Source organism: Panthera tigris, chromosome E1 (assembly GCF_018350195.1).
Source record: "Panthera tigris isolate Pti1 chromosome E1, P.tigris_Pti1_mat1.1, whole genome shotgun sequence".
Lineage (NCBI taxonomy): Eukaryota > Metazoa > Chordata > Mammalia > Carnivora > Felidae > Panthera > Panthera tigris.
This window is the reverse complement of record NC_056673.1, coordinates 15481927-15685083: the sequence shown is the minus strand read 5'-3', so window position 1 is coordinate 15685083 and position 203157 is coordinate 15481927. Positions and strand designations below refer to the sequence as shown.

General features: G+C 45.7%; 3 protein-coding genes and 1 long non-coding RNA gene across 12 annotated transcripts; 2 read left to right on the top strand and 2 right to left on the bottom strand.

The window, feature by feature from the left end:
* Positions 1-966: 966 nt before the first annotated feature.
* VPS53 (VPS53 subunit of GARP complex) lies at positions 967-137736 on the top strand. 5 transcript variants are annotated; one of them, XR_006211092.1, is made up of 23 exons: positions 967-1181; positions 2970-3050; positions 12803-12852; positions 14520-14586; positions 36899-36985; positions 40422-40537; positions 42726-42845; positions 52948-53026; positions 55843-55986; positions 56441-56583; positions 59220-59361; positions 73145-73246; positions 80001-80095; positions 89688-89930; positions 92708-92855; positions 99071-99153; positions 100110-100188; positions 113482-113630; positions 117773-117842; positions 128391-128528; positions 130044-130148; positions 130654-132583; positions 134634-137736. XR_006211092.1 is itself a non-coding variant. In XM_007076103.3 (22 exons), exons 1-22 carry the CDS (start codon positions 1095-1097, stop codon positions 130822-130824), a joined length of 2499 nt encoding a protein of 832 aa, XP_007076165.1. In that variant the 5' UTR covers positions 967-1094; the 3' UTR covers positions 130825-134601. The 5 variants fall into 5 exon arrangements, 3 of the variants coding, with proteins under 3 accessions (XP_007076165.1, XP_042822191.1, XP_042822192.1); XR_006211091.1 differs by having other exon boundaries at positions 134610-137736; XM_007076103.3 differs by lacking the exon at positions 134634-137736 and having other exon boundaries at positions 130654-134601.
* On the bottom strand, positions 108203-117493 carry LOC122233523. Of its 4 annotated transcripts, none has more exons than XR_006211094.1 (5): positions 117382-117493; positions 113682-113738; positions 111131-111245; positions 110131-110260; positions 108203-108994 (listed from the first exon to the last, which is right to left on the bottom strand). It is a non-coding gene; the product is annotated as an uncharacterized LOC122233523 (long non-coding RNA). The 4 variants fall into 4 exon arrangements; XR_006211096.1 differs by lacking the exon at positions 117382-117493 and adding an exon at positions 114831-115755; XR_006211095.1 differs by lacking the exon at positions 110131-110260.
* Positions 137737-150381: 12645 nt separating the features above from the next.
* On the top strand, positions 150382-158698 carry RFLNB (refilin B). Its single transcript, XM_042966436.1, has 3 exons — positions 150382-150659; positions 153425-153534; positions 155378-158698. The coding sequence occupies exons 1-3, from the start codon at positions 150444-150446 to the stop codon at positions 155706-155708; spliced, it is 657 nt and encodes a 218-aa protein (XP_042822370.1). The 5' UTR covers positions 150382-150443; the 3' UTR covers positions 155709-158698.
* Positions 158699-164957: 6259 nt separating this feature from the next.
* On the bottom strand, positions 164958-168492 carry CE1H17orf97 (chromosome E1 C17orf97 homolog). 2 transcript variants are annotated; one of them, XM_042967200.1, is made up of 2 exons: positions 168183-168492; positions 164958-165512 (listed from the first exon to the last, which is right to left on the bottom strand). In XM_042967200.1, the coding sequence occupies exons 1-2, from the start codon at positions 168409-168411 to the stop codon at positions 165049-165051; spliced, it is 693 nt and encodes a 230-aa protein (XP_042823134.1). In that variant the 5' UTR covers positions 168412-168492; the 3' UTR covers positions 164958-165048. The 2 variants fall into 2 exon arrangements, with proteins under 2 accessions (XP_042823134.1, XP_015390365.2); XM_015534879.2 differs by having other exon boundaries at positions 164958-165509.
* Positions 168493-203157: the final 34665 nt, after the last annotated feature.

Genomic DNA, 203157 nt, shown 5'->3' with positions numbered 1-203157 from the left:
TTTACTACAATTTTGATAAAATTAAAAAAAAAAAAAAAGTTCAGCGGGCCCAAGGACTCTTCCATTTTGTAAATGCACAATGTTTAACTGGTAAAACAACTCCTCTGGTTGGCTACAATTGTCTCATTGTTTTAAGCGTCTGGAGGAAAAGCAGTTCCACAGGAAGATCTGGCCTCTCTTCCCATCGTGGTGCATGAGGACTAGACACCCTAATATTACCTGTATTACTAGCTTAAATTTGCATAGCGCTTTTTATATTTAACGCTCACCACATCCTTGCAGGGGAAGGGGCAGATGCAGTAATTTGCCCAAGAACCCACAGCTTATCAGTCGTGGAATGGGACTTAGACTCCAGATATTCGGAGCCTCGGAAAGTAAACATTTCCCCAGCTGCGGAGCGCTAATTTGGCTCTTCCCCCTTCCTCCACTAGGGAGAGGCTGCAGACACCCCCAGAAAACTCTGCCTAGAGGCTTGGCACACGGGGAACTTAACTCTGTCAAGTGGACGCTGTCCCTCCGACAAATTGTCCTTGGCAACATCGCCACTTACCAGCTGGGGTCATTTCTCCCCCGGTGGCAGGGGGACACCTACTGCCACTGACCAAGGGGGCCCTGGGAGCGGTAGGATCGCCGGCTTCGCGGCCTGCGAGGGTTGCTGTCGGTCGGTCGCGACGCTGTCGGGGCTCACCCTCACTGGGGGGTCCTGCCGGGGGTGGGGAGGCGGCCAGGACCTCCCCAACACCGGGGCCTCCGTCGGGGGGGGCGCCCTCGGCGAGGTGAAGCGTGCCCCCACACCATCTTAAGGAGAGCTGAGGACAGGCAGGGGTTGCGGGACCACTGGACTGCCCGGGGAGACTCCGGGGACGTGACAGGAATGCCTCCTCCGCGGTCGCAGAGGTCAGTCCTCCACTATCCCAGAGTGCCCCGGATCCCGGAAGTGCCCTGCTTTCCGGAAGTGCCCGGCAGGCTGAAGGAAAGGAGGTTTGCCTGAGCGCTGCAAAGAGAGGGCTGTGGTTCTGGAGCGCGGGGGCGGGGGGCGGCCGGAGGTGCTACTCGGGGTTCAGGTGAGCGTCGGGAGGGAGCTGGGCGGAGGGATGATGGAGGAAGAGGAACTGGAGTTCGTGGAGGAGCTGGAAGCCGTGCTGCAGCTCACGCCTGATGTGCAGCTCGCCATCGAGCAGGTGAGCGTTCCGTGCCCTGACCGGGCAGGAGAGCGGAGGGTGGGGAAGTCTGGGGGTGGGACCCGAAGTGGGACGGGGAGGAAGCAGTCTTTGGACGGAGAGGTGGGAGCTAGGCGCCGAAGGGAAAGGACAGGTTTGGGGGGAGGTGGTGATGGGAAGGGGTTGCTGAATCCAGGGGAGGGAGAGGAAGGACCCTTTCTAGGCCTTGATTGTCTTTAGAGGATGAGGCGTCCTGGTGAGTTTGGGCAAAGGAACCGCGCCTCCTGAAAGCATGAACCTGGAAGAAGGGAGTTCGTGGATACCAGCGTCAGATGTGGGGGATTATTTACCAGGCTGGTGTGCCGCTGCTCCCGCTTCTCCGTCTAGCCTCTTGTGAGGGACTAGGAATTGAGAAGGGGAACAACTTTAACACCTGCAGCGGGTCACAGAGCAGAGGGGACAAAGTTGAAAAAGGACCCTTTACCGTACTTAAATGGTTGAGAATTTCTGCTGTTGATTAATTTGGATTAGGTTGAAGAATATTCCCAGGAGGCCTTCCTTCCCTTCCGGAACTCTTTGGTTGACTAAATTCTCCTTTCAAGTTTACTGGGTTTTTAAGAGTAATTGTATTGGAAATTGTGACTTAGACTTCTGTGCAGGATTTTGCTTCTGATAAAGGGAGAGGATCTCCGTTAAAGGAATTGGTGTAGGGGATGAGATTTAAGAAAAGGAGGGTTGTGCCATATTTAATGACCACTGGGAAGTTTTTTGAAATAAACCATTACTACTACCATTGCTAATAGTTAATATTTTTTTGAGCATTAATACTGATTATAGGTCTGCCACTGTACTAACTTATTTGTATTGTCCCATTTATAGATTTTTGGATGTGTGTTTTTCTACCAGTGGTTGGATTACCCCATACAAAGGACACTTGGCACATCCTAGGGATGCCAGACCACTGGGCAAAGGTTTTGTTGTTCAGGCCACAGCTCCCCACCAGCCTCCACCTGACAGAAAAAGACGTACATTTCATTTTCTCTTTGGACCTAATGGGCCCTAATAGAAGAAACAAACAACGCAGTCAGTTACGGTTTGGCAAGGATTTTAGAAGAGTGTATTTTTGCTGTTTCTTAAGAAGACTGAGTTCTAGCATAGGTTTATCTAATGAGCAGACATCAGAAAAGAATTGGCTTCCCAGAATGACTGTCTTGAGCTGGTGAAATCCAGTACCCAGGGCATCACTCCACTGCTTTCATAATCTACCTTGTTACATGTTATTCAAGTTGTAGCTTTTGAAGGGAGTTATTTTTCAGAGGCAGTGTTCTTTCTTCTGCTAAAGAGATGGACAGTTCCTGAATGCAAGCTCCAATTCCTGACACTGTCTGAAGCATAAAAATTGCTTCAGTGCAAAGTGAATTCCAGTACTAAGCCATCACAGACATATGCATAAGTCTTTTACCAAGCCTTCCTTAATACAGTCATGTCATCAGCTGGTTTAATCTGATAGTGTACAAAGCCCATTTATTTTCCCTTGTCTGTGGAATTTTGTTGATATCTGTGGAACTTGCCACTGTTGCACATTCTGTTAGTTGCACCAAGATGTTAAAATTACAGATGTTAGTGAAAATCAAAGATTTACTTTAACAGGTATTTTCCCAAGCAGTCGTTGGGTGTTAAGCCTTTAAAATGAAAAAAGGTATGTTTCTTGCTTTCAAAGAATTTACCATCCAGTAGGAAGGAAAGAAAGAATACATTAAACAAGACAGAAAGATGACAGTTATTTTTTAATCCCCTGTCTTTATACAGGTGTTTCCAAGCCAGGATCCTCTAGATCGAGCAGATTTCAATGCCGTGGAGTATATCAATACCCTGTTCCCAACAGAGCAAGTGAGTATAGGGTTTCCTTCATTTCAGTGGCCTCTGGCTCATCCCAAGTGTTGTGATTGCTGTGTTATACTACATGATCTAAGGAGACTTGATAAACAAATGAGAGTTGAATTCAAATCATTGTAACTGATGGGGGTTTGGTGGGGGGTTAGCTTATACCACATACTGTTGTGTGAGGGTGGAATTCTTCGTATTGTGAGCATATTATTAGAAATTGTAATGGGGCGCCTGGGTGGTTCAGTCACTTAAGTGTCTGACTCTTGATCTCAACTCAGGTCTTGATCTCAGGGTCATGAGTTCAAGCCCTGTATTGGGCTCTGTGCTGGGCATGAAGCCTACTTAAAAACAAAAAGAAGAAGAAGAAGAAGAAAGAAATGCTATCTTTAGTCTGTAAGAGTCCCCTACATTTTCTGTGGTAAATTGGGAGGTAGAAAGGATTTTTAAAACTAATTGGGAAGAGTGGGAGTGAGGTGGGGAGGATAACCCTGGGGTCATAAAGCTACTCTCACTCCTATTTTGAGATGCGAATTTTCAGACTTTGTTTTTTATTTTGTTGTGTTGGGTGGCTTGCCTATACAGATGGGTTTTTCTTACACAGTTGTTTTTTGGGTGTTTAGGTGAGAAGTAGAGAATTAGAAGCATCAGAGTCGGGAGAAAGTCAGCTAGAGTTCTTTTTGGTAATTCATTTATGAATTCAGCAAACGTTCCGTGGGCACCTGACAGGTACCGGTCACCAAGCTAGGCGCTGGGGGCACAAAGAAGAATAACACCCAGTCCGTGCCCTTGAAGTGTACATGATCAAGGGCGGGGGGCTGGGGGAGAGACACTGATGAATGCTGTGGGGGAGGTATTGAATGGTTTAGTGAGGAACAAAGGAACGTTCTTCCTAAGAAAATCAAAACCTCAGAGAGGAGGCAGGCCTTCTGCCAAATCTTAAAGGAGTCATTCCTTCATTTAGTCACACACATTTATGAAATGTCTACTAAATGCCAGGCACTGTTTAGAAACTGGAGGGAAATGGTGTGGCAGGCAAGTTCCTAGTCTTGTGGAGTCTAGCGTGAGGAAGAAGACAATAAACAAACCATCAAATAAATATACAAGAAATTATCAAGTGTCGTGGATAGTATGGTAAACAGCAGGTGCAGCGGGGGTGGGGGGTTCCTTTAGATAAGTGGCTGGGGAAGGTCTGTGTGAGGTACTTCCCTTTAAACTAAGACTTGATACCTATGAAGGAGCCAGGCCCGTGGCCGTCTGGCGGAACACTACCCTAGGCAGAGTCAACTGATGGGCAAGTCTAGGATGACAGGGAGAGAAGTTCATTCTAAGCACGGGACAAAGGCTCAGAGATGAGAAACACAGAGTGTGCACAGGGAACAGAGCCTCCTGGGAGATAAGGCTGACGGGGTTGGCAGAGCAAAGGTCCTGAAGGGACCGTGTTCTCTAGGCTTGCAGGCTCCCCATGCCTCTCAGTGAAATATTTTCCACACAGCTCATTGTCACAGGGCCCAGTTTTAGGTATGTACACACCCTCAAAATATTAGGTACATACTCTAGTAGCAGTCTTAAATAAATTAGGTTTTAGTAGTGTTTGTTACATAAATAATAAAAACAGAGGTTTTTGTCATGTACTGTCAATAAATATACTATATCCAGCCCCCCCCCAAAATAGAGATTTTAATGTTTTCTTTTCACACTCTAATAGGCATTATTGCAAACCCCTTTGGGATGTCCACGCCCTGCGCTGGAGACAGTGACTCTAGGCAGTGGCTGTTCACTTACGGACTTTAGATAGCCTGGGGGGCTCAGTCATTTAAGCATCGACTCTTGATTTCAGCTCAGGTCATGGTCTCATGGTTTGTGAGATTGAGCCCCGTGTCGGGCTCTGTGCTGACAATGTGGAGCCTGCTTGGGATTCTCATTCTCTCTCTCTCTCTCTCTCTCTCTCTCTCTTTCTCTTTCTTTCTGTCTCTCTCTCTGCCCCTCCCCTGCACATTCCTTTCTCTTTCTCAAAAAAAAAAAAAAAAAAAAAAAAGGACTCTTGACAGGGTAATGACTGGATCAGATTCACATTTAAAATATTCCATCTGACAGCAGAGCAGAGGGTGAGCCAGGGGAGGCAGAACTGGAGGCAGGAAGACCAGTTGGCAGATCACCTACAGGGGACGATAAGAGCCCGAGTGAAGACTGGGATTCAGAGAGCAAGTCCACAGAGCCATCTAGGAGTCCAAAGTCACAGACTGGTTGAAAGGATGTGGAATCTAAAATTCCTTCCTTTACCCACCAAAACACACTTCCTCTGCCCAGTTTTCTAAGAAATCTGGGCCTAGCGGGTGAACAAGACAGATGGGGTCCTTACCAACCCAGAGCTTCTGGTCTACCTTCACAGGTAATAAATACACCATTAACAGATTATAAGCGAATTATTATGGCTCTACAGTAGCCTGTTTGTATAATTATGATTTGCTGCTTGCTCTCTAAAGACCCCTAAGTTCTGCTACAACTGTGATAATAGTTAACGTTTATTGAACACACAGACACCGTTCTAAACGTTTAATAGTGGTGTTATGAGAATAAGGAGGCACAGAGGGAGAAAGAGTGCTCAGCCTTGCCATGAAGGAAGCGCACCAAGTACTGTAGGAGCAGAGCACACGCCGCCTTACTTAGTCTCAGGGACCCAAAAAGACTTCCCTGAAGAAATGGCATTTCAGCTGCACGTTATACGCCAAATGAAGGATTTTTTTTTTTTAATTAAAAAAAATTTTTTTTCATGTTTTATTTATTTCTGAAAGGGAGAGACAGCAGGAGCAGGAGCCTGAGACAGGCTGTCAGCCCAGAGCCCAACATGGGGCTTGAATCCATGAACCACGAGACCATGACCTGAGCCAAATTTGGACGCTTAACCGACTGAGCCACCCGGGCGCACCCAAATGAAGGATTTTGAACTTTGCTCTCTAGCCTGGCAGAAGGAGTGGGTCAACACCAGATACCTTTAAGCTAATTTGGGGATAAGGAGGAAGAGCAGGCTTTAGTGGTAAATAGAGTAGGAGTGGGGTGTAAGGGCAAGCTAAGTTTTGAACATTGGGGGGCCATTCCGGTGGAAGTGTGGATTTGGATATTTGAGTCTGGAGCTCATAATTCTCATAATTGTTAATATTTTTGGCATATATCCTTCCAAACTTTTTCTTTTATTTTTTTAATTAAAAAATTTTTTTTAATTTTTATTTTTTGAGAGACAGAACATGGGCACGAGTGGGGGAGGGGGCAGAGGGAGAGAGGGAGGGGGGAGAGAGAGAGGGAGGAAGGGAGAGAGAGAGAGAGAGAGAGAGAGAGAAAGAATCTTAACCAGGCTCCACACTCCGTGCAGAGTCCAATGGGGTGCTCAATCCTGTGACCCTGGGATCATGACCTGATCTGAAATCAAGAGTCGGGTGCTCAGCCGACTGAGCCATCCAGACTCCCCCTTCTAAGCTTTTTCTAATGAACATATTTGGGGCGCCTGGGTGGCTCAGTCAGTTAAGTATCTGACTTCGGCTCAGATCATGATCTCATGGTCCGTGAGTTCGAGTCCTGTGTCGGGCTCTGTGCTGACACCTGGGAGCCTGGAGCCTGCTTCAGATTCTGTCTCTCTCTCCTCCCCCACTTGCCTTCTGTCTCTCTAAAAATAAATAAACATTAAAAAAAATTTCTAATGGACATATTCATTTTTTAAAATAAAGTTGGAGAAAATGGTGTGATTCTGTGTGATTGTCTTTTTTGAGATTTCACAGATAGCCTTTAGAGCTCATTGTTTAGTGTGAAAGAGGAATTCTAGGAATTAGCTGGAGGTAGAAATTTGGGAACAACTTGTATAAAGACAGCAGTTTTAGCTGTGAAAATACCATTTGCCCCACTGTATCAAGAATGCTGACTCATCAAGGAAAAATAACTGTTAGATTTGGAAATTACATAGGAAACCACCAGGTTCTCACTTCTTCCTGATATGTTTTTGTATGTATTTGATTTTAAACTACTGAAGGTAGCAAGTAGACATTTGTCATTCCACAGATGTAGTTATACGTCTTGTCTAATCGTACCTCCATGTACACGATAACGTGTAGTGAAGTTTCTTAGCAATGTAAGAAAATTTATGACACAAGGTTGCTTTTATTTCCCCGACCCCAGATTTACACTTAGCAGTTCATTTTCCAGCCCAGATTCCCATGGTCTGTAATGACAACGTAATAGAAAATAGTGGCATGAATCATAATGTCTTTTGCCTGTTGCTAAATCTTGGGCAAAACCCATCTCTACACCTCATGGACCTGCAGCAAATACTTCTGAGTCGAGTTTAGAATATTTAGGGGCACCTGGGTGGCTCAGTCAGTTAAGCGTCCATTTTCAGCTCAGGTCCTGATCTCACGGTTGGTGAGTTCAAGCCCCATGTCAGGCTCTGTGCTGACCTCTTGGAGCCTGGAGCCTGCTTTGAATTCTGTGTCTCCCTCTCTCTCTGTCCCTCCTCCATTCGTGCTCTGTCCCTCTCTCTCTCTCTCTCTCTCTCTCTCTCTCTCTCTCTCTCAAATAAACATGAAAAAAAAACTTAAAAAAATTTGAAGTAGATGTCAGTGTATCAAGAATGAGTTTAGGGTCACTCTAAGGAGGAGGGTGTGTATGCGGTGTCTGTTGAGTAGGAGCGGCTTGCGTGTCAGTGGTTGCCTGGAGATATGTGCCTGGAGGCAGGGCATCCCCAGGTAGTTCTAACTCACTAGGTCCATGTGGCAGGAGCTCAGCTTGCTGTATTTATAGGGCTCTTAGGGGTAGTTCTGAAGAGTAGCCAGGTTTGGTAACAAAGATCTGGAAAACTTTTGTAGTCTCCTAGTAGAAAACTGAAGATAATCATTTGCCATGTTTTCATTAAAGGTTTGATTAGGGGAATCTAGGTAAAATCTATAAAAATAAATATAAAACTGATACAATTAATAACTTTGACAGAAGAGTCACGTGGAGCTGTTTCTAAAGATTTTTTTCTAAAGAATTTTGAATGACCCCCCCCCCAATGCTCTGGATCTGTGTTTAGTGAAAACAGTAAGATGCCAAATTGTTTCTCATGCCAGTTTAATTTTCTTAAGCCACATATTTGCTTAGAAAGAACAGTAGAAAAATATACCAAAACGCTAATGGTGATTATTTTCTGATGGAGGTGCAGTGGGAAGTTCTGTATTTTCTGTAATTAGCAAGAATTGCTATTAGAATCAGGAAATACTTTTCCATCATTAAAACATTTTTAAGTCATAAAACTGTACAACCACCTTATAACTAAACTAGATGGGTGATTCTCAAAGAGCAGATGTATCACCTCCACCCAGGGTCACCAATCTGGATTCCTTTGGGGCATTTCCCCAACACCAGGGGAGTCCCTCCACCCCGTGAGGATTACTAACCTAGCAAGGAGTGTGCCACATCCCTTGGATATGTGGGATGCCTAAAAGTTAGGTTGAGGATCTAACTTTAGAGGTAGCATGGTTAGGGGTGCCTGGGTGTCTCAACTGGTTAAGTGGCCGACTCTTGATTTCGGCTCAGGTCATGATCTCATGGTTTGTGGGTTCGAGCCCTGCATCAGGCTCTGCGCTGATAGGGCAGTGTTTGCCTAGGGTTGTCTCTCTTCCTCTCTCTCTCTCTCTCTCTCTCTCTGTCTCTCTCTCATTCTCTCACTTTCTCAAAAATAAATAAACATTAAAAAAAGAAAAAAAAAAAAGCATGGTAGAGTAAGAAAGAGCAGAAACCCAAGAGTCAAGATTGACCCCAACCAAGTCCAGCCGTGCTGAATGTTATATACACAGCCTTGGACAAAACATCCATCCTTTCAGAGCCTAATCTCCCGCCCCCCCCACCCCCCCACCCCCCCCCACTGAATAGAAAATAGCATGCCTAGTGTGGTTGAGAAGATTAAGGGAAATCATTTCTGTAGAACATCTAGAAGAGTGTTGTGTAATGAATCCACATTAAACGTTAGCACCCTTTCCCTGCTGGGAAACCAGCAGAAAATCTGGAAGATGAAGGGAACGTGGTCACCAATCGGTCTAGGTAGCATGTGGTCAAACATCATTTTATATTTTTAAACATTAAAAATTTTTTTTCAATGTAACTTATTGTCAAATTGGGTAACACAGTGTGTAAAGTGTGCTCTTGGTTCTTGGGGTAGATTGCCGTGGTTCATTGCTTACATACAACACCCAGTGCTCATCCCAACAAGTGCCCTTCTCAGTGCCCATCACCCATTTTCCCTTCTTCCCCCCACTACCCCCATCAACCCTCAGTTTGTTCTCTGTTTTTAAGAGTCTCTTGTGGTTTGCCTCCCTCCCTCTCTGTAACAGTCCCCTCCCCCATGGACTTCTGTTAAGTTTCTCAAGATACGAGTGAAAACATGGTATCTGTCTTTTCACTGAGCATAGTACCCTCCAGTTCCATCCACGTTGCTGCAGATGGCCAGATTTCATTCTTTCTCATTGCCAAGTATTATTCCATTGTATATATAAACCACATCTTTATCCATTCATCAGTTGATGGACATTTAGGCTCTTTCCATAATTTGGCTGTTGTTGAAAGTGCTGCTATAAACATTGGGATACATGTGCCCCTATGAATCAGCACTCTTGTATCCCTTGGATAAATTCCTAGTAGTGCTGTTGCTGCGTCGTAGGGTAGTTCTATTTTTAATTTTTTGAGGAACCTCCATACTGTTTTCCAGAGCGGCTGCACCAGTTTGCATTCCCACCAGCAGTGTAAGAGGGTTCCCGTTTCTCCACATTTTCGCCAGCATCTGTAGTTTTCTGAGTTGTTAATTCTAGCCGCTCTGACCGGTGTGAGGTGGTATCTCAGTGTGGTTTTGATTTTTTTTCCCTGATGATGAGTGATGTTGAGCATCTTTTCAAGCATGATAATTTTAGAACATTTCTTTCCGGACTTTTAATAGTTGCATTTTAGTGTTTTCCTCTTACTAGCATGTTATCGTAAACAATCTTTGTTGTTTTGGAGCCTTCCTGCCCAGCATCTCCAGTAGTGTAAAAGTCCACCGCATCAATTTGGCTTGATTTATTTTAACTTTTCTACTGTGGCCATTTAGGCCATTCCCATGTTATTGCTCTTTTAAATGCAGTTGAACATCCGAAGGCATAAATATTTTGAATTACTCTTCCTAGAAAAATTGTGATGGCTTAAGCAAGACCTTCATGTTTAAGGAGTTAAATTTAAGCATTGGTTAGTGTATGTAGCACCCCAAATCAATATTTACTGTTGTGGAATAACCTCCAAGTCATATTGTTAAGTGAAAAAAGTACGATGCGGGACAATGTGCATTGTATAAAGAAAGGGATGTAAGTTATGGACATGCTTTAAATTTAAATACATAGACTGTTTCTAGGACAGTACAGAAGAAGCCAGCTTGGAGCCATTGCCTCTCAGGAGGAGAACTGGGGCGGACGGGCAGGGCAGGGAGAGAAGAAGCCTAGCTTTTCACTAATTTATCCTCTTGTACTGTTTGGCTTTTTGGTTACGTACATGTTTTACCAATTTCTTTTTTGTTTTTTTGTTTTACCGATTTCAAATAAACTATAATTTTTAAAATTTGGTATAGTTATCCATTGGTACAATGAATTTATGGCTACCTTTCACCCAGGTTCTTCAGATGTTAACTTTTTTTTTAATTAAATTTTTTAAAATGTTGTATTACTTATTTTTGATAGAGAGAGAGACAGAGTATGAGCAGGGGAGGAGAAGAGAGAGAGACACACAGAATCCAAAGCATGCCCCAGGCTCTGAGCTGTCAGCACAGAGCCCAACACAGGGCTCGAACCCACAAGCTGTGAGATCATGACCTGAGCTGAAGTCAGATGCTCAACCGACTGAGCCACCCAGGCACCCTAGATGTTAACATTTTTTAAATAGTTTTTTTACAATACTCCCCGCCCCCCCCCCAATTTTTTTTTTTTTTTTTTTTAAGGAAGAGGTTATGCCCAGTTTACACATGAAGAAGTATACACTCAGGCTAAACAGATTGCCCTCTATACACAGAGCATGTTCGTAGTGGCAGCACTGTGCCCAATGTAGGTCCTCCAACAAACTCAGCTTCTGTGATTACACTGGTGGTTTATACCCAGTCCGGTTTTGGGGTAACTTGACAGCTTCCTCAATTAAAATAGTTACTAAAATAACTTCTGTTTTCTGACATTCATTTTCACCTTAGTCTGGATTTCTGAAAATTCTCAGTAACCAGTGGCTTTGTCAGAACAGTAAACAAAGATGTAAATGGCCTGGTCTGACATCTCACTTGTGAGCTGGTTCTTTTACCAGGCCTGCTCTTGGCAGGCTCCTGGCCTTCTCCTGCCACCAGAGGCTGCTGGTAATAATTAATAAGCACAATTCCTGCATCACCCTTGCTTCCTTCTGAGGTAAAATAGCTGTTGAGGGGAAAGGAAAGAGGACTTAAAAAGTTGTTTTTTGAAAACTTGAGTTAAAATGGTGTTATAAAATTGTGCAATCTCTATTCCACTAGGGGGCACCATTTCCTTGCATTTTCTGCTGGCTAAGGTTGGAAATAGTCCACTTGTGTGTCATTGTCCTAAAACTCAAAATAACTGTATTATAATTACAATAGCAACGGGTAGCCAATATAGGGCAGTTAGAAAATACTTACAGGTAAAAAGAAGAAAAAATTAGAATCCCTTCTCAGATTGAAATTACTGCTACTGATTTCATAGATTACAGCTACCAGTATAGATTCCAAAGCTACCAGTGTTTTTCCTTCCAGATGTTTTTTTCTAATGGATCTACAAACTTCGAAAAAATAGATTTATTTATCAGCGTATAACATGATGTAGAGGAGTACTCAAGTCTTAAGTGTACAATTTGATGAATTTTCACAAAATGAATACAGCCATGTAACCGCCATTTAGAGAATAAGACATTCGTGCAGCGTCTTTAGATGGACCCCTCTTGCCTTCTCACAGTAACTACCTTCTCCAAAGATAGCCGCCATCCTGGCTCCTGACATGAAAGAATAGCCTCACTCATTTTTGGACTATATAAAAGGAGTCATACGACATACGTCCTTGTGTCTGGCTTTTTTGGTGCAACATTATGTTAGTAAGATTTATTCCTCTTGTTGTGGGTTGTAATCTTTCATTTTAGTTGGTGTATTTTGTTATATGAACTTGTCACAATCCTATATGCCAGGGGTCAGCAAACGTTCTGTAAAAGGCTGGATAGGAAATATTTTAGGCATTGTGGACCATTCTGTCTCTGTTGCAACTATTCACCTCTGCGTTTGTGGCTCAGAAGCAGCTGTGGATAATATGTAAATGAATGGGCATGACTGTGTTCCAATAAAACTTTATTTACTAAAAATAGATACCAGGCTGGAATTTGTAGTAGTTGCCAACAACTGCTATACTTTTTTTTTTTTTAACTTTATTTATTTATTTTGCGAGAGAGTGCAAGTGGGGGAGAGGCAGAGAGAGAGGGAGAGAGAGAATCACAAGCAGGGGACACGAGACTCGATCCCACAAATGGCAAGATCATGACCTGAGCCGAAATCAAGAGTTGGATGCTCCATCCCAGTGAACCACCCACTCTTTTTTTTTTTTTAAAGTTAAAATTGTATCACACTATGATTAATTTTTTTGAGCTGTCATAAATAGCCTCGATAGCTCATTATTTCCCTGTAAAGGAGAAATTCTAGAAAGTGAAGTAATAGCTGGCACTTTTCCTTCTTTTTGTAGTCTCTGGCAAACATTGATGAAGTCGTGAACAAAATTAGACTGAAAATAAGGTAAGTGACACCATATGATTATTAATAGTTGATGAAAAGTATGCTGTTGATTTTAATCATATCCTAGATCACACTTATCTGTTAGAACCCTGAAATCTCAAGTTTGCTGTTTATGACAACTTTAAAAAAAAAATAATTCCTTAACTGGATTTCCATATGAACCTTGTGGCAAAGAATCGGATTTTTTTGGTCAGTCTTCAAATTATTTCTAAAAAGGGAAGGAAGCTTTAACAGGCTATTCAAAATGGTTGGTTACAAAAGGGGGTAAAAGCATTTTTTCTCTATTTTTATTGGTTTTATTTCCTTAGCAGATTGACCTTTTTTTGTACCTCCAAGTCTTAGATGTGAGGATGGGTTTATATATGAATCCTTGGGCCATATACCAGCTATCAATATGGTCAGATGTGCTCATTGGCGTTTGTGGTGACCGAAGGTTAAATATTGGGATTAATCTGGGATGTGCTTGCCAGAGTTAGACGTCAGGAGTCCTTCCTGTCCAGTAGCCTGGTTCTGGTTTATCCATGTCTGGATTTCCAGCTGTGACACATGGCACATGACACGTGGTTGATGTCAGTACTTCAAATATCGTTTTTTGCATTTGTTTTGTTTGACTTTTTTTTTTAAACGTTTATTTATTTTTGAGACAGAGAGAGACAGAGCATGAACGGGGGAGGGCCAGAGAGAGAGGGAGACACAGAATCCGAAACAGGCTCCAGGCTCCGAGCTGTCAGCACAGAGCCCGACGCGGGGCTCGAACTCACGGACCGTGAGATCATGACCTGAGTTGAAGTCAGATGCTTAACCGACTGAGCCACCCAGGCGCCCCGTTTTGTTTGACTTTTGATGAAGAGAAGCCTCACTTTGAATCCAGGAGATGATTTCCTTTTTCCCTTACGACCTTTGGGCCTTTCAGTGAAGACCTTTGCCATGAGTGTGTTGTTCAGTCGGGTGCCTTAGGACGTGCAAAGACGCCTCTTGCTTCGGCTTTAGTGGGCTTGGGCTCTAACAGTTCTAGCAGAGACTACTGAGTTGGCCAGGATTTGCACAGGAAAAATGGTCCAGAAATCACTGCACAACAACATACCTTTGAAACATTCTCTGAACTGAAAGTGGAATTAAACGGGTATGAATGTCTCTGGTTGAGGTGCCACCAAATGGCCCGTGTTGGAACTGGAGTCCACAGATCCACCTCCTACACAGATCGCAGTCAGGGCCCAGAGGATGAAGCACCGATCCCATATAGCACCCCGGCTCCTTAGCCCTTTAAGGTTTCTAAGGATGTGCCTGGGGATTCTGTGGGGGGCAGTTTGAATTCTCTGACTTGTTCCCATAGAGTTTCGGCAACATCGCCATTCCTGGTTTTCTCCATTGAAAAATACTAAGTTATGTTGGTGCTTTCGGACAGCTCTGAATAATAAGCAAGAATAGGCTTCTTAAAAGGCAGAGACTACTCATCAGCCTATGCTGGGCTCGGCTTCTTACACTGCCATTGCTGCCTTAGCTGGGGGTCTGAGGCCTCAGTGTTCCATCATTCAAATTTGTGTGGTTCTCTGGATAAGGAGGTGCCCCCTGTGGGAGTTGATGGATAAGTTACCAGCTGTTTTTCTTTTGGTCACCCTAGAGTAGAGATTGTTTTAATGATTTGTATCCCTGAACTTTTTCACTAGGAGACTGGATGACAATATTCGAACTGTTGTAAGAGGTCAGACGAACGTGGGGCAGGATGGCAGGCAAGTAAGTAACTTATTCCCCCATATTAATCATATCCTCCTGATTTCTTCACCACCCAATGACCAAGTGACCAGAATGCTTGTGGAGAGCACTTTCTTTCTGATCTGTCCCCCATGCGGCAGGAAGTGTGCATGACTTGTGTCACTACTGTCAGAGGTGGGCTGCCTAAACCAGCAGTGAGCTCTCAGTCCGCGTCCCTTGAACCAGGAGCATATGGGAGCACAGCTCACCCGGGCCAGTGCCATGTAGGCTTAAGTGAGAAAACTGAAGTCTCCTGGTCTCTCTCCACAGTGTCAGACATGGATTCATGTCATAGTTGTATAGTTCTTTTTGGATCTAGCTAAGGAGGGCTGTTGGAAGGGAATGAAGGGGGAAAGGGGTGTGTGGGGAGGAGGCAAGCTTCCACGACTGAGGGGCCAGCTGTTAGCTATTAACCATTTTCCTTTTCATTTGGATTCTCTTCTGTTTAGGCATCTTATTTCAGAAATTGCTGTCATAACAGAGATGCTGAGCATGCCTTTTCTGGTCTTATGTGCAGTTTCTGCTGTTCCCTTTTCTTTTTTTTCTTTTTTTTTTTTTTTTAATTTTTTTTAATGTTTATTTATTTTTAAGAGAGAGAGTGAGACAGAGTGTGAGCAGGGGAGGGCCAGAGAGAGAGGGAGACACAGAATCCGAAGCAGGCTCCAGGCTCTGAGCTGTCAGCCCAGAGCCCGATGCAGGGCTCGAACTCACGGACTGCGAGATCGTGACCTGAGCCAAAGTCGGACGCTTAACCGACTGAGCCACCCAGGCGCCCCTGCTGTTCCCTTTTCAATACTAACTCCTTAGGTCAGTGTGTGCCTCTGTGATAGTTTCAGTTCTGTTATTTGTCCTCTTTGACATTTTTTAGTGCAGCTATTTTCTTAAAATATACATTATGCTACCCGAATTTTGGGCGGATGGGAGGTGTCATCCTACGTATAAATGTCCTGCTCTCTCTTATTCCTGCTTCCTCTGCTAGTAGCTTATAGGTATTATGTGTCTCTTTTACGTTTTTAGTTTTATCCATGTCTCGATTTCCCCTACGTTTTATGACTAACTTTGCTTCCTAGTAACCATCTTCCGTTGGCCCATTTGTAAGTATCTCCTTCCTTCCTTGTTGTCATCAGCAGCAGTATTTGTATATAGACCTGTTTCCTAAGACTGATCCGATTTCCTAGTCCCTGCATCGTTCTTAGCCCTTATTGCTTTGTTTTTGTCTATTTAGGTTTCTCCTATGAAGCATGGCTTCTTTGGCAGGTGAGGCCTGTGTACATGGGGCCCTTAGAGGTAATAGAGAGTAACAGTGTAGCCTGCGAATACTCCAGCCTCTTTCTGCCCTTTATCTTTCCTTCTACATGTCTGGCCTTGTCATCTATCTCTTCAGAAACCTCAGTGGCCTCTGTCTACCAGATTGAATCCAAGTTCCTCTATTTGGCATTCAAGGCCTCAATCTGCCTTTCCAGTTTTGTGTCCTGCCGAGATCCTTAGAAGGCTTAGTGCTCCGCAGGCACCGTGCTTTCTGAACCCGTGCGTTTTACTTTGTTTTGTCTGAAATGCTCCCTCTCCTCTTTTTCTTCCAGTAACTTCATTTCAAAATCTACCTAAGACCCAGCTCAAACACTGCTTCCTCCATGAAATTTTCTGTTTAGCTCATCTGGATATACAGGAATTAGAATTTTAGACCTAGAAGGGACTTGGAACTCATCTGGTCCACACTTCTCATGAGCAGATTCATCTCGATACCCCTTAGCTACACGTATATCCTTTCTGCCCACAGACTCCCAGGCCTGTGCGTGTACTCTCCTTTGACTTACTAGCGAACAAATCTTGCCCCCTCGACTAGTTTATAAGCTCCTTGAGGCAAGAACTAAATCCTCCCCATCCTTGTATTTCTCTCAACACATAGTTCACGTGCAGTAACATTTTATTCAACGGTATTGAACATTTGGTCTATGTGAGACTATTTATTTATTGTAAATAAACAAAAGCCCTTTACCATGAAACATTTTGATCAGCGTGTGTCCCTATAAAGTTGTTTACAGCTTGATTTGTGTGTGCCCAGTCTCGAATGACTACTCTTTGAAATAATGACACACCTTTCTAGTGTGATTTCAACCTGCACTTCGAACGGCTCACTGAAATACTTAACGAGAGCGTCAGGTGTTTAAAATTCCAAGAACATGAACCTAACGTGAAGGACGCATCGAGACTTTTTGTTGGGTCATGCCATGTAGAGGTGTATCTTGCAGTTAGTTATTTATGATCTGACCTGCGGTCACAAACTAGCAGTAGTGACAGGTCGGGCCCCAAATTAGACCGCCCGCGGGAATGTCGGCCTTCGCCACCTTCACGTGTTCATAGGTGACAGGTTGATGCAGCAGGGCCAGGTCCGGTTTCAGAGAGCAAGACCACATTTTCAAGAATGTTTAGATAGCATTTCAATCTGTGGTGGAATTTTGTGTTCGTCTCCTTAGAATCCAGACAGAGAGGAAGCCCAGAAGAAATAATTGCTTTTCCTGTCATCCCCTCCATCTATCTTTTCCAACAGTTTGTAATGCAAGCTCGAATAGAGACTTTTTTTTTCCAGGGAGCTTTTGAGTCCCATTCTTGTCAGCCCCTATGGGTAAAGCCTTGCTATCCAGCCCTGGCTGGCTGGTGGTTTGCTGAAGAGAGACTCCATTTGCCTGGCACAGACTTGGGAGAATTATGGATGTTCCAAAATACTGAGTTTTATAGGTCGAGAGGCCCAAGATTCCCCTCTTCCCTGGAACAGAGTAAAAGTTTGCTTTCAGAACTTGTTTCCTAAGTTTCTGAGGAACACTTGGGAGGAGAGCAATATTACGGGCAGAAGGAAATTTTCATTTTATAACTTTCACCTTGATTGTGTCCAACCAGAACCAGGGTGCTTTTTAATCTGTAAATAAGAGGGAATGTTTATTTCCCATTCGTGGTGTCTTGAAAGATTTGTTTTTAGCAAACATTTTTGAAAAGCAGTGTTTCTAACTATAAAATTATTTTTGGGGAGGCAGTGATTTAGAAATTGAAGACACAGGAAGGCACTTCCTGTAGTTTTTTGAGAATTCGGAACCAGCTGCCCGGTTAGCATTCTGCTACACATTTTGGAGAACTTTGGATCGTTGACCACCTCCTACGTGGCAGACGAACTGGTTTAGTCTGTGACCTCTTCTAACCAGACTGTGATGCTCATACAGAGTTAATACAGCACAGAATTCTCCCCATTTTCTTCTGCTGAAATCATCAGGCCAAAGCTTTAATTAAATGCCCACATGTTTCAAACTTTGTGGATAAGATGAGTCAATTCCACTAATACAGGATCTGATATGCTACGAGCGTTACGCAGCTTCCCAAGAATTAAAACAGACAGCTTGGCTGAGGGGGGGAAAGAGGTGAATAGAGGAGTGGGTTAGAAAAAGAGAAAGCTGGCATGTGACATTTCGAGAGTGGCCAAACTTTGACCAGTTCCCAGTAAGTTCACTGAGAAGCACCGGGAGGGTTAGCCACTGGGCTTCTGTCTTCTTGAGTGGAGCTTGGCTACAGTGTTACTGTTGCATCAGAGCAAGACTAAGGTTCGGGAGGGGAAGAAATTGTTATTGCCATCTCCAGCTCAGCTCACCAACATTCGGTTTTTAAGAAGCTTCAAGTATCTGCAGTACAACCTTCCTCCCAGTTCAGGAATCCTTTCTATGGCGTCTCTGACATTTCAGTGTCCTTCTGCCTCTGCTTGGACACTCACGATGATGGACAACTCGCTCCTTTGTTGTTCCACAGGAGAGGTTCAGTCTTTTCCAGTATCCAACAGCTTTAATTGTAAGAAACTTCTTTCCTTCTTAGACTGAACTGAAATAGTAAAATAGACCTCATTGTAACTTCTCATTGCTGAGTTCTGCCAGCTGGACCGGTGTGTAATCCCTTTTCCTTATTATAGTTTCTGAAATTTTAAATGGATATTATGTTCCTTTCTTACTGTTCCTTTTTCTAGGCTAACCATTCTTAGTTTCTTCAGCTTTACGATCTGATCCTTTTACGATCTGATCCTTTATCATCCTGGTTACCTTACAGTTTGTCAGCATCATTTTTTTTTTTTTTTTTTTTTTTTTGAGAGAGAGAGAGAGAGAATGAGAGAGAATGAATCCTGTCAGCATGGAGCCCCACATGAGACTCGAACTCACAAGCTGTGAGATCACGACCTGAGCTGAAGTCAGACGCTTAACCAACTGAGCCACCCAGGCACCCCTGTCAGCATCATTCTTAAAACATGGTTCCTGGCCAAGAGGACACATACTGTGTGGGCACACAGTGGGACAGTTTACCTCCTTGTTCTAAACTGGGGTTGTTGGGGTGCCTGGGTGGCGCAGTCGGTTAAGCGTCCGACTTCAGCCAGGTCACGATCTCGCGGTCTGTGAGTTCGAGCCCCGCGTCGGGCTCTGGGCTGATGGCTCGGAGCCTGGAGCCTGTTTCCGATTCTGTGTCTCCCTCTCTCTCTGCCCCTCCCCCGTTCATGCTCTGTCTCTCTCTGTCCCAAAAATAAATAAAAAACGTTGAAAAAAAAAAATAAAAAAAAAAAAATAAACTGGGGTTGTTAACAGGGGAACTGGGGGCTCAGGGACTGTCAACTTCCTGAAATTAACTATTCATTTTTGTATGGATAGACTTACTTCTGAAGAACAGATTCATTGATTTTTCAAAATTCTCTTAAGGAGTCTGTGACTCTTCAAAAGTTAAGGACCACTGGTTTAGACCCTGTTCTCCCATTCATTCATTACCTTGGATTTTGGGGTGAAATTTTGGGCCATGTCATGTTGTTGGCTTCTACGGAGTTGGCGGTTGTCTGAAATCCCCAGGTCAGGAGTTTCAGACAGATGCTCACAGCGCTAGAAAAGTAACCTAAATGGCTTCAGCAGGCCACTGTGCGTCCATGTGTATCCACCGGGCGAGTAAATGCCCTATCTAAAGGGGACAGCCACATCTCCGTTCTAACCAATTGTTGTCATGTCTGAATGCACACCTGGAGATGCCAGACCTATCAGGTTTTCAAGAGAAGCCGGAAATCCGGATTTTTGTGCGACTCTCCACATTTTTCAGTGTTGGCTTAGTGTTTTTCACAAATACTGCAAAGGCCAAACAAAACACATCTGTGCCAACAGTTCGCAACATCTGCCCCAGGGCTTTTTTCATATGAACTACTTTTCAACTTTCCTCTGTTTGTTTAAGAAATTCTTTTGAAATCAAGTGCTGAACTTTATGTTGTCCCCCCCATTTCATCTTGCTAGTTTTGCTTGATTACCCCAGCCAGTTGAGACCTTTTGGAATCTTGATGACTTCCCCTTTTTATCATTAGCACATTTGCCAGACAAATTCTATGTCTTGGCTCACGTTGTAGACGAAAAGGTTGAACAGGATGGGTTCATAGCCACGTGGCACGCTATTAGACACTTTCTCTTCTCTTCCTTATCCTCATTTTGGTACAAAGTGCCAGGCCCAGAAAACAAAGAATTTCTTCCTGTCCTTGGTATCTGTCCAGGGCCATGTTTCTTAAATTTTCCATGTCTCCATTTTCCTCAGATAATGGGGGGCTAATCATACTTGCCTTCTCTCTTTTCATGGAGACATCGTATAGATTTATTAACTAAATCAGTAAAGCATGTTGCCTTCCAAGGAGGAACTGTTCTTTGCTTTTCATCCTCAAAATTAGGCTATCGTCTAATTCAGGCGTTAGAACAAAAATAGCTGTGCTCCCCAAGACCCTGAACTAGGTAGATGGCGGGAGTTCATAGCATAACATTGATCTTCATTTTGTGGGATTATGAATTTGTATTTGTCAGCTCTCTAGGGAGATGGTTTGAATTTGTCCCCTCAATCACTTCAAATTTATCCTCTCTTATCCTCTCTGAGAGGAAAATGAAGCCCATTGATGGAAAAAAATAAATGGCATTAGTATTAAAGGGGCTATAAATAGTTTGAAAAGAAAGGGGAGGGGGGCACTGTCACTTGCTTCCTCCTGCTGAAGCATACTAAATCTAAAGCAATTGAGCTTTTTTTTCTTTTTTAAAATTTTTAATGTTTATTTTTGGAGAGAGACAGAGCATGAGCAGGGGAGGGACAGAGAGAGAGGGAGACCCAGAATCAGAAGCAGGCTCCAGGCTCTGAGCTGTCAGCACAGAGTCGGACGTGAGGCTTGAAACCACAAACCCTAGATCATGACCTAAGCCGAAGTTGGACACTCAACTGACTGAGCCGCCCAGGTGCCCGAGCAATTGAGCTTTTAAAGCATATGCTCAAATTTGTCCATTAGTGACCAAGAATGGTTAGGCATTTTTTGGTTTTTTTTTTTTTTTTAGTTTTTTTTGGAATGACATTTTCAAAATGTCTACAGACAACACTAAACTTCAGAAATTGCTGAGACCTGAGAAGGACCTGGGAGTGCCGGAAGCCCTGTGACCACCCACTGGGGCAGTGGAGTCAGGTTATGAGGGTTCTCGGGGCTTTGCACCTCTCCGGCAGCCTTCCGTTGGCGAGTGGTGCCTCTGGTTTTGATCGAGGCTCTCCACCGTTCTCCAGGCAGCATTTCTTACATCTGGTGCAAAGGTTGGCTTGCCTTTATTTGACAAGTCGAATCTGAATAAGTGTTCAGTTTTGCCTACTTGTCAAGCACTGCTGACTGTAGTTGAGGCAAGGACTTGTAGTGACGGTTCAGTCTGATCACCATGCCTCAATCCTTTTATGGCACGTGAGCCTTACCAGCACTTCTCGGCAGAGTGATTTGTTTGCTGCATATTGGAACCCTGGCCACTTGCCTTCTATGATCTCTGATTTTAAGACAAGCTGTAAGGAAGTCAAATAGCTGTCCTCGCTCTCCTCTGTGGAGAGCGAAGAACTAAAAAAGGGCGCATTTTATTTGAATTCACTAAGGATTGGGGTAATTGGACATTGTCACTGATATAACATTGGATGGCATCCTGGTCAAATGAAAACACCTGAGCTTTGAATTTAAATTTTGGCTCTGCCCCTGGGTGTGACCTTGGACAAGTTTCTTAACTTCTCTGAGCGGAGGGTTCTTGTCTGTGGTATAGAGACAGTGATAACTGCTTCAGGGTGGCGGGGCTCTGTGGTGCTCAGCAAATGGCCGAGATGGTGCTGCTGCTGCTGCTATGACGTAACCCCCGGAATATCCCAATTCCGTGCATCCAGGCACTTGTCAAGTTCCTGTGACTTTTCCATCACCTCCACTCCTTTTCATTCCTAAAGCCCTGCTTCAGAGCCACTTCAAAGGCTCTGCAAGCCTCCCTACTGTCCCTCGGTGAGCCGTTGTCTGTGAATGAAAATTGCAGCACAGCTTACCTGTGGCCTAGAATACCTGCTGTTCCATCGGGGGTGGCGAAAGGCTCTGTTCTCTTGTCCTGGCCTTACGACCCGCATCAGACTTTTGCCAGGGCTGCCCCTCCCCCAGGGGTTTCAGGCTCTTGAGAGGTGTGTTCCAGCAGTGGTTCTCAGGGCCTCACGCCCTTCCTGTGGTGCCTGCTCAGAGTCCACCGACTCTGCTCCAGGAGGAGGCTCTCTCCGGTTTCCCACTCTGCAGCTTTTCTCACGAGCACGCGGCCAAGATCTCCAGAAAGAGCCGCAGAGTGGGTGCGAACCGTTCTGTGCAGGCAGCTCCCAGAGGTTCTGTACTGTCGTGCTAGCCCTGCACTTGGCCGTCAGTCATTTGTTAGAAATTTTAGCGTATTCCTTCCTGTCTGCTTGAACAGCTCGGCCACATGTGAGATGGTCCTTGCTTGTCCTGAGCTCTCTGATGGATTCAAGGAAAGTTGTGATTTTTTTGGTTTGTGTATTTTTTTCTCACCGTTAATATAAGAGCAATGCTCTCTCTGGCTTTCTGCATCCCAGGCGAGAGCCTAGCTGACCAATGGCTTTCAAGGTGGCTTGGTATGATAAGTTCATTAATAAGGTTTTAGATTCTACATTGCAACTAATCTTTAAGAATCTACCGCTTTTTGAGTTTTGATGTACTTTCAAGGAGGATTATCAACAAGCCCAGGGAAAAGGTGTTAAAATATTTCTTTCTTTTCTTTTCAGTTTTTTTTTTTTCCTTCTATTCAGATTTTATTTATTTATTTTTTATTTTTTTAAATTTACATCCAAATTAGTTAGTATATAGTGAAGCAATGATTTCAGTAGATTCCTTAATGCCCCTTCCCCATTTAGCCCATCCCCCCTCCCACAACCCCTCCAGCAACCCTCAGTTTGTTCTCCATATTTAAGAGTCTCTTATGCTTTGTCCCCCTCCCTATTTCTATATTATTTTTGTTTCCCTTCCCTTATGTTCATATGTTCATCTGTGTCTCCCTCTCCCTCTGCCCCTTCCCTGTTCATGCTCTGTCTCAAAGAAAAATAAACGTTAAAAAAAAAAAAATTAAAAAAAAAAAAAAAAAAGAAATGGTGCCATTTTTGTGAAATTTGTTTTGTTTAGGGGGAATACAGTTATTTTTCATAAAGACATGTTACTTATGTTAACATATAATGAGCTTATTGTTATTTTTTTTTTTAAGAATTTTTTTTTTTTTAATGTTGGGCACCTGGGTGGCTCAGTCAGTTGAGTGACTGTTGATTTCTGCTCAGGTCATGATCTCACAGTTTGTGAGTTGGAGCCTCGCATTGGGCTCTGAGCTGACAGCATGGAGGCTCACTCAGTAAATATTGAGTGCCTTCTTTATGCTGGACACTATTCTAGGCATTGAGGATAATGCAATGAACAATGCAGAGAGACCCTAAGTATGACATTTTTTCACTTCCAGAATCTGTGACTGTTAAGGAGTTATTCTTGTGACCTTGGCTCACTAAGCATGTTTGCCAGAAAATTGAAACTGAATTTTATTAAATGCCTTTTCAGCATCTACTGATATAATCACATGGCTTTTCCATCTAATTGATTAGCTTAGTTTGGGGTTTTATTTTTTTAACATTTAATCCTACCTGCTGAGTCATTGTGTTATTGTCCTTTTAATGTGTTGTTAAATTCTGGCATTTGCATCTGGGATTTTCATTCATGTTCAAAAACTTCAGTCCTCTTGATGACTGAATAATATTCCACTGTATGCATGTACCACATTTTGTGTATCTGTTCCTCTGTTCCTGGACACTTGGGTTGTCTCCACCTTTTGGGTGTTGTGAACAATGCTGTAATGAGTACTGACACACAAATATCTGTTTGAGTCCCTCCTCTCAATTCCTTTTAGTATATACTTAGGCATTGCATTGCTGGATCATATGGTAGTTTTTAATCATTTCAGTGTATTTAATCTCTTTGGAAACATTTTTTTTCCACATTGTTCTGAACTTTAATAGATTTATTTTTCCACTAGACAAGCGTACATTCATATTTTATCTTCATTTTATCCATACAGACTGTGTTTCAGATTAGCTGTAGAGTCATAAGCTTTTGTGTTCAGGACCTAATAATGGTGATGCTGTCCCCTCCAAAAAAGAAAACTACCACGATTATTTCCTTTAGCTAAGAAGTCCAGCAGTTGGACTCTTTCCTCCCTGACCTTAGAAACACATCAAGTCCCACTTGTGTGCAGTATGACTATTGAAAATGGTTTTAGGAAAATAGTGTGCCAAGAAGGAACACTGAAGTTTATTATTCTTCTGAGCCATCCCCATATAAATTGGCACTCCTCAGGAGCCAAGAAAAAAGGTCAAGCATAACTTTTGCCATCTGCTTGTTTCCATGTTAAAGGCAGTCACAAGTTTAAACTAGAGTCTCTACATCTAAAGAGGAAAATGCCATTCATCACTACTGTAACTGCTCTGGCTATTACCCAGGTTACTCTTGCTTTTGACTGCTAGTAGTTAGTGACTTGGGAAGGAAAATTCCATCCTTAGTTTGAGGCTGCACGTTAGAAAAATTGCTGACAGGGCAAAGCTTTCTGGGTTTCAGATCCTTGACACAATAAGTCATTCAAATATGTTTAAACAATGGATGGAAATTTGAAACTCTGTCTTCATGTAAGAACTTGACCTCCTTTTTGCTCTTCCTTTTTTCACCCATGGAAATACAGGATTTAGAACAGCGGGAGTTCAGTGCTGTGGTTGTTCTGTCATCATTTCCATTTATAAATCCCAGTGAGTCTGTAATATAGCTATAAAATGTCTTGTGCTGTAGTTTGGGCTCTGAGGTCTTCTCTAGAAGAAGATTAATTTTGTAAAATTAAAGATAATGCTTTTCTTAGTCTGTTTTGGTTTGGTGTTCTATAGTCTTCTAGATTAAAGCTCTGAAACGTAAGAAACTATCATCCTCCATACAGTATTGGGTCACATGCCAGGATCTTTGATTTTTGTTTCCATGTTTATATTGTAAACTCTGAACAGATGCTGTGTTGGTCTCTAAGTGTTGCACGTGATACCTGGAGTATGGATGTTAGGCAAAATATATTAGTGCTACTTTCATAATGGCCTCCAAGCATAAGGGGGACATTTCTTGGGAGATGTACTTACTGATAGGTAAATTTGATGACCCAAATACTGTCTTCCATAAAGAAAAGAGGTGCACTGAGGGGTCTTTATCCCATCTCAGACTGAATTACTCACCTTTGTCCCCTTGTCATACCTCTGAACTTTTCTTGTTCTCGGTCACATAAGAACAGTAGGGACGGGTAGCCAACGCCTACTCATATGGTAATATCATTTATGTAGGCCAAGTGCTACACTCTTTTTTTTCGTTGAATACTTGGAGATTCTGATCTTTGGAGATTTCTGGTGACTGGATGAGCATCTTGTGGCCAGGTTCCAATACATCTGTCAGCTCTGGAGTTACCCAGACCTCTAGAATTAAGAGTGTATTGTTGTAGGAGAAATGTGTCTTTCTTGATTGATTCACTATAAGCAGAGACATGTTAGAGTTGCTTTGACAGAAGGTACATTTTGAGTCATTTGTCTTGATCTATAATGTTGATGTTTTATTACAATATAAGCATGTTTGTCTTACATTCTACAAAATATTTGCTGCAATATTTCCAAATTACTTGATGTAATATAAAATGGGTATAATTCTCTCCATTTTACAGGTGAAGAGGCAGGCTCAGATGATAGGTTCTGTGACTTGCCCCAAATCACAGTCAGTGAATCCCAGGTCCAGATTTTCTGCTTCCCAGTATGCTGTGTACTTGTCCATCCCAAATTCTCTTTTGAAATAGTGACAGGTTTTTTTTTCTTTTTGAGAGAAAGAGAGGGTGCAAGTGAACCAGGGGCAGAGAGAGAGAGAGAGAGAGCATCCGAGGGAGAGAGAGAGAGAGAGAGAGCATCCGAGGAGGGAGGGAGAGAGAGAGAGAAGCGGGTCTCACCCAAAGTGGGACTCCTGTTCACCCACAACAGGGCATGAGCTCACCCAGTGTGGGACTCAAACTCATGAACTGTGAGATCATGACCTGAGCCAAAGTCAGGTCATGGCTAAGTTTGGTTAGCCATGGTTAATGGCTAAGCCACCCAGGTGCCCAACAATGACAAACTTTAAAAGCGGATTTGATAATCACTGTTCAGAACCTGAAAAGTTAAGTGGTTCCCAAGGGAATCCTAGCAATGACAGTGACCCATGGCCTTGTTAACCAGCTAGGTCCCTCGCAATGACAGTGACCATGGCCTTCTTAACCAGCTAGGTCCCTTGCAATGACAGTGACCATGGCCTTCTTAATCAGCTAGGTCCTTCACAGCATGATGAGGAGGCTAGGCAGAGAGAAGTGCTCAAGGCTGAAAGGAGAGAGCTGAGTGATCTGTGCACACCGGTAGTACTGGAGAGAGGCAAGAGAGATGGGAGGAGATCATTCAGATGGAACCCCAAGGGGGTCCATGGCCTAAAGGGCTTTTGGTACAGAAGGTACCTCCAAAAGTCAGCTGAAGGAACATCCAGTTGTCAGCACAAAAGGTCGTTTTCTTCTGAATGAAGATTCGTGATATAGATGGGACTTTCTAAGTGACTAACAAGTAATAGTAAAATATGGGGGATTAGAACTTAACATGGCAACTGGGAAGTCCCAGCTGTTTGTGGGAAACAGTCCTTTGTTAAGCTGGGACAAATTGTTCCTTTAAGTGTGCCCCATTTCCTAAAATACTGAATTTCTCTACCTTTTATTTAGCTGAGACATTTGTTTAAACACTTCCTTGGTGTTGCCATTTGGAGTTTTTGCTCTCAATGTGCTTGTCCCCCAGGATTATGTTTCCTCAAAGGGAGCTGAGCTCGAATGCATTCACCACTCCCAGCTATTTCGGGGCTAACGTATTTTAAGTTATGGGTGATAACAGATACAAGCAGAACTTTCACACTTGATCTTAGCCAAAAGGCCGAGAAGCGATAGAACTTTCAAAAGTAAATGTTTAGTCTTGTTTGGGCACTGCTGGATTTGTGTCCTAGTCTTGCCTTGTGATTTTAACTTCTGGCTTGTCTCCTAAAAACAATAAAAAAGATCTCTTTGGTTCATGTTTTCAGTGGCTGTGGTTTGCAGAAATCATAAATAAAAGTGACTTAGGTGGAACGGAGCATTTTAACAAATAAGGTGCGAATTACTCCTTTTGCCCTTTACATTCTTTTGGTTCACAAACTTGGAAAGAAATCTGTGCTTTAAATAAAACCCCTTTATACTCAAGATTTCTGAATGAGCAGTGAAGGAATTGGTGTTAACGCCAGTGATTCTCATCTGATGGGTGCCCATCCAGCCTTTGACCATGACTGCCAGACCTAGAAGATATGTGGTGTGTTCCAGGGTACAGGGAAGCTGTACACGTGCGCCCATCCATAGCCATGAGATTCCCGTAGCCTCTGCTGCTGTTTGGCACCGTTATTGGGAATGGGCTGCATTGTTATTATTGCTGAGGCTTCTTAAAGCACCTCTCCTCCAGCTGAGGATGCCCTGTTTCCATAGCAACAGCTCTTCATGATGCCAGGGTGGCCAGCAGTATCAAAACTAGGGACATGCCATAAATAAAGGCTACTTATCTACCTTCAGTAGATGCCCCTTGCTTTCCAAATGATTCTGGCATTCTTTACTCATACCTCTTTGTATCATTCTCACCTTACAGATTTTTCTGTTTCTTACATGTATTCCTTACAAGCTCTTTATTTTTTTTTATTTAATTATTTTTATTTTTAAAAATTTATATCCAAATTAGTTAGCATACAGTGCAACAATGATTTCAGGAGTAGATTCCTTAATGCCCCTTCCCCATTTAGCCCATCCCCCCTCCCGCAGTCCCTCCAGTAACCCTCTGTTCTCCATATTTATGAGTCTCTTATGCTTTGTCCCCCTCCCTGTTTTTGTATTATTTTTGTTTCCCTTCCGTTATGTTCATCTGTTTTGTCTCTTAAAGTCCTCATATGAGTGAAGTCATATGATATTTGTCGTTCTCTGGCTGACTAATTTCACTTAGCATAATACCCTCCAGTTCCATCCATGTAGTTGGAAATGGCAAGATTTCATTCTTTCTGATTGCCGAGCAATACTCCACTGTGTATATATACCACATCTCCTTTATCCATTTATCCATCGATGGACATTTGGGCTCTTTCCATACTTTGGCTATTGTTGATGGTGCTGCTATAAACATTGGGGTGCCTGTGTCCCTTCGAAACAGCACACCTATATCCCTTGGATAAATACCTTATAGTACAATTGCTGGGTCATAGGGTAGTTCTATTTTTAGTTTTTTGAGGAACCTCCATACTGTTTTCCAGAGTGGCTGCACCAGCTTGCATTCCCACCTTACAAGTTCTTTAAAGACATGTCCCCATTTAGTGATCTTTGATTCTCAGCATCTATCATAGTACATATAATCTTACTTTTTATTGAAGGAGTGAATAAAAGATTGAAACTTTTTTTCCTGAGAATGTTTCATTTTCAACATGGTTCAGAGGAACAGTTTCCCTGATTCTGCATATGCCTGCAGATGTTGAACTTAACCAGCTTACTTGCAAACTCTAAAGGATGGGTTAACAACCTTTGGCTATTGAAGTGATAGTCACATTTGAAATATTGTACTCTTCATCTGGGGGATATGGGAATGATATTAATAGTGGCCTTTTAATGAGCCCCTTTTATGAGCTGAGTCCCCCGTCAGGGTTCTCTCTGGTGCAGAAGACAAAATCCCAGTTCAAGCTGGCATAGGCCAACAGGAGGATTATTTGAAAGGCGCTTGTGTCTTGTTTTGAAGAAGTTGAAGTCAGACCATGGAATAGGAGTGTCGCAGCTCACCTTGTCAGACCAAACAGTTGAAGCCCGGATCGGAATAATGCACCCAATTTTTCTGTATCTGTCTCTCTGCCTGTGTTTACTTTATCATCACTACCTGGAGACCAGCCTCTTCCCCCTTCTGGGGAACCTCACTGCTCTCTAACTCAGCTTCTCATTTGGGGCTCCCGCCAGGCAGAGATGAACTCTCTTTGCCAGTTTGTTCTGGAAAGTCACAAGAAAACTATCTGGCTCAGCTTGGACCAGGCCTGCTTCTGAGACAGCCGACTCTAAAAGAACACAATGAGAGGAAGATTCCCAGGAGGAACGAACTGGGTAAACAGTTTCAAAGGTGTTCATTATAAGCCCTGCATTCCTTCCTAGCAGAAAGGCTTTGAGGTAGGAGCTCCTGTTCTAGAAATGATGAGCCTGTGCCTCCTGGAGGTAAAGTGGCTTGTTAGAGATCACACAGTAAGCTGCAAGGGCAACACTCAAGTCCCAGTTTGCTTGTTCGAAAACCCTTGCCTTTTACTAATACAGTGCGTTGCTTTTCCGAACAGAAGGAAAGGAAACGGCAGACAAGTGTGGAACTGGACAACAGAAATGATAGCAGAGTGGTGGGAAAATACAATCTTCTTCCCAGGAGCCTTGAATATTAGCACCTTAGTTTTTCAAGGAACATAAAGCCCTACTAGTTCTTCTGAAAACGAGCAACGTTTTCTTCCTTCCGGCAGTGGTGACAAATGGGATCTTCGTTCCAAATCTCTTAAAGGCTGCCTGTGAACCCACAGGATAAAGGCAATATAATTCTCTTATAACAGAGCAAACTCCAAAATCACATGCATCCACGCGCCAAACGGGATATTAATTTCTCAAGGCATTTCCATTGGATCAAATCTCCTCTGTCTATACAGGTAGCGCGTGACGGTTCTGGACAAAAATTAAAAAGATGAAAGAAAAAAGCAGTGGAGTCTGTGGTGCCAGGTCCCATGCTGCTTATCTTCTGTGCACATGACCCAGCATGGCTTTGGTAGCCTGTTCAGAGTCTACTTTAGGAGGCAAGGAAAATTAAGAATAATGGGTACAGGGAATGGTGCACAGAGATAGCCTGATTGGTTCTGCTCAGTCTTCAGAGCTAGCCCGGTGGGTTGCTTTGCATCTCCCAGCTGTAGAATTAGGGTTTCCAAAGAGGACCGCTGTAGTAACTGCTGCTTAGTAATACCCTCGAATGCAGGCTGTAGCCACGCTTTTGATCTCAGTTTAGAAATTCCGGTAAGGGTAGGGGCGCCTGGGTGGCTCAGCCAATTAAGCGTCCGACTTCATCTCAGGCCATGATCTCGTGGTTTGTGGGTTCGAACCCCGCATCAGGCTCTGTGCTGACAGCTCAGAGCCTGGAGTCTTTCAGTTTCTGTGTCTCCCTCTCTCTGCCCCTCCCTTGCTCGTGCTCTGTCTTTCTGTGTCTCTCAACAATAAATAAATGCAAAAAGAAAGAGAGAGAGAGAGAGAGAGAGAGAGAGAAAAGAAAGAAAGAAAGAAAGAAAGAAAGAAAGAAAGAAAGAAAGAAAGAAAGAAAAAAGAAAAGGAGAAAAAGGAAAAGAAAAGAAAAGAAAAAATGAAATGAAATTCCGGTAAGGGTAGATTGAAAGCAGACATGTTTGGGTGATTAGTTCTGTTTTTAATCTACATACAGCTTGGAATGGGAAAGTAGCCACATTTTATTTTAAAGAGAGTCTAGGGACAGTGCCAGAATCTATCTCTCTGCACATTTTCTGATCAGCCAGGTAGTAAAAATATTTTAGTGTTACTTAAAAATAAAATCCTGATGATTCTTCCAAATTACAAAATGCTCTTCCTGTGTAATTGATTACTAGAGATTAGATATCAAACAGTAGGGTGTGTGTTGAGAGTGGACTTGCTTAATGGAAGAGGCTTCAGAAGAACCCTGTTCACTCTGGAAAATGAATTGTATTAAATTTCCTCGACTTCAGTACATTGTTATAACGAGCAGAAGTATTCCAGCCTGGGGAAAAAAAAATCTGGCAAACAGTTTATCTTTCTTTCAGACTCTGAAATATAAGATTGTGTGAGTCTTACTTGTTTGCTGGAAGAAAAACGTGGTACCTTCAGCAGAGACCGTTCTGGTAGGATGCCAGATTAAGAATAAAAGAGAACTGTGGATAGAGACTCCTTCTCTGAGAAGGGATCGTGCACGCTTCTTCAGACCCTACTTTAAGTATAGAACCCGGTCCGTTTTGCCTTTTTACCTGAAAGTCTCTGTCTTAGCATATTTGGCTGGAAGATGGTGCTTCTCATCCCGTTAGAGCATCACTAGGTGTGGCATGACCAACAATATCACAGAATTCTGTGCGGGCTGTGCCCTCAACTGTCAGTCCTTTCTGGTGGCCAGTTGCCTTTCAGGCAGTGCTTTTTTACACCATGAGCTGACATTTTTTCGAAGGCTGCAAAGGGTTTAGAATTTACTGACCCCTTGCAGTATCCTGGCCATGAGACTCCTTATGAGCCAAATAGATAACATTTACAGAAAGTGTGACGGTGTGTTCTTGAACCACTGTCGGTAGATGTGCCCGAGGTTGGGGAAAGGCGAGGGTGTCGGTCAGCACACCCCACTCAGAGTGGTGGTCTCGGCACTGCTACCCTTCCAACGAGTGCCCCACAACAGTTGGGATCGGTTGGCAAGTATCTGTCAAGTTCCACCTGTGCTCCAGCTCTGGTTGGATGCTCCAGGTGATGTGACCATATGATCAGTCACCAGAGTCACTTTGCAGCCTGAGCTCCTAATAATTATACCAAGACAGTCGCCATAAACTGGGCCTGCCCCTCTGGCAACCAGAATGGGTGATTGCCGGAACTATAGGGGATATAAGAATGCCATGTGTGTCATCGGTCTGTACTCTGGAGGACGCTTCTAGTCTTGTTTAGAACTCGTACACGAAACAATCCAAGAACAACATAAAAAGGTCCTTCTCTTCTGTAATTGTCCCATTACTGCCCCCCAGCCTCCCAAATCAGTTTCTCCTTTTCTGTTGAGTCGTTCCCACACTAGACCTGTGCAAGCACCTCTCATCTTCAGATCTTCCTCCCTTCACTCCATCGGTTGACCCATTTTTCTTGTCTTCTCATAGCAAACACTTTTTGAAAAACACTCTACACCAGGGGTCAACAGACTTGTTTCCTGCTAAGGACCAGATAGTAAATACTTTAGACTTTACCAGCCATGTGGTCTCTTACAACTCCTCGTCTCCGCTGTTGTGTGGTGAGGGTAGCCATACATGATACCTAAACGAATGGGATTGGTGTGTTCCAAACATTATTTATAAAAACAGGTGGCACACTTCCTCACGTCGTCACTCTCCACTTCCATCCCCGCGACTCCACTGAAACTGTTCTGGGAGAGGCCATCAGCGACTTCCTTATTGTCAAATTCAGTGGCAATTCTCCATCCTAACTTACATACAATTTCAACAAAATAAGACACAATCTCTCTTTTCCTCCTCCTTCCAACACTCGTTTGGCTTCTGTGACACCACCGTCCCTCATTTTCTCTCATGTCACTGGTAAAACAGAGAATCCGCATCTTTTCCTCCCTTTTTCTTTTCTTCTAGACTGCTGACCATTGGAGTGCCCAAGGACTCAGCCTGGGCCATTTTCTCTTCTCTTTGCTGTCTTTTCTCTCTTCCTGGGTGAGTTCTATTTCTATAGACTTAACCATCGCCTATAAGCCGATAACTTCTAAATTTGAATCTCCAGTCTGCTCCTGTCTTTCAAGCTCCAGACACAGATGTCCAGCTTGAGATGTCTTGGTGTCCCCACTGGACATCCAGTGGGCTGTGCACCCCTAGCATATTGAAATGGAACTCTTGATTTCTGATCCCACCACCACCATACACACCTGCCTATCAAACCTGTTCCTTCTCCTGTCTTCCCTCCTTAGTTAAGGGACACATTCACTGGCTTTTTGAGCCAAGACCAAAGAGTAATCCTTGATTCTTTCCTTTCTCTCATTATCCACATCCAGTCCATCAGTGAGTCCCGTGGGTCATATCTTCCTACAAATCCCAGTCACTCGCACCTCTTCCCCTCACCGTTGGCCACCTGCTCTAGACCGGCACCGTTTTCCACCTAGAGCACGGCAGCCCTTCCCAGCGGTCTTTTCTTTCATTCCTGCCTCTGGATGGCCCCTGCCACCCCTGCCATGTAGCAGCCAGGGCCGTATTTTACATATGTAAGCCATTTGCCAGTCCCTTGTTTAAAGCCCCTCAGTGGCTTCTCATTGCACTTTGAACAAAATCCCGTGGTTTTACCAGGCCTTTGGGGCCCTCCAGGCTCTGGTGCCTACCTGCTTCTCCAAATTATCAGCACTTCCCACTCCGATTCTACCGTGCCATCCACTGCCTTCCTTTGTGGTCTTCAAAACGCCAAGGTCTTTTTCTGCATCAGGATCTTTTATTTGCTGTTCTCTCTACTTGGAGTTCTCTTACTCCAGATCTAAAAATGTTGACTCTGCCTCATCCTGCACGTCCCAGTTCATACACTATTTCTCAGGAAACCTTCTGTGACCACCCTGCTTATCAATTCCTTCATCACACCTGTCCCTCTCTGAAATTTTCTTCTTTGTTTCTTTATTCAGTTGTTTTTCCAGTATCTCCTCCAACCTGTCGCTTCTCGAAGTAAGTTCCTTGAGGACAGGGAAAGGGACCATGTGTGTCTCATCTCCCAGTGGTTCCTGGTGCTTAGAGGAGTACCTGGTACATGGAAGCTATTCCACAAATATCTGTTGAATGGTAGAAGAAATGAATTAATGAAACGCTGACAGATGTAGTTGGGACCATAATTGCCACAGGAATTCAGTGTCACGGTTCAGATACAGCTAGTCTTCAGTTACAAGACCGTGAAGGTCTGCATTGCTGGAAAATGAGAATTTATTTATGATAGAGTATGGATTTGACCCAGTATTTTTTTTTCAGTATGTGAGGATTGCAAACCTAATTTATTGTTGCTTAAAAGAAGGTCTGCAGTTGAAATGTTGGCACAGCCATCAACTACATAAATGTGTTGCCTGACTACCCTGAGAGCAAAGGTGGAGCGTGTGTGTGTGTGTATGTGTGTGTGTATGTGCGCACGTGTGTGTGTATATGCGTGTGCGTGCATATACCATAATTGATTTTAAAATTCAAGTTAATAAACATGTATTGAGTACCTACTGTATCATTCTGGGCACTGCCCCGGGTGTTCATAAGTCACAATGGATGAGATATGGTCCATGCCTTCTAGGATGTCATGGTCCAACCAAAAGACACACTCACAAAAAACTTGTTATGAATGTTAAGTTTACATGAAGGATCACAGGCACCCAGCTGATGAATGAATTGATTGTACCCTCTGCTGCATATGTGTTTGTTTACATATAGAGAGGGTGTTGGAAGGGAAGGGGAAGTGGGGAAAGGGTGGGGAAAAAGTGGCATTTGAACTAAGTCATGGGAGATAACAAAGATTTGCACGCTCTCAGTAGCTGTATTGAACATTTTATTTTGAAACTTTACTCCTTTGGTTGTGAATGGGCATTTGATACTTTATTCCTTTTTATCATTTTAATTTTGTTAGAACTTGATTTTGGTTTCTCACAATCTTATGAAATCTGAAGTTGGGCAGTATGGTAGTAGGCAGTGCTCAAAAGAATCTTGTTCATATCCTGGTTTTGAGGAGGTGAATATTTGAAGTGAGGAAGAAAATTCTTGGGGGCTGGAGGGGTGGAATGAGCGGATGTGGATTCACTCAGGGAGCGGCTTAGGCTAGGAAGCATCAGATAGTGGGCAGGCCTGGTGGTTGTGCTGAGAGGGAAAGGCGTGGCCAGAAGGGAACGTATGCACGTATGTCCCTGTATATCTGTACATATATGCATGCATGCATTTGCTTAGGTGGTCCCGAGCCCCGGAAATAAACCTAATATTTGTGCAGTTTTTACATCTGTTATGTCATTGAATCTTCCCAACGACCGTCGAAGTAGGTATCGTCATCACTACTCTGCAGACGAGGAAACAGATGCCCAGAGAGGTTGTGCACACAGTGTGACAGCACAGGCGGGCCTCAAAGTGCTGCCTGCCGGTCGGAAAATACAGGGTTAGGGTTTTCTCACACCGCCACAGCTGTCTCAGGGGTGCTGGATCCTAGGATGGCAGGAAACTGAGTGGAAACACTGCTGAGTGAGAGGGGGCATCCTTTTGGGGCAGAACGGGATTGAGAGGAGCTGCTCAGCATGACCCACTTGCATTCCATCCCCTCTTTTGATTGTTTCCTGCATTTTAGGTAACGTTTCCCAGGTTAGGAATTTTGGGCCCTGATAGCAATGCCGACTGTTGTCTTAAGCCCAGACTTTCTGACGATTCAAATCCTGTGTCCAGGTGGCAGAAGCTACAAGTACAAAAGCTTCTTTGCCCACAAACCCCTGTAGGTACAAGTGAAGTGATCCCACAGAGCAAACACACGCTGACCCGGCACGCCCCAGGAGGTGCGAGCGGCTGCCTGAACGGTGTCCCCTCAGACTTGCAATAGGGCTAAAGACACAGCTTCTCAGAGTACCCTCTGGACATGCATTTTAGGAGCTGTAACACAGTCACATGTGAGGGCTCCGCGTACTTGTCCCCACGTGTGAAACTCCTGTTTGGAACTATGCCACACACAAGGGCAAGGAGCTCCAGAAGAAGAAAGGGTTCCCAATATCAGAAGAAGGGGACAACCTGGGAAGCCTACAGAGGAAAGAAAGATACGATCCCTGCCTCCACCAAGGAAGGAATTTCCAGCAGAGGAAGCCAGCTCAAGTTTCTTTTGGGGGATGTTTTCTAAGTACAAAAGAAAACGTATTCATTCATGGTCTCGAGGTGGCTTTCTCATTGGGTACAGCTGAATGCAGAAGTCCAGTTAATTCTGTCAGGGCTTTTGTCATTCTCCCTTTCTCTCGGCTCTGCTTTCTTCCTGCCTCTGGAAGGCCCTCTCAGGAAGGCTCCTCTTTCCCTATGCAGACTGAGAGGGAACACAGCTCTAGGGTGACATTGGTCTTATCATTACATTCATAAAGGGCTTGTGAGGCCTGGTTAGGACAGACCACTCTTAAATCCAAAATAAATAAAGTGTGTTTGATGTAATGAAGTATGAGTTCTTCTGCTGGCTGCTACATCTTTTCTAAGTACATATGTTCTCCACATGTGTGCTTTTAGTGCCCTGACAACTCCTGAATGTTGCTTCCCCCTCCTCGCGGGAGCAACTCTGGTTTATCATACTTTAAATGTGTGGCATCCATCTTAAAGGTTTTTCAGTAGAAACATTTGGTGCACGGGGTGCCTGGGTGGCTCAGTCGGTTAAGCGTCCAGCTCTTGATTTCGGCCCAGGTCATGATATCATGGCTTGTGGGTTCGAGCCCTGCGTCAGGCTCTGCGCTGTGTCAAGTTGCAGAACTTGCTTGGAATTCTCTCTCTCTCTCTCTGCCCCTACCCCACTTATGCTCGCGCACACCCTCTCTCTCTCTGTCTCTCTCTCTCTCTCTCCCTCTCTCTCAGAATAAATAAATAACTTAAAGGTTTACCGCAGTTCTGGAGTCCCCATGCACAGTTGATTTTGTTGAAGGCACAGTCTCCTGGAACTTTCAAAGTTCAGAGTTTCTCCCACATTAGAACCACCTCTGTCTCTCTCCAAGCTTTAAGGTTATTATGCACACATGTATGCACACACATGTGCCAACATGTACAGATGTGCATGTTTTATTCCTGTGTTGTCATCAGTAACATGGAGTCATCACTAAGATGGAGGGAGATAGTTTTTAAATTAAAACTTGATGATTCAGGTTGGCAAGAACCTTGTGTATTTGCCTGTATCCAAATGCTAGAGTGAGTCCGTCTACTATTTGGGTCCAGTAAAACTGCGTAAGAACAATGAGTCAAGAGCGCGCATTCTGGTAGGTTTCTTCTGAAGCTAGACTCGATTATAGTGCAGTGACTGGGTGCCGTCTTGTGTTGCTTCTTGTTTCTCATTTATTTCTTTTATTCTAGGCACTTGAAGAGGCCCAGAAAGCAATCCAGCAGCTCTTTGGCAAAATCAAAGATATCAAAGACAAAGCAGAAAAATCAGAGCAAATGGTGAGTTTAGGTTTCTTCCTGACTTTCTTGCAGTAGAAGAGGAAGTTCGGTTCTTGTCCAGTCACACTCATGAATGGGCTTTTTCTCCCACTTGCTGGCAGCCACAGCACCCACGTCTCGAAAGCAAGCCCTGTGCGTACATTCCAGATCAGTTCCAGAGGAGCAGCTAGACATGCAGTGACTCACCATCCCTGCTGCCCTGCATTCACAGCCCTTTTTTAAATAGGAAAAGTTTTCTTCTTTCCCCAAAATAGTGTTCTAGTCATTTTGGATTCTTTTCTCGAGCATTTGTTTATATCACATATCTCTCAGTTAAGATCCACGATATGTCATGAAAACTGGTACTGGAATTGGGAGGTGGGACGGATCCTGCCACAGTGCATGCTTACGGTTTTGGTGAAGTTGTCCTTTGACAAATCTGTGTCCTCCGGTGATGTGCTCAGGAGGCCCGCCCACTGACGGAGAACCCAGCCTCACCCACTCCTCCTCCACGGCAGGCACTGTAACATGTCAGCTCCCGCGCACACATTCTGGCCACATAACGTAATGTCTCTCAGTTGTCTCTGATCTCCAGTTTCCCAGCTGTAAGGTAAGAACAGTAACACCTGCCTCAAAAGCTTGTTGTGGAATTAAACATATGAAGAGCACTGGGCATAGTACGAGGCTTGTGATAGGAGCCGTTACTGATGTCATTGCCCCCCTACTTCTTTTGGTTATAAAAACTCCCAAATCCGTACAGTCTTTCCTCCCCACTTCCTGTTACAATTTACTCCAGGAACAGACCTCATGTGTATCCTTCAGCTCTCTTCGGTGGCCGTGTGGCAAGATAGGGAAGGACATGGAGTGGGAGGGGGGTGGGCAGTTTGATAGAGCAGTGAAGAGAAGTGAAGTCTGAAGTCAGACTGCCTGGGTGGGGTCCAACCCCTCTACTTACTAACCGTGTTATTCAGCCCCTCTGTGCCTCAGTTTCCTCACTGTAAAACGGAGATGACCGTCCTGGGTACATCATAGAATTGTGGGGACTAATTGAGATGACGTGTCACACATAGGCCCAGAGTGAGCATCAGTTGTTGCCGTCCCTCACCGTCAGCTCTTCCTGTTCATTCTCCCAGGCAGGTAGTGTTACAGACTTTAACTACCAAACCAAGAGTCGAAGGAGGAGATCTCTTTTCAGAGGGGAAAATAAATAATGATAATATTTGTACTTTGTCAGAGAATTAAATAGTCTTTGATAGAGGCTGTGTGTCATCAAGGAGGGATTCGGATTTGTGGTTCTTTCCCCCAGGATGCACTGCCCCCAGCACCATCCGCGGGCCGTTGAAGCATGGAAGTTAGTAGATGTTTTATTTTAAAGCAGTTTGCTTTCCTGGATGGCGCTTTGCTAAAGGGAAGAAGAGGTAGGACCGAAGAGAGAACGGATATTTGTTGCCCTCCAACAGTGTGCCAAATACCGTGCCATGGATGTCCCTTTATAGTGGGACAAGTGATCTCATTTAGCCCTCACAGCAAATTTACGAACTAGGTTTTATTATTATTTGTATGATTACCCATCTTATCAATGAAACTGAGACTCAGTGAGGCCAGGCAGCTTCTGTAGGACACTGGACATGCTGAGATTCAACCCTGGAGCTGCCTGACTCCAAAACCTATCACGTCATGTTCTGTCCTTTTTTGGCTGCCCCTGGGTAACAGTTAAGTACGTTAACTAAGGGTGTTCTGTTTGTGTTACAATCTCTGTGACTTTGTCCTGAGCATCCCTTGCTTGAGCTGCCTTTAAGGGTGGTGTCTAGAGAAGCACAGGATATGTGATGGGGAGAGACGGGAGGTACTGGGAACAGAGAGACTAGTCACCTCTGGTGCAGAGCAAGGGGTGTCTGAAGAAGTAGAAAGGGTCAGATTTTGTGATGAGGCACTGGACGAGTACTCAGGATTTAGTGACTAATGATGCAGGAATGAGAAGAGTCATAGATGACTGTGACTTCTAATACAGTAGTTAAAGACCCCTGAGCTAACAGACCCAACAGAGCTAAGGAACCTCAAAAGAGGTGCCGGGATTTTTCTGTAGGAAAGAGGGTAATGATTTCAGTGTTGGAAGTGGGTTGTCAGATTCTGGGGCCAAACTCCCGTATCTAGTTCACTATACCACTCCTGATCTTCTTTTTCCCCAAACTCAGTTATTCTGTGAAGAATAACAGGTTCTTAATCTGTTTTCCGCCCTGGGCAATAGAAGTAGAGATACTGATAGCCTGAGAGTGACAAGAGAGAGCAGGCATGATGAGGAAGTCCCTGTGAAAGGACTTTTACTGCTAAGATCCAGGTCAGCTCAACAGGTTTGTGGGTGTTGAACTAAACTGGGAGGGTTATGATCTTCACTCTATGCGTTCACCCTGGATGATCGAACTCTGAAAAATCAGATCACGTGAACATAACTCACTACCAAGCTTTTAACTTTTTTTTTTTAAGTTTATTTATTTATTTTGAGAGTCAGCACGCACATGCACGTGAGCTGGGGAGGGGCAGAGAGAGAATCCCAAGCAGGCTCCGTGCAGAGCCTGACTCAGGGCTTGACCTCCAGAATCACGAGATCATGACCTGAGCCGAGATCAAGTTGGACACTTAACCAACTGAGCCACCCAGGCCCCCCTCATCCTAATCGTTTTTAACTATATACAGTAGTTTAGTGGAACATTCTGCCTCGTTATTAGCAAAGCTGGAGAATTGTTCCCAACTCCCTGCTGAATGTGCTTTTCTGGTGACTAAAATACACTTGTATTCCCAGGTACAGAGTTTCTTTCTCTTGGATCTTCTGGGTCAACACTGTCCGAATTCTACCCCCCCCCCCCCGGCCCCAATTACCTTCTCGGTTCCTGAAGACCTTACATCTCATCTAGAATAGTACATATTAAGTGTATTACATTTTAGTCTACTTGAGATTTGAGAGCAAGTCTTTCCTTGCTGGGGATCAGACAGTAAAGTCTATTTCCATGAATAAAGACCATCTCAGTAGAAGAGCCAACTAATACTGTCCATTGTATTGAACCTGATAGCCCTGTCAGAAGACATACTTTTCTAAAAAAAAAAACAACCTTGTTCAAGAGGAGATGCACTGAACTTGGCTCCTGGACCACATGCTCCATACTAAATTGCTATTTGGATCACTCCACTTGAGGTGAAAAAGAAAGTTCATGTCGTTCTCGCAATTGAGGATTTTGTACCCCTGGGTAAAGTCTTCTGAAGAAATGCCTGATGAAATTCAAATGGGCTGATTGGAGGTTATTTTGATTATACATTATGAGAATGTCTGTGTTTTCCCCAAGGGCTAACCGGAGGTTTTTTCCCCTTGCTTCATTTGCCTTATTTTCTTACAGGGCTTCTTGCAACTGAATTTAACATCTTTCTTAACCTTCTTTTTCTCCTGCGGTTTTTCGATATTTAGGTTAAAGAAATCACCCGTGATATTAAGCAGCTAGATCATGCCAAACGCCACCTGACCACCTCCATCACAACGCTGAACCACCTGCACATGTTAGCAGGTGGCGTGGATTCCCTTGAGTAAGCAGCGTCAACTTTCTCTTTGGGGTCCACCGCGAGTGAATGTGCCATGTAAAGAAAATGGCAGCATAGGGTTTGTTTTTTTTTCCTCTTACTTCTCAGCCAAGTACTTCTCCTGCCCCACTTCCTGCAGATTGGTCTCAAATGTTAATCACCATTTTGGCTTTGTTTGTTTGTTTTTGTTTTTGTTTTTTTTTAAATTTTTTTTAACGTTTATTTATTTTTGAGACAGAGAGAGACAGAGCATGAACGGGGGAGGGTCAGAGAGAGGGAGACACAGAATCTGAAACAGGCTCCAGGCTCTGAGCTGTCAGCACAGAGCCCGACTCGGGGCTCGAGCTCACAGACCACGAAATCATGACCTCAGCCGAAGTCGGCCGCTTAACCGACTGAGCCACCCAGGCGCCCCAACCATTTTAGCTTTGTGCCCTTTGGTGTTCAAAATGTAACAAACACCTGACGCTTTGAAGTGAGGTGCAAAGGAGTATGAAAGGGACCCAGACAGCACGTGGAGCATGACTCTAAGAATACAAGTCATTTAAACGTGTCAAATCTCTACCATTAAGGCCAGCAAGGTCATTCAGGACTGTAACGGCTCCCTGCAGCCTCTGCTTGGCAAGTTTTCTGACTTATGTTGGGCTGAGTCTCACTGCCGTTGGATGTTCAGTAGAAAAACAGAGCTTTGATTTATCATTCATCCCACCTTTTTTCTCCAACCCACTTTTTCTTTTTTTTAAGGTTTATTTATTTTTGAGAGGGAGAGAGCACATGCACAAGTTGGGGAGGGGCAGAAAGAGGGAGAGAGAAAGAATCCCAAGCAGGCTCCGCACTGTCAGCCCAGAGCCTAATGCCGGGCTCAAACTCATGAACCATGAGATAATGACGTGTGCTGAAATCAAGACTCAGACGCCCAACTGAGCCACCCAGATGTCCCCCAACCCACTTTTTCAAGGTCTTTTTCAAAGACTGTAGCATCCTGCATGGTTTTTAGAGGAGCTATAGGGAATGATGCACGAGGACATTAGAAACACCATTAAAACAAAGAGCTGGCTATTTACCGCAAGAAGCAATCCAAAGGCCTGTTTTACTAGCACAGTTCTGACATGCCGGTTCACTTCTGTGGTCTGTCTCAGGCTGAGAATTTCCCCCTGCCCCAGTGTCAGTGTAGTCTCATGTATAGACAGAGAAAGAGCATCTGCACAGAAATTTAGATGCAGCATCCAAAGCTGGGGGGATGAAGGGGTCAGACTCCTTCCTGGTCTCTCTAGGCATTGTGTGAGCTCCAGCGAACCCTGGCCCATCCTCCCGCAAGCAGTGATCAGAGAGGTGAGCCGGCCAGTGAGAGACTAGAGGAGCTGTTTCCTTGTCTGTTGCCCCAGATGTTGTGGTTCCCACCAGACTATCAGACCGGGCAGTGGTAGCAACATACCATGTTTGCTTGAGCTTGGTCCTGTCTTTTTAAAAGCCTCTTTTTTTTTTTTTTTTTAAATGCCTAAGGGAAGTCATAAATTATACATTATTTTAAAAGCTCCACCCTAGTGAAAAATTTAGAACTAACAGTTTGTCCTTCCTTGTGTAACTGTTGATTTTATTAGCCTTCTTTTATTTAAGCTTCATTAACATTAGTAGTAGTGAAAGTAGACCTATCTGAGATAAGAGTTGCTTAACATTGGCTTAAAACCTACAGATTTGAGTTAAATACATATAAACACGCTTTGTTGTAGGCTGGGATGATGTGTTCTGTTTGCCCCTAAGCTGTAATCCTCAGATAGTAACATTCTTATCCCTCATCTCTGTTAAAAGCCTGCTAATCCCATAACATCCAACCCAAATCCATAGTCTTCCTAGATTTCCCCTCCCCCACCCCTCCATCATTCCCACGTTCTTTTGTACCTCCTGTATTGCATAACTTGTACTTCTGTGTAGACTCAGTTTGTCCTACTTGGTTTTAGTTAGATGTGTACTTGGCTCTCTCTCTGTCTTACTAAACAATGTCACCTTGAGGATTTTGACTAGGTCTTATTTTTTTCACCAGCAAGGCACAGGACCTTACGTATTCAGTGCTCAGTAGTACATGGTCACCAGATCGAGTTGATCTCTATTTTGTAGTTCAGAGTAGATTGTCCTGCATCTGTATCTTGTGTCCTCAGTGTTTTTCTAGCGTTCTCGACTTCTTATTTCCTTGCAGAGCCATGACCAGGCGAAGACAGTATGGAGAAGTTGCTAATCTTCTTCAGGGTGTGATGAATGTTCTGGAGCACTTCCACAAGTACATGGGAGTTCCACAGATCCGGCAGCTTTCTGAGAGGTAAAGTGTCCTTGGAGAAAACAATCACCTGCTTTAAGAAAAGACCGTGCTAGGATGCGCTTCAGCACTTAACTCAGTATGTTCACTGCAGAATCTTGTAAGAAAGAACCTCAGATGTCATCTGATCTGTCTCTGTGTGACACAGATATCCTGTCTACCTTATCCCTTACCGACTCCTTACCATATCTTCTAAAGCAATCTATATTAGATAGTTGCGGGCCCAGCATCCCAGGACGGGCAGCTGGAATGTTGTATGTGTAGACAACTCTTGGCTGTCCACATTTATGAGAAAAACTCTTCCAGTTGTCTATTTCCTTGTAACAAATCACCACAATCCTTAGTGGCTGACAAACAACAGTTATTTTACTCCTGTAATTTGGCCTTCCTCAGCGGAACAGCTCGCCTCTGCTTCACGCAGCATCAGCTGGGGTGGCTCAGGAGGGGCCTGAAGGATCCGTGACTCACTCTCATGGCTGGCAAGTGGGTGCTCATTGTGCACTGGGAGTTCACCTGAGTTGTCCTCCATGGGCTGTTTGGTCTTCCTCATGGCCAGGCCCCAAGAGAACCAGACCTTGGAAGTCCCATAGCATCATTCCTAGTCACAAGGCTGCCAGGATGAGGGAGGAAGGAACATAGTCTCTTCTAAGCCACCTCTCCCAGTGGGGGGAATGTCAGAGTCCCACTGACAGAAAGGGCATGTGGAATGGGCAATATTGCCGTGGAAGTCTTGGGAAAATCTTGTTTGCCACTAGAACTTCAGAGGTGACAAAATGATGACTTAGCCTCTTCTTTATTCTTACCTCTGTTGAGTTCCAATCCCAGATTCAGAACCAGTAGAAAGAAAGGCTGATGCTTAGAAGGAAGATGAAGATTCTAAAGGACAGTGGGAGGGGGGTGAGTTCAGTGTCTTTTCTGTTAGAAAGAGGGCAAGGAGAATACTGAGAAGGCAGAGATGATCATGACTGACGGATCCTAACCTTTCTTGCCACAAAGAAGAGACAAGGGGGCTGGAACTTAGCAGCAGCCATCATCTTCACTTCTGCCTTCTTAATGAGGCCTGATTGCTACAGGCCTCTTTTTCCTCACATTTCTGTATTTGTAATCCTATAAGTAATTGTATAAGTGATCCAGGGATATGTTTTCTTTATTTTAACAAAAGTCAGACGTGCCTGGGTGACTCAGTTGGTTAAGCATCTGACTTCAGTTCAGGTCATGGTCTCACAGTTTGTGAGCTTGAGCCCTGCGTCGGGCTCTGTGCTGACAACTCAGAGCCTGGAGCCTGCTTTGAATTCTGTGTGTGTGTCTCTCTTTCTGCCCTCCCCCGCCGTCCTCAAAAATATACAGATGAAACCAAAGTGCCATTTAGCTGTGCCTCTACCTATACAGGGAGTGACTGTTATCAATTTAATGTGTATCCTTCTAGATCTTTATCTGTGCATTTACATAAGTCTATAGTTTCAGTTTGTGGTTTTCTTTTCTTTTATTATTTATTTTTTTAAAGTTTATATATTTGAGAGAGAGAGAGCGTGGGTGGGAAAGGGGCAGAGAAAGAGAGAGAGAGAGAGAGAGAGAGAGAGAGAGAGAGAGAGCATGTTCTGTGCTGTCTGCACAGAACCCAACACAGGACTCAGTTCCACAACCGCGATATCATGACCTGAGCTGAAATCAAGAGCCAGATGCTTAACTGACTGAGCCACCCAGGCACCCCAGTTTTGTTTTATTTATTTATTTTTTAAATTAATTTATTTGTCTTGAGAGACAGAGAGAGAATCCCAAGCAGGCTCCGCACTGTCAGTGCAGAGCCCAGTGCGAGGCTGGAACCCACGAACCGTGAGCTCATGACTTGAGCCAAAGTCGGATGCTTAACTGACTGAGCCGCCCAGGCACCCCTTGTTTTATTTTAAATAAATGGTTTCACACTATATGCTTCATTCTGAAACTTACCTTTTGGTTTTAACCTCTCATTGTATTTTAGAGATTTTTCCGCATCAATATGTACACACCTGCCTCGTGCTTTTTAATTGATACCTGGAATTCCAAAGTACAATACACTGCAGATGATTTAACCATTCTTACATCACTAGATTGTTTGCTTCTGATTTTTAAAATCTACCCCTTTTTGCACATCTGTAAATATTTCCCTAGGAGAGATTTTGGGTCATGGGTAGCGTACATTTAAAATTTTAATAATGACTTCCCATTTGCCCTCCCAAGAGACTTTTTTTATTTATAGCACTATCTGGACAGTATCAGTACCCATTTCCCCATACCTTCAACAATGCTAAATGGTCAGTTTTCCGATTTATTTAACTGATGGATGAAAAATAACATCCAGTTCCTTTCATTCTCATTTCTCTGCTAACTACTGAGAGTAGTTTTCATTTAATTATTGACTATCTGCATTTCCTTTGAAATACCTGTTTGTCCATTGCCTCTTTGAATATTGAGTTCTTTCTTTCTTTCTTATTGTTTTGTAAAAGTCTCTATATATTCTGGACATTAATGCTTTGTCAGATCTGGTAGATCTTGCCTGTAAAACCATCTGGATGTGTTACCTGTTTTCAAGGCAGATCTTTGACTCTCACTGTGATTTCTTCCGTGGTAATTGGTCTATTCGGGATTCCTACTTTTTAAAAAATTGTGTTAATATACACATAACATAAAATTTTAATCATTTTTAAGTACACACTTCAGTGGCATTAAGTATATTCACAATATTATATAACCATCACCACTTCTATTTCTAAAACTTTTTCATTACCCCAAACAGAAACTCTTACCCATTAAATAGTAACTCCCATTACCTCCTCTCCCCCACCTCTGGTAACTTCTGTTTTACTTTCTGTTTCTATGATTTGCCTAGTCTAGGTACCTCATATAAATGGAATCATATAATATTTGTTCTTTTGTGCCTGGCTTATTTTACTGAGTACAGTGTTTCATGGTTCATCCATGTTGTAGAATGTGTCAGAATTTCATTTCTTTTTAAGGCTGAATATTTCATTGTAAATATATATTATACAGTTTGTTTATCCATTCATCTGTTGATGGACACACAGGTTGCTTCTACCCATTGGCTGTTGCATGATAGACTAGGCAAATCTACTGTCTGGCGTTTCTTATTGTCTATCAAAAATCTGGTCAATCTGATCCTTACTCCTTTATAAGATCATCTGTTTTTGTTTGATTTTTATTTTGCTCTGGAAGCATTTGAGATTGGGGGTGTGTGTGTCAGGAATTTTACTAGGATATAGGTCTCTTGTCCTTCATGTTACTCTGTACTTACTGTATCTTCAATATAAAGACTTGAGTTTCAGAAATAGAACTGCCCTATGACCCAGTAATTGCACTACTAGATATTTATCCAAAGGATACAAAAACGCTGATTCGAAAGGGGCACATGCACCCCAGTGTTTATAGCAGCGCTATCGATAACAGCCAAATTATGGGAAGAAGCCCAAATATCCATCAACTGACAAATGGATAAAGAAGATGTGGTATATATATATATTCGTTCTCAAAAAGAACGAAATCTTGCCATTTGCAATAACATGGATGGAACTAGAGTGTATTATGTTAAGTGAAATTAGTCAGAGAAAGACATATGATTGCACTCATATATGGAATTTAAGAAACAAATCAGATGAACATGGGGAAGGGAAGGAAAAATAAGATAAAAACAGAGAGGGAGGCAAACCATAAGCGACTGTTAAATACAGAGAACAAATAGGGTTGCTGGAGGGGTGTTGTGTAGGGGGATGGGCTAAATGGGGGATGGACATTAAGGAGGACACTTGTTGGGATGAGCAGTGGGCTAGTTATAGGTAAGTGACGAGTCACCAAATTCTACTCCTGAAATCATTATTACACTATGTGTTAACTAACTTGGATTTAAATAAAATTTAAAAATTTTTTAAATAAATAAAGACTCATAAGTTTCTTAAGTTGGGAGAAATCGTTTTCTTCTGTTTCTTTGAGTAGTTTCTATGCATTGTTCTCTATTCTCTCTCTTAGTGGAAAGAATTCCTATTGCACGAATATTGGAACTTCTAGATCTGCTGCCATATTTCTTAATTTTTCTTTCCTACTTTGCATCTCTTTTTTCCCCCTTTTAAAAAGGCTGAGTTCCTCAACTGAGCCTTACTGTTTTAATGTATTCCTCAGTCATGCCCATTCTGCTGTCTGGCCCAGCTGTTGAGTTTCTATTTCAGCAGTCCCACTTTAATCTTTAGGATCTCTACTTGATTCTTTTTTCATGGGCACAATATCCTCTTAAATGTCTCAGGGTGTATAGAGTCTGTGTATTTTGAAGCTCTGAGTTGCCTATTCTGTTTCTTTGTCCTCTGATAGAAGGTCTTCGGTTTGCTGATTGTGGGACTCTCTTTCTTGGTATTAGCGTTCCTCTGGTGTTGGGTGATTTCTAGCCGAAAGCTCACTTTTGGCTTTCAGATTCCGTCGTTCTGATCAGGGATGCTCTTTTACTGCCACCCGCCGGTGACGGAGAGGGGGCTGTGCTGCTCAGCTAAGTGCCGCAGGTAGCTCTTCTGAGGTGAGGTGGGGCTGGAACTGCCAGGTGGAGAGGCCAGCGGCTGATCTTCTGGGCTCGGGGCTCCCTGCCCTGCCTGGGTGTTGTCAGCCCTCTGGCCACTGCTGGGGTTCTCAGACGCATACCCACTCCCGACCTGGCCGCACAAGGCGGGGACGCAGACCCGGACACTGGCTTGGTGACTCCTCCTGCAGGAGCCCGACATACCCCTCTGGCATTGACTTCCTGCTCTTGGTCTTCACTACCCTCATGTCTTTCATGTTCGAAAAGCAGTTTTTCAGCAGTGATTTCCTTCTTCAGTCCTGTGCTCCCAGGCAGTCCAAAGAGTTTCTAGTGTGCCACTTCTTTTCTTGCCTGGTTCTAGATTTTTATTAAAATCTTGCCATTATGTCTAAGGATTTGGGGCACAAGGGGAGATTGCAGCAGGTACTCAGTGTGCCGTCTTCTAGTGGCAATGCCACAGAACCGTTAGGGAATGGAAGAACCAAACTTGGCAGAATACTAGGGAAATCACCACCCTTTCCCCCATCCTTCCTAACTCCTCCACACTTAGAACTGGCCGGTCGCCATATCACCCTGGGGTCACAAAGTAGCCAAGGGTGCAGACAAACCGGTCCTTGGGAGCTGCCAGAAAGAAGGAAGCTTGGATGGAGAAGGCAGACTTGTGCTCAGGGGATGGAGGAGGAGAAGGGAAGGCACTATCCCCTCCCTTCACCCTCGTGATAATCCAGAGTTGATCTTTTTCCCAATTCACTTTATTCTGTCCTTCATTTACCTAAAGGATGTATACTATGGACTTTCTATATCCTAGGCCCCATGCTGGGGTACTGAAGGCACAAAGTAAGAAATACATATGCTCTGCCCTCAACGAGTTCACCATTGTTGTGCGGAAAAGAGAGACACTAGTAGAAAATTTTAGTGTAGCGTGCATATAACAAAACTGGTAGGTACTGCACAAGGAATAGCAGGACCTCAGAAGAGGAATTGAAAGACTCCGCCTTTGGGGGCTGAGGGCAGTGGTGACAGAAGAGTTCAGTTTTCATCTGGTCTTGAAGAATAGGTAGGATCTTACCAGCAAGACAAGAAGAGAGGAGGAACAATAGGAGAGAGAGAGAGAACATCATGGTACTTTGGGAGACAATGGAGTGTGAAAGGCTACGTAGGTAGGTAGGGTCAGATTTTATATGCCATGCTAAAGAGCCCTTTATTTTGTGGACAGTGAAAAATCTTAAGGGGGGAGAGGCATGATCGCATTTGTGTTTTGTAAAAGTCTGATGGATTATAGGCACAAAGGACTGGAGATTGAGACTATGTTCTAGCCTAGAAAAGATAAGAACCTTACCAAGACAGTGGCCATGAGGTCAAGGAGATGTGTGGAGGGATTGGTTACCAGTTGGTTGTGTTGGATAAGCATTGTTTGTTGTTGTTGCTTTAATTCTTTTAGAGAGAGATAGAGTGAGTACAGGCAGGGGAGAGAGAGAGAGAGAGAGAGAGAGAGAGAGAGAGAGAGAGAGAGAGAGAGAAAATATCCTAAGCAGGCTCCACACTCAGCATAGAGCCCGACACAGGGCTTGATCCCAAACCGTGGAATCACGACCTGAGCCAAAATCAAGAGTCAGACGCCCACCCAAGGTGCCCCTTGGGTGGACATTGTCGATGGCAGAAATACGGCAGAACTGAATTCTATTCCTAATTGTCTGTAGGGACAAACAAGACCTACAAGAGGATGCACTCTTTTAGGACTCTTCTTTTTAACGTTTTTCAAAGAGGTGGTTTTATACATTTGAAGGAACTTTGTGATCACTGTTGTAAGACATTCTCTTCAAAAAGAGAAAATCTAACATTCTAGTAGTATATTTCAGGGCTTCTGCCATTCATTATCACGTAGGATTGCTGCAAACACAGGAGGATTTATTTTTCTTTCAGTTCATTTTGCAGCTTCCGTTTGCAAAACTTTTGTGTTGGTGATACAGAATATGTGCTATTAAGTAACACCAAAAACAACCCAGGAGGAGAAATCTCTTGTTTTCAGTGCTTGACTACAGTTGTTTTTCAAGAGGTACTAAAAGTTTGAGGAAAGTCCAGATTTCTTATTTTTAGCATCTTTTCTGGTGAATTCTCCTCCCTTATGTTTACATAAGTGATGGTGGAACCATCTGGAAGTGATAGAAGTAGCTGTTTGTGGGGAGGGGGGAAAGCAGCAGAGTTACACCCTATGTGTTGCTTTAGTTTCTCCAGTTTAATAGCTTGCTGTCTGTAAATTGCAGAAGTCGCATGAAAGGTTGTGACCTTTGCCTGTATGTTTGAAATATGAAGTTCATGGACCTTGATTTGAATATACCTGTTTCTTCCAGCCACCCTTCTAGAAAATGCTTAAATATTAATGTAGCATTGAAGGAAAGATTTTTTTTTTAATATCGTCTTTATATTTCAAGCCTCCTGGTTCAAGAATATCCACGAAAGCAACTGTTTCTAGTAATCAGTCGATATTTCCTGAGAAAGAGTAGAAGATTCTTGCATTCTCCTGAAACCTGTAAAACCCTTGAACTAAAAAAAATATTGTAGAGGACTATAACTCACTTTTTATATGAGAGAGATACCTGGCAGGTTGGGGAGAGCAGGTGTCGCATGGTGTAGCAATGAAAGAAATTGGAAAATGAAAAGGTCTGACTGTGTGACTTTGACAAGTTCTTTCTGAAGTTTCAAAGGTACAAGGGCTGTGCTTGACGATCTCAAATTGTCCCACTGAATCACTCTGATTCTGGGGTGGGATTCTTTACAGAGCCTGTCTGTTTGGAAATAGAGCATCTGACTAACTTAATTAACTGTTCTGTCCAGTGCAGACTCTGGGAGGTCAGCTTATTGTGAAGTGCCCAGGGTGTTTTCTTTGGGACAGCCGTTGACAAGGTAATGGAAGCATCAGGGTTACTTTATCCACAGATGTCTAAATAATTTTTATAATTTCCTGTATCCTTCTGCTACCACCCAGTGTGCAAAGGTCACCTTTGAGCAACCCCTCATCAGATGGTGTGGAGGGTACTAGAAGTCAGTTGGTTGACCTTCCTCCTTTCTGATCAGCACGGCGACTCCTCTGTTGCCTAAGTGATCAACACCGAGTTGTCACCACCGAAGCAGACTGAGCTTACTTGGATACCAGGAGGAATTTTTATTTACCCTATTCTCTGTTAGTTGTAGGTAAATTTCTGTTCTCTGTTAGTTGTAGGTAAATTTCCTAGCCGCTTTTATGAAAATCATGGTAGTGCAACTTTGTTCTGCCAACAGAGTCTCAGCCAGTCTCTCATTTTACGGAACTTACTTTCATCATTAGAAGAGGAACGAGTTAGGCCCAGGATGTGTTCTCTTAGGGTTGACTGCTTTCTAGGATCCTGTTTAGACAACTGAGCATAAAGACTGTATTACATCTCACCCTGAAAATGCGTGGAATCGTGGTTTGGGATTATAGATACCATCATTAATATCAGTAAGGGAGATGGTTGCTCTTTCATCTGAGTCACTGCTGGACGCTTCAGAAACTGCTTGGAAACATTTATGCTCCGAAGCCTATTCTTGTGCTCCAGCATTAATTCTACATCCAACTTGCAGCCCCCTGTGAAGGTGCCTGCCAAGCCCACTGGCGCTGGAAAGGTGGGCTCTGGGCAGCAGTCAGTCCTGGAGAGGACAGCGGAAGGCATCCGGTACAGGCCTGCATCCCACCCTCTTACTTCACAACTCTCCCTAGTTGTGGCCCGTGTTGGGGACATGACTGATTTACATGTGGCTCACTGGTGGCACAGCTAGGTCTGCGCTCCTAAGACGTGACTTTGAAACTGGATTGGAGAAGATGGCCAGGGGGTCTACAAATCACACCCTGGTTCTTCCCCTCTCTTCTGCACTCTGGGAGTACCAGGCCTTATCATAGGCTCCGGTGGTCTTTTCAGGCACCCCGGCAAGAATGTGGAGTTCGGGGATGATGGGGTGGGAGGGGTGAAAGAGGCAGAGCTGGGACCTTTGTGTCACTGAGATGCTCAGGAGCCCTGAGAATATGACATGAGTGTCCCTGACTTGGGGTGGAGCTTCCCCTCCAGGGATTGTCCCCGTGGCTCAGGAGGGAACTGGGGCTGTCTGTGTGCTGCCAAAAGGCAAGCAGGAACAGCGGGGCCTGAGGCTCTGGAAGCTGCCTCTGTCTTGTGACCTGGCGCCAGGGGAGGCTGTCTGCCTGGCCCGTTATGTGGAGTCACAAGACTTTGAGGTACAGTTTTACAAAAGCAGGTTCTCTTCTCTCCTGTCAGACCTCATACTCAAGGCACGTTTCCCATTGTCCGTTGGGCAACTCTGGACGGCGGGCCCTGATTGTGATTTGGGGGCCGTCCCAGTAATAATAGCCTTATCTCTGTCACTGAGCAACTAAAGAGGCTGCAAACCCACTTACAGGAATGGTTTTAAAAATCTTGAAGATAGTGGAAAAGCCCTGGAAAGAATGTGGAATAAAGCATACTTACTCTGCCACAGAAAAAAACAGATTGTTTGGGGTCCTGCCTGTCCCCTCATTTAAAAAAAAAAATTCTCAGTAGGTTGCCAGCCACAGCTGAATAGCCAAAGAAATTGTGGTTTTGAGCTGTTCACTATTTCTAGAAACTTTACAAAGTTAATTCCAAAGCAACAGGGTGGAGACCAAAAAAGGAAGAACACTATTTTATGCTGCTTTTAGCAAAGGTGAAATACTTGCCTCGGGCTCAGGGCAGTCCAGCTCTGGGGGAATGGCTGGTGCGAGGCATCCAACTCCTGGCGGCTGGGACAGGATGTGATCGTTGCAGGAGGTGCTGACACGCCATTCCTTTCTCCTCCTGGCCGTTTCTCCGTCCTCCTCTCATTGAAGCCGACAAGTATTTCTTCAGCTCCCGGTATACGTGCAGACCACCAGGTTAAGTCCTGACCACATCCCTCTTTCGAACTCGTTTTTGTTGTCCATCAGTCTTCTGAGTGAACTTCATCTTCCTTCCGTTGGCCTTCACTCCCAAGTGGTAGCTCATTTTATCTTTCGGATCTTTTTCCTTTTTCCTTTAGAAAACATTCTTTTCGGTTTTTTGTTAAAACTTAGGATCCTGGTGTTGGTTTCAGGGTTGAAAAAAACATTTCTAAGGCAATATGGAGCCCTCCTGCATTCTGTACCACAAGGAGCATGAGAGAAATTGTAGCGGTAATCCAACATGAATTTCTATTGGATTGGGCATTATAACAGAGCATTTTCCCACAGCATAACTACCCCCTGATGACACTTTATAAAGATTAACATATACTACCCCACACCAGGTCAGGGGTGGCCTCGAAGAACTTTGGGATATAGAAAATCCATCACGAGAATAAATCCAATGACTGAGTCCTGGTCATAAACCTGCCACTAACTAGTATGTGACCTCTCTTATGTAGCCACACCTCCCCACTTCCCTGACGATCTCTAAAGACTTCTACAGTTCTGACCCTTATCGATCTTTGCATAATTACTTATGGATATATGATAATTACACCAGGCAATGACATGGTCTCTTTTCCCTCCAGAGTGAAAGCCGCCCAGACTGAGTTAGGACAGCAAATCCTGGCCGATTTTGAAGAAGCATTTCCTTCCCAGGGCACCAAGGTATTGTTTTGCATTTTCCCTCTAGTCAGACATTATCACCACTCTTGCCTGATTCACACTCACTACGGTTACTCTTCCTTTACCATTCCAAAAGTGTTGGCTGGCTGCCACGAGTCTGTTTGCTAAAGGTTCAGGGCAGTGAGACCGTCTCTGATTTTCACTATCCCAAAGCAATGTTGATCTTCATCTATGTTCTTCCAGCATCAAAAAGTGAGGATTTATTTTGGTTTAATTTAATGTGTGTCAAACCCAATATCTCGTCTGCCCAGTAAATTCCTTTTTTCTCATGGCTGTGTTAAAAAAAAAAAGAAAATCTTCAAGCCGCAGTGTTTTTTAGGATCGTTACATAACTTGCTGGTTTCAGTTTGGTGAAAAGACAGCTGGGAGGAGCATCCGCAGGCTTATGTAACTCTGAGTGACACAGTTAGGAGATTCACTTTTAATGATCAGAATCCTGTTCTTTCAGATTAATCCCTTTAGCTCTCGCTGGTGGCATGGCTGTTTGTGTTGTGTCTGCGGAGCCCGCAGTATTTCGCTTGTGAGCTATGGTTACACTTCTCCCATAACAAGCCTTGCCTCACTTGGCTGTCATTGTGCTTCGGTAACTGCTTTTAGCTCTATCTTTCAGACTGTAGCAGATGTAATCTTAATGCTTTGCATGTGTTGGGGAGACAAGAACCTTCAGAAGCTTGTTTTCTCTATTATTTGAGCTATTTCGGGAGAAGGAATTATTCAACACAAATGAACCAAAGCACACACAGGCAAGCAGCATTCCTCACTGCACTTGGTGGGTGGAGATGGGGATATATGTTCATTTACGGAGCCAAGGAACGTTTCCTGGACCCGCTCTATAATTCAATAACTGGAAATATCTTAATCATTTTTCTTTGTGCTCCATAAAAGAAACTTAGGAAGTAGGTGGGAGTAGCTGCCCCAGCTTTGTAGATGACTTCCTATAGGAAACCTGCTCTTGATTTTAATGTCTGCAAATATTATGGCTGCCTTCTAGTAATCAGATATTTTATTTGTAGAACATGTTCCTTTCAGGACTTTGTTCTCTTTCTTCACTTGATATAACAGTAGGATGTGGATGTTGGAAAGCAATCCTGTAAAAAGGGATTGTAAAATATTCACAACTTATAAGCACCGGACTCTTCTTAGTGTCCCAAGTCTGTTTTACTATATGCTCTGCTATCTAGCCCAGTTTCAAGAAGTTTCAGAAAGATATGAATGAAGACCAGCTTTATTATTTAGAAGAAACTAATCATGACCTACTTTATGTCTTTTTCTCAACTCCACATGAAGTTCAAATGGTTTTCTTTAACAACTTGCTTCCTTTTTCTGCAGCTGGGTAACTTAGTTTTTCCAAGTTTTCTTTTTTCCTTTCCAGTGGCTGTTGACTTTTCTTAAAGGCCTTGTGTTGCTATTTCTACTTCACAAATAGAAATTGAGATTTTTTTAAATGTAAGTTTGTTTATTTTGAGAGAGAGAGAAAATACAAGTGGGGGAGGGGCAGAGAGACAGGGGGTAGAGAGGGAGAGAGAATGCAGGCGGGAAGGGGCAGAGAGAGAATCCAAGCAGGCTCTGCCCTGTCAGCACAGAGCCTGACACGGGGCTCGAACCCATGAACCATGAGATCATGACCTGAGCCGACATCAAGTCAGATGCTTAATGGACTGAGCCACCCAGGCGCCCCAACACTTAACAAAACTCTTGAACTTCAGTTGAGATAGATACACTGGACAGAGTTTACCCAAAAAAAATCATGAAGATTTGGAAGAACGTCAGCCATCGCCTAATTGAAGTCCATTTTTTTCATTCATTTTTCAGATGAGTTTCAGTAACTGTGCGAAAGCTACACAGCTGTTTAGCCAAGCCAAGAGTAGATTCCAAGTGTTCTTTTTGCTATAGTTCACTCAGCCAACCATGTTCATTCAGTGAGCTACTATAAAGAAAAGTTCAGCATGTCAAATTGCTTTCAGTAAGAACAAAGGCCTTCCCACCATGATGTATGAGTATGGCTCCTCGATAGCCCTTCTCTTGCTTTTCAGATCAAAAGGCCCAAACCATAATATTTACCTTTGGTTACCTGTCTGAGTAGTTGACTGTCAGCAAAACAAGTCTGGTGGTTTGGAACCTGGTTTTAGATTTTAAATGCTACTGCACTGTTTGGCACAAATAAAGCACCTGGGGACAGGAATCTGAGGTTGGAGTCAAGGGGATGTGGCACATGTGGAGAGAGACTGGTGTCATTCTGAATTTTAAAGCTTTTCAGCAAGGTGCGGCGCCTGGGTGGCTCAGTCAGTTAAGCGTCCAACTCCAGCTCAGGCATGATCTGTCAGTCCGTGGGGTCGAGCCCCGTATCAGACTCTGTGCTGACAGCTCAGAGCCTGGATGAAGCCTGCTTCAGATTCTGTGTCTCCCTCTCTCTCAGCCCCTCTCCCACTTGTGTTCTCTGTCTCTCTCTTTCTCTCAAAAAACATTTAAAAAAAAATGTAAAGCTCTTCAGCAAGGTGATTTCAGTTTTTGCGTTCAGAAAGCAGAATTCCCTGCGACCATTGCTGACCCTGTTTCCAAAATGTTTCCTTGCTGATTCACAGAGTAGCTTTTATATGGGCTACTGCAGACTAGCTTAACAATTCTTTCATCGAGTAACAAGTAACTAAAATATCCATCCACAGCAGAAGACTAAGTGTCAGGGGAGTGGAAGTAATAATAACTTCAAGAGAGAACTAAGAAGTAGCAGCTGTCAGAGGCCATGAGATTTAAAGGTTGTTTCTGACCCTTGAACTGGTGTGCGTTGTTTGTTTTACCAGAGGCCAGGAGGACCCAGCAATGTTCTACGAGATGCGTGTCTGGTTGCTAATATTTTGGACCCTAGAATCAAACAGGAAATCATCAAAAAGTTTATTAAACAGCATCTGTCAGAATATCTAGTACTTTTTCAAGAAAACCAAGATGTAAGTATTAACCAAGTGAAATCAGATGTTACATTTGAATTTTATTGAAAATTAAATGCTCTGCTGATTTATATGTTGTTAGTATTACTGCCTTAAAACGTTGATGGTTGAACTGTGAGGGGCTGACTGGACAGTTCAGTAGTTCTTAACCGTTTTGACGTCTCTGACTCTTTGGAGAAATTAATGGGAGCTACAGATCCTCTCACCAGAAAAATGCACCCATGCATAAAACTGTGCATGCAGTTTCAGGAAATTTACAGACACCTGAAGTCTAATCGTAGACCAAGTTAAGTACCTCTGGATCAAGTGAAAAAGTAGCCTAGATTCTTTAAAACTGTGAGAAATAAAGAGACTGGTTTTGTTTTTCTTGGTTCTGTGTTTCTGCTTGTTTCCTTAAACTGTCAACACTGCTTCTAAGCACTGGGTGGCTTTTGTTCCCTCCCTTCCTAATAAGGTTGCCTGGCTGGACAAAATCGACAGACGCTATGCCTGGATAAAACGCCAGCTCGTGGACTATGAGGAGAAATATGGCCGTATGTTTCCACGTGAGTGGTACATGACCGAGAGGATCGCAGTAGAATTTTGCCACGTCACAAGGTAGATTCTGTTTTTAGGCTGGTTTTACTGTTCATTGAAATCAATTGAAATTGGTCGATTGAAATCAATCCCCTGGTCTCTAGGGGCTCCGTGTTGCCTCGTGCATCGGGTGCCACTTCCACCTTTTGTTGTTGTCGTTTGAAAGTCACCATTTTTTTTTAAACATTTATTTATTTTTGAGAGACAGAGAGAGACAGAGCACAAGTGGGGGAGGGGCAGAGAGAGGAGGAGACCGAGAATCCGAAGCAGGCTCCGGGCTCTGAGCTGTCAGCACAGAGCCCGATGCGGGGCTCGAACTCACAAACCATGAGATCATGACCTGAGCCAATGTCGGACGCTTTAACCGACTGAGCCACCCACGCGCCACTAAAAGCTACCATTTTAATGAGAACTTTTCCTGTGCTGGACTCTCTCCCTTTAGGAGACCCTTTTCCTGTTGAAAGTCAGATTTTATATACCCAAAACCAACCCCTAAACTCCAGCTGTGGCTGTATTTCAACTTCTTCAACATCAGAGTTCCAATCCGAGAGGAGAGAGAATGTGTGTGGAGGAAGGGGAAAAACTTCTAGAAAAAAAGGTGAAGAGGAGTACATGAGAGCCCTGGGCTAGTAGCCTGTAGCCAAAGCATTCGTTTTTCCCCTCACGAGTAATATATGTATAACACAGCAGCTGCATCTGCTCCTGTCTTTGCTCTAGCGCTTTCCTTTGGCCTAACCCTTGCCTCGAACACTCTGCCTTTTCTAGTTAACCTGCTATAGGCTCATCCACCAGATTTCCCTGTGTTATTCATCACCCCACATTTTCTCCTGTGTCTCCATCACATATATCAGCATACAGTGTATATATCTGTCATCATTTTGCTTTTCTGACTTGCTACATAGGTAGCTCTGTAGGGTCAGGGCTAGTGTCTACCTCATTGACACAGTAGACACTCAGGAAATATTTGTTGAACAAATTTCCTGCCCATAACAGTGTTTTTATAGTTTTTGGATAGTTAATAGTATCAGCATCTGAATGTTCTAAGCATTCTAAAGACCTTCTCTCATTCATCCTGTCTGCAGTTTCTATGAATGTCACCCAGGGCCAGATAGCTCATTTATAATGACGAATTAAAACCCAAGAAGGTTAGATCTGTGTGTCCATGAGAATGCTAAAACTGTAGTCAAAATTTTTTATTCTGTATTTGCAGCTATACCACAACAGTGTTACCACCCGGTAACTGGGTTTTATTAGTTATCTATGCCCTTCTCGCAGTGCACAATTACATTAATTCCAGGCTAATTAAAAAAAAAAAGTCTCATGTCTAAGCATAACTCGACCTTTAGAATAATTCATGGTAGGCATCTTTCTTAAAATCGTAGAGTACAATTAAGTTGTATGCTTAATTAAGTTGTGTTTAAACACAATGGGGGGATTTCTTAAGGGATTTTGCCTGTTGATTTCAGTTTTCTTAATAGACTTTATTTTTTTAGAGTAATTTTAGGATCACAGCAAAATTGAGAGGAAGATATGGAGGTGTCTGATATGCTCCTGCCCCTGCCCATGCATAGCCCCCCTGCTACCTGTACCCCCCACCAAAATGCGCATTTGTCAGAATCGATGGACCTGCATTGACACATCCTCACCACCCAGAGCCCACAGTTTACCTTAGGGTTCCCTCCAGGTGTTGTACGTTCTATGTGGCTGCTGTTTTCAGAAGCACATTTGCAGCCATAGGTTTAGATAACCTTTCAATGTTGATTTAAGGACACTTGTGGTTGTCACTTTCTACGTCCTGGTTAGCCAAGAAAGCGAATTCCTTGAGAAATTGGTGACTGATTCTCTGCAGCGCCCAGTTCAGTGACTTTTGCACACTAACTCTGAAAAGTGAAGCCTGCAGGAAACTGGGAGTGAGCTAACGCCACAAATCCGTTGTAGCAGCTAATGCCAGTGCTGCTGCTGTTGCTGCCAGGCTTTCATTGTTGGAATTTTGGCCACCGTCCTACAGACACATAATTCTCAAGTAATCTCAGAGGCTCTTTGTTTCATCTTGCCATTTATTTGTATGGGAAGATGATCATAGCCCAGTACTTACTAAGAGCTCTCAGGTCACTGCTCCCTTGCGGCTCCCATCCTGAAACCGCACTGGAGTGGTACAGAAGCTTCGCAGGTGGGAACCACCGAAGCGTGGGCACTGTTCACACGGGGGTTCTGGTCTCTCACGTGTGTTTCCAGGGTTCCTGCTGTCTCGTTGGAGAGATGGTCATTGAGCTGTTTGGAAGAGGGAGCTTTGTGATTCAGTAATTGACGGCTTGTGCCATTGTGTAAAATACATGCGTTTTTATAAAATACTGAGTAAGTGCTTTGTGGATATTATTAACAAATTATGGAAAGATAGAAAAATCAGAGTAACCGTATAACCAAATCGATCTCCTTAAATCCTTGATTTATTTTTTGACTAGGGGATAATTTCCCCTTAAAATTCTTATTTAGAATATGTATTTCTGCTCCCCAAGCATTAAACTTAGTTCGTGACAGACCTCAGGATTTGAAATGACCACATGCTTTCTGTTTTTTTAATATAAGCTACAGCCATTTACTTTACCCTATCTTGAATGATCAGTTCTTCTGACAGCGTTTATCTCTTTGTTTTGAAGGACAGAACTCGCCAAGATTATGCGTACCAGAGCCAAGGAAATTGAAGTGAAATTGCTTCTTTTTGCTATTCAGAGAACAACTAACTTTGAGGGGTTTCTCGCAAAACGCTTCTCCGGGTGCACCCTGACAGATGGAGCTCTGGTAGGACCTTCCTGAGGGAGGCTGGGACATGAAGTCAGGGTGTGCGTGCTTGGGCTTCACATCAGTCTTTAATCCGGTGGTTCCAGCCGGTGGCTCGAGTGCTCGATCCCCCAGTCCAGATATTTCGCTCAACTAGTGTGAGTGGTGACACAGAGTACTCTGTGGGTTTACCGTTTCCTATTGTGCGATACTTCACGTCTTTAGAATGTTCTGTCATCATTTTACGATGTTTTGCTCCATTTTACAGACTAGTAATTTTGTGAGTCATAGAGGCCTCACTTATTCACTCACAAATACCGTATTACTCTATCAGCTGTTGAGTTTTATTACAATTAGGGTATGTTTTTACTTTAGAGTTCGTTTTCTTTTTTTCTTTTTTAAATGTTTATTTACTTTTGAGAGAGAAAGAGACAGAGTGTGAGCAGGGAGGGGCAGAGAGAGAGGGAGACACAGAATCTGAAGCAGGCTCCAGGCCCCGAGCTGGCACAGAGCCCCGTGCGAGGCCTGAACTCATGAACTGCAAGACCATGACCTGAGCTAAAGTCAGATGCTTAACCGACTGAGCCACCCAGGCACCCGTAGACTTTGTTTTCTTAATGTCTCTGGTGAGCAAACCAGGTCAGTGTGTCCCTGTAAACCTCAAAGCCAAGTGTACAAACCCACATGTCAGGGAACTACTAAATGATAAAAACACAAAAGTATGCACGCAGGCCTGAGGCCCGTGCACCTCCATTAGGAAGGCGGAATGTAGTGTTGTTAGTTAACATCGCTTAGTGTCTGTGTAACCAGACACGAGCTCCAAAGCGTCTCTCTAAAAACTGTTTCTGGAAACCCAGTCTCCTTGCCAACACATCAGTGTGCTTTCTTCAGATTTCCTATCCATGAGGAAACCAAATTTTTATGTTTTATGTAATTTCTGTTCACATCGTCACATACACGCGCGCACACACACACACACACACACACACACACACACACACACACAGACTTTGAGCTTCTTGCATTCAGGAACCATGGTTGATTCATTTCTGTTCCCTGTCATGCAAAAAATACACAGGCCTTGTGCAGGCAGGCAGGAGTGAGGAGGGAAGGACAAAAGGAGGGAGGGAGGAAGAAATCAAAGTTGAAAGAGTCCTGCTTCTTATATTCTTTTAAAACTGGTAACAACAGAGAACTGATGTGACTTGGTAGGAAAACCCTTGGACCAACAAGTCAAGAGATACTTGTGATCCAGTCCAAACTCTGCTGGAATTCAGTGAACTGCCTTCTCTGTTAAACGAAAAGCAGAAACTATCCTTCAATAACATTGTGCTAGGGGAAACAAGACATCAAACCCAGAAGCCACAAAGAAAAGTACTAAAAGATTTCACGACATAAAAAGAATGAAAGAGACCATTAACGTAACTAATGGATAAACAAGAAAGTAGGAAATAAAAATACAGTTTAAGCTATAAGACAAATGATTAATATCCAACATAAAAGAATTTTTCAAAATCAGTAAGAAAATGGCAAGTAACCAATTAGAAAAATGAGTACAGAGCCTAGCAAGAAATTCACTGAAGAAATAGTTGGCCAGTAAACTTGAAAAAAAATAGAAGAGGATACAAATGTTCTTACATCAGTTTGGCAGAAATGTTACAAGACTAACAATACAGTGGCCAGTATGCAAATACTTGCAGCCTTTCTGGAGACCAAGTCGTCATTATGTAATCAAAACTTTAAATGCGCATGCCCTGTGAGGCAACAGCTTAACATCTAGATAGGAGGTCTATAAAAAAATCTGTACATGTATCAGAAGATGTACCAAGAAGGAGGTGAACTGCAGCCTTAAAAGGGGGAAAAAAGTGGAGGTTTCTATGTTTCTATGTTTATCATTGAAAAATGATTACATATAGCCATACTGTGGAACAGCGGTAGAATGGGGTCTCGATCTAGATGTGCTGTCATAGAAAAGAAACCCCTCACATACACTGTCTAGTGGAAAATGTAAACTGTAGCCCAGTACATATGGTGTAATTCCTCTTGATGTAAAAAACAAAAAGCATGCTTATGTATGTATATGTGTAAGAAAAAGGTCTAGAAGTGACAACAGTGGCTGTCTCTGGGGAAGGAAGTTGGAGACGGTGGAGAGGTCCCAACATGGGACTTGAACTTACAACCCCAAGATCAAGAGTCGCACGCTCTACCAACTGAGCGAGCCAGGTGCCCCTGCAACACTCAATTTTAAGGCAAGACCATAAGGCCCTACCTACTTAGGGAAATAAAATACAAGGGACCACAGAGCACTCTTTCCATACTTAAAAAATAAAACTACATGTGTGTACTCCTCTGCTTGTTACTTCATGTTCAAAATTAATTTCTTTTTAGTAGTAACGAAAAAAATAAGCCATGAACCAAATGAAAATGCCCTTAAATAAACTGCAGGTCACAAAAGGAAATAATAGGTAATAGAAATGTGACTGAAAGAAAAATGCATTTCTCTCCTGAGACCTCTTTGGTTGACCTCAGCAGCTCCTGATATTCTCTCTGCCCTCCCCAAGCCGTTTCTGGCCTGGTTTCAGACGGACACTCATCTGGCTCTGGGTTTAGCCCCACAGAGGTCTGCTTGCGCACAGGAGGCTTAAGCATTGAACACAGACCCCATCCGAGAGTGCCCCACTGTGCACTCATGGCTTCCAGCCAGGCAGGGTCAGGGGAGCCAAAGGACGGGTTTGTCCAGCTGACTACGGGAAATAGAACCCCGTGGAGGCTGCTTGAATGACACCAGTGCCACACAAACACCTGTTTTGCGCCATTCTTCTCCTTCTCTGACTGGGCCCTACTTCCTGCTGGTTTTGCTTTTACATTTAGGAGGCTCTGGGATTACAGGGAAACAGATGGCCCCGTTGTATCTGATGACCAGGAGAGCCTGTAAACTTGGAGCTGTCCCAGGACGTGTCGCCTCTCATTCATGCTAGGAAATGCCCCACAGGTCCAAAGAGGCAGAGTAATGTGGGGGCCAGGAAGGCCCCCTTTGGACAAGGTGAGCCTAACAAACAGGATAACCCTGTAGAGACCATGAGAAACTGGGAGGGGCTGTGTGAAGACCACGCTTTTTTATAGAAAGTAGGTACAGGAATGCCAAAGTGGCAGTTGCCCGACTGTAAGCACCTTCTTTCTGTAGGGGAGGAGAGGGCTTGGGGGTGCTTGTCTCTCGGGGCAACATGGCCTCCCTCCACTGTCTAGGCTCCTGGGTTGCAGCCTTCTGTCTCCCTGTCTCCTGGCAGGTGCTGCGCTCTGTGGGGTTGGTCATGGTCAGATGGGAATGCTCGAACCTTTTTTTTTTTTTAAACCAATTTCTTCCCTTTTTTGTCTTCTGTTTTGAAAATTTTCTGGCATAATTGATTTATAAATTTCTCCAATTGTTCAGTTGTTGCTTCTTCTCCTGTCAAGTTTGCAAAGAGTTTCAGGTTACAAATCCTGGGCCAAAAAGTCCTGCTGAGCTATAAGCTCTTTATTCATCCCTCTCAATGGGGTCAGCAGTTTTCTCCACAGACTTCTCCAAACCATTCAACTCCTTTGGATCAGACTCATACCCCGGACCATTCTTTGTTTCAGTTATGACCCAGCAACCATTCTGCATTCCAAGTCCTGACAGCGGCTGCTCCATAACCTTTAAGGATTTCTGCTTAAAGATTAGTTAGTGGAAAGGCAACAACTCCAGTGGCCTCCTCAACAAGGCAGGCCAGGTCTTAGAGAATCGGTTCATTGCAGCCCTGCCTTGGGAATATGTAAATGTTGTGCTTCTCACTGTAGGTGATGTTCACCCTGAAGTGAGCCTGAGGTGCCATCACCTTGCTGTGGCCCAAGTGGGGCCTTCACCTGTAGCCCGTAGGTCTCAATGGCAGGGCCACTGGTAGATTAGTCATGGCCACTGACCATGCTCCCAACAGACAGTGTTGGGAAGGGGTGGCCTGGGCTAGGCTGGGCTGGGTGTCCAAGTGGCCTGACTCCCCAGTCTAGCTGCTAGGCACCCCACCTGAAGACTTGCTGCTCCCTGTCTCCTTACACCCTCCCTGAGCTGTCTAGCTTTTTGGAAATTTTTGTGGTTACCATTACTTCAGGGCATCAGAATAAACTACAAAGTAAACCCAGGTATATCTTGATACCCTATAACATATACCAAATTTCATAGAAAGTCAGTGAATTCCTTGCAAAGTTATGGGACAGATAAGTCAGCCAAGGAGTCAGTTGACCAAAGACCCTCCCAGGCCCACCCACGCCTCTCACTGATATTCAGACCCTGTTAAGCCCCTTGCTGACTGATTAACAATTAGGGTGAGCTATAGCGGCGATGAACTCACCTGGAAGGACCTATCACAGTCCAGTGCCTCTAACTGATCAGTGTGATAGGTCATCTTTGGCTCTTTTTTAACAGATGCCACTTTGACATCTGTTAGAGATGTCCACTGAAAGAACTTTAAGGACAGGGTTCGTCTGGTTTTAGGTACTAACCCTAACACAGTTACAGCGTCCTCTGCTGTAATTTCCTGGAGGAGGTGAGCTACCATTGCTTTTTGCTAATTGCCTAAGCTCCTGGCCCTTAAGAGGGATTCAAAATACTCTGTAAATTAAAATGCCTTGAAATTAAAAGCAAATGTCTGGATGTGACTTAACTGTACCTACATTCTCCAAAATCTATAAAGAACTTAATCAAACTCAGCACCCAAAAAACAATCCAGTGAAGAAATGGGTAAAAGACATGAACAGACAAGAAGACATCCAGATGGCTAACAGATGCATGGAAAGATGCCCAACATCACTCATCATCAGGGAAATACAAATCAGAACCATAATGAGATACCACCTCACACCTGTCAGAATTGCTAAAATTAACAATTCAGGAAACAACAGATGTTGGCGAGGATGCAGAGAAAGGGGAACACTTGTGCACTGCTGGTGGGAATGCAAACTGGTGCAGCCACTCTGGAAAACAGTACGCAGGTTCCTCAAAAAATTTAAAATAGAACTACCCAGCAATAGTACTACCAAGTATTTATCCAAGGGATACAAAAATGCTGATTCAAAGGGGCACATGCACCCCAATGTGTATAGAAGTGCTATCAACAATAGCCAAATTATGAGAAGAGCCCAAATGTCCATTCACTGATGAATGGATAAAGACGATGTGGTGTGTATATACAATGGAATATTACTTGGCAATCAGAGAGAATGAAATCTTGCCATTTGCAACAACGTGGATGGAACTAGGATGTATCATGCTAAGCGAAATAAGTCAGAGAAAGACAAATACTGTGTATGATTGCATTCATATATGGAATTTAAGCAACAAAAGAGATGAACATAGGGAAAGGGAAGAAAAAATAAGATAAAAACAGAGAAGGAGGCAAACCATAAGCGACTGTTAAATACAGAGAACAAATAGGGTTGCTGGAGGGGGTGTTGTGTAGGGGGATGGGCTAAATGGAGGATGGGCATTAAGGAGGACACTTGTTGGGATGAGCAGTGGGTGTTATATGTAAATGATGAATCACTGAATTCTCCTGAAACCATTATTACACTGTATGTTAATTAACTGGGATTTTAAAAAAAAAGCTATATCAACATGCATTATTAGTGACTCAATGATTAGATTCAAGGTAAACACTGTATTTAGCCTCTACAAAAGCAAAGTAGACTGGGTTAAGTTTTTATAACTGGCTCGCTGTAGTATTTTTAATAAAATTAAATTTTTAAATAAAATTTAAAAATTCCCGGGACGCCTGGGTGGCTCCGTCGGTTGAGCGGCGGACTTCGGCTCAGGTCACGATCTCGCTGTCCGCGAGTTCGAGCCCCGCATCAGGCTCTGTGCTGACAGCTCAGAGCCTGGAGCCTGTTTCAGATTCTGTGTCTCCCTCTCTCTGACCCTCCCCCGTTCATGCTCTGTCTCTCTCTGTCTCAAAAATGAATAAACGTTAAAAAAAAAATTTAAAAAATTCCCCATTGCATAAGTTGCCTTTCTAAATAGAATCATCCTTTGCCTCTAGGGGTCATTTCAATATACATTTATACTGGCCCAGTTTTTTAAAGTACATCGTAAATATACAAGCTGTAGATGTGATTTTTAATCACACGGTTTAAACATAACGAGAGCCCACACAAAGCAGCTTGCCCTATACCTCAGTCTTCCAGCAACTTAACACCTGTGTCAGGGAGACTGCGCAAGTGGAGGAGGGCAGGGTCTTAGTGGTTCTGCCACAGTACAAGGACCTGGGTCCTGAGCACGGAAGGAGCTCTCCTTTGATGTTTCAAAATGTTTTATAAATGCTTTCTTTGAATAGCATCCTAAGAGGATATTATCGTCTGCTTGTTTGTTTCTGATAAGAAAGCAATACACGGTCAAGATAGAAAATGTAGAAATTATAGCAAGAATGGAGAAGAAAAAAAACCGTCATTTATTTTCCCATCAGTCAGAGGTGAAGATTTGGGGTTCATTTTCCACAGGCGAAATTGCACTTTTAAAATAGATTTTTAGGGGCGCCTCAGTGCCTCAGTTGGTTCAGTGTCCAACTTTGGCTCAGGTCATGATCTCATGGTTTGTGAGTTCGACACCGCGTTGGGCTCTGTGCCGACAGCTCAGAGCCTGGAGCCTGCTTTGGATTCTGTGTCTCCCTCTCTCTCTGCCCCTCCCCTGCTTGCACTCTATCTCTCTCTCAAAAATCAAAGATTAAAAAAAAATTTTAAATATATTTTTAAATTGAAATGTAATTCATATAACAAAATTTCACATAATACATTTAAAGTATACGGTTCAGTTGTTTTTAGTATATTCATAAGGTTATGCCAGCATTCCAACTATCCAATTCTAAGACGTTTCCATTGTCCCCAAAAGAACCCTGCCCCACTCCCACTGTAGCAGCCACTTCTAATTTCCTCCTTCCCCCCCCAACCCCAGCCCCAGGCAAGCACTAATCTATTTTCTGTCTTTATGGGTTTGCCTATTCTGGATATTTCATATAAATGGAATCTTGTAATATGTGGCCTTCTGTGCCTGAATTTCTTCACTCAGCATAGCGTTTTTAAGAGGTTCATCCATTGGGTAACATGTATCAGTATTTCAGTCCTTCTTTTTTTTTTTAATGATTTAAAAAAAAATTTTAACATTTATTTATTTTTGAGAGAGACAGAATATGAGCGGGCAGGGGCAGAGCGAGAGTGGGACACAGAATCTGAAGCAGGCTCCAGGCTCTGAGCTGTCAGCACAGTTATATGTTTATTTTGAGAGAGAGAGCAAGAGCAGGGGAGGGACAGAGAGAGAGAATCCCAAGCAGGCTCCACACTCAGCACAGAGCCTAACTCAGGGCTGTATCCCAGGAACCCCGACATCATGATCTGAGCCGAGATCAAGAATTGGCTGCTTAACCCACTGAACCACCCAGGCGCCCTTCAGTCCTTTTCATGGCTGAATCATATTCCATTGCTTGGGTAGATGCTTTAAGCCATTTATCAGTTAATAGACATTTGAGTTGTTTCCACTTTTTGGCTGTTACAATGCTGTGAACATTAATGGACCAGTTTTTGTGTAAATATGTTTTCAGTGTTCTTGGTAGTGTACCCAAGAGTGGAATCACTGGGTTACATGGTAACTCTGTGTCTAACTTCTTGAGGAACCATCATTGTTTTCCACAGCAGCTACGCCATTTTATATTCTCACCACATGTGTAGGGAGGTTTTGATTTTTCCACGTTTTTGCCAGTAGTTACTACTTTCTGGTTTTTTTTTGTTTTTTAATTACTACAGCCATCCTCATGGATAGAAAGTAGTATCTCATTGTGGTTTTGATGTGCATTCTCCTAGTGACTGATAACACTGAACATCTTTTCAGTGTGTTTATTGGACTTCTTCTTTTGAGAAATGTCTATTCAAGTCCTTTGCCCATTTTTTAACTGGGTCGTTTGTATTTTTCTTGTTAAGTTGTGAGAGGGTTTTCTAAAACAATATTTTCTAGATATAGTCTATCATAGATCAGCTGCATGGTTTGCAAATATTTTTTCCCATTCTGTGGGTTGTCTTTTCACTTTTTTGATAGTGTCCTTTGATACACAAAAGTTTTCCATTTTGATGAGATCCCACTTTTCTAGGTTTTTTTTTCTTTTGTTCTTTGAGTTTTGGTGTCATCCTCAAGGTCACAAACATTTACCTATGCTTCATCCTAAGAGTTTTATAGTCTTTGTTCTTATATTTAGATCTTTGATCCATATTGTTTGTTTTTATATATGATGTATAAATACAATTTTTAATGTTTGTTTATTTTGAGAGATAGAGAATGCGTGAGCGTATGTGAGTGGGATAGGGGCACACAGAGAGAGAAAGAATCCCAAGCAGCTGTGCTGAGAGCACAGAGCCTGATGTGGAGCTTAATCGCACAAACCGTGAGATTGTGACCTGAGCAGAAATGAAGAGTTGGACGTCTAACCACCTGAGCCACCTAGGCACCCCATGATGTGTAAATACAATTTTAAAGCTTACTTTCCTTCGTTATGTCAAAGCTCAAGTGGTTTCTCGATCAGTATATAATACTTCATTATATAGATAGTCCAGAATTTCCTTAACTATCCTTTTCTTGTTGGACCCTTAAGTACTTGTCATTTTTTCACTACTATAAATAAGGTCATGGTGAACACAGTTTTGTTCACATTGGAGATTATTTTCTTATGATACAAGTTGAATGAATTACAGGGCCAAAAAGTAGGAGTATTTTCATATTTAAGATAGCCTCTGGTTTTTTTTTTTTTAATTTTTTAGTGTTTATTTACTTACTTTTGAGAGAGAGCACAAGTGGGGGAGGGACACAGAGAGAAACGGAGGCACAGAATCTCAAGCAAGGATAGCCCTGTTTTAAACTGCTTTCTGTATTCTTGTCTCTTATAAATGCACCTGCCTAGTCTCCCAGCACTGAATCTTGATGTTAGTGACAGTTTGTTAAAATTCAGAAGAAATAGTTACTCTGCTTTTCGTGAAATTCATGGTGCTCATGTATTGATGCCTGATGTAAAGGGGTAACTGCCAGATTAAAAAAAGGCAAAGCAATCCGAAAATGTTTCTTTAGAGTAATACATGCTTCGCCTCCTAGGCACACACTCAAGAGAATTGAAAATTCTCCTGTGTTTGTACAAACACTTGTACGTGAATGTTCATGGCAGCACTATTCACGATAGCCAAAAAGTAGAAACAACCCAAATGTCTATTAATGGACAAATAGATAAGCAAAATATGGCATATCCTTACAGTGGAATATTATTCAGCAAAAAAAAAAAAAACTGAAATACTGATATATATTATAGGATTAACCTCCAAAACACTGTACTAAGTGAAAGATGTCAGACACAAAAGGCCACATGTTATATGAATCCATTTATATGAAATGTCAGGGATGGGCAAATTCATAGAGATAGTAAGTAGACTAGGAGTTACCAGGGATTGGGGGAAGGGAAGGATTGGAAGTGACAGCTAGTGGATATGGGGCCTCCTTTGGGGTAAAAACGGTTCTGGGACTAGATAGATAGTGGTGATGGTGGCACAGCTTTGTGAATATACTGAAAATCACTAAATTTTAAGTCACCAAAAATGGTGAATTTTATGTTAATCATGTATCACAGTTTTAAAATACTAAGCGTTTTAGAAAATACCGAGTTTAGTTATAAATCATCTTCACACTTCAGATAACTTGTCTACCAAAAAAAGAGAAGAGAGAAATAGCTTATTAAAGCTCAAACAGAATAAAATATTTTAAAAGGACAACCTCTTCCTTCTTAGTTGCCCTAAATCCCTCTCCCCATAGATGTCCACTGTTCAATAGCTTGAGACCCTCCAACAAGCATACACGCACAAACGCACAGGTTTCTTTGTTTTGTTTACAGAAAATAGAAAATGTTGCCTGTGTGTCCAAAGAAGATTTTAATGAGTGTTTCCCATCTGACCAGGATTTATTCACAAAGTTTTTCAAGGCCGCTGTTTGGGCAGAGCCTTAGGAAAAGATGAAAAATTGAATCAGACAGGTGCCTACGGTCTAGCGGAAAAAGGAGCCAATGTGTAACAGTCACAGTGTAAGATACGAGCACGGTGTACCAAGAGAGGTCCCAGTGATACTAAAGCAGGTGTGCAGAGCCCTGTGTTTACAGGCCTATCAACTGGAGCCTCCAGGTCATCTCTTTAAGGACGAATCAGGAGTGGGGCTGAAGTAAAGCATTTATGGAATAAGAAGTACAGAGATTGTGGAATTTTCGTCCTGTAACTGAAAGCTTTCTCCTCCAGGGAGAGGAAACAGATTGGTCTTAAATTTCAGAGTGCCTTCTCTGATCACTTGAAGTGTCCAGCTAGGGCCTCAGGAAAGCATTTGTGCAGCTGGACCCCGATGCAGACACACTACTGACTAAAGCCGCGTTCTCTCTTCCAGTAGTAAATTAGACAGGTTGGCCGGCCTGTACACCTTATTGTTTTGGAGGTGTTGGGAACGCCATGTGGTTTAGTTAGGAGGAATTAACTTTCTATCCGAAGAATTTTTCTTTCCTGTATGGACTTGAAATCAACTGTCCTCATGGCAAAAAGAATGAATTCTTGTAACATTGGAAAGTCGTTCATTTCTTGACAATTTTTTTTGTTTTATTTAGCATCCCCAGAGCTCATGAACTGTGTCATTTGAGTTATTTCTAATCTAAACCCAAACCTGTAATTCTTTATGGCCTATGACAGCTGCAGAGCAGAAATGAGAGGCGTGGTGTGGTTGGCTCTGACAACAGGGCTCTTGCATAGAAGGCTTCAGTTGTGCTGGTGATTGCTGGCTGCAAAGATTTAGGCTTTCATCACTGCAGATGAATCTGAGCGCTGAACTAGCCCTCCAAACAGCAAGCGTCTATATCCGCCCTTCAGGGCTTTCTCCTCCGTTTACCATAGAGGAAGGCAGCAGCTCAGCACCTGCCTGTGCCTTTGTAATTTGATGGACCCATTATTTTAATTTCCTGGAGATAGCCCAAAGAGGCAGAGAGTAGGGACAAAATCCTATTTGTGATTGAAGGAATTCTTTTTTTTTTTTTTAAGTTTATTTATTGGGGGGAAGGGGCAGAGAGAGAGAATCCCAAGCAGCCTCTGCCCTGTCAACGCAGAGCCCAACACTGGGCTTGATCTCATGAACTGTGAGATCATGCCCTGAACTGAAATCAAGCCTAACTGAGCCACCCGGATGCCCCTAAAAGGGAATCCTTTCTACCACACTTCGGAGCCCTGTGCTCCCACTTCTTCCCCATCTCAGAGATGCTCCATTGAGAGGGGCACAGCCACAGTTCGACCCCTTTAAACACTAATGAGAGCCCCCACCTACTGAGCGTTCCTAGTGCCAGCCGTGGTGTTGAGCCGCTTGGTACACGTGTCATGCTTCACCAACACGGTCTCATTTGATCCTCACGCAGCTCTGTGTGGTGGGTATCGATACCCCTCACAAAGGAAGAGCTGAGGCTTGGAGGAGCTGAGCAGCGTATCCAAGCGATAGAGCGCGGACACAAACCCAGGTGTGTCACTCCCTTAATGGTGACACCAGCCATATGGTTGCTCTGGCCAAAAAGTGACTGACCCTTGATTCCTTTCTTTCCTTCACCTGTCCCCCAGTCCTCTTGGCTTTATCTCCTAAGTATGTCCCAAATCCGGCTGCCTGTGTCAGTCTCCACAACACTGGCTTAGTCCAGTCCTGGGTCAGTCTTTGCTTGGAACCCTTGGAACCAGCCTCTTAAACTGGTCTTCGTGCGTTACAGTCCATCCTCTCCACAGCAGTGGAATGATCTTTTAAAAATCGAAACTAGATCACATCACTTCCCTGTTTAAAACCCCCCAGTGACTGCCCAGTTGCACTGCGAAGAAAATCTCACCTTTACCACGGCCCACGGAGGTCTGTGATTGGGCTCCTGCTGCCTCTCTTTCTTCATGTCCCCTGTCCTCCTCCCTGTCCCTCGGACTCACCAAGCCTGTTCTAGGCATTGCACGAGTGCTCTTTCCAGATCTTTGCCTGACTAGCTCTTTCTCATTCTGGTCTCTGCTCAGATATCACCTCCTTGAAGGGGCCTTGTCTGATCACCTGTATAAAGAAGCACTTGGAAATATTGTTTGAAAGATACATTGCTTTCTAAAAATAACCCAATTCTAAAAACAAACTATTTCGGGTTAAGTTTATAGGGACTTTTTTCCCCTTAGCAGGCAAAGCAGCCAAAGTTTGGAGTGTATACATTTTAAATGTTTACTTGGTAGTTACACCATATTGTTTCTCAGCAGGATACTGTAGAAGTCATTGTCCTACTAATGGTTACCTTAAAGCTAATGCATTGATCACAAGGTTTTTCTCATACAGAGTCTTTATCTAGCAACATAACAGCATCTAAGTGTTTGGGCCAAGAATTAAGTAGTTTACATGAGTGTAAGCAGAATGGGCTTAAAGCCTAAACTGGACACTGGTGTGGCTTGTGTTTTTTGTGTTCAAATTGTTTATATTTTTCTGGATTGTTTTTGTTTGTTTGTTGTTGTTGGTTTTTTTTTCCTTGTATCTTCATCTGATATCCTAACACTTAACAAAGTCATTCACTCTGTACAGTCCATGTGCTGTCCCTCTTGGCTTAGAGGGTTAGTTCAAGTTTCTCTGCTGATATATGTGAAAATGTCACATTTAGAAACACCCTCTCCACCTGGCTTCTTGTCTCCAAAGAGCCGTTCCTTGCCCCTTCCCCTGACCCCCAGCACCAGCCAATCCCTTTTCTCCTCCTTGTCCACTTAGTTTTCTTTCTGCTAGGACTCCCAGCTCCCTGACATAAACAACATATTCAGGTCAAATTTGTAAAAAAAATTCCAAAGAGCTGCCTCAGTTCTGTTGTTGCACTGGAATTATCATCACCATTGTCCCTTGTATGTGCCGTGTGCCCTTTCTCCCCTTTTGCACACTTCCTCCCATCTGATCCTTCAGGTAGTCCTGTACCTGTGACCTCAGGCTGCTATGGCTGAGAGAATTTAGGGGATTGGCCAGCGCCGAAGAGTTGGAGCTAAAGCCCATACTTCCTGCCTCCAGCTTTCCCACTAGCCTGTGTTCCCACTCAGGGACATATTTTAACAGAGTATTCATCATCAGGACCTAGGAAGTAATTTTTCCCTAGGAGATTTTGTTGTGTTTCCGGTAATGGGACTTATTTGGGAAGGGACTCCTGTCTATAATCTAGAACACATAAGATTAGCTTTATAGTTTGTTCTTGAATTCCAACCCATCCAGCATTTTGATTCATTCATATTCGGGGAGCAGCTAGTCAATGCCAGGCACCAGACAGAGGGTGAGGAAGACAGACATGATCCCTGCCATTACAGAATCTAGTGGGGATAAGACAGACAACTGGGTATTTGCAATATTTTAATAAATACCTTGGTCTGGGGACATACTGGGTAGGATAGAAGCATGTAGCAGGGGCATCTAACCCAAACTTGACAGATGGGGAAGGCTTCCCAGAAGAAGGGACTTCTGATTTGAAGGCTGAAGGAGGAATGAGAGTTTTAGCCAGATTGGGTTTGGGGTGGGATGGGCAATAAGGTTTCAGGAAGATGCAAGACAGTTTGAAGGCCAGGAGGTGAGAATGTGGTCCATGTCGTCTCCATTCTTGCTCATTACATCAGATTTCGTGATTCAGCTGTTGGAGAGACTAGGAAAAAAGCAGATCGATGGCAAAAGGTATTGAGGGTATACTCAGGTAATACCTGTCTCTTTCTCATGTCTTCTTGACAGAAAAAACTCGAGTCTCCACCCCAATCGACCAATCCCTTCCTGGAAGATGAACCAGCGCCAGAAATGGAGGAACTGGCGATAGAGAAGGGAGACTTAGATCAAGTAAGTCCAGTTTGCATCTCCACATGTGACCTACCCAATGTTTGCTTCCGATTATGGGTCTGCTCGCTCTAAATATGGTCCTTTGGCTCTTGACCACATGCAGAGATGACAACTTTGGTGGTCTTAGAGAAAGCCTTTATCTGAAAACTGAATGGAAGAACAGCCCGTCCTGCCCACCTCTGTTCCCCAAGAGCTTCCCCACTGGAATGACCGACACGCACAAGCTTCATTGGCCCGTGCAGTGCAGCGGTGGGAACTCCGCCCTGCCTTGTCCATCACCTCCTGTGCCTGCCAGCCTAGCCCTCGATGGTGTCCTTGTCTGTCCGGTGACCACACCAGAAGCTCAGCAATCCCCCGTGAAGTTAGCAGCACCATCAGCTAGGAGAGGCCTCCACTCAGTGTAAGCCAAGCCAAGCACTTGAGGTCTGGAAGCCATCGGGGCGGCCTGGAAACATCCAGGTGACCAATGGCATATTTGGAGAGTTACTTTTCAGAGCACACTAACACTTTCATTTCCTTTGGATTTTCTTTCCAACTCTAAATTTCCTCTCCCTCCATCCTATAGAATGGTGTTGCTGTTTCACTGCCATTTTATGGCAGAGTGGTTAGAGCAATAAATCAGACCTCTTCCTGTCTGGATTAGCGACCCCTCCTTTTTAATTTTCTACACTTGGCTGCTCGAGGATTATTTTATAGTGTTGTTTTGCTCCAGACACCGCCGAAAGGGGGCTGGCTGGGAAGACCAGCCTGGGAAACCTGTAGCCATGCACTTTGCAGCTAACCCTGCATTCCTTGCACGGTGAGGGTAGGTGGACGATCGTGGCAGGAGCCAAGAGAACAGAATTTCCAGAAGCAATTCCGAAGCAATGTGGTGGAATGTGTCTGGTCCACTGATTAAATAATTGTAATAACGTGGATACTTCACATTTTCATGGGCTTTATAGTTTCAGATTCTTCTACATGCTCCGTTCCATTTCCTCTTCCCAACCCCTGCCTCTCTCTTTGTAGGGTTCTATATATGAGCTGTAGTGCGTGCTGCTCAGAGAGGTCAAGTGATTTGCCCAGAGGTACAGCGTTTGGGCGTGGAAGAGCAAAGACCGAAAGCAAGGTCTAGAAGTCAGAGACTAGAATTCCTTTCCTGGAGCTCTTTCACTACACCCGGGTGTCTCAGTGAAAAGTGGAGAACACAGAAATGAACCCCATGAATACAGGCGGATACATAAACTGGAAGGATACCTCAGGGCTATATCCCAGAGATCTGTGGGATTAGGTATAACTGATTTAAAGCCATCATATCAACTCTTGTGGGAGAAAACAGATTTCTTCCAACTAAAGAAATGCATCTCTCACATTTGGAGAGGAAGGACCCCGATAGGAAGGAGTCTGGACGTAGAGTTCACTTTTCTGGTGTGTCCTCTACCCACACTCCGTCGCCTGCACCCGTTTGAGCTTTGGGTGGTAGTTCTGTTTTCAGGGCTCTGTGTCTTCCCAGTGCTGGTGGCTGCCATGAAAAGTTACCCTTTAGCCAGTCATCTCTGGATGTCGTTAAACTGAATTATGACAGCAGCCCCCGTTACTACGAAATCGGTTTGGTAGATACGATATGATTTGTCTCCCTCGTGGAACTGTTTGCTCATCCTGGAAGCCAGACGTTATTGTTGTAAGGACGAAGACTGCTCATTCCAAGGACACAGGACACAGATCCAGGGGGTAGGGCAGAGCCAGACTCTGGTCCGCTGTTAACTGACCACGTGGTAGGTTTTTACTGTCTCTAGACTTACCTAGTTTTTTTCGTCTTTAGAGAGAGCCTGTGGTTTTCAAACTATATTCCTTGGTGCCCCATCCCATGTCACTGGGGAGTTGGGAGGAGATCAGGGCTCTGAGTCCCTCCAAAACAGAGCAGTTCTGTTCTGAGTCACATCTGTCATGGAATCCTTTCAAACCAGGGGTTTGAGATCTGTTTAAAAAGAAAGTACCAAAAACCCCTAGGCTAGATGACCCACCTGCAGTTTCCTTGGCCATTGCTTGTCAGTGAGGACACGTGTGCACCAGTGACTAAGGCCTCCTCTCATTCCGTCCCCAGCCTCCTGCGGCCTCCCCTGCCCATGTCTTGCTGGCGGTCCATTAAGTGGGAGCTCCAGGATCTCCGTCTTCCCAGCCACTTACTGGCTTCTGGAGTTGGGTGCGCAGGAAGCACGGGAGCCCCATGGGGCCTCAGGGAGGAACTCCACAGGGTGTTAGGTGAGCCGAGCCTGCGGTTGTCTGGGGTTACCCAACTCACTGCGTCACTGCAATAAGTAGACAGTTGGCCCGCAAGGTCTAAGGGCCTCTCCCTGCTCGCTCCTGGAGTGTATGCTGTTGAGAAAGGGGTGTGAACTCGAGAAGAGGTATTTAGTTTGAGCAGTCAGTTGCCATCCTACTCCCAGTGTTAAAAAACGGCATCCGAAAGGGGACTGAAGGTGCCCAGAGACAGAGAAGAAGCGAGGAATTTCTGGTTTAAAAACATACCCTTCTGGTGATCCAAGCAGTTAGATTTAATCTCTTTACACTGGATAGTAATAAAAGGAAATGGGGCCAGCTGCACAGCTCCTTACTGTGACAACAGTAACCTTCTATTATTCCATCTAACTCCGGGAGGAAATAACTTAAACATCTGCGGCTTTTGGACAGAATTCACACACTCAGAAATGCAGCCCGAATGCTACTGCTAAATGACTTAGTATGTACTTTAAGCTGAGAATCAACCCTTTGGGGAGCTGGCCGGTGCGAAGGGAGACGCCAGTTTGAGCTGAAATTCCAGCACCTCTTATCTAAATAGGAGCACAGTCATAAAGCAGCTATAGGCCGGAGGCAGCCCTGTGGACAAAAATCAAAAAGGAAACTTTGGGCAGTCCCTCCCATTATTCCCCTTTTGCTTCCAACTCACACTAAAAACGCTGCAAGGGACCAGGAGGCGAGGTGTTGGGTCTCCGCTCCCTGCCAGGAGCGGCATTAGTGGGCAGTCACCTGCCATAGGGTTGGGACGCCCGCGCGGTCTGACGATGTTCTGTGGGGTCCGAGTGTTGTTCCATGGGGCCTCATCGAGCACATGGCCTGTGGAAGACTGACCATGATGAGATTGCTGGAATAGCATGTAGCTGTTTTCTTTTATCCCTTAGACTCTTTTTTTTTTATGCGTATGCCGAGCGAGCTCCTCAGACTCTCCTCGACAAAGATTTTTATCATATATTGCTTTTGCACACACATAAAAAGGAAAATGAGTGAAATAAATAGGTTAAGATACTCCTAAGACAACTTCACAGTCAGAGTCCAAGTCTCCTGTACCACTTTTTAAGAAATCTTTGTATGCTGGGGCTCCTGGGTGGCTTAGTCAGTTAAGTGTCTGACTTTGGCTCAGGTCATGATCTCACGGTTTGTGAGTTCGAGCCCCGCGTCAGGCTCTGACAGCTCAGAGCCTGGTGCCTGCTTCTGATTCTGTGTCTCCCTCTCTGTCTGCCCCACCCTGGCTTGCACTCTGTCTCTCGAAGAAGAATAAATGTTTTTTAAAAAAAAAAAGCTTTGTATTTTTAAATAATTATAAAGTCATAAGTAGTTGCAGAGTGCAGAGAGGTCCTGTGTACCCATCTCCTCCTAGCTTCCCCCAGCAGTGACAGCTACCATAACTGTACTGCATTATTAAATCTGTGAAATTGATTCTAACCCCTGTTGTACTCAGGCTTGGAGGTCTGCATTTTCCCACACTGTTGTCGTCCAGGCCGTCCAGAGCACGGGTGATGTGCCATTGCTTGAGTGCTCCACCACCGTCTCTGGGGTTACCTGCCAGGCCGTCCACAGCCATCTCTCAAGCTTTTTACTGTTATTTCTTGCTTTTTAAAAAGAAAATACCAAAATTAGAGAAAAGTCTTAAGAATATTGCAAGAACTCTCAAGTATCTTTCACCTGGGTTTACTGATTGTTAGCATTCTGCTACATTTGCTTTATCATTTCCTTTTTTTTCTTCCCATTTCTGTCCCCCTCTGTCCCTCTCTCCCCACTTCTTCCTCTCTCTCTCTCTTTTGGAACAGTTTAAGTTAGCTGATATCATGTCCTTTACCTCTAAATATTCCTGTGTGCATTTCCTAAGAAGAAGGTCATTCACTTAAATCACCACAGATCGAAATCAGAACATGTGTTTCAGTGCAGCACTATTACCTAATTTGTAGAGCTGAAATCTCATAATGTAGCCGTTCTAAGGTGATAACTTAAACTGTTGTCAATAATTGGAAAATTGCACATAAATTAGTGAACAAAACCAAATTCAAAATATACACGTTGATTTAAAACGTGACAACATCTAGAGTGCCTGGATGGCTCAGTCGGTTAAGCGTCCCGACTCTTGATTTCGGCCCAGGTCATGATATCGTGGTTTTTGGGATTGAGCCCCATGTTAGACTCTGTGCTGGCAGCATGGAGCCTCCCTGAGATTTTCTCTCTCTCTGCCCCTCCGCTGCTCATTCTCTCTCTCTCAGAATAAATAACCTTTTTTAAAAATGAATTTAAAAAATATGACAACATTCTGTATTACATAAGTTATATTCCAGTTTATAATTAGCAGAAGGTATCCTGCAGATGTATGAATATTTTGGTCAAGGGAAGAACATGTAAATAAAGGGGATAATTATAATCCTTATAATGATTATATTTTTTTAATAAAAAGATACTTGGGTGTTGTGGCTATATTTCCTAATTCTAAAATCAGGACACCTAGTCTTAAAAAAGTTAGACAAATCAGACTTGCCTCTTCATTTAAAAATCACCTTATTGAAAAGAATAAAATACTAAAAAATAGGTAACTGACATGGAAAATGTAGAACAAATAGGTAAGGACCACCGCCACGCAGCCATCATACTATGTCATGGATCCGCCATGTTAAACTGATGGACATGTGGGAAAAACTCCTGGGGCACCTGTGAAATGAAGGTGGAACTTTGGATCCAGAGTTCAAACTCCAAGAACCCAGTCTTGGGAGCCTGTTGTAGTCTCACTCTGAGACCTGACTTTGGCAGTGGCTTTGGGACAATAAGGGAAAATAGCCCAGATTTTAGGAAGCACCAGAGTTTCTAAAAATCTTGCAAAGAAACAACAACAACAAAAAACAAAAACAAAAAAAGTAAAGACCTGGAACTCTCAAAAGGTGAAAAGGGAAGAGAGCTAAATAGGAAATTGAATGGGATATGTCTAGGGTTGACATTTAATTTTTGGTGTTCATTTCCAGTTTTTACAGATGCTTTTAACCATTAGAGTGTTTTATTTTTAAAAATTACTAGAAGGGAATCATTCTTTCTGTCTATCATTAGGGGCTCAGCTTTTCCTGTATTTATTAAAAGATATGAACAGCTCAATTCAGCAAGTATGCTGTGGGTATCAATTTATGCCCAGTTTGTACTTTAGTATCAACCCCAACAAGGCGTCAGGGTCCTTTTGTTGGTGTTTGACAATAAATAGAATTGACGTTTTTTAGGAATAGAACAAAATATGTAGGAAGATCTTCGCTTATTTTTTTAGAGACTTAGAAAAGGAATTAGGGAGCAAATACAGTTTTTTAATGCTTGCCTACCTACATGGTCTGTATGTCAGTGGTTTTTAAGTATCAACTGGGGACCAGTGCTAGCCCTGTTTTACACTGGTTCAAGGCAAAAAATAAAGACAAAACTGCCTGCTGCCTGCCCAGCTAGCAAGCTGGTATAGGGTCACCAACTGTCTGAAAAGGAAGGACTGCCCTCATGCTGGTATGTTCTCCCTATAAAATGTTTGGGTATAAAATACTCTTTTTTTCAGGAACCTACCGAGAATGGAGAGTAGCAAAATAAAAAGTCAGCAACGCTATATTGGTCCCTTATGCTTCTTTTTCTTACATTTACTTGTCAGTGAAATTCATCAATCTAGGAACCATTGCAGGAAAGCAATGCTATAATAGAAAATTCTAGTTTAGGAGATAGGAAGCTTCACTGTGTGCCTTTGGGCAGGCCGCTAGAACCCTCTGAGCCTTCCGTTCTTTGGGCGTAAAGTAGTAGTATTAATTCCTACTCTGAGGGTTGTTGTGAGGAATAGATGAGATGTTACTTCATATCAAAGCGCTTGGTCTATGATAACCGTCAGTATATGGAGGCTATCAAAAATAGATCACATGGGCGCGCCTGGGTGGCTCAGTCAGGTAAGCATCTGACTCTTCGTCTTGGCTCAGGTCATGATCTCACGGTTTCGTGAGGCGGAGCCCCGCATCAGGCTCTGCACTGACAACATGGAGCCTGCTTGGGATTCTCTCTCTCTCCCTCTCTCTACCCTTCCTGCGTGCTTGTGCACGTGCGCTCTCGCGCTCTCTCAAAAAAATAAAGTTAAAAAAAATAGATCACATGAAGGCACTTTATAAATTTTAAAGCACTGTACAAGTATAAGGTACTGTTATTCGCCAGGATTTAAAATTTTAAAACATCAGTAAGATGATGAATAGCTTCCAGATCAAAAGCACGTGTGTTATCAAAGTAGCAGTAAATCTTTCAACATGCGAAGCAAGTCAGTGATGCTAACAAAACTGGCTCATTGTTCACAAACTGGCATGAATCATAATGCAAGACATAGTCCCAGTTTAGTTACATGGAGTGCTTTTAATCTGTGTTAGGAGTGAACTTTGAAGGGATGTTTTCTTTGAAACTGCTTGAAAACTTGCAAAGATGGCTCAAGTATAGGTTTCTTCTTTTTTTCCTTCCTTTACAGCCAAAGAAGCCTAAAGCCCCAGACAATCCGTTTCATGGCATTGTTTCCAAGTGTTTTGAGCCTCATCTCTACGTGTATATTGAGTCCCAGGACAAGTGAGTGATGAATACTTTGCTGTTTTCTACTGCATTTCTCCCTCCTCCGGTCACGGGTGGGCCTCACAAGGGCATGACTCCTTTCAGAGGCTGAAGGAGGGACTTGGCATGGCTCCTGTGACGCCCTCTGGAAACCTGCTAAGGATATTTTTTATATGTTACGAATGTTATCACTCATTGGGTTCGTAAATCTTAGAAGCCTGAATCTGACTCAGGTAAGCTCCCAAATGTATCCCAACAATCCCTTCCCCTGTGTGCACACGTCAACCCACAAGCCTTGACAATGTCAGGTACTGGAAACCAGAGAAAGAAAGCCTAATCTCTACTGTATATGTTTTCAAGTATCATTTGCTTAAGTTTTCATTGCAAAATAATTTAGACTTACAGAAAAGCTATACAAAATTCTCATACGCCCTTCCCCCAGAGAATGCTACCATTTTACATTACCGCGGTTATCAAAATCAGGACGGAAACACTGTGGCATGAATGTCCATTTTCTGGCCTGAGATCCCATCATGCATTTAGTTGTCAGGTCTCTTTAGTCTCCTTTAACCTTGAATATACTCCCTCAGTCTCTCATTAGTCTCTCATGACCTTGACGCTTTACAGAGTACTGGCAGATTACTTTCTGTATTTGTCTGATGTTTGCTCTTGATTAAATCCGGATTATTGCATCGCAGGCAAGTATTCCATAGAGGCGATGCTGTGTCCCTCTCGGTACGTCATAGCGGGAGACACACCATGTGGACCTGTCCCCTCAATGGTGATGTCAACTCTGATCACTTGCCTCTGGTGGTGCTCACTAGCTTTCTCTACTGTGCAGCTACTATTTTTCTCTTTGTGATTAGTATCTCACGGTGGGACACTTCAGGACTATGTAAATATACCCTGTTTCTCCTCACACTTTGCCCACTCGTTTTGACATGCCCTGATGATTCCTGCCTGAAGCAATAATTTACTGTAGCATTTGCCAAATGTTCATTTTCTGTTTCCATCATTTCTCCCGAATTAATTAATTGGAGCTATTCTGTAAGGAGGTGCTTCAGTATGGATTCAGTATGGATGGATTCTTAACTTCCTTTCATGGATTATCAACCATTTCATATATATACTTTTCACAAACTCAGGGGTTCTCAGAAATGTCCACAAAGCAGCCCACCACAGCCAAGTTTCCTCACCCCCAGGGAAGTATGTTCAACCTCCAGTGTCCGTAATTCACGCAAAGGAGGAAGAGCCCTCCTCATCCCTGAATCTCTGTCCCCAGCCAGAAGAACTGTTGAAGGCCCTTCCACGCAGGAAGGCAGAGTTTGGAAAGGTCAGGTTTCTGGAGACAGGCTGGCCCTGGCTCTGAGAGGAGGCCTTGTAGCCTAAAGAACACACTTGTGAGGACCAGACAGTGGCTCATTGCAGGGAGTGCAATAGCGTCTGTGAGAAAGTTCTCAAGAGGAGTTCTCTGGGAAAGCATTTAGGTGCTGAGATTTAGTTTTTTGGTTTTTGTTTTTAATCCCCCCTGTTGTGTGGGCTAGCAAATTCTTGTTTCCGAATATGTTTTGGAGGTAAACCGTAAGATTAAGAGACTATTTCAAGTGGAGTCACTACACGGAACATTATTATTATTTGCCTATTTGATTTTATAGATCGCGTCTACTCTTCCCCTCCCAGATTACAAAATGTTTCATGTTAAAGCCTTAGAAAATAAACTTTGTAGAAGAGCTTCTGTGCTAACAAAAACAACCTCCCGCCCCTCCCGCGCCCCCCCAAAAAAAAGAGTTGCTTTCACATTTCACCTTGTAGAGCCAGTCTGCCTCCTCCTCTCTATCCATTGGGCTCATGTCCGAAGGCACACAGAAAGGCAGTTATTAACTATTGCCATTTGCTTCTTCGAAACGCCATTTTCTGTGTTTAAAAGTTTTTTCTCAGGATGTTAATAAGACACCTCGAGGGGCAGGGGAATGATTAGTTATTTGCCTATTATTAGATTAACAGGTCTTAGAGCAGACCACTTGGATGACTGTTCTTGGACAAAGCCCGTCTTTTCTCATCAACCCAAACTCTTTATTTTTCAGAAGGTTTCAAAGCCATCGGGTCCCAGGTTTAAAGTGCATATCGGAGATAACCACATACGTTCCCCAAATCCACCTGGTCTGGAGAGTCATTTTTCTGAATTATTACAATTGTGGTATCTACTCTTTTCACATGGCCTTGATTCATATAAAGTGTACTCATTGTCCGTGCTATTTCAGGCAGAGAGCCAGACCTCCCTTCCATAGGGACTCTCCATTTCTCTGTGAAAAATGAAGTGCTCGCCACTCATCCTGCCGTCTGGCCTCACTGGGATGTTTCCACAGTGCTGGGGAAGCAGTGGGAGCTGCTCGTAGGAGAACTGCGTAGGTTGTGCTCTTGTCACTCCAGAATAAGCAACAAAGGCTTGAAGTAGAAAATAGAGTTCAAGAAATCCATTTCCTCAGCTTTTAAAGCAGAGAGTCGGGCAAAATAATGCCTAAAGCTGTGTGGTGATTAACCTTTTTTGAGTCATAGATCCCCTTGAGAGTCCGATGAGACTGTAGACTCTCTTGCCAAAAAAAAACCCAAAAAACAAAAAAATCACATAACCCCCCCCCACTATTTTGAGTACAATTTCAAGGGGTTCTGCAAAGCCCTTTCTCCCTTTTGTCAGAGAGTCTTAAGGCTGGGGAAGAGACTCAGGTGGGGACTGATTTTGTACATGTTACATTCTTGTAGCTCTGACTCAGAAATCTGCAAGGGAGGAAAATCTTAGACCATTCACAAGCTCCCAGATGACAGAGACCCAGCACGGTATTGTGGAAAGAGCGTGGGCCTGGATGCCAGACAGACCTGGATTTGAGTCAGAGCTCCGCACTCACTAGCCTGGGACCTCAAGCGTGGTACTTGACCTGTCTGAGTTTGTTTTGTCCTCTCTACAGTGAAGTTAGTACTGTTCCCCTCACAAGATTAGTGGCGAGGGTGAATCGAGGTGACGTGTTGGCATTTGGCACAAGTGGGCAGGAACCGTGCCTGCTGTCCCCCGCCAGTGGTCTTGTTCCGGACTCTTAAGCGGTTGTGTGGCCCGATCAGTGTTCCCAGCTTTTCATTGGGCCTGGCATGGGGTCTGCCGTCTCCTCTCCCCAGCCTCCCACCTGCCCGAGGAAAGTTCTGGCGGCACCTGCCCCCACCAAAAGCCAAACAGTGGTGGGAGGACTGCAGAGCCGGCACCTGGTGAGGGGGCAGGAAGCAGGATATTCCCAGAGCCATCTCCTCAGCAGGCTGGGCGAAGCTGTCCTTCTGTGCATTAGGTGGCTTTCTCAAGTTTTGTTTATGTGCAAGAAAGAAGTTAATAATAGAACTTTTACTCTTGGGGATGTAGTGATTTTCTCTTGGAGATTTCCCCACGTCAACACTTCCTCCAGATCGTAGGTGAGAGGGCCCCATTCCCCCTTCATACCTCAGTGTGCGTTTCCTGTAAATAAGGGCACCGTCCACCTAACCACTGTATACCTGCGAGCATCAGGAAGTTAACTTGATCCGCCATTACCATTTAACTCACGGACCCCATTCCTCTTTACCAGTTGTCCTGATCAGGTCTTTTCTGGACCCAGAGTCCGTGCCAGGATCACAGGATGCATTTATTTGTCATGTCTCTTTGGTCCCTTCCATCCAGAAAAATAACTCATTCTTTCTTTATCTTTCATGACCTTGAAATTTTTGAAGAAGCACAGGCCAGTTTGTGGAATGTCCCTCAGTCTGCGTTTGGCTGTTTCCTCATGATTTATGATTTATGCAGAAGTAGTGCCGGGCTCTTCTCGGTAATTCATGTCGGGAGGCACACTGTCAGTTTGCCCCACAGCTTGTGGTGTTCACTTTTATCACTTTAGATGGAGTCCGCCAGGTTTCTCTATTTATTAATAAGTCATTAATAATTAATAAGTGTCAGGAGAAACGTTGAAACCATATAAATAGTCTTTTTCTCATCTTTCACCTCCCCCTGATACTTGTCTGAATCATTTATTACTAAGATCGTTGCCAAATGGTGATTTTTCTAATACTACCATTTCTTCTACATTTATGAGTGGGCATTATATTTTAAGAAAAAGCTTTCTCTCTTCCCCATTTATTGTATCAGCACCTACTCGTCGATTCCTATTTTATTCAATGGGTTATAGCCGTTATTACCTTTTTTTAAAGCTTATGTTGGAATAAATTTAAACCTACATAAAAATTTCAAAAGTAGTGCAGATTTCCCGTATTCCCTTCTCCCCAAGTTCTCCTAATGTTAACATCTTACGTAACCATAGAACAGTTCTCCAAACCAGTAAGTTAACACTGGTACAGTACTCTTTCCTAAACTCAGACTTTATTTGGGCTCACCAGTTTTTCCACTGATGTCCTTTTTCTCTTGCAGGATCCATCGTTATTTTAATGCTCAAATTGTCCCTGATTTGGCCATTGGAACCCCCCCCTCCGAGCTGGTTTTTCGTGCTTTTTGCATATTCCTGTCATTTCTGGGGCACTTCCTTTCTGGCACAACAAAATATACCAGGCCCATCTTGTACTTTCCTACCCCAGCCCTGGAGTCATCTGTTTTTCCAGGATCCCTTGTCTCTTTGGTGGGGAATAATATTTAGAAACTAAGTTCCGGGCATCAAGTATGTTCATTACTCCTCGGATGTCATGCTTCTAGGTCCTCGCAGCTGAGACAGCTGAGAAATAGATGTATGTATACACATACATGTTTAAACACATGCATCGGTATCTGTTTTTATACCAGCCTATATTAGAACCTGTGAATCTATGCTGGTAACTCTAATTCTGCTCTAACACCACAGGATTTATCTTAGCCTCCCCCTTTCCTCGTCTATAACTACTTTCTGCAGCAGTGAGAAACTTGCCCCCCCCACCCCCAGATCTTCCGTGTATTTACTGATTTGCTCCATTTACCTGTGTGTAATCCATCTCCCAGTTGTGCTCAAGCCATACCTGGGCTTCCCAACCCCACTGGCCACACCAGAGCCAAATCCTTGGCCCCATCCTAAGGGCAGGAGAGGGAGGGGGTGCAGATCAGTTTGGGTACCCTCGGTTTAACAAGTCCTGTAACTTCCTGGGGACCTGAAGCCGCTTTGCCCATGCTCACCTCCTTGCCAGCTTTGACTGACTGCCTCTCCCCGTGCCGTCACCACTCTGCCTTCCAGTTGGAATATTGTTGCTAGGGATGCCGACTGCAGATCCACCGGAAGAACTGCCCTGTTCGTCCTTTACTAATACTGCTCTGCATTGGTCTTTTCTTCCTGGGTCATTTCATTGATCAGCAGAACCCCCAGCAGTAGTTCGTGTGGGCCCCTGACACATTCTCGTACATCTTGCTCAGAAAGCTCAAGCTACAGGGGAGAGGGTAAAAGATACCATCCACATCTGTGACATGTTCCTTTAAGCCGGAGAGCAAGTGAGTCAGCAGCAAGCACAATTCCATCTCTCTGTGTAGTGCTTGAGTGTTGCAAAGTCAGAGCACAGTAGAGTAGATAGAGCTGGGCTTGGGAGTCATGCATCCCCAGGTTCAGAGTCTGGCTCCGACAAATTCCGTGACCCAGGGCAAGTTACAGTCTTTTTCTCAGCCTCAATTTTGTCATTTATGAAGTGGAGATAATAACGCCTTCTCTTCAGGGCTGTTGGGAGGATTACAGGAGATTGAATTTCTGATGCACCCAGCACAATGCCTACTTTATAGGCTTATGGCCTCTTGGGAGTCGGTGGTACCCGCTGTGAAGACATGAAGCTGGCAGCGCTTTGCTGTGGGAATGCAGAGGAGCTTGTAAATCAAACCGTAGGTCGGGCTTTTCCAATTTGTGACTTCCGCCTTAGGCACGTCCCCTCCTCCTTACATCCTCCCTTCCACACATCATAATCTGTGCTCACTTCCGACTCCGTGCCTTTATCCTCACCTGAGTCTGCTGCGAAATTTTCTCTCTAGCTGCCTCTAGTTTCCTTTGTCTGAAACAAATTGTTCCTCTTGTCTGTACTACAAGATTAGCATGTAGTTGCTGTCTTGAAATCTAAATATCATGAGCATGAGGGTCCTATCCCCCCAAATAAGATCAAAGCTTCTAATAGGCAGATGCGTGTCTTAACCCCCACACCCAGCAACACCTTAATCAGAACTTGACCCTTCATAAACTCTTGCTTGATTGTACTTGCTTTATGGTATAAAAGACGCCTTCTTGTGATTCCAATCAGCAGGTCGGTATGCTACAACATTCCTTTCTCTAGTAACCCTGCCAGAAGGTCTCACCAAAACTCAGGCTAGTGTTTGGCACCTGGAAGAAATGACAACCTTTGCTTTTTTTTCTTTAGTTGAACTCACTTATGTCTCATATGCATGGCAAACACAGCCCAGAGCCTTGCACGTACTAAATGCTCAGCTGGAAATCGATGGACTGAACCATCTATGCTGTGACATGTCAGTTACTCGTTTTCCAGTGTCTCATGTGGCTTAGAAGCACGCAGGCGCAGAGAGTGGAGATTGAAGGGAGGGAAGCTTATTCTAATGGATTATGTCTCACCTACACAGAGAGCAGTGTCAGAAGTGACTTGGGAGATGGCCTGCAAAGTATGGGTGGTCTTTTAGAGGGTTTTTTTTTTTTTAAGTGGAAATGTTCTTTATGCTCTATGAGTTTAATTAGTTTATAATCTTATTGATCGAGTTGGCTCAGAAATATGAGGCATTTGAGTAGGTATTCTGACTTCAGCTGCTAGCGGAATTAGATAAGTGGTTAAAGTAAAAAGCACTTTGCAGCTCTGGCCCCTCTTTTGGTCAGCAGTAGAGATTTGGAGGTTAGAATCTCTCCTAAGAAGACTCAAGTGGAACCCTTTGCTTTCCTATTACATGCTCCCCTCTACTGCACCAGCCCCTGCCCCGTCTCCACTCTCCTACCCTTCCATTCCCATCCTTCAGGAACAAAGCATGGGGGCTGATCAGCTGCATACATATTGGGCACCAACATAACTGAAAGATTAACCTCACACGTAAACGTGATGGGTGGGCCTGGGGAGAGCAGAGGTCCCGGAAACATTATCCGTCCTCTCAAGGAGGATATGATAACATATGAATTGCAGACGATTCTCCTCTGTAGCAAGCACCTTTCACCTTTTGTACCAACTTCAGCTTATTAGAAGTGACTGGCCAGAATGCTCTCTCAAGACAGATTCTGAAATTACACCAAAGACCAATGAAAAAGAGCCATTCTTGAGAGCATTGCCGGCTGTGGGCCCAGGATGGGAGAAGGTCGTCATGTTTCTTGAACATTTGACATCCTTACACTGTATGGTAAAGTGTTAAAAAAAAAAAAATGATAATACAGTGTCAGTGTGTTGCAGATGACAGAAGTTGAAACTGAGAGAGAGGAATGGTGTGAGTAGGGGTTGTCTGGGTGAGCCCTGAGCTGAGCCTGAGAGAGGTGGCAGGAGAGCATCTTGGCCAGGGGAGGCATCCAGGCAAAGGTTCAGAGTCAGGGATAGAGATGGAACAGGGGGAAGTAAAGGGGAGTCTGGCTAGAGTGGAGGGTCACTGAGGAAGAGAAGTGAGAGATTCAATGGAAAAGGTGGGGCAGGAAGAGGTGGTGAGGAATGGGGGTGGTGGCACCGTAGCTTTCGAGGTTAACTAACAAGGTCCTCCCCTGCTTGCTAACCATCCTCACAAAGACCCAGCCTAGGCCTGAAGTTCTTTGAGGGCAGAGTGGCTACATCTGGATGTAATAAACTTTCAATAACAAAAACTCCTGAGTAAAATGTCAGTTTTCTCCTCTGCTGTGTGTGGTTCTTATCTTTTTCTTCCTGTTATATAAATACATTTTGAAAGCACAGCCTGGGTGGCTCAGTCGGTTAAGCGTCCCAACTTCAGCTCAGGTCATGATCTCACGGTTTGTGGGTTCAAGCCCTGTGTCGGGCTCTGTGCTGACAGCTCAGAGCCTGGAGCCTGCTTCAGATTGTGTGCCTCCCTCTCTCTCTGCCCCAACCCACTCGCATTCTGTCTCTGTCTCTCTCAAACGTTAAAAAAAAAAAATGAAAAGCACAGCTGGATTCTTGTAGCCTTGGACAGCAACCTAGAAAGATGTAAAATGTCAAGGGGTGGAGGGACCCCTCCCATTTTTCATACAGCACGACTGTGCAGGAAGCAGTGAGTAGAGCCCCACTGGATCGTAGCTACGATGACTCAACACGACGGAACAAACTCAGTGATGTTTGAATGGGGAGTGGGGGGACAGCTGCAGCCATGCTCACCATCGTGACCTGCTACAAGCCGGGGGCTGCCCTCCCCTCCCCTCTCCCAAGAGCTTTTACACCTTTGATTCTGTAAGTTTTAAGGAGAAACTGCATTAAAAACATCAAGAAAGCCTTAGAATATTTCTTTACGGTTTCTCTTTGTTTTGGCATCTACCTCGTGGGTAGGTTAGTGATACCAAATGTTTCCTGACATCATAACCTTTTTGTGTTTTCAGAGGCAGTAAGGTAGAGGGGTTAAAAACATGAGGTTTGAGCCAGGCTGTTTAGTTTTGAATCCTGGCTCCCCCCACCCCTCTTGCTGTATGACCTTGGACAAGGTCCTTAACTTTTCTGCACCTTGCTTTTTGAAAATGAGGACAGTTAATAATACGTACTTCATAAGGTTATTGTGCAAATTAAGTGAAATGCAATGAAATAACACTTATAAACTGCCGACATGGTGTGTGCCTGATACATCATAAGCGTTCAGACAATGGTCTCTATCATTATTTTCATTTGGGGAAAGGTGAAATGATACTTACATGGTAGCAGATTCTAGGCTCAGCTCTGCCACTAAATTATGTGACAAACTTTATAGACCTTACTTTTTTCATCTCTTAGAGAGTCCAGTAATACCTTACCTCTCTCACAGAGGCTTGGGGTCAAATGTGATCATGAAATGCCTTGAAAAGTATAAAGCAGGGGCTTCCTGGGTGGCTCAGTCAGTTGAGCGTCCGACTTCAGCTCAGGTCATGATCTCATGGTTTATGGATTCGAGCTCCGCATCAGGCTCTGTGAGGAGAGCTCAGAGCCTGGAGCCTGCTTCAGATTCTGTGTCTCCCTCTCTCTCTGCCCCTCCCATGCTTGCTCTCTGTGTCTCTCTCAAAAATCATAAACATTAATTTAAAAAAAAAAAGTATAAAGCAGCACACAAATGCCAGTTATTCTTGCTGCTGTTACTGTAAGAGGGCTGGTGCGATAAAAATGGGTCCACTTTTATTTATTTTATTTATTTTTTAAGTTTATTTTTGACAGAGAGAGAGAGTGCAAGCGTGAGCTAGGGAGGGGCAGAGAGGGAGACACAGAATCCGAAGCAGGCTCCAGGCTCCCAACTGTCAGCACAGAGCCTGACGTGGGGCTTGAATCCACAAACCGCGAGACCATGACCTGGGCCAAAGTCGGACACTTAACCGACTGAGCCACCAGGCGCCCCTGGGTCCAATTTTAAATGTAAAAAGCATTAGGAATGATTTACTCGTGGCAGTTAAGCACATTTGCTTTATCTTTCTTGAAATAACATGGCAGGTTTTCTTCCTTCTAGAAACCTTGGAGAGCTGATAGATCGGTTCGTGGCCGATTTCAAAGCCCAGGGGCCACCTAAGCCCAACACTGATGAAGGGGGTGCTGTGCTCCCCAGCTGTGCTGACCTCTTTGTCTACTACAAGAAGTGCATGGTGCAGTGCTCTCAACTCAGTACTGGGGAGCCGATGATCGCTCTGACCACCATTTTCCAGAAGTACCTCCGAGAATATGCCTGGAAAATCCTCTCTGGCAATCTGCCCAAGTGAGTGCTATTCTTCCTGGTCCGAGTGGTGAAGTAAGATTCTGAATATACCTAAATATGGGAATCTGAGGAAATCTACTCCGAAATAGTTTACTGAACTGCTAAGAGCCTCAATGAGGAAAATACCCTTAGGCCTGAGTTCCCAAGGGCCTGAGACTATTTCCTATCTAATGGGATTCCACAGCTGATCAAGACTGTTAGAGGAAATGCCCACCGTGGCCACCAGCATAGGTCAGATCTTCCCACAGTGGACTCAAGGGAGTCAGTTCCATTATGTATATCTTTAGTTGACATGGTTTCAACAATAGGTTGTTAGCAAAAAAAAAAAAAAAAAGGTAGGGCGCTGGTAGCAATAATTTTTAAACAGCATGGGCAATTTCATTCAATGATTGCATACCCTGGGGTGATAAGCACATGGGAGGCAGTAATCTGCTTTTCCCTCGAGCTGAGTGCATTCCAAAGTCTCTCTTATGGTATCTGTGTCTTGCTATACTGGACAGAGTCTAGTGTTTAAAGATCTGGTAGGATTTGGGGGAAGGGGGTTGCGTAGCACAGCCCCTAATTATAGTGACTTCATTGTATTTATTCTGGGACATTAGAATATTGTTATATTGCTTACTAATGGAAATTAATGGTGTTTGACTAGAGCTTAAAGATTTTTGGTTCCATAGTAATTTCAATTATAATAATGCGATCTAAAGTGATGCTTTGGAACTTAGTATTTATAAATCATCCCCATGGCCAAATTCAATAATTCTGGAATTAGTTGCTGTTGTTTTCACTAAAATGTATTGTATATGGGAGTTTTATGTTATTTGGAGGAAAGAAAATAAAATCCTTATGCTGTAGCCAGTGATTGGAAGTAAAAGATATATTTCACCGAGAATTTCTTTGACCACGGTAACATTTTTTTAATTTTCAATAACTTTTATTCTGATCGTCAGAATAATATAAATTTATTATAGTTTAGAAAACACAGAAAAGCACAAAGACAGAAATAAAAGTCAGCTATCATCTCACCACCCAGAGAAGACAAATTCAAATTTTTGGTATATGTTTTTCTGTTGTTTACTTACATATGTAACGTGCGTGATTTTGTGCTCTTGCTCGATTCGCAGTGCTGGGACTATACAGCCTGTAGTTTTAAACCCTGCAGCTTTCACCTAACATCATCCTGTGAGCATTTTCCCACGTGTCCCAGCAGGAAACAGTGTACTCAGCTAGGGTGTTGTTACCAAAGCATCTATTCACAGAAATGGGGGCATGGTGAAAGGCACCAGCAGAGGATTCTGAAGCATCCAAATACCGGGGGGGTAATTGTTAACTACTTTAAAACTCCCTTGAGCGCCTGGGTGGCTCAGTCGGTTGAGCGTCCGGCTTCGGCTCGGGTCATGATCTCTCAGTCTGTGGGTTCGAGCCCCGCGTCGGGCTCTGTGCTGACAGCTCAGAGCCTGGAGCCTGCTTCAGATTCTGTGTCTCCCTCTCTTCTGCCCCTCCCCCACTCATGTTCTGTCTCTCTCTGTCTCAGAAATAAATAAACATTAAAAAAATTTTTTTTTAAATAAAAAATAAAAAAATAAAAAAACTCCCTTGAGAGCCAGGGCTGTGGACAAAAGGCTGCCCCACAGAAGAGGGCCACGGTGGGGGCCAGCACCACACTGAAGCAGAGGGAGCAGGAGGCCTTGTTAGTACTCAGCCTTCTCTCTCCCCTCTACCTCTCAAGCCTGGGTGATAGGTCTGTAGAGGTCAGTCTCCTGAGCCATAGAGGAGGGAAGAGAATAGCAATGAATGGATCTGGGAGGCCACCAGACACCGTCTAACACTAGCACATCGTCATCGAAACACTTCACGATGTCGTGATAATCCAGCATACAGAAGAACCTCACCTCACTTCCGAACTTCTAATTGATCATTTAGGTTGGTTTCACTACTTTAGTTATTTTAAGTAACACTCAGAAAAGCATCCTTGAACAGCAGTGGAACCACCGGGTCAAACAGTGTGAACCTTTTTTTTAAGCTCCTGAAATATGCCTCCCGAAGTTTTTACAACTCAGTACTCTGAACCCATAGTGCAAGAGAGGGTCAGTGTCCTCACAACCCTTGTAAGTGCTGGAAATTAAGATATTTTCAAATCTTTGATTCCCAGTAAGACTTGGCAGTTTTAGGGTTACCTTTTTTAACGTTTTATTTTTATGGTAAATGTCATTGAGTTCTGTCTTTTAAAAAATTTAGAATCTCACAGTTGAAATAGCAGGAGGTTTTATAACTGTATTTTTATATTTTGTGGACACATGATTATATCAGTAGGAAGGTGTGAGACAGTTGGGCTTTGGGCAGCAGCCATGCTTTAACATTCACTTTGGTACCCCTCCACAAGCACAGCGTACACATTCCTGTGCAGAAGTTTCCTAACTGAGAGGGGCAATTGGAGAACCAGCTTTTGTGCTACAGAACTCTCGAACTTTCCAGATCAGGAGATTCTAAGCTAAGCAGAGAAGTCACTCAGCCGCCTTCTCTGTGAGTATGAGAGTCATCTTCGTTCATGTGACTGATTATTGGCTTGCTGTTGGAATCGTCTCTTCCTACTTCTGATGGTCAGAGAATTTAAACAGATGATAGTCAAGGTAAGGTCAGTAGGAAAAGGACTCAGTGTACGTAGGTTTGTTTGGGCCATGTCCAGCCTTTCCTTCCCCCTTTTCTTTGTCTTAAGATGTGCAGCTACCAGTTCAGGAAGCAAATAAGTCCCAGCCTGACCGGTTCCTGTTCCTTTTCCTCAGAACCACAAGCAGCAGTGGAGGGCTGACCATCAGCAGCCTCCTCAAGGAAAAGGAAGGCTCAGAAGTGGCCAAGTTCACTCTAGAGGAGCTCTGCCTCATCTGCAGCATCCTGAGCACAGCAGAGTACTGTCTGGCCACCACCCAGCAGGTGAGCTGCCCACCACCTCCTTTTCCTGACCCATTTGGGCCTCCTAACTCAGTGGCTGAAACTGTGGGCCCTAACAAGCCGTGTACAACCTTGGTCAGCCACATAAAGGTGGGTCACAGAGGAAAATTTGCAGTCCAGCCGAAAGACGGCCCAGGCAGCCATCTTACAGAAGAGCCTTGTTAAAAGGAGACTGGGCAAGAAAGTATGACTGGTCTCCCCCAGAGTGGTTTAAGTTCCTCAGAGGGCATGCCTTCTGGAAAGTAGGTCAGTAGCACTGTCTCCCATAGGAGAAAAGTAGCAACAAACTTAACAGTGCTAGGACCCGGCCTTTGGTAGTGATGAGTCACAGCCAGTGATCCCATGCTCAGAAGTGTTACTGGGCTAAGCAGAATCCTTTGGGCTTTCATGTGTCTCCTGAAATGCACACAGCATTCTCAGCCTGCCTAAACAAACAGCCATTGTTTGGACGCTGACGTTCAGGAACTATGAAGCAGGAAAGGGTGATGCCTCTGCTGGAGCTCCCCATTAGCAGAAGGAAGACCCAGAAGAATTTTCCATTCAGCCTTAGACGTGGGATTAGAAGTTCCTTTTCACATTTGGTCTGGAATTCACCTAAGGCCAAGAGAAGGAAAATAATTGGAGAAGGTTCTGCTCTTCCCCCCCTTTTGGGCTTATTATTTACACATGTCTGGATCATAGGAAGGTAGTCATAAATTATGGTTCAGACGGTACAGCTTGGAGTGCCTGTGAGCCAGAGCAAGACTACAGGAGGCCAGAATAAGAAGCGTTCCCCCCAAAACTTCACTGTAAAGGTTTGGCCTCAGAGCCAGAGACGGCAATCCCTTTAGCCCCCAAGAACCCCTAGGGCAGGACAGCAATATTGATGAAGACCTCCAAGGCAGAGAGGTCCCAGAGTTGTGTGGTGAAGAAACACCATTTAACTGTTTTGCATGTGTGCAGAAAAGGAAGGCATACACACATGTGAATAGAATTTTTAAGATTATTTATTTATTTTGAGAGAGAGAAAGAGTGTGTGCGTGCCTTGAGCGCAGAGCCCAACATGAGGCTCGAATCCACGAACTGTGAGATCATGACCTGAGCCAAAATCAAGTCAGACGCTTAACTGACTGAGCCACCCAGGTGCCCCCAAAATAGAGTATTTTAAAAGTAAAATAACCATGGTACCAAAGGGGGAAAAATACAAAATTAATGATTCTTGGGGCGCCTGGGTGGCTCATTCAGTTAAAGCATCCGACTCTTGATTTTGGCTTGGCTCATGATTTCACAGTTCATGGGATCAAGCCCCACATTGGGCTCTGTGCTGACAGCATGAGTCTGCTTAGGATTCTCTCTTTCTCACTCTCCCTGCCCCTCCTCTGCTCACGAGCTCTCTTTCTGTCTCTCAAAATAGATTAATTAAAAAAAATTTTTTTAGCCTTTATTCACTCTTGAGAGAGACAAGGCATGAGCAGGGAGGGACAGACAGGAGGACACAGAATCCAAAGCAGCCTCCAGGCTCTGAGCTGTCAGCACAGAGCCCGATGCAGGGCTCAAACCCACGAACTGTGAGAGCATGACCTGAGCCGAAGTCAGAAGCTCAACCAGCTGAGCCACCCAGGCGCCCCAATAAATAAATATTAAAAAAAAATAACTCTTAATCTCATTACCATCAAATAATCATATTAGCAATTTGGAGTATTTTCTTTCAGTCCTTTTTCATGAACATAGTTTTGTATGCTACAATCATTTTTTTTCTTTCTGAGAGGCAGTTTATTTAGTTAGTTTGTTCATTTATTTTGAGAGAGAGAGAATGTGTGTGGGGGGGGGAGGGGCAGGGGAAGAGAGAAAGAGAAGGAGATAAAGAATCTCAAGCAGGCTCCACACTGTCAGCGCAGAGGGACACGGACCCTAAGATCATGACCTGAGCCAAAATCAAGAGTCAGATGCTTTACCACCACAATTTTGTATGCTATAATCTTAATTTACTTCACTCTTACCCCTTTGCTGTTTTTATTGACATCACAGCATTAGCATTTCTCCTGTTGCTATGATATCTTCATTACTAACAATGTTATAGTTCTGTAATATTTCTTTAAGGGACAATACCATAAATGATTTAACAGGATCTTGCATAATTATCTGTGCTGTTTCAGGTTTTGCTTCTGTAAGTAAATTCTACAAAGAATATCTAATATGTTTTGCATTATTTTTCTAGAATAGATTCTTTTTTTTTTTTTAATGTGTATTTATTTATTTTGAGAGAGAGAGAACACACAAACGGGGGAGGGGCAGAGAGATTGCTGAGACAGCGAATCCCAAGCAGGCTCCACACTGTCAGGGCAGAGCCCAACACAGGGCTCGATCCCTCAAACCAGGGATCGTGACCAAAGCAAAAATCAAAAGTCAGATGCTTAACCAACTTGAGCCATCCAGACACCCAGATTCTTAAAGGTTCTAGAAGTACTAGTGGGCCAAAGACCATTTTGATGACTCATGATAGATGTAGCCAAATTTTTTTGTTATAAAAAAATTATTTTTATTGATTATAAAAGTCAGTACATTCTTAGCACCTATACTGTGATCTCTAAATACTATTTTCCCCTAAAAGAAACCAGAGATTCCTGCAGAAATGAGTAATTCCAGGTCTGGGACACAAAATGTACAAGATGAGCCTGGAGCATCATGTTGTACAAAAAGCAAGAAAAAGATCAGAGACTGTGAGAGTCCTTTCAAAAGGATTCAGGAGCCATAATGGGCTTATTGTACAGAAAGATGTGTGCAAGTCCTAACTACCAGTACCTGTGAATGTGACCCTATTTGGAAATAGGGTCTTTGAAGCTATAATCAAGTAAGGATCTGAAGAAGAGATTATTTTGCATTTAGGAACCCTAAATCCAATGACTGGCATCCTTAGAAAGGAGATGGCATCCTTAGAAAGGAGAGGAAGATCTAACAGACACAGGCAAGAAAGCCACATGAAGACAGAGGCAGAGATTGGGGAGATACGTCTATAAGCCAAGGAACACCAAGGATTTCCAGCAACCAGAAGATAGAAGAGAGGCATGGGATAGTTTCTCCCTCAGAACCTCCAGAAGGAACCTGCTCTGCCAACACCTTGACTTTGGACTTGCGGCCTCTGGAACTGAGAGAATAAATGTCTGTTCTGAGCCACCAGGTTTGTAGTAATTTGTTCAAGCAGCCCTAAGGAACTAATACAGGAGCCTGCCTGAATACACTCTGCTGGTCAAAGGTGGGTTGTAGAAGCATCAGTGAGAAGTTGACGGCAGTGCATTGAAAACATCAGATGTGTTTAAATCCATGTGGTTACAATGATTTGTTTTGTTTTGTTTTGTTTTAAGTTTACTTACCACCTTCGAACACGCTAAGGAACCACTGGCGTGAATTGAAAACTGGTACAGAGAAAGTTCTTATCCTGTCTTTCCTATTTAACTTAGACTTCAGGATCATGAAATCATTGACAATGGGAGGTATCTCTTTATAGCAGAAGTCTAGCTAATAAGTGAAGAAGAAATGAATTAGAATGTCACTCTTTTATACCTCCTAATGAAATAATGGATCTAGGCATTGACTGTCAATGGCTGCTGACATCACAAAAACAGAGACAAGCGAACATCGTGTATCCGCTGATAGAAATACACAACACCATCATGAAGTAGTTTTCTAAAAAAGAAGAGAAGGAAAAAAAGAACCTGAATCTGATCAAGCTTCTACACGAAACTACAATTCAAAGAAAATACAAGGAACAAGGAACATGTTAATTAATACCCTGTGGCTACAATCAACAAAATCCAAACTGTGGGAAAACTACAGAGCAGACAATCCAGTTTCCTTAGAAAAAAATGGCAGGAAGAAGGCAAGAAGAAATGGAAGGAGATACCTTAGAGACAGGAATCCAAGTGGTGCAGGGCGCCTGGTTAAGTGTCTGACTCGAGTTTAGTTCAGGTCATGATCTCACGGTTTGTTAGTACAAGCCCTGCATCAGGCTCTGCGCTGACCGTGCAGAGCCTGCTTGGGATTCTTTCTCTCCCTCTCTCTCTGGCCCTCCCTCCCTCACATGCATTCCCTCTTTCTCTCTCTCTCTCTCTCTCTCGCTCTCGCTCTCGCTCTCGCTCTCTCGCCCTCCCTCCCTCACATGCATTCCCTCCCTCTCTCTCTCTCTCTCTCTCTCTCTCCACCCCCCCCCCGTCTCTCAAAATAGATAAACTTAAAAAAAAAAAAAAAAGATCTAAGTAGTGAAGAATTCAAAAATAAAACTTGGAAAACAATGCCAATAATGTCTCACTATTGGCTCATTAATTGTAACCCTTTTACACTTAACGCCTGCATAGGGTGTTGCTTTCACTCATCCAAAGAGATCTTTATGAAGCCTTTACTATGTACCAAGCATAGTATTTGGTGTTAATTAACAGAAGTGAACAAAGTAGATGGTTTCTTACCGTCAGCGGACTTAGAACTAACGGAGAAACCAAGATGATAAAAATAAGCCACGATGTAACTTCAGTCTTGTGGTGAGTGCTGGTTAGGGAGTTGCTTACTCAAGTAGCTGCTCAAGGAAGGCCTCTCTGAGGGGAGCTGGTATTGAAGCCGACACCAAGGGTTGGGAGGGGGACTGCCAGGGGAGGAGTGAGGAAGGGTTGGGAGGTGGGGGTGGCGAAGCAAGGAGCCTGGTTAGGAGGGGTGAGCAAGGCTGTTTCAGGGAGAGGAAGCGGAAAGTGTGAAGTGTAAAGGCCCTGAGGGGGAGAGACTGGGTGCGTTCCAGAACCTTAAGCCTTCAGAGTAAGTGAGGCCAGGCAGGCAAGGGGGAAAGCCAGAAGTGGGCCGGAGAGCCAGAGAGGACCCAAATCACGGTTAGAAAGTTTAGATTGTATTTTCAGCGTAACAGAAAAAGGCCGCTGAAGAGTTTAAGCATCGTAAGCCTGCGCTGTCATTTGCTCCACTGGCCCCTTATAAACATGTGAACTGTTTCCAGCTTGTCACTAACATAAGCAAGACCACCAGAGTGTATGCTTTAAGAAAAGAGGATCTTGGGGTGCCTGGGTGGCTCAGTCAGTTACGTGTCCAGCGGCTCAGGTCATGATTTCCCGGTTCGTGAGTTTGAGCCCTGTGTCAGGCTCTATGCTGACAGCTCAGAGCCTGGAGCCCGCTTCAGATTCTGTGCCTCCCTCCCTCTCTGTCCTTCCCCTGCTCGCACTCTGTCTCTCTCTAATATAAGTAAACATTAAAAAAAAAAAAAAAAAGGAAAGAAAAGAAAAGGGGATCTTACCTGTTTTGTTCACTGAGTAACTCACTCTGTTACAGAGCCTGGCACAAAGCAGGTTTTCTGTAAATTTTGGTTGAATTAACGAACGCTGGAAAGAATACTCGCGTATGTCTGTATATCGTTCTCGTTATTCATTGAAATATATCTCTAGGTGTGAAATTGCGGTTTTAAAGAGTGTGTGTATTTAAATCTCTGCTTTTTAAATAAATTGCATTCCGGAAAGTTACACTAATGTACACACCCCTAAGAGCATTTTTAAGTTTAAGACAAAACATTCATTATTAGAGTTTGTGTACTCAATAGCTTTGGGAGTGCTAGATGAGTCAGTTCCCAGGATGCTTGGAGATGTTTACAATTCCCGGTCAGTTGTCTTCTTCTTTGAGGCGGTTGGGAGCATGGCCAGTGTTTGGCTGTAGGCTGATGGGGGCAGCCTGTGCTTTTTTTGTTGTTTACCTGCGTATCCCCAGCACCTTCGCATAGTGGGTGGCCCATAGCAGTGCTCTCAGTGAATACTTTCACTGAGTTTACTGCCACTTAACCACCAGAGGCTTCCAGTGCTGGTGAGCAAGCCTGCAGTTCATGGAGCAGGGAGGAGCCTAAAAACGGGGGTCTTTTTAAAATTAATGAAGTGAATTGTCAGTGTGTCATAAGAAACGGGTGCAGCCCAGTGCTAAAGGGCACAGGTTCTAGACGAAGTTTGACTCGTGGCCCTACCACGTACTGTCTTGGGGAGGTCACACCTCCACTTTCTCTTCTGTAAAATGGAGATAATAATAGAATCTTCCTCCTCGGGTTGTGAGGATTAAATGAGTCAGTACATGAAAAGTGCCTGGAATTGTACTGAATCATCAAACTCGGTACATGTTAAGTATTCTTATTTATAGCACTCCTTTGGATAATCGTTAAGCATGTTTTTCTCTCTTACTGTTAATAGCTAGAAGAAAAACTCAAAGAAAAAGTTGATGTGAGTCTGACTGAACGAATCAATCTGACCGGAGAAATGGATACGTTCAGCACGTACGTACCTTGCACATATTTGCTTAAGGCCTGCCCTTTACCCCTCACAAAGCAGAATGTCTCAGGCTGTCGGCCTTAGGTCACTACAGAACTTCAGAGGTCCCCCGGGCCTCCTGTTGAATCAGGATGATTCTCCAGTAGCCACTAAGAAAAAGCATTAGAAGTTGGTGCCTCCCACGCTGCCTTCTCACGAGCAGTCATTTTTAGCATACGGGGCCTTTACTGTTGCACTACTGACAATAACAAAAAGAGAAGTCCTCCCTTGGCCATCCTTGTAGGAAGGTCAAGTCCAGGGCCTCCTGTCTGCCCCCCGCCTACCCCAAATCCACAAAGGGCAGCCCTATCTGCAGTGTCTTCCAACAGGAAATGTGAGCATCTTGACTTAGGTGGGGGTAGGGGTGGGGTGGAGGGTGTCTGTCCAAGAGGTTCAAACTGGAAAGCCTTCTCAAAGTAGTCCTTTTGCCAGTACGGCCTGCAATTCATTTGTTGTGGTCAGTAAATAAGACCAGGGCAGGCCAAGCTTCAGCCTGCACATCAAGCACTTACCGAGGAAAAGTCAAGATTCTCCTCCTAAGTTATTTCCTCTCCTTTTCTCAACTTTTTTTTTTTTTTTTTTTTCAAGTTCTGATTTAAACATTTGGGGCAAATAGGTGCTTTTGAAGTAAGAAGTGAAGAGGGATTCTGGATGGAGTGATCAGGGGGACTAGCCATGGAATTTTGTGATCTGACTCAGTGGGCACACACCCAAATAGAGGCCAGGACACGGAGCAAGAATGAAGGGCTGCAAGGCTCCTCCTTGTCATCCGTTCCCTTTTGAAATCAAGCTCGAGTTCTTCTGAAGAAATGATGAATCTAACTTTGAGACAAGTCCCTAAAAGATTTGGCAGGGGCCGTGTTGGTAATTGAGAAAGTTAGTCTTTTAAAGTCATGACCACAGTGATGTGTTTGACTTGCAGTGTCATCTCTAGCAGCATCCAGTTGTTGGTTCAAGATCTCGATGCTGCCTGCGACCCTGCCCTCACTGCCATGAGCAAGGTAAGGTTTGGGGAAGTGCCTCTTCTAGCCCTCCAACAGGGACCCCCGGTGGTTCCTGCCAGCCCTTGCCCGTAGCTCCTTGAGGTTCTTCACTGCTTCAGGTAGCAGCAGGGAGGAGGATGGAAGTCCTCTAGGAAATCAGTTTATCTTGTACTTTAGGTCAGTTGCTTGTTCTCTGAGAACGAGACAGGGAGCAGGTGTGTTTGGTAAGTCCAAAGGAGATGTCTTTGTTTAGCATCTGATACATGCTGAAAACGTTCACGTGGTCTCAGCAGAATGGGTGGTTTTGTTAGCGCTTATGGCAGGAACTTCTGGCTCTTTCTCAGCTCTGGTATCCGTACAGGATTATTTGGTCAGGTTGTGGACATTGGTTTTCTAATGTCATCGTGGCCCATCAGTCAGCCCTGGGCCCTCAGTTCCCTCCTTTAGCACGTGCTGCCTCATGTTACCATTTGCCTTTTACTTGTCTGTGTCTTTTCTTCCTAAAAGGATGTAAATTCCTGAAGTGCCTGGACATATAGGATCTAGAAGAGTCTCTTGTTTGTTGATTAGTTAAGTTGTAAACGGGCAGTTCTTTGTTGATTTTTAACCCAAGTAACATGATGCCGTCCACTCCAGAATTTCTAGAGCAGGGGTCAGCAAACTACAGCCTATAGTCTAAATCTTACCCATTGCCTGTTTTTGTAAATAAAGTTTTATGGGAACACAGCCATGCCCATTCACGTATATATTATCTGTGGGTGCTTTTGTGTTACAGTGGCAGAAGCAAGTAATGAATTAGTAAATAAGTAATGATACTATACAGCTCAAAAAGCCTAAAATACTTCCTGTCTGGCCCTTTACAGAAAATGTTTGCCAATGCCTGTTCTCGAGTTATCAAACTCTTGTAGCATTCTTAAACTCTGAAGAAAGAACTTCTCTGGAGCCTTCTGGCCAGTAGTAGAGTACAGTGGAAAAAACACTGGCCTTGGAGTCAGAGGGACCTAACTCTTCTCATTTTTTTCTCTGGGGCCATTGAGCAAATGACTTAACCTCTCTGGGCCCAAATGAACTCAAGTATGTGAAATGCGGCTCTGTGCCTCCCAGGGTTGTCAGGACGGAACATGAGAATGACTGGCCTGGCGCCCGTAGATGTTGGTGCTCTTGTCGGGAGGAGTGGCCGTGTCACAAGGTTGTGTAAGCACACATTTGGTCTGAATTTGGGTTTGTAGTAGATTGTAAATATTTAACAAAAGTAGGACGAAAACCAAAACTTAAGCTGCAGGGTTTTAGGAAGCTGAGTGGGGAGTCCTGAATAGCTGATGTCACAAAGTTTCTATTCAAAAAGCTGATGCTTTCCACCAGTCAGATGTGCGTGTATATTTCCAGTATTCTCGGTGTTTATGAGCAGAACATGAGCAGGCAAATTGAGGCTAACCCATTTTCTTAAAGGAATATGGCTCTGAAGATTCATCTTTGGGCTCTGATTATCCCCTAGTTGCTGGTGAACATGCACCGTACCCTGCATCTGATCTGTTCCAGCTGCCATCTCCCCTGAACTGCCACACACTTTAGATTGGAATGCAGCTGGGGGAAGAATTTTTACGTTTAACAAAGGAAGAGGGGATTTTTTCCCCCAGTAAAATAACAGTTGTAGGGGGGTTTCACACTCCAGGTGTTGCTTATATGAACTGTCAGTTCATTAGTGGATTTCCCTCAAACTTCCCCCCACCCACCGCCCCGGACCACCACCCATTTCTCTCCAGACCCACACCAGCAAATATTAACAGAGACCATACCTCCAGAATCTTTTGTTTATATCATAGGAAAACCACAGACTAGGGAGCGCAGCAGCTGGGAAGCCATTGGTCTTTGTCTGAGCCTTCTGGAGTTCTAGGGAAATGAGATCCATGTGATGAAAATGACCAGATACAAACAAGCCGAGTGGTCACAAATTGATTCAACATACACTCTTTGTTATTTGTGCCTGCCATCCTGTTTTGTGTAGTTTCTTCCAGGATTTTTTTTCAAACTACTATTTTGTGATCATGCTTATTTCTGTCTCTGATTCCACCTTTTTTGCTGCTAGTTGGACAGTTCAATTCAGACTCTATCTAGCACGGCGCTGGGAGTTACAAGGCCGGGAAAGACATGGACCTTATCCCAAGGTGCTTAGATTCCACAATGTGTGGGATAAGGGATGTATGAGATGAGAGGAATGCCCAGGTAACAGCAAAAAAGGTATGAGGAAATCAGTATGTGAGAGAAGTACAAAAATGTGCCCTCTTTAAAAGAAGAGAGAGTTCATCTCTCTGTTCACATCAGGTGGGGAAACAAAGAAAGCCTTCCTAAGGAAGTGGCATTTGAAACAGACCACAAGAGATGGTGAAATTTGGAACGAATTTGCGATGAAGAGGGCGTTCCAAACAGGGTGACAATATGAGTAAAGATTTATAAAGTTAGGAAAAGCTCTGAACTTTGTCAAAACTGCCAATCTCGTTACCCATCTTTGGAGTTTCACAGAGCACTCTGCACTCATGCTTCCGTAGTCAAGATCGGAAACAGGAAATTGGCTGCCCTCAAGGGGTGTCTATCCTGGTGGGGAGAAAAGTTCGAAGAATTGATGCTGTAAAGAAATGGATTTTATAAATAGTGAGAAAACGAGTGTTGGGCTTGCCAAAGTGGAGTGGAGTTAGAGGATTCTGCGTTGGTGAAAGAAGGCTTGGCAAAATGGGTGGAGCCAAGCAATTTAATTCTGTTATTCAGCTGGGAAGACACGTCATTTTTGTCGAAGGCACCCCTGGGTAGCAGGTAGAGCTTCCATTATTTGTCCCTTCGCTGCCTTGTTCATTCTGCCACCCCTGTGCATATACCTGTACTCCAGCCTCCCAGCCACTCAGCCACTCCTGCTCCCCTGGATGCATTACTTTTTGGGGATGGGGCAGCTTCCATGCATTTCTCATTCTGTTCTTTCTGCCTAGAATTCCCTTCCCATTATTGCCTGCCCAACGAGCGCACCCTTTAAGATCTAGTTCCAATGTCTGTCCCCTTTTTAAAAATCAAGGTATAATTCGCATACCACAGAATTCACCCTTTTAAAATGTATAATTCAGGGGCGCCTGGGTGGCTCAGTCACTTGAGCATCCAACTTCGGCTCAGGTCATGATCTCACGGTTCATGAGTTCAAGCCCACATTGGACTCTGTGCTGACGGCTCAGAACCTGGAGCTTGCTTCTGATTCTGTGTTTCCCTCTCTCTCTCTCTGCCCCTTTCCCACTTGTGCTCTGTCTCTCTCTCAAAAATAAGTAAACATCACAAAATAAATTTTAAAAATGTATAATTCAGTAGGTCTTAGCATGTTCCCAAGACTGTGTAACCACCGCCACTAACTCCAGAATATCTTCATCACGCCAAAAAAAGAAACCTCCTACTCATTAGCAGTCACTTCTTATTTCCCTGGCAGCCTCTAATCTACTTTCTGTCTTTGTATTTGCCCGATCTGGACATTTCACATAAATGGAATCATACAACATGTGGCCATTTGTGACTGGCTTTCTTCACATAGCCTAATGTTTTCAGTGTTACTCTATGTGGTAGCATGTATCAGGCTTCCTTTTTATGGCTGAATACTATTCCATTGTGCAGTTAGACCACATTTTGTTTATCCATTCATCAGTTGATAGACATTTGGGTTGTTTGCGCTTTTTTTTTTAAGTTTTATTTATTTATTTTGAGAGAGAGAGAGAGAGAGAGCGCACAAGAATGGGGGAGGGGCAGAGAGAAAGAATCTCAAGCAGTCTCCATGCCGTTAGCACCGAGCCCAACTTGGGCTCAATCTCACGAACCACAAGATCATGACCTGAGCCAAAATCAAGAGTTGGACGCTCAACTGACTGAGCCGCCCGGGCACCCCAGGTTGTGTCCACTTTGTAACTTCTATGAGTAATACTATGAATATTCACATACAAGCTTTTGTATAGATATGTTTTCAGTTCTCGAATATATACCTAGGAGTGGAACTGCTGTATCATGTGGTAGCTCCGTGCTTAACATTTTGAGAAACTGCCGAACTGTGTTCCACAAGTAGCTGCACCATTTTACGTTCCCACCAGCAACAGTCAGGGGTTCTAAAATGCCTGTATCTTTACCAATGCTTTATTTTTAACATAGCCATTCTATCTCATTGTGGTTTCAGTTTGTATCTGCATTTCTCCGATGACTAAGATGTTGAGCATCTGTATATCTCTTTTGAAGAAATGTCAGTTCAAGTCCTTCATCCATTTTTAAACTGGGTTGTCTTTTTATTGTTGAATTGTAAACTTCTTTTTATAGTCTGGATAACTATACTCCTTATCAGATATATGATTTGCAAATATTTTCTCCTTTTCTGTGGGTTGTCTTTTCACTTTCTTTATTGTATTTATTTATTTATTTGTAACATTTATTTATTTTTGAGAGAGAAAGACAGAGACAGAGTGTGAGCAGGGGAGGGGCTGAGAGAGAGGGAGACACAGAATCCGAGGCAGGCTCCAGGCTCCAAGCTGTCAGCACAGAGCCTGACACAGGCCTCAAACTCACGGACTGCGAGACCATGACCTGAACTGAGGTCAGACGTTTAACCGACTAAGCCACCCAGGAGCCCCTCAGTTTCTTGATTATGTACTTTGAAACACTAAAATTTTTAATTTTGTTGAAGTTCAGGTTTTATATTTTTTCCTTTGGTACTTGTGCTTTTGGTGTCCTAGCCAAGACACCATTGCCTAATCCAGAATTACAAAGATGTACACCTGTATTTTCTTCCAAGTTTTTTGTAGCTTCAGCTCTTTCCATTTGAGCCCTCAATCCATTTTGAGTCAATTTTTGTATATGGTGTAAGGTAAGGATTCAGCTTTTGTTCCTTTGCATGTAGATATATAGCTACCCGGTACCATTTGTTGAAAAGACTTTTCGTTACCCATTGGATGGTCTTGACACTCTTGTTAAGAATCAGTTGACCACAGATGTACAGGTTTATTTCTGGACTTTCAGTTATATTCCATAGATCCATTATGTCTGTCTTTATGCCAGTACCACACTGTTTTGATTATTGCAGCTTTGTTCTTGTTTTTGTTTTTTTAGGTTTTTTTTTTTCAATGTTTACTTATTTGAGAGAGAGAGAGAGAGAGAGAGAGAGAGAGAGACAAAATCCCAAGCAGGCTCCGCATTGTCAGCACAGAGTCCGATGTGGGGCTTGAACTTATGAACTGTGAGATCATGACCTGAGCCGAAGTCGGACGCTTAACCAACTAAGCCACCCATGTGCCCCAATTATTGCAGCTTTGTAGCAAGCTTTAAAATCGGAAAGTGTGAATCCTCCAAGTTTATTCCTTTTCGAGATTGTTTTGACTATTTTGATCTCTTGCAATGTCACCGTTTTTGTCTTCCCCGCAGTGTCCTTCTCTGTGAAGCACCACAGTACCTAGACCATCTCTCTACTCTGTTATACAATTCTTTTTATATCTGTCTCCCCTGTTAAGCTTTGAACAACTTGAGAGCTGTGTCTTGCTCACTTTTGGATCTCCATGGCATAGCTTAACAGTAGTATTCCCTAAATGCCTTTGACGGTAAAGAGGGCAAGAAGAAGAAAGAACTAAAGTTTGTGGACACCCATTTGACCAAAGAATGGTGACAAAGTGAGTCACAGATAACCCTACTGAACGGATTTAGCTGGACAGAGCTGGTAGACATAGAGTGTCTCTTTAGGAAATGGCAGGATCAGAGACCCTGAAACCTTTCGGCGCATGCAAGTGCTGTTGAAGGTATGATGCTCCTTGATAGTACTCAATAGCAGGGCTCCTAACTTCCAACAAGTAGCATCCTGGAGCTGGTTGAAGGGAGGTCGGAAATAGGAAATGCCCACATCTAGCTGTTCGCCCCCTAAGCGTGGGCAAGAGCCCTGCTGCTAGAAAAGGAGAAGAAAACACAGAGTGGCAAAGTTTGGTAGAAAATACACAGGAACAGCCTAAAACAGGCCAGGCCTGTGTGAAGGAAGTAAAATATGGTAAGAGTTTAGTGGTCTCTCTGAAACGATAAATTTTGAGAATACAGTAATGTGGATAAGTTATATCAAAATTTCAGACCATTTTTCCGTCCTGTGTTGCATTATTTTCTTAGATGAGCTCTATGAGATAATAGTAAGTGGTTATTTACATGGAGCACTTTACCGGGAATCAGCACCCAAATGCAGTATCTCATTTAATTCTGACAATAAATGTATAAGGTACCTCTCTTTCACAGATAAGGGAACTGAAACTCAAAGAAGTTAAGTCCCTTGTCCCAGATCTCTTAGCTAGCATGTAGGAGAGCCAGGATTCAAATTCAGGTCTGTCTCTCAGCTGGATTATACTACACCATACATACAGAATGAGCAAACGTGGAAACTGAAGCCAAATTAGCTTCAGTAACTTGCCTGAAAGTAGAAGGGCCCTAAGTCAGTGTGTGCCCGGGACTGCTGGGCTCACGAAAATCGTCATGCCTACCTGACCGCGAGTCTTCAGGCATTCACAGGCACCCTGTTGGATGTCTGTCTTCAGCTTTTCTCGATCTGACACTGTGACTTTCCTCCTGGGGACGAAAATGGGCTGAGCAGCCAACTCAGGCGTTCCAGCCTGGTTCGCGTATTTCTCACTGAAAAGGAAGGAATTGTCTTTCTGGTGTGTGTGTTTTCCTTTTCATAATACGCCCAAAGCCACGTAGCCTTGTAACGGTGAAGCCAGAAATAAAACCAAGTCTCCCCAGTTTTTGAAAAGGTAATTGAAGTGCTTTAGGAGAAATACGTTGTTTGAATGTAAATTCTATAAATCTTTAGCAATTAGCCATTGTAATTAGGCTTTACAAGTAGGATCTTTAAAAATTCTATGGCTTCCTTAAAAAGAGACCATTGGTCCCATGGTACCCTCCTCAAGGTGTCCTTTTTCCTGGGGCTACTCACATCACTTGGTTGAAAGAATCTAACTCTCGGTCTAAAACCAAGCACACTTAGCTTTTGCCCATTAATAGTAGTTTTAGAAAAAAACGGAAAGAAGAAACTGAACAAATTAAATTTCCTTACAGTCTGGCATGTAATTTCTATTAGGTTTCAAGACTGAACGTGTGCTAATCTAGGAGGCTACATTACTATCCCCCAAAGACATTTTGAAATAGCTAGAACAGTCCTCAAATCTGTTCTCATTTTCCTCTGTCATTGAAATGTAGATCTATTACAGGAGGCCCGCAGAACTCCATCATAAGAAATCCTGAAGTTCACCTTCCACTTAACAATCGATGCACATCTTTCTTTTTTATAAAAGATTTCTTGGGGCGCCTGGGTGGTTCAGTCGGTTAAGCATCCGACTTCGGCTCAGGTCATGATCTCACGGTCCGTGAGTTCGAGCCCCGCGTCAGGGTCTGTGCTGACAGCTCGGAGCCTGGAGCCTGTTTCCGATTCTGTGTCTCCCTCTCTCTCTGACCCTCCCCCATTCATGCTGTCTCTCCCTGTCTCAAAAATAAATAAACGTTAAAAAAAATTAAAAAAAAGAAAGATTTCTTTTTTCATTATGACCAAAGCAAATCACCTTTATTGTAAACAATTGTATAAAAAATACAGATTTTTAAAAAGAAGAAAATTTAAGTCACTCGTATTCTTTTTAAATTTTTTTTTAATGTTTATATTTATTTTTGAGACAGAGACAGAGCATGAGCAGGGGAGGGGCAGAGAGAGAGGGAGACACAGAATCCGAAGCAGGCTCCAGGCTCTGAGCTGTCAGCACAGAGCCTGATGCGGGCCTCGAACCCACGAACCACGAGATCGTGACCTGAGCTGATGTCGGACGCTGAACCGACTGAGCCACCCAGGCGCCCCCAAGTCACTCATATTCTAGCCAATAGATTTATGTCAGTCTTTCTCTTTATGCATATAGTGTTTAAATAGAAATTTATACTTTATATACAGCTTCATAACTTTTTTTCTCATTTAGCAGGTTTTAATAGTTTTCTGTGTTGTTTAATCCAGAGCTACTGTATTTTTAGTGATTGCATAGTATTCCATAGGACAGAGTATTTATTGTTAAAACCGTAACAACAGTTAACATTTACCATGGAATTAATACCTGACAGGCACTATGTTAAGAGCACTTAACGTGTTATCTTTCAACAACTGTATGGATTACAGATATTATCACCCCAATTTGTATAGCCAAGGAAACCAAGGTTCGGAGAGGTTAGGTAGGTTAGGTAACTTACCCAGGTCACACACTTAGCAGCTTGCACAGGACTGGCAGACTCCACATTTCCTCACTTTAAGTATTCCAGTGGAGTCCTGCCCTTAAAATGTATGTCATCAACTCAATTTTGATCATTCTTTCCAATTATTCATGTTTAAAAACAGTCTGGTGACGGACAACCTCATAAATGCACGTGTGTGTGCATGTGTGTGTCTTCTAAACATTTGTAATTATTAGCCTCAGATTAATTGCCTTAAAGGGAATTGCAGAGATCAAAAGCTATGTAAAATGCTAAGACTTTGGGTAGATACTTTCAAATTGTATTTAAGAAAAGGTTGTACAAATTCACCTTCCCATTGGCCTAGCAGTAAGTAGGAAAAATATATATTTATCTTCCGAAAGCCTTTATTACTCCACTTTCTGTTCTGGGTCTTGTTGGTTTTCCCGTCGGAGTCAAGGCACATGTGTCCTCTTCCTCTGTACCACCATCACCTCTGCCACATCACCTGCATTCGTGCAGCCTCATACAGAGATTTTGCTCGCTCCAATTCCTTCCGCTAATTTCAAGTTCGTTTAGGGTGGTAACACTTTTTTGGAAAGCAACATGGTAAAATGGAAAGAACATGGATTTCAGAGTCAGACAAACCGATTTCTAGATCTCAGCTCTGTTAACTTCTCAGTTATGTTTCATTAGGCAAATCCCTGTCCTCAAGCTTCATTAGGCAAATCCCTGTCCTCAAGCCTGTCTTATCTATAAAGCAGGAGTAATAATACCTCCCCTACTGTATTATTGTAAGGAGGAAGTTCATGTGAAAATGTCAATCACATGATGCCCGGTACATAGTAGGTGCTCAAAAAATGTTCCTTCTCCCTTTTTATTCCCCACACAGTGCTGGTCCAGTGTTATGCACACACAAGGTACCTGTAAGTGTCGCAGGTGCTTGTTGTAGGAGTAAAAGTAGCCCAGACAAGCTTTAGAGTATGTGTGTGTACCTGGGCAAAGGCCAGTGCTTGGGGCCAGTGGCCCAGCAGCCTACACCATAATGCTACATACACTCCGATTGCCTGAAATGTCCCCAGAATCCGCATGCCTCAGTCTATGTTCTGTATCTCTCTAGTTCCATGATCAAAATGAATAGGTGGGAATTTGAACTTGAGGAAAATCAGTTTCTCAGGAGGCCTCTTTCCAAGCTTCATATAGCAATAGAGAAAAGTTCCAAAGTAAGCTACTTATGGAGCTTTGCTCTCTGGCTGGTGGATTGGTCAGAATTCTCTGCTACAGTGAGCCTTCTCTAGGAAGCAGTTATTCTCCCCAGCCTTCCTGTGAAGCATTAGCATCAGTCACACACTCCTTCCTCGGGTGGCAGAAACCGTGGTTGTGCCCCTGCCCCTGTAGCCTCTTCTGTAGCTAAGTGTGATCGTTTCCTTGGGTGCTGCTTCTGTCAATCCTGTATCTTAGTTACAGCTTCTTTTGCAAACTGTTTTTCTTCTTGTTTATATAGTAGCAGTATTATGCAACCCCACCTACACTAAAAGCACAAGAGGAAAACTTTAAGTAGGGAGGGGTAAATTCTTTCTTTTAAGATTTTATTTTTAAGTAACCTCTACACCCAACACAGGGCTCGAACTCACAACCATTGGATCAGGAGTCACATGCTCCTCCAACTGGAGCAGTCAGGCACCCCTGAAGGGGTAAATTTTAAATGTCAAATGCAAAGTTTACCTGGAAAAGTCGGAATCTTATTTCTACTGATGGCTTTTCATGATGTTTGTTCTTCCAGTGCAGGCTAATTTTTGTTTCCTTTTTTGACAGAGAACTTTGCTTGATCACTGTATATTTCATTAGCTTCTCCCTGAGAAACGGGGCTTGGCTTGCATTAAGGCCCAGGAATTGCTTTTGTTACTTTTTTTTTTTTTTTTTTTTTTTAAACAATCATCTTAGAAACAGCCTGGTGTCGTAGTGCTTGGGCTTTAGACAGACTTGGGTTGTCTCCACTGTGTTATTTACCAGCTGTGTGACTTTGGGCAAGTTACCTAACCTCGTTGAGCTTTTGACTTTCCTCATCACCAGATGAGCTCATGTGTGAATAGTAAATGAGATAATGTATACAAAGTGCCAGGCAAAGCAACCTGCATACGGTGGGTCCTAATGTCAGCGTCTTGGGCCATTCCGGTTACAACTTAAACCCTAAGTTGTCTGGGATGGGCAAGCATCAACCATCTAAGGCAGTGACTGGACAGAATCACTGCTAATTACATTTTGCAGATTTTTTTTAATAGTAAAGCCAGTGTCAACTTTCATTGTTCTCCAGTACTTTAAATTGTTTTCTGACATGGGGCACCTGGATGGCTCAGTCAGTTAAGCGACTGACTCTTGATATCAGCTCAGGTCATGATCTTGCAGTTCATGAGATCAAGCCACTCAATCAGTGCAGAGCCTGCTTGGGATTCTCTCTCTCTCTCTCTCTCTCTCTCTCTCTCTCTCTCTCTCCCTCTCTCTCTCTCTCTCTCTCTCTCTCATAAATAAATACATACATACATACATAGTTTTCTTATGTCATTAAGCTGACTCAAATTTAAAATCCCAAATCTACTTGACTTTTGCTAATACTTTTAACTTGACGAGTGGAGTCATAACTGACTATTAAACCAAACCTGATCTTTTCACATATATTCCAAATGTGGATGTGTACTGACATGGCCAGTAAGAGGGTTTAGCTCACCAGTGAGAACTTGAAGTCCAGCGTCCCACGCTTTGTCTTGCTTCAGAGCTGCTTTGTAATCAATGACAGGGCACGTCACCACCTCCCTTTATGGTTGTCTTCTGTTAATGGAGAACTGTGATGTGTAGATAATTACTTATCAACTTTGTGAGATGCTGAAATGTAAAATGTTGCCAACCTGGACAACAGTAGTCATTACAGTGCAAGAGCTTGGTGGCCGGTAGAGGAAGGGGCATCGAGCCCTCTTCCTGGGTTGCTGTGTTTACACAGGGCCTTGGGCTCCACGTGGTGCTGCCAGCTGGGGAAAAGAAGGTGAGGTGCAGACATTAACAGCATCTGTCAATTTTGGCCTCACCCCATGAGCTCATTTAAGATCTCCTGAGATGCTTTTTGTTCAGATGGGTCAAATCTCTAAAATCACATGGGAAAAGAAGCCTTTTGAATAAGATAAAAAGATAATGGAGGAAAACATGACACATAGCCAAAGCATTAGAATATAAAGTCGGTTCATATTAGAACCTTCTACTGTTCCTCCATGGTTTGTTTCTAATTTTCCCCAGTAAAAAATTAGAGACTTTTTTCTATCTGGCACTTTGTTGTGAAACCTTGCATAAGACTTAATGTTGCTGGGCCTTGGTTTTCTTAGGTGTAAAATGAAGACAGAAGTTCCTTCCTGCTTTTTTATATGCTTACACATACGTAAAGCTTTTAAAATATAAATATCTGCTGATTTGGGGGCACCTGGGTGGCTCAGTCGGTTAAGCATCCGACTTCGGCTCAGGTCATGATCTCACAGTCTGTGAGTTCGAGCCCCGCATCGGGCTCTGTGCTGGCAGCTCAGAGCCTGGAGCCTGCTTTGGATTCTGTGTCTCCCTCCCTCTCTCTCTTTCTCTCTCTCTCTCTCCCTCCCCCCTCCCCCACTCACGCTCTGTCTCTCCAAAATGAATAAACATTAAAAAAAACTTTTTTTATTAAATATCTGCTGATTTGAAGAAACATTAGAACAAAACATGGAGTCATTATAGCTTCCCAGGAGCTGGGGAGCCATCCATGTACAATATGATTCTTTTAAACAAGTTCCCTCAGTATTGAATTTTTCCTTTCCCCAAGAGCTCTATAAAAACACTAGTTCTCTTGCCAGAGACATCAAGGCCTCAGAACTACCGCCCTCCTTCTATGAACATATTATATGGTTTGTGTTTGGCTTAGGATCTTTTTAATAGCCCAGCTCCATTCTGAGAGGCTGACTCAGCAGAACTCCTCCAGCACATTCCTGCTCTTTTCAGGATTAAAGTGCCCATTTGCTGCCAGCTTCGGGGCAGGCTGGGAGCCCACACTGCCTCTCTTCTCCTGTACGCATCCAAGCGGGGAGAGGCTCCACGGCGCTCTTCTTGCCCTGTCTTTCCGGAGCATGTCTCCTGATTCTCCTCAGGTGGTTACAGCTTGAGCCAGTCAGGTACCTCATTTGTGTCCATGGCCTGCCCAGGGACCACTCAGGTCCTCTCAGTGATGCTGGTGTGCCCCCCGCCTGCCATTCACACTACCCCGGGTGCTTCCTTCCTGCCCTGTTCCACATGCCGCTGTCCTACCCTCTCATCTGCCCCCTCGTACTTACCAGACATCTTTCCTTTCCCTGGACTGAAACCCCAACATAATCTCGAAGGTTTTAGGAGTAAGGTTTGAATGTTTTGCTATGGAAGAGTTCAGTTATGTACAAAAGTAGAGAAAACAGTACCACAAACCTCATGGACCCATCACCCAGCTTCACCGATGTTTCATCTGCTCCTCCTAATCCTAGATTATTTTGAAGCACGTCTCACACGTCCCGGCATTTCTAGCTCCCTTTTTTCAAAATCCTCACCTCCTTACCGTTGACTTGAGAGAAAGGCCTAAGTAACTCTCGTCCACGTTTCATTTCACTTAGCCCAACCACCCCTCCGATCTCCCAAGCTACCAACCTGCTCAGAAATGGATGTGCCTCCCCTGTTCTCCCACAGTCCTTTCCCGGTGCGACAGCGGACAGCGGTGCAGTCCGGTTCACCTGCCTGGCGAGGGTTCCATTACAAGTTGGCCACTTAGAGGGGCAGGGAAGGCTATTTGAAGCATGAGGGGGACAGTGTAGAAAAGGGTACCTGAGTCACATCTCACGGATAAGGATGAGGTGGGTCTGCTTGCTTTTATTCACCATCAGCCACTACAGACGAAGTAAGACAAACTGCCCAAAATAAAATGGCAGCTGTGGTCGCAAGCTCTTGCCTCACTGTCACTCCACCTGCCCTTCCCCAGCGACGCGGAAGACTGTCCTCCCGCGAAGGATCTAAAGACTTGTCCTCCCTTATCTCTGTTTGCAGATGCAGTGGCAGAATGTGGAGCACGTTGGTGACCAGAGCCCTTACGTCACCTCTGTCATCCTTCACATTAAGCAGAATGTCCCTATCATCCGCGACAACCTGGCCTCCACCCGGAAATACTTCACTCAGTTCTGCATTAAATTTGCAAAGTAAGTCCTGGAACATTCCCATCACTGGGTTATTCTGAGTGCCACACTTACCGCCAGCATGCTCACCACCCAGGTGTCCCGCCATCCAGCTGGAATTCATTCTGGTGCCTGTAAACAAACATTTTTTCGTGCTCCAAAGAAGGATAATAAAACGAAGTCCACTACTCAAAGTCATAGACAACAGTAACAGCAGGACAGTCACCAACCACATGAAGACAAACTCAGATGAGCTGGGGAAACTGTTTTGAATTAGGTGGACGTAACAGTGCCCCTGCCTCCCCACAGGTTCGGATAATTAAAATTATTTTTCACTGATTTCAGTTATATATTTTGTCTCCAACTAGATTCTAAACTATTTTTAGGGTAGGGACCATCAGTTCTACTTCTTTGAAGCCTTCTCTTCCTCCTTCCCCATAGTACTTATTGCTGGGGCTGCCAGAATTGATCTGCTGATGGACCTCCTGGAGTCCGGGGAAGGTACTAGAAATTGGGAAGAGCAAGTCAGGGAGCCCCACTGCCAAAGGACATGTAGTGAACACTGCACTGCTTGTCTTTCTGCTATGTCCTTGTGTGTGGCCATTTCTGGCTTGACGTTTGGAAGTGGGGATACGGTTTGGGCCTTTGCCAGTCAGCATCTGGCTGTAGCACTGTTTCCCCCGAGACGAGGCAACGGAGAGGGTCAGTGCCTCCTCCGACCAGCCAGCCAACACGCGTCTTGGCACACGCCGCCAGGAAGAGCTTCGAGAAGGTCAGCCTGTTCCCAGCTACTGTATTTAAGTTGTCCTCATCCAAGTCCCAAAGCGGGGTTTAGGGCTCCAAGTTTCTGTCCTCCCCAGATCTCTCCCGGCTTGTATTCAATTAAGGCCTTCTCTCTCTCCCTCACAAATAAACCCGAAGGAACAACGGTTATGGAGAGCTTGTGGCATGAGCTTCGTTTCCAGTTTGTCAAGAAAGGATCGGGTGGACTCCCCGGGGAGGCATTAACGTTTGCAATATGGTGGACGAACCGGGAGTTGACATTCCCTACACCCTCTGAGTGCTCATCGGTGTGTGTTAAAAACATTGCTGATAAATCATGCTGTGACACTCCCTGTACCCTTGGTAGAAACAGTCTCTGTACAATTTCACTGTGGCCCAAAATCTCCAGTATGGTTGCACAGGGGTCTGAACTAATGTTAAAGAGAACAAGGAGTCATTTACTTAGCTAGTCCCGGTATCAGCCTCACGTTCTGTCAGAGCCCTTTGATTTTATTGCTAAGCTTCTATTGGATGAGCTAGGAAGACGATGCCCATCTCTCATATCTGGAAGTTTAACCTCTGATAGGAAAAGTGGTCTTCTGATTTAATCCATGGTACCCTCTCATCCTTGTAAATCCCAGCCAAAGACTAGAAACCTCAGAGATGGCGCTGTGAGAAGATCCTTCCCCATCAAAAGCAATGGCCGCCACTGCCCCTTGGGGCTGGAGCAGCCTTGGGCAGTTACCCATCACATTGCCGGCACCTCTCCCCACTATGACATGTCTCTGGTCCCTAAATTTTCCCCACCCCACCCTTGTAGACTAGCACACAGAGCCAATTCAAGCGTACAACCGAAGCCCTCTGGAGAGAAGTAACTTAGGTGATAAACTGTACCATTGTGATTAGTCATGAATTCAATGTCATGTTTTTTGTTTGGCCTGGCTCTGATGTAGAGCACTGAAGAATCCCTTCTGCATGGCCCCTGTTCTCCCTCCTGGTCAGCAGACCTCCCCCTGGATCAGATCTCTAGAGTTTAGGTTTCTTTCCCTTTAACTTCCTCTCTTATTGCATCGATGCAAGCCATACGTGTTTCCTTTTGCCTCCATTTGGTTTCTGAAGCAATAGCAGTCTTTCCTGTTTTGACATCACAATCACAAGCAACTTCCCTCATCCACTAAGCTGATTCTCTTCCATTCAGTAATGGGGATCGTAAAACAAATCTCTTAATAGTGGTTGAGAGGATAAAATGAGAGGTCTTGTGTAAACTTCCGTGCCGGTACCAAGCTGACATTCAAAAAGTGGTAGCTGCTACCATTTTAATTTGTTATTACTTATTATTTATTTAACATGCAGTCATTTGAGCACCTGCTCTGTCCCAGACATAGAATTAAGTGCTTTGGCTTAATAGACGTGGTCCCTGTTTTCATTTGCCGTACAGTCTAGTGGAGGGAAATAAACATGTGAGCAAATAGCATCGTGAGGAAGTTTCTGCTAGGCTAGAGGTCTGTGAACTCTGTGTAGAAGATGGCGGAGGTGACTGAGGAGAGGCTTCATAAGGAGAGAGGTCCTGGAGCAGGGTGCAAGAGCTGTGTGGGTACTGACCCACAAGGCCGTAGGGAAGGGCATTCTGGGCACAGGGAGCCGTGTAAGCAGTCACAGAGGCAGTAAGTAGCCTGCAGGATCAAGCCTAGGGGGCCACAGCTTAGCATGAGAGGCTAGGACAGAGAATCAGGACAGTCATGGAAGGTGTCGTCTGCAGCCATTTCAAGAATTTGAATCCGGGAAGGGGCTTGAGCATATGGCATCTGAAAGAAATCCCTTTGACAGCCGATGGTTACCAAAGATGAGACCGAAGGCAGGGAGCCCGGTTAGGAAACAGTTGAAAGAGCTCAGGTGGGAAGAGGAAGAGCAGTAGTGTCAGGAGTCTGGGCGAGGGAGCGCCGGGGAAGGGCTGGGAACTGATTGGACATTGGGACGGAAGGCTGAGGGCGCCGGCTCGGGTCGCTCCTGGTTTCTGGCTCAGGTGACTGGGTAACGAGATCAGGTCCACTGAGCCTGGGTTCCAGGGTGGGGCTGAGTCCTGGCCGTGCTGGAATTGAGGTGCCAGTGCTGTTCCGGTGAGACGGCCGGTACTTCGTCGGGTATTAGACATTAGAGTGGGCACCAAGGTACAGGAGATGGCGTAGAGAGACCCGGGAGGGTGGAGTCATGGGCCTGAGAGCAGCTTTTGAAGAGTAGGCGATGAGGGTGCTAGCCAGCCTTTCTCTTGACCTCCACATCCTGTTTTATTATCGTTCCTTCTCGGGCCCTGTGTTCCGCTGGTCAGTCCAGTCTGCATCTGCCCTTGATTATAGGCATTTCTAGTTCCCACACCTTCCATTCCGCACCAGTACAACTCAGCTTTCCCTACTCAGGCCCTGCAGTTTATTCTAAAAAAGGCCTCATGATCTATAAAAATTACTTCTCCCTTTCCCCAAACCAGTTGCCCTTCAGTCCCCAGTAAATTTTTCAGAGATCATGTATTTTTTCCCTTGTTCTGACAGTTACTCCGTTAGCAATTCCTTCCTATCTTTGCATTTAACACCCTATAACCATGTCACTATCATGTCTGTTAGGGTGATTTTCAGCTGCTAGTAATAGAAGCCTGACTTAAACTCACTTAAGCATAAGGTGAACTTTGTATTTCTTGCAACCAGGAGATCAGAGGTAGGACACATCCAAAGATGGTTGCTTCAGTGGTTCGGCAATGTCATTAAGGACCCACGTTCCTTATGCCCCTGCTCTCCTTGGGGCTGGCTTCATCCTTAGAATGGTGGTAAAATGGCAACTCTAGATGTTTTATTCAAACACAAGAATACCCTGAAGAAGGAGAGAAACTCTTGCCCGGGCCATGCAGTGAAGTCCTTTCCTCCAGTCCGATTGTCCAGCTTGGAGTGTGTCCCCCATCTCAGGACCAACAGCAGTCAACAAGGGAATGCCATGCTCTGATTGGCTGAGGCTAATCAGAACTCACCTCTGCAGTTTAGGAGCGATCAGCTTTTCCCCATCATCTCAAGACCTGAGTAAAACCGGGACTTTGGCTGGAAAGAAAAAGAAGACAATGGATGCTGGGAGGCCACAGTAGCATCTACTTCAACTTCTCAGTTTTTGTATAGAAGGAAGTGAGGCCTTAAAAAAAAAAGTTTCTGGGGCACCTGGGTGACTTAGTCGGTTAAGCGTCCGACTCTTGACCTCAGCACAGGTCTTGATCCCGGGCTCGTGAGTTCAAGCCCCAAGTTGGGCTCCATGCTGGCCATGGAGCATACTTTAAAAAAACAAAACAAAAACAAATTTCTACAGTCCTTTACCAAAGAGAGAATGAAGCCTAATTTGTCCCTTTTTTTTTTTTCTTTTTTAATCCACAGCTCCTTCATTCCCAAGTTCATCACTCATCTCTTCAAGTGCAAGCCAATTAGCATGGTGGGAGCAGAACAGGTGAGACGAATTGGTATAGGGCCTTTTCCTTATGGCTTTTGTCATAGATCAAACACATCTTTCTAGTAGGGATTTATTCTGGAGAAATAAAATTGCTGATTTCCCCTGTTTGGGGGCAAAAGGAAGACCTGGCAGCTTAATGCATCCACTCATTTAAGACATTTTTGTTGAGCACCTACTAAGTACCAGGCATTGTGCTAGGTGTAGGTATACCACAGTGAATAAGACAGAAAAGATCTCTCCTTCATGGTGCTCACATTCCAGTAAGAAGAGACAGATTAATATATGAGTTAACAAATAAAGTAGAAGATAATTTTAACTTAAGTAAGCTAAAGGGTATAAAACTATGTTCTGTGAAGGAATTCTCTTAGGGGCATGAGGGACTAATGACTTTTTTTTTTCTTTTAACGTTTATTTATTTATTTATTTTGAGAGAGAGAGAGAGAGCAGGGGAGAGGCAGAGAGAGAGGGAGACAGAGAATCCCAAGCAGGCTCCACACCATTAGCACAGAGCCTGACGTGGGGTTCAAACTCATGAACCCTGAGATCATGAACCGAAATCAAAGAGTCAGACGCTTAACATGCCTGAACCACGCAGGCATCCTGGGAGTAATGGCTCCAGACTGGATGCTCAGAGAAGTCTTCTCTGAGACCTGGGGCTTGAGAGGACTAGGAGAAAAGGGTCCAAGCAGAGGAAGCAGAGAGACTGATTATTTTAGATCCCACAGTGGCTGGGCAGAAGCCACTTAAGAGTAGCAAGCAAAGAAAGGCTTATCTTGGGGTGCCTGGGTGGCTGAGTCGGTTGAGCACCAGACTTCAACTCAGGTCACAATCTCAAGGTTTGTGGGTTTGAACCCCACCTCGGGCTTGCTGCTGTCAGCTCAGAGCCTGGAGCCTACTTCAGATCCTCTGTCCCCTTCTCCCTGCCCCTCCCCAACTTGCGCTGTCTCTCAAAAATGAATAAATGTTTAAAAAAAAAAAAAGAAAGAAAGAAAAGAAAAGCTTATCTTCTTGGTGCTGAGAAACTGTTCACCTCACCCAGGAAGGCTTCCTTGATTCACCCCCTATGTTCACTTCAGTCCTTTGCTTCAAGACATCTCTTCACAGATTGTGTCACCTCAGCACTCATGAGTTGACTTATATGCTACAGCAGAGTCACTTGTTTTCAGCTAGCACCTATTCAGACTGTCAGAAATTTGAGCAGCTTGAATTTGGAGAACAGTTTAAGCTGCTTTAAAAACAAAAACAATAAGGGGCGCCTGGGTGGCTCAGTTGGTTAAGTGTCCGACTTCGGCTCAGGTCACGATCTCAAGGTTCATAGGTTCGAGCCCCATATTGGGCTCTGTGCAGACAGCTCAGAGCCTGGAACCTGCTTCAGATTCTGTGTCTCCCTCTCTCTCTCCCCTACCCCACTCATGCTTTGTCTCTCTCACTCTCTCAAAAATAAACATTAAAAAAAACACACACACAGTAATATTCAGCACGCAGTTCTTGAAAAACACCTATTTAGATACAGACTATTCATGTACTGATAAATAATTCTCATGTATTCATTAAAGTAAATCCTTTCTAGACCTCTGTGTAGCAACATTTAACCAATTTGTTACTTTTTATTTATTTATTTTAATGTTAATTTTTGAGAAAGAGGGAGAGACTGAGCACAAGCAGGGGAGGGGCAGAGTGGGAAGGAGACACAGAATGCAAAGCAGGCTCCAGGCTCTGAGCTGTCAGCACAGAGCCTGATGCGGGGCTCGAACTCACAAGCCGCAAGATCATGACGTGAGCCGAAGTCGAACACTTAACCAACTGAGCCACCCAGGGGCTCCCCTCTTATTTTTTATATTTGAAAGAACACCCAGTTACGTTTATACTCTTTGTAAGTGGATGGCCTTCCTAGGTTATGAAAAGAAGCACTATGATGTGAGCATTGAGACCTTGGGTTCCGAAATCATGGAGGTCCGAAGCTGAATCCTATCTCTGCAACATAGCAAACCCTTTGTCCTTAGACAAACCCCCCCAGCACTTTAGTTTCTCCATCTATAAAATGGGGATAATCATGGTACCACCTTACAGGATAGTTGTGACGATTAACAAGACAGTGCACAGAAAGTGTTTGGCGCAACGTGTGGCCCATGGTGAGTCCTCAGCAGATGCCAGCTCTTACTAATTTAAGCATTCTCAGACCAAGGCCATGGCTCATTTCTGCTTTCAATGCCCACCTCCCCTCGCAGTGACATCTAGTTGATACTTGCCGCAGGCTATCTGGCTGACCAGCTTCAAAAGTCAGTCAGAAGTATTGTCTCAGAAAGCTTCCTGGGAGGTTGCATGGATTCAGACAGAGGCTGGTGGACTGTATCTGACGATAGAGTTTTGGTGTTTTGAAATTCTTGACTCCTGAATGTCATAAGCGTAGGACTGATTCTCTCCATTGGAAACAGTGGAATAATGCCCCAGCACATCTCCAGCGTCACTGGCACGTGTTTACTGGGGATTCATTCTGTTCACCTCACTGTTGTGTATATTCAGAGAGGTTGTGGAGCACTGATCTGTGTGTCTGAGAGAAGCTTTAAATAGAGTTCTGAGGTACTATCTTTCTGTGTCTACACTTGAAGAAGCCACTGGGACATAAAGTTGACTGGTTAGAAACACGTTTTCATGAGTTTGCAGCTTTGCCCAGGCCGTGCTAGCTGACTTAGTGTCTAATAACCATGATATTTTCATACTGTCACCTAAATCCAATATCATATCTATGTTCCTCAGATTTTCTCTTCTTTAAACGAATGTTAAAATAATCAGCTGAGACTCAAAGCCCATATCTTCAGAAAAATATCAGTTTGGCCAGTATTAACTTCTGCTTTGAGATGTGGATGAGAAAACCATCTGTGAAGCTGGAATTTTCCTTTATTTACAAGGCAAATAGGAGTGGGTGATTAAGAGAGCCCAGCCTGGGATAGGGCATGGGTAGGAACTGCAGGGCAGTGTGAGCCTTGATGGAGTCCCACATGAAATTCAGGTTTGGCCGGGTCCATGCTTGCCCTGAGTACCTGGGCTTAGAAACCCAAGCAGCTGGAGGCGGGATTACTCAGGCAGCAGAACCATAGGAATCAGGTAGTTAACAAAGACTGAAACAGATTCTGACTCGGGTCCTGTATCGGCTGTAATCCAAGCTTTAACAAAAGCTGTAGAATTGAAAGCTAAGATTCAGCCTAATCTCAGCTGCCTCTGCTTTGCCACAAAGGTACTAGATCCTAAATTTAGATAGCCTTCAATACTTGTGCTGAAAGTAGGAAAGCGGACGTTTTCCTGCTCTTTATTCTCTTCCTGATTACTCCACGAAGTGAATTATTTATCTTTGGGCCCCAGAGCCCTCTTGAGCAATTGCAAGGGCACATGGAACTGAACCATACCGATATTTGTAATGCTTCGTGCTAGTTTGTGATTTTTCAGAGAATCTTATGGGATTTGCAGGGTCATTAATGAGTCCTGCAGCAATAGTAGCTGTGACTGAGCGCACGGTAGATGGAAATGGAATCCATTTGCCCAAAATTACCATAGAGGAAGCATCACAATATGGTGTGGTAAAAAGGACCCTGAGACTTGGGGTCCAATCCTTCCTGTGCTCTTAATGGCCCCTGTGATCACGAGTGGTTGCTTCCCTGCTCTGGGCTCAGTTTCCTCATGTTTAAATACGAGCACTGAATCAGACCCTCACATGGCCCTTCTAGATTTATCGTATTATGGAGTCTGAAATATTTTGAGCAATAGATTGCCTGTGAAGCTATTTTCTTTATCTTTATAATACCACATTGACTTAGTTTGTATTGTGGTAAAACATACATAACATAAAATGTACCGTTTTAAGCATTTCTAAGTGTACAATAGAATTAAGTGCATTCATGTTGCTGTGCAGCCATCCACCATCCACCTCCAGACCTTTTCATCTTCCTAACCTGAGACTCCACTCCCGTTGAACAGTAACTTCTCATTCCCTCCGCTCTACTTCCTGTCTCTATGAATATGATGCTTTAGGTACCTCCTGGAAGTGGAGTCGTACCAAGTCTGGCCTTGGGTGTCTGGCTTATTTCACTTAGCGTGCCTTCAGGGTTTAGCCATGTTTCAAAATTTCTTTCCTTAAGGCTGAATAATATTCCATCATATGTACATACACTGTACTTTGACCATATTGAACTTTTTAAAAATGCACATAATTCAAAACCATCTGGAAAAAATATTTAAAGCGAGTTTTAGATTTTAGATTTTTTTCTTAAGCCCAAACACCAAGGAAAGGGGAAAAGAGAATCAGGTAAGCATAATGGCGGTTGGAAAAATGAGAAAATAGGATGGTTATTCTTGGGCACAGTTCTCAGTTAATCTCCTAAAAGTGGCAGGGCATTTGTAAGCATTCTTTTAAAAAAAAAACAGAAAAACAAGTAGAGGGGCCCCTGGGTGGCTCAGTCAGTTGAGCATCTGACTCTTAATTCCGGCTCAGGTCACAATCTCACAGTTCGGTGGTATCGAGCCACACGTCAGCATGGAGCCAGCTTAGGATTCCCTCTCCCCCTCTCTCTCTGCCCTTCCCCTACTCCTACATGTGCATGTGCTCCCTCAAAATAGATTAATTAAAAACAAATTTTTTTTTTAATGTCAGTTCTTCCAAGACTAATCCTTAGATACAGTAAATCCCAGCAAGGGTTGGGTTGAGTTGGGTTGAGTTGGGGGTAGGTGGGAGTGTGGGTATAAATTGATAAGTTGATCTAAAAGTTAGATAGAGGGGTACCTGGGTAGCTCAGTTGGTTAAGCATCCGGCTTCAGCACAGGTCATGATCTCACGGTTCATGGGTTCGAGCCCCCCATCAGGCTCTGTGCTGACAGCTCAGAGCCTGAGCCTGCTTTGGATTCTGTGTCTCCCTCTCTCTCTGCCCCTCTCCCACTTGCACTCTGTCCCTCTCTCTCTCTCTCAAAAATAAATATTTAAAAAAGTTTTAAAGTTAGGTAGAAATGCAAAAGACCAAGAATACCTAAAATACTATTTTTAAAAAAGAACAGAGTTGGAAGACTTAAATCTCAGGCTATCAAGACTTCTTTTAGTAGAGCTGTGTGGTACAGGCAGCAGAGACAGATAGGCCAGCAGAACAGAATCTAGTTCAGAAATAAACACACACACATAGAGACACTTGATTTATGACCAGGTGGCACTGTAATTCAGCTGGGGAGGGATGGTCTTCTTGATAAACAGTGCTGAGTAATTGGATATCCATATGGGGAAGAAAATTAATCTTGACCTTTACCACACACCATATACAAAAAAATCCATTCCAGCAAGGACATGGAGAAATTGGAACTCTCCTACACTGCTGGTCAGAATATAAAATGCTGAAGCCATTGTTGGGAAACTTTGGCAGTTTCTCAAAAAGTTGAACATAGAGTCACCATATGACCCAGCATTTTCACTCTTAGATATAAAACCAAAAGAATAGAAAAAGTACGTTCACGCAAAAACTTGTGCACAGATGTTTATGGCAGCATTATTCATAGTAGCCAAAAGGTAGAAACAACTCAGACGTGTGCCAGCTGATGAGTGGATGAACAAAATGTGGTATAATCTCACAAGGGAATGTTATTCAGCCATAAATAGGAATAAAGTACTCACTCTTGCTGTAACACAGATGAACCTTGGAAACATGCTAAGTGAAAGAAGCCAGATACAAAAGGCCTTGTACTGTATGATTCCGTTTACATGAAATATCCAGAATGGGCAAATCTAAAAGACAGAAAGTAGATTCATGGTTGGTGAGGGCTAGAGGTGGGGAGGAGAGAAAGGGGTGTGACTGCAAAGGGGCAAGGGGTTTTTTACCTCTTACCACGGGGGGGGGGGGTGTGTGTGAGATGTTCTGGAACTACATAGTGGTGACGGTTGCACAACCTTGTGAATATACTTAACTAAAAACACTGAATTGTACTTTTAAAAGGCGAATATTACTATATACGAATTGTATCTCAGCTTTTAAAAAATCAATTCCAGGTAGATTAAAGCTCTAAAAGTGATAAGACAATAAAGCTTCTGGAAGATATAAGAAAATATCTTTATGACTTTGAGTTAGGCAAAGATTCCTTAACAAAACATTGAAAGTACTAATCGTCCAAGAAAAGATTATTTGGAATAATTACAATTCAGAACTTATTTTCATCAAAAAACAAGCTACAGAGTAGCAGATGATAGTTGCAATGCATACAACTAACAAAGTACTCATTCTCAATATATTTTTAAAACCTCTGACATATCACTTATATGTGAAATCTAAAAAAACAAAAACAAAAAGCATAGACTTGGAGAATAGAATGAGAGTTGCCAGGGGCTGGTGGAAGAGGGAATATTGGGAGATGTGGGTCAAAGGGTACAGACTTTCAGTTACAAGATGAATAAGTTCTGAGGACCTAATATACAGCATGATGACTATAATTAATAATAGGTATTTTATGTACTTGACATGTGCCAAGAACAGGTTGTGAGCGTTAGCACCACACACACACAAAAACGATTAATTGCCTTGATCTTGGTATCACTCCACAGTATATATGCATACCAGGTCGTCACATTGTACACTTTAAATATATGTAATTGTATTTGTCATTCTTCAATAAAATTGAAAAAAAAACACTAAAAAAAAAACCTAATAAATCAATTAGAAAAAGATGATCAACCAGTAGCAAAGTGGCAAAAGACTTAAATAGGCAGTTCAAAAAGAAGATACCTGGAAAGCCGATAAATGTATTATTAATCATCCAGGGAAATGTAAATGAAAACCACACTGCTATCAGAATGGCCAGAACGTAAAAAGACTGACAATACCAAGTGTTGGTGAGAATGCGAAGCATCTGAAACTTTCATACATCGCTGGTAGGAATGGAGATTGGCACAGCCACATTGGAAAACTGTTAGGCCATCTCTACTAAAGTTAAACATGTATCTGTCTACCCCATGACCCAGCAATTCTACATTGGGCAGATTCCACCCCGAAGAAATGAGGGTGTATGCATCAAAGACATGTACAAGAACGCTCATAGGCAGGGTAATGAGCAGTAAACTAACACAGAGGGCAGAAGAGTAGTTACCTTTGTCAGGAAGGCGGGGAGAGCACTGACTGGAAGAGAACACGAGGGAGCCTTCTGGAATACCACAAATGTCCTCTATCTTTAATTAGACAGTAGAGTGTCTATGTATGTAAAAGTTTATGAGGCTATACACTTGGTTTTCCTATACTTTACTGTATGAAGCTTTCATCTAAATTTAAAAGGGGAAGAAAGGAGGGGCGCCTGGCTGGCTCAGTCAGTGGAGCATGCACCTCTTCATCTCAGGGTTATGAGTTCGAGCCCCGTGTTGGGCATAGAGATTACTTAAAAGTAAAATCTTTCAAGAAAAAGAAAAAGGGCACCATATGTTAACTAACTTGGACGTAAATTTAAAAAAGAAAAGAAATGGCATGTCTCCTCACCTTGGTCCATTCGTTCCTTGTATCTTGAACTGTGCCACCTCATTGAAGAAGAACTTAGCAGTGTGCACGTGCTTCTATGCCTTCTAGGCGTGTGCCTTGATCTTCTCTTCTTAAGGTCTTCATTACTAGTGCCAGTCACGATGTCCCCCAAGAGTTGTAAGAGGCTTCAGAAGTGAACCCTCCAAACTTTCTGCTGCTGGGTGATGACCTTTCACGGGCATGGGGTGCTGGCCAGCCTTATGCCCCAAGAGCACACCGACAAGAGCTATAGCACCCCAAAAATTTTCTCTGAGGCTCAAACAAATTTGGCTGATGGCCATCTCTTTCTCCAGTGCTTCATGCCTAAGAAGATGAACTGCTAGCTATTTTCGAAGGGGAAAGCCAGCAGATTTTCATGATAAATGGGGCCTTTCACCTGCACTTCCTATAGACAGCTGCAAAGTCTCTGTCAGACTAACTCTTGCCTTTTCTGACTTCATTGCTTTTTGTAAAACCTGAGACCAAGGTCTCCATCTGTTCAGCTGTCTGGTGAGAACAGAATTTTATTGTGACTGGCCAGGGACTGAAAATGTCATCTCTCTCAAGATATGGGAGACCCAGAGAATTATGTCAAGTTCGTTCAAAACTCTTCCTGTCACTTAAGACTATACAATTATTTATGCATATAATATATCTCTGGGAAGTAGGAAGTGTAGAAAAAGTAGGAAGTATCCTCATGTGTTTTAAAACCTAATCGTGTTTTTCCCACCGACAAATAATGCTAAGACATGGCTTTGATTTTGACAAGCCTCTGAAAATTTGCTACATGGAAGGTAAAGTTGAATCCTCACCAAGCGTCAAATAGCATTCCATAAAACAAAAACAAAACAGAGAAGGAGTGACAAAAAGAGAAAATATTAATATTCCCAGTTAACAAAAGTATAGGAACTAGTGTCGGGAACACTGGTGTAACACGTAGCTGGGTCAAATCTTAACATGCTCTAGTTTGCTTTAGTTTTTCTTATAAAGGAAATCCTACAATTACTACCGAAGCCCGCTGTGGACTCTACCCTGCCATTCCCCTCCCTCCGTGCCCAAAGGTAACCATTATTCTGATCTTGATTTTTATCATTCCCGTGTGTATTTTGGTATGTTGCGTGTGTATATATTCTCAAATGATACGTGATTTTGTTTTGCATTTTAAAACTTTATGCAAGTGGTACTAAATGTATCATTTCCCCACTTGCTATTTTTGCCTAACAATGTTTTTTGAGATTTAACCACATTGATATATGTTGTTTGAGTTCATTCATTTCAACTTCAGTATCTTGTTCCATTGCACGAATATGCCACCATTTGTTTGTTCATTCTGCTGTTGATGGACATTTAGATTGTTTCCAGTCTTTTGGTTTTACTTTTTTTTTTTTTTTAATGTTTATTTATTTTGAGAGAGAGGGCATATGTGTGTGAGCAAGCGGGGGAGAAGCAGAGAGAGAGAGAGAGAGAGAGAGAGAGAGAGAGAGAGAGAGAGAGAATCCCAAGCAGGCTCCATGCTGTCAGTGCAGAGCCCAATGAGGGGCTTAATTTCATGAACCATGAGATCATGACCTGAGCTGATATCAAGAGTCAGACGCTTACCTAACTGAGCCACCCAAGGCACGCCCAGTCTTCTGCTTTTATAGACAGCGGATGCAGGGAACATTTTTCACGGGGGCAAGAATTTCTCTCAAGGATGTAAGTGTGAGGGCTGTGTTATGGGTTATGCACATGCACGAGCAGGAAATATTACTGAATTCCCCCCAAAGTGCTTTAATTTATACTCTTACCACAAGTGTGAATTTCATTGCACTGTATCCATGCCAACACTTGATATCATCAACCTTTTTACTTGTGCCTATCTCATGATTATGAAATGGTATACAATTGTGGTTTTAATTTGCATTTACTAGATTACTAATAAGGTTAACTATCATTTCACTTGCCTTGTAGGCACTTCAGTTTCTGCTTCTGTGAGTTGCCAGTTCAAGTCTTTGCTCCACTGTTGGTGTTATTATTGCTTTGGGGTTGCTGATCTTTTTCTTGTTGATTTATAGGATTCTTTATGTGTTCTGAATGGTATTCCTTTGCCCGTACCGCACATACACTTTTCTAGTTTGTCTTTTTCCTTTGCTTATGTATCTTTGATATAGCCTCATTTTATTTTAAGCGGTAGATTTTTTTTTTAAATTTTTTTAACGTTTATTCATTTTTGAGAGACAGAGCAGGAACAGGGGAGGGGCAGAGAGAGAGAGGGAGACACAGAATCCGAAGCAGGCTCCAGGCTCTGAGCTGTTAGCACAGAGCCTGACACGGGGCTCAAACTCAGGAACCTCGAGATCATGACCTGAGCCGAAGTCAGACGCTTAACCAACTGAGCTACCCAGGTGCTCCTAATTTAGTTTTTAACTGGCAGAAATTAGACCACATTTTTTCTAGCTTTATTGAGATATAATTGGCATATAACATTGTGTGAGTACAAAGGATACACAGTGTGTTAGTTTGATACGTTAATATCTTGTAAAATGATTCCCGCCACAGCATTAACTAACACCTCCATCCTGTCACATAATTACCATTTCTTTTTTGTGGTGAGAACATTTAAGATCTACTCTCTTACCAACATTTAACTGTGTCATCTTGGTTTTTTCCTGGGTAATGGGAATTGTATGTAACAAATGTTTTTCCTTTTATATTTCTGTTGATTTTCCAAATTCTCTCCATCAAGAATGGAGAAATCAGGAAAATGCTTGCTTTTGCTTTTTGTTTTTTTGAGAGAGAGAGAGACAGAGCATGGGGTGGGGAGGGGCAGAGAGAGAGGGAGACACAGAATACGAAGCAGGCTCCAAGCTTTGAGCTGTCAGCACAGAGCCCCACGCAGGGCTCGAATTTGTGAACCACAAGATCATGACCTGAGCCAAAGTCAGACACTTAACTGACTGAGCCACCCAGGCGCTCCAGGAAAATGGTATTCATCAGCATAGGTATACTAAGTGCTGTGTCCCCATGAAGTGGCTAGTAATCTGCTTCATTCCCACAGCTGCTGCTGGACACCCATTCCTTGAAGATGGTCCTGCTTGATCTACCTTCCATTGGCTCACAGGTGGTGAGGAAAGCACCTGCCAGTTACACTAAAATTGTTGTGAAAGGCATGACCCGGGCAGAAATGATACTCAAGGTGGGTCTTGTGTCTTCCTCAGGGTTTCTATTAAAAGGGGCTGGTTATCTGGTGGTTTATTCGAAGGACTACTGGTTTTGAAAGTACAGATGAGGGCTGTCCTCATCAGCCCCAAAGGATTGTCCACATTCTTTGGCTGGACCAGATTTGGGCCTCATCAGAGATTGTTGAAAGTCAGTGGACAGTTACTCAGGGGATCAGTAATTCTTTGTGACAAATGAATTTTTCGTTGTAATGGGATTCTCTTGTAGGATTTGGCCAAGATTGGAAATTAGGTGGGGCTGTCGCTGTGAATCAGTGTCTGAGTCAAGGATCTCTTTACTTCTCAGCAGGAATTTAGCCCAGCTATCAGTTACTCACTTTCCCACATAAACCTCTTTAGCTTTCTATACCCTGCAACTTTCCAGGAACTCCAAGCAGATGTTGCAGTAACTGAATCTGATCAGCAAATAGGCTTTAACGGGGGCTTTAGGCCCCGTTTAACAAACTATTATATGTGGGGTGATGATATGGAGAATGTCTGAAGCCTTGAGCACCTGCATCTGATTTTCACCTGCACTTGTTGAGAAGAGAGGGGGGCCTGTTTGGGGGAGGGGAGAAGGCTGGAGAACAAATGGAACCATCATGAAATGTTCCTAAAAGTACAGGGCCTGCAAGCTTGTCAGGCCTGTCTCCCAAACAGAATGGCTCGAATGATGGCGGGAGTGAAGAGTAGCTATGTCCCATCAGTGGGACCAGGTGAGGTTCCTGCACAGACCTTGAGCCCAGGCCGGAGGAAACTGGAAGCGGCCTAATCGGCTTCTTCCCCCAGCTGGCTCACTCACTGGAGAGGGGAGCGTGCAGTTGGGGAGCGATCTGCAGGGAGTGTCTGAGTGAATACTGCTTGTCACCCTCTGGTCCATTCTCAGGAGTTCCTGCATTCCAAAACCAAACCGGAATGGATCTGAAGATTGTGATGCCCTCAGTTTCCTTCTGTTTGTAGATTAATTGACAGTTTAAGTGCATGTAGTTAAGTGAAGTTCAGATTTTAAGTCTTGAAAGGCAACTTTGGGATTTTTGTCCTTGAGAAAATCCATTTAGATCTATGGGTTTCGTGAGTCATTCCTCAGGGATAAAGACGCATTGGGACAGTAGGAGCAGGTATCATGAACCCCCATCTCAGAACAGGAGGCTCTCCGGCACAGCGTTTCACAAATGGTCCCGATACTTAAAAACCACGTGGGAGGACCCCACCCCAGGTCTCTGAGTTCAGATCTTCAGGGGAGGTACCTAGAAATCTACACTTAAAAAGCAATCCAGGTGATATTTATGCTTTAATAAATTTAAGAAACATTGCTGTAATTGAACGTTGAGATGAAATAGGCCGTCGGGACATTTCTGAGTTTAGGGTTGCTGCCGCTTAAGGAAATCTTGCAGAATCCATTTTGTGGTCAGCTTGCAAGTAAGGAAAAATGATCCCCTGCTTTCCAGTCATGAGTTTTCCTGCAGGCCCACTCTTGTCTCCCTCCCCTGCAGGTAGTGATGGCCCCTCACGAACCGCTGGTGGTGTTTGTTGACAACTATATCAAACTCCTTACGGACTGCAACACAGAAACCTTCCAGAAGATACTGGACATGAAGGTTAGCTCGCTGTCTTGTTTTGTCCACACTTGCACATCCTTCTCACACGCAGTGGTTCCTAACCAGGGGGTTGGATACGGGCTCCTGGGGAGCTTTCTCGGAGTGCATCCGCCTAGCCCCAGACCACAAACCAGATTCTAAGACGTCTTCTGAGGAGAAGGACCCCGGACAAAATAACTTCCTGACTCTGCTGGTACCTCCGAGCCCCATGGAGAACCAAAGGCTCAGCAGAGGCTGGGGGCGGAAGGAGTGAACTGTCCCTTCTCTCCGCCCCTTCTTTCTCTCCTTTCCTTTCACCCGTTTTTCCCGTTTTTCTTCCCTCCGCTCTTCTCTCAGGCTACTACCCACGGCAGGCAACGCCCCCGAAGGAAGTGTTCATCTTCAGCCTAGAGCAATTATGCTGTTTGCACAGCCGTGGCTAACAGCACACGAGATATTGCACTCTCCCCTAGGGACTTACTGGGGCCAGATGTCATGATTACCCTCCTTTCTCTTTCAACTTCAGGGGCTGAAGAGAAGCGAGCAGAGCAGCATGCTGGAGCTCCTGCGCCAGAGGCTCCCCACCCCGCCTTCTGGGCCAGAAGGCTCCGGCTCACTGTCACTACTGGCTCCGACACCAGAACAGGAATCCTCTCGCATCCGCAAACTAGAGAAACTGATTAAAAAGAGACTGTAGGAGCGTGCATGGGGCACTGTTTTCCCTGGCTGGTGCCCCTCAGCACCCGGCTGCCTGGAAGCCCCCCACCAATCCTGCATTCCCCCTGACTCTCAGATCATCAATCCTGAAACCTCCTGGGACATTTGGGTTGTTCATGTGTCTTCTCCATGACCTGTCTTAATTCTTGTCCTAATCCAAAAGCCAAGCAAGGGCAGGGTGATAAAAAGGCTACAGAGTTGGTCTTTGATTCTATAGCAGAGGCAGCGGTGGGTGAAAGGGCCCTGCGGTTCACTTGTGTTCGTGAGCTGCTCGTCACTGGCTTTACAGCCTCACCTCTGCTGTCACGCCTTCTGGCACGTGGCCCTATCTGCCCCACCTGGCCAGAAGCCCTGGATCTCACCCCTTCCTCCACTTGCTGCTGTGGGAGGTTACCCCTGCAGCCAGACCCTAAGATTTGTGCTCCCTGTTCTGTGGGCTTGGCTCTGGGGCCTGAGCTAATGCAGTGGCACATTACAGCTGTAGGACATTCGTCTTGCCTGATGAAGGCAGTGGAAGCAGGTGCATTCTTCCTTCTAGATCCATCTCCTGGTATGTATTGTCATGCCTAGGCCAGGTTATCTCAGTAATCTCCGGTCCCCTCTCTGTATGTGTCTCAGGAGAAAGTCCCTCTGTGTGTCTCACCCAGGAAGACTGTATGTGCTAGGCCTCAGAAGCAGGTGCTCTCTGTGCCCTGGGGCTCCTTGCCTGGGTATGGGGGTACACCCATATCTGCCTTGGAGAGAGGATTCTGCTCGGCATACTCACCGCATGCTGTAAGCAGATTATTTTCTCCATTTCTTTATTCCCACTCTAGCCCTGACTTCTAGGGGAGGCATTGCCTTCTGTGAAAAGAAACTAGGAAGTTTTCCTAGAAACCTTGTCCTAGGCTTTCTCCTCAGATGATGCTGTGGGACAGCACAGGAGGCCTGGACCCTCTAATCCCCTTCCTGGCCATGTATTTTCAAACCCACATTACTTTCCAGAATGATCTGAAACGACAGAGGTGATGTGAGGTGCCAGAATGACATACCTTCAGAACAGAATGTTGACCTTAAACACCTGCTCAGAGCCTGCGCCAGCCCAGAACACAGCCTGACCCCCGGCCTGCCCGGCCTGTCCACTGGCTCTCAGCCAGCATGGCTTTGCAGAAGAGAGCTGCCCCCTAGAGCCACTCAGTCCCCACATCATCCTGCAGCATGAGAACGGGCAGCATGTCAGGTAGCTGCCCTGACTTGCCTGGTTCAGTGGAAACCGAGCCTCAGTTAACCGGGACCACAGCCTCAGGGCAGCCGCCTTTCGTGTCTGCATTGTTCGGGAATTCTGAACAATGTGTTGGCCAGGTGGGGAGAGAGCGCTGAGGAGGAAGGAGGAGCTCTTTACAGAAAATGCACATAACAGGCCCTCAGGATAAAATTGGGATATCAAATAGCGCTCAAAAATGAGTTTTCAGGGTAGAGGAAGTTTCCTGAAAATCCATAAAACTTGTGACAGCCATAAAGGAGGAAACTTTAAGGTTTGAAAACCAGACCAGGAACTGATTATTTTTCCCTTTCTTGTTTTCCAATGCAACCAGTCTGTGCGGCGCCCCTTCCCCTCCATCAGCCTTGTCCCAGACTCAGCCCATTGGCCGCAGCTTTGATCCCAGGCCTCACTTCTTCACCGGCTTCCAGTCTCTTCTTGCTAGTCAGTATGACTCGTATGTGCTGAGCGTCTCAAACTGGACAACACCGAGAAGAAAGTAAGAGGTGTGACCTTTGGCTGAGCTCTCTTAGGGAAAGATTGCTAAATGAGAAAAGTGCAGAAAGACCGGGGAGGGGACGGGGCGAGCGCAGGCCGCACACTGCCCGGACTTCACTTTGCCGGGACAGCCGTCCTGCTGCCCCGGTGACGCCCCACAGCGCGCACTGAGGGAGGTTAACATTCTCTTCCTGCCCTTGAAAGAAGGGCTGATGGGCCCATCTCCAAACAGCACAGGCACTTCAGCCATCTGTCATCAACCTGGGGAGCCGGGAGAGCCAGTGGACTCTTGCACCTGGTTCTTGTCACTCTCGGTGTTTATAGACCCGCACTTCTCTCTCTGGTTCATTCTGAGAAGTTGTTTTCTGTACGGCTCCGTAACGCATTGAGATGTCAAGCCGCTGTTTCCCCCCCGTTGGTGGTCACAGCCAGGGAAGTTGCTTTCTTGATTTATTACATTGTCAGTAATCTCCAAGGAGCCCACAGATGTCAGTAGGAGTTATGCTAAATGTCTCGTTGATAGAGTCTGAATTCCGCGTATGCATCTTCTAAAGACTGCATGTTTCTCAAGTGGGGGTATGCATCAGAATCACCTGGGGCCCATTTTACAAATACAGTTGCCTGGAGATTCTGAATCAAGAAGTCTGGAGTGGGGTCTGGGCATGTGGGTGATTGGAACATTTACCCCCCTTGTTAGAAACTATTGCAATAGAGCAACATTTGCTTTATCAAAGTGTTCCCGTAGCACGTTTTCGTGAAGATTTATTTTTCCCAACTCTCTAAGCAAGTGTAATTACTGTATCGTTGAGCTGGTACCAACATGGGAAAGACTCTTTGCTAACATCCAGGGGCTTTAATTTGAAGCTTGTGTTGATGACAGGGACCATGCCAGAATTGTGCTGTCCCCATACAGACTAAGATTCTTGCCGTTTTGACAACCTGGCCCCAAAGAGAAATTTGATATATGATTGTCACTTCAAAATAACATACATAAAGGAGATAAAAACAGTAACAAAGAACTCTGTTATTAAGCTAAATTAGATATTGTGCCCATTCCTCCCCCCCACTTTCTCTAACTCCTAAAAAAAAAAAAGCAAAAAAAAAAAACAAAAAAACTTGAAGCTACTTTATGTGGTTAAAATACATATTGGTAATTTATAATTGATGAAGATCTACTTTTATGGACAGACTTCCTGATAGCTGGCTTAGGGGTGGCCAGGCCGGAGAAACTTCTGTCTGAATCATAACCATGTGATAGGAACCACAATGGGTGGACAGAGTGTTTGGACCTCCAAGTTCGGTTCTGGAAGTGAAACTGTCGCCACTCCTCCCTCTCTTAGAGACCCAAGAACTAGTACCTAGGACTTTCCCCCCAGAAAAAGGTGCCTCCTTTCTCAAGCCGAGGATGGCTCTTGGGTGCAGATCAAACGAGAGTGAGAGCAGACTGCGAGGGAGCAGGGTGACAGTTAGGACCGGACAGGGCGAGCAAGCACGTCTGCGGCTGCTGCCTGATGTGGGGGTGCTCCACCAGCCCATCCTGAATTGCTGTTGGACAAGGAAACCTAGCTCCCTGTTTACGGAATGCTAGGGGAAATGCCAAAAGGTCACAGCTGGAAATGTAATTCCTCTCCCTAGGAGGAGAAATCTCCAGAATAACTAGCTGGCTGACAGTGAGAGCAAGTGTTTCACACTTCTCTACTCCAAGTCAGATTTCTAAAAATAAAATCATTAGAACTGCATCGGGCCATTTAAACAATAGCCTTGGAAACACGGACACATGAAAAGTTGGCATCCGTTTTATATCGTAAATCTCAATTTCCAGTCTGATCCTAGTATTTATCAAAATAGATAGCCTCCCAGACCCTCAAAGTTCTATACTTGTGGGAGATATCAATTTCCTTAAAATAAAGGGACTGCTTTTTTGTGTAAATATCTTTCATTTCCCCCATCTGGAAGTGATTTCGTGGTGCATATTGGAGCATAAAGTACTACAGTTAATTAAAGCATTACTGGATGTCATTTGCTAGGGTGTATTTCCTTACTGATGACAGAAAACAGAACGGACAATAGGAAAGAATCAGGAAGCCTGTGAACCTCGGGCCCTCCGCAGCGTCTCCCCTTCTCCCCGGTGAAGATGTGCCCCTTCCCTGACGGCCGAAGGAAGCAGTGCCTGAAAACAGACTCGTTCATCAGCACGGTCCTGGCACGTCCAGTCTGCTGGACACCTCTAAATACGCGTAGAGTGTGTTGCGTCCGATCTGGAACCCTTCTTGTGCTCTGAATTTCTGTCCTGTTGACTTTCCCTTCTCCACCTTACTGTTCCGGTCACAGCCTGCTTTTCCATGTGACTGCAGATGAGTTCTGTCCTGTACACAGTAAGTTAATCCTGTTTCCGTAATAAGTGGGTGGGCATTTTGCAGTGAACTTTTTGGGAAGTCTGGCGTTTCCTTCAGCGGTGGAAAATCTGTTGCAGCACTTCCATTAGGCTGGCTTCAAGAGCCTTACCTAGTTTCCGTTCTTTATTTCCACCCCCTCCCCACTAAACTGGGGTACCCAGAGATCAATCTGATGAGAAAAGAGACTTTTCCTTAGAACCCTCCAGAAGAGCAGTGCGAGGTGGCTCGCCTGCCCCGTTCTCGTCCTTGTCACCAATATAACCAGCCACTGGAGAGCAGCAGGGTAGGAAGAATGTGTCCATCTGAAACAAAAGCAGCCTGAGACTGGAAATTTCTACAGAAGGACCTGGTCTCCAGGTCTGGTTACGGCACTTTGACTTGATGTTGGACGAGTCCTTAGTCCTCCGAACCTTAGTTTTCAGGATCTGTAAAAGGGGATTATAATTAATAGGACTGTGTAGGTCACAGGAGACCAGGTTGCGTGCTCTTCAGCCATCAGGCAGCGTGAAAAACGAAGTAAATGTCCATTATCGCTTGCCAGGCCCGAACCACCAGTGCCCGGCCTGGCTGGATGGTGGGTGGCCATAGGGCTTGTTCTGTCCCTGGACTGACTTGAACAAAATGGCCAGGTGACAACATAACCATGCTGCTGTGTGCAGGCTGCCTCGGGGGTGAGCAGCGGAATAGCTAGTCTTTGCCTTTTAAAAAAAAAAATTGTAATGTCTATTTATTTTTGAGAGACAGAGAGAGACAGAGCGTGAGCAGGGGAGGGGCAGAGAGAGAAGGAGACACAGAATTCAAAACGGGCTCCTAGGCTCCGCATTGTTAGTGCAGAGTGAGCCCGAAGCGGGGCTCAAACTCACGAACCGCGAGATCGTGACCTGAGCCAAAGTCAGACGCTCGACCGACTGAGCCACCCAGGTGCCCCAAGTCTTTGCCTTTTCAGGTCATGCTTGTGATATCCAACTTATTCAAGCGTTTTAAGACTCTCCGAACCCTCTATTCCCCTTGTCCTAACAGCTGCTATTTCCACAGTATTTAGGGATAACCCTACAGACAGAAAAGAGCTTCCTTCCTCCTGGTGGTGTTGGCTGGGCTGCCTGTTGTGGAAAATGTGGCACGTTTCCTCTGAAGGCAAATTAGAAAGGTTGCCAAAGGCTCCCTTCCAAACAAATTCTTTAAATACGGTGTCTGGTGTCCATAGACCAGACTTCAACTGGCCATTCATGGCAGGGACAGAATTCCTGCCTGCCCTCCTTTTTTTTTTTTCCCTTTCCTACAATACCCAAAAAACTACGTAAGAATATCTTGGGACAGGCAGAGGTTCACCAGCTATTTGCATTACTTTACAGTTGCCTTTCAAAGAAGTTTAGACCTTTCCCAAGGCCAGCTGAATCCCTATAATCTGGGTTTTCAATCCGCTTTGGGGATATTGATACAGAGAATGCTAAGTGATAGAGGGATATTAAAGTTAAACAGGGTTCAGCGCTTTGTCCCCTAGGGATGTTTATCACTTAATCTCAGGGCTCTGGTAGCTTCTGCTCAGTAAGCAAATGGAATTTGTACAATTGCCGTGCCTCCTCCCATTTGGGGTCATTTTTCAAAAGTGAGAAATTAAGAACAGCTTCTCCACAAACCTTCCTTTGCTTCTGAGGCCAAGGAAATTATTTGCAAAGCGGGCAGCCACTTTCAGGAGAGCCAGGTGAAGTGATGGAGAGAAACTCTATCTTCTTGTGCATGTTTGCTCTGTGCTGATGGAAAAGAAAGGCGGTTCTCGGGGAGAAGGGAAGCAGACCAGCTGCTGGAGAGACCGCGTGGCCCAGAATTATTCCCAAACTAAAGCACTGTGGCTGGGCTGCCTGGAGCAGACCCTGAAGAGCATTAGCAGGCAGACGGAAAAATAGCCAATGTTGTAGAAAGAAAAACGTGAATTCACACACAGAGACACCCCACGACCTCGTGCCCATGCCTGTTGCCTCCCTGGCACGGCTCTTAAAGTATTCATGCCGTTGGCACTACAGGTGGCTGGCTGTGCTGTCACAGGAGGGCGCCCACTGTAGGTGAGGTCCCAGCTGGGTTCGTCCGGGCCCTTGGCTACCCATACTGTCGGGCAGGCAGATCATCTCTTTGATCGTGAGGGGGACCAAGGGGTCTGCACTCTTCCGTGCTCTCTGTATCTGGACGGGAACCAGCTGCTGAGTATTTACTGCATCCTGAATACGGGGTGCTACCTCATGGGATCAAAATCGCCGCTAAGCAGGTGTGGCCAGCTCCATTGTGTCGACGTGGACCTGGAGGCCTGGAAGGCAGATGCCACTGCCACGGCCAGCAGGTGGTGGTGCCAGGGTCTGACTCCTGTCTCGGTCCACCCATGCTCTTTGTGCCACACCTGTGGCTTTCAAATTCACGAGACACCATTTTACGTGGGACTCTCGCTCTACAGAACAAGTATTTTATTAATACGTGTTACAAGTTCAAGTAACTTTGAAAGCAAATCAGAGAGAGAGCATTGAAACCACTGCAGTAAATAGAAAGCATTTTAAAAATATCTCAGGTGATGGATGACACTTTATCAATCCCGGCATCCAACTTATTTCTGTGCTTGGCTTTGGTTGCACAGAATACAGAAAGCTTGATTAATCCAGCTTAGAATTTGCAGCTAACACAGTTCTGTTTTAACAGCCCTCCTTGCGTGCCTGGGTGGCGCAGTCGGTTAAGCGTCCGACTTCAGCCAGGTCACGATCTCGCGGTCCGTGAGTTCGAGCCCCGCGTCAGGCTCTGGGCTGATGGCTCAGAGCCTGGAGCCTGTTTCCGATTCTGTGTCTCCCTCTCTCTCTGCCCCTCCCCCGTTCATGCTCTGTCTCTCTCTGTCCCAAAAATAAATAAAAAACGTTGAAAAAAAAAAAATTTTAACAGCCCTCCTTGCAATCCCAGACACTCTTCAGTTACACAGATGTGACAAGGACTCTTGATCCTGAGGTCTACGGGTACGTGAGCAGCCCTAACGGCACAGGTTAACACACAAAGGGTCTGTATCATCGTACGTTTGCACCCGAGACACATTTGAGGATGCATGTTGTACTGTTACAGTCTTGAATATTTAGGTATTTTTTAATATGTTTATTTATTTATTTTTGAGAGCGAGAGAGAGAGCAGGTGAGCAGAGGAGAGGCAGAGAGAGAGAGGCAGAGAGGGAGAATCCCAAGCAGGCTCCGCACTGTCAGCTCAGAGCCCGACGCAGGGCTCGATCTCACAAACCATGAGCCGAAATCAAGAGTCAAGACACTTAATTTGACTGAGCCACCCAGGTGCCCCAAATGTTTAGTTTTTAGAATAGGTTTTAAATATGCACTCTTAGGGGGGGCGCCTGGGTGGCTCAGTCAGTTGAGCGTCTGACTTCGGCTCAGGTCATGATCTCACAGCTCTGAGTTCAAGCCCCACATTGGGCTCTGTGCTGACAGCTCAGAGCCTGGAGCCTGCCTCGGATTCTGTGTCTCCCTCTCTCTCTGCCCCTAACCTACTCACATTCTGTCTCTGTCTCTCTCAAAAATAAACAAACATTAAAAAAACAATTTTTTTTTAAAATGCACTCTTAGGCAGAAGTTAATATTGAACCTTTGTGGAGCTCCTTTGCCCACCAGAACATCTCTGAAGAACTCCAGATTCGCCCAGAAGTCAGTTTGGAAGCTGCTACCCTCATTAATAGCTGCCACGCATGACTTTTCTGACCTCAGGGTGGAGTGGGGTGGGCTGGGGGGCAGCGTCACCTTTGTACAGGAGAGAGCACCGTTTCATTTGAAATTCACTACCCAGTCAGCAACACACCTGACCCATCACCCAAATCCCATGTGGACAACCCTGGAGGCCACCTCCTGGGGTTGGCCCTGCCACCTTTAGGAAGAACATCAGGGGCCCCTGGGTGGCTCAGTCCAATGGGCGTCCGACTTCGGCTCAGGTCATGATCTCAGTTCGTGAGTTCGAGCCCCACATCGGGCTCTGTGCTGACAGCTCAGAGCCTGGAGCCTGCTTTGGATTCTGTGTCTCCCTCTCTCTCTGCCCTTCCCCGGCTCACACTCTATCTCTCTCTCCTTCAAAAATAAACAAAGGGAGGGAGGGAGCGGGGGAGGAAGGAAGAAGGACATCAGAAGGCAAGGAAACCCCCGTGCAAGGCAGCTGTGCTCTAAGAACAAAACCGTGCCAACTGGAAGGGACGGCGGAGGCTTGGGCACCATTTGAGGGGAAGCCTGGCCTTCTTTCAAATCTCCCACGAGCCCCACAGGTTACACCTGTGTATTGGTGCTTCCCCAACCCCCTGGGACTTGAAACCTAGAAATGGTAACATTTGTGCTTCTGTCACCTCACGCTTGGGCAAATGGGGTGCTAAGGCCAGAGGTGATGGGCGCAGGGACTGTGGCTGCTTCAGGGTGCCCCCACACACAGCCCCATTGCTGAGGGGATCGGTGTGGTCATTTGCTGCGCATTAGTTGTAGCGGTGGCTTGGCTCTGGGGTCGGGAAGCTCCAAATCGGAGCATCAGCATGTTTACTTGTTTTGGGAACGTCGGTCAAATTCTCTTTTGCAGATGGGAAATTGAGGCTCTGAGCGTTTCAAACACTTGCTTTCTCCCCATTATGATCCCACCACCCTCCCAGCCCCCATGCTCCTGCTGTTGTTTTTGTTATCATTTCAGATGAGAGGGACAGCCTCTGCCTGCATCCCCCACACGCGTTTCCTCTTATAAGGTATCCAGTCAGCTACTTTCCAGAAATGTTTCTTGGAGGTCGCTGATGATCTTGCTAAACTTCCATTCTCTGTGCACTCTCCATTTATTTGATGAGTCCTCCCCACCCCTCCCCGGGAATTCTCCCGAAACCCCCGTGATGCCTTGCTTTCTTGTTCCAGTCCCTCTTGGTCTCCTTCACTGGCTCTTCTTGACCTGCGTGAGCCTTGACTGTGGTCAGGCCCCAAGGTCTTCACTCCAGATTCCTTCAGGCAATGTATTCATCACAGGTGCAAACACCTGCTGTGCCTTCGAGGTTTCTCAGATTTTTAGCTGGTGTCCTTCCCCTCAGCCTACCTTCACGTCCCATCATTAGCTCCTGTGTAACCCCCAGGTAGGCTCAGCCGCCTTCCTGGAACCCCCCATGTCTCTGTGGCACCACCTCCCTTCCCTGGCTCCTGCATCACCAAGCCTTAGACTCAGTCGCACTTGACAACTCTCACTGTCAACCAATACGGTTACTTGATCCTTGATCTCTGAATTATTAATCAAGAGAAAATGCAACTTGCCCCAGCAAGTCAAGACTGTGGGCCCCCGGAAGGCCTGGGAGGTGGGGTTTCAGCATGGGGAAGCCCCTCTCCGTGGTCTCCCGACTGGGCCCAGGGACTTCCTCTTCGTTCCGAGGCTTTCTCAGAAGGAGCTGGTGTGAACCTCACTCCAGCCAGTCTCCTGTCTCCTAACTGGCAACACTGATGGTTCTGAGTGTTTCCTGGGCTGCTGCTTCCATTTTCTTTACCTTATAAAATGTTGCAACAGTAATACTCCTCTTTAAAGCATCATATCGGTATTGCTGTTAATAAGTTAAAACAGTGTGGCAAGATACAGGGGAGGCAGGGTTGGGTGGCTCAATCAGTTGAGCATCCAACTTCGGCTCCAGTCATGATCTCACGGTCCATGAGTTCGAGGCCCGCGTCGGGCTCTGTGCTGACGGCTCAGAGCCTGGCGCCTGTTTCAGATTCTGTGTCTCCCTCTCTCTCTCTGCCTCTCCCCTGCTTGCTCTCTGTCTCTCTCAAAAATAAACATAAAAAAATTAAAAACAACAACAATGTGGCAAGATACCAAAAGTCCTGCTCTTCTTCTAGACTTTGTCTCTATACTGTGGGGGGTGGGGGGAAGAGGGGCTTTTGCCAAAAAAAAAAAAAAAAAAAGTCAATAGTAAGCAGCTTAACAACAGAATTTAAGACATCTTGTTCTTCAGCATATAGAGATCTATTGATTTAAGTGACTGCCTGGTATTTTATAGTTCAGATATATCACTGTTGATTTAGCTAGTCTCCCATCAATCTATAAACAGGTGGTTTGTATTCTTTGGCTGTTAGAAACACCTCATCAGTGAGGCTCTGTGTAAGTATCTTTGCTTACTTGTTCTCGTCTTTTTGTAGGATACTCTTCTAAAATTGTCCTGTTCCCCTTTAAAGGATGTGCACCTTTAGAAGGTTGCTAGCTCTTTACCAAAACATCCTCCACAGAGATGGTTTTGTTGCACACTGTCCTCGATGGTGTGTGTGCCCACTTCTCCACATCACTTGCCCTGGATATTTTTTCCTGCTCCTTGATCTAGAGGATGTGGTTGCAGCTGTGCCCAAGGAGACCCAGGAAGCAGAAGTTCCCCTTTGGGTTTTGTTGCATAAAACCAAATGTGACCCAACTGGTGCCGTATCATGTTGCAAGAAAGCTTTCTTATTAAGCGAATGACCTGTGGCTTCCTTCACGGTCAGGGCTGCTGGAGGATGTGCTTTGTTGGGTCCCTCATGACAGCAATGATTATCCTCTGTGCATGAGAGAGGTGATAGTTTGATGTTAAATTGGGCATCCTTCCTATTCCTCTGTACCTCTCCACTTTCCCCACCACTCCGGGAGCAGGCAGGGTGTCCTGTGTGCATTGTCCTCAGGTGCGAATGGGGGAAAGGATAGAGATGGAATAGCTTAAATTCCTAGTTTTAGACCTATATAGACTTTCGTGATTTTGTAGTAGAGAGGAAAGTCTTGAGTGGTCTTTGAAGCCATGGTTGGCAACGCAAGAGTGTTGGGATAGCATTTTGTTTTGTTTTTGTTTCTTATTCTCTTTTGTAAAGTATTTTTAAAAGTTTATTTATTTATTTTAAGAGAGAGAATGCAAGTCAGGGAGGGACAGAGAGAGAGAGAATGAGAGAATCCCAAGTAGGCTCCACATTGTCAGTGTAGAGCCCGATGCAGAGCTCGAACCCACAAATGTGAGATAATGACCTAAGCCGGAGTCAGACACTTAACCGACTGAGCCACCCAGGTGCCCCTTGTTTCTTATTCTGAACACGTACCTTTAATTTTTTTTTAATTAATCTCTGTGCCCAATGTGGGGCTCAAACTTGCCACCATGAGATCAAAAGTCACATGCTCTACCAACTGAGCCAGCCAGGTAGGTGCCCCTACCATTAAATTTTAAGAGCCAGGGCACCTGGGTGGCTTAGCTGGTTAAGCATCTGACTCTTGATTTTGACTTAGGTCAAGATCTCACAGTTCGTGGGACCAAGCCCTGGGTCAGGCTCTGTGCTGACAGCTTGGAGCCTGCCTGGCATTTTCTCTCTCTTCCTCTCTCTCTGCCCCTCCCCTGCTCACACTCACCCTCTTCTCTCTCTCTCTCTTTCTCTAAATAAATAAACATTAAAAAATAAATTTTAAGAGCCAAAATTCTGGAGAACTTTGCTTACAATCCACGCTATCATCACAGGACAGTGGATTTTGACATAAGTATCTTTTTCCATTTTAAAGGAGGATTTTGACGGCCAGGAAAGGAAAAACTAGAGGGAATATGACTAGGCAGAGAGGCTGAAGGTCACTGAAAAGAAGTCCAGAACCTCACCACTCTGGGCTGAGCCCTCTGGGGGTGGAAAAGACCCCCCATAAGTTTGAGGGAACTCCTGATCCAGAAGCCATTACCCGGCTGCCAGTGATCAACCTAGGAGACCACAGACCCCATAGAGAAGCCCTGCATTCAACAAGGCACCCGAAGGAAGAAAAACTGTGTGTGAGGGTATTATGTAGACAGACAGGCCTGACAGAGGTGCACCTCACAGAGTCCCTCACACTCCCATCATGGGGAGGTGACGGCTCCCAAGCCCCCTGAGTTCCCAGAAGTAGTGAAAGGGCCAGCTCATTGGAAGATACCTTAGGCTAGGGCAACTGTGATGCGGAACAGGTGGCCTATGGATATTGAAAGCAGAAGGTAGCATTCCAGGGCCCAGGAAAACAAGCTATACTTTAGTGGAGGCCAGAGAGAGAGGAAGATGACCGTGGACCAGGCACTCATCCCAGCCACCCCATCCTTGCTGCCATGATGTTCTATAAACCCCTCCAGATGCCACCCAGGCAAAAGAGAAAGACAAGAATATTAATTACCCAAAGCCACTAGTCATTTCCAGAAGAGAAGAAACTACACTGAGTTAGCAAGACAGTTTTCCATTGAGAGAAAATGGCATAGGAGCTAAACTGAGTCCAGTTAAAAAAATTAAAAGAGTATTAACCTTTCGTCTGCCAGTGTATATAGTCACAAAACAATCCTCATTACAAGTGAAGAAGAAAACTAACAGCTTGTGGCCGCGTACTTGACATGGCATTTCCAGCCGAGAGCATGTCTAGACTAAGCCAGCCACCCTAACCTTTGCTTCCCTCGATCACCTTTGCAGGATGCATGTCCGGGAGTGGAACTAATTGACTCCAGTAGGGATTGAACTTGGAGCCCTGGCCAGGTCTGCAGCGCTCAGTGCTCTCTACCCAGTGAAGTTAAGGCAGAAGAGAAAGATGACCGCCAAAGCTCTGCGACGAGGTCTCAAGATCTAGTCCCAGACTGTTAGGCAAACTCAAGGAAACGTGACTGGATTCCAACATGCCCTTTATCCCCAGTTTAGGCAGTTTATCCTGGGTGTGGCCACCAGAAAGGTCCCCAGGTTGACCATGAAGCAGGTAGCATTTGGTAGAGAGGATGCGTTAGGGTCTACTTCTCGGTAATCAACAAAGACCATCAGAGCTCCCAGCCTTCACCTGTTGTTCCTTCTGCCTTCTCCCCGCCCCTTCCTTGCCCGCCTGTTTCATACTTGGTGTGCTAAGATCAGCACACATGCTACTTCCTCCGGAAATCTTTGCCCAAGCTTCGCCTCCCTTCCTCCCCAGGCCGGGTGGAGCCCCCTCTGTGCTCCCACACCCTGCCTCTCACAGACTAAGCCCTTGGTAGTTGCTGGTTGAATGAATGGGTCTTGTGGGAGAGCAGGCTTACTCAAATGAATCCCAAGCGGATTTTGGTAAGAGCTACCAGCCTTGGGAGTAGAAGTGAAATGCATTCTGGTGGAACAAGGCCAGGAGATTGCTGGTAAATAGTATTTCAGTGAGGGGCCCAGAACCCAGATTTTTTTTTTTTAATGTTTTATTTTTGAGACAGAGACAGAGCATGAGCAGGGGAGGGGCAGAGAGAGAGGGAGACAGAATCCGAAGCAGGCTCCAGGCTCTGAGCTGTCAGCACAGAGCCCGACGTGGGGCTCGAACCCACAAACCGTGAGATCATGACCTGAGCTGAAGTCAGACGCCCAACCGACTGAGCCACCCAGGCACCCCTGAACCCAGATTTTTTACTGTCCGTGTGAGATGGAAGGCCCGGCCGAGCTTGTGTTAACTGCTCTTTTGACTACAAGCGTATAGAAGGACAGGCAGGCATTGTGTCCTATGCAGAAGGCCTGTCTTGGGATGTGGAAGGTGATGGCGTCTGGCATTCTAGAAACTCCTGCTTCCAATACCACCCACTAACACCAGAAGGCCCTTTCTCTGATACTTTACCTGGCGGCTCTGGCCTGAAAAGCCTGCCAGGCAGACAGACAGCCTTGATGTAAAGGAAGGTAGCTGATCTCCCTGGGATATCAGAGTCCAATTTTCAGTCTTCAAAAACAAGACGTTGAGATGGGATTTGGGTGATATTTGATGGTTGTCTGGTGGAGCAGAGGTCCCCAGCTGAGGCTAGAGTTGAGTATCTTCATCATCCCCAGGTCCAGCAACCTCTTTCCGTGCAGGACCCCGGAGCCTCTAAGAGAAGGGGCCAGAAGGACAGGCCTGACTCAGGGGAGAGGGATTTGGAATTCAAAGGGGGGTTTTGGTTTTGTTTGTTTGTATTACTATTTGCCTCTTGGCCTAGCCCTTCAGGGTTCAAGTTTGAGTCCTAGGGCAGGAAGCAGGCATAAAGGAAGCCACACTGCTCCAGGACCGCACTACAAATATAGCCTCCCCCCACCGCCTGTGTTGGCAGCAGCAGCAGCCCTCAGGGCTCCGGGTAGCGCCTGGTAAGGGGCAGTGGCATGGCTGATGGTGGTCTTGGCAAGGGCAGCCTGCTGGGGGGCCGTGGTGGGACACTGTCACATGACTTAGCAGAACCAGAAGCAGGGGCGGTAGGGGCAGGAAAAGGGAAATTAATAGCAGGCATCCCATGTGTATGACCAGATTTATTTATGAGCACATGAGAGACACCTTCAGAAGTTTCCAGAAATGCTTGTCCGTGCTTGGGGTCATCCTGCAAAAGTGCAAGGTCAAATTCCAGTTACCCCCCAGCGATACTGCCTGGGAAAACAGGAGACAACACTTTCTTCACGACCTCTCTTCCCTCATCAAGTCCTTCCCCCACCCCTGGCTAATTTTCAGTAAAGACTCAAAACTGAAAAACACTTCTTCAAAGGCACGTAAATGTCTTCAGCAAGTATCAAGAGATTCCAGTTGTACATAGCTGCAAACCACAGCCGCCTCCTGCCTGCGTGTATCCTGCTTTGAATTTGGGGGAGGAGAGGAAAGCACTTAGGGGCCCTGGCTCCCAGGAAGGACACCATGGGTCAGACCATCACTGTGGAGCCAACTGGCCGCCTCCACGGGCTCCCACTCACCATCTCTTCCCACACAGCCCGGGCAGGCCGGCGTCCCCGGGTGGTCCTGAAACACCATGGCGTCTCGAGGCTGCCTTTGGAGCGTGGCAGCGCGGACCGGCCATCTGTTGCCCAGGGACAGCGACAGCACACCCTTCTATCATGCCTTTCAGCCAAGGAGCCAAGGGGCTTAACTTCAATTGCTCAACTAAGGGCTCTTTTTCTGGGCTGCAAGTCCTGTCCAGTGTGAATACACAGAACGGAGCCAAGAGTGCAAGTGTATTGACGCAGGTCCAAGGAGGCCATGGGCCCCAGCTCTCTGCAAAATCCCATCTGGGTTTTATTTTGCAGAGGCCACGGCCCTTTTCTGTGTAACTAGGGAGCATTTGGGAGCACAGCTCTCAGCTTACAAATCAGGAGCCCTCAAGGACGGAGTCGTATTTGGGGTCACCGGGCTCTCCCCCCAGGGGACACCAGCCTGACTCCATCCCAAGCTGCATGCAGTTTCTAGGTTAGTGTCGCCAGCTGTGCTGGACCAGGTGTCTTCCCACCTGACCAGGTGGTCTCCCAGTTGAAAGGTCACAAAAGGAGCTGAGCTAGGGGGGTGGGGTGGGGGGGGTGCCTGGGTGGCTCAGGCGGTTAAGCATCCAACTTCAGCTCAGGTCATGATCTCACAGTCCGTTAGTTTGAGCCCATGTCCGGCTCTGTGCTGACAGCTCAGAGCCTGGATTCTGCTTCAGATTCTGTGTGTGTGTCTCTCTCTGCCCCTCTCCTGCTCAAGCTCTGTCTCTGTCTCTGTCTCTCTCTCTCTCTCAAGAATAAACATTTAAAAAAACATGAAAAAAAAAAAAAAAAAAAAACAAGAAGAGGAACTGACCTGTTCCCTCAGGCCCACTTCAACCTGAAATTGCTAAGCCAGAACTTGGGTGTCCCTTGGCTCTATGGGGCTCACACCACCTTTGTGAGTGTCAGGGCTCACCTGACCAATCCTCACCAATGCCTGTGCACACACTCCTGTGAGTATATCTTTTTATTCAGTTCCTTTTTTTTTTTATTGAATATGGCAGGTCCCTTTCAATGTTCTTTGAAAACTCTAATCTTAATCCCAAAATACTTATGGAAATAAAGTTTAATTTAAAAAAAAAAAAAGCATTTTGGTTGATACAGATGCATGTGAAGGAAAGGGAGGGACCTGATTCAACACGAAGGCAAATCCACTGCTCTGTGAATTCCAGAACTCCAGGGCCCAATGCGCTGGGACTGCAAGGTGGCACGGGGCACGGGGCACAGGCCAGCATGCTGGAGCCGTCGCTGTTTTTAATCCTCTGGCTGGCTGGGTTTACTGAAGACAGGCTGTTCCAAAACAATAAACAGCCGCAGTTGTGGGGGTCCTGCCCTGTTCTTGTCTGATTCAACTCTATTCAGCCACCAGCTTAATTTAGTGCAGAAAAAGGGAAAATGCACGACTGGCATCATTGTTAGGCATCTTTTTTTCCTCAGACCCTGCTGAGAAAGGCCCCAGGCCAGAAGCCAAGTCCTCTGAGGACACCGGTCTCTGTGAACCAGGCAGGGGGACAGTGGCCCTGGCACGCTCTGAAAAGACAGCTTTGAGAAGAGTCCACTCTTAAGCAGGCTCCATGGTCTTGTTTTGTTTCGTGTAGCTGCCCCCTGATTTCTAGGTGTGCCCCAGCTATGCCTCAGAAGAAGGCCTCAAAGCTGGACCAGGAGGGGGCAAAGGTGGAATCCATCATCCCTCCCAAGGTTTGGTTAGGGATTTTTTAAAGAAACATCCCGTGGAAAGCAATCTGGAATAAGAATGTAGGACAATGATGAGCCCAGGGAAGTGGGGATCTTCCAAAGGACCACAGTACATTTACAGCATGAACTCATTGCTCAGGGCTGAGGAAATACAACTGATTTCCAGTCTGAGCTACATGGCTCCCTTTGAGTTACAAAGGAAGCCCCCCTGCTCTCCCACCCAGAAGGACACGTGGTCAGGTTGAAGTTGGATAATTTCTGTTGTAAGAAAACCTCTGCTCATCTCCATCAGGAATGCCATGAGTCGATGGAGATGCCTGTGCAGGCAGGATGTTCCCCACCCTCTCCTTGGTCCCCATGTGGCTTCCAGTCAGCTCGGACTTACCTTGAAGCTCTTCAAGGACAGTCTAGCAAGAGTGTACAAACCTTGGGTCCTTCCTCTTTGTCTTTTGATTGGCTGGGAGCCAATGGAGGGTCAGAGTTTGGTGCAGCTTATTGGGAGAGGGTGCACCTGTTTCACGGGAGTCTGTCTGGGACCCTGGTCTCCAACTCTACTCCGCCATCAGTGTCCAGACCCGGAGCTGGATACCTCTTCAAGCCCCTCCAGTTTCTTGTGTGTGTCGATGCTGGGTTTCTCTGTGGGGAAGGAGGCCGTGGTGGGCCATCAGCTTATGCTTCGGGAACTCCTTGGTAGTTGTCCTGGGTGAGGGCCAAGGATATCCTCTGGATTCAGAAAGCCCTGACTGAGCTCTACTTGAAGAGTTCCTGATATCCACTGTAGATTTGAGGAGCTGTTCTTGGGAATCAGACAAAACTTTGGCAGGATTGAGGTCAGTGTGTGGATGCTTCTCGGGTCCACTTTGATGGCCAAGAGGACTATGTGAAATCCTGGGCCAGCTGCTTGATGACCCTGGAGCCAGGGAGGAAGGGGTGCCTCAAAGGCATCACTCTGATCTGCCTGGCTCCCACAAAGCCAGGAGGTTCGGATCCCCTGGCTCACTTTGGCAACTTTGATGTCTCTGTGGATCTTCTGTCAGAATGTGGATAATCTAAATGCTTCAGAATTTCCCTCAGAGGGTGGCAGTGCTGGGCTCCAGGGTTTTAGCAGGTGCAGGTGGAGACCCTTCCCAAGCTCCCCACAACAGACCGCACTTCGATGGAGAGAGCTGGGGCACTGGCCTAACATGCCAACGTTCCACAGTCTCACACTCCACCTCTTCCTGGCCGATGACCTTGAAGGCCATCGCCTCCTTGGAGCAACTGCCATCTTCCTGGACACCTTTCCTAACCTGACCAGGATTAGGGAAGAGTTCTTAGGACCTACCTGGGAATGCTGGGGGGTGAGTTCCCTCCAGGGCGCTGAGTCCTCCTACTGCCAACACCCCATGCTTGCCACAACCCCAAGAGGCACTGCCAACCCTTTTGGGATGCCCCACTTGAGGCAGGGCAGTCTGGGGTGTGCACATGGTGGGATCAACATAGCCACATACTTGGCCCATCTCACAAGGCCCATTGCTAACAGTCCATCGTTGAACTAACACTGTGCTCCGTTGACTTTGTAATCTATTCCCACGGGCCCTAAATGAAAGAATGACCTCCCAGTACAGAGGTACCTGCCAGGTTTCTTTTCCAGTGACGAAACCTTGGGGACCATCCAAGACAAGGTGCCTTGTACCAGCTATGTGACTTGGACCGAGTCAAGCCCCTTTTCTGTTACCTGAAAATGATGAGGTAAGGAGGGTAGGGGGCTGAAGTTTGCCAGCAGACCTCTAACATCTACTCACTTTAGATTCTGACTTTAACAGGTCCCAGGCAGGACAAGTATCCTTTGTTTTTGCTAGGATGCAGACTGGCTGCCATCGTGGGGCATGCACAGAGCTCGCCTCTCCTCCGGCCAGGACACACCTCCGCCCAGAGCTGGCACCTGCCAGCTAGGTCTAGGCACACTGCTTGAGGCTCTGAGCTAAACACCCATCAGAAACTCCCAGGGTAGGGGGACTGGTGGGGGTGCGAGCTTCCAATACGTAACTGATAATCACGGAGGTCTCTGTGAGCAAAAGCACTAGATTTGAGAATAGCTACAGCTGACAGCTATTGAAACGAGTTCGCACTCAGGGCCTCTCTGTCAAGCCAAAGGAGGGAGCAATCCCCCAATCTGGTTTTTAAAAAGGAACTTCCCTGCATGAGAAGCTGTGGCCCCCACCGGAGAGCCCCCGGCCCCCCGGACAGCCCGTGGGCAGCCTGCTGAGCTTGTCCAAGTCCTTCAAGGTTCCGGTTCGCGCCCACTGCAGAATTTCCCTGTCTGGTGTGGTCACAGCCTGTTCAGCAGAGCAGCCAGGCCAGGGGGTGGTGTCTCCCCACCCCCGAATCTCCTGAGGATACTCGGAGTAGGTCCTCTTTCCCTCCGGGGCAGAAATGAGAGCCAGAGACACACTGAGAGCCCGCCCTGCTGAGCCAAGAGGCGGCTGGAGCCATACGAAGAGCATTAACTATTAATAATTTCCAGTTGTTTGCTCGCTGGGTTCGGCCGGCTCCCCAGGCCTCTCTACAGGCCGGGACTCAACTCTGGCTCCCCCGACCGCCAGGACTAGCGCCCGCCGGGCTCTGAGGGGCCAAGGCCAGGGAACAAGGCGCCATCGGGAGCCTGGGGCGAGCAGGCTCCAGCACCTGTAGCGGGGCGCGGGGCCGGTCGGGGCCGGGGCGCCTTTCCTCCCGCTGCGAGGCCCGCCCGGCGCTGCCGGCACGCCCGGATCGGCAGCTGCGGGCGGGCCGGGCTGCGGTGCGGAGCGCCGCGCGGGCGACGCAAGGCGGGAGCGCAGCGGCCCCTGGCGCCGAGGCTCGCAGCTGGGCCAGTGCGGGTCGGGCCCCGCGCGCCGGGCGGGGCGGGGCGGGGCGGAGGGCGGGGCCCGGAGCGCGGCTGCCGGCGAGACCCGGACGGCGCACGGGCAGCCGGCAGGGAGGGCGGCCGGGCGGGCAGCGGCCCCGGCCTGCGTGTGAGCTCCTCGCGCCCCTCGCTCGCCCGCGGCCCCCGGCCCCCGGCCCCGGCGCGCTCACAGCCATGGTGGGCCGGCTGAGCCTGCAGGATGTGCCCGAGCTCGTGGACACGAAGAAGAAGGGCGACGGCGTCCTGGACAGTCCGGACTCGGGGCTGCCCCCCAGCCCCAGCCCCAGCCACTGGGGGCTCGCGGCGGCCGGGGGCGGTGGCAGCGGCGGGGAGCGCGCGCCGGCACCCGGGACGCTGGAGCCCGACGCGGTGGCGACCCCAGCAGCCCCGGTGAGTGGCTCCGCTCCGGCCCCTTCCCTCCCCATCCCACCCGTAGCCGGTTCCCGAGGGGCCATCGGCCAGCCCCGCCGGCCCGCTCGGGGCGCGCTGTCGGCGCCGCCACCCGCCCGTCGGGACGGCGTGGCCATCGCCGGGAGCTCGGGGCGGGAGCGCGGCGAGAGCCTGGCCAGCTGGAGCCGGTGGCTGGAAAATTGTCATCGCCTGGGAGGCGCGGGAGCCCCGGGAGAGGCGCGCCGCCGCCTCCTCTTTTCGGGGTGGCGGCCCCCGGGACTGCGAGTCTACAACTCGGCCACATTCCCGCCCGGGTCCGGCCGGAGAGGGGCCCGGGACACGGAGAAGGAACCCCAGCCTCCTCCGTACTGCGGGCCTGGCACCTCCGCCCCCCGCCCCCACCCGGCTTTGCCCCTACCGGGGTGGGGTGGGGGGCGCCTCCCGAGGGCCTGGCTCCTCCTGGCTGGTCTTGGGGGAGAAGGGTGTGCTTCAGCTCCCTGATTCAGGGAGCAAGGGGGCGGGCAGCCTTTGGGGATCATGTCAGTGGCGTGGAAGACAGCCTTTGAGAAAAGTTACCCCATGAGCTTCTGGCCTCCTGGTGTCCCCTCCCCCACCTTGTCCTGTCACCTAACCCCTGTCTGACTCTAGATGGGTGGGAGGAAACTTTCAAAAAGGAGTTCTTTTCTTTTATTTCAAAATTTGTATTTAAAGAAAAAACACCTAGACTTTTTTGCCTCAGGAATCACTCAGGTGGTGTTTATTGCCTTTCCCTAGAGCTCATGGGAAGCCACATCCTGCCTAGAGCCAAGGCCCAAAGTGGGGCTCTCAGCCCCCCTCCCTTCCCCTTGGGGATGGGTATTTACAGCCTCTCCCCGGTGGGGGGGGGGGGTGGAGTTGTCAGTGGCTCCTGCTGTTCCTTAAAGACCTATGCACTTTCATGGGCGTGGAATTCTTGCCCCACTGACCCTGTCTCAGAGACCTCCGTGTAATCTCTCATTTCCGTTGGAAGGCAGCACTTGCTTCAACTTGGCCTTCAGAACCCTTGCTGTCTGGCACACCCCTGACCTTAGGCAGATACATGCATTGGTGCCTCCGATGCTGCTCCCTCTACCTGGCATGTTTTTTCCTTCGAGCCCATCCCCTCCAACCTCCCCCAACACCCAGCTGCCTTTTTGACCTATCAGAGCTCTGCTGGCCCTTCAAGCTCAACTTGTCACCTCCTCTGGGAAGCCTTCCTGGATGCTTCCCTGAGCCAGGCCAAATCAGTGGCGTGGTCCCCGTTCCCTGGCAGCACCTTGTTCAAGCGTCTGTTGGAACTCCTGCTGCGTGCACCGTCCCCAGCCTGGACCTGGGCCAAGGGGTGTGCTCAGGGAGTGTCTGTTGAGTGGGCAGGGTGAGGCAGCTGAGAAGGCAAGGCAGGGGCAAGAGAACTGAGTGCTTGTGTGGATTCCTGGCTGCAGTGTGAGTGTTAAGAGTTGAACACCTCCACTCCCCGTCATCCTGCGTCCTGCGGCCCTCAGCACTGCCTGAAGGCGCTCCCTGGGTTGAGGAGAGCTGGGGACAGAGTAGGCCTCCCTGCCACCACTTGGGGGCTGTTTCCGCAGCTCTGCAGCAGCCAGTGCCCACACCTTCCCCTGCCCCTCCTCCCCCCGCCCACGGACCTTAGTTCCCAACCACAGCCCCTCCCCCAGCCAAGGCTTCTTAAGCTCTCCACCCGAGTTCAGGAGCTGGACCCTTTGCCCCTCCCTCACCTGCCATGGTCCCCTTTGACTTTGGTGTTTCTACCCTACACCCTCACTTGACACTCTGCCTGGGTAACATGATAACAGTCTTAGAGCCTACCTTCTAAAAATGTCTGCTTCCTTCTCTATCCTGGAAGATGTGGGGGCCGGGCTGCCACCTCCACATCCTGGCCGGAGTGTGGCTCCTACTCTCAAATTAGGCAGAGAAAATGACAGATCGCTTGTAAACCCGGGACTCCAAAAGGCTGCTTCCCGTGAACACTTAACACAGAAGCCCAATTCCAGTCAAATTGGGTGAAAACTAGCCCCTGTGTCTAGGACGGGACTGTCCCCCTTACTCAGGCTACTTGATGAATCAAAGTTCGGGGCTTGGTGCAGGCTAGAAGCCCGTTAACCTCCAGGAATGCCATGCTCTGGTTTCTGAATGGTGGAAGATGGGGTCGAGACCTTTGGGGTGTTCATCTTCCCAGTGAGTTTATGGATCTCTGCATCTTTGTTGGGTGTAAATGTAGCAGTCCCAGAGGCAGAGAAGGCGGCGGGGAAGTTGGAATCTTCCAGTGTGAAAAAATTCCTGGTAGAGTTTAGTTTAGTTTTGTTTTGGCCTTTTCTGAAGTATTGCTGAGACAATGACAGCGTTGGGGGACACGTAATTGAGGGTTCTGGTTAGTGAGGCCCCCGTTCATCAAGGTTTTCTCATCGCCTTGCCGTGCGATGACGCAGCAGCCCCAGGGTCTGACCAAGGTTGTGACACTGAGCTCCTCAGCCTTTCACAAAACCTCAGTGATGGAAAGGGGCATCCCCTTGGTGTGCAGATAAAGTGACAGGGCATGGGATGTGACCCAGATCTCCTGGCTCCCCATGCAGAGCTCTTCCCGTGCTGTGGGGCAGCCCTTCTCCGGCATCGTTGCCAGGAGGAGGACACAGATCACAGTCGGGTCCATCAGCAGGAAGCTCAGAGCCAGGACCTCTGTGGGGGACGCGTCAGACCGGCCTGTGGTCTAACTGCCTTCTCCATCCTCACAGAATCCAGCATCTCTCCCCAGCCCCCTGGCCTTCGCCTGCTCGCCAAGGCTCTGCCCCCTGTCCTTTGGCGAAGGAGTGGAGTTTGACCCCTTACCACCGACAGAAGTAAGGTAAATATAGCAGGCCCTGGTCTGATTGGATTTTGTCACTTTTCATGTTTTGGTCCAGAAAGTAATGCTTGTTATTTAAAAAAAAAATGAGTTAACCACAAAAGCGTGCCAAAGACTTTTCATAGTTTATTGGGTACCATTTCGGATTTATTTGTGTATTCTCACCAATTAAATACATAGACACAGCTCTTAAAATAAGAACGAGATCGTGTTATACATAAAGTCCGCCCCTTGCTTTTTGCACTTTGTGTATCATGACCATCAGATATTTACAATTTTGTAATAAAATAATTCTTCTTTCAGAAGCTGCTCCCCCCACCCCCATTCCCCACCCCTGCCTCAAGGTGCAATAACCTTGTCTCCAATTACAATTTCACTTGCAATCTGAAAGTACCATTCTTCCTTTGGGAATTTATCTCATCCAGGATTACCTGGGGGCAGAGATTCACTGAGAGCCTCTGTTAAAGATCTGTCTTTTCAGAGAAAGGAATTTTACTTTTGGTAGCTGGTGGGTTTTTTGCTGGAGTCTCAGCTCCCTTAATACAAAGGGCCCTTTTATGGGGAACAAAGGCGGCTCACCAGTTTGGAGGTGAGCGGTTCAGTCCTTTATTCCTGGGGAGCTTGTATTTTGAACAAAATGAGGACATGACTTCATGACATTAGCTTCCACCAGCCTCGAACCTACTTGCCTAAGGAGAATACGTGTTTTCATCCTCTCCATTGAAAAGAATGCTAATTCTTACCCCCTGACCGGTGGGTAGTGGGCACTGGTGTGGGTAATGCTGTGTGATGCTCATTCTTATTTCAAGATCTATGAAGCTGCCATAATTACTCAGTAAAATGAACTAATGCTTTGCTTACGTTTAAGAAAAAAAAAAAAAAAAAGAAAAGAAAAAAAGGTAGGTTCCAAGTTAGCAAAGAAGGACTTAAATAAAAAAAAAAGTAGAATATGGATGTTAATTTATTTTATAGAAATCAAGACTGTAATTGGCTTTGATTGATAAGGTCAGATATCGGAGTCTCTGGTTTGAGGGGGTCTCCAAACCGAAGGCCAAGTTTGGACCAAGTACTAGTACTTGGTATCACTGAACTTTCAGAACCAGCATTCAGGATTCCTGGGTTCTGTCCTCCTCTCATTAAAGAACTGATGGTGGGCGTGCCTGGCTGGCTCAGTCGGTAGAGCATAGAGCGTGTGACTCTTGATCTCAGGGTTGTGAGTTCAAGCCCCACGTTGGGCATAAAGCTTACATTAAAAAAAAAGAAAGGAAGGAAGGAATAAAGCAAGCAAGCACGCTGATGGTGACTTCAGGGGACAGAGAATACAAACCGTTCACCCCTAGTAAAGGTAGAATCCACCTCGTTATACCACCAACAGCACTTGCTGCGTGTTAATACTCTGCTCCGTTCTTATTGGGCACCTTTTGCAGAAAGAGGAACCAAGCCTTGGGGAAGTAAGGTGACCAAGCTCTCCTAGCTTAAATTCACCAAAACTCTTGGACTCCAGGGGCTGCGGCCCGCAAAGGGAAATAGTGCGTGCAGGGTAAACTTTGGGATCTTGCACCCCTGCATGTAAACCCCGGCCCCACTCACTACTCACTCCCACTGCGACCTTGACCTCTGCACCTCCGTTTTCTCTTGGTAGTTGGTTCAGTTAAATTAGATCCTGGAAGTGAAGTGCTTAGAACTGTACCACACAGTAAGTGCTTCAGCTCCTTGCTGCTTCTGACCAGAGTAGCCACATCTCAAGGTTTGCACCACACGAGAGGATCAAGGTCACGGTAGGGACCCCTGAGCCCCAAGCTCAAGGGGAACGGCTTCGTGCTGCCTTATATCTCCCTCCCAGGTACACTTCCTCGGTCAAGTACGACTCAGAGAGGCACTTCATTGACGACGTCCACCTGCCCCTGGGCCTGGCAGTGACCTCCTGCAGCCAGACAGTCACCTGCATCCCCAACTGCACGTGGCGCAACTATAAGGCCGAGGTGCGCTTCGAACCCCGCCACAAGCCCACCCGCTTCCTCAGCACCACCATCGTCTACCCCAAGTACCCCAAGACCGTCTACACCACCACTCTGGATTACAACTGCCGCAAGACACTGAGGAGATTCCTGTCCAGCGTGGAGCTCGAAGCCACAGAGCTCCCGGGCAGTGATTGCCTCTCGGACGAGTGCTGACTCAAGCCTGGGTGGGGTTGGACCAGCTCCTCCGTTGCCCTCGAGTGTGGCTCGTGGCTCGTGCCCCAGAGGAGTCTGACCTAGAGATACCTCTAAGCCCAGCCCGGGGAAGGAAAAAAATGTCACGGCCTCGTATTAGAACCGTTGAGAGAATTTGGTTTTTACAAATGGTCAAATTGTTTTCAAAAGGAGTATATTGTTAGTTTGCTGCTGCCCGGTTTCCCCAAAGTCTCAATCTGATGAGAAAACAGGAAGCCAACTGAAGCAAAAGGAAAACGGCCCCAGTTTGAAATAGGGAGGGAGGAGCGAGCTCTTCTTCTATTGGTCAGCTGGCCTGAGGAAGACCGTGGAGAAAGTCTCTGGGACGGAAAAAGTGAGTTTGGAGACATTTCAGCCTGAGGTGTCTTCCCTGAAAGCGGTGCTAATTCAGTGAGCTGTGACATCCATATGGGTTCAATCTGTGGAGAGCCGAGCTTCATGCCATATTTTTTTTCCGTTTCCATTTGTATTTCCTGTTCACCAAAACTCTCGGAATTCTCGAAATCTTTTTCATGATATCAAAAAACCCCAAACCACAATATAAGTTGCCTTGAAAGAAAGAAAGAAAGAAAGAAAGAAAGAAAGAAAGAAAGAAAGAAAGAAAGAAAGAAAGAAAGAAAGAAAGTAAGTTTCACCCTGTTCTCACCTCTTCAGGAGAGTCAGGTCAAACTGGCCAATTTGAGAGCAACGGCTTTGTTCTTATTCCTTCCACCCATTAGTTCCAAGCTTGGGCTCTGGCAAAGTGCCTTGAACCCTTGGCATCTGGTAATGTGTCCATAGGCTTGTGTAACTCTCCTGATATGTATTTTGGGGTTTCCAAATACTTTCCTATTTTTCATAAGGCAAAACATAGCAGAGGGCCCTTTTGAGAGAAATAGCATTTTTAAAGAATGCTTAGGGAAACTACTTTTGGGGATTCCACGAGGGAGTTTTGCTCACGGTGGGAATGGACGGCCACACCTAGGACTTGCCGCTGTCTGGGAGGGGACAGAGGTAGATGTTTCTGGTAATCTGTTTCATCAGGATGGTTGTCCTCTCTCCAGGGATCCTGGGTCAACTGCTTTTCAGACTTTGACTGACGGCATCCATACTGCAGAGAATTCCACCAGTGCCTTAGGTCTAAGCCCAAAAGCAAGAAAATCACTCCATCCCCCCTCCGGGTGAAGGAAGGGTGACTTCAGGATAGGGGTTAATGTCACAAGTCAAACTCCAAAATCCGGGCACTGTCGCGATGGTACATATTTCTCGAAAGTGCTTATTTTAGTGTAAGTGACAATCAGGGCATTAGGTGCGGACGGAAGACACTTCGTGAATTCGGCTGAACTGGCCTCAGAAGCAGAAATGGCCGATGGGCCGGAGGGTGCGGTGGGCCAGGCTGTCTCTGGCTTCGGCTCCCTGCCCACCCTGCCTCCTCCCTGCCCCAGCGTGTACTTCTTCCTGCCTCTCCCTGAGGTTTTTGAGTGAAGAAGGTGGCAGATGGCTTTTGATCTTCCACTTTTGGAAAGAACATTCCACGGATATTTCCTTTGAATACAACCACATTCTCTCATGTGCTCGAGGGTTATAGGGTATCGTAAATCCGGATTCCCGCTGTATCTTTGGGTTTCTGTTGATGGTTTCTGTGTGTCCTGAGAGCGAAATTGACAACTCTGTAAGTACCCTGGAGCCACAGCAGGGACCTTTGTTCTGAGGAGAGCAGGTGTGCTGATAATCACTCTCCTTTAAGGTTATCGGAAGCCTCTCGAGCCAATCTGTCTGGTGTCCTCTTCAGCTTTAACAATGTTTGGTCTGTCGTGCCCCTGTTGGGACGCATCTCTCGGTGGAACCCGTGGTCGGGTCCATGGTCCCGAGTGTGCCGTAGCGAAGTTGAGCCGGAACCCGTAAAGGGGCCCCCTGGGATTCCACACCCCGCTCCGTCATGCAGAGTAACAAGTGCTGTCTGCTTTTGGAAAATTACCTGGCATTTCTTGACAAACACGAATTTTCCTCTCTGATCTCATAATCTTATCATTGAAGACAAGTGGTAAATGTAATTTTTAAGTTATGTTAAGAGAATTCCCAAGGCTTTGCTCTGGCCCCGTGGGGACACTTGAATGAACTCAGAACAGTACTGTGGACAGCATGGCAGGAGAGACATGTGGGAGAACATAGCCTTTGAACACAGCCGCGTTTTGAGATGTCCATACGAGATTTGTTTGTTTTGGGGGTTGGGTTAAGTTCGGGAAAATCATTCCAGGTGTGGAGAGAATCTGAAATGTATCAGTAAAGTAAGTAGAAGGGATCGATTGTGAATGTGTAATACAAATGGAAAAGCAGGTTTTAAGTTATTCACTAGGGAACCAACTGTAGTTCTGTCTCACCTTTTCTTTTTCTTCATACCTGCTTTCTGCAAGTTGCAAGAAAGGAAGCATATGAAGATGTGACGGGACACTTTGGTGAATAAATGACGTTGATCTTTGGTGGATCTGTGTTAGTTTGCAAGGTGGAAGCAATGATTTCTAAAACTTGCTCATTAACACCAAACATTCCTAAGCATATCTGAGAGATACAGTTTACTTCTTAAGTAAAAAGTCTTTGGGGCACCTGGCTGGCTCAGTAGGAAGAGCACGCGACTCTTGATCTCAGGGTCGTGAATTTGAGCCCCACGTTGGGCATGGAGCCTACTTTAAAAAAAAAAAAAAAAAAGTCTTTTTTCTCAGTCTCTTAACTTATAGCTTTCACGTAATAAAGCGGATTTGTATTTTCGGACAAAAGTTGTTTTCTTTTCAAATTCAGACCTGTTAAAAAGAACAATTACCTTTTCATTCAACTCTTTTCCTGTTTCTAACCTTAGGAGATCCAGAAGAGCATTTGACAAAAACTACTTTTTCAATTTATCTTGACATCTGTCCCATTCCATTTTGCTTTGTGACTTCTTCATTTAACAATAAATTATCTTTAAAGAAACAAAACTTAGAGATGCCTCTCTTTTTTTAAAGTAAAATTGTAATGTTTTGGTGAAGAAACGTGAGAAGAACAGCTCCTCAACTTGAGAAATTTTAAGACGTGATTGTGCTCTAATCATATCACATTTCTGTCGGGAGAATGCATTCCCCTAGGCGTACAAGAAGATTTCACAGGGACTCCTCGGCACACGCAGTTTTAAAGAATTTGTTCCCAGATTCAATGTGTACTCTTTCCTGAAACCCATCTGCCCTGCAGCTGTGACTGGGCCGGTCCTTCCTCCCCACCTCCCCTTTCAAATTGCCTCTCTCCCATTTTGCAGAAGAAATACATGTGTTAGTGTAACACATCTTAATTTTATGGTGGGATGTTGCTCTGGGCTGGAAAAACCCATAGGCACTAGACAAAGGGACAGAAACCTCGGTATCGGGGCACCAAAACCCCACTGGAGGGATTCATGTCTGTCATTGTACTACACATAATTTCGTCAAGAACGAAGTATGGTACCAGAAGCAAGATTGGCCTGTGTTGGGAAGTTCTTCCTTCCGAAGTCTCATAAAGTGAGGCAGTTGAAGTGATAACACTATTCATTTAGTACCCACAGTCTCTTCAATCTCAGACTGTTGCCTTCCCTGAAGGAAAGTCCCTGTGGGCAAAGTGTTGATAAGAAGAAAATTGATAAGAAATGTGAAGGCGTATTATTTCATTCAAGTGTCAAATTCACGGCAAGGCTCTGTGCCTTATCTGTTAGTCCTCGAGTTACAACTCAAGTATGTCCCAGGAATGCATGTTATCATTTCTATATTATCATACGTATATATATTTAAAGCCAGTCTCTTTTTTAACAGAAATGAAGTCTAATTTGGCTGGTAGGGATGACAACAAGAGCTGATATTGCCACTTAGGTTATATAGTGTAAATTTCCCATAAAATGAATGAGCTAATAGCAGTTTCAAGGTTTTGTTGGAAAAATATTTAAAGTAAGATTAAAGCTATAATTGTGTACGTGTGTGTGTGTGTGTGTAGAGAGAAGCAAATACATGTTGAAATTAATATTTCACTTTTCCCTCAAAAAGTATCTTTCTGAGAATATCAGATTAAGCTGGTATCTCAAGGGAAAAAGTAGTAGGTGTAATTAACAATATGATAAATCTTTTTTTTTTTTTTTTACTTTAAGTTTGTTATTTTTGAGACAGACAGAGACAGCGTGAGCAGGGGAGGGGCAGAGAGAGAGAGAGAGAGAGCACAGAGCCCAATGTGGGGCTCAAACTCACGAAACTGTGAGATCATGACCTGAGTCAAAACCAAGAGTCAGATGCTTAACCGACTGAGTCACCCAGGCACCCCTAATAATATGGTAAATCTTAGGAAGCCTTTTTGGTATACTTCCCAGAAATGCGAAAAATGAATGACCTTATTGATTAGGTAACAAATCATATTGCAAAAAAAACCGCCTCTTTTCAAAAAATTTTTAATGTTTTATTTATTTTTGAGAGAAAGAGAGAGAGAGAGAGACAGAGTGCAAGCAGGGGAGGGACAGAGAGAGAGGAAGACACAGAATCTGAAGCAGGCTCCAGGCTCTGAGCTGTCAGCACAGAGCCCGACGCGGGGCTCATACACGTGAACCGTGAGACCATGACCTGAGCCGAAGTTAGACACTTAACTGACTGAGCCACCCAGGTGACCCTCAAAATTAAATTCTAATAATTTTGTTTTAGAGTATAATCACTACAAAGTGTTTTGTGCATAACACTACTTCCCAGAATTCTTTCTATGGACCAAAAGGAGGTTCTGTGATCAAATAAGTTTGGGAAGGCGTGCTGGGTGGCTCACTCAGTTAAGCGTCCAACTCTTGGCTTCAGCTCAGGTCATCATCTCACAGTTCACGAGATCGAGTCCCACACTGGGCTCTTGTCAATGCCGACAGCATGGAGCCTGCTTAGGATTCTTTCTCTCTGTCTCTCTCTGCCCCTCTACTGCTCTCTCTCAAAATAAATGAATTAAACATTAAAAAAAAAATAAGTTTGGGAAAATATGTTCATTGCAGGGCTCTTTAGAACACCCACATTAGTGGGGCACCTGGGTGGCTCAGTTGGTTAAGCACCTGACTTCGGCTCAGGTCATGGTTTCACAGTTCATGGGTTTGAGCCCTTCATCAGGCTCTGTGCTGAGAGCTCAGAGCCTGGAGCCTGTTTCGGATTCTGTGCCTCCCTCTCTCTCCGCCCCTCCGCCACTAGCACTCTGTCTCTCTCTGTCTCAAAAATAAATAAATATCAAAACAAAACCGCGAGTGTTTAGAACACCTGCATTAGTCAGCTTTTGCTGCTTACCAGCCACAAAAGCGCAGTGGCACACAGCAGCATTAATTTCTTGTGTAAAAGTTTATAGGCCTGATAGGGCAGTTCTGCCCAAGGTCAGGTGTTGAGTTCAGGTTCATTCCACTTGTCTCTGAAGCAGGCTAGAGAGATTATCTGGGGCACATTCTTCTCATGCAAGAGGTCAAAAGATCCCAGAGGAGCAAGTAGAAACATACAAAACCTCTTAAAGTTTGCACTAGGAACTGCCACCCAGTCACTTCCATGCATGTTCTATTGGCCAAAGCAAGTTGCATGGTCAAACCTAACATCAGTGGGTCAGGGAACCATACTTCCCCCATGAATGTGGGAGGAGTAAATATTTGCTGTGCAATAAACTACCCTAGCCTTTAATATGATAATGTGGATGGAGAATCTTCAATAGGGAAAATCTAGTTTGCAGAATATTCTAAACTCCTTGGACCAGAGGACCCAGGAGCATTTCATGGACCAATGAAGGACTAAAAAACCTAGCACTAATGTTTTTTGAAATGCACTTTAAGAAATGCTGGTATAAACCATGTATGACAATCAGAGTCCAGTCAGCAAGGCCCAAATCATACTAGATATTTCCAGCAGAGGGGATTTCATACAGAGGATTGATCACACAGGTGTCAGCAGGCTAAAAGAACAAAAAGGGGACCCTGCAGTAACCCCAATTATCAGTCACTGTGTGGGGCAGTTCCCACTCGTAGATTGATCGAGAAATAGCACAAATTACCAATGCCATGATTTGCATACAGATCTCACAGGCACCGAAAGTATACTAAGGTAATATTAGGAACAACTTTATGCCAATGAATTTGACAGCTTAGTTAAAAAGGGGAAATTCCTTTGACAAACTTATCTTACCAAATTGGCACAATGAAATAGAAAATCTGAAGAAAAGATACATCAAACTCTCTCTATATATAAACTTCTGTTCTTCAAAGACTCCTTTAAGAAAATAAAAGGTAATCCAGACAAAAAAAGATTTACATCTGACAAAGGACTTATATCCAGAATATACAAAGAGTTCCTACAAGTCAACATTGAAAGATGAACAACCCTGTTAAAAATGGGCGATGGGGGCACTTGGATGGTTCAGTCGGCTGAGCATCCAACTCTTGATTTCAGCTCAGGTCATGATCTCTCGGTTTGTGGGTTCAAGCCCCACGTCGGGCTCTGCACTGGCAGTGTAGAGCCTGCTTGGGATTCTCTCTCTTTCTCTCTCTGCCCTTCCTCTGCTCACACGCTCTCTCTCTCTCTCTCTCTCTCTCTCTCTCTCTCTCAAAAATAAACATTAAAAGTACATACATATTTTTTAAATGGGCAAGGGACTTGAACAGACACTTCACAAAGGCAGATACATGGATGCGAAATGAGCACACGAAAAGGTGTTCAACATCATTAGATGTCAGGGAAATGCCAAATAAAACCACAACGAAATACCAGGAGATAGTTATCCAAGAGAAATGAAAACGTGTCCAAAAAGGAGCACACTCATGACAGTTTTATTCACAAGAGCCATATGAGGTAACTGCAATGTGTCCATTTCACAGTGACTGAAATGTCTGTGGCGTATATTCACAAGATGGAAAACCACTTCGTAATAAAAAGGTCCCAAGTTCCAAGTAGGCACTTTTTTGTTCGGCCCCAAGGCCCCCCAAACACCAGACTCTGAGACCCTGGCTTCACTCCTCCCACATTCCCTCTTGGCTGCACCCCAGGAATTTGTTTTGTGGCTTCTTTGAATTGGCCAGCCACTGAATCCCCATTTCTTTGCGAAGCTCGCCCTTTGATGAGGTGAGCTCTACACCAGCACCAGGCCGGTCTCTCCAACAGCTGCGGAGTTACCCCGGCCCAAAACATCATCGCCAGAACTTTATGGATTGCGTGCTTCCCAGGGGGCGAGGCGCTATGCCAAATGCCCTACGCAATTATCGCATGTGATTCTCATGGCACCGAGGTAGGTATCTGCGTCCCTCTTTCCAGATACGGTGACTCGTGCTTGGAGAGGCCATTCCGTGTGCCCGAGGTGACACAGCCCGCACATATAGTGGGAAAGAGAAATTCAGCTCTGACGTCAGAACTCATCATTTCCACCACTATGCCAGACTGTCTCATAGCAGAAAGGTGACCACAGGCCATCCCCACTCTCGCCACCCACGGAAAGAAAGCTCTAATGCAAAGCGACCAAGACATCCTGAGGCCACAGACTCTTCCGTGCGCCGCACTCCCTCAGGCACACTGTGGCTGACCCGAAGACCACGGGAGGTGCAGCCCAGCTTTCCACCCTCTGCTGTCTTCACCTTGAGCACTGGGGTGTCAGGCAAGGTCCTGTGGCTGAGCATTAACACACGTCCCCTGTCCTCCTCCCCTTGGGGCCGCGCCAAAGCCCACGTTCCCTTCACGTGATTCCATGGTTGCCCTTCAACCTGGATGGCCACGCAGAGAGGGCCATTGCTGTCTGCTCGAGGGCCCCTGCCAGGGGGGCTCTCCAGGGGAGGACAGGCCTCTTCCAAACGTGAAAACTCTGTAAGCAGCCGTTTAAGGCAGGAAGAAGGCTGCTCGGTCAGCTGGGGCTAACAGGGACCAAGATGACCACTTGTGCTTAACTTTCAAAAAGGCATTGTGATGTTTTGTATTGGCTTTCAACTTTTCCTGAGTACACTGTAGATCTTTAATTCCTCAGAAGACAGGGACCTGATCTTAGACCTCCGCTCTGACCCTCTTGGGACCTACACTATGCTGCATAGAAACTACCCTATCCCTTGGACCCCTCGCGAGGGCTGCATCTTTGTGCCTGAGGGTGATCCCCGTGCCCCCAACGGAAGTAGGCCTCAAGGCCCACATGTTTGGCAGGCTGGAAATGACAGGAAATTAACCGCCCCCCCCCCCCCAGCACCACACCTCAGCCAATGCCTGTGGGCAGTATAACAGCCCAGCGACCTCACTCTCCGGCTGGATAAGCTCCCGTTACCCAGTATGGAAACTGGTTTAACAGTGTCCCTGGACTGATGGTCTTTCCCTCCTGTGCCTTCTCTACTGACCTTTCCTTTACCCCCCAAATAATCTAGTTGCATTTGGGTCTTTGTCTCGGGGTCTGCTTCTGGAAAACCCAAACTAACCCAACACATGGCCCTCGCTCAATAAATACTCGTGCGAGGGAAGGATATTAATTTAGGACGAGTAGCATAGTAAGGTCTTTTTAATCCTCCAGAACTTTGCTTAAAATCCCATTTTAAGGGATTAGAGGACAATATATATATATTTTTTAAGCGAGGTAAACTTGGTATATAACATTACGGCGTTCCAGGTGTACATTATAATTCAGTATTTGCCCACACTACAAAGTGATCACCACCACAAGTGTGCTTACCATCCATCACTGAGCAGTTGGGCCCCTTGACCCATTTCCCCCGTGCCCCCACCCCTTCCCCTCTGGCAACCAGCAATTTGCTCTCTGGGAGGACCATATTTAGAAGAGAAGCAATATTCCTTTTGAGACTTCTCATAATTATCTCCCAGGGTTGGAGTTCTGGAACTCAGTTATTTTGACAACCACATCAGGGCAGGGAGTGTGTGTAATTAAAAAAAAAAAAAAAAAAAAAAGGCTCCAGGATATTTGAGGCACTTTTCTCGGGCCCAGAGAAGCATGCTGTGTTTTACCCGTTAAATTAGCTTAAGATTTAGAACTGAGATCATCTACACACTTTCTCTTTCTGAGGGGAAGATGACAGACATCTGCGACGAGAAATTAAGTAAGAAAGAGATGCCAACTTGTCTGAGAAAGAAACAAAAAATCCTGAAGCAGCTCTGTCCATTACACTGCGGAGGTTAAGGGACTGCGGTTCCCCCGGGCGATTCGGACGCCCGGGTGGAAGGAGAGAGGCCCACCCGCCCGACACAGCAGACATCCGCTTCCTTCCGATGGAGGTCCGATTTCTTTTTATTATTCTTTTCTAACGGGTAAACCTGTGGGGAGGACAACTCGCAAGCCGGTCGGTGTCGGGGGTGGATGGTCACTCTGGCAGAGCCAGGTCAGAATGTGTGACGGTGCCTCGGAAGAAGGGATCGGGGTGGTGGGCTTTCCTGCCGTCGGGGCCACGGTCTGTCTCCGGGAGGTAGGGTCGGCTCTCCGGGTCCTCCTCGGCGCACGGGTCAGGGTGGAGGCCCTTCAGGGCCAAGAGCCGGTACCGCTTCCTCCGGTTCAGTTTATATACGCGAATCCTTTCCTTCTCTGCCTCCGGGTCGGCGAGAATTCCATCCCAACGCAGGCTTTCGTTGACCTGCTTGGCGAGGTGCTCTTCTATTTCAGCAACAGAGCCGAGACTTCGAGTGGAGGAGTAAGGGGGCGTGGGCTTGCTTTCAGCTTTGTCCTGCTTGCGCTCTGGCCTCGGGCCGGGATCTTTGCGGGGCCTTAAGATGTCGTGGAAGGATGAGGACAGCTGCTGATTCTTCAGGCCTCGACCCTGATGTTTATCTGCTGAGCAGATGAAAGGTGTTAGCGATTGTCAGCCTGCTGCCTGCCCTCCGCCTGCTCAGTTGCGATGCCCGAGTCACCAAAGATGTGAGGGGGTGGAGGCCCCTGGGGACCTAGAGCTCAGCTAGCCAAGCCCACCAACCTGTACACACGCACTGGCTCTATGCTTTCCGTCAGGTCATTTTGCGGGGAGGAGGAACCATTTATTGAGCACATACTGTAGGCCAGGTCCTCTGGATAAAGTCTATCAGCCCTATTTTCCAGCTGAGGAAACTGAGACTCCAGAAGTCTTAACGGGGGCACCCGGGTGGCTCAGTCCGTTAAGCGTCCGACCCTTGATTTGGCTCTGGTCATGATCTCATGGTTTGTGAGTTCGAGCCCTGTGCTGAGGGCACGGAGCCTGCTCAGGATTCTCTCTCTCCCTCTCTCTCTGCCCCTCCCATACTCGTGCTCTTTCTCTAAATAAATAAATAAATAAATAAATAAATACTTAAGAAAAAAAAGTCTAACTCAAGCAACGTCACATAGTGAGTGGCAGGACCAGGATTTGAACACAGGCCTGACTCCCAGTGCCCTGTTCTTTCCACCGTGCTCCACATGCACACCGAGGTACCTTCCGCTTCCAGGAGTCTCTCCCCCTAGTGCAGACTTCTTCATGATGGGAGAAATGGAGAACAACAGAGACGCTCCCTACATCTGATTGTGGAAAGCAATATTATGCCAAGCCGGAAAAGACTTCTGCTTCGTGGCTTGTACTGATATTTCTTATATTAATAGCATTTCTGAATTGTAGAATACTCATATAAAATACTATAAGTTACGGCTCTTTCATCAGCTCATCCTTCTACTTTTGGGGAGACAGAAATCCCTCCCAAAACAAGAGAAAATAAGAAAAAAAAAATCCCGTCTGAGCATTTCTGTATCTTCCTACTCCTCAAAAACAACTCGGTGTCCCCTGCTGACGGTATGAGTTACATGCCATTACAACGTCTCGAGTCAGAAGCTAAGCCAAAAAGACAAGAAGTTTCCCAGTTTGGTTTTGGAGATACACATGGGGCTTTTGGACCTAAACTCCAGAACTTCTTTCTTACCTTTCTGTGAAGATTCCACCCGCAGGAGCCATTATAATCTTCCCGTGGCTCCCTCCCCCAAATACAAGGACGACATGGGGAAGGCTGCTGCTCCTTCTGCCCCCAGCTTGCCAGGGGGTACCAGCTCTGCAGGCCAACGGGCCAGGGCCCAGGAACTTGAACCAGGGACTAACCATGCTGCAGGTCAGGGCTGCTGTGCCAGGATCAAGGACGGTCCCCAGAGGGGGACCACACAAGTGACAAAGGCAGGTGCATTCCATGTCACGGTTGCACTCTCCATAAAGTGGGTGCTCAGTGCCTCTGTTGAGAGATCGGGGGGGATGGGCGGTTCTGGGAGAGGAAATTTGTGAGATACAGGTAGCCCGTGGGATTGTGGCATGTGTTGCTGTGTGTATGTATGTGAGGTGTCCATAAAGCTGGAGAACCTGAGGGCGTAGGGTCACATGCGTGCAGGAAGTGTCTGGGGTGGGGTGGGGTTTATGAATGTGTGTGTGTAGCAGAGGACCCATGTGTATGTGTAGACTGGGAAAGGCTGTGCCTGATGGGGTATCTGTACTTGAGTTTTATTTGGTGGTTATACTGATATAAGGGGGTTGTTGTTGAGGGTGTTGGGGAGTATAAGAGTATGTAGCAGTGAGCAGTGACTAGTGTGATGGTGTGTGTGTGGCTGATGGCTGGCCCTGGCAAAGGGGGGGGGGACGGAAGACAGTCTGTGCAGTAAAGATAGTTTATATGCATTTACAGGATGTCTAACATCTAGGGCAGGTGTCCCGGGCACGAGACAGAAGGCAAAAGCCTGCGTTTCTGAGCATGTTGGTCACTAGTGTCTTAGTATTTTAGGATTGGGGAAAGTGTGTGTGTGTGTGTGTGTGTGTGTGTGTGAAGATGAGGGGATCTCTGCAGGAGGGCTTGAAATTTCTGTGGGCAAGGCGGGGATATTTAAGATTCTGAGTTCCAGCTGAGGGATTAGGAAATTGAGAGGGTGTCCGTGCAAAGCTGAGTTGCTGTGGAGCTGGGACGCTCTGTGGGAATAATGCTGCTATGTGGGGGATCTCTGTGGGGTAGAGGGTCTCCAAGGCTGTAGAGAATTCTCCATGCAGGATTTGGGGTCTCTGTGGACACCTATGGTTTTTATGGGTGGGGCTGGAACATCACTGTGTTGCGTTAAGTGGGAGGACCTCTGTTTGGGACTGGCGAGTTTCTGTTTCTGGTCTGAAGTGGTCCTGCAAGTAGATGAGGGATCTCTGGGAGGAGTGGGGAGAGGTGACCTTGGAGAAGAAACCCTGGCATGGGAGGGGCGCCTGGGTGGCTCAGTCGGTGAAGTGTCTGACTTCGGTTCAGGTCATGATCTCCGAGGTTGGAGGTTGGTGGATTCGAGCCCCACATCAGGCTCTGTGCTGTCAGCTCAGAGCCTGGAACCTGCTTCAGATTCTGTGTCTCCTCTCTCTGCCCCTCCTCCGCTCATGCTCTGTCTCATTCTTTCAAAAATAAATACATGTAAATTAAAACATTTTAAAAAAAGAAAAGAAGAAAGAAACTCTGGCACGGGAGCTGAGGCTGCCGCGCTAGCTGCGCCTCTTACCGTCCCCCTTGCCCGACCCTTTCGTCTTCTTCTTCTTCCTTTTCTTCTTCACCTTCTGTTTGCTCAGTTCTAAGGTGTTGCCTGCTATGGGGGGCAGTTTGGCCCTCTGCGAGCTCGCAGTGTCACCCTCTCGCTCCTCCTCCTCCTCCTCCTCCTCCTCCTCTTCCTCGTCGTCGTCCTCCCCCTCTTCGCCGTACCCGGAAGCCCCGGTCCCACCGCGGCAGTCCATCCGCCCTCCCGGCCGCCACCGGCGCCTGGGGCAGCCCAAGACCCGCGGCCGAGCCCGCGGCCGCAGGAGCTAAGCGCCAGCCCAGGGCCACGCGTCTCCATGGCAACCGCCGCACATCGCGCGTGCGCAAGCAGGAAGCTGCCGCCCAGGGGCCGCCCGTGGGAGTAGGCGTGCGCATGCGCCTTTCAGTCTGTGTGAGACCTTGGCCCCGTCCGCGGTGAGTCCGGGAAGAGGAGAGAGATTCTAAAGCTTGGGCTGAAGCACACGTTCACTTCTGTGCCTTTTAAAATGCTGTTGGTTGTCTACTAAATTTTTATCTCCCAGCTTCCAGTCTCGGTACGTCCCCCCGGGCCTTGCAAGCCCAACGCGTCTCAAACAAACCTGTTTCCCCATGGTTCTCCTGGAACAGAGCAGCTGGACGGGCAGAAACCTTCCCCGACATTCTCCCTGTGCCCTTACCTAGGCTGGACTCACGGTCATGCTTGGCACTTGAACTTCTGGACCTCCCACCTAAATGGTCTCTCTGCATCCAAACCCTCCTCACAAATTCTTTATCCGCAACCTGCTATAATGAACTCTTCAAAACAATTGGCTAAATTTCACTCTCTTGCTTAAAACCCTCCAGTGGGCCCCCCATCACAATACCTAGCAAGACTGAACTTTAGGGGTGCCCGGGTGGCTCGGTCGGTTGAGCGACTGCCTTCGACTCAGGTCGTGATCTCATAGTTCCTGAGTTCGAGCCCCGCATCAGGCTCTCTTGGCTCCCTGCTGTCAGCACAGGGATCCTCTGTCCCCTGCCTATGTCTGCTCCGCCCTCGCTCGCTCGCTCTCTCTCTCTCTCAAAAAATGACTGAACTTTAGTGTGGCTTACGAGGCCTGGTGTGATCTGCTTTTCTTGCCGAGCTTATCCACCATAGATTGTTTTCCAAAAATGAGTGCGAGAGTATCTCTCATCCTCCTGTGCTCTTCTAGCCTCCTACCACTTCCACATCAAGAGACAGAGTCTAAGTCCATGCCTCTTCAATGTGGGTGGGTTGGTTGACTCACTTGTAACCCATGGAATGGGAGGAAAGTGCGGCTGTGGCTTCTTGGCCAGGTAGTGCAAAGTAATCAGCAGCATCCATGTTAGCCTTGGAGACCTCAGCCCCCTGGAAGGAAGTCTGATACCTTGAGGCTGCCATGCTGGGAAGAAACCCAAACTAGACCACATGGAGAGACGGTAAAACTATGTGAAGGAAGAGAGAGAGGCCCCAGCTGCTCCAGTCCCCCTTTTCCACATCCAGCCGTAGTCTCACTGCAACAGCAGACCGCCTCCCAACCCCCAGCCCAGGCCAGCCCCACGAAGCCAAGCCCATCCTGACGTCCTGACCCAAAGAAGTTGTAAGAGACAAAACGATTGTAATTGTCGACAAAACTAAGTTTTGGGGTAATAAGATATGCACCAATAGGTAACCGGCACATCAGTTTTTTATTTTAGCCATTCTAGTGATCAGGTTTTGGGGTGATGGTGGGGGTGGTGTCGTTCGGAGCTGACGACCCAGGAAGAATTCTTGAAGACGTCTTTGGTGAAAAAAGGTGATTTTAGTAAAGCACGGGGACAGGACCCGTGGGCAGAAAGAGCTGCGCTGGTGTCGTGTAGAGTGACTGCTTATATACTATGGAATTGGGGGAGGTAAAGACAAAAGGGAGGCCTCCAGAGGGACTTTGATACACTAAAGAGGACGCCTAAGATGCCTGAGGCCTTGCTGTTGTCTAGCTAAGGTTGTTTTCCCTCTAGTAAGACATTAACGTTAGGACGGTCAGGGCGTTCCTGGAGAAGTGTTCTACTCTGTATTTGCCTCAAGTGTTTGTCAATGGGCGGCAGGTTATAAGGAAACTTAATTTTACCTGCCATTTCCTTCTTGCCTTTGTTCCCACATCACTATGGAAGGGGGATGTTGGGGCTCCAGGAATCTGAGTCTACAGGTTTCTGGAGATGAGGCTACTGATAAGATTGCCTTTTTCTTGTAATTTACTGCGATATTTGTAAACTGATGGAGACTCATGTCCTGCGTGACTGTGATCTGTTTCCTTTCCTTTCCTTTGTCCTTGGGCAGCCGGGGTGCCTGAGGAATATCACGCACCTCCCACCTGGGGGGAGGGAGGTGCTAGCTTGTGCTTTGCCCTCAGCTTGCCTTATGGTCCCTCATCACTAGTGTGTATGAAGTTGTATTTCTCTGTGGTTGTAAATGCCATTTCCCTCAGAAGTAATTTTTTATTTTTTAAATGTTTTTCTTTATTTGGGGAGAGAGAGCGTGAGCAGGGGAGGGGCAGAGAGAGAGAGAGAGAGAGGGAGACAGAGAGTCTCAAGCGGGCTACGTGCTGTCAACACAGAGCCCGACTTGGGGCTGGAACTCATAAACTGTGAGATCGTGACCTGAGCTGAAATCAAGAATTGGATGCTTAACTGACTGAGCCACCCAGGAGCCCCAGTGAGCACTTTTTAAACTGCTTATTGGCCATTTGTGTATCTTACTTTGTGAAAGTGTTTGTTGAAGTCTTTTCCCATTTTGTAATTGGAATGTTTATATGTTTAGTGTCGATATGTAAGAGTTCTTTACATGTCTTGGCTATAAATCCTTTCTCAGTTTTATGGCTGCAAAGACATTTTTCCAGGTCTGCAGCTTGTCAGTTATTTTCTTGTGTCTTTTGATAAGCAGACATTATGGGGCACCTGCGTGGCTCAATGGGTTAAGTGTCCAACTTTGGATCAGGTCATGATCTCACACTTCGTGAATTTGAGCACCACATCAGGCTTTCTGCTGTCAGTGTGGCACCTCCTTGGGATCCTCTGTCCCCCTCTCTCTGGCCCTCCCTGGCGTGTGCTCTCTCTCTCTCTCTCAAAAATAAATAAACATTAAAAAAAAAAAAAGAAAGCAGACATTTAAAATGCTGATGAAGCCATTTTATCAGTTTTTTTTTTCTTTTAATATCCTCCCCAAGGAGTCTTTCCTTGCTCTTACTCCTTTTTTTTTTTTTTATTTTCCTTACTCCTAATCACAAAGATAGTCTTCTGTTTTCTTCAAGAAGCTTTATGGTTCCCTGGTTCATTATTTTTCCAAATGGATTTCCAATATTTTCAGCAATTTTCTTTTCTTTTTTTTTTTTTCCCCCAGCAATTTTCATTGAAGAGACACTTCTCTCCCCATTGACTTGACTTGGCATTTTTTTTTTTTTAAATATCAACTAACGTATATGTCTGAATCCATTTCTGGACTCTATTCTGTTCCATCAATCTATTTGTCTCTCCTCCCACTGATACCGCATTGTCCTGGTTATTGTACGCTTTACAGTAAATGTCGATGTCAGGTCATGTATGTTTTCCAGCTCTGTTCATTTTCAAGATTGTTTTGACTATTCCAGACCTTTTGCTTTTCCATATACATTTTTAAATCATCTTGTCTATTTCCGTAAAACAGCCTGCTGGGATTTTGATGGGGATTGCATCACATCTATCAGGTTTGGCATGGCACTCTTTTACTCAGTAATGACAGTCATTAGTACTGATCCACACACAGGCATGTGTGGACACATTACTCCTCTGTAAAGGACTGTTCTGTAGGTATGTCCTTAATCCTCTCAGACACTGGCAAGCTCCCTAATGTGTCCAGCACAACTCTATATACCGAGTGCTTGGAATCTGCCTTTTGCCTGTCTGCTTTTGTCCCTAGGAGTTAAGTGAAATGTAAATGACAGAGATCCTTTGTGCAAATGATCACCTGCCAATAGAGACGTCAGGGTTGGCTTTCCAGGTACTCTGCCCTATTCCCCCTGGTGCTTGTAGACAGGTGCTTGGAAAGGCTGGCTTCTCTTCCTTTCCAAGAAAGGCTGGCGTGTCTTCCTCTCAGCTGGTCCTCCGTGCCTGGATGTTCATCTGGCAGGAGGCAGCTTGACCATTTTGATTCCTGATCTTAGTGAAGGTTGCATAGAGGTTATGTTGAGCCAGCCAGTCAGCTTTGAAAGAGAAAATTCACATCCAGGAAAGGAACATACTGTTGAATGATCATAAAAAGCTCTTGCAAGTAGAGATTGGGGAAGTATATCCCAGTTCGACTGATGAGGAATCAGAGATGCAAAGTGACTTGCTCCATCTCTCTCTGTTAATTAGCTACCGTGTTGGGCCTGAAATTGTAACTGAACTAATGTGAGTTCCCTCCTTGGTGAGTTACAGGTAGAGACTACACCAGCTCGAGGTGTCAGAGAAAGGAAACTTTGTTGGCAGCAAATGGGGAGATCAGGGGAGTAAGTTCCAAAAATGTAACTTGGGAAGCTGTGACTTTCCAAGCACGAGTATGTGGGTTTCTTTTGTTTAGGGTAGGATGAATATTCAGAAAGAGGAGTTGTGTCATTGTAGGTAGAGGTGGGCATAAGGTCAGGGAAAAGTGCCTATGCACGCATTGTGTGTGATGTTAATGAAGTTCAGCTCCTTCTTGGGTGGATATTTTAGAATTACAATGAGGTAGAGACAACCGTTGGTTACTCCAGGGCCCATCTGCACAGTGTGGTTGAGCTCAGACTAGTCTGGGTGGTCAGGGCTGTCCTTTCAGTTTTTATCATGGGATGCTATGCCCGTGGGATTTTTTGCCTGAGTTAAAAGACAAGCTGGAAACTGAGTGCCTGGTTCAATCAGTACAGCATGTGACTCTTGATCTTGGGGTCTTGGGTTTGAGCCCCATGTTGGAGCTAGAGTTTACTTAAAGAAAAATAGGCTGGAAAGAAGACTTAAGGAAATGTGGGACAAAGGTGAGTGGGTACATGCAAGGGTCAGGTCTTGGGGTCTTGCTGGTGACAAAATCCACATTCCTAGTTCTATATCTCTTGCAGGAGATCAGTTGATTTTACAATGATGGTCACTGACCAACAGAAGAGGATGATAGTATTTTCATTACTTGTTTCAGCTTCCTTGTTTATACTTTCTTCTTGTGGTCTCAGTAGCTGGTATTGTTTTGAGCAGGTAAGAGCTGAGCTTCCTTTACAAGGGTCAAGTTTTCCCTTTGGCCAGCCCTGATGTGGGCATGCCTTGGAGAGCTTGGGACTTTATCCCTTCCTGCTACCTGCTTAGCCGGGTCCCTCCAGCTGGCTGGGCTGATGGTTCCCACTCTCTGCTCTGCCCTGCCCAGCCCACTTTCTCCATGCTGTTAGTTTTTTTCCCCCAAGGCCACTAGGCAGTTTCTACTCTTCAGCCGCACCGGCCTTAGACTTGGGCAAGTGGAGACCCTGCCCTGGGTCTTGTACTTCACAGGACCCTGTTCTGACTCTCCTCCAGCTGTCTCCCTAAAGGGCAGGAAGTCTGTGGAATTAAGTGGTCCTGCTAACCTCGTCCCTCTCCCCCGTCCTTTTTTTTTTTTTTTTTTTTAAGTTTATTTATTTTGAAAGAGAGCACGCATGTAAGGGAGGGGGAGAGAGAGAATCCAAAGCAGGCTCTGTACTGTCAACACAGAGCCTGATGCGGGGCTCCAACCCACGAACCGTGAGATCATGACCCGAGTCAAAACCAAGAGTCAGATGCTTAGCCAACTAAGCCATCCAGGTGCCCTCCCCCACCCTTTTAGCCCATCATCTGAGTCCCTGGCACCTTGGACTTTATTGCCTAAATGGCCCCAGCCCATGTGTAGGGGCTATCTGGGCCTCTTCCCTAGCCCTATCCTCCCAAGTAGCTCTAGGCCAAGGGCAGCATAGATGGAAACTCCTAAGCTGACTGAGGTGTCCAGACCTATGCATTCAAGGACCTTGTCAGTGCAGGATGGAGCCGGGAATGGTAAGAAGAGTGGGCAGACCACGGGCTGGGTGCAGAACCCCAAAGGCCCTGAGATTTTAAATTTAAATCTAGCTTTCCAGATTGTTATGAAGGTAAGAAATAGTGCATATTTTATTTAACAGTATGTTCATTTAATTTATAACTTTCAATATTTAGACATATGGTATGTGGGCCTCCATTTCCACTCTTGCCCCGGGCTTTACAACTGTTGAGAGCAGGTCTGCTCTTTTCTTTCCTCCTTTTATAACCCACTCTGACCGCTTCCTGATATTCACTTGTTAAATAACAAAAATTCAACTGAATAAATGTGAAGAACTAATTGGTTTTATTAATCTACTTGTGAATTGGACAGCATCCCATTTAGTAAGTAGAGAGATGTCTACTGAGCTGAGCTAAAGAAAAGAAAAGTTTTTAAATGCAGAGGGAGGGGAAAAAGGAGAAAGAGGAAGAGAAGGGAAGGAAGGAAGGAGGGAGAGAGGGAGGGAAGGAAGGAAGGAAGAAAATTATTAGCAAGAAACGCATTGTTTAGGCAAGATTGCCCTCCTAAGGCGGGAGGAAGGGGTCTATCAGTATATTTCCTAGTATTGACCAGGAAATTCCATGTGGCCTGGTTAAAAGCTACATTCCTGGGGGGTTGAAACTGCAGTTAGGTTAGGTATTAAGTCTTGGTTAGCTGACTTGGCCTAAGTGACACCATTTTGGACCTGTGGTTTTCTTTTTTACACGCTTCGTACCTCATGTTATCTAAAAAAAAAAAAAAAAAAAAAAAAAAAAAAAAAAAAAAAAAAAAATAGAGGAAAAACCCTACAACCAGTTATATAAATTGCACTGTATCCATATGGTGGAGTCCCTGGGAGCTTCTGAAGAATGAGGCAGTTTGATTTAGGCTGATTCGGGACAGAGGCCAAGAGAGTGCTCATGGAGAAGTGCAGAGCAGCATAAATGGTTTGCTAACACCTGTTACCCCCGCCCTCACTTCCCTTCAGCCCCACTGAGCTCCTTGCTGCTTCTTCAACATGCTGAGACCTCTCAGCTCAGGTCTTTACACATGCTGCCCCCTGAACATTCTTGCTCTAGATGTCCTGCCTTTATTCCAAAGGGTACCAGAATAAGCCACCCGCAGATAGATCTCTTTAGAATATGGTTTATTTTGAGCTAAAGGCCATTGAGAACTAGCAGACAGAGGAAAAGCCCTAAAAAGCTCTTGTAAAGGAAATTGACATTTATAAAAGAAATTTACATTTGTAGAGAGGTCTCTCTCTCCCATTCCAGAAGTGAACTCTTGATTCAGAGAAGTCACTGGCTGAAATAGACATAACAGACCTTACTAGGCAACCCTTGCTTACCATACTTCTGCTGGTCACCTTCCCATACTCCCTCCCACACGGAAGCCCCAAATCCCCTTTCCTTTGTTTAGCCTCAGATGGTATATAAGTCTCAAGCACCTGGACCCTCCTGAGTCACATTATTTCTATGTAAACTCTGGTGTGCACCTAATTAAAACTTTTATTCTCTTGTTAACCTGTCTTCTATCAGTTTTTAATTCACAGGTCCTAGCTACCAAATCTTGGAGGATAGAAAGAAAAAGATGTTTCGTCCTCTACAATTCAAATATTGCCTTATCAGGAAAGCCTTTCCTGACTGCTGTCCCTGAGGGTCCTTTATTTTCTTTCAGAGCACTTACTGCCCTTTGACATATACATCTAGTTGTTCATGTGTGCCTCCTGTGTCTGTCTCTGCTAGAATATGAGCTGGGAGCTTTGTTTTGTTCACTGCTGGACCTCCAAAACCTGAAACAGTGCTTTACATACAACAAGCACTCAGTAAATACTTATCAGGGGGCCTTGGCTGGCTCAGTTGGTGAAGTGTACGACTCCCATCTTGGGGTTGTGGGTTCAAACCCCACATTGGGTGTAGAGATCAGTAAAAATAAATAAACTTAAAAAAATAGGGGCACCTGGGTGGCTCAGTTGGTTGAGTGTCTAACTCTTGATTTTGCCTCGGGTCACGATCTCACAGTTCCAAGGTTGAGCCCCAAGTCGGGCGCTGTGCCGACAGCATGGAGCCTGCTTGGGATTCTCTCTCTCCCTCTCCCTCTCTGCTTTTCCTCCTACTGGTGTGCATGCACACTCTCTATCTCTCAAAATAAATAAATAAACTTAAAAAAAAAAACAGGTAAAGTGGTTGTCTCTTCGAAAGGGGGGAAAAGACAGTTTCACCTTATTTTGTGATGCTTGACTTTGTGGCCACATGCATATAATACTTATTTTTCAAATGATTTCTTTTTTTAATTTGAGAGGTGGGGAAGAGGGGCAGAGGGGGAGAGAGAAAGAGAGAGAGAGAATCTTAAGCAGGCTCTACACTCAGCATGGAGCTGGACTCTGGGCTTGATCTCATGACCCTGGGATCATGATCTGAGCCGAAATCAAGGGTCCGATGCTCAACCAACTGAGCCACCCAGGTGCCCCTCAAATGACTTTTTTAAAGTTCCATAAATTCATCAATAGGAGTAAGAACTAAGAACTTGAAAAATGTGGTTGAGTCCCATGATGGGACTGATTTTATTTTACGGGAATGAAAAACAAGCAAACAATGGTCAAAGGTGACCACATGGATGGATGTCTGAAATGCTGAACAAAAACATTGCAAAAGAACACAGAGAAGCAACTTTGTAGAAACAGAAAGCAGATCCGTAGTTGCCAGTGGGGAGGAAGAAGGGGGACACGGAAAATAATTGCTTAATGGATGTGGAGTTTTCTTTTAGTGTGATGAAAAATTTTGGAACTAGAGAGAAGTGGTGTTTGCACAACACTGTGAATGCACTAAATGCCACTGCATTGTACATTTTAATACTGGGAACTGTATGTTATGTGAATTTCACCTCAATTAAAAAACATAGAGAATGTTACAATTTACATAAAGTTGAAGGCATAAAAAGACAATATTATATATCATTTTAGGATGCACAGGTATATAGTAAAAGTATAAAGGAACACCGGGGAAACTGGAAACACTAAATTCTAGATACGGTTACCTCTGGAGGTTGGGAGATGATCATGACTGTGAAGGTTACAAGCAGAGCTTCCACTGGATTGGAAACATTTCATTTCTCTTCTCTTTTCAAAAAAATTTTTAAGGGGCACCTGGGTGGCGCAGTCGGTTAAGCGTCCGACTTCAGCCAGGTCACGATCTCGCGGTCCGTGAGTTCGAGCCCCGCGTCAGGCTCTGGGCTGATGGCTCGGAGCCTGGAGCCTGTTTCCGATTCTGTGTCTCCCTCTCTCTCTGCCCCTCCCCCGTTCATGCTCTGTCTCTCTCTGTCCCAAAAATAAATAAAAAACGTTGAAAAAAAAATTTAAAAAAAAAATTTTTTTTAAAGTTTCTTTATTTTGAGAAAGAGACTACGAGAGGGACAGAGAGAAACAGGGAGAGAATCCCAAGCAGGGTCCATGCTGAGCAGAGCATATCCAAGTGCCCCATCTTTTTTTTTTTTTTTTTTTCTTTTTAAAGTAATCTCTACATCCTGGTGCACCGGTGGCTCAGTTTGTTAAGCATCTGACTCTTGATTTTGGTTCTTGTCATGATCTCACGGGTCGTGGGATAGAGCCACGGAGCCTGCTTGGGATTCTCTCTCTCTTTCTGCCCTCCCCTCCCCCGCTTGAGGGCTCTCTTTCAAACATTTAAAAATAAATACATAAATACATCCCACATGGGGCTTGAACTCATGATGAAGATCTTGACCATGATCAAGAGTCCCATACTCTACTGACTGAGCCAGCCAGGAGCATTTCTTCAGGTGAGTAGTGGGTACGTCATATACGTATAGTTTATATTATTCTTTATACCTTTCAGTATGTCTAACATATTTTTTAAGTTTTTACTTTTATTTATTTACTTAAATAATCTCTACACCCAGTGTGGGGCTTGAACTCATGACCCCAAAATCAAGATTCACATGCCCTTCCAATGGAGCTAGCCGGGCACCCCTGTCTAAAATATTTTCTAAGCAGGGTTGTCTGGCTGGCTCAGCCAGTAGAGTGTGGAACTCTTGATCTCAGGGTCATGAGTTCAAGCCCCACTTTGGGCATGGAGCCTACTTAAAAATATATATATATATTTTCTAAGCAATTCAAAACCTCACACAGCTCCAGCCTATCCATTTACTTAGGATCCTAGTATCTGCTGAATTGTGTTGCCTCCATTTATATGTTGAAGTCCTAACCCCAGTAATGCAGAATGGGAGTGTATTTAGAGATAGGATCTTTTTTTTTTTTCATTTTTTTAAAGTTTATTTATTTTTGAGAGAGAGAGAGCATGTGCAAACGGGAGGGGCAGAGGGAGGGAGACACAGAATCTGAAATAGGCTCCAGGCTCTGAGCTGTCAGCACAGAGCCCAATGCGGGGCTCGAACCCACCAACTATGAGATCATGACCTGAGCTGAAGTCGGATGTTTAACCGACTGAGCCACCCAGGCGCCCCTAGAGATAGGATCTTTAAAACAGTGATAAATAAAAATGAGGATATTAGAGTGGGCCCTAGTTCAACGTGACTGGCATAATTATAAGAAACTGGGACACAGGCATGCACTGAGGGACAACCATGTGAGGACACATCAAGAGGGCTGTCTATTGGCCAAGGAGAGAGGCCTCAGGAGAAGCCACCCTGTCAGCACCTTGATCTCAGACTTCTGCCCCCAATAAACGTGGGAAGTAAAATGCTGTTGTTTTAGCCCCCCGGTCTGTGGTTCTTTGTTGTGTTAGGCTAAGTAGACTCATGTGGATTTTTGTCTCCCCCCACCCCCCCCAACCTTGTTTCCCACAGGCCACAGTTTTCCCTCTCCACTTCCCATCTTCCACCTTATATGAGGCTCACTGCATGACTTCCTGCTATGTTTAGCCACCAGAGCAGACAAAATACAGCACAGAAAAGGGTGGGAAGGCCCAGGGATCTGCGTTGACTGAAAGACTCATCCTCCCATCTCCTGTTTTTAGCATTTTAAAAACCCATCTTCAGATCTGGACCTAGACCAGGTAGGAGCTGGGGTTCCAGGGGGAGAAACTGGCAGTGATCATGCCAGGAGCTTGGAGAACAGCTTGGGGCTGACTGAGGACCTGGGGGATGTGGGAAGGCCCCCAGCTACCCACCTGTCCCACCCTGGCTGGCTGTGTCCTGTGCTGGTTACTTGTATGGGCTCTGGGACCAGATTGCTTGGATTTGAATCCTGGCTCTGCTGCTTACTTGCTGTGTGACCTGGGGCAATACTTGACCTTTCTGTGCCTCCGTTTTCTTATCTTTTAAATTGTGATTATGAGTACTCACATCCTAGAGTTGTTGAGAGGATTAGATGAGTAGTTTGAAAAACTTTTAACATAGTTCCTAGCGCAGCACATGAGATAGGGAAATGGAAAGACTGCATAAAAACCTGCTTTTTGCTCCTTTTCCTGCTTCTGTTCTTGCCAGGACCTGCACCCCCACTTTTATACACGCCTGAGAATGCAAATAGTGTGTGTCGTCCTTATAAGGGACCAGGAGTTAATGATTTCTTTAGGATAGAACATGTCTAAGGAAGGACCATGCGAGGGTGTCAGGAAGAAGCTATCACATGTGTTTTGCAGACCACCAGCACTGCACGTCTCCACATCGAGTCCCCCAGCTCCGTGGAGTAACACCTGGGCTCCCGTCTTTGTCCTAACCAGTTCCTGGATGCCTGAGAGGACAGACACACCAGACCACCGTCCTCAGTAAAACCCCCCAGACCCGACACAGAAAGGCAAGACTCCGTCCTTTCCTTTCTGAGTGTCCCACTCCATACCTGCCCTCTCTCTGTACAATGAACTCTGTCTTCACCTTCTGCTGGCTCGCATTTGATTTCCATCCTGTGCTCAGCCAGGGCCCTCTGGGCTGGTCCTGCGGGACCCCCACTGGGCCCCCAGAGCTGGCCTGCCAACATCACATGTATAGTGTCGTGTTTTGTTTTGTTCTGCTTTGCTTTAAACTTCATGAAAGAGGTCTTCAGCTGCTTCCATTTTGGCTTCAAACTTTATAGTTTATCGTCTTGCCATCTTGTCTCTTGGCTTAGGCGGAGGACCCTGCAGGCAAACCATCCCCTGATGGGAACCGAAACTACCCCCTCAGGCAAGGACTGCCCTGAGCCAGCAAGGCCCTGCCGGTGGTTCTCTCTAAGACTGTGAATATTTGACCTTGACTGCCTACCTGCTCCTACCCACCCACTTTGCCCTACCTTTTCCTGACAGAAACCTGGAAGTATTTCTGGCACTTTGGCGACAGTATTTGAGACCCTAGTCCACTGTTTGCCCAGTGTTGACCTCAGAAAATAAATTCCTTTCTTGTTTCTTTTTTAAAATGTATTTATTTACTTTGAGAGAGAGAAAGAGGAGTGCAGGAGCAGTGGAGGGGCAGAGAGAGGGAGGGAGAATCCCAAGCAGGCTCCACCCTGTCAGCACAGAGCCCCACTCAGGGCTCGATCTCACAAACCATGAGATCCTGACGTGAGCCGAAGTCAAGAGTTGGATGCTCAACAGACTGAACCACTCACGTGCCCCCTTTTTAAAAATTTATCTCTTATCTATCTATCTATCTATCTATCTATCTATCTATCTATCTATATCTGTTTGGGGGGGCAGAGAGAGGGAGAGAGAGAAACTTTCTTGTTTTACCACCACTCTGTCATCAGTGGCCTGGGCTGAACCTGGTCTGCCTGACACCCCTAGAGCCAAGTGCCCTTGCACGCCCCCCATGTCCATGTCATTCAGATCAATATTTATTTCTCTAAACAAAATGGCCTGGGTGCAATATCAGTGATAAGACATTCTCAACTCCTGGCTGATTCTAGAAATGACATTTATTTCTGGAAAACACGATTTTCAGAACATTTTGTGCAATGTGTGGAAGCCAATGAGAGGGACACTTGTCACCAGGCCTTAGCACTATGGGTGTTTTCCTCAGGATTCTGCCTTGCAATCACAGTCACCCAATGAAGATTTCAGCCTGGCCCGGAGGTGGGTGCTTGGATACTCCTGGAGTATTTCCCTTCCTGTAACTACAGGGAGCTTTGAAATGACACCTGTCATTCACCGGGTAGCCCTGAGCAAATAGCCCTGACTATGACCGTGGCCTTCAGGTCCTGCACAGCCTGGGTGTCATGGAAACCCAGGAGGGGGCTCTGCTGGTGGAATGCAGGGAGGTGGGATCAGGGGTCTGAAGAAGGTTTGTGATGAATGGACTCTTCTCCACTCCTAGACCAGCAGCAGAAGCGAGGGAGCTGATGCATTTCAGTGTTGCCCTGGCACCAAGCAGACAGTGTGTTGGAATGGAGAAGAGCCAGCACTAGAGACGGCTCACATTGGAACCCTAGGCCAAGCACTTACTAGCTCTGTGACCTTGGGTGTGAGAAATAAGCCCACCGACTCAATCAAAGGAGGGACGCGGAGGCTCTGAGCACAGTGAAGTGAGGCTTTTGATCAATGTCCTTGCTAGAGCAGGTGTCTAATGAACAGACACACTGGGGGGGGGGGGGGCGGTTTCAGCAGACGATTTATTCCTAGCCTGCAAGTCCCTCCCCTGATTCCTCATTGGCTGAGTACCACAGAGGTTACAGCCTTACCCGGATATCGCCTATGCCCATGTAAGGCAACAAGTGGTCCGATTGGAACAAAGGTACGTTCCCTGAGGTGATACAGAGACTTTCAGTCCATCTTCTCCTTGTTCTTTGGCGCATGCTCATTGCAAAACCAATAAAAATAAGTCCTCAAAATGGAGAGGAGAAGAACCAGGAAGTGAAGTGTCTAAGGGTTTGGGACTCCGTTGTGGGGAGTTCATACATATTTCCAGCAGGCTGTGAACCTACTGTTAGCTAGACAGCAGCGCTTTTATTTGGTACTTCTGAAAATGAATCATCTCCCTTACTTCTCACATTGGGTAAGTGAGCTTAGCTGTTCCAAGCCCTGGTCCCCATACCTGTGAAATGGGGACAATAATGGCACCTCAGAGATAACGCACGGAATGTAATTACTCGGGGTTTGTGTGCTCCACGAATGGGATGATTTGTTATTTATTCACGCCTGGACCATTTTTGCTGTCTTTTCAGGTCTCTAGTCCCAGGAAGTTGGGACCCCCACACACACACACTTGTGGGTCTGTTTGCAGGGCCCCTTCCCCAGACTCTGTGTAATTAAGTGCTGGGACCCTTCTGTGACTGTAGTTTCCTCTGGAATGTTAAGCGATTACATCCACATTGTGCACCCTCCTCCCCCCCCCCCCCCCCCCCCGCTGTTTCCAGAACTCAGAAGATCCACTTTTCTTTCTGTATTAGTTATTGTTAAGGACAGCTGCCATCTCTGTAGGACGCTTGTTGCCTCTCTAGGGCCTCCCTGACTGGGCAAAGGGAGATCCTTTTGTATGAGATCCAGGCCTTATTGGCTGACAGCTGACCTATTGCCCTCAGGCTTGCCTTTGTGGACTGATACTTAATGGCTGAGTCACAAGGCCTGTTCATTCTAAGGTGGCAGGGAGCCCCAAGGCTCCATCTTACCCAGAACATTCCTGGGAAGTGTTACAGAAAAATAAAGCTGGTTATTAGTTAATGGTGGTAAAGACAGATTTTCAATAGTACAGCAATAGAGGAAAGAGTCTGCTTTAATATAGAACTGAGTTTGGTTCTGAGCTGTGTACAGGTGACATGGTCTTTTAAACAGAATGGGTCGTCTGCGTGGCTAGTCGGTTGAGTGTCCAATTCTTGATTTCAGCTCAGGTCATGATTCCAGGGTTGTAGGATCGAGCCCCATGTGGGCTCTACCCTGAACATGGAGCCTGCTTAAGATTCTCCCCCCTCCTGTCTCTCTCTCTCTTTCCCTCCCCCTGTCCCTTCCCCTGCTCACTCGTGCTCTCTCTCTCTCTCTCTCTCACTCTCTCTCTCTCTAAAATAGAAAATTAAAAATTAAAAAAAAAGAGCGGGGGGGGGAGAATGAGGGAGTAGGGACAGGGAGCAAGTGGAGGCTTGAGCAGAGTCAGAAAAGTAAAAAAATTACCAAAGGCCAGAAAGTGGTCAATATCAAAGTGATTAGGCCTTTAATTTGGCACTTACCCAGTCAGGCTCCTACTGTCCCACAGAGACTGGGACCCAGGGACCGTGTCCTTCCTGATGGTTATATTGCAAAGGATTGACTCCCAGGTCCTTGAGGAAGACACTCCTGGGTTCTAGAAGGTACACATACATCTGAAAGGGACAGAGAAAGAATATACAATACCAAGTTTTTAAAATAAATGCTCTAAGAAAACGGAGGACAGGGGCCTACGGCAAATGTTAGGTGGCACTAATAGTAGATTCTTTTGTTTGTTTGTTTTGAGACAGAGACAGGGTGTGAGGCAGGGGTAAGGGGCAGAGGGAGAGAGAGAGGAGAGAGAGAGAGAGAGAGAGAGAGAGAATCTCAAGCAGGCTCCAGGCTGAGTGTGGAGGCCAACACAGGCAGAGCTGATCCCACAACCCTGGGATCATGCCTAGACCTGAAGTCAAGAGTCAGACACTCAACTGAGTCACTCAGGCGCCCGGACAAATGGCAGATTCTTTTGGCAGCCTTGAGCTTTTCAGACAGGAACTCAAGGGGCACCTGGCTGGCCCAGTCAGTAGAGCATGTGACTCTTGAGCTTGATCCCAGGGTCGTGAGTTCAAGACCCACACTGGGCTTTGAGCCTACTTAAAAAAAAAAAAAAAAGGCACTTAAGGAACTCAAGGAGGGCTGGTCATCCGGGTGACATGGTGACCTTGGGCTGCTACAAGCCATACCAGATACTTTTTCAAGTCTCCTTGTGGAGGGAGTGGACAATCTTGTTCACATTGAAAATTGCAGTTCTTACAGGCCAAGGTTGAGGCCTCGTCCAGAAGTAGGATCAGAGGAGCCTAATAAAATTTGGTCAAGGTACGAGTCTTTGTCAAAAGGAAGGTAGAAGTCAAGGAGGCTGTTCCTGCTGAGGTTACTAGAGGCTCGCAACTGAGCGATGTGTCTGTTCCAATGCTCTACATGTGGCGAAAGAAGAACCAAGGTAACAACGAATCAGGCTGGCCTCTGTAGAAGAACATAGATTCTCTCTTCAGTGGTCTCCTGCTAGTGGACTCCCAGCCCTTCCTGATAGGGTTCACCTTGGTGTGCATCGGAATCCTTGGGAGAGTATGTTAAAATGTGATTCTGGGCCCCACCTCCAGATTCAATACAGGGCCTGTGAATCTGCATATTTAACAAGCCCTCAGGTGCTTCTGACACAAGAGACCACTTTTGAGAAATTGGCTTGAAGTATAAACATAGCCTCTCCAGGTGCCTCCCTGACTCTCTTGGTTAAGCATCAGGCTCTTGATTCTGGCTCAGGTCATGATCTCACAGTCATGAGCCCTGTGTTGGGCTCCATGCTGGGCATGGAGTCTTCTTGGGATTCTCTCTCTCTCTCTCTCTCTCTCTCTCTCACACACACAAACAAACATATTCTCTCAAATAGATACACAGACAACCAGAAGCCTTCTTCAGGAAAACACCCACAGTAATGACCTCTTGCCCAAGAAACTCCAACAGCATCATGCATTCCCCAGGCAGCACGATCCTACATACGCCATTTCCATATTGTTCTGGAACTCTCTGAGCACTGCCAATCTCATGGGAGCGAGTGCTTCTCTGACATCATCCAAGACATCCTGCATACTTCGGGCTTCAAGATTATTTTTTGTCTTTTAGCCATAGGGGCAGTTTCAATAAATGTCAGAGAGCAAGCTGGTAAAGGCCTTGCAGATGGAAATTCTCAAGTCCCAGGAGACTGCTGAGAGGCACTCACCAGCTTATGCCATAAGCCCCCGTCTATGCCCTACACAGGGCTACCACACAGAGCATTTGTCCCCACCAACACTCCACATTTTCTTCTACACTGGGTGGGTGCAGGCAATCTTATTTGTTCCCATTTTGCATGTCTAATTAATTTTTTTTATTTTATACATTGTTTAATCAAAGTTTTATTGAAGTAATCTCTACACCCAACATGGGGCTCGAACTCAGGACCCCGAGATCAAGAGTCACATGTTCTTCCAGTTGAGCCAGCCGGGCGCCCTGGCATGTCCAATTACTACTGCTTGCAGGGTGGATTCACCTCTCCTCTATTTGACAACCCCAGGCAGGGGAGACGTTCCCCAGTCAGACACAACGTCCATCTGATGCTGGGTGACCCAGAGGCGTCCGCTCAGCCCATCCACCAGACATCATTGAGGGTCTTACTCCTGTCCCAAGAAAAGAATTCAAGGACAGACCAGAGAGTGGTTGAGCAGTGCGAGGGAAGGGTTTATTAAAAAGAGAGCACCTTCTGGAGATGTGAGAGCAGGAGAGCGCAAGAGTCAGCTGCACCCAGGGTTTGGGGGCTCTTTCATTGACAATGTTAACTATGGGTAGAGTGGAATATTTATTATTTGGGGAGGGGATTTCTTTGGGAGCAGAGGCTTGCAATTCTTCTTCCTTACTTGGTCAGGGTCTCAAGGCCTTCTTTGTCTGGGGCCTGTCTGGTTTGATCTGGCTTCTTGTGGCCCTGCCTGTGGAATGCTGCGAGGGCAGGTTGCTAACTGTCCCGATAGCAGCCTCGGCCTCCAACTCCCCATTTGTTGGCCTCCAGGCATCCGGTTAAAAAGCCTAACTAACCGCAGCCTCTGACACATCCTCATAATACAATCAGGTGAAAGAGACCTCAGCACTTCACAAAAAGCCTGTTCAAACATTTCATTTTTTTTCCAAAAATTTTTAATGTTTGTTTATTTTTGAACGAGACACAGTGCGAGCGGGGGCGGGGCGGGGAGAGAGGGAGACACAGAATCTGACGCAGGCTCCAGACCCTGAGCTGTCAGTAGATCCCGACTCAGGGCTGGAACCCACGAACCGGTCACTCGCCCCGATGCGGGGCTCAAACCCACGAGCTTTGAGATCATGACCTGAGCTGAAGTCGGTCGCTTAACCGACTGAGCCACCCAGGCGCCCCATTTCTTCTTTTTTAAGTAGGCTCGATGCCCAACGTAGGGCTTGAACTCACAACCCTGAGATTAAGAGTCGTGTGCCTTACCAAGTAGCCAGCCAGGCATCCCCATTCATCCTGCTTCTTAATAACCATCCAAAGGTTTCCATTCTGCTGGGTAAGTCCCATGACTTTTCCTTTCTGTTTCCTCTTTGTTTTGCTCCTATAAATATTTACTTGACTCGTCTTATTTCTTAATAACCATTTAAAAATTTCCACCATACTTGAACCAGTGCCTAGGCTCTGCCTTTCCCCATTCTCTCATTAATTAACCTAATGTTTTTACTAGTTTTTACTATTTTTTACTAGTGTCAGTAAGACCCATGAGGGGAAGCTGAGGCGGCGGCAAATTTGATAAGGTTTCCAGAACCTGTTGCATCCACGCGACTCCTGAAACAGAATGCTATGGGCACCAGTGACAGTTGCAACAAAGTTTATTACAATGAGAGGCAAGGCCGACCGATCAGGACCAACACTCTTGATAAGAGTGTGGCCGATCAATCGGGACCAACACTCTTGACAAGAGTGTGGCCTCGAACAGCCAGGGTACAGAGTTTTTAAAGCCGATCACATCGTTTTATCATTATCTGGGAACAGAACAGAGAAACAGTTCCCAGACGAGTTAGAAACAGTTGCCAGATGAGTCAGAAACAGTTATCGAATGAGGTGATTATTTTAGACTCTCTGCCGCTAAGTTGCAACCAGTGGATCTCTTTGACCTTGTCTCTGACGCTCTTTTTTGAGGTTTTGTTTCCTTCGTTGGTAAAGCCTGATTCACATGAGTATGAAGTATGATTTACAAGAGTAAAAGCAAGGCTGTTATCTTTTGACCTTCAGTGTCAGAACAAAGTTGTTATCTTTCAAGCTAAGCCTTAGCCCTACAGTACAATTTAACCCTTACAAACCTACCCTCAGTTTTACAGCAGTGAGGTTCTATGGGGTGCCCATGTAACAGTCACTCCATTAACCCTGGCATTTATCATGATCTGAGTAATGGGCGGCGAATATCCGGGTCATTGTAAAGCTGTCCCCCATGACTTGCTGCTTCGTCTGCGGTGCTCTACTTGGCATTCATAGCAGAGGACAGTCTGTCCCATTCTCAGGGTAAACAGACCTTACAGTGGCTTTTATCCAGTCCACCAGGCTGGCTGTTCCCTTGGGAGTAAGCTGTTTTGTGTCTGGGTTATGTATCAAGTAGGCTGTGCTGTTCCCTAGGGACCCGTGGGTCCTGCATCGACCCCAGCATGTTCTTCTACTCTGCAGCACTCAAAACCAAAGACAAAGCCCCCAAATTAGTTACTTCCACAATCCATTTTGCTTCAAGTTCCTCTGGAAGCTGACGACACCAACCTATAAAATTTAACAGCTCCTTCATACTATACCCCTGGTTTCAGAAGTGTCTCGGTTTTGCCCTCCCCCGACATTGACTACCTTCCTGGTAGCCAGTGAAGTCTTAGAAATCCTTTCTGTTGTCACTGCATACTTTTTCCTTTGGTGGAGGGCTTCGAGGCTAGTAGCCGAAATTTAAACTGACCCAAATCTAAGCTTAGCCTAGCATTAAGGTCCATCCCAGAACTCTGAATTTCATTTTAGCTATTACAGATAGTAACCAAAGGACTGAGTATTTTGCCTTTTTCTTACTAGTTTGCATTTCCTTATACATCCTGTGAACCATCTCCCTGGGAGTTGGAGCTCTCTCTAAATTCCATTGGTAACTTTTACCTCTAGTAACTGAGCACAGCTACTGATTCAGACCATCGGGGACCACCTAGGAGTCCACAGTTCCTCACCCCCAGCCTTTTATCCTTCTCTTCCCAAATTACACCCACGAGCCAGGGCCATTCTAGCAAATCCCACTTGTTTTTGACATCAACTGAAGGAAAATTTTGCTTCGTTTCCTTTTAAACACATAACACTTCTGGCACCAGATATATGGGTTTTTCCACACCAACCAAGTCTCCAATTCTCGGCAGACGCCAGCTGAGTGTTTTACAATTTAATTTAATTCTGACACTAATTGCCCAGAGGTAGCACAGACCTCACAAATTAAGGGCTCAATCCCACAAGACCTCTCTACCCCCACGCCCATTCAGACGCCAATACAGATTCAGGCCTCCCATGCTTTAAACTGATCAGTTATAAACTGGGGGGGGGGGGGTGTCACCAATTTATTACAAAGGATATGTGGATATATTAAAGGATACAAATGCAGGGTGCGTGGGTGGCTCAGTCGGTTGAGCGTCAGGCTCTTGATTTCGACTCAGGTCATGATCCCAGGGTGGTGGGATCAAACCCTGCATTGGGCTCTGTGCTGAGCTTGGAGCCTGCTTGAGATTCTCTCTCTGTCTCTGTCTCTGCCCCTCCCCTGCTCGTGTACTCTCTCTCTAAAACCAAAAATAAAATAGAGGATACAAACGAACAGCTAGATGAAGAGATACATAGGGAAGGGGTGTGGGGAGGGATGCCGAGCTTCACGCCCTCTTGGGGCGTCACCTTCCCAGCGCCTCCATGTTTTCACCAACCTGGAAACTCTCCAAACCCTTTCAGTTAGGATTTTTGTGGAGGCTTCCTGATGTAAGCACGATTGGCTAAATCATTGGCCACTGATGATGAAGTCAGTCTCCAGTCCCTTTCCCTCTCTGCTCCCCAGAGGTGGGGCTAAAAGGGCCAACCCTCTAATCACGTGGTTGGTTCCCCTGGCAACAGGCTCATCCATCCTTAGGGCATCCTTAGGGGCTTTCCAAAAGTCACTCATTAACGTAAACTCAGGTGTGCTTGCAAGGGGCTTGTTATGGACCAGAAAAGATGCTCTCTCGCTTCTATCCCTCTGGAGCTGTTTCAGGAGCCTGGGACAAAACCTAAATATCATAACAAAAGATGGCCCTAGAGTTCTTATCACTTAGGAAACATAGACGGGTTTTAGGAGCTCTGGTCAGGAGTCAGGAAGAAAACCAACATATGAATTTCTTCTTCTTTTTAGAAAATATTTATTTTTGAGAGAGTGTGTGCGCACAAGCGCATGCAAGCAGGGGAGGGGTGGAGAGAGAGGGAGAGAGAGAATCTCAAGCAGACTCCCCGCTGTCAGCGCAGAGCCTGACACAAGGTTCGATGTCACGAACCGTGAGATCGTGACCTGAGCCGAAATCAGGAGTCGGACCTTCAACCGACTGAGCTACCCAGGTGCCCCTATATTTCTTATTATATCCACAGTATCATGGCGGGGAAGACACAAATCTCCCATACAGAAGAATTCCAAATAAATTATGTAGCTACCCCACTCTCAAGGAGGAGGAACAGAACATCCCACTCCTTAAGTGTGGGCCCTGCATAGTGACCTCCACGGAGAGAGTAACTTTGGAGAGGAGAAATCTGATGGACACCTCAGCCAGGTGATCAAGGCCAACAATCGACAGTGATAAATTATGGCAACAGTCATGAACCCTTGATATGATGGGAGGAAAATGGCTCTTTGCTTCTATGGTCCACCTCCTCAAACCCATAGCTCCAGTGTAGCCACGAAGAGATATCAAACAAATCCCAACAGTGGGGCGTCCTATAACATACCTGGCAAGTCCTTCTCAAAACTGTCAAGGTCATCAGAAACAAGGAAAGTTTATGGGCGCCTGGGTGGCTCAGTCGGTTAAGCGTCCGACTTTGGCTCAGGTCATGATCTCGCGGTTCATGAGTTCAAGCCCCGCGTCGGGCTCTGTGCTGACAGCTCAGAGCCTGGAGCCTGTTTCAGATTCTGTGTCTCCCTCTCTCTCTCTGACTCTCCCCCGTTCATGCTCTGTCTCTCTCTGTCTCAAAAATAAATAAACGTTTAAACAAAATAAAAAAAAAAGAAAGAAACAAGGAAAGTTTGAGGAACTGTCGTAGCTAAGAGGAGCTTAAGGAGACACGACAATTAAGTGTAAAATGGTATCTTGGATGGGACATAAAAAGGATATTAGACAAAAACTAAGGAAATCTGTGTAAGCTCAATTTTTCTGTAAATCTAATGCTCTTCTACAAATAGTCTATTAATTAAAATTTTTTTAAACGTTTATTTTTGAGAGAGAGAGAGAGAGCGTGAACAGGGGAGGGGCAAAGAGAGAGGGAGACACAGAATCTGAAGCAGGCTCCAGGCTCTGAGCTGTCAGCAGAGTCTGACTCGGGGCTTGAACTCATGCACTGCGAGATCATGACCTGAGCCAAAGTCAGTTGCTTAACCGACTGAGCCACCCAGGCACCCCTGTTCTGTAAGTTTAGACCAACTTGTCCATGCTGCCTGATCCCCATCTCCAATCTACTGAAAGTGTCATAGGAAACATACAGAAGGAGCTGTGGTTTATTGGATCACAAGGTCTCCAAGTGCCTTGAAGTAAGGAGAAGTGAGTTTGAGCTTCAGTCACTAATTTCTGCCAGGGTGTCTCTGGGCATACACATGAGCGCATCTATAACCTGAGGACCTGAATATCTATGCCACAGGTTATTACATCTGTCAGTGGCACTTGGAAATATATGGAACTCTATAATGAGGACGCATTATATTCATAAAGTCTTCCCCCTGTGGGAATGAATTTGTATAAGCCAATATCTATTCACCCTTCTCTCACAGATTCAATAGAAAAGAGACGTCTTCACACGCATGCAAATAGATTGCTGATTCTCTCTCTTTTTAATTTTTAAATGTTTTTATTTATTTTTGAGAGAGAGAGAGAGGGAGAGAGAGAGAGAGACAGTGTGCGTGGGGAAGGAGCAGAGAGAGAGGGAGACACAGAATCCGAAGCAGGCTCCAGGCTCCGAGCTGTCAGCACAGAGTCTGACGTGGGGCTCAAACCCACGAACTGTGAGATCATGATCTGAGCTGAAGTTGGACACTTAACAGACTGAGCCACCCAGGCGCCCTGGGAAATAATTCTTAATAACCAGGTTGTCAGCTGGGGCTCCCCCAAGCCTTGAAATGAAAGCAGGCTCCGTCCCTAATTTGAGGCACTTGCTCTTTCAAGGCTCTCTGCCTTGGGCCTCGCCCTGTCCTTGGCTGTTGTGCACCCTTGAAACTCAACACTTCTTTGAGTTCTCCACCCAAATCTATGCACACAGAAGTGTCAGGTATAAATCTTTTCTGGGTGGTCAGCAATCCAGAGAAAAGTCAGGTCCCCCCACAGATGGTAAGCGCACTGTCACAGGCTATGCAAGCAGCATGTGGGCGACTCCTGGGGGCGACGGTTTTGGGGCCGGTAGGTGGGGTAGCACTTGTGGAATCCCTGCAGCTTTGGTCATTCAATCCTTACAGCAGGACTATTATAAGGTCTCTTTCTGGAATAAAGAAACGGAGACTTAGCCACTAGCTACCTTGGTGATTTCAATTTAAATTAAGCACAATTAAATGAAATTTAAGAATCCATCTCATGTGACTAGTGGCTGGTGGACAGCATAGCAGTACAACATGTCTCTAATTGCAGGAAGTCTGCGGGACAGTGCTAGCTTAGAGAGATTTGCTCACATGGCCAAGATCACGACTCCCACGGGGAAGATCCAGATCCGAAATGGGAGTCAACCCCAGGGACTGGTGGGGGCTGCTGTGTGTCTGGAAACCAGGACTCTCAGGTTTGGTTATCACTCGACTACTGACTTCTGGGATTATCTCAGGAAATTATTTCATATATATACATATATATGCATATATATACATACATATATATATATATATATATATATATATTTTTTTTTTTTTTTTTTTTTTTTTTTTTTTTTTTTTGTCTAATGGCTTTCCTGGTAGAGTGAAGGGTTAAAGAGCTTCAGCGTGGCCCCTCCATTCTTCCCTGACCCCCACCCTGAGGCTCAGAGGCAATGAAAATGGAGAACATTGATCGCACAGGTTCTTGAACTGGTGGAGGCAAGACCCCAGGCCGATGAAAGCTTTAGCTTTTCGTCGCTGTTTCCCTCAAGGACTGGAGCAAGTTGCCTCCGTTTGCCTCTCCATCAGTGGAGGATTCGTCCACTCAACAAACTGACGTGGAGCTCGGGCGGGTGCCGGGTACCGTTTCAGGCCTCCCACCCGCCCTCCCTTGGCATCCCGGGGTTGTTAGAACGGCTCGTTTTTGGCTTTGGGGACTGGAAGCTGCTTGTGGAAAAGAGTGATGCTTGCAAACCAACAACAAGAAGGGGCCCTGGAGACCCGTCCGCGGCGAACGTCGCGGTGCAGCGGGACCCTCGCCCGCCAGGTGACCTCAGGCCCGGTTCTCCCGCGCGCGCCGCAACAGGTCTCGGGGCGGCGAGGGGCGGGGCGGGGCGGGGCGGGGCGGGGCGGGGCGGGCGCCTGGGTACCTGCGGCCGCCGGCAGAGGGCAGCCAGGGAGCGCGCCCGGCGGCAGGGCCGACCCCCGCCCCCCACCCCCCAGGTGAGTGTGGCCAAAGTGGGGCCGCCTTCTCGTCCGGGGCGCAGTCTCGGAGGGCCGGGGGGTGCGTCTGGCTCCCGGCGGGGCGGCCGCGGAGCGGCGGGCGGGGCCTGGGAGCTCCTGGCTCTCGGGGCGGGGGCGAGAGCCCCGGGGGCCGGCGGGGCGCTGGCAGGCCCTGGCGTCGCGCTCCCCTCCCCGCCGCGCTCGCCGCCGGTCTCTCCCGGAGCCCGGGCTGGACCCGAGCGGCCGCGGGCAGCGCCCGGGCCCGGGCCCCGGGACGGCGTGCGCTCGGCGTCTGGCCCGCTGCCGGCCCGGGGCCCTTCGCGGAGCGGGTCGTGCGCCCCGCGCTGGGGGGCGGCGGGGGCGAGGCGGGGGCGGCCGCGGCGGGGAGGGGGAGGGCGGGCGAGTGCGGCCGCAGACGCCAGGCGGCGCTGGGGTGAGCGTTCCCCGCGAGCGAGTCAACAAGTGCCGTGTTTACCGAGCACCCGCCGCGGGTTGCGCCGCCGGTCGCCCCGCCGGGGCGCGCACGTGCGGCGGGAGGGGCCTCGGTGTCGCCGCGCCACTGCCCCTCTGCGCTCGACCTTGTCCTCGTTGAGGATCCCGCTCTCCGGGTGATAGGCTTGGGGCTCCGCGGTGGGCCCCGGCCCTAGACGTTTGGGCCCTCGCCCGTAGTTAGGTGGTCGGGAGTGGGATTCCCATGACACGTTGGTGCCCAGGAGCGTGTGAGTGCGGGATGGAGGTGTTTCTCACTGGCCAGACGGGATTCTTCTGTCACTCTGCCCACCTCTTTCGGCCTGAGAATCTTGCCCTGGGTTTGCTTTCTAACTCTCCGGAAACCCACTCCAGCCACCTGTTTTTCCCAGGCAGAAGACTTGGAGGAAGCGTTGAAACCAGGGTGCCTCGCTGCTTTCGGGATGAAGGCTCTGGGCTCATAGTGGTGCCTATGACACAGCACTATGGCGGCGGAAGCCCCCTTTCTTCCTTTCTTGGGCTCTAGCAAGGGCTCTGTTGGGAGATCTGGGACGTTTGTCCCTTGCCTGGCTGGAAGGCTGAGGACCTGATTTTCCCGTCTGGGTGGTCTGTGTACCCCGCCCCCCCGCACCTCAACACCCCAGGTTGTTCTAAGGACAGGTGTGATGCAGAAGATGGAAACCCATCCTCAGTGAGATGAGGGCCAGGGAGATTGTGGTGACAGATCAAGTTCCATCTGTGCTGCTCCATGGGAACCTTTGATCTTCCTAGCAGCTGGGGGTTGGAGGAGGCAGGGGTGGCCCTGTGGCACCCTGCAGAGCTAGGGCTGCAGTCCCTCCCCACCTCCTTGAGAGAATGTGCCCCTACGGGGTCTCCACGCCCCTCATCCTCCTGCCTGTGACATCCACTTGGCTTCCCATCTTTTGGGGGGAAAAACACGCATCGGAGCCCTAAGCTTCATTTCCTCTTTTCTCTCACTGTCACATTTTCCAGACAAGTGCTCTGCACCTGCCGCCTGCCTCTCAGCTCCACGCCTCCCCTCTTAATCCTCTGCAGCCTGGCGCAGCCTGGCCCCACCACTTTGCTGAAACTGCTTTCCTGAAAGTCATCTTGTTTCCAAACATTGCTCTTTTGCTGGCCTCGTCCTTCTGCCTGGAGAGCAGACCCCCGTGTGCTTGTGTCTTCTCTGCAGCTTCTTTGGTGTGATTTCTGGGGTACCCCACTCTCCTGGTTTTGTCCTTCTCTATTGTTCTTTCTCTTTGGACCCCTCTTCTCTCCTTAGCGGGGTGTGTTTTGAGGTGCTGTGCTTAGCCTCTGCAGGAGTTGTCTCCGGGAGCCCTCAGGGGAGCTGCCCTCTCTGGGTTCTGGCTCCAGTCCTGGCTCCTTGGATGCCCCGGGGACACCCCAAACTCGGCACCTTGGAGTCTGGCCCCCTCCCAGGCAGCTGCTCTCATTTGCTCCTCAGCAGTGGGGTTCCCTCCCGAAGTGTGTCTGAGCCTCTGCGGTCCATCTGCCAAGTCACCTGTAGACTGACGGTCCCTGACTACTCTGTCTCTGACCTTCCTCCGCTGAGAAATCTTCAGAGGCTCTGGGTTCCCTCCCGCACAAAGCCTAGCTCTTCTTCCGAGATTTGAAGGCCCCTCGGTCGTGTGTCCTCGCTCTCCCAAACCAGTTTCCAGTCGTGCAACTTCTTCCCTCCCTCTGTGGTCAGCCCTTTTGCCCTTTGGGATCCGGCTCGGTCACTGTTCCCCTGGGAAAGCTTTGGGGAAAGCTGGCTGCACTGGGAGCCCCTTTCTTGGCCTTCCCTGTCTACCATGCCCTCATGCAGCTGTCTGCCTGCTGGTGTCCAACCCTTCGTGTCCCTGAAGATCCCCAGGACCTGGCACCCCGTAAACACTCAGTAAAGGAATTCCCACCCCCAGACGTCTGTGAATACCTCCCTGTCGTCCTTCAGGGTCTGGCTGAAAGTCCACCTCCATCATAGACTGTTCCAGTGTTCCGGATTCCCATCCATCCACACTCCTGCTGGGTTACTGATGGATTCATTACAGTTTGTGCCACCCAATTTAATACTTTGTTCTCTGCCATTAGCCTCCAGTTGTATCATGGGCGTGAGAGATGCTTTTCCGGCTCTTGATCATAGCAGCTGTTTATTGAGTGGTCATTAGGAATGGGGCGGTGTGCTGATCTTTCCAGGCAGTTCCCTTGTGTGTGTTATCCTCTCAGTGCCCAGAGGGGTGGGCACTGCGATTATTGTCTCGTTCTGCCCCTGAGGGCTCAAACCCAGAGAGCTTCAGGGACCTACCTAAATCACACAGCTTGTAGGTGGGCAAGGGTGGAGGTTGGGACTCAGATGTCTGACTCCCAAGACTTTTTCAGTGCTAGGATTTACAGTTCGGGGAAGCGTACGTATGCTTCAGTCCAGGGCGTGTTCTGTGTCCTCTTGGCACCTGGCCCAGGTGTGTGGGATGTGTTGGTGGCCTGGTCAACTGGTTGCTTGGGGACTCCAGGAAAGGACTTAGTAACAGAACAGATGGTTAATGGTGGGATAAGTGACTCAGGGAGGCTGTGACATCTGCCCCGAGGCCTTAGAAACAGCCTATGTGTTTGTCTCCGTGTGTGTGCGCGTACATGTGTCTTAAGTAAAAGTTGTGGTACAGAGAACCCTGCAGCGCCCGTGGATAGTTTGGGTCTTTTCGGTCCCTTAAGACAATTTTACGTGCTTTTTTTTTTTTTTTTTTGGTAAACAAAATCAACCCCACCCTCCCAAACAGTAAGGCCTTCAACTAAGTTTCCGAGTCCTTCCTTCCCTCTGCCGGTCACTATCATATGAAAATGAGTTCCTGCTGTGAAATACAGTTGCCATGGTAACCACTAGTGTGAGGCCCTGCGTCTCTTGCTCCTAGGTCTCTGCACTGTAAGCTTCCAGGGGCTTTTTCCGTCTTCTTCTCCTAAAAACACACACTACTCCGTTTCACAATCCTTTTGCGTGGACGTTAAAACATTTTGTTTTTTCAGGCAGTGATTTCCGGGCCATGTCGATGCTCTGGCAGCTTGTCACTGGCCTGCCGGCACATACCGTTAATAATAACTCGAGAACAGTGCCCCTGGTTTAGGTCATATTTTGAGTGGCATCCATTGAACAGTGGCTGTGGCCGCGGCACATCCTCGGGGCCTGGGGAGGCAGAGGGAGAGAGCGGTGTGGTGTGGTAGGGAGGGCTTTTGGGTGCAGGTCTGCTCCACTTGGAGGTGGTGAAATGGTTTGTCTTCAGCTGCTGTGCCCTGTGTTGGAGTCTTGCTCAGCTCTCCTGGCAGGGGCTGCCCAAAGCGGGGTGCCTCAGGGGTGCGAAGAAAGGGTGCCTTTGGCGGTTATCATAGCTACTGACGTTGATGGAGCATTTACTGTGCGCGGACACCGTTCCCTTATTTAATCCTCAACCAGGCGAAGTTAAAAGTGCTATTACTGGGGCACCTGGATGGCTCAATCAGTTAAGTGTCCTGATCTCAACTCAGGTCTCGATCCCAGGGTCGTGAGTTCAAGCCCTGTGTTGGGCTGTGCGCCGGATGTGAAGCCTGCTTAAAAAAAAAAAAAAAAAAAAACCACAACTATTATTATCCCCATTTTATATGTACGAAAATTGATGTATAGAGAACTTAAGTGCTTGCCCAAGGACACACAGCAATAGTCCCAGGAAGTGTGACTCCTATGGCCAGTACCCTTATTTGGTGCCACGCAGAAGCTGGAAGGACTATGTTGAAAGAACGAAAGGGTGAATTGGAGAGGTGGGACAGGTTGTCTTTCTCAAGATTGGAGGCCTAAAGCAGCAGTTTTCAAACTTTTTTTTTTTTTTTTTCAGTTTACGACTTTTTATGTCTTATGGGCAAAAGACGGTGGTAAAAAAGCATGTACTAGAATGTTTATAGCAGCACTATTTGTAACAGCCAAAGAACTGGAGAGCACCCAATGCCCAACTGGCAGTAGGACGGACAAATAAACTGGGGGGAGTACACACAGCGTAACATTCTAATTTTTTTTTTTTTAACGTTTATTTATTTTTGAGACAGAGAGAGACACAGCATGAACGGGGGAGGGGCAGAGAGAGAGGGAGACACAGAATCGGAAGCAGGCTCCAGGCTCCGAGCCATCAGCCCAGAGCCCAACGCGGGGCTCGAACTCACGGACCGCGAGATCGTGACCTGAGCTGAAGTCGGACGCTTAACCGACTGAGCCACCCAGGCGCCCCAACACAGCGGAACATTCTAAGCGAGGATGAACAATGTGCAGCCACATGAAGCAACATGGCTGAGTCACATAAGCCAAGTAATTGAGTTTACTTAGCTTTTCCACAAGCGGCGAATGTTCAGACTGCACAGTTTTTCACCGGTGCAAACTGCCACAGAGACTGTCCCAGAACTTTCCACGTGTGCACACATGCCGGGGGTTCTTTAGGGCAGATCCTGAGCAATAGAATCCCTGTGCCATAGGGCAGGTGCATTTGTCATTTCAACGAATTGATGTCCACTGTGACATTCCTTTCCAAGCCTCAGATCCCATGGCTTCATCAATCTGATCCCTGTGAAATTTCCTCTTGTCAGTTTCAGGCAGGCATTTTGGTCTCGCTGGCATTGGTTTTGTTCCATTGCTCTTCCTTCCTGATCATCACCCAACAATGCGATGGCCCGTCCCTGGTCACTCTAAGCACAGGCCAGATGGCCCCCCCTCCTGGCTACTCTGTGAGGGGACTCTTGGCTGGGAAGGAGGCCCTTGTAAATCCAAGATGCCACATTTCTGGGAGTCGTAGGATGTATAATCAGTGAATGAGAAGGGGGTGGGGACCAAGCAAGAGGGAACTTTATAAACTCCGGCATCAACTCAGCTGCTTTGACAATCACATCCAAAGATGAAAAAGCCCTAACACATAAAGTAGTCATGAGCACAGCTATGTGAGTCAGGCAGGGCTGGATATATATATATTTTTAAGTTTATTTTGTGAGAGAGAGAGAGAGAGGGAGGGAGGGGCAGAGAGAGAGGGAGAGAGAATCCCAAGCGGGCTCCGTGCTGTCAGCACAGAGCCCGATGCGGGGCTCGATCTCATGGGCTGTGAGATCATGACCTGAGCCAGAATCAAGAGTCAAAAGCTTCACCAGTGAGCCACCCGGGCACCCCCCAAGGCTGGATATTGATGATCATTCACTCTCCTCACCAGGTAAACACACCATAACTTTGTAATGATGCCAACAGCCATTACTGCAACACCCAACCGATTAACTGCTCATGCTATACTAGGTGCTTTTACATAAGGTGCTCGCTCTGTAACGGCGGTCTTGCATAAGGTGCTCTGGTATTTTTAGCAGCATATAACTGCCATACGAAAGGAGATGCTCTCCCAGCGAATGCCACTTACTTTACAGGCTGGCGTGGTCCTTGAAATGCCGATGTTTTACAGGCAGCTCATTGCTGTCAGAGGGTTGAGGATGTCTGTGCCGAGGGCTATAACACCAGCTGTTTTCTGCCATTTCTCCGGGCCAACTTGACACCCCACAACCAACAGAAGGTGATACGCATCGCCTCGCTGGCCCCCAGGCATCACGGCAGTGAGAAAAGGGCCACTTCACTGACTTGGCAGATCCCAACAAGCCACGTCCTAGCTTAGCAAGCTCTCTCCAAACCCGTCAGAGTGGCGGCGGACAGGAAGAAACCAGAGCTGATGTGGCCCTGCTTGCACATCCCCAGAGCTTCCCGCCCCCTCCCTCCCACCAGACCCTGGGCACCCACTCTCATGTCACCTCCCAGTTGTCACTAGAAATCCAAGGTTCCAGGTACAGTGAAGTCAAAGTATGGTGGGTCTGTATTCATGTCCCGGGGTTAGGGTCACTGCTGCCTTTCTTCTGGTTTTGCTAAATCTTATCCACACACACAGAAGTACACATATTAAAATTGATGAATTTTGACAATGCGAACACACCTATGTGACCAACACCCAGCTAAAGAAAACAAACATTACCAGCCTCCCAGAAACCTTCCTCGTGCCCAGGAACCCCCTACACCGACTTCCAACACCTTTATATAAACAGAATCCCATGGTACCAGATATGCGTAGCCAGGAAGGGTGGCCGTGTGATACAAGAAAACTTTCCTCAGTGCATCTCTGAGCTCAGTTGGACTGAGACATGCTCTCCACATAGTGTTTTGCATTTAAGGGCAGCTTGTGTAGGTAGAAATTCTTCTCTTTTTTGAGCTGAGATCTGCCTCTTTCTTGTTCTGCCTCTGAGTCTGTCCTTTTGGAGCCATTTCAAACAAGTCTTCCTTTCTACAAGGGGCAGGGTTTTCACTGATGCAAGATCCCTCTCATGCCTGACTCCTCTGGGCACAAATACTCTCTGCCTAAAGGCGTCCTTTGTAGACTATGGGCTAATGCGGGTCATGCATTCCAGAACCTAAAGTGTGCTGGGCACCTGGTTCATCAGCCAACCTCCTCAAGTTTTGCAGAACACGGCCCTCTGTCCCTGATGCTGCTTGACCATGACGTAACACTTCTTCAACATAATGGTCTTTTGAATTACAAAAATAATTCATGTTGATCGTGGAAATTTAGAAAATACACAAAAACACAAGAAAATAAAAGCCAGTGATTCCGAACCCCCAGAGATAACTGTTGTTTAATGTTTAAAAATTGAGATCATTCTATATTAGTGATTTTACAACCTGCATTTTGTTTACTCATCCATAACAATAGTGACTGACATATATGTAACACATTTTTCTTTGTTCAGTGTCCTCCTCCTCCTCCTCTTCCTTCTTCCTTCTTCCTATCATTATTATTAAACATAGAGAAGTTTCTGTGTGGTATTGTGGGCTGAATGTTTCTGTTCTCCCCAAATTCATGTGTTGAGGGACACCTGGCTGGCCCAGTCAGAAGAGCATGCAATTCTTAATCTCAGGGTTGTGAGTTTGCGCCCCATGTTAGGTACAGAGATTACTAAAAATAAAATAAAATTTAAAAAGTTCATATGTTGATGCTCTAACCTCCAATGGGATGGTATTTGAAGATGGTGTGCTCAAGCAGGTAGTTCCGATTAGATGAGGCCATGAGGGTGGGGCCCTCATGATGGGATTAGTGTCCTTATAAGAAGAGACCAGCTTCCCCCCTCTCCCTCTCCCTCCCTCCCACTCTGTCATTCTCTCTCTCTCTCTCTCTCTCTCTGCTCTCCTTGCACAGAGGAAAGGCCAAGTGAGCACACAGCAGTCAGGCCCCTGTCTGCCAGCCTGGAAGAGAGCCCATACCAGGAACCAAGTTAGGCAGCACCTTGATCTTGAAACTTCAGCCTTCAGAACTGCAAAGAATCAACATCTGTTGTGTAGGTTGCCCAGTCTCTAAGGCAGCCTAGCTGACTGATAACTGTGGCTAAGTCCTTTCATTTATGATTTCTTCCTCTGCTTGAGGGTTCGCAAGGACTTCCCCACCCCAAGGTCAGATAAATATCCACCTGTATTTTCTTCTGGTTCTTTATTTGGTGTCTGCTTTTCCATTCACCGCTCTCTTTTACGTTCAACTCTAATCCAATCGAAACTTATTTTGGTTTATCATGTAAGATAAGACCCTGATTTTATCTCTTTACAAACTGTCACCAGTTCTTTCCATTTAATTTCTTTTCCCACCGCTATATTTTAAGTTTAAGTGGATTTTTTGAGTATATGTTACGAGCCTGTTGTTCAAAATTCAACAGATACAATTGCACACCTGAAACTAATATCACACTATGTGTTAACTAACCGGAATGAAAATAAAAACTTAAAAAAAAACCCTACAAAATTCAAAAGATACAAAAGACAAACAGTGAGATTCTCCCTCTCTTATCCCTTAGCTTCCCGGTTCCAGAAAGGTGTTACTAGGAGCTAGGCGTGACTAGGTTATAGATTTTGGTTTTGGACCCTAGGTATCCTTCCCCCTCCTCCGGATGGGGGCTTTATTATAGTGTACAAACGTATAAGCTTCCAGGCTTTCTGTTTCTTCCATGACCTGTCTCTTTTTCCTCTACGATTACATTTTTTATTTTTATTTATTAAAAAAATTTTTTTAATGTTTATTTATTTTTGAGAGAGAGAGAGACAGAGTGCAAGCAGGGGAGGGGCAGAGACGGGGAGGCATAGAATCCGAAGGAGGCTCCAGGCTCTGAGCTGTCAGCACAGAGGCAGACTTGGGGCTCAAACTCACATACATCATGACCTGAGCTGAAGACACTTAATGGATTGAGCCACCGAGGTGCCACCAATTACATTTAAAAAAATAAATTTTAACATCCGGTAGTGCAGATTCTTTGTTGAAATTTGCTTGGCTATGCTTGCCTGTTTATTCATTCTGTATGAAATTTATAATCATTTCATTGTTTTTCTACAAATATCAAGAGACTCAAATTTGGAATTATATTAAATTGTATAAAATAATAACTGCATCGAGTTTTCCTATCTAGAAATATGGTCTGTCCTGTATTTATTTATGCTTTCTTTCCAGTCATCTCTTCTTTTGTAGCATGCAGTAAAGTTTCATAGATTTCTTTATGAAGACTGTAAACATTTCTTCTTTAGTTTGTTCCTAGGTGGTTTATGTTTTTTGTTGCTCGGGAATAGGATCTTTTTTTTAATAAACATTTTATTTTCACCTGGATATGTTGGAATATAAGAAGTTATTAAAAAATTATTGTGAGGGCCATGTGGGTGGTTCAGTCGGTTAAGCATCCGACTTTGGCTCAGGTCATGATCTCACGGTTCTTGAGTTCAAGCCCCGTTGTGGGGCTCTGTGCGGACAGCTCACAGCCAGGAGCCTGCTTTGGATTCTGGGTCTCCCTCTCTCTCTGCCCCTCTCCCGCTTGCGCTCTGTCTCACTTTCTCTCAAAAAGTAAACATGAGAAAAAATTTTTTTAATTATTGTGAAATGGACGTATAAAAGAGCACATAAAACATTTTTTTTACAGTTTAAATAAGAATAATAAAGCAGACATATGCCTAGCCAGCTTAAGAAATAGAACACCTTTAGAAATTGCTTTTACACCTCTCCTTAAATGGATCTCCCTCTTTCCCTACCGCCTGGGGATGCACTAACCTGGATTTTGTTACAGTTATTAACCTTCTGTCCTTTATAGCTTTCCCATATGGGTTTATGTCCTTAAACAATACATTGTTTGCCTTTTGTATGCGTTCAAAGTTTTATCAATTGAATCACACTGGATTCCAAATTTTATTTTTACTTATTGATTTATTTAAAGTCTATTTATTTTTACACTTGATCTTAGCCAAAAGGCTGAGAAGCAATTAAAGTTTATTTATTTTTAATTTTTATTAAAAATTTTTTTTCATTGTTTATTTTTGAGAGACAGCGTGTAAGTGGGAGAGGGGCAGAGAGAGAGGGAGACAGAGAATCCCAAGCAGACTTCACCCTGTTAGCGCAGAGCCCGATGTGGGGCTCGATCTCACGAACCATGAAATCATGACCTGAGCCGAAATCAAGAGTTGGACGCTTAACCGACTGAGCCACCCAGGTGCCCTTATATATATTTTCTCTTACATGTCTTACTTCTGTTAAGAGTGGAATTGCTGGGTCATAGGTTAGGCCTAACTTTTTTTTTTTTTTTTTTTTAAGAATAAGGTCCATTCAGAAAAGCACACACATCCTTTCACGTCAGCCAGACCTGGCTTCTGTTGCTCACAACCACAGACTTCCGGTGGATACAGCATGCCAGACCACTAGCCCCCAGCTTTTAGTGGATTGTGTCCCTCATATTGCTAGCATCATCTTAGGAGTAGAATCTGCCTTTAACCAATCCCTGAGTTTTTACACGACCCCTTTTGAACCCTTGGATTCCTGGGCTGACAAGGTGAGCTCTCCAACAGGTAGTCACTTTATCTCTAATTTATTTTTTCTTTTTTTTTTTTTTAATTTTTTTTTTTAACGTTTATTCATTTTAGAGACAGAGAGAGACAGAGCATGAATGGGGGAAAGTCAGAGAGAGAGGGAGACACAGAACCCGAAACAGGCTCCAGGCTCTGAGCTG

What these genes read in the sequence shown, in the direction of transcription:
- VPS53 (XM_007076103.3), top strand. Translation starts at nt 1,095, where the DNA reads ATGATGGAGGAAGAGGAACTGGAGTTCGTGGAGGAGCTGGAAGCCGTG. An exon ending in CCCTGACAGATGGAGCTCTG is followed by an intron (nt 59,362 to 73,144) that starts GTAGGACCTTCC and finishes TCTTCTTGACAG; the next exon opens with AAAAAACTCGAGTCTCCACC. An exon ending in GAAATGGATACGTTCAGCAC is followed by an intron (nt 99,154 to 100,109) that starts GTACGTACCTTG and finishes TTTGACTTGCAG; the next exon opens with TGTCATCTCTAGCAGCATCC.
- RFLNB (XM_042966436.1), top strand. Translation starts at nt 150,444, where the DNA reads ATGGTGGGCCGGCTGAGCCTGCAGGATGTGCCCGAGCTCGTGGACACG. An exon ending in TGGCGACCCCAGCAGCCCCG is followed by an intron (nt 150,660 to 153,424) that starts GTGAGTGGCTCC and finishes CCATCCTCACAG; the next exon opens with AATCCAGCATCTCTCCCCAG. An exon ending in TTACCACCGACAGAAGTAAG is followed by an intron (nt 153,535 to 155,377) that starts GTAAATATAGCA and finishes TCTCCCTCCCAG; the next exon opens with GTACACTTCCTCGGTCAAGT.
- CE1H17orf97 (XM_042967200.1), bottom strand. Translation starts at nt 168,411, where the DNA reads ATGGACTGCCGCGGTGGGACCGGGGCTTCCGGGTACGGCGAAGAGGGG. An exon ending in AGGGTCGGGCAAGGGGGACG is followed by an intron (nt 165,513 to 168,182) that starts GTAAGAGGCGCA and finishes TCATCTGCTCAG; the next exon opens with CAGATAAACATCAGGGTCGA.